Source organism: Chiloscyllium punctatum, chromosome 32 (assembly GCF_047496795.1).
Source record: "Chiloscyllium punctatum isolate Juve2018m chromosome 32, sChiPun1.3, whole genome shotgun sequence".
NCBI classification, from domain to species: domain Eukaryota; kingdom Metazoa; phylum Chordata; class Chondrichthyes; order Orectolobiformes; family Hemiscylliidae; genus Chiloscyllium; species Chiloscyllium punctatum.
Genome location: NC_092770.1, coordinates 68,552,625 through 68,840,982, shown reverse-complemented (window position 1 = coordinate 68,840,982; position 288,358 = coordinate 68,552,625). Strand labels below are relative to the sequence as shown.

General features: G+C 41.8%; 2 protein-coding genes across 7 annotated transcripts; both read left to right on the top strand.

Annotated features, from left to right (window-relative positions):
* The first annotated feature begins 90,605 nt into the window (after positions 1 to 90,605).
* Positions 90,606 to 209,199, top strand: LOC140458253 (sortilin-like). 2 transcript variants are annotated; one of them, XM_072552623.1, is made up of 21 exons: positions 90,606 to 91,088; positions 126,946 to 127,008; positions 134,189 to 134,265; positions 138,672 to 138,774; positions 138,871 to 139,044; positions 139,203 to 139,276; positions 141,152 to 141,198; positions 150,825 to 150,961; positions 161,226 to 161,309; positions 163,074 to 163,134; positions 165,263 to 165,418; positions 167,657 to 167,760; positions 172,760 to 172,862; positions 172,979 to 173,150; positions 173,602 to 173,795; positions 176,015 to 176,204; positions 177,808 to 177,924; positions 195,340 to 195,445; positions 200,863 to 200,969; positions 202,144 to 202,261; positions 205,788 to 209,199. In XM_072552623.1, exons 1-21 carry the CDS (start codon positions 90,819 to 90,821, stop codon positions 205,800 to 205,802), a joined length of 2,472 nt encoding a protein of 823 aa, XP_072408724.1. In that variant the 5' UTR covers positions 90,606 to 90,818; the 3' UTR covers positions 205,803 to 209,199. The 2 variants fall into 2 exon arrangements, with proteins under 2 accessions (XP_072408724.1, XP_072408723.1); XM_072552622.1 differs by having other exon boundaries at positions 90,607 to 91,088; positions 200,860 to 200,969.
* A 16,250-nt stretch (positions 209,200 to 225,449) lies between these two features.
* On the top strand, positions 225,450 to 276,780 carry LOC140458250 (protein FAM3C-like). 5 transcript variants are annotated; one of them, XM_072552617.1, is made up of 10 exons: positions 225,450 to 225,589; positions 254,241 to 254,296; positions 260,749 to 260,853; positions 263,140 to 263,169; positions 265,379 to 265,502; positions 268,763 to 268,821; positions 269,276 to 269,326; positions 271,447 to 271,531; positions 273,727 to 273,853; positions 274,897 to 276,780. In XM_072552617.1, exons 2-10 carry the CDS (start codon positions 254,284 to 254,286, stop codon positions 274,984 to 274,986), a joined length of 684 nt encoding a protein of 227 aa, XP_072408718.1. In that variant the 5' UTR covers positions 225,450 to 225,589; positions 254,241 to 254,283; the 3' UTR covers positions 274,987 to 276,780. The 5 variants fall into 5 exon arrangements, with proteins under 5 accessions (XP_072408718.1, XP_072408721.1, XP_072408719.1 ...); XM_072552618.1 differs by lacking the exon at positions 225,450 to 225,589 and adding an exon at positions 245,894 to 245,949; XM_072552619.1 differs by lacking the exon at positions 225,450 to 225,589 and adding an exon at positions 247,408 to 247,428.
* The last annotated feature ends 11,578 nt before the right edge of the window (positions 276,781 to 288,358 follow it).

Below are 288,358 nucleotides of genomic sequence, written 5' to 3'. Positions count from 1 at the left end.
AAAGGTAGGAACACCACTGCTGCTCCACATGGATTTATATCTGGAAAATGACATCAGACCTAATTAATCTCTTTGAATTTTGTTGAGAAAGTAATTCAAGCTTTAACAAACACAGAAATTGCTGAAGAAACTGAGCAGTCTCTTTCTGTGGAGAGAGAAACAGAGTTAATGTTTTGAGTCCAGGACGACTTCTGAACAAAAATCGTACTTCCCTATTTTCTCTCTCCTTTGCCCCTCTCCTTCTCTTTGGCTCTGCTCTGCACTTGCTTAAAAACCGATGGGGAATGTTCTGGTGAAAGTGTCAAAATCATTAAATCTGTTTCTTTCTTCACAGATGCAGCCAGACCTGCTGAATTTCTCCAACGTTTTCTACGCTTGCTTCAGATTTCCAGCATCCACAGCAATTTGCTTTTAATTAATCAAAGGAACTGGAGGGAGATAGAAAGCTGTGTTCCCACGATGTAATACATAGAATCATAAAGTCCCTACAGTGTGATAGTAAGCCATTTGGCCCGTCAAGTCCACACCAACCCGACAAGCACCATCCCAACCAGACCCACCTAGCTTCCTGTACTCCTGCGTTTCCCATGGCAAATCCACCTAGCCTTTTCTTGGAACACTGTCAGCAATTTAGCACAGCCAACCCATCTAACCTGCATATCTTTGGACAATGAGAGGAGACTCTTATAAGACAGGGGAAGAATGAGCAAACTCAACGCAGACAGTCACCCAAGGGTGGAGTCAAACCTGGGTCCCTGGGGCTGTGAGACACAGTGTAAACCACTGAAGCACTGTGTCACCCCAATTACTCATAGCTCATTACTCTTTTTGATAAAATGTCCAGTCTATCACAATTGACATGACAGGACTTTTGCCAGAAGGCATGTCGAGTTGTCTTCAAGACGCACACCACTGTTTGTTTAGTAGTCCTTCTATTGAATTTGGAAATAGCATTCTTAATGGGATTTCTTAAGTGTTCTTATATTTTGCTGATGCATAGCCTAGGTCTCACTACCAAAGATGAGTATGTGGTGACAACCACTGGTCTAAACACTATGATTTATCTTGATTGTGAATGTATTTGTTGTTAAACACATACTGCTGTAATTTTTAGAAGGTTGAGCTATACAGCTGATCTGGTGTTGGATCTCTGATCAATGGTGGCTGCCAAGATATGCAAAGTGTTTGTTATATTTCAGAGTCTCTCCTTCAATATATGGGAGGTGGAATATTTGGCTGACCAGGTGTTCATTAAATTGAGTTTGTTTTGGCAACGTTGAAAAGTAGGTCAAGTTTTATTTTGCATGCAGAATTAAAGAGATGGAGAATGATGTGGTAATACAGAACCAAGTGGGCAACAACATCTGTCACCGACAAACTATAGATCATCTATATCCATTTAATTTTGATATGGAGGCAACCAAGGTTAAAGAGTTTTTCATTCAGGTCTATAAGATTGACACTGGAATGCAGTTGATCTTGGGTAAGGTGCAAAGCCATCAGCCGTATTGTAAATAACATGGGCCTGTCACATCTACTTACTTGATACCAGTCCACTTTTTGAAGTATCTAGTCCATTCTTCCAGCCAAGACAGTTTCAGTCATATCACCCATGAAGGAATTGTAGGTTTGTTGTGAAGCTTTATAGACGTGAATTTTTGGAGCAGAATCTGTAAAGCCATGCAATTTACTTAAAAGGTTTGGTTGGATAGATGAATGCAATGGACAATTCCTAGTGCTGCTGTCAAGACATTTTTCTTCCAATTGTCTTCCAATTCCACTGTCTTCCAAGACAGTGTCAGAGGTTCCCTGGAAAGGTCTAAAACCAGAAGGCATCTCTGGGAGAATTTCGCAGCTGCAGAGTGTAGGCAATTCAGGCACACCAAGAATTTTCCTGTAGTAGATAGAAATTAAATGCCTTGTTAATTTCCAAATCATGATTTATCCCCCTTCTTGAAGGTATTTGTTGGATTCATAATGTTGGGGATTGGGGTAAGTCTGAGAACAGCGAGGAAGAAACTATTCTTGAATTTGTTGGTACATGTTTTCAAACTTTTGTACCATCTGCAAGATGGAAGAGGGTGGAAGCATGCACAACTGGGGAGGGAGGGGTGTTTGATGATGTTGGCTGCTTTCCTGAGGCAGTGGAAAGTATAGATGGAGTCAATGGATGGAAGGCTGGTTTGCATGATAGACTGGGCTATGTTCACAGCTCTCTGTAATTTCCTGTTGTCTTGGGCAGAGCAGTTGCCATTCCAAGCTGTGATGTATCCCAGTAGAATGTTTTCTATGATGCATCTCTAAAAATTGGTGAGAGTCGTTGTGGACATGCCAAATTTCCTTAGCCTTCTGAGGAAGTAGAGACATTGGCGTGCTTTCTTCAAAGTAGCATCGATGTGGATGGACCAGGACATTTTGATGGTGATATTTACTCCTACAAACCTGAAACTCTCAACTATCTCTACCTCAGCACTACTGATACAGACAGGGGTGCACTCTCCTCTCCACTTCCTGAAGTCAATGTCCAGCTCCTTCAGTTTGCTGACATTGAGAGAGAGATTGTCATCTTTATATCCTGCCACTAAACTGTCAATCTCTTTCCTGTATGCAGACTCATTGTTATTTGAGATCTGACCCACGATAGTGATGTCATCAGCAAATTTGTAAATAAAGTTAGAGCTGAATTTGGCCACTCAGTTGTGAGTGTATAAGGAGTATAGTAAAGGGCTGAGTACCCAGCCTTATGGGGCATCGGTGTTGAGGTGTTGTCACCTATCCTTACTGATTGTGATCTGTGGGTCAGGAAGTCGAGGATCCAGTGTAAAGGGGTAAGGAGAGGTTAAAGATGTCTGCAAATACTTCAGCCAACTGATCTGTGCAGGTCTGCATGCATGGCCCAGGAACTCCATCTGGGCCAGTCGCTTTCCACGGGTTCACTCTGAAGAAGGCCGATCTGATGTCTGTGGCAGTGACAGGTGCACCCAAGGCTGTCGGGGCAGGTGGCATCATTTCACTGAGATTCTGTTCAAAATGAACAGAGAATGCATGATCCCTCAGGGAGGGTAAACATGATCCCTCGGGGAGGGATCAACTGTTGTCAGTGATTCTACTCAACATTGCTTTGTAGCCAGTTATATTGTGTTGACATGTGTTCATATGGTTAGTCTGGGACTCTAGTTTTGCCTGTTTTTGTTTCTTGGCATCCCTGATGGCTTTGCAGAGGTCATACCTTGATTTCTTGTCAGGGTCACTTGACTTGAAAGCCTCAGACCTGGACTTCAGTCAGAAGTGGATCTTCCAGTTCATCCATGGTTTCCAGTTTGGGAACACTTGGATTAATTTCTCTGACAGGCAGTTCTCTGCACACTTATCGATGAAGCTTGTGATGGTAGTGGCATACTCATTTAGGTTGACCACTGAGTTCTTGAATATGGACCATCCCACCAACTCTAAGAAGTCAAGTCGGAACTCGTCCGTTACCTCAGACCAACACTGTATGACTTTCTGTACCTCATACTTCAGTTTTTGCCTGTAAGCTGGGAGACAGAGCATAGCCTTACACTCTGATTTACTGTAGTGTGAGTGGAGAATGGAGTGTAGATGTCTTTGGTTGTGCAGCAATGGTTCAAGGAGTTGTCTCCTCTGGTGGGACAGGAGACGTGGTGATGGTAGCACACTCTTAAGGTTGGCCTGGTTGAAGTCACCTGCAATGATGAACAAGGCCATATGTAGTGGTGCATATTTCATCAAGTGCACTCTTCACTTCCGCATGGTGTGGATGTAAACCATTCTCGAACTTCACCATTGGATGTTCTAGATCCAGGGAGCAGTAACTCACCAAGATCATCACATCTGAGCACTGAGAGGTGCTGCTCAGGAGACAGACTCCTCCTTCCCTTGCCTTGCCCAAGGATGCCGTGCAGTCCGTCTGGTGGACTGAAAAACCCTCAGGTTGTAAGGCACAGCATGTTAAGCAGGAGTGAGCCATGTAACTATAAAATAGTTGTATGGCAGCCTCTCAATTCCCTTCAATAGTTAAGTCTAGCTTTAAATTCATCTATATTGTTTTCAATAGCTTGGACGTCTGCCAGGAGGAGGAACCTGTTTCCGTCGGACCTGCAGCCAGCACATCTCCTATGTTTCCTGGGTAAGTGGCTCCTTCTGATCAGGACTGGGAGTCTGAGTGGATAGTCTGCCACTCCAGAAGGTAAACATGTCCGATGGGGTCCTGGACTCTGGCCATGGCCTCGAGCACTTCAGGGGGTCTTGTTCACTGTCGGGTCGGGCCTCCACGTGGTTGGTCCACTCCACAGAGTTGGGTCACGAATCAACATCTGATCAGGCCTTGGAGAAGTCGCTAAGTGTCTGGTTGTTGTCATGGCTGTAGTTCCAGTGTCAGCAGTGAGGCCCCGTCAGTTCACGCAGTTGGGCACTCCGAGAGGTACTTGTCTTCGTCAGGTTAGATCCGGTCAAGCCATTGGTTGTTTTTGGAGGTCGAAAGATTGCCAGACCTGGAAGTAGATCTAAAAGAACATTGTTAGTATTACTGACAGACTTACAAAGAGTAGAACGATTATAAAAGATGTATGGGGATGATCTGCTTAGGAGAACTCGCAAAGAGTCGCCATGCTCCGGTTCCATCTTGGACTTATCCTCTGACTTCACTCTGAGATTGTGCCCTTGGGTCCCACTCTTTCCCACTAGCGGAAACATCTTCCCCAGGCCCAGTCTATGCAGGCCTCTCAGTATTCTGTAAGTTTCAATGAGGATCCTCCCTCATCCTTCTAAACACCATCAAATACAGAACCAGAGTCCTCAACCACTTCTCATATGACAAGACTTTAATGCCCAGGATCATTCTTGTAAACCTCCTCTGGACCCCCTCCAAGGCCAGCATATCCTTCCAAAATGGGGTCCAAACTGCTGAACTAGTTTGCCTATGTCCCCTTTGTACTTCAGATTTCCAAAGCCTTTCCTCATTTGGAAAACAGTCTATGCCTCAAGTCTCTGCATGACCTCCCCTTGACAAATCCATGCTGACTCAATCTTGTGTTACTATGCACTTGCAAGTCCTCTGCAATCTCCTCCTTTATAATGGACATTAAAATCTTACCAATGATTGTAGTCAGGCTAACCATCCTATAATTTCCAATTTTCTGCCTCCCTTCCTTCTTAGAAAGGGATGTTACATTAACCATTTTTCATTTTCCTGGGACCCACCCTGACTCTAGTGATTCCTGAAAGATGACTACCAGTGCCTGCAATATCTCCTCAGCAATGTCCTTCAGAACTCTGGGTGCCATCCATTCAGATCTCTATTGGTCCAGGTGACTTTCCGACCTTTCAGCTTCCCCAGCACCTTTTCCTTAGTGATAGCCACTACACTCACCAATACTCCAACTCTTTTGAACTTCTGATATGCTGCTGGAATCTTTCACTATGAAGTCTGATGCAAAGTACCTATTCAGTTCCTCTGCCATCTCTTTGTTTCCGATTGAAGATGGTCATTAAGTCACAATTGTGCCACAGAAGTGCCAGGCAATGACCATCTCCAATAAGAGACAATTTATCTATTTTTTCGCTGGAGCATAGGAGGTTGAGAAGTGACCTTATAGAGGTTTGTAAAATCATGAAGGATACAAATAAGGTGATCTGCAGGTGTCTTTTTTCTAGGGTGAGGAATTTCAAGACAAGGGGGCATATTTTAAGGCAAGAGGAGATATATTTAAAAAAGACATAACGGGCAAGTTTTTACACAGAGAATAGTTAATTTGTGGAAAGAACTTCCAGAGGAAATATTGAATGTAGATACAATTCACCTGACAAAGGAGCAGCGTTCCAAAAGCTTGTGATTTCAAATAAACCTGTTGGATTATAACCTGGTGTCGTGTGACTTCTGACCTTGTCTATGACTCAGTGTAGTGATCTGGTTCCTACTTTGAGTATTAAAAGCCTATAAAATGATTTAATGTTTTGACAACAACAGATTACACACTGAAAGTAATTCTAGATTTTTTTCTTTTTAATTACTGTTTTTTCTTTTGAACCCTTAGTTGGCCTCAATGCAGGCTCACTGTCCAATTTAAAATGGGAGGCAGTGGAGGTGGACTCTTAAAACATGAGGGCTGAGTCGTGTGTGATTCTGTGGGACTGGATCTGCCGAGACATGGTGGATATGTATGAGAATTTATGTGGAAAGGCATCATCATAATCACCTACAAGCAGAAGTGGACAAGAGATACTAGAAATTGAGGACCCAATATACTGCTGAATGTGGATTACAATATTCTGTCCAATGTCATTTTCAATTTCATTCAAGTCTGCTCTAGAGTTGGTACTCCAACCTTAACAAACCTACACTGAACCTGACAGGAAGATCTCTTAAAACCTGACGTGCCTCAGGGATTTGATGTTCTATATGCCTGACAGAATGGGCTGATACCAGTTTGGCCTTTGATCACCTGCATGATGGCTGCAATGTCTATACTGGAGTTTGAGAAGGGGATTGGTAATTAACTCCCCGACACAAGCATCAATAGAGTAGTGTCAAATAATGGGTGGGAATGGATCAAATCTGGAGTCTGACAAGGGTGTCATCCTTTCCTTATCTCTTTGTGTGGCATATTGAATATTTTGCTGAGTCCACCAGAAAGAGTGAGAGTGTTAGAGGGGTGACAATCTCAGGCAATGGAGACACTCAGGCCACAGCCTCCATGTACATGAATGATGTCACTGCCTTCTGCTTGGATTTGCTGTCAACGCACAGAATGATGAGTTTCTACAATTGGTTCGAATGGACCTTAGAAGATAAATTAAACAGTGGTAAAAGTGAAGCTCTCAGAACTGGGCTGACTGGTCCATTGTCCTTTCATGGTTAGGTCCAACTACCTGAAGGTGTTGGCAGTAAAGTTGAGGAGGGCTGGGCTGCATGTTCAAAACTGGAAGGAGCAAATACCTAAATTAAAACCTGGATATGTGGAAGTGATGTTCCCTCTTCACTGCAGGTAGGAACGTGGTCATCAGGTGTAAAACACTGTCAATATTGCTGTATAAGGAGCAGGTGTGGCCTATTCCTCACTCCTGTGCCACACAGAATAGCCAAGCCATCTTCTGCTTTATCTGGAACTCAAAGTAGGTGATGATTGCTGAACACAATGTGCAAACCTCCAGATATGGGGAAAAGATGTTCCTAACAATGGCCTCATCTTATTGGAGTGTGACTGCAACTTTGTGTTGTGAACGATAGGGTCTGGCCACGATTCCACTGAATGCTTCATTCAGTTGGGTTGTGCTTTGCTATCTGTCTCTTATGAAAAGGTTTAAGCAGAGGAACAATGTTAGCCACAAGTCCATGAGGCAGTGGCAAGTGATCAGTGTATAATGTCCTTGAAGGAAAAGGAGACGGTATTACGTTTAATTTAGAAGTTAGTGCACAATTACCAGAAAGGGATGCATTGGCCATGATTTGCTAGTGGCTGCAGTAAAGCTGGCTGGAAGGGACACTACAAGTACCATCTTGCCAGTGGCCAAGGTGGCATATTAGCATTACTATATCGGACTCTGAGAAAGACCTCAAATTGCTATACTGTAGAAGACTAATGGATGTGAAAAACCAACTGCTTGGTACCATGGATAATCTGCTGGAAAGCTTGTGAGTATTGATAAGGGAGACAGAGGAATCTGCCTCCAGTTGGCCTGTAACTTGACACAGCCTGAAACCTATTGTCTCCATGGTGGAGAGGCTGGCCAGTCACAGCTGATAACCTGTTGTGTCCATATTATGCAATGGTGATGTCACAACTGACCTGTCCTCTGGCAATCTGGGCTGGCTGAACACAATGGTGTAAGACTGTTAGAGCAGAAACCTATTTACCTCTCCCTGCACGGCAACATCCCAATTCCCACTCCACCACTTTCCTTGCACTTAGCTGTCAGCCAGGCAGCTCAGACTGCTCCAACCCAACCCATAATGAGATGGTGCAGTCTCTGGGTGAAGGATAACCATGCCCTTCAACATCTCATTGCAGCCAATGACTTGCTGACTGCAGAATCTTAGCTCACATGCTGCCATTTAGCTTGCACTTTGTAGAAACACCACAGCGGGAAATAACTCATAGCACAGTCACTTTGGGTGAGCAGCAGAGTGAATAACTTAATATTTTTAAGCCTGTTAAGTGTGTCACATTTTTGTTGTTTGTTTTGGCTTCAATAAAGGGTGATCTTGGTAATTAGGTAGGGGTGGAATCTAGTTGGGATGGAATCAGTGATTTTCTTTCCTGTTCTTAATGGGGAAGGGGGTTGAAAGAAATGTGTCTAGGTCCTGGATGTCTTGATGGATCCTCACTCCTGGAGGGTGAGGCATGTGGACAAGGTCCTCTCGAGTTTGATAGTGGAGGACGACTTTCAAAAGTGGTTTTCAGTTAGATGATGGTGAGCATCCCTCCTAGATGTGGGCTGTCTATCCGAAACACTCTAATGTTACCTTTTGACGCTCTGATCCCGTTTGAATACTTCCTTCCTTTGCTCCTCATAGCACCTGGACATCGGTGCAATTGACTGTGCCTTGTGATTGCCTGATTGTAGAGTACACAGCAAGTCATCAGGAATCTGCATTCTCCTCTCTCCTCCAGTATCTTCAGGTGCTGCTTTCCTGTCTTATCTCCTCCTCCTCCAGACTTGACAGAACATTGCGTAAGATCCCTGTGACCAGGCACTCCTTTTCTCCTGGCGAATTGTTCAAGGTTTACAATGTGTTAGAGTATTACACACTCTCTCCCTGTGCAGGTGACGTCCTGGGAAAACTTCCAGGATAAATCTTGATGGATTGGCGATGAAGTCTTGACAATGTGCCCCAGATGTTTCCCAATGTGTCTCAAAAGTCCTCTTCAGACAGAGAAGTTAGTTAACCTTCAGCAACAAATAATGCTGGCAGTTTGCATCAATAGCTTCTTTATATTTGGTCAACTGGTTGCTATTAGCAGGGTTCAGTAACTGCAGCACAAAGTTACCAGGCGCTACAGCAAATCTAATCGGTTATTTGACCCCTAATCACCTTTGTAGCAATCCTTCCTGGTACACACTTCAACTCCTTTATCAATATAGGAATTTTGCAGAAGAGGTGTCAAACAGTCATTGCCAAGTCATCCTGGCCACCTTGGAGGCCCTAGAGCAACAACAGTGTCAGGAGAAGTAGCTCCCAAAGAGGCATTAGTTATATCATAAAGGAAGTCTTATTTATGGACAGGAAGTGCATTCCCATCTGCAATCGTTTTAATAATTCAAGAATATGACATTACATTCTAATTACTGCAGCCATTGTTCCTTTAAAAAAATAACTGAATCGAAAGTCGAAAGCATAAATATTTCAAAACTCACCCTGCACAACTGTCAAGCTATTAGCATTCATTTAACCTGCAGCACCATTAAAATAAACCCACAAAGGAAAGTAATACAGCACCAAACCTATTTTTCACCCAATCGAATTGATCCAATTAGTTGGAATCCTATCTGCTCTACTGAGTACGAGTGAATGAGACAATTTTGGGAGCCAAATCATAGCTCAGAAATCTTAATTTAATAATAACCAAATTATTTAATAATTTAATAATTTTTACGCAAATCGATGAACAGTCAGTTCTAAATTAGTTGCCCCATTTCTGTGTTGAGATGACTTGTATTGAAGAGACCTTAAGGTTTTCCCTGGAGCAGGGCCTCCAAATACCACAAACCAAAGAGCTTTCCTAGCCTATCGAAACCTAGTAATGCTATTAAACTTTATGGCCTATAATTTGCTGTAGTAGGGCAAGGATAGGCATCGATCTGACAGTTAATCTTGTCCTTGCCCAGTTTAAGACTGTTTTGTACAATCTTTAGTCTTCCATTGAGGATTTGACATTAACTGTTACCATGTCTCTATAAATCATGAAAACACACCAAGCATTCTGGCAGGATTCTCAAACAAATAGACTTATTGTTTTGACATGACCTGAATTAATGTTAGTTAAACTTCTAAAAATATTTTCTTATTCTGAAAAGGGAGTGCATGACAAGTTTGTAAAAAGCACAGCAAAGAAATGAATTGTTCCTGAAAAGTCAAATGATTGATGATCAGCTGGGCCACATGTGGGAGAACCTTGATCAGAAGATGAGCCAGATAGCGTAGATGGTTAACCTTTCTGTATAAAGCACGCACAGCTAGTACACACGAAGCCTTTGCTACCCACTCAGATCTGATTTCTGCCTCAGACAATAGTCCATGTCGAACAGACACCACTTGCAACTTCTCCCAAATCTCCAGTGTAACTGTAGCCTTGGCACAATAGGCATCCTATCATGAGCAAATATGAGGTGCAGGAACAGTTAGGATGCTCCTCACTTGCAGGGTCCATCTCCTGCTCAGACATTTTCACAAATGACCCTCAGGAATGCAAGTGATGGACAATGTGAATTTTATAGTTGTTTATTCATTTTCAACTTCTGTATCATTTATTGACATTGATCTTGCTGTCATTATTTGTTTCATAATTTTTCTTGTTACTGCTATTGTATCATTTAGTCTGAAGTCATCTAGAACTGTTTAGTAGCTTTCAATATTATTGACCATGCTAATGTTATAACTGTTTCCAAAGTAGAAATTAACTCAATTATTATGTACAGCCAGGCAATAGTTACATTCATGACTTTTTGTTTACAAATGTCTCAGTTGTTTGCACTGCTTCTGCAATAAAAGCTGCCTGTTTGAATCGCCTCTTTCCATTTGCTTTCATCGTTGAGAGGAGGGAATCGATTTTATGCCAGCTTCAAGATTGCTCAAATGAAACAGCCACCTCCTGTCCTCGACAGATTGGCTTCTTCAGGAACATCAGCAAGATTGTGGTGAAATTCACTGTCACCTTAGATCCATCAGGATCTCTGTGTACTTCAGTGAAGGATTCAGGATGTTTGAGCGCATAAGGATGAAAATAGCACAACATTTCTCCCTTCATGGATATTCATGCTTCAAAGTTGGGCATCACTTGAAGCTTATCAGATGCATGGTTTTGGACCTTCTCCTCTTTATATATTGGATAAGTGTACCATCAGAGTCTCATGTGTTCTATCATTGGCCTCTTGCAGTCCAAGGAATCTAGCAATCCTAGGGACTGTCATTGGATATCTCCTTTTCCATTAATGTGGGATTTCACAACTAATCAATGCAGAGTGGAAAATAGCATTCTGAATACAATGACTACAAGGCCTGGTAGCTCTCAGGGTGTAGTTGCACATGCCACCATTACTAGACAGAAAGGAATACAATGGAAAGCTGGATATACTTCAAGGCTATCACAGAAGTTGGAACGTGGTTGAGATCTTCTTTTAACATTTCACCAAATCTGAAAATGGCCTCATTTATGATGCACCTTCAACATCAACCAGTAAGATGGCCTCTCCTGTGGATTCTGTAAGGTAGCTGATGTTTTACTTGTCATTTTTGCTCATTTTGATGGCCGTCTATGCTGTGCAACACGGGAATCCCTGAGAAAAAGAGATAATTTTTATCTCTTGTTTGTGCACTTGTGTTGCATTGAAGATTCTGCAAAGAATCTCAGGCGATCAAAAAGCTCTTGCTATTTGAACTGAGGCCTAACTAAACATATGCAGACTTTAAAAGGTTGCTTTGAATGACAGTTCAGAAACACCACTAGCTACATTGTTGAACCAACTGTAAGAATTATTTTATTCATTGCTCTTTTTTTCTTGTTGTATTTTTTGTTCAGAGATTCCATTTGATCTCCAGTCATTGATTGTAAGCCTGTGCCTTGCTTTAACTTGCCATTGTTTGCTCTTTCCTGAATCTCTTATTATTAGATTTCTTTTCCAGCAGTTTTCTCAACTCATGTTATGAATTAACCTGTGCATTATTGAAACTACCTAAACTCAGCGGTGACAGAATTGTTTGCAGTTTAAGGAACTAATACAGAAAAAAGGTCTGGGAGTCTATGCAAAGAGATTGAAAAGCATGTTATCAGAACTGAGACATTAGCGCTAATTTGAATGGTTCAACAACTTTGGCATTTTTAGTACAAACGTTTGGAAGAGAACTCGTGGGAGGTTTAAAATGATGTATGGTTGAGACAGAGTAGGTGTGGAAAGAACATTCCCACTTATGGTCAAGTTCAAAACAATGAAACAAAGAATGATTAATAAGTTACTATTCAATCAAATAGAGAAAAAGAGTGAAAAGATTTTCACACAAGTTAGTGTGGGGAATTTTCTACCACAGGAAATGATTTAGGAAAATAGCTGAGGCATTTGCAAAATCAAAGTGGATGAAATGTAAATAAAAATATTGGAGATACTCAGCAGGTCAGGTGGAGAGAAACAGAGCTAATGTTTGAGATTGAGATTACCTGAAGAATGATGATGAAAGGTAACTTTGACCTGAAACACTGGGCTGAATTTTCCAATGTGGGCAGTGGTGAGCCACTTAGAAAAGTATGGCACAAATGGAATAATTGAGTATCTCTGAAGTTTCACCCAAGATTTTAATGGCGAGATGAGAGTGGCATAACTGAGTAGCAAGATATCCATTTACATGCATCAATAGCTCATTATTAGCTAATTTTGCCTCATTTGTATAGAGGTTAGTGAGCAAAATTAGGGTGCATGGTATTGGAGGCAAAGTACTAACTTGGACTGAAAGTTGGTTGGCTGACAGGAAACAAAGAGTAGTGATAAACGGCTCCATTTCGGAATGGCAAGCAGTGACCAGTGGGGTACCGCAGGGATCAGTGCTGGGACCGCAGCTTTTCACAATATATATTATTGATATAGAAGATGGTATTAGTAATAGCATTAGCAAATTTGCTGATGATACTAAGCTGGGTGGCAGGGTGAAATGTGAGGAGGATTTTAGGAGATTACAGGGTGACCTGGACAGGCTTGGTGAGTGGTCAGATGCATGGCAGATGCAGTTTAATGTGGATAAATGTATGGTTATCCACTTTGGTGGCAAGAACAGGAAGGCAGATTACTACCTAAATGGAATCAATTTAGGTAAAGGGGCAGTACAAAGAGATCTTGGTGTTCTTGTACACCAGTCGATGAAGGTAAGCATGCAGGTACAGCAGGTAGTGAAGAAGGCTAATAGCATGCTGGCCTTCATAACAAGAGGGATTGAGTATAGAAGCAAAGAGGTTCTTCTGCAGCTGTACAGGGCCCTGGTGAGACACCACACCTGGAGTATTGTGTGCAGTTCTGGTCTCCACATTTGAGGAAAGACATTCTGGCTATTGAGGGAGTGCAGCGTAAGTTCACAAGGTCAATTCCTGGAATGGTGGGACTACCTTATGCTGAAAGACTGGAGCGACTGGGCTTGTATACCCTTGAGTTTAGAAGACTGAGAGGGGATCTGACTGAGACATATAAGATTATTAAAGGATTGGACACTCTGGAGGGAGGAAATATGTTTCCGCTGATGGGTGAGTGCCGAGCCAGAGGACACAGCTTAAAAATATGGGGTAGACCATTTAGGACAGAGATGAGGAGAAACTACTTCACCCAGAGAGTGGTGGCTGTGTGGAATGCTCTGCCCCAGAGGGCAGTGGAGGCCCAGTCTCTGGATTCATTTAAGAAAGAGTTGGATAGAGCTCTCAAGGATAGTGGAATCACGGGTTATGGAGATAAGGCAGGAACAGGATACTGATTAAGGATGATTAGCCATGATCATATTGAATGGTGGTGCAGGCTTGAAGGGCAGAATGGCCTACTCCTGCACCTATTGTCTATTGTCTATTGTCATAGAGTCATAGAGCACAGAAACAGACCCTTCAGTCCAACCAATCCATGCCAAACAGAATCCCAAACTAAACCAGTCCCACCTGCCTGTTCCTGGCCCATATCCCTTTAAACCTTTCCTATTGATGTACTTATCTAAGTATCGCTGAAACATTGTAAATGTGTCCACATCCACCACTTCCTCGGGACGTTCATTCCACGCGCGAACCACCCTCTCTGCAAAAAATGTCCCCCTCATGTCTTCTTTAAATCTCTCTCCTCTCACCTTAAAAATATGCCCCTAGTCTTGAAATATCTCATGCTAGGGAAAAGACACCTACCATTACCTCTACCTATACCCCTCATGATTTTATAAACCTCTATATGGTCACCTGAGAGCCTCCTATGCTCCAGTAAAGAAGTCCCAGCCTATCCAGGCTTATACAAGTTCATATTTTCTCAGACAGTGGACAGTACCTGGATTGAGACAATTCCTGTCATGAAAGTCTGTGAGGGATCTGGTGGCTGCAAATGCCAGTGTCTACTCTAGTGTATTGAGCACGTCTTTTTATCTTAATGCTTTTGGACTGAAATAGGAAAGAACTTTTTTTTTAAAGAAACTAGATGTTTAGAAGGATGGCTGCATGTTTTGAAAGTAAGGAATTTGATACCTTTTGTAAATCCTGTTTGGGTAGCTGTGGATGGCAGCAATATGCAGATGAACTGGAGCCAAGGGGTTGTCCACAAGTGAAGCTGATTGGTGAGGATTAATCCATGAGAAAGGTCCTCTACCTCACCAACAAACATTTTACTGGTTGTCAGCTTGGGCTGAATAACATAGAGAAAAATGTTACCATACGGAAGATTCCAGCATATTTGCATTTGACAAAAAAAATTCTCTCTCTCTTTGTCTCTCAATTGTTTGCTGTAAGCCAGTTTTAACCTGAGAAAACTCACATATCTTTTCTTCAGTAGATATTTGAAGTCGCATAAATCTGAGACTTTTCATAAGCCAACCAGCCATCCTGTGCTTCTTGCAAACCAGTGGAAGTATTCAGTAAAAGGAAGATAGAGGAGAAACTGTCTACAAGAACCAACCAGAGTCTTGTGAACAAAGACCATGGAGCTGTTTTTCCAGTTTTCCGTCTGGCCATTTTTTTAAAACCCATGCATAAGTTTGTCTGTCTCTGTGTCTGGAAGGAGTTGTATATAAAGATTTTAATTTGTAAAATTTATGTTTTTAATTTAAATATCTACCTGCAGCTAGAATCTAATGGCCTATAATAATTAGAGATTGAATCATAGAGTCCCTACAGTGTAGAAGTAGACTATTCGGTCCATCAAATCCAGACTGACCCTCTTAAGAGAATTCGGCCCAGACCCCGACCCTATCCTTGGAACTGTATTCCCCATGGTTAATCCACCTGGACACTATGGGCAATTTATCATGGCCAATCTACCTAACCTGCACATCTTTGGACTGTGGGAGAAAACCAGAGGAAACACACACAGACACAAGGAGAATGTGCAAACTCTACACAGACAGTCCCCAAGGTGGGAATCGAACCTAGGTCCCCGGTACAGTGAGACAGCAGTGCTAACCACTGAGCCAATTCTTGTTAAGTACAGAAAACTGGTCTGTGACTTCTATTAATTTAGAAACATAGAAGATAGGGGCAGGAGGAGGCCATTCAGCCCTTTGAGCCTGCTCCGTCATTCATCACCATCATGGCTGATCATCCAACTGATGAAGGGTTTTTGCCTGTAACATCGATTTTCCTGCTCCTCGGATGCTGCCTGACCTGCTGTCCTTTTCCAGCACCACTCTAATCTTGACTCTCAAACCCACTCAACAGCATAATCTTGCTGTCTCTCCATAACCTTTGATCCCATTCACCCCAAGTGCTATATCTGGCCACCCTTTGAATACATTCAATGTTTTGGCATCAATTACTTCCTGTGGTAATGAATTCCACAGGCTCACCATACTTTGGGTGAAGAAATGACTCTTCATCTCCATCCTAAATGGTCCAGCCGAATCCTCAGACTGTGACCCTGGTTCTGGACACACCCACTGTTGGAACCATCCTCCCTGTCTAGCCCTGTAGTCTGAACTCCTACGAAAACAATCCTAACCTGGTCAATTTCTCTTCACCTTGGATCTGAAAATCAGATTGTTTTGGGATTTTGCATATTTCTTTTAAAATCTTTAACTTTTGTGATAACTCCAAGGACAGTGGAGCATGGTTTCCAGGATGCTATGTCAGTGAGCCATAACACATTGTCTTCATCGTGACCCACATTCCCTAAGACCTCAGGGTACGCTGCATTCGCCATGACTGCCTATATTCTTACTTCAAGGAGTTTGGCACTGGCAAAGCAACAGCCCACCATACCATCATGGCACATTTGAAACTCATTTTTAAGACAGTAGATCAATTATGCACTTTGGAACTCACTGACACCTTACACTGCAAAGCGCTTGCCAGCTGGATTTGTATCCCGCAACAGCTACCCATTAAATGCATTGGGACAGGGTGCATCTTAGGGCTCTTAGCTTGCTTTCCTTGCCCCAGAGGCACTGTGCCATAAAAGCCCACTGCACAATATTAGTAGAATAATCCTCCTATTAATTACAATTGATCACGAGCATACTTCCTCAAGTAGCATTTGTTTCAAATAATTTTTCTTTATCAGGTTCAGAAAGGTCATGCCTGCCTGAATCAAAATAATTTAATGTATAATTGAAAAGCTAAATATGTTTGAATTATGAAACTGGTGACAACAATATGTATCTTCTCTGAATGCTAACGTAATGTGAACATTGTATTGCAAAACTACTTTGAGAAATACTGAAGTTGATATCTTATAAAGTGGAACATCACTCAGTTATGCCCAATTTCCAAAAAAAAAGAATAACTGTAATCCCGCTGATTGTCTCTTTATTAATCTGCACGTATTTATCAGTCAAATGAATGAGGATTGAGCCAACAGGTTCTGACAGATCCATCTATTCACCCTTGGACCCATCTACCTTCTCAAGTGAACATACCAGATCCCACAACATTATTAAAGAGGAGCAGGAGTGTTCTTCCTCCATCCTCTAGTTTAGATTAGCTTTTAGCTCCTGATAATCCTTGCTAGCTCTTCCAGGAAGAAAACACATTCTAACTGACCTGGTTGAAAAAGCTACCAATTGTTTTACAACAACAGTTGAAAACACCAGTTGGGCATTTGGCTGGTGCTAATTATGAATGGTTAGCACTTGTTGCTGGCCAGATGGTAGGTACCAATTGCAAACAATTGATCCCAGTTACCAGATCATCGAAAACAACTGGGTGCTAGCTGATTGGCAATTACAAGTTGGAGATAGCCATAATTATACAATATAATACAGTACAGCACTGACACAGGCCCTTCAGCCCACCAAACCTGTGCCGATTCCTAATAGATTGTCATGCTACCTATTGTCATGCACTGTATCAATCTCTCTGTTTGCTTCACATTCATGTGTCTATCAAGATATGCTTTGACTGTTGATAACATGCCCGCTTCCAGCACCTCCACTGGCAAGGTATTCCAGGTACCTATAACCGTCTATATGAAAAGGTTTCTCCACACTTCTCCCCTAAACTTTCCTCCTCTCACTTTGAACCTGTGCTCTCTTGTAGTTGACCTTTCCACCCTGTGAAGAAGCCTCTGACTATCCACCCTATCCAAGTTTCTCATAATTTTGTAGACCTCTACCAGATGTCAGCCTCTGTCTTTCCAGTGAAAACAATCTGATTTTATCCAACCTCTACTCATAACTAAAACCCTCCAGACCAGGCAACATCCTAGTTAACCTTCTCTGCACCCTCTCCAAAGCATCTACATCCTTCTGATAGTGTGACAACCAGAACTGCATGCAATGTTTCAATGTGGCCTAACTAAAGTTTTGTACATGCTGAAACATAACTTGCCAACTTTTAAATTCAATGCCCTGGCCGACAAAGGGAAGCATGCTGTATGCCTTCTTGACCACCGTATCCACCTGTGTGGCCACTTTGAGGGATCTGTGGACCTGGACACACAGATCCCTCTGTATGTCAATGCTCCTAAGGGGTCTGTTATTGTTTTGTATAATTTGCACCTGAATTTGATCTTCCAAAATGCATCACCTCACATTTGTCCAGATTTACCTCCATCTGCCATTTCTCTGCCCAAATCTGCTGCCTTTTGACAATCCTTCTCACTATCTACAACTCCACCAATTTTGGTGTCATCTGGTCATCTGCAAACTTACTAATCAGACCACCTATAATTTCCTCCAGATTATTTATATGTATTGTTAACACCAAAGATCCCAGCACTGATTCCTGTGGAACACCATTAGTTACTGATTTTATTCTGAAAAGCACCCTTCCAACATTACTCTCTGCCTTCTATGACCGAGCAAGTTTTATATTCATTTAGCCAGCTCAATCTGGATCCCATGAGACTCTACCTTCTGAACCTGCCTGCTATAAGGTAACTTATCCAATGTCTTATGAAGGTCCATGTAGACAACATCTACTGCCTTTCCCTCATCAATCATTCTTGTTACCTCCTCAAAAAACTCAATCAAATTGGTGAGACATGACCTCCCCCACACCAACCCATGCTGCCTATTACTAACAAGTCAATTTGCTTCCAAATGTGAATAAATACTTTCTCACAGTATCTTCTCCAGCAGCTTTCCCACCACTGATGTGAGGCTCACAGGCCTGTAATTACCTGGATTATCACTGTTTCCCGTCTTAAACAAAGGACCAACATCAAACCTCACCTTGGGGCTAAAAAGGATGCAAAGATATCTGTTAAGACTCCAGCGATTTTCTCCCTTGCCTCCCATAGTATCCTGGGATAGATTCCATCTGGCCTTGAAGACTTGTCTAGCTTAATGTGTTTCAAGACACCCAATACAATCCTTCATTGTGTTACCCTACCTGAGGGTATTCACACACCTTTCTCTAACCTCAACATCCTTCATGTCCTTCTCTTTGGTGAATACTGGTGTAAAGTACTCATTAAGGATCACAGCCATTTCCTTTAGCTCCACACATAACCTCCCTCCTTTATCCTTGAGTGGGCCTACTCTTTCCCTGGCTACCCTCTTGCTCTTAATATATATACAAAATGCCTTGGAATTCTCCTTAACCTTGCTGGCCAAGGACATTTCAGAATCCCCTTTAGTGCTCCTAATTCCCTGCTTCAGCTCTTTCCTATGTTCTCTAAGTTCTTAAATGACTTCATCTGTTTTCAATTGCCTAGACCTCAGGTATGCCTCCTTCTTTTTGACTCGGCTTAAATGATCATTTTTCCTGTTATCCAAAGTTCCCAAATCCTGCCATTCCTGACTTTTATTTTCACAGGAATATGTCCGTCCTGTACTCTAATCAACTGGTCTTTAAAAGACTCCTACATGTCTGATGTGGTTTTGCCCTCAAACAGCTACTCCCAATCCACATTCTCCAATTCTTTCCCAATTTAGTTATAGTTGGCCTTCTCCCAATTTAGCACCTTTATCCGAGGTCCACGCTTGTCCATTTCCATGTATTCAAAAACCTATGGAATTATGGCCACTAGTCCGAAAATGCTGCCTCACTGATAATTTGAAGACCTGGTTGGGCTCATTTCCCAATACTAAGCCCCCTCCCTCATTGGACTGTCCACATACAGTTTCAAAGACACACCTAACAAATTGGTCCCCATCCAAAACCCCAGCACTGAGGGGGAAATTAAAATCACCTACATACAGCCCTGTTATTTTGACACCTTTCCAGAAACTGACTACATATCATTTCCTCTATCTCCTGCTGGCATCTGGAAGGTCTGTACTACAATCCCAGCATTGTGACTGCACCCTTCCTAATCCTGAGCTCTCCCTATAATGCTTTGCTGCCAGATCCCTCCAGGGTGTTCTCCCTCAGTATAGCTGTGATATGCTCCCCAAACAGTTATGCAACTCGCCCACCTCTTTTGCTTCCTCCTTGGTCTCGTTTAAAACATTGATATCCTGGAACATTATGTTGCCATTCGTGTCCCTCTTTCAACCATGTCTCAGTGATAGCAACAACATCATAACTGTATGCATTAATCCAGCCTTCAGGTTCATCCATTTTACCTGTTATATTTCTTGTATTAAAGCAAATACAGTCCAAGCCTCCAGTTCCACTGGGCTCAGCAACCTCTCGCTGACTGCTCTTTCTCTTAGCTATATTTGCCTGAAACTCAAGCTCTCCCCCAGTCTCTGTACTTCGTGGCCTGCTGCACTGGTTCCCACCCCATGCTACATTAGTTTAAACCCACCGAGTGATGATATGAAACCTTCCTACCAGGTGCCCTCCTGTTTAGGTGCAACCCATCATTCTTGTACAGATCCCACCTTCCCTAGAATACATTCCAATGATCCAAACAGCTGAAGCCCTCCCATCTTCATCAGCACTTTAGCCATGTGTTCGATCATATTCTGCCTCTGTTCATAGCCCCACCAGCATGTGGCATAGGGAGTAATCCTGGGATTACAACCCTAGAGGTTCTGCTTTTTAGTTTCACAACCTATCCCCCTAAATTGTTGGTCAGGACCTTGTCTCGCAAGCAGAATACTGGCGAGCTTTTTCTAGCTAACAAAACAGTTATCATATTTTGTTGTTTGCTTACCTCAGTTGAACCTAACTGATATACACGAAAAGGAAAATACGGAACACTTCTGCAAGAAATTAAATCCTTGCATCAGCCTGATGATGTGTGTAATCTGAAAACTATTGAAGAAGGGGACACTGTTGCTGTGAAAACCCAATTAAATTAACGGTTACATCAATAATAAAACAAATAATTTTCCAGAAAGCTGGTTTCTTGTTAGAATCTTGTATTTTATCAGCAACTTAATGTTTCAATTTTTTTATATCTTTTGTCACATTCTCTGCACGTAGACATGTATAGAGACGGTGGATCAAATATGTTGCTGGATGGAGAGAAGGAAAGCAATTAAGTGAGGTTCTCATGAATTTGCCCAGCAAGGTAAGATGATGTTCTAATAAACTTACAGAACAATCTTGAAGTAGAAGCTTATTTGTCTTCAAAATTAACTACTCTTAATAACATCCCTCTCAATGTTTCACCATAAATTTCTGTAAAGAAAATACAAATAAATTTTTTAACTGCTCAACAGCGACATAACTCTGGTGCTTTATGGCTTATTCATTCAGGGTTGGAATCTTTATCTTTTTCCAAAAGCAGCCAAAGCGCAGTTGAATGTTTTCTCATCGGGTTGAGATTCAAACTGACCACCCCATCTGAGAACCAATCCCAAGGGGCAAAAAGCTTTCAGTTTCATTAAGTGTCAGCGGCCTGGGTTCAAGTCCTACCAGCTCCAGAGGTGTGCAGTAACGTCTCTGAACAGATTGATTAGAAAATATCTCCAAAAAGGGCAGAACCTCTGATTTCATGCTGAGGAATGGAATCAGGAATACGTGTCAAATGGCATTGAGTTAATAAGATTCCCCAGATTGGGAACTGCTTCTAATGTGGTTACTTCTGAAGGTGGTTGTTGTTTGTGGTTGCATGATCAAGTTTGGAGGTGTGACCTGATTCCTTTCATTGTCCCACTCTGTCATTGGTCAGAACAGATTTTACAAAAACTAGTGATATTGCTATTTTAGAAGTATCAGATTGTGTGTGTTAGTATCAGAAACAAGCCTGATCTTTTTACTTAGCAAGTAAGAACTAGTTCATTCCAAACAAACTTACCCAAACGGCAGGATCATTTTAAAAATATTTAAACTACTCTGGTTACAAACATAAACACACAAATGAATAAACACTTCGAAGTCTGAGAACAAATATAGAACTCTGCACAGTCTTATTTTAAAATCAATTTGGCCAAGTGATTGTTAAGCTCGAGAGAAAAGGATTATTCATAGCATGTCAATAACATTGTTCTGTAGCTAAAGTCACTATGCACACACAAGGTGCTGGCAATGGAATATCTTTCTGGATACGGTTGGCTGAATTCTCTTTGCTGGAGATAGTGAGGTAGACTGTGAAATCTCATTTAGGAATCTCATTTGGACGTAGTGAAGAGACTTCTTTGGCACTTCAGTTGGCAGATTCTGAAGAGTTTTAGAGAAAGTGTGAGAGGGAGAAGGGCTGTTTCGCCTTGGAGAAGCTGTTTCAAACTCTATCAATGCTGAAAGATCAGTAGCTTTATTACACTCACAAACCAGGTAAGTGACCTCTCCTTGAATCTATGCAGACTCAGTGATTTCAGTTGAGCAGCTGTTGTACTTGGTATATTGAGTATTTATTTCCACTGTAGAAACACGCTTTGCTTTGTAAAGTGATTCTTTCCAAATAGTTCTATACATGTTTACATATATATATAATTGTTGATATTATAAATTATTTTAGATAACATAACCTCATTATATCACCACATTTGAAGGCTTACAATGATTTGAAAATATAAGATGTTCCTATCATCATAAACTTCTCAGAAGTGAATCTTTACATACTGAACTGATAATATTTTTCATTTATATGCTTATATTTACATTGTATTAGTGTAACTATGAAAACCTAACTTGAACAAAAGCAAGTACATGTAACAAGAAAGATTACCACAGTTTAAACGTCATAGCATTAACATCATTCAAACTCCTGCCGTTTTTCTAACTTCCTTCCTTTAGCTCTGCAAAAATAAATTCCAGTTAAGTCCAGAGCCGTAGTGTTGCTCTTTTATTCAACAGTCAGCATAGTTCTATCTTTAAGTTTCTTTTAACTTTACAGTTTGTAAATTCTCATTTTTTTGTAAATATATTTATTAGCAATTTTTTAACTTTATAAACACATAAAAATACAATCAATAACAAATACCAGTATGATAAAAAGAAAAAAAAACACAAATTACAATACAATTACTGTCTACTAACTACTAACCTACTCTATAATACAAAACAAACCCTAACAATGTGAAAAGCAAACCAATAAATAAGTAAATAACTAATAGATCAAAAAAAGAAAGAAAAGCATAAAAAAACACAGAATACAGAACAGCTACGCTCGGCGCAAAGCTCCCAAACAAAAGGAATGGGAGCATTGTATGTATACTTGTATTAACTCAGGAGGCCCCCCCTCCAGCGCCCAGGGCTCGACAAAGCTAACCATCCTGGTTAAACAAACGCCCTAGTTAAGATAACTGACAAATCCATATCCAAATGACTCAAGTCGGGCTGCCATGTCTTATAGTTATGGTCTGTTGTGTGGTGCACCATGCTAGTAAAAAAGTCCAAGGCAATGTGCTTCATAATTAATTTCTGCCATCCCAGCAAGCCCAGCAGGTTCTCAGACACCCAATTCATCAGAATATTCTTCCATGCACAGTACACAAGAATATTAAATAGTTTCTTCCCTTGCTCGTCTAAAGATGGTAAATTCGGTACACCTAAGAGGAGAGATATTGTCTACTTTGACTTCAGTCCTTAATACCCTCCCTTTCTCTCCTGCCACAGCGCCCCAGTAAACACAGAGCCTGTGGCATGTCTAGAAGCAATGGGTAAGAGTACCTACATTTATTTTACATTTGGGGCACACTGAAGATACCCCTTTTTTAAACTTCGCCAGACGGTCTGGTGCCAGATGAACCCTGTGCAGAACTTTTAACTGCGTAGCGCATGTCCTAGTACAGACTGAGACCTTTCGAGCATTCTCCCATATGTTCTCCCATGTTTCAGAAGAGATCTCCACTCCTAGCTCTTGTTCCCAGACCTCACATACCTGGTTAATATCCTGCCAGGCCCTGCTACCCAGCAGGCAATACAGGGCACTAACCAAAAGGGTGCTTGTGGAGCATAGCAACAACCTCTCTGTATCAGTCTTTTAGGGCTTAGTGAGAAGCATAGTCGTCTTCTGGATGAAATCCTTAACCTGAAAAAAATGGCAATGATCTCTGCTGGGCAACCCGTATTTGCGGCTCAGGTGCTCAAAAGACACCATAAGCTCCCCCTCAAACAAGTCTCCTCGCTGCCCTTGGTCGGAACCCTGAGTCCATCATCCCTGGTCGGAATCCTGGCATGCCAAATATAGGTGTAAGTGGCAAAGTCTTGGATAAACAACCCTCACTCTGACACATTGCCCTCCATGCCTTGACTGTACTAATGACAATGGAGTTCCAGCAGTGGTCCATAACTGTCCTCATCTTATCCATGGGAGGCCTCAATATCCAACCATATTGAGTTTGGATCGTTACCTACCCAATCGCAGACAAAGGACAGCAGGGAACACATTTGATACCTCCTGATATCTGGGAAATCAACTCCTCCCCCTCCTTGAGGCAACTGCAATTTAGTAAGCTTGATGAGCGGCCACCCACGATGCCAGACAAAGATAAGATTAGATTCTCTACAGTGTGGAAACAGGCCCTTCGGCCCAACCAGTCCACACCGACCCTTCCGAAGAGTAACCCACCCAGACCCATTTCCCTCTGAATAATGAACTTGACTTTATGGGTAATTGAGCATGGCCAATTCACCTGACCTGCACATCTTTGGACTGTGGGAGGAAACCGGAGCACCGGAGGAAACCCACACAGACACAGGGAGAATGTGCAAGCTCTACACAGACAGTCGTCTAAGGCTGGAATCGAACCTGGGAACCTGGTGCTGTGAGGCAGCAGTGCTAACCACTGAGCTACTGTGCCGCCAAGGAACCAAACCATCCATAAGCTTCTGCAGCGTTGACCTGGGAAACATTATAGGGAGCATACGCATGGGATAAAGCAACCGAGGAAGAACATTCATCTTAATGAGAACTATTCAGCGTAAATTCTCATTTTTAGTTATGATGGCTTCTTGGTTTGCTAAAAATTAATTGCTGTTCCAATCAAAATCTCTTTTGGCTATATTTGGGGGATTTTTCATGATCCAACGCTTTTCGTGATCAAATAAAATTATTGCATTCCTCTTGGCTATTGGATCACAGAACGCTTTGAGATTTTTTACTTCTTCCATTCTAAACCTGCCTTGTTTAATTCTTCTGAGCTATGCTACTTGCTTCTTATTCTGAACTTTTGTTTGCCATCCCAGCACGTTCGGTTTTTCATGTATTTCACAAACAACATCCTTCCAAACCTTTCTGGGCTTTTCCTTACTCTTTGTCTTCATTGATAGATACACACTTTTAATCAGTCCTTAAAATTTGCTTGGAAAGTATATGTGTCTGATTGATAACTAGCTTTAAAATGATTTTCCTTAATCAATTTGTTTATAACAGATTTTGTTGCTCCATTGTTTTGATTCACACGAGATAAAGAAACCCGCACTGAGGGGATTTTGGTCTCTTTCCTCAAGTCACAATCGAGTTCATCTGAAAACTGTGCCACAAGCTTTACATACATTGTTCCCACTTCCTCTTCAAAAGTGGAGTCCTCATTTCTACTTCTTTCACAGTTTCTTCCAAATATTTGCTTTCTCTCTTATTTCCCAATTCCTTTTCAAGTTTAGCTCATTCAGCTTAGTCACTTCAGTGTCCTTTGCTTTACAGTCATCTTTAGAACCCTTCACAAGAACACTTCACACAAGCATTCTGTTTATTTCAGAACTTATCCTCCATGGTTACTGACTGCTTCTTAATCTGTTCCTTCCAAGTCTCTTTAGCTGCTTTGAAAGTCTCGATCTTTTCTTCCGCATTGCATATCTACCTTCTTTGTTCTCCAGATTCCATAGGACTGTTAAACTTCCATTGCTCTTTTCACGGTACAGTTCCAACAGCTTGGCTTGGCTTTACATTCTGCAAAAGCCCGAAATGTCAATTTCGAAGCTACTTAGATGCTGCCTGAACTGCTGTGCTCTTCCAGCACCACTAATCCAGAATTTAACTTCTGCAGCCAACCAACTGTTCTTATTTCTCAGTTTATTTCTCTGTTTCAAGTTATTTTTCACAATACTTAATTGAGGCATCTGAGACTTCCCTTAGATTCCCTACAAGTGTGGAAACAGGCCCTTTGGCCCAGCAAGTCCACACCGACCCTCCGAAGAGTAACCCACCCTGACCCACTCCCTTATTTCTCTACATTTCCCCTGACTAATGCATCTAATATTACAAGCAATTTCCCATGGCCAATCCAACTAACCTGCACATCTTTGGATTGTGGGAGGAAACTGGAGCACCCGGAGGAAACCCACACAGACTCAGGGAGAACATGCAAACTCCACACAGACAGTTGCCTGAGGTAGAAATCAAACCCAGGTCGCTGGTGTTGTGAGGCTGCAGTGCTAAACACTTCGACACCATGTCGCCCAAAACTTATAGTTTATCAAATTTAAATCTTTATTGAACTTGCTTCCAAACATTTATCATTCATATGTTTTAAAGTCTTCAGTCAAGTGATTTATTCCTCTGATTCAAATGTTCTCAACAGCTCTATTACAAATTCTCTATTCATGTGCAAACGTTAGCTGTCCACGTTGACCATTTTCCTTCAGTTGCTCAGGATTGCCAATAAGCTTCTTATGTTTGGCCACAGTAATTGTGGAGAGTTTGGTAAGATCAACTTGATCAGGCAACTGCTGCAACACAGTTGTCGTTGTGTTACTAAATCATTTTCCAATGTAAAATATTTCTTCAATAACTAATATAGCAACTTTTCCCACTAACAATTCCACTTACTAAGTAACCTTGTAACTCAACTTTATGAAAGGGAAAAGATTCAAAAACTCTACCATTAATAATTTTTCTCAACAAACAATATGGAACACAAATTCTACCATGAACTATTATCAGTGACCAAACTGCACCCAAGAGTCTCAGAATATTAATTTGTTTACTTATATGGTTGGATGAGTAAAGGAATACTTCTTCCTTTGAAATACATAATTCTCGTTTCCCCGCTATAGGAAAGATGTTGTAAAACTTGAAAGGGTTCCGAAAAAATTTACAAGGATGTTGCCAAAGTTGAACAATTTGAGCTATACAGAGAGGCTGAATAGGCTGGGACTGTTTTTCCTGGAGCATTGGAGGCTGAGGGGTGACCTTAGAGGTTTATAACATTGTGAGGGGCATGGTTAGGATGAATAGTCAAAGTCTTTCCCCCAAGATAGGGAAGTCCAAAACTAGAGGGCATAGGTTTAATCATTGAGGGGAATGATTTAAAAGGGACCTAAAAGGCAATTTTTTCACACAGTGGGTGGTGTGTATATGAAATGAGCTGCCAATGGAGGCTGGTACAATTACAACAGGTAAAAGGCATGTGGATGGATACATGAATAGGAAAGGTTTAGAGGGATATGAGACAAATGCTGGTAAATGGGACCAGATTAACTTAGGATAACTGATTGGCATGGATGAGTTGGACTGAAGTATCTCTTTCCGTGCTGTCCAGCTCTATGACAAACTTGATATCTTCCAGTAATCTGACTCACTTTGGTGACATTCAAGGATGACTTCCCTTGATTATCTTGAGCTATAATCCCTATGTTCGTAGGTCTTGAGAGGACAGGTTTCATTGAGACCATTGCCACTGATTTCCCTTTCTGCTTCCAATAATCAGTGTGAAGGTACCCTGAGTGGTTTCAATGGGAATATTTGACTTCTGAGCATCACTCCAATGCTCAGACTTTTGACCTGAGGAGGTATCCCTCTGCATTCCCAGGTGACCCCCTGACCTTCAACCTCTCTCGAATGTGTTAGAGTTTTGAAGGAAAAACAGGTCCCCCTAAGATTACAGCTTGTGGGCAAGCCTGGAACCATGAGTCACCTCAGCTACCTATCCAGATTTGGAAAGCTTTCCATTCTCTATGTGTACCCTTGCAGAGGTAAGGACTAAATTTTTAAAATCTTTAAACAGAATTACTTCCCTGATGCCTCGTGTTATAATCCATGTCCAATACTCAAAGATAAATTGTCTTACCCTCTCAAACTCCTTGTCCATTTGCTTGGGCAGCAACTGGCGCTTTCAATATTTCTACTTAAAAGCTTCAGGATACAACTTCTAAGTATTGAAAGTGGCTTTTTGGGAAACATGACCTAAACTTTGTGAGTTTTGGCAGTAAATGGACTTTGCATGAACAGCAGCCAGCTTTCTGTGGGCCACTTCACTTGTTTTACAACATTTTCAAATGAAATGAATGAAGTGCCTCTATGTCCCTTTCTCTAATTTGTCGGACTGTCTGTTAAATTTGAACAGCCCCGCACTTGTCCCTGGAACTTCTACTGGATTCAAGGGAACCCCTATCCTCTTGGTTCAAGCTTCTCAAATTAAATTCCCATTCTTTCTTCTCTCTTTCTTCCTTTTCCTATTCAAAATGTTCTTTATCATTTCTTTTCTACTCTCAGAATTTTTTCACTTTTCTTTCTCCCTCTGAATGTATTAGAGACTTCATGATTCCAGTCAAGCAGCTTGTGTATTTTGCAAAAGCAAATTTTCTGCTGTAGCCTCTGTTTTGCAAAGTGTTCTCAACAGAATGTTCTCTCTCTATACATATATGCATGTGCCTATAACTATGATCAAAGATGTGTCAAAAGTCAAACTGTTAATATTACCCAGCATTCCCCTTGCTCAGCTGAGAGTGTTTTTCTCTCTCTCTCTCTCTCCCTCTCCTCTTTGATTTATTCTCAGCCCATCAGCTTGAAGCTCCACTCCAACCTGAAGGCTCACATTCTCTTTCCATCTCCAGCAGTGTCAGCCTTCTCTCTGGTTTGACCATCCTTCTGGCTGTCACCCAATCCCCCCAGTTTTTGTGCCATGCCTCCTGGTTCTCACCACTCCCTAAGTTCTCTTCCCGTTCCCCTTTACCTGTGGCCAACACCTCCCCAGACACGAATAAAGTAGCCTATTCGGTCCCTTGAGCTTGATTCATTATTCCAGATCCAACATCCTACTTAGTGCCATATTCGTGCACTGTCTCCATAGTCCTTCATGCCATTAGTAACTAGAAATCTATCAATCTCTAGCTTGAGCCTGGCTGTTTTGAGTAGGGAGTTCCAAATATTCCCCACCCCTTGAGTTAAAAGGTTCTTTCTCATCTCAGTCCTAAATAGCTTATCCCTATTCTGAGACTGTGGCCAGTTGTTATAGACCCCACAGCCAATTGTCTTCACTTGCCTTGGCATGTCACCCTGCTCCTCCCAGCAGTCTCCCTTTTCCCGCCTGGTCTCAGTCCATTCATCACCCCCAGCTTTTGGTCCCCTCTCCCCCACCCCACCACCAACTCTCCCTGCTTTCCTAACTCCCTTTTTGCTTCCCTCCATCTCCAAGTTCTCACTCCTCAGGACCATCTGACTGTCAATCACTCAGCCACTGTTCAGGACTGTCTCTGGGTCTCTCTATCACTGCCCTCCTTGTGTGAGTGGAGATGAGTTAGGCTGAGTGAGAGGGTAAGGGTGTGAAGGTGGGTGGATGAGGTTGTGGTGGGGATTCAGTGAAGGTGGATGAGTGAGTAGCGAGGATGAGTGAAGGCTCCCAGGTCTATTAGGTTCATCAAGGTGACTTTTCTCTGGGCAATTTTCTGTGACATCTCCGCCCCACACTCTCCATTCACCGTATCCTGATTTTCTATAATCACCAGCTTTCAGTAACATGGGCTATGTAAAGTCAGGTAGTCATGCTTCAACAGATTCTGCCATAAATCCTGCTGTAGCCCATATCAATCAGAGCCTTATAAACTTTCACCCATGGAAAATTTATGGTGCAGCTACAAGCCATTTGGCCCAACAAGTCCACACAAACCCTCCAAAGGGTAACCCTCTCAGAACCATTCCCCTCCCTTATTCACATTTCCCATGACAAATGTACTTAACCTGCTCATCCCTGAATACAATGGGCAATTTAGCATGGCCAATTCACCTGACCTGCACATCTTTGGACTGTGGGAGGAAACTGGAGCACCCAGAGGAAACCCAGGCAGACACAGGGAGAATGTGCAAACTCCACACAGACAGTCGCCTGAGGTTGGAATCGAACCTGGATCCCTGGCACTGTGAGGCAGCAGTGCAGTTGTTTACCTTGTTATGAATGCTATGCCGATTCAGATACAAAGACTTTAGTTTTGTTAACTTTATAATACCTTGTCTTGATTGTTGGAGTATTCCTAGGTTTCTTGTGTCTGCCTATTTCTGCCATTCTCTGACTCTGATTTATCATATGACTATTGTCCTGTCTTATCTCTTGTCTTTGATTATATCACAAATTTCTTCTTTTGATCTTTTGCCCCCATTATTTAGTTTAAAACCCTCTCTACTTCCCTAGTTGAGCAGTTTTCAAAAACACTGGATCCAGCATGGTTCAGGTGTAGACTGTCCTAATGACCCCACTATTGGTTCCAAGTGACTGGAGAGCACTCTGTTCGGGCACTGAGAGCATGGCAGATGTGATTATATGTTATTATCGTCAATTATGTTCAAATGTGACTTGAGTGTCAGTGGTAGATGAACAAATGGAGACATAAAGAAGTGAGTGCATGGAGATAAATGAGTGCAACTGAAAGATATTGGTGGGGAGTGAAGTGCTGGAGTAGTTTTAACAAACTGAAGTGAGGAAGTTGTGGTGATACCCACATCAGATTTGTAAATGTGCCACCTCTTTATTGGATTCCTGCTTTGCTGAGCACATAAAGCTGCTTTCGCTGTTGGGTCCAGGCATGTGGCACCACACTCCTGTCACTGACTTCCTCTGCTATCTCAGGCCATGCCTCCTTGGATTCACTGACAATTTGTCAGGAACAATCTTGCCCCTCATGACATGCAGGAAGGCATTTCTAAAGCACGGGAACTCCAATCAGTCTGCCCCAAGCTCCTGAATCTATTAGATGATAATTTCATATTATCCCTTTAAATGAATGAAATTAACAGATTCAGGTTGTTATGATGTTCAGTCACCCCAGTTAAAAGCAGCCCTCAGATCCAAATGAGATGGCAGTGGCTTGGTTAAAAAGGTACTGACAAACCCTTGCAATTACCTCTCAATTTCTTGCATACCACCTGTACCTATCCCCTCCTCCAGCAACTTAAAATCTAGCCCAGGCTTCTGGCTGATGACATCACAATATAGTAAAATGGAACAGGAAGTACAAAGAAAGAAATTGTATGGGAGGGGAATGGTTGCCAGCAGAACATGTCGGTCCCTTTATATTATACGGTAAGCAGGCATGTGTGTTGAAGAAATGGCTGGCTTTAAATGAACAAGCTGTTTGGTTACTTAGCCTCAATACACAAAAAGACAAAGGCGTAAAAGGCTGATTGGACCTAACAGTTAAAATTCAGAGCACAAAAAAGAAATGAGAGGCAGTAAAAGAGAGTGAGAGAGACTCTCAATAAAGAGACACAGTCAGTAAGTCAGAGCTGAAAATGTGTTGCTGGAAAAGCGCAGCAGGTCAGGCAGCATCCAAGAAACAGGAGAATTGACGTTTCGGGCATCAGCCCTTCTTCGATGTTTCCTGAAGAAGGGCTGATGCCCAAAACGTCAATTCTCCCGTTCCTTGGATGCTGCCTGACCTGCTGCGCTTTTCCAGCAACACATTTTCAGCTCTGATCTCCAGCATCTGCAGTCCTCACTTTCTCCACCGTCAGTAAGTCACACAACCCCAAAAGGGATAGTGAAATATTTTCAGAGTCAGACACAAATTGTGGGGGAGAAATCAATTGTGAATCAGGCAACCCGGTGAGAAGCAGATTAAATTTGGAAATTGTCAAATTAAGGAGAAATTTAAAGCTAGCCATCTGGGTGAATGGAATGCCAATAAGGAAAGCCAGAGAGGGTCAGTGACACCACACCAATATATGATATGGTAAGTTGTTGCAGTCTCTGAGCTTGTGACTTTGCTTGGAGAGGTATTAACCAGAGAGTTGCTTGAAAGCTAATCCAAAATCGTAAACTTTACACAAGATAAGGCAACTTCTTTGAGTAAATATTCTCAAAGGAGGGAAGGGCATTGAGAAAAACTATGCAAGAGTTGCCTTACCAACACCAATTAAAATAGTATGATCATTTTGAAAGTTGGTAGTAGAACTTTACAAAGAATTTAGTGGCATTTACTATTGCCTACCTTCTTGAAAAAAAAAGATTGAATGCAAATAGACACTATTCTGTTCAGTGACAGTTAAACACTGAGAGGAAGCACAAAATGCACCTACCCAGTCCTGACCATCTCAACCAATGAAAATTCAGTATTAATCCTATGAACCCAGATGATCCATGAGAAACTGAGGCAAGTCGCCTTTGTAATTTGGGGCCTTGCTTCACTATGGATCATTTAATCTCTGTTTAACAAACGTCTATTAGAAATCTTTAGTGCCATCAAATAGTAATTGCTGGGGGTAAGATGGACAGACAGCTCAGTGTCAGTTCTCTGATCCCAATGTCTGGACCCTATTGTTCTATAGAACATGAATTCATTTTAGGAAGTTAAAAATCACACAACACCAGATTATAGTCCAACAGGTTTAATTGGAAGCACTAGCTTTCGGAGCACCACTCCATCAGGTGCCAACATCACCAGATGAAGGAGCGATGCTCCGAAAGCTAGTGCTTCCAATTAAACCTGTTGGACTATAACCTGGTGTTGTGTGATTTTTAACCTTGTACACCCAGGTCCAATGCTGGTATATCCAAATCATTTTAGAGAAGCCTGCATTTAAGTTTTACTTTAATTATAAACAAATAATCAAAGTATATTAATCAGTTAGCCTGATAGTTTCTGAATGGAATGTCTGCCAGAAGCTATTTTGTTTAATTTTAGTCAAACTAGTACACGAATGCATCATGTAATTGATTCAATTTAAAACCTACCCTTATTCGAAAGAAAGATTTGGAGAAGCCGATGTTGGGCGGGGTGGACAAAGTTAAAAATCACACAAAACCAGGTAACATAACTGGTGTTGTGTGATCTTCAACTGAGAATGAAAGGGCCACTGTTGCAGTGATTATATCAGAGTGAGAAATTACAGCCTTTCAAAGTTCAAAGAGCACATTCACATCCTTTCATGTCATTAAATCCTTATCAAGTATCTGCCATTGTCATTATTGGAGTAGACAGCAGGAGGCTGGAAGAACACAGCATCGGGAGGTGCAGGAGTCGACGTTTCAGGTGTAACCCTTCTTCAGGAGTCCACAACCACCTGGTGAAGGAGTGGCACACCAAAAGCTGGTGCTTCCAAATAAACCTGTTGGACTATAACCTGGTGTTGTATGATTTGTAACTTTGTCCACATCAGTCCAACACCGGCATCTCCACATCATTAGTAAACGCCAACTTTCTACTCAAACTGCAGCTTCAGTTTGACTAGAGCTGGCTTTCCAGTTAGAAGCAGAAAATTACAGAAGTGACTGGGAGAGAATGATGATGAGAAATAGACTGCACCCTGAGCTGAGCCAGAAAGAGGATCAATGTTCATCCCATAAAGTCACTGTCTAACCTCGTAATGGTTTCCTAAGTTACATCCAGACTGTCTTTTATTGATAGGATGGTTTAAGTCTCACATGAACGAATAGATATTGTGTAAGTGTAGACTCCCTGTAATTGGACTCAAAACAAAAGCTTGTACAAGTCCAACAAAACTCTGAACCATTGAGTTTAATGTGGGGTTTGATGTAACAAGCTGAAAGTCATCACTGTGAAGTGGAAAATCAATCCATCCATTAGGAATGATGATGTGAGGAACATTTAGGTTATATTTGCAGACGGGTCCAGCAAAATGAAAGATGAAAAAAGAAGAGCAGAATGCAACTCAGCTCACACTGAAACTGCTCATATATATGCCTGCAGGGGTGGCTGAGCTAGACTGGATAACGCTTTTTTCTTTTTCTTGGTAAACATGTAGCTGATATGTTGAATGACCTTCTTCTGTACCATAAACTTTCCATGGGTGGTCATGGTCTGATTGCTCTGGGTAGCAGCAGGATTTGTGGCAGAATCAGATGGGGAGGTGCAGTGAGGCCCATCTTGATGTTGGGACCATCTCACTCCATCTTTAATGTTTTTTACAAGTGGTTTTCTCACAAGGTAGCGGGAAGTTGCCCAATAAGGGGAATTATTGCTTGTTAAATGGTTTGTTAACGGTCCTACTTGCCTCATTAGTCATCAGCTTCCTATTTTACCAAATGCACTAAACTGGTGAGGCGTTAAAAAATAAGGAAAATCGAAGCAGGTACCAGGCAAATTCAACTCGTTGCTTGATCTGAGCAGCCTCCATGTTGCATTTGAATATACTGCAGCCCGGGGCATGATCAAGGCACACACACACACAGCATTCACACGTGGACATCCGACTCTGGCATCTTCCAGCTTCTCATGATGATCCTGGCACCTTTGACACACTGACATGTGTTGCAGGGCACACTGGCACCTATTACTAAAAGGCTGCTGCAAAGATATTTTGCAGACAGGATGGACTCCCAGCTCACAGACTGGACCTGACCTGCATCTCCGATCTGCTCACTTGCTCTCTTAGTGACTACTCACTAAGCACCTACCTTCAAGATTGCAGCACCCACACCTCATGTTCCCTTGCTGTGCCATGCCCGTTAGTTCATTGGTGCATTGGACAGAGCCTAAAGGAAAGCAGTATTGTAGTACTGACATGTTGTTTAGCGTAGACACACTGACAAGCTGCTTTTCATCTTTCTCAGTAGGATTTTGTCTGTGAGGGGGAACACGCATGGCACATCAGGACACCTAATAACCCTTCCAGAATGTGCCATCTGTCCATGTGGCAAATGCACTGGCCGAGCATTCAAGCAAAAGCAAATGGCTATGTTGAAACTGATGGGGGGGCGGGGGGCGGGGGGGTGGTATTCCCTCATTCAGTCAAGGGATGCTGCCAATCAGGGGGTTCAGGTACTGCCAGGCATGGCTAAAGTCAGCACACAACCCCGGGGCATGGTCACAGTCTGTCATGGACTTGCAATACTCACAATCAGGCAATCTGCTCCAGTACAATCTGTGAGGTGGGCAGCAGTTAGTCTTACAGAGCCAGTGGCACAAGCAGTCAGGGGAATCACATATTGTCAGTCTGGGAGCTGCAAAGACAGTGGTCAAAGACCACACTGGTCATGTTTAGGGGTTGCCCCTTGAAGTTGGTCAGAGGTCCAGGGCGACTGAAGTCCAGGAGGTCTATCAATCGATCCATGAGGAGGATGCAAGAGCATCTGTCAGCACAGGTTGGAGATCACTGCCAAAAGGGATTGGGAAGTAAAGGCAGCGGATAAAACAGTCTTTTTTTTAAATTCACTCATGGGATGAGGATGTCACTGACTGGGTCAGCATTTATTGTCTGTTCCTAGTTATCCTGGAGTTATCCTGGAGAAGGTGCAAAGGTAGGGACAGATACTGTGCCAGAGGGAAGCTCAAAGTGAATGGGTTACATGCAGAATAAAATCAAAGGGTTCGGTAGGCTCCAGGAGTGGTGTTTATTGGCAGTGACCACCACTGTGGCCTGCACAGGGGCAAGGAGAGGAGCAGGGTGGGTAGTTTTAAGGTGCATTGTGGGGATTCAAGGACAATTGAAGGTAAAGTTCAATGCAGCCTCTACAAGGTCAGGAGATGAGTGGAAATGGACCGTCAGGGTGGTGTACCTGGTATCTGGGCAGAGCCTGGTCTGACAGTATCCATTGTGTTCCCTGAGTTATGACAGCGACACTCCATTATTACTGAGTAACGCTTTGATGAGAAAAGCGAAGATGCCATTCAGACACAGAGAATGATAATTTGTACTCGATAAGGCAATAAAAGTATAATTCAGGTGTTCTGAACATTATTGTATCCCGGTGAGGAAATCTAGAGTTTCTCGACAAGAAGTCAAATTTGTTTTGGTGATCACTAGAGATAGAAGTCTCACTGGTTAGAAGAGGATTAAATGGAAATTACATAAACTATTTGCTCATCCCTGTTCACAAAAAATAAACTACTGTTAACGTTGTGGGTGAAGAATAAGACCACACTGTATCTGAATATTGTAAGACACCACCAGGCCTAGTTGTAAGTGCTCAGGAATTTCATGAAATAAAATGGTCTCTAACTTACGAATGCTCATACTTATGAATACAATCTTATATAGGAGTGTATTTATATTCATTTTGAAGCTCTGACATCTGAATGTTTGTTTGTACTTACGAATGATGATTTATATTATCCTGCATTGTGTTCTGTGTACAAATTGAGTTGTGAACGGACTCAATAACAGAACCCGTTCCCAATCCAGCGACTGTCTGTCCAGGTAGTTCTTCTACAATGTAATGGTTGCGTCCTTGTGCAACCTGGCATTATAGTAAAACTGCACTTTAGAAACAGTGCTTGAAGTGTTGGCAATGTAATCGCATTTTAAAAGTTTGCACTTTAGAAAATGTCCCCAATTCATCAATTGCATTACAGCGAATCCGCATTAGTGAAACATGCATTATAGCAGAATGACCTGTAGTTGCTGTGCATTTGAAGATATGGGACAAGGATTGGAATATCTATCTATTACACTTAGTAGGTGTGGCTGTCAGGTTTAGCATATCCACGGTGATAAACAATAAGGATAGGTAGACTATAATGAAGAAAGTCAGAGAAAAGTGGGTTGGCACAGACACTGAGCCACCAACAAAGTTCTTAATGCATAACGATGGTGAATTTACAAATGACAGATTTCAGGACATGTAAAAACTTAAATATTATAATAATGCACACTACTGCAGAAAGTCTGTTCAGCAATTGCTTGTGCAAAATAAAGCATGTAATGTAAATCCTCACAGTTGGTTGGAGATGTTTCACCCATACCAAGTCGTATATGATTGAAACTCAAAAGTATCTTCATACAGCATGACAATCTTCCAGCATTAGAAGGTACACCATCAGCTTGTTTATCCTCAGCTTCTAGATGTATTACAGAAAAGCTATCAGTAGAGCTCAGATATCAGAGAGAATAAGGAGAGTGTTGAGATGTCACGTCAGATGGTCTGGGAGAGATTTCATACCTGGTAACAGTGTTCACTGTAAGAGAGAAGGATATGGGGTATGGAAAGGGCAGGAATAGTTATAGGGTGTGATGCAAATATACAAACAATACAACCTGGGAATCAAGCTATGATGGTTTTCCTTATATTCTTCAAGATTAGTGGGGATGAGATAGGAATTTTCAAACTCTGAGAACATGGGAAAAGTTATTGATGATAAAGAAGACATTTCGATGACGTTTACAATTTGAAACCAGAAGGGTAGGGCTTAAGAGCTCAGGAAACACATAGAGATACATGGACTGATTATGAAGAACGTGAGAAAGTGAACTCACGTGGGGAACATTTGGCCAAGATAGGTTCACAGGAAGTTTACCAGCCAGCAGCAGGGTCAGATCCCCAGAGGATGACCACAATAAAGGGACGTACAGGTAAGTTAACAGTGAATTATAAATACTGGCTAAATGTCCAAGATAAGGAAGAAGTGAGGATGCAATATCTCCCTTTGATTTAGCACACCCCACGCCACTGTTTCACCCCTTTGAACTTTATTTTTTTCAGTTACTGTCATACTGCACTCAGTATAATGTGAAAATCCCTATAATGTGAAAACCGACCCTCCAAAGAGCATCCCACCAGACACACCCCATCCCTGTAACCCTATATTTCCCATGGCAAATCCATCTAGCCTGCACATCCCTGGACACTATGGGCAATTTTTAGCATGACCAATCCATCTAACTTGCACACAGGAAACCCACATAGACACTGGCAGAATGTGTAAACTCCACAAAGATAGTTTACCCTGAGTCCCTGGCTCTGTAAGGCAGCAGTGTAAACCACCAAACCACCATGGCGCCCCAAGAGAGGGAGTGTTTTAATTTGATATCGGATGACTTGGTGATTAGGTTTATTTCAAATCTAAAGAGCTCAGTTCTTCCTCAATAAGGTTTCACTTCTGGACATGGAAAGGGTTCAGAGTGGAAAGGTGGAAAATGATGTAGACACTAAAGTATAAATTTACGATAAAAATCTTGTAAATCTCTCTGAGTCTTTTGCTGCCAAATTCAAAGTGTGAATATTGGTGTGTTAAACATCCCTTATCCCCTGCCCACTGACCCACACACATTCTCCAAACCTCACCATGCCCCTCATTTTCTATACCCTCTCCATAACACTTCGTGCACAACTTTTTAAACTCATCCCAAATCAGTGGAAATCCAGATGATAGTTAAGGTGTGAACTATTGACACAGTAAGGAACAAAGTTGAGGTCCCATAGTCAAAGTTGCAGGAGCAAATTGGAAGTTTTCAAGCAGATTACCTAAAATAATCATTTGTGAGGAACAGTAGAGGAACTATGATATAATTGGTGGATAGAACAATAAATAGCAGAACAAAAATAGGAACAGATTTGCAGGCAATTTAATGGGGAACTTCAATTGTCTTATTATAGCTGGACAAACAGGGTGGAAGTATTCTTGAAATAGATACAAGAGAAAAACTTGTTGTTGTGTATTTTCATCCCAATAAGGGAAGAAGCAGTGCTGGGTATACTTCCAGGGAATGATGTGGGTTAAGAGTAGCATGTTGCAGTTGCAGGTATTAAGGAACAATGAGCAGCAGTAGAATAGTTAGAGAAAATGAAAATAATATGTTTAAAAATATGTAAATGGTAAGGAGTGACGAAAGGCTTATAGCACAGATTGATTAGAAAAGTTGAAAGCCACCATAATCTCAGAGGATTCGAGACTGTCCTCTCAGTAGATGGAGACAAGTAGGGTGTTGAGGGGGGAGGGGGGGGTAATCTGAGGGTCAACAAACCTCAGGCAAGGGTAGGGCTCAGAAGGTGGGACCTTCATGGTGACCTCAGTGATACGGGAATTGAGCTCAGAATGTTGACGTCGCTCTAGACTGCAAATCAGCCATCCAACTGAGTAAATGTGGACTGGAACCAAATATTAGCAAGTAAAACTGGAAATGAGCAAAGGGAAATCTTCAAAGAGGAGCTTGCTTAGTTGCAGGTGAGGCACATTCCGGTGAGGCAGAATGGCAGGTGCACAGTTGGAGCTCAATGATTGACAAAAGACACAGAGACAAAAATGAAATTGCAATCGGAGATCTATTATATATGTAAATATCATAAAAAGATCCATTGCAGTTAATGCAGTAAATGCAGTAAAAGGCCCATCTCAGACCACATGAAGAAAGAATGATTTCTAATCTTTATAACTGATTACTCAATAGCCTTGAACCTAACTCTCAAAAAGAACAAGCTGCATATTTTAATGCTTATTAATAAAAACAGTAATTTAATTTACCAATCTGATCATGATAAAGTGAAACACAGTCCCACGATTGAATGAGCTTTTATACAAAATGAGATTGGAGTTTGGTAACAAAATTAATCATTTACACCATATCCTATTATAGTGCTTGGTCTGGAGTGTACAAATTTTTTTCAGTTTTCAACTTGATTAATTTATGCTGCTCTATTACTTCAATAGATGACTGCACCACAAATAGTATTTGTTTAAAACACATTTGGACCAAAAGATGCAGTAAATCTCTTTGACCATGTACCATCTACAAGTGGGGAGCTTTGCATTTCTGCACTTGCTCACATTTGGTGTGCCTTCATCCCAGATCAAACAGGAAAGAGGAGTTTAGACTCCTCTGTGAGACTTAGATTACTCAAGTACAGGAATACAAGAGCACAGTGAAAAGTGTACAAAATCTCCATTCTCTGCTGCCATCTTACTGTACAAAAGACAGGATTAAAAACAGAAGCAGAAATAATAGAAACAGCCAAAAGAAAAGGAAACACCCAGATCACTCCCCCGCTACCACCATGGTTCTTCGCCACCAGAAAAATAAAGCCACAACGTCCGTCCGTCAGTCTGTGATCACTGAGGTTCCCTGAGTCTCCGCATGGAACACCACCACCTTCATCCAGCAGGAACCTGGACACAGCCATGGCCTTGAGTTATCTTGCTGCCACTGGAACAGGGTCGCCATTTTTCTTCGCTATTTGCCTCCACCGATGTCATCCCCGCCATGAGTCAGCATGGCTTCTGGGTCCGCAATTTCAGCAAGGAACCCTCCGCTGCCAACACTCTGGGAGGGAATGGCTCCCTCTGCTGCCGGCACTCCAGATGACCATACTCTGAGAAACAGCCACGATCACCACTCCGGCAAGGAACTGCTTCCATTGCAATCGACATTCCAGGAAGGAACAGCACCAATGGCAACCAACATCCCAGGAAAGAATTGTTCCCAACTGCCACCGTAACCACAGGAAGGAATTGCTCCCGCCACCACCGACACTCCAGGAAGGACCTGCTCCCACCACCATTAACAGTCCAGGAAGGAACTGCTCCCACCACCACCGACACTCCAGGAAGGAACAGCTCCCACCAACACCGAGATTCCAGGAAGGAACTGCTCCCACCGCCACTGACATTCCAGGAAGGAACTGCTCCCACCAACACCGAGATTCCAGGAAGGAACTGCTCCCACCACCCCAGACACTCCAGGAAGGAACTGCTCCCACCGCCACCGATATTCCAGGAAGGAACTGCTCCCACCGCCACCGACACTCCAGGAAGGAACTGCTCCCACCGCCACCGACACTCCAGGAAGGAACTGCTCCCACCGCCACCGACACTCCAGGAAGGAACTGCTCCCACCGCCACCGACACTCCAGGAAGGAACTGCTCCCACCGCCACCGACACTCCAGGAAGGAACTGCTCCCACTGCCATGGACACTCCAGGAAGGAACTGCTCCCAACACCAATGACATTCCAGGAAGCAACTGCTCCCACCTCCCCTGACACTCCAGGAAGGAACTGCTCCCACTGCCACGGACAATCCAGGAATGAACTCCTCCCACCACCACCGACACTCCAGGAAGGTACTGCTCCCACCACCATGGACACTCCAGGAATGAACTGCTCATACCGCCAATATTCCAGACAGGAACACCATGTATGCCCAAATGGATACTGCTGCCATGAAATCCTTTTTAGGTGTGGAACTCTCAAGAATCTGATTTGAATTCAATGAGAAGTTATCTTCAACTAGCCTTTGAAGGAATGACACCTACCCTCCTAGTCCATACATTATCGTAATACGTTGTTATCCTTGAATGTGCAGCTATGTGTAAACATTTCCTGGCATAATTTATTGGGCATCATGCTGTACTTAGCTTCAAGATTGAATATTCAAATAAACTCCCTTTCCTAAATGTCCCAGTTGTAAAATTGTCGAAGAGTTCTCTATCACTCTCAATCATCAATCCACTGTTACTGGCCAATATATGAGCTGTAAGTATGGTTTGCTTCTACATGCTGGAAGCTATATATATAAAATTACTGGGTCCTGGTCTTTGTATACAGAAAGAACATGTGCATACATGGAGGGCACTCAGGGGAATCTTCTGACCAATCAGAGTGAACCTGCCCAGTTTGACATCTCAAAAAGCCTGACAGTAAACAGTCATCATTAATGTCTGCATTATCCAAGGCAATGCCTTTACCAGAGTCCATTTGCCAATTAATCAGCACTCTCCTCTCATTCAAAATAAATGTCGGTGATCCCCTTCATTGGTATTCTTGTGAAATATTCTGATGAGCATAAAACAAAAAAACTTTGACAAAATGCATTTTTAAAGCAATACTTGAGTTCTGTATTATCAAATAACTACTTGTTTACCAAACTGTTAAATTATATTGTTTGGCTGTTGTTTTCTTGGGTGCATTCATTATGCTGGAAGTGCATTCTTATAGGGGGTAGAATAAAGGCAATCAGCTCAGTAGCCTGTTTCATATAGTGACTTCTATTACTTTCATCAATGTCAGCAGAAAGTAAAATTGGGCAAAATATAAAAGGAACAACTGATCTGATCAAATTCGTTTCTCAAACTGGTTAAAAATAACCACGTGTGAAAGAGGTTTCCACCTGTTATAACGATAAAGAAAATTCACCTGCTTTACTACAGTTTTCTTGACCTTTCTTAGATGAAGAAAGCAAATAAACATTCGGCCAAAAAATGGGTGTACTGATGCTTATGTAAATGAACCATTTCAATGAACTTTGCAGAGAAAGCTGCATAACATTAAATATATCCAACTCAGAACTTCTCTATTGAACTAAATAAATTGTTCTCCATACTAACACAAAGAAATATTCCATTAAACTTCAAATTTAATCAGGGAAGTTATTTTCAGAACAATGTTATCATAGCATGGAATCAGAAATAAGTTCAAAATATTCTAAGATAAATATTCTTATCATTATTTTCTGGTTTCTCTTGTTCCCTTAAATCACCTGACTCCAATCTCTTGCAGTTATTTTTCTTTCATCTAACCATAGATAGTGTCTCTCTTTATTAAATTAACCTTGAAAGAAGTGAAATTGCTTAATGTATTGTTTGCAAATTTGAAGCCATCATATCAATTTCTGTGTAATTTCTGATCACATTGGACCATCTCTGGGTTAAAAATAATTATGTATACAGGAAAGAGAAGGACCCAGAGACAATTCTAGCATCTAAACAAGTGTGAAAAAGAGAGAGGAGAACACAGGTATATGGAGAAAATGGAAAGTGAGAGAGAAAGATCATGTGGTGGGAGATAAAAAGCAGGGACAAGGAACCCCTTCAACCGATTTCGAGGGCTTGTCTGTAGGGTTTGGCTGTTTTAATATGGTTTGGGTGGAAGCTTGAGAAATGCAGCATTGTGAGGTTACTGTGAGATACTGAGGTACCCATCCTGGATGGACGTGCTTGTGTCCAAGAATGAGACAGATACTAAAGAATAGTCCATGGTAAGTCTGATGGTGGGATGAAACTTGTTGATATCACCGTGTATTTGTTTCAGTTATTCTTCGCCATGGCTTCAAAGGAAGAAAATGTCGTCAATGTATCTGGTGTGTAGTGCTGGTTGGAGATCCTGTTTGGCAAAGTCGTGTTCGAACTTGTGCCTGAAAATGTTAGCATATTGGAGTGTAAATTTGCTCCCCATAGCTGTTCCGTGTATCTGGATGAAGAACTGGTTGTCAAAGATGATGACATTGTGGTCGAGGATGAAGCAGATGAGTTGCAGAATGGTGCTCGAAGATTGTCAACACCATTGACAGTGGTGTTGAGTACTGAGGCTTCTGAAGTGATGGGGGACACTGGTGTGGAGTGCTGAAACATTCAATGTGACGAGGAATATTCCTGGTTCAACTAACCCGTGGGTGCTGAGCTTCTGTAAGAAATATGTAGTGTCATGACAGAAGCTGGGGGTCCCCTGTACAATGGATGTCAAGACACTCTCAACATAGCCAGAAAGGTTCTCACACAGGGCCCTGTTGCCTGACACAATGGGACATCCTGGTGTGTTGGCTTTGCGTCTCTTCGGAAAGCAGTAGAAGTCCCCTATGTGAGAAGTATGTCGGATGAGAGTGCATAACAAACTCTAAAGAACTGCATCAAAAGTCTCAATCAATCTGTTTTGTTCACGGATATATTCTTTGGTCGAATTGGTCGCTAGTTGCCTATAGTGTCCCTAGTTGTTCAGTTGTTGGTACATTTCCTTCTGGTAGTCCATTCTATTCCTAATGACGATGATCTCTCCTTTGCCTGCTGGTTTGATGACAATGATGCCATTGGCTTTGAGAGCATGGATGGTGTTGCGTTGTAATCAGGTTATATTTTGCTTTGTGAGTGGAGCTGATGAATCTGGCATTTACATATTTCCTGATGACTTGAGCATACATGTCAAGCCAAAGGCAGTGGCCCTCCAGAGGGGTCCAAATCAACTCCTTCTTTGGTTGCTCCATTATGGATCTCTCTGACAACTGTTCCAGTTCGTCGGTTGTCTCATTGGGATCACTGTTGACATCTTGGAAGAATTCTCGTAATCTCATTCGTCTGATGAATTACACAGGGTCTGTTCAGATGAGGAGGAGTGTGATGGACACCTGAAGGTGCTGAAGGACAACCTCATCAGAACAGGATACGATGCTTAACTCATCGATCGCCAGTTCCGACGTGCCACAGGGAGAAAACCATAATGACCTCCTCAGGAGAGGGAATACGGTCGATAGGGTACCCTTCATTGTCCAGTACTTCCCAGGAACAGAGAAACTACACCATGTTCTTCACGGCCTGCAACACATTATCGATGAGGAGGAGCACCTCGCAAAGGCCTTCCCCACACCTCCACTTCTCACCTTTATATAGCCGCCAGAACTGAAACAGACCATTGTTCACAGCAAACTGCCCAGCCTTCAGGATAACATCGACCACAACACCGTACAACCCTGTCACGGCAACCACTGCAACTCATGTCAGAGTGTCGACATGAATAAAACCATTACACGTGGGGACCCCATCCGCCATGTACACAGCAGATACTCATGTGACTCAGCCAATGTTGCCTATCTCAAATGCTGCAGGCAATGATGCCCTGAGGCATGGTACATTGGCAAGACCAATTAGATGCTACCATAACAGATGAATGGACACCACACAACAATCACCAGACAAGGATGTTCCCTCCCAGTCAGGGAATACTTCAATGGTCAGGGACATTTGACATCAGATCTTTGAGTTATCATCCACCAAAGCAGACTTTGGGATACGTATCAATGCAGAGTGACCAAGCAGAGGCTGATACCAAGTTTGGTACCCATGAGGATGGCCTCAACTGGGACCTTGGTTTCATGCCACATTACAGGTGACCTAACTATACACACTCTCTCTCTCTCTCACACACACACTCTCTCTCACACACTCTGTCTCTCCCTCATATGCACGCACACATTCCTGAGTTTATGGGGTGAATTTGCATTTGCAGAACTGTATTTGCAGATACATTCTATTTTATTCAAAAAGCGCACAATCTGTAAGCAGTCAACCCATGTGCCATTTTATAAATTCCTATTTTGGAAAAAGAACCAGTCTGACTCAAGATTGGAATACATACAGACTCTAACCTCACACTGCATTTTCTGAGCTGAGACGTCACCTTTTTTTTATAAAACCTTAAGTTATCTCAGGAATGTGACTTGAAGGAAGTTCTGGGATTTACATATTAATGAATTGAAACCTGCAATCCTCTCTAAAAGACGAAAGACTTAAAAGCAATCCAGGTTGTTCAACATATCACATCAGTTGTGTGACACTATGATCTTTTGCTCTAAACTCTGTGCCCTATGATTCTGCTCCACTAGCTACCTGACGCAAGAGCAACACTCCAAAAGCTAGTGCTTCCAAATAAACTTGTTGGAGTATTATCTGGTATTGTGTGATTTTTTTTTTAAAACAGTGAAAGGACACTCCTGTTCTTTTTTTTCCTTCTTTTTTTAACCCCCCACACTACGGCCTAACTGCGGTAGTGCTTATTTTTTTCCCAGCACCCATAGTGTGTGTGTGCAGGTATGAGACACTGAGAAACACAAGCTGCACGAATCTTTATTCAATTTCCACCACCAGGAAGATAGGAAAACACCCGAGTGGCCAGTGACATCAAAGGGTAGTGCTGTGTGATCAAAACAGTGAAGGGGAGGGTAGGGACTAAATCAAAATAGAGTTGGAGGGGGAAAATAATGCACTCCACTCCCTGTGGCGCCCACCTCTTCCTGAACAACTCCAGGGTGTTGGTGGACACCGCGTGCTCCTTCTCCAAGGACACCCGGGCTCTAACGTAACCGCGGAAGAGGGGCAGGCAGTCGACCCTAACGACCCCCTCCACGGCCCGCTGCCTGGACCTGTTGATGGCCAGTTTGGCCAGGCCCAGGAGCAGACCCACGAGGAGGTCTTCGGACCTGCCCTCCCTCCTCCGTACCGGGTACCCGAAGATCAGGAGCGTGGGACTGAAGTGCAGCCAAAAGCAGAGGAGAAGGTTTTTCAGAAAATCAAAAAGGGAGTGCAAACGCCCACACCCAATATATACATGGTCCACGGACTCCACAGCGCCACAGAACAAGCAGTTGGGCTGGGAGTCCGTGAACCACCGCAATCTGCGGTTGCAGGGGACTGCTGCGTGCAGCTCCCTCCACCCCAGATCCCCGAGAGAAAGAGGGAGGACTCCCACGTAGAGAGCCCTCCACTGGGGATCCCCACCGCCCGGTGGCAAATGGGCACGCCAAGGCATGTGCGGACGGTGGATGAGGGAGAAGAGGTGGACGGTGTGCAGCAGCAGTCGATACAGGGCCCTCCTTTTTACCCCCTGAAGAGGAACAAAATTAAAATTCCGGAAGCGGCTCAAGTTGTGGGGCACAGGCTCCCGCGGGAAGTACGGGACCTTGGGGCCAATGTGAAATTCCGTCCGGGCTGGGGTGAGCGCGGACAGGAACCCACCGCACACCTGAGCGTCCTCCAACTGGTGCACTACGTCGGGTCCGAGCACCGCCGTTATAAGGCGTCGGATGGCGGTGGCCACGTACCGGATGTCTACCGCTGCCCTGCTCGCTATGTCCTGCGGCAGCGTCCAGCCCAGGCCCCCGGCGTCCAGCACGTCCCCGACCCTGGTCGCCCTCGCCGCCACGGCCCTCCCCTCCGACAGCCACTCGAACCCGCGAGTACGGAGGTGCGGATTCCGGAGCAACGGCTCCCTGACGACAGCCGCTACTCCAGCCGGAGGGTAGGCGTGACGCGATTCGACCATGTTCCAGACAGTGATCAGGTCCTGGTAAAAGACAGGCAGCACCTTGAGGGCGACCTCCAAACTGTCACGGTCGACGAACAAGAGCTGCGTGTCGTAGTTGAGGTTACGCACCTGGCGGAAAAAATACGTCGCCAGGGCGCACCACCTAGGAGGAGGCTCGACGTAAAGGTATCACTGCAAGGTCTGAAGACGGAACATCGTGACCTGGGTGCGGACGCACACCAGCGACTGACCGCCCTCCTCAATAGGGAGACTCAGAACCTGCGTGGCGACCCAGTGCATCTTTTTGTCCCAGAAGAAGTCGACCAACATTCTCTGGCTGTCAGCGACAAAGCCAGGAGGAGGGACCAAAGTGACCAGCCGGTACCACAGCATGGCGGCCACCAGCTAGTTTATGACCAGCACTCGACTCCTGTAAGATAGCACTCGGAGCAGTCCCATCCAGCGGCCTAGGCGAGCCGAGACTTTGGCCTCCAGCTCCTGCCAGTTGGCCGGCCAGGATTCCTCAGCCGGGCTGAGGTAGACCCCCAGGTAGAGGAGATGGGTGGTACTCCAGCTGAACCCCCGTAACTCCTCTGGCAGAGAGTCCACCCGCCACGGACTGACCAGTAGTCTGGAACACTTGGCCCAGTTGATCCTGGCGGAAGACGCCGCCGAGTACATGGCCTGGCACTCGCGCATCCTCCCCAGGTCAGCCGGGTCGGTGAAAGTGAGGAGCACGTCGTCGGTGTAGGCCGAGAGGACCGCCCCAGTGCCCGTGCTGCGCAGAACCAGCCCCGACAACCTCCTCCGCAAGAGGCGCAGCAAAGGCTCCACGCACAGGGAATACAGCTGGCCGGACAGGGGGCAGCCTTGACGCACTCCTCTCCCGTCAGGGACCCATTAACTTTAACCAGACACTCTGCGGCGGCGTACAAAAGTCGGATCAGGGCGACGAACTGCGTCCCGAACCCGAATGCCCGCAGAGTCCCAAGCAGATACTCGTGATCGACCCTGTCGAACGCCTTCTCCTGGTCGAGAGATGGGAAGGCGCTCGGCAGACCAGCCCGTTGACAGAAATGGATCAGGTCCCATGTAGGACTGGTCCGGGTGAATCATGTGGGCCAGCACGGAGGTCAGGCGAGAAGACAACACCCTGGTGAAGATTTTATAGTCCATGCTGAGGAGGGAGACCGGATGCCAGTTCTTCAAAGAACCAAGGTCCCCCTTCTTTGGCAGCAGGACAATGACCGCCCTGCGCCAAGAAAGGGGCAGCTCTCCGGCATTTAGACACTCCCCCAGGACCTGTGCGTAGTTGTTCCCCAGGACGTCCCAGAACGCCCTGAGAACTCCACAGTCAGTGCATTCAGCCCCGGGGTTTTGCCCCTCAAGAGCCGGTCAGCTCCTCTAAAGTGACGGGAACGTCGAGCCTTCCGGCGTCCTCCGGGCTGAGCTGCGGCAGGTCCTCCCACAGAACTCTGCGAGCATCCTCGCTGGACGGATCCGGAGAGAACAGAGCCTTGTAATAGTTCCAGACGTGGGCCCTGATACCCTCTGGATCCGAGACGAGGGACCCATCTTCGGCCAGCAGCACAGGTGCCACGCCTTTTTTTCAGTGAGTAGAAGGGGGAGCCACGGTCAAGGTCCTGGAGGAGCTGGATCCGCAACCTCACGTACGCGCCCCAAGCCCCGACGAGCTGCAGGTCCCAGAGCACGGCCTTCTTCTCTTCGTACACCCCGCGCAGGGCCGGGTCCACGTCGGACTGACCGAGGTGTGACTCCAGGTCGAGCATCTCCCTCTCCAACTCCGCGATCCTGGATTTCCGCCCCTTGGTCGACCCCCTTGCGTACTCCTGACAGAAGACGTGGACGTGAGCCTTGCCCACATCCCACCGTAGCCTCAGGGAGGGGAAGCTTCCACGCTTCCTTCTCCAGCCGGCCCAGAAACGACGAAACGAGTCCCGGAACCGCTCGTCCTCCAGCAGCAGGTTGTTAAAGTGCCAGTACGCGGAGCCGAGCCTGGCGCCGAACGGAAGGAGTTCCGCCCACACCAGGTGATGGTCCGTGCACGACACCCGCCGCGTGGAGGCCTTCGGAAAACAGGAGGCGTACGCCCGCGAAACATACAGGCGGTCAACTCTGGACAGTCCGACCCCAGGCCTCACGAAGGTGAGGGTGATGGAGTCGGGTTGGAGATTCCGCCAGACGTCCACCAGGTCGAAGGACTTGACCAAGTCCCCCAACCTCCTCCTCGACGCCCAACCAGTGCGGGCACCGCCGTGGTCCCTGCCCTCGAGGACGCAGTTAAAATCTTCCCCGAGGACGACACACTGGTTCTCGATGGAGGAGAGATGAGCGGACACTTCTCCGAAGAAGCTTGCTTGCCTCGGCCCGGCCAGGGGAGTGTAGACATTCACCAAGTGAAGCACCGCGCCCCCCAGCCGAACCGTCAGGTGAAGCAAACGGCCTGGCACGGGATCCCTGACCCCCAAGATCTCCGGCTGAAAATGCGGGGCCAACAGGATAGCCACCCCGCCAGATCTGCGGGTGAGGTGACTCACGTAGGCCCCCCCTCGCCACTCCAGGAGCCAGGTGGCTTCGTCTCCCGGGGTAGTGTGGGTTTCTTGCAGGAAGCACACCGCATACCTCCCATCCCGGAGGGCCGAGAGGGTCTGGAATCTGCGCTGTGACTCCCTGATGCCGTTGATGTTGAGGCTGGCTATAGTCATCTCCATGTCGGAAGCATTGTGCAACCACCACCAGTACAGTTAAAAACCAATATATACATTTACTGGGAGGACGGGGGAGGGGCACAGGAGTCCCTCGCCCTCACCAGGAGTGCCCCCAGAAGTTCCTGACTCGCTTTCACTCATTCGCGTCGAGCCGAAGTGCCTGGCGAGCAGCGTGGGCCGACCAGTAAACTCTTTCAAAGGAGCTCCAGCGGTCGAGCGCCAGTTGGGCTCTATCCCAGCGACTCAGAGTTTCCTCGACAAATTCCCAGAGTTCCTCGAGGGGGACGAGGGGGAGATCGGCGGGGGGCACCTGGGACTCAAAAATGTTACTGCAGACAGAGTCCACGTCGTCCCCGGTATCCGCCACCGATCCCGAACCCTCCTCCAGGAGGTCGCCCTCAGTCACCGACCCCTCCCCCACCGAGAGGATGGGGGCTGGTCCGCCGCTGCCAACTGGTCTCAAACCCCCGGCGACCCCACCCTCAGGGTCAACGGCGGTATCTTCCTCGGCGCACCCCTTCCTGGAACGCCCCGAGTTCGGGTCGTCAGGCGGCAGAGGCTCGGGGCCCCGCTCCTCTCCCGACACCGGGACACCCGGCTCTTTAGGGGAAAGGTCATCCCCCAGGGCCAAGGCCCCCGGAAAAACAGGCTGGGAGGGAGAAGCGAGGATAACACCTTCCTCCCCTCCACCGCTCGATGACCCAGCAGAGGGTCCTCCGTCATCGCCCGCACCACGGCCCGTGCGGTTATTAAAGTCCTCCCCAGGGGCCGGAGGAGTCGAGGCAGCAGGAGGCCCTGCTGTAGCCCCGGGGGTTTGGCTAGGTCACCGGCGCGCTGCTGGAATATCTCTCCCCTCCAAGGGCCGGCACCTCTTCCCCAGAGAGACAGGGAATTTATGGGCCTTCCCTTCCCTGCCCGCCTTGGTGGTCATGGGGCCCAAGGTCCCACCCCCCCAGCCTTTCCCGGTATACAATTGGCTGGGGGAAGAAAGGGGGCATGGCCAGGGTGGGGAGGGTCAGATGTGTCACTTCCTGCCCCGCCCCTGGTTTATCAGGTGATGGTGGGCAGGGCAGGGGCCAGGCGTGTCAGGCCCGCCCACAGGGAGACCACCCTATCCCCTTCCCCGACACCTAGCCCAGGACCTACCCTGCCCTGGCACGACAATGCCCCTGCGGCTGTGCCAGCGTCGCCCTGGCGTGGGAACCCTGACCCCCAAATCTGTACCTGATCCTGGCCCCACTGACCCCACAACCACCCCCCACCCCGATAAAGAAACCCCTGGGGCTTCAATGCCCGCCCCTGGCGCTGTAACACCTGGCCCAGGGGCCCCTGAGCCCAAGCCCCGCCCCACCCAGCCACACCATGGCACTAACCTGGGGGGAACTACCGCTGCCCTACTTCCTGCAGCGACCATGTCTCTGGGCCCCTGGGCCGCGACCTTCGGGCTCGCCATACTCTGCTGCTGGATGTTGATGTGTCCCAGGCGGTGGAGGTGGGCCTCTGGCAGCAGCAGTGGTGGAGGTTGTGGGGAGGGGCCTGAGGCGAGTCACCCAAGGAGAGTCCCAAGGTAGTGGCGGTGGAGACCGGCCTCAGCCAACAACAGCGGTGGAGGCAGGCCTCGGGTGAGTCCCAGGTAGGCCCTCTGTCGCAGCGGTGGGGGCAGACCTGTTGGGGAGGGTCCCCAAGGCAAGTCCCAGACAGCCCCAAAATTGAGTCCCAGGCAGCAGTAGTGGTGGAGGTTGTGGGGAGGGGTCCAAGGATAGTCCCAGGTAGTTGTGGTGGAAGCAGGCCTCTGGCAACAGCAGCGGTGGAAGCAGGCCTCTGGCAAGTCGTAGGCAGGCCCTTGGTTGCAGCAGTGGGGGGGCAGACCTGTTGGGGAGGGTACCCCAGGCAAGTCCCAGGCAGCCCCAAAATTGAGTCCCAGGCAGCAGCAGTGGAGGTGGGCCTCTAATAACAGCAGCAGTGGTGGAGGTCCTGGGAGGGGACCCAAGGTGAGTCCCAGGCAGCAGCAGTGAGGCAGGCCCCAAGCAGTAACAGCTGAGGCAGGTCAAGGCAGGGTCCCAGAGACTAGCAGTGGGAGTGAGCCCCAGGTCAGCAGCAACACTCCCTTGACCTGGGTGAGGCCCAGGCTGCAGCTCCAAAAGTAGGCCCAGGACTCAAAGCTCCATCATCATCATCATCATCATCATCATCATTCCTTCCGCTCTCTCGATCTGCGGCAGCTGGTCCAGGGACAGTCCCCTTCCTCTCAGAGGCAGTCAAGGAGGAGAGTCCTTGCACATGCACGTGCGCAGACTGAGCCAGCTCTCAAAGTGAACAGAACTTCTGACCCTCCTGTTTATATATGTCAGCCAGGGCTCCCTGACTGGGGCTGTTAATCTAATCCAATCAGGAAACTCATATTCTGTGAGGTCCACCTGGCTGACCTCGTTGCAATCACTACGTCCCTGAGTCTGAGGACATAGGCTGGTCCTTTTTCTTGCATTTCCTCTTGGGGTGTTTTACCAGGTTCCTCCAACTCTGCCTCTGCTATGGGTGGCATCTAATGCATAGTAGTTCACCTCTTGTGCCTGGAGCATCTTGGAAGAAATTCATTCCCTTCTTCAGGCGGCAAAGACATCGAGGTGGCAACATCCATCGTGTCCAACTCAGATTCCGAGGTATCCTCAACAATTGATGGACAGGGAGAACCCAAGGGTTCTGGAACAGTCGGAAAGGCAGTTGAGAAGCCAAGCACATTTTCTTCTGCACCTTTTGCGAGGAAACGGCTTTCATATGATCTATGGACTTGTTTAGGACCAGCGCACCTACCTGAAATTCATACGTCACCGGACCTGAACTCATGCCGACCGTGCCTCTTCCCCGTGCAGGACCTTTCCCGTGGTTTCCACATAAAACTTCATCCCCCGAGGTAAACTGTCTCTCTTGCTTGGTGGAGTCTTGTATCTAACTTGGCATTCCTGATGCCCTTTCACCTTAACCCACCCCTCCAACTCCCTCCAGGACTGGGAGAATCAGATTGAACCCAGTACGGAGTCTTCTCCCCATTAGCAACTCTGCTGGAGCTATCCCTGCAGTTGCATGAGTCCTGGAGTCAAATAGGAACCAGGACAGTTTGGTATCTAGTGAAGTCGTATGCTGTCTCTTTAAGCCTGCCCTCAAAGTTTGGACCGGTCTTTCTGCTAAACTATTGGATGATGGATGATATAGAGCTAATAAACAATGGCACATTGTCTGTGACCAATACTTCCAGGAGTCCGCGTGTTACAACAGATGTGCACAGTTTTTCTGTGGTCATTCCTGAGTTTGACGAATGAACTCTATGTACATCCAGCCACTTTGAGTGCGCCGTTTACAGCAAATATGAATATTGAGCCCACGGAATGACATGCATAGTTCACATGTATCCGAGTCCAGGGTTTATTTGACCATTCCAATGAATGTGAGGGAACTGCTGCCAGTAATGTTTCTCCATGTTGGCACTCTGGGCACTGCCCCACAAATAACTCATCTACCCACAATTGCAAGAATGCATGGCTCATGTCCAGCTTCATGAAGGACAGATCCCTCACCCCACTTACCATCCCCCCCGCCAGCTTTGTGCATAAGTCCTCTATGCAAGGGATTGGGTATTTATCCAGCTGCAGTAAACAGTTTCCCCTTTGTTTAAAATCATCACAATGGCGAACCAACCTTTCAGGCTACCGACCAGCGCTACCCATTCTGTAAATTGGACTGTTTTGATGATTCCTTTGCTTTCTCACCTTCTGGTTTCTGCCTCTGCTTTTGTATGTCAGGCAAATGGCACTGAGGGGACATAGCAGTATTGTGGAATTGCTTCCTGGTCAACAGGCAAAGTGGCCTTGGCTCCTTTGATAGGCCCTAGACCTTCCTGGAAAATATCCCGGCATTTACTTAGGACTTTACTGAGGCAGCCATTTGCTAATCAAAAAATGTTGTGCAATCAAGTTGAATCTTTCTCAACCAATTTGGCCCATCCAGCTTTAGGCCTGAGCCTTTTACTACAATCAGTGGTATACCAGCTACTTCTCATATGAGACCAGAACCAAAGTTGTACACTTAATTGGTAAAGGTTCCAAGGTACAGGTTATCAGTCTCGCTGAGGTCTTGCACAAACTTAAGGGTTGGAATCCAGAGCAACCTTTGTTAAAGACTGGTTCTGCCATGACTGAAACAGCTGTTTCAGTATTGACCTCCATTAGAATCAGGTGAACATTTAATCAGATGTTAATTTTGATTGGTTCTAATTTGGATCTTCCTAAGCAATTGCAGATATAGGTGGACATTTCATGGTGTGCACTCTTCTGGATACCAGCCAATGAGTACTTTTTACTCCATTTTGGACTGACGGGACTCTTTTGCTGTCTCGAGTCAAAGTACTGGCAATAATTACAATGCTTTGCCAGTTTGGATAGAGTCATAGAGATGTTCAGCACCGAAACAGACTCTTCGGTCCACCTCGTCCATGCCGACCAGATATTGGAACCTTTACCAATTAAGTGTACAACTTTGGTTATGGTCTCATATGAGAAGCAGTTGGTATACCACTGATTGTAGTAGAAGGATCAGGTGGGCCAAATTGGTGGGCAACACGGTGGCACAGTGGTTAGCACTGCTGCCTCACAGCGCCGGAGACTCTGGTTCAATTCCACCCTCAGGCGACTGACTGTGTGGAGTTTGCACGTTCTCCCCGTGTCTGCGTGGGTTTCCTCCGGGTGCTCCGGTTTCCTCCCACAGCCCAAAGATGTGCAGGTCAGGTGAATTGGCCATGCTAAATTGCCCGTAGTGTTAGGTAAGGGGTAAATGTAGGGGTATGGGTAGGTTGCGCTTCGGCGGGGCGGTGTGGACTTGTTGGGCTGAAGGGCCTGTTTCCACACTGTAATCTAATCTAATCTAATCTAAATCCCAACCCAGTCTATTCCCACCTGCCAAGACCTGGCTCATATCCCTCCAAACTCTTCCTATTCATATACCCATCCAGATGCCTTTTAAATGTTGCAACTGTACCAGCCTCCACCACTTCCTCTGGCAGCTGATTCCATACATGTACCACCCTTTGCGTGAAAAAGTTGCCCGTTAGGTCTCTTTTGTATCTTTCCCCTCTCACCCTAAACCTATGCCCTCTAGTTCTGGACTCCCCCAACCCGGGGATAAGACTTTGTCTATTTATCCTACCCATGCCCCTCAAAATTTTGTAAACCTATATTAGGTCACCCCTCAGCCTCCGACACTCCAGGGAAAACAACCCCAGCCTGTTCAGCCTCTCCCTATAGCTCAAATCCTCCAACCCTGGCAATAACCTTGTAAACCTTTTCTGAACCCTTTCAATTTCACAACATCTTTCCAATAGGAAGGAGTCCAGAATTGCATGCAATATTCCAACAGTGGCCTAATCAATGTCCTGTACAGCCGTAACATGACCTCCCAACTCCTGTACTCAATACTCTGACCAATAAAGGAAAGCATACCAAACGCCTTCTTCACTATCCTATCTACCTGTGACTCCATTTTCAAGGAGCTATGAACCTGCACTCCAAGGTTTCTTTGTTCAGCAACACTCCCGAGGATCTTACCTTAAGCATATACGTCCTGCTAAGATTTGCTTTCCCAAAATGCAGCACCTCACATTTATCTAAATTAAACTCCATTTGCCACTTGTCAGCCCATTGGCCTATCTGATCAAGATCCCGTTGTAATCTGAGGTAACCTTCTTCCATGTCCACTACACCTCCAATTTTGGTGTCATCTGCAAACTTACTAACTATACTTCTTATGCTCACATCCAAAAGAAAATTTGAACTGTTTGGCTGAGGCTTGAGTTTGTTTTGGGCTGATCTGGTGTCCCTCTGTTTAAGATATGTCCTGAGTGAGGCTATGCATTGGCTTCACTCAAGTGGTCTTAGAGTCATAGAGATGTACAGCATGGAACAGACCCTTCGGTCCAACTCGTTCATGCCGACCAGATATCCCAACCCAATCTAGTCCCACCTGCCAGCGCCCAGCCCATATCCCTCCAAACCCTTCCTATTCATATACCTATCCAAATGCCTCTTTAAATGTTGCAATTGTACCAGCCCACACCACATCTTCTGGCAGCTCATTCCATACACGTACCACCCTCTGCGTGAAAAAAGTTGCCCCTTAGATCTCTTATATCTTTCCCCTCTCACCTTTCCTGCCGTACCAACCAGTACCCCTCCACTGACATCCTCCTTCGACTGACTGAACTGGTCCTCACCCTGAACAACTTCTCTTTCCAATCCTCCCACTTCCTCCAAACCAAAGGAGTAACCATGGGCACCCGCATGGGCCCCAGCTATGCCTGCCTCTTCGTAGGATATGTGGAACAGTCCATCTTCCACAGCTACACTAGCACCACCCCCCACCTTTTCCTCCACTACATCGATGACTGTATCGGCGCTGCCTCATGCTCCCACGAGGAGGTTGAACAGTTCATCCACTTTATCAACACCTTCCACCCCGATCTCAAGTTTTCCTGGACCGTCTCAGACTCCTCCCTCCTCTTCCTAGACCTTTCCATTTCTATCTCGGGTGACCGAATCAACGCGGATATTTACTATAAACCGACTGACTCCCACAGCTACCTAGACTACACCTCCTCTCACCCTGCCCCCTGTAAAAACGCCATCCCATTTTCCCAATTCCTTCGTCTCCGCCGCATCTGCTCCCAGGAGGGTCAGTTCCAAAACCGTACAACCCAGATGGCCTCCTTCTTCAAGGACCGCAATTTCCCCCCAGATGTGATCGACTATGCTCTCCACCGCATCTCTTCCACTCCCCGCTCCTCCGCCCTTGAGCCCCGCCCCTCCAACCGCCACCAGGACAGAACCCCACTGGTCCTCACCTACCACCCCACCAACCTCCATGTACAGCGTATCATCCGCCATCATTTCTGCCACCTCCAAACGGACCCCACCACCAGGGATATATTTCCCTTCCCTCCCCTATCAGCGTTCCAAAAAGACCACTCCCTCTGTGACTCCCTCGTCAGGTCCACACCCCCCAACAACCCAACCTCCACTCCCAGCACCTTCCCCTGCAACCACAAGAAATGCAAACCTTGCGCCCACACCCTCCCCCCCCCCTTCCTTACTTCCCTCCAAGGCCCCAAGGGATACTTCCATATCTGCCACAAATTCACCTGCACCTCCACACACATCATCTATTGCATCCGCTGCACCCGATGTGGCCTCCTCTATATTGGGGAGACAGGCCGCCTACTTGTAGAACGTTTCAGAGAACACCTTTGGGACACCCAGACCAACCAACCCAACCACCCCGTAGCTCAACACTTCAACTCCCCCTCCCACTTCACCAAGGACATGCAGGTCCTTGGACTCCTCCATCACCAGACCATAGCAACACGACGGTTGGAGGAAGAGCACCTCATCTTCCACCTAGGAACCCTCCAACCACAAGGGATGAACTCAGATTTCTCCAGTTTCCTCATTTCCCCTCCCCCCACCTTGTCTCAGTCAAATCCCTCGAACTCAGCACCGCCTTCCTAACCTGCAATCTTCTTCCTGACCTCTCTGCCCCCACCCCCATTCCAACCTATGACCCTCACCTTAACCTCCTTCCACCTATCGCATTCCCAACACCCCTCCCCCAAGTCCCTCCTCCCTACCTTTTATCTTAGCCTGCTTGGCACACTCTCCTCATTCCTGAAGAAGGGCTTATGCCCGAAACGTCGATTCTCCTGTTCCTTGGATGCTGCCTGACCTGCTGTGCTTTTCCAGCAACACATTTTCACCTCTCACCCTAAACCTATGCCCTCTAGTTCTAGACTCCTTGACCCCAGGGAAAAGACTTCGGTCTTCCCCAAGCTCAGTTGGTATGGTGAGGGTGTCCACTCCGATAAGAATACTCTGTTAACTTATGCTCCACTTGCTGCATTTTCCAATGAAAAAGCCAGTTGTTCTGCCTGTTTGAAGACCAGTTGGGCTTCAACTAGTAGGCGCTTTTGCGCAGTTACATCATGACTCCCATTCCTGTCGCCACTGAAATAACTCCAAAGAGACTGGTATCCTCTCACCAAGTCATCCTTTCTTTATATGTGGAGAGTCCTTGACACTGATCCAGCTCCCTTAGATGACAACCTACTGGAAGCATGTTGCCCTACAGCTTAATTATAGTACTGACACAATGTACCTGCAGAATGTAATGCTTATGCATAATATTAGCTGTAACAAATGTCCCACTCTCAGAATGAACAGGTACGGGTGTCAGTCTAGCCAAGGTCCTGTGCAAACTTAAGGGTTGGAATCCAGAGCAACCTTTGTTAAAGACTGGTTCTGCCATCACTGAAACAGCTGTGCCAGGACTGACCTCCATTAGAATCAGGTGAACATTTAATCAGATGTTTGTTTTGATTGGTTCTGATTTGGATGTTGTTAAGCAATTTAACTGATCAGGACATCCTGTTCATATCTTTCAGCAGGGCTCCCTGATTGGACCAAATTAACAGCCCCAGTCAGGGAACTCACATTCTATAAGGCCCACCTGGCTGACCTCATTAGAATCACTACAAGTTTGATGCTCATTTACTTTAATTAATCTGTTTATTTTAAGGGGTATTCAAACATACACATCAACACATGCTTTGTCTTGTAATGATGTTCCTACTGAAATGTTTTGGGAAGTTATTATTCACCAAGACAACAATAGACAATGGAGAAAAATGTGATGTTGCAGGCTTCATTGTTGGCAGCAAGGTAACAGTTCAGAATGAGCTACCCCTTCAAGAGGAGAGAATTAGCAACTACCCAGAAGTACCAATGAGGACATACTTTGAACAACAACCATGTCCCCATATGATTGTCACAGCTGCTCAGTATTTTGGCTGTATGTATGTTTGTTGCAGATGCTTACTGACCTGTTTTGCATTTTTATTTTGCATACAGTGACATACTATTTATTCTTAATTTGAATAGAACTAATTTGGATGGATTTACAGAGTCATGTTGTGTGAATCATTCGTGGATATAAGCAGTTTTTTTGCATATCTTCAACAGCACTGTCCTCCCCAGGATGTTGGAGATTATAGTCAGGAGTTTTGGCCTCCTCTGGGGCCAGGATTTTACACAGCTGTGGCCAGGAAACAGCCCCAACATTGTGCCTACAATTTTAAGATGCCTTTCTCTTACATGCCTTCAGCGGGATTTGGGTATACTCATGTAAGGAACATAGGAAGTTCCAGCTACAGCAAGAAATTAAGACAAACGGTTTGTTGGGCTTGAAGGAATCGATGTAGCCATAATTAATCATGTTATTTCTCACGGTCAGTACATCAGTGTAGGTTTAAGAAGCATGCCCATGACATCATAGCTGTATCATGGCCGATGATTTGAGGTAGAAAGGTCTCAAAGTCCATTTTACTTTGGAACATTAAGGATGACAGTTTACTAGAAGCACATTTCCTGATAGCTTAATTGTATTTCAGACACTTATGTACCTGTAGAATGGAATGCTTGGACGTAATATTAGCAATAGCAAATGTTGGATTCTTCATTATCCCTATAGCTGTGTCCAAGTTCTTAGATTAGAAAGAATAATATAAGCCTTAGTATGTCAAGCAAAACACAATTCTCAAGACAAACCCACAATATGATAACAGCAGTGGCCATCTGAAAAAAAGACTCCAATATCTTTGTAATATTTATTGAGAAAGCTAATTGAAGACCAACCGAACAACAGCTTTAAACAGATGGAAATTCTTAAGCAGTATTAGTTTCAGTGAGTATAGACAGCTGTACAGATCTGTGCATAGAGCATTATCACTAAGAAAACAGGGTATAAGTTCTTTCAAGAAAAGTAAATTCCTTCGATTGCCTTTATTAATAGAAATAAGAAAGTGACAGGACATTTTTAAGCTGGAATACAAAATAGAGCTGGTGTCTTCCTTACTCAATGAACTTCTCTGACAGTTCCTCTTTGGAAAAGTTACAGTTATGCCCTTTGTTGTGGTATCATCCAACAAACTGGCCAATTGACTTTTGGGTCACTATCATTTCTAAAATATTCCAACTAAAGGAAGTTTTCTGATTTACTGACCATCAGTTTGGATGACCACGGCATGGATAGAAGTACAACACTTTAGGATTTTCTGAGGTACCATGAGCAATGCCACTGGATAGCCAAAAAAAGTGTACATGTTTTTAAAATGATAGGATTTTATAATGTTTTATTCTGCCCTTATGAACCTCTGAATGAATTGGAGATAAATGAATAAATGACTAAGGTTGTCATATCTAAGTAGATCCACCTGGTGGTGCTGTAAATAGGCAGCAGCTTATCAGAACAATCTGGACATAAAATTGTGTAACATTTTACTTTTCTGACCATTTTAATTTTCTTTTTTCAATGCATCCTATGTAAAACAATAAAAGGATTTGTTGGAATATATATATGAGAGAGAGAGAGAGAAACTATTTTCTTTGATGGAGCATATGGAAAAAGTGGAAGGCATGCTTAACGTTAGAGCTTGGCTACTGAGGACTGAGATCAGGAAGCATTTTCACACAAATTATAGTGGAAATCTCAAACTCTCCTGTCCCCAGTGAACTGTGGATACTGGGGCAGTAAATTTTCAAGATTGAGATGAACAGAAACTTGTTTGGTAAGGAGATTTGTGTCCACGAAGGAGCATAGGCAACAACTGGTTATGTCTACAAATTCAGGGCAAGGTGAGGATGCCTCCATGAACCATCACAGCAGGTACAGGGATTGAACCCACGCTTTATTATGCACCACACTCTAGTCACTGAACAACTGAGCTAACTGACTCACCCTGTTTTGTAAGGGAAACAGAGATGAACAATAGGGCAGATTGAGTGACACCCATTCTTCTGTGACAGTGACAGCAGTGCAACGGAAACAAGAGTGGTCCAGTTTCAAAGCCTGCCATGGCAGAGAGTGAAATTTGAAATAAATTAATAAATTCAGAACTGAAACTTAGTCTAATGGTGATTGTGAAACAATTCTAGTTTAAAAAAAAAGAAATCCGATTCACTATGCCCTTTAGGGGCAAATCACCACTGTCACCAACCCAATCCCATGTCAGATCATCAACATGGGTACTATCATCACATGTGGGAACACCACCCACCATGAACACAGTATATCCTCACATGACTTGGCTAATGTTGTCTACCTAACACTCTGCAGGAAAGGATAGCCCAAGGTGTGGTATATTGGGCAAGACCATGCAGATGCTGCAACAATGGATGAATGAACTCAGCGCAACTATCCCCAGGCAGGAGTGTTCCCTCCCAATCTGGGAACACCTCAGCGGTCAAGGATATTCAGCCCCTGATCTGTGGGTAAGCATTCTCCAAGACAGCCTTCAAGATACATAACAACACAGAATAGCCAAACAGAAACCATTAGCCAAGTTCCTTGCCTACGAGGATGGTCTCAACTGTGATCTTGAGTTCATGTCACATTACATACAACCCCACCATACTGGGTCTGTGTACAATCTCCCTTACTATACTGTTTTGACACCATCACCTTAATAACTTGTTATTATCTCTCTACCTTAATTAGTTTGTAGTTTTGGATTACTTGTTACTTTGGTTAGACCCTTGTTATCTGACCATTATACCTATCATGTTATTCCAGCCATTTGGTTTGTCTCTGGCACCATCCTATTTTTGGATGTTTTGTAATTATTAATCAGATTATACGTCATCACTTGCCATTCAGCTGTTGACACTTAACTTACACTGTTTGACACTTTTGATCACTTACAAAGACTTTTTATTCAGCCTGTCGACACATTACTCAGGCCATTTGTATTTATCTTTTGGCACTCTTAATTACCTGGAGTATTTTACCATTATCTCTGTCATAAAATTCTGTGCCTGTGTACTTCCCTCCACTTGACCTGACGAAGGGGCAGTGTTCTGACAGCTTGTGATTTCAAATAAACCTGTTGGACTATAACCAAATGGCATGCAAAGGAATAACTTGCTCACTACACTCTCAGTTTGGATTCTGCTAGAACCATTCAGATTCATTATAGCCCAACTTTGCACATTGATGAAATAGCTGAACTTTGGCAGTGAGGAGAGTGATAGCCCTTCTGATTAAGGCAGCCTTTGAGGAGTATAAAGTTAAAAATCACAGAACACCAGGTTATAGTCCAACAGGTTTAATTGGAAGCACATTAGCTTTCGGAGCGCTGCTCCTTCATCAGGTGGTTGTGACTCCACTACCACCTGATGAAGGAGCGACGCTCCAAAAGCTAGTGTGCTTCCAATTAAACCTGTTGGACTATAACCTGGTTTTGTGTGATTTTTAACTTTGTACACCCCGGTCCAATACCGGCATCTCCAAATTTTGAGGAGTATGGCATTAAAAAGTCCTATAAAATCTGGAGTTAATGGAAATCAGGGGGAAATGCTCTGTTGGTTTGGAGTGATAACTTGTTCAAAGGAAAAGGGTTGTGGTTGTTGGAGGTTAATCATCTCAGACCAATGAAAGCACCAAGGAATTCCACAGGCCCACAATCTTCAGCTGCTTCAATCATGACCTTCTCTGCATCTTAAGGTCAAAAATGGGAACTGCACTAATGATTGGACAAAATTTAATACCATTGCCATTCCTCTAATACTGGATACTCTGCCCATGTGCAGCGAGATCTGAACAATATCCAGGTATGGGCTAATATCTGGCAAGTAAAATTTATGCCACACAAATGGCATGGTTACACTCCCAATTGCAAAATTTTCCTCCATGTCACACACCATCCTGACTTGACCTTTCTGGCCATTCATTCGCTGCTGCTCAGTCAAGTCCTAGAACTCCCTTCTTAACAGCACTATGGGTGCAGCTACACTCCAATATCTTCAGTGGTTTAAGAAGGTAATTCAACACCCCCACCACTTCAAGGCCAATGAGGAATAAATGGTGGCCTACACAGTGACATTCACTTCTCGTAGATGGACAAGATAAAAGCTAACCTGACAGAACACACCATGCTAAATGGCTTTTCAAAGTCATTGACCCCATAAAGTGGCAGAGGTGTATATCCTGGCTAATGTATTCACAATTGTGTCATTTCTTGATATTGTCTGGTTCAATGGGGTTCCCTGTTGTACATGACAGTGTCGGGCTATTGAGTGCTTGTGATGAACCTAATGCACCAGAAATTAGAAACACTGTCCTGTTCAAGGTGAAATACTAGCTGAGGGATGCAATGGATTTCCTTCTAAAACAAAACATATATGATAGACGACTGGCTTTGAGGAACATTCCTTTTATGATACAGTTCATTTCTACTTGTCCATGGAAGGTCTACCTAAGTTCATCTCTGTGAACCATACATGGAGAGCTGGCAATGCGGGACACGAGCATTTGAATGAGAAGTTGCGTAGACTGGTTACAGCAACAATCTTTGAAAATGGCTTAGCTCCAAAATCCCAAACCAGAATCTCCGGTGCATAGCCAATTTTCATGGATCCTACTCGAAGAACCACAGATTTTGAGGGCTGAGTCCTCTTCCAAGTTGATTTTAATTGCCAATCAAATCACTTGATACAGATTATTTGCTGAGTTGAAATACTGTCTAAAACATAAAACCATTTTGGTGGACTTCAGATAACTGTTGCATTAGTTAGGTAAAGTTGGACTGCCAGTGAAGAAGAGCTTCAATTTGAAATTCAACAGTCTGAAGAGATATATCTGCTGTCAACTCATCAGATTCTCTTGAATGGTTGCACTGCAACCTGTAGATACGGAGTTTGAAAGATCATTACAAATCACCACATTTAAGAGTTACAGCACAAACACTAATCTAGAATTACATTTATTTGTTAACATCTGCCTGAAGAGGGAGCAGAAGTTAATGGTTCCACTATAAACTCAGCTGCATGATTTCTTCCTGTTACCAGTTGCTTTTGAAGTTTCATTTTCATTGCTCAACTATTCTCAATCATCTCTTATGCTGTCTAGGCCCTAAGCTCTGGAATTACTAGCCCTCTCCATATTTCTATGTCTCTCTCTCTCTCTTTAAAAGAACATGAACAAAAGAAAATAAAAAGTAGGAAGTTGTGATTGGACTACGGCAGCAAAGCAATGGATAAGTTAAAATCATAGTTGGCTGTAGCTACACGATAGGATCAATAAATAATTACTTTTATTCAGTATATATCAGGTGAATGGATCAGGTGAGTACGATAGCTGAAAATAAAACAACCAGTTCAAAATAAAAAGTGAATATACAAAAACAGAAATTGCTGGAAAAGCTCAGATCATTCCTCAGAACAGCTCTAGGCTTTGTTTTTTAGCAATTTTTTGTTTCTGATTTACAGCATCTGCAATTCTTTCAGTTTTTATTAAATGAAAATACAAGTTGTTTAAATGCTTGGTCTTCTAAATTTGACATTTTAGACATTGTCATTTAAATAGTGTCAAGCATACTACATGCTATTTGACTACTTTAAAAGGTTTCATAGCACACAAACACTAGGCCTCAGTTTGCAACTATGCACTTTCCTCATCTAATTCTCTCATGTTTAGTGACAAGAAGGTTTAGGTTTTTGTTTCACACAGACCAAAGTTTGACCCTGACTATTGTTGTGATCTCATCTGACATTACTAATGCACATAACAATCAATAAGACTCAATTGATCAGATTTTGTATTTAATTTAATGTGGCAGGCTTTCCTTGAAACATTAGCACACAAGGCTACAGGTTTGGTTTTAAAAATAAAACAGAAGTTTGTTGCACAAAAGAAAGAAAAACTAAAGATGGCAAATCAAGATGTCTGAAAGGCTTTCAAACACTTGGGAAAACAAACTTCCATCTACTTTCCAACACCATCACTTTATAGTTCATCAAAATTCAGACAAATCCCTTGCTGTCAAATCTGTAGGTTTGACTAACTGCTTCTTTTCAGTTCTGGTACCAGATGCAGGCCTTTAATAGTCTGTCCCAACGTAGAGTGGAATGAGTTGATGGTGGGATGGAGACTTTATGCCTGCTCTGTCACTTGATTACGCATGCTCAGTGCACTAATGTACAATTTACATTGTAGTTGGATGTAAGTCATATGGGATCCACCATGATTCGGTAAGTTGGATACAAAATTGGCTTGGTCACAGAAGACAGATGGTAGTTGTGGAAGGGTGTTTCTCTGATGAGAAGTCTGTTCTGCAAGAATCAGTGCTGGGATCTCTGTTATTTGGAACATATAATAATAACTGGGATGAAAATGTCAGTGGTCTGATTAGTAGGTTTGCAGACAACATGAAAACATGGAGTTGTGGATAGTTAGGAAGTTTGTCAAATGATACAGCAGTATATTGATCAGTTGGAAAGTTAGGCAGATAAATAACAGATGGAGTTTAATATGGACAAGTGTGAGGTGATGCATTTTGGGAAGTCAAATGCAAGAGTTAAGTATTTCGTCAATTGCAGGACCCTTCCAGGCCTTGGGATACAGATGGATCTCAGGTGCAAGTCCAAAGCTCTCTAAGTGGTAACACAGGTTGGTAAGATGGTAAAGAAGGTGTAAGGCAAGCTTGTCTTCATCAGTGGGGGCATTGAGCATAAAGGTTTGCAAACTGTTTTGCAGCTGTATAAAACTTCAGTTCGGCCACATTGTGTGTATTGTGTGTACTTCTGGTTGCTACACTATCAGAACGATGTGAATGCTTTGAATGGGGTGCGAAAGAGTTTTATCAGGATGTTGGCTGGATTGGAGTGTATGAGCTGTAAGGAGAGGTTGGACAAACTTGGATTATTTTTGCGCAAGTATCAGAGTCTGAGGGGTGATTTGATAAAAGTATATCAAATTATGAGATACAGGATAGGGTGGATAGTTGGAGTATTTTTCCCAAGGTGGAAATGTCAATGTCAAGGGCATAGATTTAAGCTGACAGGGGCAAAGTTTAAAGGAGATGTGTGAGGTTTTCTTTTAACACAGAGGTTGGTAGATTTCTGGAACATGCTACTGGGAAGGTGGTAGAGGCATATATTATAACTGCTTAAGAGGCATTAAGAGAGACACATGAACACAGACTGAAAAAAAGGGATGTGGGCAATGTGTAGGCAGATGGGATTAGTGTAGAATGGTATCATGACTGACGTAGACATGGTGGGTCAAAGGACCTGCTCCTGTACTGTTTGTTTCTACAAACTCCATGACCTATGCAACAGGATATAGATCAGTTGGAAAGTTGGACAGAGAAATAGCAGATGGAGTTTAATCCAGATAAGTGAGAGTTGATGCTCCCATTTTTGGTCCCACCTTCAGGAGTCAGGCACTTCTCATTAAATTCCACCCATAATTTTTGTGTTGTTCTCTATCTTCATGTTGATGAACTGGGATAAATTGTAATACCAAAAACAATTTATATATGTATATATATTATATATATATAAGCACAGTTGTCAAGAGTGGTCTTGTTTATGTCTTCTGGTAACAGCAACATCTCTTTGATGGTTTTAAGTCAATAGAGGGGTATAGAAGTTGCTTTTAAGAAATGAGTACTGCCTGAAAAGTTATGTTAATTTGAGATCTTTTCTTTGTTAAACAATCCCAGTGCATCACTTGAACAACATATTAGGTGATATTTTACATGTGCCTGAAAACCTACTTTTCCAGTTTATGTTCAAGTAAAGATATCACTTTACTCTTCGAAAGACACAATTAATTTGTCTCAAACTGCTCCCTGAACCCGTATTACCAAATCATATTATCCAACAATTACTGTTTATGGAATTTTGAAATTGTCTGCTCATTTGGAGTCACATTACTCCAAATATCAATCCTGGTCAAGCATTGCTTTGTGTGTGCTGCATTCACCCACAGTGCAGCTCTTCAAACTAATTCAGTTGTATGTGGCGAGCCTGGCAAAGTCTATGACAGAGGTGGTAGCACAAATACAAATGCTAGTTTTAAATAATACTGTCAATTGAAAAACTGACAAGGTGGGTTCATTTTCTCACTTCTTAAATAGCATTACTTTGTAGAATGTGAATAGCCCTCAAGAAGGATTTATTATTGCAAATAGTGTAGGTAAACAATCACATTTTGTCATGCATTAAGGCAAAGTAGATTCCTTTCTGTACAATTGGTAGACAACAATTGTAAAACATACCTGTTCCTTCTTTCTGTAAACAATAGAACTGTGTGCAGAACAGCATAACTAACAGTACATACTAACTGGTCAATTTGACCTTTACATATTGCAATAATGTTTGATTATTTCAACTGAAAGTAAGAAAGTTGGTGCAAGGATTACATAAATGATGGTGTCGTCGTATATGAAAATAATTAATCCAAAACATGCTCTGAACTTTTAATTGTATGTTGGTTACTGCTAATGTTTATGTAAGCATTAAGAGCACTAATGCGATTGAACTACACAGAATTGCAGCAGGATACATTCTCATTTGTGTTGTTTTTACTATGTTACAGTATGTGTACCCGGTTTGAAAATGAAGTGTAATTTGGCTTGGTAAACATGATCAATGTCATCTTATCTTAACAGTGTCACTTCACTTGCCATAGATGAGTTACTTCAAGTGTGTTGGATGCAATATCCATTCCTATGATTTACTTTGGTTAAATATTGCCACATGATTTACTTTAACTCTTTGGTGAAAACATATATAACTTATTTTTAACAATTGAGGGTGATTTAACCAAAATTCAAACCCAAAGTACTATTCAGGTCTAGTTAGGTTTACAGACAGGGGCTGACAGAGAGGGAGGGGTGGAGGATGCAGCAAATTGCAGATGGGAGAAGGTAGAGACAGAGGAATGAAGGAGAAGATAGAGGGGGGGATATTGAATTGGGAAATTGAGTTGGGAAGGCTGAAGGGCTTTGATGAAGAAAAGTAAAAGTTTTGCATTCTCTATTACTTTTCAAGACCATTGGATGAGGGGAGTTCCAACATCTTAGTTGGTGGAGTCAGTGGGTGGGGCTCGGGGAATAATTGGTCAGAATAATGGTACCAAATCCAAGAAGTAACCATAGTGATAGGATTAAAAATGATATCTTCAAACCAGACCTTTAGGAGTTAATCATTAACAGTTAATTGAAATTAAGTGGAAAAGTATGTAGGAGATGAGCCTAATGCACACACAGCCTGTTTTGACGGAGAGATGAGCAGGTAACACTAAGCTGTCTATGAGAACTATCAAATTGGGTTGTCATACACAGCTACCTGGAGATGTTTTTCTGTGTAATGGAATGTTTGGAAAAGTACTGACAGTACTACAAAGCGGTAACACAGAATGTAATCTTAGATTCAGAACAGTACTTTGCCTCATTCAGTGGACTTCACTGCGGGCTGGGACTTAGCATGGTAAGAAACTGATTAAACTTGTTGTCAACTTAACATGTGTTTTTGCTATTGGACTTCACCTCTGACCAGGATTCACCAACGGTGCCAGGATCCTTGAATGCTCCAGACCGGAGGTCATAAAGTGGGATCCCCGATGGTCGCAAGGGTGTGAGACTCATTGTCAATATGCATTTACTACCTTAAGTATATGTACTGCTTTATCCATATATTTACTGCTCAATACACATCTCCGGCTTAATATATATTTGCTGATTAATATCTGCTATATATATATATATATATATATATATGTGGGATGAGCTGGAGTATGAAGCAATTGTTTAGTATATGGATTGTGTATGAACAACAAAAAGACAAAAACAATGGTGAGTAGATAGAATATATTTTAAGACACCTGAGTAAAGATTGCAGTGTCACAGTGGAACAAATGAATAAAATTATCTATTTGGGACAAATGATAATAGATGACCACACATGTGATGCAGAAGTGAGAAGAAGGATAGATAGCCAGAAATAATTTTATGAAGGATGTTTTAACAGAAAGAAAACTCCAGCTTGTAACAAGAAAATAAAATCCATAAGATAGGTTGGGCAGTGACAAGCCTTTTTCCTCGGATGGCGATGGCTTGCACAAGGGGACGTAGCTTTAAACTGAGGGATGATAGATCGAGGTCAGATGTCAGAGATAGTTTATTTTCTCAGAGAGTGTAAGGGTATGGAACGCACTGCCTGCAACAGTAGCAGACTTGCCAACTTTAATGACATTTAAATGGTCACTGGATAGGCATACGGACGAGAATAGCATAGTGTAGGCTAGATGGGCCTCAGATTGGTTCTACAGGTCAGCGCAACATCAAGGACTGAAGGGCCTGTACTGCGCTGTTATGTTCTATATTCTATGATCCAATCTATTCACTTTCCTGTAAACCTTGGAAACCTGGATCCAGGCAACGTTCCCCAATCCATTATGATTCCAGACTAGATACCCCACAATATTAAACTGCCAAGTAAGGACGAATGAACTGACTCCCATCTTTATTCATCTCCCCCTTTGGTTGACTAATACAAGATTAATTTGCAAGGGATCCCAGATCAGTCAAAATTTCTGGAATTAATAAAGAGTGTCCATTAATTACTAAACACGAGAAGAATAATATAATACACATACACACAGACTAGAAATAAGAAGTAATTCAAAAGAATAAAAGTTAAAACATATTATACTAATCAGACGCTGAATAGTTTGTGAAGAATGGATAAATAAACTTCCTGACCATTGCAAGTGAAATTACCACAAGGGTTGACATTAGTAGTTGATCAGTCAATTGCAGGTTGGTTGAAGTTCCTGTGTCCCAATTCCCTGTTTTGTCAAATTTGTTTGCAGCACTCCGAGTGAGAGACTCTTTACCTGCGTCATAGAAGTACTGGATAGCTCTCTGACTATGACCATCACAGCAAACTAATAATGGAACCCAAGTGGGTACAGACGATACTGTACAGTCCCACTAGTTCACTCCAGTAAAGTTAAAACTGGCTTTTCAAACCTGTCAATATGTATTCTTCACAGGGGAAAATACAAAACAAATCTGCAGTTTGGAACACAATCTGCAAGGACAACGTTGCTGTTGAGCAGGGCTTGTCAGCCCATCATCATCTTTGTTGTTAAAAAAGATCAAAGACCAGTCTGTTTGAAGTTTCTTATATTCCATTGGTCCCACACAGAATTGGTCCAGTCCAGCCACTGAATTTATGCCTGAAATTATTTTATGTCTGTGGGCAGTCTTCTTTAAAAAAAAACACATTTTGAAAGTAAGGGATATAAATGCGCATCGGCCTTTGGGGTTCTGACCTGTGGTCATGGCAATACATTAAGAACTATGGAAGAAAATAGTGGCCTTTGAAATGGAGATGCCAAGCTATATGCTAAAAATTTGGTATGTGAAACCAAAAACCAATTGAAGAAGTTCTTGAAATCGCATGAGCAAAAGGAACTCTTAAAATAATCAAATTGGCATTAATTTTTGGCCATTTTGGCCATTTGATAAGAGCTGGAATGCTCTAATCTCTTCTAGTATGCAAAGTAGACAGCAGCAGAAAGAAAGATCAGGATGTCACAAAGTGGTTGCAGTCAAGCCAAGGTAGGTATGTGGGAGGGTGCAACACAGACAAGCTTGCATCTAATGACAGCAGATCTCCTGGAAGGAGTGGCTACAAATGGCACCAGGAACATTTTAGCACCTTGTTTATGACTGTATACAAGACAACAATTTGAAGTTTTCAAATATTCCTTCAAAAGTGGAGATTGACATATACTCTACCACCTTTAAAAGTCCGCTGCCAACATGGGTGAGCTCAGTTGTAATCTTTGTAATTGCTGGGATCTGTTCTGTATGTGTCTTATCTTCTCACATTTTCGCAACACAGTCTGTATTGCCTAATTAATTCCTTGCATCCAGTTAGAAGGCTCTGATCGGTGAAACCTGCAGTGTAGAGTGAAAAAAAATTTAAGTCTGAGTACTAATGCAAATGTAGAATATCATGGCTGAAAGGGGAGGATCAAAGAATACAGAAAACATGATTTTTGAGGCTAAATAAGATGGGATTGCCAGGTGTGTTGGACTAACCATATGCCACAATATATGGTGTATATATGACAGCTTTGTGACCAGTGGTGAATCAACATCTCCATCACTGGGTAAAAACAATGACTGCAGATGCTGAAAACCAAATACTGGATTAGTGGTGCTGGAAGAGCACAGCAGTTCAGGCAGCATCCAACGAGCAGCGAAATCGACGTTTCGGGCAATTGCCATTCATCAGGAATCTTTTTTACGGAGGCATGCACTGAGGAAGCAAATGTGGCTGCGGTACCGAGTTTGTTTCACAACATGGTTGAAGAGCTTCAGAGCAGAGGAAATGACCTGGGAGTTGCAGTGGGAGAGGGACTCCCTGAGATTCTTGTAGAGAGAGGAGGAAAACTTCTTCAAGGCAGGCATCCTTGCAAGAGGATTCGCAGTAGGGTTAAAATCAACAAGGTAAAAACAATGACTGCAGATGCTGAAAACCAAATACTGGATTAGTGGTGCTGGAAGAGCACAGCAGTTCAGGCAGCATCCAACGAGCAGCGAAATCGACGTTTCGGGCAAAAGCCCTTCATCAGGAATCCTGATGAAGGGCAATTGCCCGAAACGTCGATTTCGCTGCTCATTGGATGCTGCCTGAACTGCTGTGCTCTTCCAGCACCACTAATCCAGTATCTCAATCACTGGTACTAGGGAGCTCAAGGGTCTTGCCCTCCAACCTATTTAGTTCTGATGAACTTTAACTGCCTTTTCAAAATGTTCTGACGAATCAGTGTTGGCAACCTAAAATGTCAATGAAACTGTGACATTTATTACAAAAAATGACAAGGTGGCATTATCTGACTGCATGACAGCTATGTTGAAGGAATAGCCCTGATAGGTTCAATAAAACTTTGTTCAGAATTTTAAAAATAAGTAATTAGGCTATTACTAAACATGAACTTTCTCACAAGCAAGCACAAAATCAGTCAGTATTACAAGGAAATATGATTCTTCTGATACGGTTGGATGGGTAGACCTTAGGTTTGTGGGAGTGACAACATAATCTATCAAATGGTTAGAAAGAGATGGAATGCAGGTCATCACCATATTAGATTGTACAAAATATACCTCCAAACAGAATCACAAATGCAAATGAAATAGCTCCACAATGGCCAGTATCCCGTCACCAAGTCACGCTTTATTTACACATGAAGAGTCCTTGAATCGAATACTGCCTCATCAGAGTTAGCTAGAGCCAGAATCTCTGACACACCTCCTTTTATCTGTCAGCAGGGTTCCATGATTGGAGCAGATTAACAGTCCACATCAGAGAACTCATAATCTATGATGTCCAGCTGGCTGACCTTTTACAATCACTACAGCAACATTGAGAGCTGGCACTAAAAGTGTGGCCAGTTGGAACATTTAGACAGTATTATTGTAAATAGTTATTTGGTAGTACACAATTGGAATCTTTCTGAAAGAAAAAGACACACCTTTCAAAGCTTTTTGTCTTGGATTCATCAGGACAATTCACAAGACTACCAAAAAAAAGGGGAAAAATAATACTAATTCTGCATGAGAGGAGAGTGCTAATAAATTCTGATTGGTAGAGGCATTCCCTTGGAGAATGTAGCAGTAAAAGATGATTGACTGTTAACTGCCAGGCTCTCTTCAAAATTCAAACCAGGCTGGTTGTCTGATTTCTCAAGGTATTGCCCTGAGAAGCGAACCAGCAAATGACTGTCGCCTATTTTGTTTAATTGAAACAGGTGCAGTGTGTGCATATTGGTTCTGTCTGCAAAGAGCATGGACCTGTGTATTAACATACGGAGCTTGCAGTACATGTAGGTGTGCTATACTGCGACAATGACTGGCAATACTAAATTGGTAATAGTGTAATTCTTCGCACACTCAGGGTTATCCAAATGTGTCTTTCTTCATCAAAATATTGGAAGTTAGCAGCATCATCGTCACCTCAAAAGGTAAAGGAAAATTTTTAGAGAAATGGATATCAAGAAACACAGAGACCATCCATGAAGTTAAAACTACAGAACAAAAGTTGAAATAAAAACTTCCTGGGGAGGTCAAAGAGAGACAAAACAGATTCTGGACCATCAACTTGAAGATACAAGGTTTTAAAAAAGAATTTAAACTTGACAGAAGCATCGTCTACACCAGCAGACTTGAACCACTGCAAGCTGTCTTCAATATTAGCAGACAGCTTGCAATGGTTCAAGTCTGCAAGTGTCAGACTAGCTAAGTTAAAATCAACTAGGAGAAAGTGAGGACTGCAGATGCTGAAGATCAGAGTTGAGAGTGTGGTGCTGGAAAAGCACAGCAGGTCAGGCAGCATCCGAGGAACAGGAGAATCAACATTTCGGGCATAAGCTCTTCATCAGGAATTCCTGATGAAGGGCTTATGCTTGAAACATCGATTCTCCTGCTCCTGCAATGCTGCTTGATCTGCTGTGCTTTTCCAGCACCTCACTCTGGACTCTAGCTAAGTTAAAACTCTCGGGGCCAGGAGGTACACATCTTCAGGTGCATGGGCAAATCATCAGAAAGCTTAGTCACAGAGCTCAAAATCTCGGTGAAACATTATATCTACTGAGGAAACAGCAAACTCATTGTTAAGCAGATTCACTTAATCTCTTAAAGAGAGTGGACATGGTACATCAGAATAATGTTGGGAGAGAATTTCAGCAAGAATTTCCAAATACTCTGTATATTCAAAGGTTGAAGGAGGAATATCACATTAATTTGAAAGAAGATGTTAATATCATGCTCAGCATATCTACTTACAACACGCAAGTCTATCTGGGATAGGCTTTTCACTCCATCCTCAGTCTCATGGGGAGACCCAAAGAGCGTAAAGGCGGGGAAGTCACTGATGCTTTAGAATCCAGAATGGATTATCTTCATTCAGTTATACAGCAACAATATTAAATCATGGACAATCATCATTTAAATTATTAAGAAGTAAACAGACGTACTAGTTTTAGAACACAACCTCAAATATACCTCTCAGAACCACAAGGTAATGCCAGTTGAGAAAAGCCTTTACAGCAAACATTAGCAGAGCTGGTACAACTCTAGATATAGAGCACAAGTCTATCAACATTAAAGCCATAGCCAAAGTCTGGTTAAGAGGCATAAAGACAGATCAGAAGCCAGGCATATCAGAGAAACATATGAACTGAGAACCTTTATTGTCAGAAAGCCTGAGAAGGTATTTACTAGGCACTAATGACAATGATCTTACTTGAGCCAAGAAGTGAGACTAAGTACAATTATCATGGAATATGGGCCACCCAAAACAAAACAACATCAGAGTTTGTACAGAGTAGTTTGGCAATTCCAGGCATGATATAACACCATCACTCTAGTGTTGAACTCAAGCAACTGGCAAAACAAATCAGGACATCCAGTCAGAGTTTCAGATCATCTGGACTTGTGACATTCAGGCTTTAAGAGGGGTTTGGGGTGCATCCGAGATGATGACAGCAGTAATAATGTTAATAATGATATTAATAATTATAAAGACTTTTAAGTAAATGAAACCAGACGGATCACTTGGCATTGACCTTGGCAAAAGACAACGCGGAAACATGCCTGTCGATGCTGCAAAGTCCACCTCGCTAACGCTGGGGGTTCATGCCAAAATTGGGAGAGCTGCCTCACAGAATAGTTAAGCAACAGCCTGACACAGTCATACTCACTGAATCACACCTTACAGATAATGTCCCAGCCACCACCATTACCATCTCTGGATATGTCCTATCTCACCGGCAGGACAGACCCAGCAGAGGTGGTGGCACAGTGATATACAGTCAAGTGGCAGTTGCTCTGGGAGTCCTCAACATTGACTCTGCACCCCATGAAGTCTCATGGCTTCAGATCACATATGGGCAAGAAAATCGCCTGCTGATTGCCACTTACTGTCTTCCCTCAGCTGATGAATTGGTACTCCTCCATGTTGAACAACACCCAAAGAAAGCACTGAGGATGGCAAGGGCACCAAATGTACTCTGGGTGGAAGATTTCAAGGTTCACCACCAACAGTTGCTTGGCAACAGTACTACTGATCGAGCTGGTCTTTTCCTAAAGGGCATTGCTGCTAGACTGGGTCTGTGGTAGGTGGTGAACGAACCAACAAGAGAGAAAAACATACTTGACCTCATCCTTACCAATCTGCCAGCTGCAGATGCACCTGTCCATAACAGTATTAGTAAGAGTGACCACCACACAGCCCTTGCAGAGATGAAGTCCCGCCTTAACATTATGAATAATGTCTTTCGTGTTATGTGGCACTATCACCGTGCTAAATGGAACAGACTTCAATTAGATCTAGTAACTCAAGTCTGGGCATCCATGAAGATCTGTGGGACATCAACAGCAGCAGAATTGCACTCCAGTACAATCTAACCTCATGGCCTCATATATCCCCCATTCAATGATTACCATCAAGCCAGGGGATCAATCCTGGTTCAATGGTGAGTGCAGGAGGGCATACCAGGAGCAGCAGTAGGCATACCTGAAGATGAGGTTTCAACGTCATGAAGCCATCAAACATGCCAAACAGCATAAGCAGCAAGTGATAGACAGAGCTAAGTGATCCCACAACCAATGGATCAGATCTAAGCTCTGCAGTCTGGCCACATCCAGTTGTGAATGATGGTGGACAATTAAACAACCCTTGGGAGGAGACAGCTCCACAAATATCCCCATCTTCAATGATGGAAGAGCCCCTCACATCAGTGCAAAAGATAAGGCTGAAGCTTTCTCAGCGGTCTTCAGCCAGAAGTGCTGGGTGGATGATTCATCTTGGCCTCCTCCAGTGGTCCCTGATTCCAAATGCTCGTCTTCAGCCAATTCAATTCACTCCACATGATCTCAAGAAACGGTTGGAGACTCTGGATAGCGCAAAGGCTACGAGCCCTGACAACATTCTGGCAATAGGACTGAAGAATTGTCCTCCAGAACTTGTCACTCCTCTAGCCAAGCTGTTGCAATACAGTTACAACAGTGATATCCATGCAACAAAATGGAGAATTGGCCAAGTTTATCCTCTGCATAAAAAGCGGGACAAATCCAACCCAGCCAATTAGCATCCCATCAGTCTACTCTCAATCATCAGTAAAATGATGCAAGGTGTCACCAACAGTGCTATCAAGCAGCACCTGCTCAGCAATACCCTGCTCAGTAATGCCCAGTTTGGGTTCCACCAGGGCCACTCAGATCCGGATCTCATTACAGTCTTGGTTCAAACATGGACAAAGGAGCTGGATTTCAGAGGGGAGGTGAGAGTGAAATCCCTTGACATCAAGGCTGCATTTGACTAGGTGCGACATCCAGGAGCCCTAGCTAAAACTGGAATCAATGGGTATCAGGGGGCAAAATCTCCAGTGGTTAGACTCATAGCTGACGCATAGGAAGATGGCCGTGGTTATTGGAGGTCAGTCATCTCAGCTCCAGGACATTTCTCCAGGAGTTCCTCAGGATAATATCCTTGACCCAACCATCTTCAGCTGCTCCATTGATGGCCTTCCCTCCAACATAAGGTCAGAAGTGGGGATGTTCACTGACAATTGCACAATGTTTAGCATCTCAAATATTGGAGCAGTCCATGATCAAATGCAACAAGATCTGGACAATATCCAGGCTCCAGTTCACAAGTGGCAAGTAACATTCGCACCACACAAATACTAGAGTATGGCCATCAAGAATAAGGGACGATCTAGCATTCAACAGGTTACCATCACTGAATCCCCCACTATCAGCATCCTGGGGATTATCATTGACCAAAAACTCAGTTGGACTCACCACATAAACACAGTGGCTACAAGAGCTGGTAAGAAACTAGGAATACTGCAAGTAACTCACCTCCTGACTCCTCAAAGCCTGTCCACCATCTACAAGGCACAAGTCAGGAGTGTGATGGAATACTGCCCACTTGCCTGAGTGAGTGCAGCCTGAGGAACACCCAAATAGTTTGACACCAACCAGGACAAAGCAGCCCGCTTGATTTGCAAGCATCCACTCCCTCCGTCACCAACTCTCAGTAGCAGCAGTGTGTACTATCTACAAGAAGCACTGCAGAAATTCACAAAAGATCCTCAGACAGCACCTTCCAAATCCTAGAAGGACAAGGACAGCAGATACATGGGAACACCACCACCTTCAAGTTCCCCTCCAAGCCACTTGCCATCTTGGAAATATATCAGTGCTCTTTCACTGTCACTGGATCAAAATCCTGGCATTCCCTCCCTCATGGCATTGTGGGTCAACCCACAGCAGGTGGACTGCAGCAGTTCAAGAAGGCAGCTCACCACCACCTTCTCAAGGGCAACCAGGGACAGGCAATAAATGCTGGCCCAACCAGCAACATCAACATCCCAGAAATGAATTTTTGTAAAAATTAAGTAAATATCTGCAGTACTGTGGATTAAGTCGAGAGAAACTAGGGATAACATGTTAGAATGTGACTCATGAAAATCAAGATGACATAACTGATTACATGGCTGACATCAGTGAGCAGAAGATAACTCACTCATTGGGCCAAATATCCTGTTTCCACACTGTATGGATTCCATGATTATATGAATGAGCATGTGGAGAGAGCTCGTAGACAATATACTAGAGGCCTGTATTAGAGAACCGATTGTATGCAGATGTAAATAAAGGAGTGTTACTGTACATAAGGAGTTTAAGAATCTTATTGAGAGAGATAGAGCAAACAGCTTCAGGGCCAATGTACGTGCAGGCAACCACAACCACAACCTTACATAATGTAGACTGGTATCTCAATATGAAAAAGGTAGTACAATACTGGCTTTAAGCACAAAATGAAGAAAGTTGTTCATTTTATTCTTCTATTAACAATCTTAATACAAATTCACTGGCCTGGAAATAATCTCTTGTTATTTACGCATCAAAAGCCTTTTATAAATTTTCCACTGAATTTTCTTCTGATCTTTATCTCATGATTGTTGTTTCCAATTTGCACCCTGTAATTCAAATTTTTTTAAAAACCCTCTCATTAAGACAGAACTAAGGTTTTATTTTCCACAATAGTTGGGTGTGTATCAATGTTGTTTTGACTTTAAATTTCAAACCTCCACAGATTTATCAAATTGCAGTCAATACGAAACCAGGATCAATGATGCATGTAAGAACCTGCCCCAGGGTATTAATCCTGGCAGAAGTGTTGCAATGAGGTTTGCAAGGACTCAATGCCATAAGGTCTTAGTTTGTCTGGAAACACTTGTGTGCCTTTTTCATGCATAAGTTTCTTTACCAGCTGTTTACTGGTTCACCTGTGTAGTGCACCAGCTGTCTGTAAACAGGTTACTGCATGGCCCCAAACATACTGTTTGACATTGAAAGGAAGGTCATAACCTGGAATTCTCCAATACACAGATGAGCCAGAATAATTTGGAAAAGTCCAATTTTAGGTGTGGTTTGGTTTCTTTCCAATACCCTCTTGTATGGTTTCTTTCCAATACCCTCTTGTATGGTTTCTTTCCAATACCCTCTTGTGTGCCAGCCACTTTGCATTGTGCACACAATGCCACATAATGAGTTTTCTGGAGCTTATTATGGTTTACAATATTCACTCATATATCTACATTCATGTAGGCACAGTCTTACTGTGTGGCACACTGTTCCACTGCAGAGGCAACACAAGACATTTGATGTTATGCAGGCATTTTTCTACTTTTGTCCAAATAGAGTATGTGCAAGTTGTACCCTTATACTGTTTTGGCACAAAATAACAACTTGATATGTGAATAGCGTGTAATATCAACCCAAGCTGTTCTTACAGTTCAGGTGAAAAGAAAAAAAAGACAAGTGGAGAGGGTACTTAGCAGAATACATACCTGTGATAGGTTGTGTTAACTTAACATTATTACTATTACAGAGTTCTTTCTTCAGTCTTTTATCTGCCTGTTTGATGCTCTGTAACTACAAAGCCAAAAAATGTTAAGAACTTCCATCCTACTGAGGAGACATCAAGCCTATCCACATCCAACAATCTGCTCTGAAAATACTGCTCAAATTTTGTCAGCCATGACAAATTCTACCTGAGACAATCCATAACATCTTAAAAGAGTCAAAATATTCTAAATAAACCAAAACAACAATATTCTTTAAAAAAATTGATCTAATCTCCTAATGTAAATGGATCCTTTAAAAAAATCCAAAATCCAGATATCTTTACCAATATTATTTTTTTGTAAGGCTATACTCTATCTGTGTATCAAGTTTATTTAAAATATATTCATTCATTTTTGAGATATCTTGTTTCTAACCAGGCAACCAGACTAACAAGCAGAGGCAAAAACATTGCCTCTTGCCATCTTCAGTGGTAGAGGTCAACATATTATAGACATATACATAGGTCAAGTTGACGTAATATTCATATATACTATATATACAGTATCTAGAGTAGAGGAGCTTTCGTTTGTCATTTCTGCCATATACAACTGACACAGTAAAAACAAGACAGCGTTCCTCCAGGACCAAAGGTGCTACATGGACAATGCAAACTACACAATTGTACACAACATTAAGTTCTTAAGAAATGCAAAACATGCAAGTTGCAGTGTAATAGATGAATGATAAATAATAGACATTGTTCTCGCAGCAATTCGAAATTGTGCAAAGAATTTCAGATCGGAAAGAGTCCAATTATACTGTGTTAACTAGCCTGATGGCTTGGGGGAAGAAATTGTTGCTCAGTCTGGCCATAAGAGACTGAATGCTCCAGTATCTTCTGCCAGATGGCAGGAGGGAGAAGAGTTTGAGTGAGGGATGTGTGGAGTCTTTCACAATGCTCGTAGCCTTTCAGATGCGCGTGTGGTGTAGACATCTGTAACGGAGGGAAGAGAGACCTCGATGATCTTCTCAGCTGTTCTCACTATCCGTTGTAGGGTTTTACAATCCAAGATGATGCAATTCCCGAACCAGGCAGTGATGCAGCAGCTTAGGTACTCTCAATGGATCCTCTGTAGAATGCGGTGAGGATGGGGAGGTTGGTGGGTGGGAAGTGGGCTTTCCTCAGCCTTAAGGTAGAGATGCTGCTGGGCCTTTACGACTATGGAGCTTGTGTTGAGGGACCAGGTGAGATTCTCTGCCAGGTATACGCCAAGAAATGTGGTGCCCTTTATGATCTCCACAGGAGAGCTGTCAATGTCCAGTATAGAGTGGTCACTCCCTGCCCTCCTGAAGTCAACAACTATTTGTCCAAGTTCAGAGACAAGTTGTTAGCTCTGCACCAGTCCATTAGCAGACTCATCGTTCCTGCTGATGAGATCAGCAAGGCGGTCTTTGTGTGGAGCCGCAGAAAATGGGGGAGATACTAGATGAGTATTTTGCATCAGTATTTACAGTGGAAAAGGACATGGAAGATATAGACTGGAGAGAAATAGATGGTGACATCTTGCAAAATGTCCATATTACAGAGGAGGAAGTGCTGGATGTCTTGAAATGCATAAAAGTGGATAAATCCCCAGGACCTGATCAGGTGTACCCTAGAACTCTGTGGGAAGCTAGAGAAGTGATTGTTGAGCCTATTGCTGAGATATTTGTATCACCGATAGTCACAGGTGAGGTGCCGGAAGACTGGAGGTTGGCTAACGTGGTGCTACTGTATAAGAAGGGTGATAAGGACAAGTCAGGGAACTATAGACCAGTGAGCCTGACATCAGTGGTGGGCAAGTTGTTGGAGGGAATCCTGAGGGACAGGATATACATGTATTTGGAAAGGCAAGGACTGATTAGGGATAGTCAACATGGCTTTGTGCATGGGAAATCATGTCTCACAAACTTGATTGAGTTTTTTGAGAAAGTAACAAAGAGGATTGATGAGGGCACAGCGGTAGATGTGATCTATATGGACTTCAGTAAGGCGTTCGACAAGGTTCCCCATGGGAGACTGATTAGCAAGGTTACATCTCACGGAATACAGCGAGAACTAGCCATTTGGATACAGAACTGGCTCAAAGGTAGAAGACAGAGGGTGGTGGTGGAGGGTTGTTTTTCAGACTGAAGGCCTGTGACCAGTGGAGTGCCACAAGGATGGGTGCTGGGCCCTCTATGTTTTGTCGTTTACATCAATGATTTAGATGCGAGCATAAGAGGTACAGTTAGTAAGTTTGCAGATGACTCCAAAATTGGAGGTGTAGTGGACAGCGAAGAGGGTTACCTCAGATTACAACAGGATCTTGACCAGATGGGCCAATGGGCTGAGAAGTGGCAGATGGAGTTTAATTTAGATAAGTGCAAAGTGCTGCATTTTGGGAAAGCAAATCAGAGCAGGACTTATACACTTAATTGTAAGGTCCGAGGGAGTGTTGCTGAACAAAGAGACCTTGGATTGCTGGTTCATAGCTCCTTGAAAGTGGAGTCACAGGTAGGTAGGATAGTGAAGAAGGCATTTGGTATGCTTTCCTTTATCGGTCAGAGTATTGAGTACAGGAGTTGTGAGGTCATTTTCTGGCTGTACAGGACATTGGTTAGGCCACTTTTGAAATATTGCGTGCAATTGTGGTCTCCTTCCTATCAGAAAGATGATGTGAAACTTGAAAGGATTCAGAAAAGATTTACAAGGATGTTGTCAGGGTTGGAGGATTTGAGCTATAGGGAGAGGCTGAACAGGCTGGGGCTGTTTTCCCTGGAGTGTCAGAGACTGAGGGGTGACCTTATAGAGGTTTACAAAATTATGAGGGGTATGGATAGGATAAATAGGCAAAGTCTTTTCCCTGGGTTGGGGGGGTTCAGAACTAGAGGGAATATGTTTAGGGTGAGAGGGAAAAGATATAAAGGAGACCTATGGGGCAATTTTTTCACATAGAGGAAGTGGTGGAGGCTGGTACAATTGCAACATTTAAGAGGCATTTGGATGGGTCTATGAATAGGAAGGGTTTGGAGGGATATGGGCCGGGTGCTGGCAGGTGGGACTGGATTGGGTTGGGATATCTGGTCGGCATGGACGGTTTGGACCAAAGAGTCTGGTTCTATGCTGTACATTTCTCTGACTCTATGACTCTAAATAAACAGTTACTTGCATTTTGCCAGATGGAATCAAACATCTGTATGAAATACGTGAAACCTAATGTCACATTTTCACCAGCAGGCCACTAAGTATCTAACTCCCTGTTGGACTGATCAGGATTTGGCACTCAACAGTTTCTATGTCAACACTAGTGGAGCAGGGTTACACTTATTCCCTGACGACACTGTCAGTTCCACTATACACATAAATCTCATTACCCCATCCATTGGATAGCCAAATAAAGGTAAGTAAAATATTATCATTGATTCTGTAGCACATACTCACCTGCTGCTTTTACAAAGCTAAAGTTAAAGGCAACTAAAAAAAATGGGTATGAACACGTGAACGTAAAACAGCCAATAACTTTGAAAGTAAAATAGCAAGTCAGAGACTTGGATGAGAAAAAAAAGCTGCCTCCATTCTTAAAGCAGGGTCTTCATTCTTTCCTTGTCAGTGTGTATTGTGGGAAGAAAATCTACTTTCCTATGCAAGTATAATTTTGCATAGCAGTCATAGAAACACTGAATCCATACAGTGTGGAAGCAGGCCATTTGGCCCATCGCGTTCACACCGACCCTCCATCCAGACCCACATTCCCACTCCAACCCTGTAACCCCGCATTTTTCATGGCTTACATGATCCTGGACATTGTGGGCAATCGAACATGGGCTCATCCACCTAATCTGTACATTTTTGGACTGTGGGAGGAAACCGGAGCACCCAGACTAAACCCACGCAAACATGGTGGGGAGTAGGAGGTTGGGGTGCAAACTTCACACAAACAGTCACCAGAGGCTTGAATCTAAACTGGGAGCCTAGCAATGTGAGGCAACAGTGCTAACCACTGAGTTACCATACCACCCTGATGAGTCAAGACAAAGTGAGTAAATTTGAGCATCAGAAGTATGAACCTTCTTGTTGGAGGAATGTATGATAGGCTTTATTATTTCTTACATGAGAGACAAAATAAGAATTGACAGTCCATCCTGGGTACATAATAGATCATACTCAAAATGCTACAATTTATGTAAACCAGGCCTGACTGCAACTCTAGTTGAGCAATGCCTGGCATTTAAATGATCATGCTAATTGATGTAAATCAGCAGATTAACTTTTTAAATGATGACAATTTAGGAACTATAGAGAAGTGGAAAGATTTCAGGGTATACACAGAAAGCATTGAAATCCAGCAGATGGAAATAAAAGTAAATAGCTAATGAGATGTTGGCCTTTATCTCAACAAAATTGCAACACAGGAGGAAGGAAGTTACACATCAGTTGTTTCAAGATTTGGTTAGACTACATTTAGAGCACTTCTGGGCACTGCATCTAAGGGAGGGTACAATGGCTTTGGAGAGATGCAATGTAGATTTAATGTAAAATTATGGTACCAAAGAAATGAAACTACTGGGACAGTTTGTATAGACTCAGTTTGTATTTCCTTGAGTTTAGAAGATTATGAGGGAACCTGATGTGTAATATGTAGTTTTCTAAATTGTTGGGTCTTTAATTTAGGATAAGATGGAGGAATGAAGGATGTCAATGATCTATTTTTGTGTTGCAGCTGTTAAAGATGAAAGGAGGGCAGGTCAGGTCAAAGGTTGTTTCACTGAGGAGTTCGAAAATATCCACATCTGTAAGCAATGACCAATGCACCTGTAATATGTGGATAGACTGCATGTTTTCAATTCCCAGGGAAGAGTCAGGAATATTAGGTTTTGTTTACAATTATACTTAAAATAGACTATTTAATTCAAAGATAGAATGGAGTTTGGAGGGGTGACATTGTTTGAAAGATTGTAAATTACCATTTCTATCTGGATACAGGCCAATGTGATTTGGGAGGGGAAGGTCCTTAGGAAGCCACTTTAGGATCAGATTCTATCCTGAAGACATCTCCTATTCTCACAGATGAAACAGTCTGTAAGAATTTAAGGGAAAGAGAGAAGGACACGAGTAAGCAGAGGGATAGAATCAATAAGTCTCACTGGGCAAAATGCAGGTGGGATTTTGTGCTTGGCCTAAAGAGACCAACTTGGAAGCTGAAGAATTCGCCTCGCTTTGATCAGAAGGAAGAACGCCCAGGGTAACCTACATCATAGTAGTCAGATTAGGAATTAGAAAGTATCTGGCTGGAAAGGAGAAAATGAAATAAGAATCATAATTGGACTGGAATGAAGTGTCTCCCTAAGGGACACAGTAATGTATAACTGTTGTGGGAGATTTTCAGTCATTTTACATGTGAAATGGGGGTCTTCACTGTAGTTAGAGTATATACTGCCTACTCAAATATTATTTAGTAAATTTTGCTATTCATTTGTTTGTTATAGTAAATATCTTAAAATGTCAAATATTGTTGCACAATTCCTTTAGGTTGAGATTTTAACTCACATTTGAAAAGTTATAGGACAATAGATGATTAAATAATGTGATAAGTTAAGGTTAGGGTTAAGATGAAAGGTAGATATGTAACATCAGAACTAGAACATTTCAGATTAATGTCAAAAAACATATCCTCACACCAAAGACAACAGAAATTTGAAACTCTCTTCCCTCAAAAACTGTTGATGCTGGGCAATTGAGAATGTAAGAACTGAGATTAATAAGGCTTTTTTTCATGGAGGGTATTAAGGGTTATGGAACCAAATAAGATTAATGTACAAATCAGCCATAATTTAATTGAATGGATGAACAGTTTCAAGATGCTGAATCATCCAATTTTTATACAGGTTGGGTATCCATTATCCATTCGTCTGAAAATGAACAGACCTAAAAACCAAAACTCTTTTTGGAATTTACAAGAGCTAGGGGGTGTGATGGATGGCATTTATAGGAAGGGAGAAAAACCACAGATACAGTCACATAGATGGGTTAACTCCAAGAAAAGCAGGAGAGGTAGGTAGATAGTACAGGGGTCTTCTGTGGCTATCCCCATTTGAAACAAGTATGCTGTTTTGGAAAATGTAGGGGGACTTTCAGGGGAATGTAGCACGAACAGCCAAGTTTCTGGTATCAATACAGGCTCTAATGTAATGAGGTGTACGTCGGGTTCCAAGCGATCAATTGTGTTAGGGAACTCTCTAGTCAAAGGCACTGACAGATGCTTCTGCAGCCAGCAGTGAAAATTCAGAATGGTGAGTTACTTCCCTGGTCCAGGATCAAGGATGCCACAAAGAGAGTGCAGAATGTTCTCAAAGGGGAGAGGGACCAGCAGGAGATCATTGCACACATTGGTACCAACGACATAGAAAGGGAAAAGGATGAGATTCTGAAAGGAGAAGATAGAAAGTTAGGCAGGAATTTAACAAGGAGGTCTTTGATGGCTGTAATATCTGGAATACTCCCAATGCTACCAGCTAGTGAGGGTGGGAATAGGAGGATAGAGCAGATGAATGCGTGGCTGAGGAGCTGGTGTATGTAGAAAGATTCACATTTTTGGATCTTTGGAATCTCTTCTGGGGTAGAAGTGACCTGTACAAGAAGGACGGATTGCACCTGAAATGGAAGGGGACTAATATACTGGCAGGGAGATTTGCGAGAGCTGCTCGAGAGGATTTAAACTAGTAAGGTTGGGGGTGAGACCCAAGGAGATACTGAGGAAAGAGATCGATCTGAGACTGGTACAACTGAGAAAAGAAGTGAATCAGTCAGGGCAGGCAGGGACAAAGCAGAGAACAAGGTATGACTGATAAATTAAACTGCATTTATTTCAATGCAAGAGGCCTAACAGGGAAGGCAGATGAACTCAGAACATGGTTAGGAACATGGGACTGGGATATCATAGCAATTACAGAAACGTGGCTCAGGGATGGACAGGACTGGCAGCTCAATGTTTCAGGATACAAATGCTATAGGAAGATAGAAAATGAGGTAAGAAAGAGAGGGGGAGTGGCATTTTTGATAAGGGATAGCATTACAGCTGTACTGAGGGAGGATATTCATGAAAATACATCCAGGGAAGTTATTTGGTGGAACTTAGATAGAAAAAAGGGATGATTACCTGATTGGCACTGTATTATAGACCCCGTGATAGTCAGCGGAAAATTGAGAAACAAATTTGTAAGGAGATTTCAGTTATCTGTAAGAATAATAGGGTGGTTATGGTCAGGGATTTTAACTTTCCAAACATAGACTGGGACTGCCATAATGTTAAGGGTTTAGATGGAGAGGAATCTGTTAAGAGTATAAGAAAGTTTTCTGAGTCAGTATGTGGATGTACCTACTAGAGAAGGTGCAAAACTTGACCTACTCTTGGGAAATAAAGCAGGGCAGGTGACTGAGGTGTCAGTGAGGGAGCACTTTGGGGCCAGTGACCATAATTCTATTAGTATGAAAATAGTGATGGTAAAGGATAGACCAGATCTAACAGCTGAAGTTCTAAATTGGTGGAAGACTAGTTTTGATGGTATTAGGCAAGAACTTTCAAAAGCTGATTGGGGCAGATGTTTGCAGGTAAAGGGACACTGAAAAATGGGAAGCCTTCAGAAATGAGATAATGACAGTCCAGAGACAGTATATTCCTGTTAGGGTGAAAGGAAAGGCTGGTAGGTTTAGGGAATGCTAGATGACTAGAGAAATTGAGGGTTTGGTTCAGAAAAAGAAGGAAGCATATGTCGGGTATAGACAGGATAGATCGAGTGAATCCTTAGAAGAGTATAAAGGCAGTAAGAGTATACTCAAGAGGGAAATCATGAGGGCAAAAAAGGGACATGAGATAGCTTTGGCAAATCGTTTTAAGGAGAATCCAAAGGGTTTTTTACAAATACATTAAGGATAAAAGGATAACTAGGGAGCGAATAAGTTCCCTCAGAAATCAGCAAGGCGGTCTTTGTGTGGAGCCTCAGGAGATGGGGGAGATACTACAAGAGTATTTTGCATCAGTGTTTACTGTGTAAAGGGACATGGAAGATATTTAATGTGGGGAAATAGATTTTGACATCTTGAAAAATGTCCATATTACAGAGGAGGAAGTGCTGGATGTCTTGAAATGCATAAATCCGCATGACCTGAATGTAGGTTTGTTCGCAGAGCTGGAAGGTTCATTTCCAGACGTTTCGTCACCATACTAGGCAACATGTTCAGTGGTGAAAATGTGTTGCTGGAAAAGCGCAGCAGGTCAGGCAGCATCCAAGGAACAGGAGAATCGACGTTTCGGCAGTCCTCACTTTCTCCTCGAACATGTTCAGTGGGCCTCCGGGTGAAGCACCAGGGGCATTCTGTCCTTGTTACGGTTGGAGGGGTGGGGTCTGAGGGCAGAGGTGCGGGATGTGGATGAGGCACACATAATTCCTGCTTTCTATTTATATGTTTGGGTTTCTTTGGGTTGGTGATGTCATTTCTTGTGGTGATGCCATTTCCTGTGGTGATGTCATTTCCTGTTATTTTCCCCAGGGGGTGGTAGATGGAGTCTAACTTGATGTGCTTGTTGATAGAGTTCTGGTTAGAATGCCATGCTTCTAGGAATTCTCATGCATGTCTCTGTTTGGCTTGTTCTAGAATGGATGTGTTGTCCCAGTCGAAGTGGTGTCCTTCCTCATCTGTATGTAAGGATACTAGTGAGAGAGGGTCCCCATGGTCTGATCAGGTGTACCCTAGAACTCTGTGGGAAGTTTGGGGCCTCTTGCTGAGATATTTGCATTATCGATAGTCATAGGTGAGGTGCCAGAAGACTGGAGGTTGGCTAACATGGTACCATTATTTAAGAGAAATGGTAAGGACAAGCCAGGAAAATATAGACCAGTGAGCTTGACGTTGGTGGTGGGCAAGTTGTTGGACGGAATCCTGAGGGACAGGATTTACACATATTTGGAAAGGCAAGGACTGATTAGGGGTAGTCAACATGGCTTTGTGTGTGGAAAATCATGTCTCACAAACTTGATTGAATTTTGGGAAAAAGTAACAAAGAGGATTGATGAGGGCAGAGTGGTGGACATGATCTATATGAACTTCAATAAGGCATTCGACAAGGTTCCCCATGGGAGACTGGATAGCAAGGTTAGATTTCATGGAATACAGGGAGAACTAGCCAATTGGATACAGAACTGACTCGAAGGTAGAAGACAGAGGGTGGTGGTGGATGTTTGTTTTTCATACTGGAGGCCTGTGACCAGTGGTATGCCACAAGGATTAGTGCTGGGTCCACTACTTTTCGTCATTTATGTAAATGATTTGGATATGAACATAGGAAGTATAGTTAGTATGTTTGCAGATGACATCAAAATTGGAAGTGTACTGGACAGCCAAGAGGGTCACCTCAGATTACAAAGGGTGTTTGATCAGATGGGCCAATGGGCTGAGGAGTGGCAGATGGAGTTTAATTTAGATACATGTGAGGTGCAGCATTTTGGGAAAACAAATCAGAGCAGGACTTATACATTTAATGGTAAGGTCCTAGGGAGTGTTGCTGAACAAAGAGACCTTGGAATGGTGGTTCATAGCTCCTTGAAAGTAGAGTTGCAGGTAGATAGGGTAATGAAGAAGGTGTTTGGTATGCTTTCCTTTTCTGGCCAGAGCATTGAGTATAGGAGTTGGGAGGTCATGTTGCAGCTGTACAGGATGTTGGTTCGGCCACTTTTGGAACATTGCGTGCAATTCTGGTCTCCTTCCTATCGGAAGGATGTTGTGAAACTTGAAAGGGTTCAGAAAAGATTTACAAGGATGTTGCCATGGTTGGAGGATTTGAGCTCTAAAGAGAGCCTAAATAGGCTTGGGCTGTTTTCCCTAGACCGTCGAAGGCTGAGGGGTGACATCATAGAGTTTTATAAAATTATGAGGGGCATAGATAGAATAAATAGACAAAGTCTTTTCCCTGGGGTGGGGGAGTCCAGAACTAGAGGGCGTAGGTTTAAGGTGAGAGGGGAAAGATCTAAAAAGGACCTAACAGGCAACGTTTTCATGCAGAGGGTGGTGGGTATATGGAATGAAGTGCCAGTGAAAGTGGTGGAGGCTGTTCCAATTACAACATTTAAAAGGCATCTGGAATTGTATATGAATAGGAAAGGTTTAGAGGGATATGGGCCACGTGCTGGCAAATGGGACTAGATTATGATGGGATATCTGGTTGGCATGGACTAGTTGGACCGAAAGGTCTGTTTCCGTGTTGTACATCTCTATGATTATTTTTCTCATTATTATTCCCTTGCGTCTTGTAGCACCAAATCTTTGGTAATTTAACTCTACTGTCTCCTGCCCTAGGAGAAAGTGAGGACTGCAGATGCTGGGGATCAGAGCTTAAGAGGGAGGAGGAGAGCTTCTTCAAGGAAGGCATCCTTGCCCTATCACAGTCTTTTCCTTTTTTCGATCTTTTCTCACAGTTCCACCTTTCCCTTACCTAAAACATCTTGAACCATTACCAATTCTAATGAGGAATCTTCAACCTGAAACGCTGGCCCAGATTTTCATTATGGAAAGAAGGAATCTGAAAAACTCCCAGTTCAGTGCAGCCACTTTGGTAAAAACTCACCTGAATGGCAGGATCTTCATTCCAGGAGGCCCATGCAGGAAGGAGTTGAATGCATTGCCCTTGATTCAGGTCGGAGGTAGCCACAGAAGCTGCTGAATACCAGGCCCTGAGATTTGGGACTTATCCTCAGTTCTTTTGTGAAATATTGGTCCCTACAGCCCTCAATCTCACACACTCTTAACTACCCTCCTCCTATTGCTCCGTCAATGCCAACCCAGATATCCTCCTGGTCCTTTCTGGATCCTCCAATTCTCAAATGTCGAGCCATTAAATTTGATCCTTTCTCCTAAGATGCAGTCTGAAATGCTGAGTATTTGCAACACTTTCTGCTTTTATTTTAGATTTTGAGCATATGCAGTCCAGGTATTTTGGTTCTGTATTAAGTAATTTTGACTTTAGATGCAAGTGTAAAATAGCAATATCAATTCAGGTGCCTCTTACAGATTGCTCCTGACATTTATTTCCACTGATTTTACACCTATATCCTGAAACTTCAGAAGTATCAGGCCATGATAACATGGCCTGATACTTCTGTCTATCTGCTCTTGGCTTTGTAACCTCTATTATTCAGATGCTCCCCTGGTCAATGTAGAATGGAACATGGAATAGAATGTCTTATCCTTTTGAGCTGTACTCAAAATTAGTACCCAGATCATAATTCCACACCAGCCATTCATTCATTAATGTCTGTGAAATTAAAGCTACAAAAAGACATTATTTGAACCCACCTTCACCACTCCACCCCACTTCAGGTTACCTTCATGTACAGTGTATGTAAATCAGACTAAGTCAACTCCCACAAATGCAACAGTCAACAGATGTGAAGTTGGAAAAGCAGAGTAGGTCAGATTGCATCCGAAGAGCAGGAAAGTCGGGCCGAAACTTTGACTTTCCGACTTTTCCAATGCCGTTCTAACCTGCTGTGCTTTTCCAGCTTCACATCTATTGACTCTGGATTCCAGCATCTGCAGTCCTTACTGTCCCACAAATGCAATGTTTTACTTACGGCAATGACCAATGCCCCTGAATCAGAGGCTTTTTCTTTCCTGCTGACTTGAATTTGCGAGTCTTCCTTTTGAATTCTAAAACAGCCTGGGATTGTTTTGTTTAAAGCCTACATTTATTCCTCCGATTTTGCATGAAGGTTTGGATGCTTATTTGCATAGTGAGTCCGTTTGTCTCGAGCTGTTTTCTTTCTTTCGTTTCGTTTCCGTGACAGACATTGGGCAAAACACCATTTGTAAGTGAACAAGGGAAAATATTATGGATTCTTGAAATCTGCGTTTTGGGGTGGGGAACATTCATTGGGCAAGACACCCTCTGTCAGTGCAAAGGAGGAGGTAGAGTTAGATCTGAAGTTGGAAGTTCTCTATTTCTTTTGGGCGGGATACAACAGGGCATTAAATAGTTGCATTGCTGTAGAGAGCACAGGTCAGTGGGGTGTGTTGAGGTGGTCAAGGGGGGGGAACCGGGATATTAACAGAGCAATAACATTAGTTGCATTGCTGTAGAGAGCACAGGTCAGTGGGGTGTGTTGAGGTGGTCGGCGAGTGTAGCAGCAGCAGGAGGGACCGGGACATAACAGGGCAGTAACATTAAACAGTTGCATTGCTGTGGAGAGCCCAGGTCAGTGGGGCGTGTTAAGGTGAAAATGAGGACAGCAGATGCTGGAGATCAAAGCTAAGAGTGTGCTGCTGGAAAAGCACAACAGGTCAGGCAGCGTTGAGGAGCAGGAGAGTCGATGTTTGGAGCAAAAGCCCTTCATTGGGATTGGGATTGGGATTGGGATGGTGGGGGGGGGGGGTGCCATGATGTAACAGAGCAATAGCATTACATAGTGACATTGCTGTGGAGAGCCCAGGTCAGTGGGGCGTGTTCACATGGTCAAGGGAGGAGGAGGAGGAGGAGGAGGAGAAGAAATAAAGTCAACTCCGAAATTGGGGCTGGGACTTTGAGGAGTGAATGTTGGATATTGTTTTATTTTTGTTTTGTCATCACTTGGCTGCTGTACAGGTGACAGGTGCACTACAGGGAGCCTTTATCGCATCATCTCATAGTAACAGCCCAAGCCGCTTAGCAACCGGACACACGGTGCTGGCGGGCATCCAACTTTTAACAGCATCACCCAGCCCGCCCCCGATTACCGCTTTTTACTTCCTTGTTTCTCATGTTGTTTTGAGGTTTGTTTTATTTCTCTCTCCCTTCCTCATTCCCCTCCCTCCGCCCACCCACCCCCTTTCTGTATCGGTGAGGGTGTTGTTTTTTAAAAACAAAAACAAAATCGTTGTCTGTAAAGAAGGAATGGCCGCGGGTCTCGCCGCTTGCCGCCTCCTCGTCGCCGTCGCCGTCGCGCTGCTCTTTGGCTGCCCGGTGTCTTGCGACCACAGGAGAGACTTCCCCGAGTTACCTGCCCACCGAGTCGAGGTCTTCCAGCAGCTGGCGACCCTGAGGGGCGCCTCCCGGTACAAGCGAGAAGCCCCCCGCAGTCGCAGTGCCCAGCAACAGGGAGGGGTGTCCCTCTGTGGCACTGGGGCCTCAGACCAGGCCAAGTTAAACAAAAACACCCACAAGGTGAGTCCTCTTTATTAACTGATGACTTTTCTAGGATTGACTTCAACCCCCCCGACTTCAACTTTCATTGCTTTCAACACATCTCTGGTCAGGGTTTTGATTTTTTTTGACAAATGTGGCCAAGTTAAACTAAAACACCCACAAGGTGAGTCCTATTTACTAACTGAAGACTTTTGACGTTTCCACACTTCAACCCTTGCCACTTCCAACAGATCTCTGGCCAGCGTTTTTTTAAGATTTCTTATTGTTTTCTGACAAATGTGGCCATCAGGTAATAACTGTGGGGTCACAAACCAGCCCAAGTTGAACAAAAACACCCACAAGGTGACTTCTGTTTACTAATAGTTCCGCAGAACACTTTAGCACTGACCTTTCCCACCTTCTCTCCAATCATTTTCAACAAATCGCCGGTCAGTGTTTTGATTTTGTTTTAGTTTTAACAAATGTGGCCACCAAGTAATTACTCTGGGGCCACAGACCACAATAAATTAAACGAAAACGTCCATAACGTGAGTCCTGTTTATTGTCTGTTCACCAGAAGACTATTTTAGGATTGATTTTTCCCACCGTAATTCTCTTGTCACTCCCAACAAATCACACGTCAGTGTTTTAATTTTTTTTCAAGTTTTGACAAATGTGGCCATCAATAATTACTCTGGGACCCCTGACCAGGCCAGATTAATTTTTTTTAAAAACCCATGTGTCTTGCTTATTAACCATTCAAAATTAATCAGCAGAAGTATTTTAGGATTGATTTTTTTCCCACCCCTTTTTCCTCCTCATTGGGACAACTCTCATCACTTTCAAAAATCTCTCCTGTCAGTGTTTTGACAAATGGCCACCGATAATACTTTACACACAAAGTTTGTAACTAGAACATGCCGTCCTTACTTGGGGTGGAACACTCTCGGATTTCAAATTTCACTCGCTTTGGAGTGAGTCTTGTTCAATTTTGGCTTGCCAGCACAGCCTGTTGTGTTGCGTCTCAGCTCTAAGTGAAATTGATCACAATTGTCCTCTAAACAGACATGTGTTGTGTATCAACCTTACGCCTGAATCTCATTCCTAACAACTACCTTTACTAGGGCTCAGTCACAGCTAATTTTAGTTTAAAGGAACTTGTGTAATAAACATTGGTGTCCAGCCCACATACAAGTGCTGTGCCGCAGGTAATTATTAAATGGTGTGACTCTGAGAATAAAGAGTGAGCTTTTTAAAGTTATTGATAATTGAGGATGACCCTCCGACACAATACCAGATTATGTGCATGATTAACAAAAAGTTAAATCCTGAAGTTATTAAAATAAGCAGTTATTTTGAAATGTTAGATAGCATTATTTTAAGACAACAATATGGAATCAAGGCAGAGTTGTGATAAAGATCAGCCACGATTGTCATTGAATTGCGAAACAGGAGATGAATAACCTATTTTGGTTGAACGACTGTTTGCTTTTAATGAAGGGAATGTTTTACTCTTTGTAATGCATGTAATTCAGGGTACCTTTAATTTACTCTGATCTGTTGGTATTACAATTTGGTACATTGTTTGCTTGAGTTTATTTTTCTAACCCTGATTTGAAGATGTTAAAAAAAATGATGGTACTATGAATAAATATTAAATTGAGGTATGGTTGGTAATATTATCCTGATTGCTTTGAACTCTAAACTGTGAGAGAGTGCACTGTAATAAGTATGTTGCATAGCATCTTGGTGTAAACAGTGTAAAAGTTCCGTATGTTAGAAGCACTTGATAAAATGGTCAGGCTTTTGACTTCATCATTTCTTGTATGTACAAGCAAAATAAGCTGTTTAAGTATTCAGTGCTGTTAGGAGTGGGGAGGGGTGTTCGTTTAGACTGTCATGTTAATCCTAATGATTGGCGTCTCGTCTATCATGACAATGTTGGTTCAGATTTTAGCTAGAACACAGTTCTTTTTGCTTGTCAAACAGTTCTGGGAATTACCAACAGGCGATTGGATGATGAAAGGCTTTTGAAGGTGGAGGCATCAGGTTTTAAAAATAAAATAAGGGTAGGTAAGTTAAAGGCTTAGATTTATATTGTTACTTTCACAATATTGAAGCATTCCAAAAAAGCACTTAGCATCCAAGTGCTATTGAAATCTATTTACTGTTGGACTATAGGAAATGCATCATGAAGCTAAATCCCATATAATCTAGAATCATAGAATCCGTACAACGTGGAAAGAAGCCATTCAGCCGATTGAGTCTGCACAAATTCTCTGAACAGTATCCCAACCAAATCCCAGCACCTACCGTATATTAGTAACCCCTGTTTTCCCATGGATAATCCAGCTTACCTGCACATCTCTGGACTGTGGGAGGAAACCAGAGCACCCAGAGGAAACCCAGAAAGACAGGGAGAATGTGTAAACTCCACACAGTCACCCAAGGCTGAAATCAAACCTGGGTCCCTGGCAATGAGGCAACAGAGCTAACCACTGAGTCATTGTACCAGGTTATTACTTCAGTAATGTTTTGAATATTGGCCTGTACAATGAGAAAACTTCCTGCTCTGCAAGTAGTGTGATGGGACGTTTTATGTGCACATGGAGTCTCATTTTATGTTCCATCTGAAAGGTTGTGTGTAAAATCACCTTAATGCTGCACTAAACTGTCAGCCTTGATTATGTGCTCAGGTTGATGGCAGCAGACTTGCATCTATAACCTTTTAGTGGTGGTGAGATTGTGACCATGATGCCAAGGCAGACAATATTAGGTTGTCTATGGTGTACATTAAGGTTCTGATTCATGTGTCTGCCCTTCATGAATTTGCTTATCCCCCTGTATTTACTTGACTGTGAATCTAATTTTCACTTGGCTATGGTTTAAGAACAGAAAAGTATAAGGGGAAAAATAATCCAGTTTCTGGAATCAAAGTGCAAACTGCACCTGAGGATGAACAGTTTGCTATTTCCACCATTTGCAAAAGTCAACAATATTGTGACGTTTTCTTGCACAGCCTCGCTTGCAAATAATGAGACTCTAGTACACATACTATTGTGTTAGCAAATATATATTGGGCTACATATGAACAGGTTTAAGGACTTTGGGGTATGGCATTTATATTTTGGATATTTTGAATATACTCCCACAGTATGACATTTCTGCTATAAATTTTCAAGGTTTTAAATATGGGCTGCCAAGCATGTATGAGACAGCAACAAATCATGAACTCACATTATAAACCATGAGAGAATGCTAAACCTTCCTGACAAGCTCCCATTATTTCTTTCTTTATATTTGTTTACTGTTTGGGGCTTGTAAGCTGTGCTCCCAAACAGCTTCTTGCCTTTTATTATTTTTGAGCCCAATCCAAATAGCTACCACATCCTGGTTTTCCGAACTTAGATTGTTCATCTCAATTGTGCTAATACCATCAGTAATTCACACAGCCACTCTTCTGCTTTTCCTACGACCTTCTGTCTTTTCTAAATGTCATGTAACAATTAATATCAAGTTAATAATTATGTCATCTTGCAACTTCCTTAACATGTGACTTTTTCATTGGAAAACTGGTTGATGTAATCATAGACTATTTGGATACAGTTACCTGTTTATGGTATCTTTTGTGTGTTTAATGACAGAAAGCAATGATTGAAAGATACTGCACTTGATCATTTGATTTTAACTAAAACTATATTGTAGCATGTAATATTGGATACAATTTCAATCAATGTTATGGTGAATTCTATTTCCCAGTGTAAATGGCCGCAGCATGTAAGAATGGCAAGTCTCCAGAATAAAGATCACAACCCGTTCATATTTAACAATCCTGGAGATATTTCCAGTCACTATTAAAAAGCCCCTCTGGAATGCAATTAAGAGATTTGGATACTGCCATGAGTTACAAGCAAGTTTCATCTGATTTTCTGAAGTCAGCTGGAACTCAGATTGTGATGTCTCTTATTAAGACGCATACATATTCAAACCAGCTGATATTTATAACATGCAATTATTTTTATTACATTTTACAATATTGATATAAAATATTTATCTATGATTCACCAGTATGGTAAAGCACAGTTTCAGTGCAGCACGGCCCTTTGAATGATTGCACATTGGTGCTTCTGATGTAGTTCAGGTATTCAAACCAGATTTGTTTACCATCTTGCTCACTTAGCCATGATTTTTTTTCTTTTCTTGAAGGGATTGCCTCTGCTGGGTGACAGTTTAATTAGCACCAGTTTTCTTAAAGTATAGTTATTATTTCGAATTACACAAAAAGTTTAGCAGATGATTAGTCCATTTGGTCCAACTTGCCTATGTTAGTTTTTATGCTTCACAAGTGCCATCTCCCTCTGCTCTTCATCTCAGTCTAAACTTCTATTCTTTTTTAATTTGTTATGCATCTTCTATTAAAGGCATCTATGCCATTCACCTCGAATGTTCCTTGTGATAGTATTCTAACTGCTCTCTGGGTGAGTGGGTTTTTAAAATGAATTTCTTTTGTATTCATTAGTAATTTATCTGATTTTGTTGAGTAGTTCTTGTCTGTGTCAGCGACTAGGATAAGGACATCAATGATGCCCAATGCTCTTCACACTTAAAATACACATAAGTGCATTTCTGGACATTAATCAGTAGCATGAATGCTGCATGGTTTTCTTTTCCCCAACCAGCCATCCTACCACTGAGATCAATTTGCTCAACATTGATCAAGGATTGAACTAGATTTGCTCTTGGAAGATGAGAGCTTTGGTTTAGTGATGGCATTTTTGCTTCGCATTGACAATGTCTGCGTTCAGGGACCTGACCTTTTTAATTAAGATTGACACTTGAGTACAGTATCAAGGGAGTTTTGCACCGAGATGTTATCTTTTTGAATAAGATGCTAAACAGAGAGTGCATCTGCCCTCTCAGTTGGATGTAAAAGATCCTTTGACACTACCTGAGAGAGAGCCAGGCATTCTCCCACATACTGGATTAGTGGTGCTGGAAGAGCACAGCAGTTCAGGCAGCATTCAACGAGCAGCAAAATCGATGTTTTGGGCAAAAGCCCTTCTCCCACATATCCAATTGAATGTTTATCCCTCAACCAACACCACCAAAGAAACAGATTATCTGGTCATTTATTTTAGTGCTGTCTATGGAAGCTTGTGTGTTGTGTTTACCATATTACAACATTGGTAGTACTTAAGAAATACATACATTGGCTTTGTAATTCTTCAAGGTATGTTAGGCTTGTGATCGATGTATACATTCAATGATGTGGAGGTGCTGGTGTTTGTTTGGGGTGGACAAAGTTAAAAATCACACCATACCAGGTTATAGTCCAACATGTTTATTTGGAAGTACAAGCTTTCAGAGTGCTGCTCCTTCATCAGGTGGCTGTGATTTTTAACTATATAAATTCAAGTAATGGCATGATCTTGAAAAATTTGAATGAGCAAATGGCCTTGTTGCCCACATACACAAATCCTTAAATATGGCAAATTGCTTAAACAGTTAAAAGGTCCCTTGCATTACTTAGCTTATAATTAGTGGCATAGGATATGAAAGCAAATACATTATACTAGAACTTCATAAATCATTTGAGTTTCCCTCTGTTGGAATGTTATTGTCAGTTCTATGTGTTATGTGCCAGGAATGATAGAATGACCTTAGAAAGACTACTGAGGAGGTTTGTCAGAATGTGACTAAATATGAGGATCCTCAGTCCTGAGGAATCAATGGAAAAGTTAAGACTCTTCTTCTTTGCACAAAAAAGGTTAAGGAGTGTTTGATAGAATGCATGAGACAGAAAAGAATAAAACGTCATGGTTATAGATCTTTGCAAAAAGTCCAAAGGCAAGATAAGATTTTATTTTCTCATGATGATGTTAGAATCCAGGTGTACCTGAAAAGATATTGGAAGTTCATTCTATGAGTAGTTTAAGTGTAAATTAGGAAAATAGGATGTGGAATGTACTGGATAATGGACAAAAAGCAAGATAGTAGGATTATTTGACTGCTCTTGCTGCAATTGCACTTAAATTGGACCATCAGTATTGTACTTCTGTACTTTTAAACCGAGGATCTTTGTGGACTAAAAGTTGTTTTAAGAAGGACAAATAATGACCTCAAACAGCTGTTGTGATCATCTGACCAGGTTGAGTGAAATCCATCAGTAAATAAAGATCAGCACTCAGACTTGCATCTCCTTGTTGATTTGCAGCTTTTCTGGAAGTCACATTTTGTTTTTCCAATCTGAATACTGTACAGTCTTCTTTTCATCTCAATGAATAGACTCAGGAATTTGCAGATAGACTTTCATTAATACCTGTTCCTGAGCAAGAGAGCAGAGACCAGCAAGAACTGGAAGATACTGTGTGTGTGTGTGTGTGTGTGTGTGTGTGAGTGAGAGAGAGAGACACACACACACACACATTTCTATTCTTTTTGGAAGGATAGTCAATATTAACATTCTCCTTCCTTTTACTTAAGGAGACTTTAGGAAAGCCTCCCTTCATTCTTCGTCTAGTTAAGTTTTTTTAAAGAATTGAAATGTGAAATTTATGTGTTTAATGTGAAAGTTATGTGTTTAAAAAGGGGAAATAAGAATATTTGTTGCCAATAATGTTAAAAAGAGAGGAGCTGATCACCTTCCTTCCCTGATTATAACATCTTTAAGAGTCCGCACATATACACCAGCCTTCTGCACGGTAACCTGTATGAGTCAAATATGAAACGGATGGAGGTGATGTAGCTTTAAGTCTATGATGGCTCCCTGCAGATCAATATGCTCAGTCCTATTTCTCTGCTCTGTAGCCTTGCAGAGCGGCACGGTGGCACAGTGGTTAGCACTGCTGCCTCGCAGCGCCGGAGACCCGGGTTCAATTCCCGCCTCAGGCGACTGACTGTGTGGAGTTTGCACGTTCTCCCCGTGTCTGCGTGGGTTTTCTCCGGGTGCTCCGGTTTCCTCCCACACTCCAAAGATGTGCAGGTCAGGTGAATTGGCCATGCTAAATTGCCCGTAGTGTTAGGTAAGGGGTAGATGTAAATGTAGGGGTATGGGTTACGCTTCGGCGGGGCGGTGCGGACTTGTTGGGCCGGAGGGCCTGTTTCCACACTGTAAGTAATCTAATCTAATCTAAGTTTATTTTCTTCAATTACCCATCCAATTTCCTGTTTGAATTTTATTATTTCTGCTGAGATAAATCTTAATGGGCAGTTAGTCCAGGCCGTTGTATCCAACTGAATAAAACATGCTGTTTCTTGGCATTCCCCTTGCACTTTTGGTCGAATGTAAAATTTCTGCCCAAGTCTTTGTGTTTCAGTTTACGGGAAAAGTTTTTCCTGTCTACCTTGTTCAAACCTGTCCAAATTCTACGCCTCTATCCCTTCAATTTGCTTTTCTCCAGGAGAACAAAGCTAAATTCTCCAATGCAACGTCTTAGCTAAAATCCTCCACTCCTGAGGAATTTCCTCCAAGCTTTACATTCTCTCAAGGGCTGTCACATCTTTCCTGAAACATGATAGCAGAAATAGAAGCAATATTCTAGTTGAAACCTAACCAGATGTTTTACAAAGGTTTGATGTAACTTCCTTGCTTTTATACTCAATGCCTCATTTATGAAACCCAAGATTTGCAACTTTGCAACCCACTTTCTCAATGTCTCCTGCCAAGTTCAAAGATCAAAGCAAATGCAGCCCCTGGTGTTTGCATACTCCCCTGAACTGTGCTGTTCTTCTTTTGACAACATGCATTACCTTACAAATTCAAACTTTATTTTAAATCAGCTACTTGCAGGAGAAACTGAGCTAAAAATAGGTTGGAAAAGGTTTCACCTGTTATTTTATCGCTGTTCTGCAACCCTTGTGAAAAATAGATGATTTTAGTAAAAATAATACTCTGCTATGAAACAATTTAGATTACCCTTTGCATGCGTGCGTAACGTGAAAACAGGTCCCTGCATGTTTGTTATATGGATGCCAAAATGGTCTGTGACAACTCCATTATACTTGTTGAACAGATGATATTTTTGTCTGAAATATGGTTGAAAGCTCTTTGTAATGTTAAACTCTTTCACCAGGAAGAATGCTAAGGTACAGGATTAACTATTTTAATTATAAAGTACAGGCCACATTACAAAGACATCCTCAACATTTCAACCAAAGGTAACTGACAGCTCCAACGCCTGAGTACTGATATGTTGTTCTCTAATTACAGCACCTGCCCACTTCTCCCCCCCCCCCCCCCCCCCCTCCCCCTTCAAGATTAGCATGTTTGTAATAGTGGAGCCAGTTCTGATGCAGTTGGTATGGGGTTAGTCAATGTGGTACTGAGTCCTTTAGGACTGACTGTTGCAGATCAGGGTGATTTTTTCCAGTCTGTGCTCACTCATCTGAGTTGGCGACAACAAGAACAAAGACTTCTGTTTATATGCTGCCTTTTACATACCAGTAGTGGAGCATGATTTAACTAATTTTGGTACCAAGTTATGTAAAACATTTGGGTAGATAGCCAAAAGATTGATCAAGAGCAAGGTAGTGAGGCAGAGAAGTTTAATAAGGATATTCCAGACTTAGCACCTAGATAGCTGAAGGAAAGGTTGGCGAAGGTGCAGGAGCAATAGGCCAGAATTAGAAGAATGGAGAGATCTTCAATATTTTCATAGTTGCAGAGTTGGGAGGGGCAAAACAATGGAGATAAACCTGAAGTGTTGTCTGACTGGGGGCCAACATCAGTGAGTTCATGAAGATTGGTGAATAGGATTTTCGGTGAGTTAGGAGATGGCCAACAACATTTTGGATGACTTCAAGTACATGGAAGGTGGAAGATGGGAGGTTGATCAGAAGACGACAATAAACAGACCTAGAGGTAACTAACAAAGGCATCATGAGGGTTTCAGCAGCAGTTGGGGATTGTACAGTAGCATCTGATGGTGCTGAGCTAAGCATTCACCGTGGAGGCTTGTGTATCAAGAATGGTTGAGGAAGTAGTGGGTGCTAGCCACATGTAGAGCTATAACTTAGTAAAGTTGAGATGTCATGTTGTGGCTATGCTAAGGCCGCTTTTGGAATATTGCATACAATTCTGATCAAGCTTTTATAGGAAGGCTATTGTTAAACCTGAGAGGATGCAGAAAAGATGTACAAGGATGTTGTTGGGACTAGAGGGTTTGAGATAGAGTGAGAGGATGAATAGACTGGGGCTTTTTTTCCCCTGGAGTGTCAGAGGCTGAGGGGTGACCTTAGAGGTTTATCAAATTATGTCATGCATGGATAGGATAAATAACCATGGCCTTTTTTTCCCTAGGGTGGGGAAGTCCAAAGTCAGAGGGAAAAGGTTTAAGGTGAGAAGGGAAAGATTTAAAATGGACCTGTGAGATACTTTTTCATGCAGAGAGTGGTGCATATATTGAAAGAGCTGCCAGAGAAAGTGGTGGAGGTTGGTACAATTACAACATTTAAAAAGCATCTGGATGGGTATATGAATAGGAAGGGTTTAGAGGGATATGAAGCAAATGCTGACAAGTGGGACAAGGTCAAATTGGGATATTTGATCGGCATGGATGAGTTGGACCAAAGGATCTGTTTCTGTGCTGAATGACTCTATAAAGTGCCTTCAAGAGAGAAGACAATAATAAATTTGATTTTAAAAAAGCTTTACGTGCAAGACCTGGAGCCAATTGTCCGTAGCCTAATTTCTGTCAGTATATCCAAGACAGGAAAAATGAAACTTAATTAAAATTAAATAACTTGACAGTTGTATAAAATAAGTGGAGAATTTTAGGCTTTAGAAATTATAAAAATAAATAAGCAGTCAAGTCTGTTGTGTGTCATGAGCAGTATGTCAGTCTAACTTTAGCAGGTATGATCATTAATATCGTTAGTGTATCATTAGTGTAGCATGTGAACTGATGGTATAAAGATTTCCTACTCCATCTTGCCTTGAAGCATGACACTCTATTGGAAGCATGTTCCTCTTAGTCTCATACTAACCCCAACATACTGTGCCAGAGGAATGTAATGTTTATAATACTTAGTTGTAAAAAATGCTGCTGAATTCTTCAATATCATTGTACCTGTGGTCACTTTATATGTTACAGAAGATAACATAAGCATTGCCACATCAGTAAAAATATTCTGCTGAAGGAAAAATCATACCAAAGTGCAGGCTGAACCTGCATGTTTTAGGTTAGAGGAACTCTTTGCTATGGTTCAATCAACCTAGTTCAGCCCTGGTCTGCACAATCCCCTCAGTCCTTCAACTTTAGGCATATATTTTTAAGCCTACTTTATTCATTGCTACAATAAATGTTGGCCGCATTTAGTGCACTAACACTATAAACATAATGGCACAGCAGAAATATTGTCCCAAAAAAAAACTCTTGCATTTCTGTATAATGATGTCATCTATTCTATTTAGTAACTATACTAATGTATTGAAGATTAAATCTTTATTCTCATGGTATTTGCATCAAGACACAAATTTGAATGGAATGCTTTTGTTTATAAACCATCTCTATTGCCTTTCAGTTCTGTCTCCTTATAGAGAAAATGGCCAACTTACATCAATGCACTGGGTTCATTCTTGTGGTCAGGATCTCTGGTCATCCTCCTAGTACCATGCTGTACTGTGACTCAAATACTCAGTTCTCTTTGCTGTAGTTTGGATATAGCATCACAGCAAGTTGCTGAAAATGAGTTTTGACCTTTTATTTGGCCCAGTGCCCAGTCACTTGTGCTTCAAGCTTAATTTGCAAATAAATAAGTAAAGTGAACAAATACAGCTTTTCGCCCACCGGTGTAAAGCAGCATAGCAAAAGAGTGTCAACTGATTATTGCTTGTGAATGCAATATCGTACATACTGAATAGTCTCTAATTGAATATCAAGAAGCAACACGTGTTTTATATGTTCTGATATTAAAAGAAAATTTTAATCTTGTAATTAGAATTTAGTTTAAGCTATGGCAAGCTAACGAAGCCTTTCATATTTTTCTGTAATAACACCCTTAAGCTTCTCAACGCTAGATTTTATCCGTTGGAAATTTCAACAGCAAGAATCAAAATCACAAATGACTAAATTATTTTAATTTGAAGTGAAACTAGCTTGAGTGTCTGAATTTTTAGGTGTGGTTTCTGGTAAGTCATTGTACAGAGTATGGAATGAGCTGCCAGAGGATGTGGTGGGGGCTGGTACAATTGCAACATTTAAGAGGAATTTGGATGGGTATATGAATAGGAAGGGTTTGGAGGGATATGGGCCAGGTGCTGGCAGGTGGAACTAGATTGGGTTGGGATATCTGGTTGGCATGGACGAGTTGGACCGAAGGGTCTGTTTCCATGCTGTACATCTCTATGACTCTATGACTCTATAATCCAGTTCCTCCCTTTCCATATCTCCAGAATGCCCTGTTCTTTAGTATTTTATCAGTGGCTTCTGGGGCCATTCAATGTCCCCTTCTTTCCTTGATTTGTTTTATTTATTTGTACAGCGTGGCTTCAAAGATACTTGCTTATACTTTATTCATATAATCCACATATTTTTGATGCTTTTACCTTTTACACAGTCATTAAATCTTAGAAATTGAAATGTAGGTTGATCTGTGGCACATAAAAAAAAATTACTTTTGACTCAAATCGATATGCCTCTAGACTTCGGTGGATTTGAATCTGCTTGTAGACTAATTACAGTGAGATTAGTGTTAAGAACGTATTTGATTTATTATTTTCATTGCTTTAGATGTTTGAGATGATCCTAAGATCCCATTAAGAGTTAAAACTATAGAGGACCCTCAACTAATATCAGTAGATTTTAACATAATGGGCAATTGAACCAGTGTTTGGAATGATACTTGTATTATAATGCGGAGAGGTCAAGTGATAAACATATGTGCCTCCTACGAAGGAAGGAAGGAAATCTAGTGTCATTTCTAAAAAAAAAACAAGAAGTGGATATTTTAGAGCATGAGCCTTTGAAGGTCTATAACCACTATTGTTAAATTATATCTGAAGGGAACAAGCATCTTAAAATCTATGCAAAAGTCAATTCACTAGCAATTAAATAGAATTTTTCCATTGTGAACTTTCATTATATACGGAATACTATGCCCAGTTTTGATAACCAATAATGGAGTTCAATGCACTTTGAAAAAGGAGCAACCAAGAGCCACAAGATCAATTCCTTGTTTAAAAACACCTTAATTACACATGTTGGCTAACTAGTCCCAAAGATGTTATCTGTAAAATTTAGGAAAGATTTGATCATATTTCATAAAGTAATAAAGGGTTAGGTTATGTATCTTGTAGATTAATTATGGGCTAGGGAGGACCAGAGTGGTGTTTTTTCTTTAAGGGCAGAAATTAGGTTAAATGTTGGGTGGTTTCTAGTTCAGTAAACTGGTGGAACAGGTTGCTGTTTCACTCTGGTGACTGACTCATCACATTCCTTCAAATAAGAATTGGAATGAATTTGAGGGGACCTTGTGTGAGCTCTTCTGAAAATTAAAACAGCCCCTCCCATTTTCGTATAATCGCCTAAAGGGATCAGAAGAGAATTTTTCATTTTGTTTTTCCCAAATTGACATTTTTATGTTAAAACAAAAGTTACCTCCTTTCCTCTCCTTGGAGATTCCATGGCTCCTGCGTTAGGACTGTATTGCTTGTGATGCATAAGGTGCCACAACTGTGAGGGCTGTGTTGAATATATCCGAACGTTGTTTCACTGCTTGAATTTTCATGTAACATTGAAGTTGTTATCAACAAGGATTTTAAAGGTATTTAAAATTTTGATAGAATAGAAAGAATGTTTTTGAATGGCAGAGGATAGATAACCCGAGGACTCAGATTTAAGATTTATCAGTGAACCAGTGAGGAAATTAGAGAATATTTGAATGTAGTAGCTTGTTGTGATCTGAAAGATTGTCAAAGAGATTAAATTATATCTTTCAAAGGAGAAGTGGTTAAGTGCAAAAGGAAGAAAAAAATTTGAAGCCACATGGAGAAGAGCAGAGCGTTGGATCTATTCAGCTGGCACATTCAAATAGCTGCCATAAAGAAAAGTGACAAAATGGTCTCCTTTAGGAATTCGGATTCTCTGAAAATATGGTGAATACGTGTCAGGAAAGGAGAAAAAAAATTAAGTTTGACACTTTCATTGTTTCCATTGTATGCAAAACTTGAAAAATATTACTAGCCAAGGTTGAAGAGCACATGTGCTTTTATGGTGATGTAAGATTATTGAGCTGGGAAAAACAATTGGAATAAGCGTTTAGAGGTAATTTTGGTTTCCACTTTTGAATTCTGTACTCTTCTTGCCTTATTTTAAAGACAGTCCCTACACACTTGAACTGATGTTTTAATCATTAAATTGTCAGGCAATCATTTAAATTGGGTAACTGGTACTAACCATTTCCCAATTATTATCAATTACAGAAATTGTACATGTACAACAATTTAACATGTTGTTTACAGTATGTTATGTGTCCTGATGCTTCTGGGCAGAAGCAGGTGTTTAATTAGCAGTTTGTATCTCCAATAACATTGTAATTATCTTGTAGATACTTAATTCTATTGAAATGGTGTTGTCTTTGACTTTGTGAACCATTGTAATCACAAATCTTGCAGGTCACATTTTGCGTTCATTTTTTATCAAAAACATGCAAGGCAGACATTAGAACAACCATCATTTCACAAGTCGAGAGTTTGGTGCTGGAAAAGCACAGCAGGTCAGGCAGCATCCGATGAGCAGGAATGTTTTGGGCATAAACCCATCATCAGGCAACAATGCCCGAAACGTTGACTCTCCTGCTCCTCGGCTGTTGTCTAACCTGCTGTTCTTTTCCAGCACCACACTCTCAACTCTGATCTTCAGCATCTGCAGTCCTCACTTTCTCCAATCATTTTACAAGGCCTCATTTCGCAACCTCAAGACATTCCAAAGTGCTTTACTTTTCAAATTGTTGTCATTTTCAATAAATGAATTGCAAGCATGTGACAGTGGCGTTGATTGTGGGATAAATGTTGGACAGGATATTGGGGAGAATTCACTGTTCTTTGTAACATTAGCACTGAATCCTTCACATCTACCTGAGAGGTTGTGATGAGGCTGCTGTTTAACATCTCACTCTCACTCTGGAGAGTGCACAGTTCCCTCAGTACTGTACTGGAGTCTCAGCCTGGAGTTTGTGCTTGGGTTTCTGGAAGGAATCTTGTCCCTGCAACATTTCAACTCTGATGTAAGAAAGTTACCATAGCTAGCAAAACTGTATGATGAAGAATAGGACTTTTTATTTGGCTGAGATCAAAGTCACATGGTTAGTCCAAAAAAGCAGGAGGAGTGGCAATTAAATATTTCCCACATTCTTATTTGAGGAAGCTGCAGTTTTCAATGCATACAGCACAGATTTGAAAATCCATCTGTGTGCAAAGTTTCTGAAAATATGAGCAAGACTGATTGGACCTAAATATTTTGGTTTTTAAAACTGTGTCCTCCAATGAAAAAGTAATAAAATAGAACACACAGAGAAACTATTCTTTGAAGTCAACTTGTGTGTGATATTTCAACAACATCAAACACGAACTCTTAAAATTCTGAGAACAAGCATTTGTATATGTATGTTAATGGCAGCTCACACTTGCATATATATACTACAAATAAAGTAAAAATGGATCAGTTGAAGAAAGGTTAAGCAAAATCAGACTTTTATTTCTATGCACTCTAAATAATCCTTTTTTGATATGAACAATGGTCGTTTGTGTTCTTAATGGTAACACTTTCTGGAAGGATTGTGTCATTGTCCAAGTTTGAAAAGAGGTTCTAAATAACATTTTTTTTTAATGTAAAAACCATATCATAAACTTGTGCCTAAATTGGCAAACAAAACTGCAGATCTTTCTGAGAAAAGAGGAAATATGCAAATAAAAAATAAACTAAACCTCCTTTGTAAAAAAGACAAAGTGAAAGTCCTTGTCAATCACAGTTCTGGGTCCTACTTCCCTATAAAACTTGCAGTCATTTGATTTCATTTCATTCATTTGTAAGTCATAGTCATAAAGCATGGAAACAAACCCTTCAGTGCAACAAGTCCATGCTGAAAATGAACCCAAACTAAACTAGTCCCACCTGCCTGCTCCTGGCCCAAATCCCTCCACACCTTTCCTCTTCATGTACTTATCCAAATGTCTTTTAAATGTTGTACTGCTGCCCATGTCCACCACTTCCTCAGGAATTCCATTCTACATGCGAATCACTCTGTGTATATAAAAAAAAATGCCCCTCATCTTTCTTAAATCTCTGTCCTCTCATCTTTAAAAGGATGTGGGCATTGTTGGTAAAACCAGAATTTATTGACCTTAAACTGACTGTTTTACTCACTCATTTCAGAAGTAAGTTAAAAGTCAACCACATTATGTGACTCCAGTTCTGCAGCATAGCCAGACCAGTAAGAAAGGCAAATTTCGTTCCCTTAACTGGACCAAATGGATTTTACAACACCAGTGGTGGTCCCTTGTGCACAATTACTCAGGCTAACTCTCAATTTCAGACTTTAATTTTTGAATTTAAATTCCACCAACTGCTGTGGTGTGATTTGCACTCTGAATCCAGTGCATTACCGCTCTGGGAATGCCGTTTGTCTCCTTCTGAATTATTAATCCAGTGACTTCACCGCTACCATTTTCCTCAGCTGTCTAGTTATGGTTATTATCAAATTAGAGTAGGTGAAACTGCAATTTATTTTAGTTTGAGCTTGAAGCAAACATGAACCACTGATTCTATCATTCTCTCACAGAACCTTCTTTTCAAAATTATTTCAGTTTATAACCTCTGACCATTGAGCACATGTCCCTAACACACCCTGCAACTTTTTAAACTTGACTCAGTTTGAGTAACTCCATGAGATCTGTTGATTATATGTCAATAGAGATTATTTACATGTTGCTCATGATTTACCTTCTTGTGTCTTAATGTTTTGGAAATTAGCTTTTTACGCACATTCATATTTTAATTCAAATTCTACCCTGACATTCTGACTAATGAACAATAGTTGTGCCTTATTTGTTTGGATGAAGTCACTTATAATTTTTAGACATCCTTTAATTTCTTTGATTAAAACGAGAAAATCTCTGATTCTTTGATCTCATAACTAAAATCTATTATTCCTGATGTCATAATAATTTTCTTTTATACTGTCTTCATTGCCTTAATCCTTCTCCAAGATTGAGACAAAAACATCTGGAAATGTACTATATTTTCCACCTTATTTTATATACTGCTTCTTGTATCATTTCAATATTTTCCTTAATTCTTTTCAGTGGGATGTGGGTGATTATTGCCCATCTACTCATTGTCCTTGAACTGAAATGGCTTGTGAGACCATTTCAAAAGGCATTTAAGAGTCAACTGTGTTGCTGTGGAACTGGAGTCAAACATAGGGCAGACGCAGTAGGAAGGGGAGATTGCCTTCTAAAAAGGACAATAGTGAAATAGATAGGGTTTTACAAAAATGACCATTTAAAGTTCATCATTACCTCCACAAACAGGATGGTCTTCACTTGAACTAGAGAGGTACTAATATCCTGGGTGGGAAATTTCCTAGTGCTATTCAGGTGGGTTTAAACTAGCTCAGCTGAGAGATGGGAACCTGTGGTGTCATTCCAGTGCACAGGAGGATGTGAGTAGGGAGGACATGGAGAGGATTTCACGGTCACAGGAGTGTGCTGACAGACAGCAAGCTGGTTTGAAATGTGTCTACTTCAATGCCAGTATCTGGAATATGGTAGGTGAGCTTGCAGCATGGATAGGTACCTGGGACTTCGATGTTGTGGCCTTTTCGGAGCCATGGATAGAGCAGAGTCAGGAATGGATGTTGCATGTTCCAGGGTTTATATCTTTCATTAAGATCAGGAAAGATGGTAAAAGATGGGGAGGTGTGGCCTTGTTAGTCAAAGATATTATACGGTGGCTGAAAGAACTTTTGATGAGTACTTGTCTATTGAGGTGGTATGTGCTAAGGTTAGAAACAGGAGAAGAGAGGTCACACTGCTGGGAGTTTTTTTAATAGGCCTCTGCAAAGTTCCAGGGATGTGGAGGAGAGATTTGGCAAAGCGATTCTGGGTATGAGTGAAAGGAACAAGGTGGTCATTATGGGGTCTTTAACTTCCTCAACATTGACTGGAAATGCGATAACTCTAGTATGTCAGATGGATCAGTTGTTGTCCAATATGTGCAGAAGGGTTTCCTGACACAGTATGTCGAAGGGCTGACAAGAGGGGAGGCCACATTGGATCTGGTACTTGGTAATGAACCAGGCCAAGTGTTTGATTTAGTGGGAGGAGAGCACTTTGGGGAGAGTGACCATAATTCAGTTATGTTTAGTTTAGCGATGGAAAGGGATAAGTACATGCCACAGGGCAAGAGTTATAGATGGGGGAAGGGCAATTATAAAGCAATTAGGCAAGACGTAAGAGACATAGAATGGCATAGCAAAATATTGGGGATGGGGACAGTCGAAATGTGGAGCTGGTTTAAGGAACAGATATTGCGTGTCCTTGATAGGTATGCTCCTGTCAGGCAGAGAGGAAGTGATAAGGTATGGGAACCGTGGTTTACTACAGCAATTGTATCTCTCGTTAAGTGGAAGAGGGAGGCCTGTGTGACGTTGAGATGAAATGGTTCAGATGAGATGATGGAGAGTTACAGATCAGTTAGGAAGGATTTAAAGAGAGAGTTCAGAAGAGCAAGGAGGGGGCATAAGCAGTCTTAGTCTGCTGGACACACTTTCCTCATTCCTGAAGAAGGGCTTATGCCCGAAACGTCGATTCTCCTGTTCCTTGAATACTGCCTGACCTGCTGCGCTTTTCCAGCAACACATTTTCAGCTCAGAATAAAGAAGAACTCTAATACTTTCTATAGGTATGTGAGGAATAAAAGAATGACTAGGGTAGGAATAAGGCCAGTCAAAAACAGAAGTGAGAAGTTGTGTTTGGACTCTGTGGAGATCAGAGAGGTGCTAAACGAATGTTTCTCATCTGTTTTCCCTCAGGAAAAGGAGAATATTGTCGAGGAGAAGACTGTGATAAGGGCTTCAGATTGAGGTTATTAAGGAGGAGGTGTTATCAATGCTAGAAGATGTGAAAGTAGATAAGGCTCCTTGGATGGATGAGATTTATCCAAGGATTCTCTGGAAAGCCACGGAGGAGATGGCGGAGACTTTGGCCTTGATCTTTGAGTCTCATTGTCTTGTTTAGTACCAGAGGACTGGAGGAGTGCAAATTTGTGTCCTTGTTCAAGAAGGGCAGTAAAAATGACCCAGGTAATTATAGTCCAGTGAGCCTTACATCTGTTGTAGGAAAAGTTTTGGAAAGGTTTATAAGAGAGAGGATTTATAATCATTTAGCAAGCAACAATTTGATTGAAGATAGTCAACATGGTTTCGTCAAGGGCAGGTCGTGTCTCATGAGCCTCAGTTTTTTGAGAAGGTGACCAAGCATGTGGATGAGGATTGGATAGTTGATGTGTTGTGTTTGGACTTCAGTACGTCCTTTGATAAGGTTCCACATGGTAGGCATTTGGACTCAATGCAGAGGCATGGGATTGAGTGTGATTTAGCAGTTTGGATTAGAAACTGGCTTTCTGTAAGGTGGCAGCGAGTGGTGGCTGAGGGAAAATATTCAGTCTGGAGTCCAGTTACTAGTGGTGTTCCACAAAGATCTGCTTAGAGACCATTGCTGTTTGTCATTTTTATAAATGACTTGGACGCAGGCATAGGTGGATGGGTTAGTAAGTTTTCAGATGACACGACAGTCGGTGGAGTGGTGGACAGTGTGGAAGAATGTTGCAGGTTGTAGGGGGACTTGGATAAATTGCAGAATTGGGCTGAGAGGTGGCAAATGGTGTTCAATGCAGATAAATGTGAGGTGATTCACTTTGGGAAGAATAACAGGAAGGCAGAATACTGGGTCAATGGAAAGATTCTTGGTAATGTGGATGTGCAGAGGGATCTTGGTGTCCATGGACACAGATCCCTGAAAATTGCCACCCAGGTTAATAGTGCTATTAAGAGGGCACACGGTGTCTTAAGTTTTATTGATAGAGGGATTGAGTTCTGGAGCTGTGATGTCATACTACAACTCTACAAAACACTGATGCGGCTTCACTTGAAATGTTGTGTACAGTTCTAGTCGCCCCATTACAAGAAGGATGCGGAAGCATTGGAAAAGGTGCAGAGGAGATTTACCAGGATGTTGCCTGGTCTGGAGGGAAGGTCTTATGAGGAAAGGCTGAGAGACTTGGGTCTGTTCTCATTAGAGAGAAGGAGGCTAAGAGGGGATTTAATAGAGACATCTAAAATGATCAGAGGCTCACATAGGGTGGACAGTGAGAGTATTGTTCCGAGGATGATGACATCTGCTTGTGCAAAGGGGCATAGCTGCAAATTGAGGGGTGATAGATTTAAGACATATATCAGAGGCAGGTTCTATACTCAGAGAGAGGTAAGGGTATGAAATGTCATGCCAGCCACATTAGGGACATTTAAACAGTCTTTGGATAAGCATATGGATGATGATGGGCTAGTGTAGGGGGAATGGGCTTAGATTAGTTCACAGGTTGGTACAACATCAAGGGCCGAAGAACCTCTTCTGCGCTGTATTCTATGTTCAATGATTCCAGATTTATTAATTTTGCCTAAATTCCATCAACTGTTGCACCTTTGGATCACAAGTCTCATGATATTTTCAACTTTGAGTCAATGAGCTTTGAAAGGTTATAAAGCTTCATTGTGTAATGACATTCATGTTTATCATATAATTGTCAGGTTGCAATATTCTACGAGTAAAGGTGCAGCTTTTTTTTTTTGACTCATGAAAAGGTGTTGACCAATTAACTTTTCACAAGGAATGTCTCTGAGTCCATTTGATCTTTTTATTTCAGAAGCCAACTTTGTTGTTTAGTGTTTGGCTGTTGGTTAGTTGACTAGAGCCCTGACCTCAGTCACCCTTAGTAAGACATTGCATCTATTGATCAACTTGTTTGAAAGAATTGCAAATCCATTTTTTAAAGGTGGTAAATAGAGGGAGATGTGAAATCGCTGCTAGCCAAGAACAGGTCTCTGTACATGAGGAAATTTTTTTAAAAATTGAATCATCCTGTTTAGAGATGTTATTACATACTTCTGTATCAGGTGGTCATGAATGTATGTCATTTTGAGAAAGCATAAATAAGCCACATTATGAGTCTTACCATTTGTCTTAAATTGGTTATTTTTGTTGTTTTAAACACCTTCAAGAATATGCATTTCCTTTGAAACTAGCTGGGAGTTTGGGAAACCTATAATTCCCCATTGTTTTTTCCATAGCAATGCCTTGTCCAGTTCGAGTCATGGTGCCAAGCAATCTTTGCGCATTCTCCCCATGTCTGCATGGGTTTCCTCCGGGTGCTCCGGTTTTCTCCCACAGTCCAAAGATGTGCAGGTCAGGTGAATTGGTCATGCTAAATTGCCCATAGAGTTAGGTGCATTAGTCAGGTGGAATGGGTCTAGATGGGTTACTCTTCAGAGGACTAGTTGGGCCGAAGGGCCTGTTTCAACACTGTAGGGAATCTAATCTAATCTAATTTACCCATTTTGCCTAGAACAGAAATGATTGTGAATATTAAAAATTTGGCATTCTTATGTTTGCCCTAATGAAGATCAGAAAGCTTCAGCAATCTGTCTCTCTTTTCTACACCTGTCAATTACAGCAAATGGAAGTGTAATATTTTAAGATTAAAATTCTGGGACATTCTAGTCTGAGATTTTCTATCCTTTGTACATATTAGGGTTTCCAAAACGTTGAAACCCTTTGAATGAAAGGGGCAATAGAAGCATGGATTTGAGTAAGAGATAATCATTCACTGCAACTTTTGTTTATCTTTGGATTGAAAGGTATCCCAAATGGTTTGATACTAGGCTGTTGTTGTTGTATATTAATGACTGGGACATTTTGGGGCTGGGGAGTGGAATGTCTGCAATTTGGGTTCAGACTTGAAACTTGCAAATGTAGAACCCAGTGAAGAAAGTAAAAAGTAGATCTCAAAGTCATAAGCTGGTGGAATTAAATTAAGTTCAATAATATATGATATAAATCTGTCACCAAGCATGAGCAGAGTCAATACATGCTGAAATATTACAATTTAGAAGAAGGCCAAGGTGTAAGGGAGAGACCTGGGGTTGTTCACGACTGCTTAACATTTTCAAGGTTTAGATGGTGAATAAAGAAAACTACACTCTAGGATTGATGACCAAAAGGCGCAGATTGACTACAGTTCTACCTTCAACACTATGATTCCAAACAAACTAATCTCCAAGATCCAAGACTTGATGGTAAAGCCCTGGGGAGCGTTTGTGAACAAAGAGAACTTGGAGTGCAGGTTCATAATTCCTTGAAAGTGGCAACATAGAATACTACAGGCCCTTTGGCCCTCAATGTTGTGCCAACCTTTTATCCTACTCTGTAAGATCAAACTAACCTAAATACCCTTTACTTTACTATCATCCATGTGTCTATCCACAAATCGCTTAAATATCTCTAATGTATTTGACTCTACTACCACTGATGGAAGTACATTCCACGCACCCCTCCACTCTCTGTGTAAAGAACCTATCTCTCCTAAACCTTCCACTAGCTACCCGATCCTCTTATCAGTAGCTCTGGTTCCTATCCCCCCTAGTTTAAACCCTCTAATAAGGTACATGGTATTCAAGTGTTCTATGCAGTTTCCCTTTAGTTTAAGCTGACTAACTAATATTGAGGTGGCTAGGTCACAACACTGAGTTGTTGCACTGATCTCATCTCTACTATAAATAGATGTGGAATGCAAATATGAAACTTTCAGTTTAACAAGATGGAAAAAGTATACCATCTTTCTGTGCAAAACGTATGAAATAACTATCACTAATATGATGGTCTTTTTGTATTTGTGGTAGATATATCTTCTACAAACTATTTTGACTTGCTAGAATTACTTCCATGAACTCCTTTGCTCTGCAATCTATTTCCTGTCCTTTTTGAGGACCACTCAAATCCTACCTCATTGATCAGACCTTGAATTATCTCTCCTACATCTGCCTTTGGCATTGTGTCCGCTTTTTCCAGTATCTTTGTGTAAGACTTGGGGATATTCTCCTTGTTCAACATGCTGTAGAAGTGTATGATGATGATGTTGGAGCATTATTGTTTTAGGAAAATCTTTACAATGATTAATTGTTGCCTAACATGTTCCAACTATTGAATGCAGCGCTACGAGTTCCTGTCAAATGTCCTTTTAAAATCAAGTCCTGTGTGCAATCGTAGTATGTTTTTGGGCGAGTTCTATATTCATCTATTTTAAATGAACAGTCAATATGCCCTCAGTGATCTGAGATTTTAATCCCTCTGTTGACATTTTTATTTTTAGTTTGTTAACTGTTGCAGCTTATTCTGCAAATGTGCTGCTGCAACAAGTTACAACAGTGACCACAGTTTAAAAATGATTTAGAGACGCCAGTGTTGGACTGGGGTGTACAAAGTTAAAAATCACACAATACTAGGTTATAGTCCAACAGGTTTATTTGGAAGCACTAGGTTTCAGAGCGCTGCTCCTCCGTCAACTGGAGCAGCGCTCCAAAAGCTAGTGCTTCCAAATATGCCTGTTGGACTTTAACCTGGTGTTGTGTGATTTTTAACAGTTTAAAAAGTATTTCAATAGCTATAAAGCTTTCTTAAATGTCTTGGTGTCATGAAATGATCTATACAAATGCAAGTATTTTATTTTATTCCTTTAGTTGATAGAATTTCTCTTTACATTGACAGGGATTATCTTTACATTTTTCCACAAAGCAGAGTGAATTTTCCCATTGCTAGCAGTGACAAGGAAAATTGGTGTCAGATGTTGGCACAGCCATGATCTTCCAGAAGGCACTCTAGTTGAATGGCCATGTGGATCCACTGGAATGAGATGCTTACAGATGCTCACAGACACAAGACATCCTGTTTCATAACTTTGGCCATGTGCGCCTTTTAATGTTTGCCAAGGCTGTGGATAAACTTCCATTTTGGGATGATCTAACAGTTGTGACAAATGTAGGCAGAGCTAGAGAAAGAAAGTAGAGGATGTATCTGCAAAACTGGACCTCTTTTTAACCACTTAGTGAGGGCTTTGTAATTAAAACTTGTTTCAGAACTAATGTGTTCATTGTTAGAGAGTCATACAGATAAGAAACTGACCCACCGGTCCAACCAGTCCATGCCGAACATAATCCCAGAATAAACAATCCCACCTGCCTGTGCCTGGCTATATCCCTCCAAATCTTTGCTATTTATGCACTTATCCAAATGTCTTTTAAATGTTGTAATGGTGCCCACATCTTGCACTTCCTCAGGAAGTTCATTCCACGCACAAACCACTCTCTTGTGTAAAACATTTGCCCCTCATCTTTTTTAAGTCTTCCTCCTCTCACCTTAATGTGTCCCCTAGTCTTGAAACCCGAGGGAAAAGACAACTACCATTAAACCTCTCTATAATCCCTCATTATTTTATGAACTTCTGTAAGGTCTGATGAAGCTTACAAATTCAAGGCAGCATCAAACATTGTCACACCTGTTTTTATAATCGCCCTGTTTTGTTTCCCCATGAATTGCAGAAAGGTGTGTCAGGTTTTCAGAGTCGATTTCTTGCCTGTCCTACATTGGTTAACTTTAAACAATGGAACTGTCAGACTCTCCATACTATTGGATTGTCTCTCTACTTTTTTTTTAATTCGCTATCAGAAATGAGACAAAGGAAACTATAAACATGCAGTTGGAAGCCGAACAGTGACCAGAGGATACCAAACAGCAAACAGTTGCAGAAGTGTGGGTCTGTTGTTAACAGCAATGATCTTAAGTACCAGTCCTGTTTCCTGGAAACACCTGCTGAATGTGTGGTCTGAGATGTGGTTCGAGGATTAGGCTTATCAGCCACAGAGGGACCCACAGAACCCATGACCAGTTACGTGGAATTTCTTAGGTGGACAGCCAACTCATTAGCAAGTAATTACCACCACCACCAACCTTTTGTAGCACAGAAGCATGCTTTTCAACCCAACTGACTTACGACAGAATTTATGCTATCACCAGCCTTCCCTTTCTTCTCTTCTAACCCTAACAGGATAGTATTCTTTGTTGGAAGTCTGCTTTATTCTCAGGGGCTAATTACTGTTTCACAACCCAATTGAATGATTACTCACAATAAGGAAAATGATAATGTGAAATGCACAAAAAATGTCCAGCCCTTAAAAATTATTACAACAGTGAATTGCATATTCTCAATTTTTGAGGATGTTAAGTTTTCAAATCACTAATTTACATAGAATATAGAGCACTCAAACTGGTCATTCAGTCCAACTAGTCTGTGTTGGTGCTCATACTGCATGGGAGTCTTTTTTTCATCCACCTCATCAGATACTTTCAGCAAGTCTTTATGTTCTCTCATCAGCTTCATGCATAGTCTTCTTTTAAAGGTCTAAGCTATTTGCCTAAACCACTTCCTGTAGTCCTGAACAAAGGCAAATTACCACTAGAAATCTGAAACAAACATTGTGAATGCTGGAGAAACTTAGCAGATCTGGCAACATCTCTGGAAAGAGAAACCATGTATATTTCAAGACTGGCACGACTTCATCTGAAAGTTCTTTGAAATGTTAACTCTATTTCACTTTTCACAGATGCTGCTAGACCTGATGAGTTTCTCTGACATTCTCCGTTTCTGTGGTACTGAGTTTCACATCTTAAACACTCTGTCTCCTTATTTCCCTGTTACCTTTGATTGTGGCTATCTTGTGTTTGTGGTGCCTAGTTAGACATTCTCCCCAAGTGCAAATATTATCTCCGTGTATAGCCTGTCAAACAAAACTTAATTTTAATGCTCTATAACACGCCTCTTGTAAGTCACCTTAATAAAAAAAGCCCAACCTGTTCAGTCTTTCAATAATTACCATATATTCTGGTATCATCTAAGTAAGAAGGGCTTATACCCAAAACGTCGATTCGCCTGCTCCGCGGATGCTGCCTGGCCTGCTGTGTTATTCCAGCACCACGTTTTTCAACTCTGGTTTCCAGCATTTGCAGTCCTCACTTTCTCCTATCATCTAAGTAAGTCATTTTTGCAATAATCTAAAGCATTGATCTTTATCATAGAATAGAGATTGTATCTATCGCTCATTGTTCAGTGAAGTTCATTTCACCAGGCTCCTAAATTTAATCTAACTTTAATAGTACTGAATTCTACACCACGAGAGAGAATCACTAAGGCTTTGGTTGCAGTTTTCATTGCTTTGCTGACGTGATCCTGCTTTTATTGGTTGCTTGTATCTCTCGGTCCCTTAGCTTTTTAACATGTTCATTAATGAACCTTACCTTTCGCAAATGTTGTTTTGCTTTGAGAATTTGGTGTGTCACAGAAGAATTGTGGCAATTGCTTGATTGCATTGAGGATAATTAGTTGACGAGGCTACATGAGCATTCTAACAAAAGTGCTCCTGATACAAATGGCATCAAATGGCAACCATGAATTGGAAAACAAGCATATGATTCATGTTTTGTTAGAATAAGTGAAGGTAGGACTAAGATTTGTAGAATGAGGAATTATATTGTCACAACGCTGGTCTAGTACAAGGTTACTTTGCCCTTGAGTTTTTATTCAGATAGGGGTAATTGGCCAGGCTCCATAGTATCTGAAGTTTGAATTGTTCATTGTGACCTTGTTGTTTACCCTAACAGATAGTGCTTCAGGCCAAAAGCTTAAAAGGTCTTTTGAGAAACTGGTATAGTCAAGGGGTGTGGCCAACTCTCTAGCTATGCAGTTCAATTCAGTTTGGGAGTGAGTTAAGAAAGAGTCACAGGGGAAACTGGATGATTTCGAACTGTAAGTTGCCTTTGCCATTGTTTACTGTTTGTACTAGGGGATGTGTATATTGGTACTGTTGCAAGTATTTTCAGAACGGCATCATTAAGTTGGGTTTGGATAGGATAAGTTATCCATATTCTGTTTTCTGTTCCTTTGTGTTTCATTCTGTAATTTTATAAATAAATTTTGTTTGTTTAAAACTTGGCAGTCGATCCAGCTAATTTACACCAGGAATATCCACTATACACCTAGCTAAACAAATAGCAAAGTTATGCTCTGGGCTACCTGCTTAAAAAATGTTTTGAGGTGTCTGGCCTAGTCCAGGACAATATTCCCACATGGATCAAAGAACCAGTTATCCTAATGACAAATCCAAAGATTTTAAAGAATTGTAAATATAACATTCTTTAACAGTTTATAACCCATCAACTTCGGTCAGGTTGTTAGTTCATTGTCAACTTGTGTCTCTCTGGAGATTAAAGCTTGTTGCTGTCAGCCAATGAAATCAATTGGTGAAACAGTTGGACTGGATTCAAACAGTGTTGGACATACAACCTTTCTTTCTCTTACATGTTAACTGCCCCTGTATAAGAGTTAGAAAACTTAAAAGATGAACTTTTTTTAGAAACCACAGTTTAGGTTTAGTATTTGTTTATTTAGTATTTGTTTTAATTTGAAGTGTACACTGTGATTCACGTATTTTGTTCATTGGAGCATGTGTCACTGTGGTGCCTTTTATCTGAGAGTCATGGTACCTGATAAATTTGGAGAGCTGCTTTCTGTCAGTTGTGCTTTGATGTTATTACTGCACAGTTAGTATCAAGTGAGATCAAACTGTCCCTATAGTATAGTCAACAATGGGGATCTTGGAGAATGAGGATAATTGTTCATTCATTATTCGCAGTGAAGTTTGAATTTTTCTTTTCTTGGGACATACGTCAGTATTTATTGTCCATCCCTAGTAGTCCTTGTGAAGGTGGTGGTGAGCTAACTTCTTCAACCTCTGGGTGCTGCTGGTTGATCCGTAGTGCCCTGAGGGGCAGAGGTCCAGGATTTCAACCTAGTGACACTGAAGAAATATAGTTCCAATTCAGAAACTATATAGTGAGTAGCTCAGAGGGGATCATGCAAGTGGTGATGCTTGCATCTTTCTGCTGCCAAAATCCTTTGGGGTCGTCTTGGTTGTGGATTAGAAGATGATATTGAAGGAGCCTTATCAGTGATTATCAGGAATCCGTCATTCGGCTTTAATTGGAAGCACACAATTATCCATTCTGCCCTGCCAAGCACATTTGCAAGCATTTTAAAACTGTCAATTACATAATCCAAAAATGAAGATTATTTCCAGTGTAAGAAAGTAAATCAATTTTGTGTGATTCAAAGACCAATAAAGCTGAATCATTGCTATTGGTCAGAAGAGGATCTGATTAATGAAGAAAGTTATAAGATAATCTGAGTGGAATTTTAGGCTTTAAAAAACTGAATTTGAGTTGGTGCAGTCATTCAGGTTATAATCTTAAATAAATCAATTCCAAACTCAAATCTGATTCCTATCTGTCTGCATTTGGCTTGAACAGTGTAGCTGATTGGTACTTGAAATACTTTTGTGATATAATATCCACATCCTCAACAATGGGGGAGCCCAGCACATTAGTGCAAAAGACAAGGCTGAAGCATTTCAGCCAGAAGTGACCAGCAGGATGTCTCCTTTTGCTGCCCCCAGCATCACAGATGCCAGTCTTTAGCCAATTCAATTCAAACCATGTAATAATAAAAAATGGCTGAAGATGCCAGATACTAAAAGGACTACAGGTCCTGACGACCTTCTGGCAATAGTACTGAAATTGTGTGCCAGAACTTGGCATGCACCTAACCAAGCTGTTTCAGTACAATTTTTAATAATGGCATTTACTCAGCTATGTGAAAAATTGCCCAGGTCTGTCCTGTACACAAAAATTAGGCAACTCCAACCCAGACAATTAGTTTCCTACAATGCTCCCTCTGGGGGGCGGGGTATGGAACTCCAAACTCTATGTAAAGCAGCAACTTTGAAACCCATCATGCCATTTGGCATGCACAGAAATTTGGAGTGGCTGCACAAGTTAGGATGGCAACATCCCCTCTCACAGTCTTCTCTCAATCCCACTAGCAGAGTAGTGTGAGGGGTAGTTGACAGTGCTATCAACTGCCACTTATGAATGACTGATTTACTCTGTGCTCAATTTAGTTTTAGGTAGGTCATCTCAGTTTCTGATATCTATTTATGTTTGGATCAAGGAATAACAATATGAACTCCAGAGACCAGGTGAGAGTGTTTTCTTAACATAAAAGTATCATTTTGCCAATTTATGGCATCAAGAAGCCCGAGGAAATGCTGGAGTCAATGCGAATCGGCCCTATTGGTTTATTATTGGAAAATTATTCATACTTTGGTCATTTACTTCAGATCTTGATCTTGATTTAATAAGGGGATCAAGGATTACAAGGAGATGGCTAGAGAATGGAGTTGAGAAACATGTTATGATCAAATGGCAGAGCAAAGTTGGGGCAAATGGATCAATTCTGCTCCTACACATCTTATGGTCTTATAGGTGGTTCAAAGCAATGAAGGCCATTAGATTATTTTGAGTTCAGAATAATTGAGGATTGATTTTAATTTAGAAAACCTAGAGGTTGAGAGATTTTAGGGCAGTTCAGAGGAGACCTTCTTGGTGTCAGAAGTAAGTATAATTTTTCTTCTTTAAGGACTTCAGAACAATTCAGAAAGAATACAGTTAACTCAGAGTTTAGTTTGTGTAACTTACAGACTAGAAATGTTCTGTTTATAAACTCAAGTTATCAGAAGCTAAGTAAAAAAGTGTGGTGCTGAGAAAGCACAGCCAGTCAAGCAGCATCCAAGGAGCAGAAGAATCAACGTTTTGAGCATAAGCTCTTCATCCTGCTCCTCGGATGCTGCCTGACCAGCTGTGCTTTTCCAACACCACACTTTTTGACTCTAATCTCCAGCATCTGCAGTCCTCACTTTCTCCTCATCAGAAGCTAAGAAAGTTCAAACTCTTCTATGAGCATTCATGCAAGATTCCACAGTTCATGGGAGAGAACTTAGAGAAAATTGGTTAAGTAGAAAATTGTGTCTCTCAAACTTAGACTCATAGAGAAGTACAGCATGGAAACAGACTCGTCCATGCCAACCAGATAGCCTAACCTAATCTAGTCCCATTTGCCAGCACTTGACCCATATCCCTCTAAACCCTTCCTATTTGTTGATTGAGTTTTTTGAGGAAGTTATGAAAACAATTGGTGGCAGAGCAGTAGACGTTGTTTATTTCGATTTTTGTGAAGCCCTCGACAAGGTTCCACATGGTACAGTGTGGGCGGCACGGTGGCACAGTGGTTAGCACTGCTGCCTCACAGCGCAAGAGACCCAGGTTCAATTCCCACCTCAGGCGACTGACTGTGGAGTCTGCACATTTTCCCTGTGTCTGCATGGGTTTCCTCCAGGTGCTCCGGTTTCCTCCCACAGTCCAAAAATGTGCAGGTTAGGTGAATTAGCCATGCTAAATTGCCCGTAGTGTTAGGTGCAGGGTAAATGTAGGGGAGTGGATCTGGGTGGGTGCGCTTCGGTGGGTCGGTGTGGACTTGTTGGGCTGAAGGGTCTGTTTCCACACTGTAAGTAATCTAATCTAAAAAAAAATCTAATTTTAAACTAATGCGTAAAGTTAGGTCACATGGAATTCAGGGCAAGCTTGCAATTGGATGCATAACTGGCTTAATGGCAAGAGACAGAGAGTGGTGGTAGAGGCTTGCTCTTCGGACTGGGGGCCTGTGACCAGCAGTGTTCCACAGGGATGGGTTCGGAGCTGTCTCTTGTTTGTCATTTATATAAGTGATTTGGATGAGAATATAGATGACATAGTTAGTAGTTTATAGATGATACCAAAATTGGTAGCACAGTAGATAGTGAAGAAAATTGTCTAAGATTACAAAGAGATCTTGATCAAATGGATTAATGGGCTGAAAAATGGCAGATGGAGTTCAATCTGGATAAATGCAAATTACTGCGGAACCTTCGTTATCCTAAGGACACAGGCAGGGTGTATTTCGTTTGGATAATTGAATGCCAGATAACATAGTTAGCCAAGTATCGAGACCTTGAGATCTTGTCCAGATAATCCGAAAGTTGGATACTTGAATGTTGGATAATCGACGTTCGTCTGTATTGCATTTTGGAACAATAGACAGTTTATACAGTTAATGACAGGGCATTGGGTAGTGTTGTAGTACAGAGGGACCCAGGGGTGCAGGTACATAATTCTTTGAAGTTTGAGTCACACATAGACAGGGTGATTATTGCCTTCATTGCTCAGACCTTTGCGTATAGGAGTTAATATTTTGAGGCTGTACAGAATATTGGTGAGGATTCCGTACAGGACATTCTGGAATTCTGTGTCCAATTCTGGTTGCCCTGTTATAGAAAGGATTTTATTAAAGCTGGAGCGGGTTCAGAAGATATTTACCAGGATGTTGCTGGTTATGGAAGATTTAAGATATAAAGAAAGATGTGATAGGCTGGGACTTATTTTCACTGGAGTGTAAGATGTTGAGAGGCGACCTGATAGAAGTTTATAAAATAATGAGGGGTATGACAGGGTCAGTGATAGTTGTCTTTTCCTGAGGATGGAGTATTTCAAGACGGAGGGCACATTTCTTTAAGGTGAGGGGAGAAAGATTTATAAAGGTTGAGGGGCAAATTCTTTCCAGAGGGTGGTTCATGTGTGGAGTGAACTTTAAGGAATTGGTTGATATTGGTACAATTACAGCATTAAAAAGACATATGGTAAGGTATGTGAATAAGGAAAGTTTGGATGGATATGAGCCAAATGCAGATAGGTGGAACTAGTTTAGTTTGGGATTATGCATGGCATGGACTGGTTGGACTGAAGAGTCTGTTTCTGTGCTGTGTGACTATCACTCTAGAATTTGAAGATTTGATAGATACATTATTTCTTTGGATTTGAATCTCTGTTGTGTTGGGTGTCAGGAAACAGTTTGAAAACTTCCTTTTGCTGTGCATTTCAAGGTCTTTCTAACTGTGTTCTATATTGGAAAGATTTTCTAAAATTGGTTTCTTCTGTAGCCTCCTGTGAATATACCTCAGTGATAAAGCACTATGTTAATTAACTAAACAAAAAATGATCTAGCATGTCAGATTTCATGCTGCAGTCTGACTTGTTCAATGGTAACATCAGCTGGCATCATAACAACTAGAGCTCCAAGAGCAAGTGAGAAGTAAGGAATTCTGTTGTGCCTGACTCGCGTATCTCCTTAATGCCTGTCCACTATCAGCAAGGCATGTCGGGAGTTATTGGCATAATCTCCACTTGCCAGGAACAGGTTCAGCTCTAAAACATTTAAGAAGCTCAACTGTATCCAAGACAAACCATTCCATTTGATTGGCAGAATAAATCTAGGTGAAATGGAGACAACATCTGGAGTACTGTGTAGGCTTGTTGTCTCCTTATTTAAGCCAGGATATAATTGTACTACTTGTAATTCAGGGAAAGTTCACTCAACTTATTCCTGGGATGAAGGGGTTACCATATAGAGAAAGATAAAACAGGTTAGGCCTTTATGCATTGAAATTTAGGAGAATGAGAAATAAGTGTAAGTGAGTAGTGCCACAGCAGATTGAGTTCAGAAACTTGTTCATAATCTTGAGTTCGCGAGTAGGCTGTTCAGACTTGGACAGTGTCCTGGAAGAACAATGGAACTGGTGACTAGTGAATCACTTAAGTGGTGGAGTGGAAGATAGCTTAAGAAAAAGTTTGTCTTTGTTGGAATTAATTGTTGTTTCACACTGGGAATAGGTGCTGGATAAGACAGCCTGACAACAGTCACAGGAAGCGATGATAGTGAGGTTGTGCTTCTGAGCATATGAATGGTGTTAAGTCTTTGTTCTTTCTCATAGACATCATTCAGTTTTCAGAGGTGATGGTTATATGATGTGAGGATTAGCCAGTACATGACACGGTTTTTTAGTTAGATAGGTAAGAGTGGAGCCAATGAGCAAGGATAATACCAGCCAGCTGGTTAGCAAGGTGTTTGGAGGAGGACAAATGTTTCAATCACCTTGCTCAAGTATATTGGCAGGTAAGATTTGAAACTGGGCCTCTGTCCCTGAGTTGGGGATAGAATGAAGAGAAATACAGTTTGGAGGAGGATAGCCTAAATCAAAGTTTGCAGGAATGTAGAGAAGAATAAGGATTGTGATGATGAGCTATGTCTTTTGTGACTATGGTTAGACTGTTTTAACGCTATGTCCAGGGCATCAGATCTAAATGGGCAGTTCTGGAAGTGTTAGGCACAGATTTGTGGATTAACACAACAACATCCATGAACTTTTAGAGGAAATAATGCAAGACTTGGCGTCATGATTTGGAGGTGCCGGTGTTGGATTGGGTGTACAAAGTTAAAAATCGCACAACACCAGGTATAGTCCAACAAGTTTAATTGGAAGCACTAGCTTTCGGAGCACTGCTCCTTCATCAGGTGGTTGTGTACATCACACTGTAAACTTTTGCTCTAAATTCTGTCTTACAATCGAGTCCTCCACGACCACCTGATGAAGGAGCAGTGCTTCAAAAGTTAGTGCTTCCAATTAAACCTGTTGGACTATAACCTGGTGTTGTATGATTTTTAAGATTCAACGTGACAGCTTAACAATTCATATCAGGCCTCTTGAAACCAATCATGAACTTAGAAGTCTTTCTAACTTTGTTTTATCCATATACTTCATGGAAACTTTTAAGTATTGACCTGTTTGACAGTAAACCTATTCACATTGTGTGATATAATTTCCAGCTTTTACATTATTGTGAATTCTAAACAAATTGTCTATATTAGCAAACTTGGGCTATTTTCAAAAGCCAGGAGTTTAGAATTACAGTTTGCTTACTACTTAAAAAAAAATGTTTTTTAAAAATATTCTTTGTTGATAATGCCTAAAGAAAATAAAAGAATCCTTTTTTATAGAAGAGGCCCTTCAGCTCATTCAGTCTGTGCCACCAAAAATATGCTAAATCTGCACAAATCTAACTTTATAGCAGTATGGTCCGTATCCTTGAATGCTATGCTATTTCAAATGCTCATCTGAGTACTTTTCAAAGGTTGTTAGATTACCCACCTCAATGTCCCTTCCAGGCAGTTCTTGATAGATCCTCACCACCCTCTGGATGAAAAATGTCTTCCTCAGATTTCCTCAAAACCTCTTCACTTTAAAATTATGCCCTCTTCTTATCGACCCTTCAACTAAAGGGAATAGCTGCTTTCTGTCTAATATGTCCATGCCTCTGAACCCTACATATCTCTATCAGGTCTCCTGTACACCTTTTCTGCTCTAAAGAAAACAAACCCAATTTATCCAGCCCCTCTTCAGAACTGAAGTGCTGCATCCAGGCAACATTCTGATCAATCTCCTCTGCATCCCTCCAGTGCAATCAAATCCTCCCTTTAGTGCAGTGACCAAAACTAAGCACAGTACTGTGAACTATGAAAAGTACATTAATTCCCTGCTCATATATTCTATGCCTTCTTAACAGCCTATTAACCTGCCCTGCTTGGGGCAAACATCTGAAAATCCCTGTGAACTTCCTAGTGGCCTGCCACTTGTTGAGTACTTGCTTTTCTTGTTACTACTTGTTATTTTGGTAGCACTATGTCACCCACACCTTTGTCAAGGTTAAGTTTTATCTGTCACTAATAGAACACAGAACAGTACAGTACAGCACAGGCCCTTTGGCCCACAATGGTGTGCCAAGCATTTATCTTAATCTAAGATCAACCTAACTACGCACCCCTCAATTTACTGCCGTCCACGTGCTTGTCCAGCAGTTGCTTAAATGTCCCTAATGTATCTGTCTCTGCTACTACTGCTGGCAGTGCATTCCACGCACCCACCACTCTCTGCGTAAAGAACCTGCCTCTGATGTCTCCCCTATACCTTCCTCCATTCATCTTAAAGTTATGACCCCTCGTGACAGCCATTTCCACCCTCGGAAAAAGCCTCTTGCCAACTACTCTATCTGTGCCTCTCATTACCTTGTACACTTCTATCAAGTCACCCATCTTCCCCCTTCCCTCTACTACGAAAAGCCTGAGCTCACTCAACTTTTCTGCTTAAGACAAGCCCTTCAATCCAGGCAGCATCCTGGTAAATCTCTTCTGCAACCTGTCTAAAGCATCTATATCCTTCCTATAATGAAGCAACCAGAACTGGACACAATATTGGCCTAACCAAGGTTTTATAGAGCTGTAGCAAACCTTGCGGCTCTTAAACTCAATACCCCTGTTAATGAAAACCAAAACACCATACTCCTCCTTCACAACCCTATCAACTTGGGTGGCAACTTTGAGGGATCTGTGTACATGGACCCCAAGATCTTGATGTTCCTCCACAATGCCAAAAATTCTGTCTTTAGCCCTGTATTCAGCATTCAGATTCAACCTTGCAAAATAAATCACTTCAGATTTAACCAGGTTGATCTCCATCTGCCACTTCTCAGCCCAGCTGTACATCCTGTCAATATCTGCAACAGCCCCCGACACTCTCTGTACAACACCACTGACCTTTGTGTCATTGGCAACCTTACTAACCCACCCTTCCACTTCTTCATTCAAATCATTTATAAAAACTACTAAGAGCAGAGGCCCAAGAACAGATCCCTGCAGGACACCACTGGTCACTGACCTCCAGGCAGAATATTTTCCACCCACTACCACTCGCTGCCTTGTTTAGGTCAGTCAAGTTCTCCAGTATCCCATATCTCCTAAATGAACCTTATCAAATGCCTTACTGAAAGCCATATACACCACATTCATTGTTCGACCTTCGTCAACTTGTCTCGTGACATCCTCAAAGAACTCAATAAGGCTTGTGAGGAATGACCTGCCCCTCTCAAAGCCATGCTGACTATCTTTAATCAAACTACAACTATCTTTAATCAAACTATGATTAACCACTCAAAGGCATGACTTGCCCCTCTCAAAGCCATGCTGACTATCTATAATCAAACTAATCTGCCCATCTGACCAATTATTCAGTATTCTCCTGTAATCTGAGACCTCCTTCCTCCCCCTTCAACCACCTGACCAATTTTCATTTGCAAACTAACGTCCTTTGCAGCCCCATTCTCATCTGCATCATTTATGAGAAAGTGAGGACTGCAAATGCTAGAGATCAGGATCGAAAATTGTGGTGTTGGAAAAGCACAGCAGGTCAGGCAGCATCCGAGGAGCAGGAGAATCAATGTTTTGGGCATAAACCCTTCATAAAGAATGTGGGGGCAAAAGGGCTGAGAGAGAAATAGGAGGCTGGAGGCGGGCAAGGTAGCTGGGAGGGCGATTGGGAGATGCAAGTGGGGAGGTGATGGTGATAGGGCGGAGCACATGGGTGGCTCCACGCTCCCCTCTGACCTATCACCATCAGTTCCCACCTCCATCTACCAATCGCCTTCCCAGCTACCTTTACCCCACCATCCTATTCATCTCAGCCACCAATCACCCCCAATACATTCCTGATGAAGGACTTGTATCCAAAATATCAATTCTTCTGCTCTTCGAATGCTGCCTGGCCTGTTGTGCTTTTCCAGTGCCACATTTTTTTGACTACATCATCTCTGAGCATTGCAACTAGTAAAGGACCCAGCACCAATTCCTATGGTACACCACTGGACACAGTCCTCCAATCACAGAATAGTCGTCTACTACCATTCTCTGTCTCCTGTCATAAAGCAAACTTTGGATCTAACTTGCCAAGTTATGTGCTTTTACCTTCTTTATCAGTTTCTCATGTGGGACCTTGTTGAAGGCCTTAGTGAAATCCATATAAACTACATCAAATGCACTACTCTCCTCTACATGCTTGGTCACCTCAATTCAACTATAAATTGTTTTGGGTTAAATTTTTATAAATTTTAATCATTTTCTGCAACTTTTCTTTTTACATTCAGTGCACATTTGACGATGATGATGGTTCTACTGTAACGTTGGCTTGGGTCGGAGATGGAACTGGGGTAAGTTAATGTTTTCATGTATGTTTGAATGAGTGGGATACATCACAGCAGTCGTGTACAGCCCTTACAAAAATGAAGCAAATGCTTTTATCAGTTATAAAGTCAGCAGTTTCATGGTGTGTTTGTTTTTGGACAATTTGCATTCTGTATTCATTTGAAAAGTTAACCAAAAACTGAAAAAATTAGTTTCATTGTGAGGAAACCAGAACCCTGTATCCTGTATTAAACTAGGAGGCCTAATTCTATGATCCCTTTGTTCCACTAGATAACTGTGCTCTTGAAAAATACCGGTATGCTATGGGGTTGTATCATAGATTCTAACCTACACATTTACAAGTGCAGAAAGTTGTTATTTGCAGAAAGTTGTTATTAGCACAAAATGGCAGAATTAATGCTACTGAGTATTTAAGGTATTCCAGTTAGCTGTGCAACATTGCACTCAATGTTTACTACCATGTGGTAAAAATCAAGATCTACTGTTGATGATGATGAGTTTCTTGAATGCAGTGAGTTGATCAAAACTGTCAAAGACAATGGCTTTAGCTTGCTGTGTACAGTTTTGGTCTTCTTATCTCAGGAAAGGTATTGCTACAAATGTGCACAAGATTTGTTCTTGGGATGGCAGGACTGTCCTCTGAATTGAGATTGGTTGAACTGGGCCTGGACTCTCTCTCGGGTTTTGAAGAATGAGAGATGAAATACTTAAGGGAAAGACAGGGTAGATGCAGTTACAATATTTCCTCTAGTTCGGAGTCTTGAAACATGAGGCACAACTTAAAAATAAGGTATGTGATGAGGTGAAACTTTTCTACTAGGAGATTTTCAAACTTTGGAATTCTTTACTAAAGATGGGAGTGAAGTGGGTAAAAGACATTAAAGTATACGATCAGTTATAATCATATTGGATAGCAGGGCATGCTCGATGCTGTATCTTCCAGATACTTTATTGTACCATGAATTCCAATTGAGATTGCCCGGTCATCAAAATCACTTCAGATTTTCATCCATGACAGAAGTAGGGAACCCATTATGGGGAAGCACGTTTCCTAACTTAATATTACTGGTGAAGCTATTGGAATCAAAAAAACTAGCTTAGACATTTCCAAATGGCCAAAATATGAATGTGGGTAGAGCGCTAACAGACAAATCCTATGCAGACAGATTTTAAGGTATTATAATAAGAAGGAAAACTGGGCAACAGATGTGTTCCATTAATAGTATAATAATAACTAATGATGGACTTGACAGAACCCAAGCATTTAGTAGACATGGCGAGTTGGATTTTCATGGAGGAGAAAGGAATGTTAGGTTGAGAAACTTAGTGACTTGGCACACTTCCAAAAACAGTTATCTTAAGTACTGCTAGGCCTTCAAGCCCACACCTTTCGTACCTCATCAATCCCATTTTCCTTGCATAAACCTCATACTATTAAGCCTCTCCATTTTCTAACCATTACACCATATCCCATTCATGTAGCCTTTCATCCTCTATGCTGTTCCATTTGTGTTCACCACTGACACAAACAATGAGTTTCACTTTGACGGTGGCAAGTATTTGGAAAGTTCATGAACTAAGAACAAAGAAAGTCTCCTTTGGGAGCAAAAAACTGCTGCTCCTACAATTTTATAAAATTGTCAATAGATATGACCATTCATTGTAGCAATAACGCAGGCTTTACTCCACTTCAAACTTCTCTGTCCAAAAAAAGACATGACATGACAAAGGACGGAGAGATAATTTTAATAAATATAAAATCTTTAATCAATCAAAGTTAAGATTCCCTTTTAACATCAATAAAACATGTATGTAAATCTGATTCTGTCAGTGAGAATTAGAACTCAACCAAGTATTCATAATGAGACCAGTTGTGAATTGCACTGACAGAAATAGATGACCAGTCATTTTATTAGTGTGGTTCAAAAATTAGCTATGGAGTTTTTCAGCTCTTTAATTTGCTGTGACTGAAAGGCCTCCGTTAGTGGCCTTTTCCCATTTCTGCCTAGGAAACCCTTGATATTTGCCAAAAATATAGAATTTATAATAGTGTATTACATGATCATTGAAAGTTGGCATTAAATAAGGTGTGAGCTAAATTCTTACAAAACTACATATTGCAAATTGCATTTATAATTGCAATTAATATTTAACTGAAGATCAAGGATTTTACCCAGTTTCCAGCCCCTTAGCATCTAATGGCTGAAAGTTGTTAGACTTTTCAGAGGCCTTTTCCTACTATACCTTTGTAGCTGCCGCAAATGTGATTGAAACCTTCAGCATTTCGTCCTAGACCTTGCAACGTGTCCATCCACAACACTCCCACACTGGGACAATTCTTTGTGCTGGGCGACCAGCAAATTTCAAGCAGACTAATTGATTTTCTCACTGTATTTGATCTTTACGTCTGTGCACTTCTCTGGGAGCAGCCTGTAGACCACAGAGTCCTACTAACAGAGTTACTCAGAATGAACTTTGACAAAATCATTGCATCTTTTACTGTTCTCTTCGATTGCATAAGCACATTCTAAAAGAAACTGGTCACTGGTGGTCTCCCTTCTATAGAAAGGATGTTGTGATGCTTGAAAGGGTTCAGAAAAGATCTGTAAGGATCTTGCCAGGGTTGGAGGGTTTGAACTATAGGGAGAGGCTGAATAGCCTGGGACTATTTTCCCTAGAGCATTGGAGGCTGAGGGGTGACTTTATAAAATCAGGAGGGGCATGTATAGGGTGAATAGCTAAGGTCTTTTCCCTGGGATAGGAGAGTCCAAAACTAGAGGGCATAGGTTTAAGGTGAAAGTGGAAAAGTCTAAAAGGATCTAAGGGACAACTTATTCATGCAGAGGGTAGGGCATGTATGGAATGAGCTGCCAGAGGAAGTGGTGGCGGCCGGTACAATTACAACACTTTGGCGATATGAGGACTGAAGATGCTGGGAAGTCAGAGTCCTTTATCAACCTTTAAAAGGCATCTGGGTGGGTTTATGAATAGGAAAAGTTTAGAGGGATATGGGCCAAAGACTGGCAATGTGACTAGATTAATTTAAGATATCTGGTCAATATGGGTGGGTTGGACTGAAGGATCTGTTTCCATGCTGTAAATATCTAAGACTCTATGCCACATCCATATCAAAGCCAATAAAGCTAAGCAACTTGGCAACAGTAAGGTAAGATCAAATAGCGATACATACAATCAAAAGAGGCACAAGAGTTTGAAAGGTACAATGGCTACAAAGTGAAATTGTGCAAAATAGCTCTATAGGTTAGGAGGATTTGAATTATTCATACTTGTCTCATGTCAATTGAGTTGTCACAGAGTTGAATAGGTAATGGAAGCGAGGATCATGGGGTGGAGACAGGAAAGTGAAAATGTGATCAGCCCTTATCTTACTGAATTATGCAGGAGGTTCGAAAGGCCAAAAGGCCTACTCCTGCTTCTAAGTCCTATGTTCTTATGCTCTCTGCACTTGTTCATAAAAGTCAAGTGACTTAATCCTAGAGATATACAGCATGGAAACAGACCCTTCGATCCAACTCATCCATGCTGACAAGATATCCCAACCCAATCTAGTCCCATTGTCAGCACTTGGCCCATATCCCTCAGATTTCTCAAGTCGGTGCAACATTGAGGGTTGAAGGGCCTATACAACGCTATTGCATTTTATGTTCTAAACCCTTCCTATTCATCTACCCATCCAGATGCCGTTTAAATGCTGTAATTGTACCAGAGTCCTCCACTTCCTCTGACCGTTCAAAAGCTGCCCCTTAGGTCTCTTTTATATCTTTCCCCTCTCACCCTAAACTTATGCCCTCTAGTTCTGGATTCCAACACCCCAGGGGAAAGGCTTTGTCTGTTTATCTTATCCATGCCCCTCATGATTTTATAAACCTCCTTGAGGTCACTCCTCAGCCTCCAATGCTCCAGGGAAAACAACCCCAGCCTATTCAGCCTCTCCCTGTAGCTCAAATCCTCCACTTTGACAATATCCTTGCAAATCTTTTCTGAACCCTTTTCAAGTTTCACAACATCCATCTGAAAGGGTGTTATATTTTGTACAAATTACTAAGTGGTTAATTTTACTGAGTCATTTCACAGTTTAAGTGTATGACTTATAAGTTTGTGCTGAGCTATTCTCCTTTTTTTTGCCTTTCCCCTGTAATATCTATTTTTACAGGTTCAGATTAGCTAATTTATTAATATTCAATGCACACATTTGTGATTGGAAGCCTTTCTTTTCATCCTTCTCCCCCCACCCCCCTCCATTACCAAGAACAAATCAAAGTGGGGAAGCCATAAATAATTTGTGCAACATTTAGTATTGCAATGCATTAGTACCTGAAAATGGAACTGCTTTTGATTTTAAAATGGCATAATCATCTGCAGCATATTCAGAAATGCAATTTATCCTTTTTTTTTGTGCATACCTCTCCATGGTTTCTTTAGCTTAGATGGTGGGGTGACTAAAGTTACATTGATTTAAGTCATAACACTATTCAGTTTCAAGTGGAACCAGTTTCTAGCCATTACCTTGTGATGTGGAATGACCTGCTCTGCCAGTTTTTAATCACCTTCAACAGAACATGTTTGGTTTCATTGTTCTTAGCCTCTGCAGGAGAAAATTGTTCTGTTAGTCAGTTGTCTTCACTCCTTCAACATTGAAATGCACTTGTCAGCATATTTCACCTCTGCAAGAGTTTACACATTGTTAGGCTGAGATTCATCATGCCATCTACATTAGGAATGCCCAACTTCAGGTTCACAGGCCACATGTGACCTACCAGACTATTTCATATGGCCTGAAATCTGCTTTACTAGTAGAAGGATTTACATTTAATTCATGGATTTTCCATAATTAATAAATATATGCTTTCATAGATCACGGAAAAAATATGCAAAATGCACAATTTTTTTTAACTTGCTGTATTTTTTGTGTTATGCAATTTGTATTTGAAGCAAGGGTTTCAAATCTAGTTAAGTGGAAGATTTTGCAATGAGTCCTGGGCCTGGAGTTGTGAGCAGTCTAGGGCCCAAAACCGTGATGGGGAACCTACGGCCAAGTCAGGACTTTCAGGGAGGCTCATGCTTGAGTTCGAGAAGAAAGAGACCAGAGTTTCACCATGGGGAGAAGGCAACAAGAGTTAAACGGGGGTGGGGAATTGCGAGTCAGATCGTGATGATAAGAGGGCTTGATAGTCAGGCTGTCAGGTTGTTCCCATTAATTTTTCTTTTGTTTCAGTTTTATAGATGAAACTGCCTTTTACCAAAGTGAGTCTGTTCAGAAAAAGTTAATTTGGCCAATTTCATTTCAGTACAAAATGTATTCTGGTGGGCCAATGATGCTGGTGAGCTAAAATCGAGTGCAAAGCACCCTTGGATTATTTCCTTAGTTAAAGGGGCTGAGTAAGAGAGACATGGAAAGGATATAGATGAGAGAGTGAGGAAGAAGGAGATAGGAGTGAGAGAGAAAGGAGGAAAGAGATAGCAGTAGGGAAGCGAGAGAGGCTTTAAGACGATAAAACCCCAAGCAGAAAGTCAACTCATTTCTGACACCGAATCGCATGCGAATTTTGCAGAAGCCACTTCACTAGATGCAAACCAATGTCAACATTAGGTTTACCTAACTCCTTAGCTCAGCTTCAGCTGCCGCCACTTTCCTGGTGCTGATGAGTTGGGACTGATTCTTTTTCTCTCTCTTGCTCTGTTTCTTAAGCAGAAAAATAAAGATGGACTTCATTATTAAACTTCTCTGTTTGGTGCTTTTTAATGGTCAGTTTTATTATTTACTCAGTTAAATGATCAATTCATTCCCTTTTTAAAGAAGTTAGTGTTTATTATTGTGGAAGCACTTTCCTTTTTGAAATCTGCACTCAGAGGAAGAGAGAAATTGTAAAATTTAAAACTATGATGCACTAAGGAATGTTCTGACTCAGTGAACCAAATTCATCTTGGGCACAAATCAGGTGGTATACACCTTGCCCAATTTTCCTTGCCATTTAACTCCATTCCTCCCTCTGCTGCTTCCATGTTTTAACCTCTGATTCGTATCTATTTAGCTCAAACTTCTCATTGTTTTACACATAGTGTATACTTTCTCTCTATAGGGACATAACCCACTCCCCTAAATCTAGAGAACTAAGGCTTGGGAACTCTGTGTGCACTGATACCACTGGATTTTGCCCAGCTAAAGCTGTAGAGCATTGGGAAGCATCCTGCTGCTTCTTCAGGTAGGACTACTATAATGTCAGGGAAGGGTTAACTGGAGCTGAGTATGTAAAGACCCCAACCTTGAATGACAAAACTTGGGGGAAGGAATCTATTACTGTGGCAGATCAGCTGGTCAATAGTTATGCCAGTGGCTGCTGGAATGTAAATAATTTGTCAGCAAGGTTAAGTTAGTTCCACATTGTCATCTCCAAGCACTTTTCTGAAAGCTATTTTGACCATTAAAAAATCGTCTTGCTACTCAAACCTTCCCAGTGCAGGTAATTGTGAACAGGTCATTGGTCAATTTGGACAAAAGGACGCACGCGCACACACACACCTGCCCCTGTCAGCATGAGCATTGAGTCATTTTCGTCCCCCAAGGTGTGCCAAACCGATGTTTCTTTGCAGTATGGTTGTTCAGACATTGAGCCATGGAGATTTCCAGCACTGAAGGGCATGTTCTGCCAATTGTCTCTGCTTGTTACCTATTCCAGAATTAGTGTCACTGCACCTCTCTCTGTTCTGAGCCCTTCTTCACCTCTGGAGTATGTCAAGTGCAGGAAGTATTAATGATCATTCAAAATGTGCAATAAGCAAGGTTAGAAAGCAGTATAGATCTTGAGCTGTGCTAAAGCTATATGAAAACCTGCTGTATGACTAGACCTAAAAGACCCTATGAGATTTCTATAAACTAAATTCTCATTTTGATTATCTTGCTTTGAGAAAATTAGAACATGAACCCTTGATAGTAGATCTTTTTGTGACAGTTAATCCTTTTTAATAAACTTTCCCTTGGTATTTATGATTAATTTTCTTGCAGTGAGGATACACATGCATATACAGAGTAGTGAGAGAAAGAGAACATACTTGCTGCATTGCTCCCCTCCCCCTTCTAATAAACTTAAACATAACCATTACTTGTTAACTATAAATTTTCCACTATCTCGTACTTTAGCACTAAAATGAGCACTTTTGTTGCAGATCATTCTTGCTTTGACTACTTTCAACTTGCCAGTTGCTTGGTTGTTTTTTGGTGGATCCTCACGACTGTACAGAAGGTAAGACAATGCCACTGATTTTTTTTCTACCCAGCAGTTCAGAAAAGGGGGTCTGATCATACTCTTCTGAAAATGTGAATAATTGTGCTGCAGGAGGTGAGATCTTGGCAACATTTCCTCCAGTAACCTGGTTGACCTGGGAGATGGGGGTGGCAATGAGTTGCCATCTCAAGCTGTTAGAGTCAGTGCACTGAAGATACTCCCACAATTAGATTGCATTACAGTGTGGAAACAGGCCCTTCGGCCCAACAAGTCCACACCAACCCGCCGAAGCGCAACCCACCCATACCCCTACATTTACCCCTTACCTAACACTACGGGCAATTTAGCATGGACAATTCACCTGACCTGCGCATCTTTGGACTGTGGGAGGAAACCGGAGGAAACCCACGCAGACACGGGGAGAACGTGCAAACTCCACACAGTCTGAGGCGGGAATTGAACCCGGGTCTCTGGCACTGTGAGGCAGCAGTGCTAACCACTGTGCCAACATGCTGCCCATTAATGCTGTTAGGTTAGGAGATGCAGGAGTTTAATCCATTGACTATGAAGGAACAGAATAACATATCCAAGTGTGACTTTGGAAGGGACTTAAAGATGATAGGATTTCTATGTAACTACTAATTTTGTACATGTAGAAGGTTTCAAGTTTGTGAAGTGCTGTTGCTCAGGGCTTGAGCAAGACTCTGAGAGATCTTTTTTCCTGAAGTCTCAGTTAATAATAAATGCAGAACAACTAGCATGCCTGTATAAGTGGTAAGCACAGGCCTAAAACCATCTCTTGAATATAATCATGGGAACATGAGGATCCCAAATGTGATTAACCCATGCCCAGTGATTATAACTTAAAATTAGACTGTACCTCTCAATGGTACAGTTGATTATGGCTGGAACAGATCTTGGTGGTTGTGCAGCACTGAATAAAAAGTACAACAAAGAGAATCTTGGTTTCTGGACAATGCACCGGAGAGATGGCTTATTTCTGAAAAGAGTCAGAGGCCCTTTGGGAATATATTTAAATGGTAGTGGAGGTCAGTGCTGGAAGTTGAGCCCCAAGGATCTGGATACAGCTGGTCCTGTTGTCACCCATGCTTAGGTGGGAGCTTATAGGCTGTGAGCTGCTCAATGATACCCTCCAAGGTTATCTGCCATCTCCAGTACTGAAGATCAGCAGCCTTTGAATGGCCAAACCAAGGGCAGCCTGAAGTTGGGCACTAAGGCAATGGAAGGTGATCAGTTGACTTCAGTATGAAATGTGGAATTATTTGGTTTTAGTATTTAGTTTGTAATGTTTAGTTTGAGGTGGTTTTTACTTTTGCATTGTAATCATACCGACGCTTTGATTAGAAAAATAGGAAAGTAAGGGACTGGATGGTTGATGAATGGGAAATTGCAGTTGTGTATACTTGGATCAAAGTCAGATGTATGTTCTATAGACAGCACAACTAATAGAAGGCCTGAGTTGGTTGAACTTTTTCTTTGTTTCTCTTGTGGTCTGACCATTCAACTACTTGTTGTGTACTTGCTGGAAAAGGCTGCCTCTTTGTGGTGAGGGAGTGCAGCCCATGATGAATCTTAATGTCTGCCTTGATAAGTGCAGGATTCTTCCAAGCAGTGGAAGTGTTGTTTTAGCACAATCTGTTCGATCACAATTCTTGTAGGCAAACAGCACACAAAGGTATGGATTCAACACTGGAGTGATGTCAGTTAAGTGTTCTTATCACCTAGTATCTAGGTTTTGGTTCATCAAGTGCTAGCATATCGCCAGCCTGGGAGGAGCCACACTTAAATTTAATAGTCACACTTCTCTGCACAGCCATTGGCACTGTGGTCTGTAATCTGCTCTGAAGATGCAGTCATAGTAGGTGACAGATTTCAGAAAGGAGCATCTTCGCGAAGTGTAAAAATTGTTCCTCAGTAAGATCCAAGTTGCAGAATTACTTCTTGAATACGGTGAAGAGCTACAGCTTCCTGTTGAGCATCCACCTGTTCTTTTTCCTCCTCCTCTTCGTTGCCATCATCTCTGCATTCTATCGTCGTGCGATATTTTGGGGGGAATTGGCCGAGTCACGCAACCTTGTCTGGCTGCAGTTTGTTCTGAAACTTGAAGTCAGCAAAGACTCCTTCACATCATTCACACCACTCCTTGTGGCTGTTTGCAACTTCAACCTCAATACGCAACACCAAATTCTTGTCGAATTGAAGCAACAACCAGAAGAAATCAACCAGCAATCAACCTAATGATCTCTTTAAATAGCATTCTTGAATAGGGTGCTGTCCTGATGCTGAGAGATTTGTTAGATTAAGAGAGAGCATTAGCTGTAATGAAGAGTTTGGACATGTTTGTGCTAGAGTCAAGTCAAGGGTTGCATAGCATATCTTGGTGCCATCTATCCAATTTCCTTTGTCAGTGACGTTTCATCAGTGCTGATGTTCTGATGACAAATCATCAGCCTGAAATGTTAATTCTGTTTCTGCCCAGATATACAGCCTGATCTGCTGAATATTTCCAACACTTCCTGCTTTCAATCCCAATCAATGTTCGGTCTGACGGAAGTTTATTACCTCACATCAATTGACCAAAAACCTTGGTGGACGTTTTTAACACAACAGCTTAGCTAAGATGGGTTTCTTACGGCATAATGTTGGGAAAAGGGAAGGTCAGTGCACTAGGGAACATTACCTGTAACAATTCCTAACAATGACTGCTAAGCTTTCTCAGTTGTGAATTTGACAAATTCACCAATGCTGACAGGAGGAGAGCACATCATTTAACCACCCGATGGTAACATTAAGTAAGGGTCATCTTTCACTCCTTAGCCTGAGTGCCTGATAACTATATTGTAACAATGTGGAAAGCGCAATGTGGTTTTGGTATGACCCTCCTCCTGCCCTTCCCCCTGGGATGTAACTCGCATGAAAGGAATACCAGATAGTGTGTATGATATGCAGTATATTTACAACTTGTTCCAGTTTAAAATAGGGGAAAGGCTATCTATCCATCAATCTGGAACTCAACCAGCAATAAGAAACTTTCAGTCCCGAGAGTACTGCCTGCCATTAAGAGAGTAAAATTCAACTTTGTAGTGGCATGAAGTAGAAAATGTTGGTTACACCATTCATAATCTATAAAAATGAACTCAGATTTGTTCCTCTGTCAAAGCTGCATTTTACTCTTATTGGGCTTTTAATTATCCATTACAATTAAATGGTGATGAAATCTGATGAAGTAACTGTTTTATCTGTGACTATATCTTGGGTGAAATGCAGATACAGACTAATCCAGCTGTGGGTTAACCTGTGCCTTGGGTACACTCAAATTCATTGGATATTCTTCCTTTGGTTCTTGGGTCCTATGAATAGTTAATGAATGACCTAAACCTATTGAAAGAACATCTCAGCAATACGTGTTACTGATGATCGGGCAGGACTAACACCTTTGTTGAAGAGGAGCATAATTAACTCTCCTGACCCTATATGTTTTGCGATCTCATGTCCTCACTTACTCCTGTATGCTGTTCCAACCACAATCTTCTCCTCTCCCAAATATATCTAACGTGCTTTTTTTATTATGGGTTGGAGAGAGCAGTGTGGATGCTCACTCATCTTGCCCTGGTAGCTGGCCTGGAATAGGCAGTTGAGGGCAGAGGTTAATTTTTTATGTTTCTTGGGTTCAGCTATGCATGCTGACCTTGGCTTCAGCAATGAGCAATATTTGATCTATAAGCATCATCTTACAAATAAAAATGAAAGCTCTTAAAAAAAGGTTGTACAATAAACAAGTTACAACTACATCTTGTTTAGCCAGTGAGTGTCATGAGAAGGAATATATTGTATCATTCTGATTTTCTGCTTCATTGTACGTGATGGATGAAAACTAAAAACCGATGAATTCAAAATTGCGGCAGTAGCTTGGAAATGCTTGACACATTTACGTGAACTCTTTTAGCAGAAACACTATTTGTGGCTTCACACATTTGATAGACTAAGTGTAGTTCAAATATTTGTATATTCATTCTTCATGCTAATTTTCAAACCATTGAATGCATCAGGATTACTTCCCACTTCTTCATTTGTATTTGCTTTGTCCATTTTTTCTCTTGTTTCAGTTTCATACTCCATTAAATGTTTATGTCTGTTTCAGTTCCTATCCTTGTTGTTTATGCATATTTTTCTGCTGCTCTTTACCTCGTGTTTCACATCCTTCCACCTTCTAAGCATTTTAGAGAATGGACTTTGTGTTAATTCTAATTCAGTGCTGTCTCCCCTCTTCACCCTCAGCAAGTAAAGCATACATATGATTGGTGCTATCCCTTCAGGTAAAGGGCCTGGGAAAGAATTGTCTTTTTTTTTATTGATTTGTATTTAGCTGAAGGTGCAGATAAGTGATGTCCTTTGAATTGCAGCAAGGATTATGGGAAAACATTTACTGATGTTTCGAGTCTTGTCAACAACTATTATATACGAAAGGAATTTGGAATTAATGTAGGACCAGAGCATTCCAAGAAGGTGAGAATTTTCAAAAGGGTTGAAATAAAAAATTTCCTTTCTCAACAACATGAGAAAGCCCTATTCATCATGTGCTTCTTTATCTTGAACTAAAAGGTAATTCTGACTGCTGAACCGAAATACTTCAGACATGGAAATAAAGGTGGCATAATAATTCGATCGTCTGATTCTGGTGAAACATTTGATTCTGTCCAATTACCCTTCCACCCTGGCCAGCCAATGCACTATCATTCCTCCAATTCAGATCTTCTGCTGGCCCACAGTACTAATGTGAGTAATGCCAAGGCAAAATCAATTACTTTTTTAAAAAATTTACATTTTTCTTTTATTGTAGCTAATTATCTATTAGAAGTCAGAAGGCAGCTGCACAGATTTCGGACTCTGTTTCGTGGAAGCTTTCACATTGACATTGTTTCCTTTTATTGCAGCATACACTGTTTCTTTCTCAGAACTTTGGTATAAGTTGGTCAACGATTCATAAATTTGTCTATGCATTCTCATGGTAAGTTAATTTTTTACAAAATGTTGGCAATGGATCTTGTGTAAGATATGTTATGGAAAAAGTGTTTGTTCCAGCACTGTTTAGGAAAATTGTACAGCAGTTTGAAGCATTAGATTCTCCCTGGACTCTTTCTCTCGCGCTCTCTCGTTCTCTCTCGCTCTGCCTCACTCGCTCTGTCTCTGTCTCTGTCTCTGTCTCTGTCTCATGTCTCTCTCTCTCTCTTGTCTCTCTCTCTCTTCTCTCTCTCTCTCTCTTGTCTCTCTCTCTCTCTCTCTCTCTCTCTCTCTCTCTCTCTCTCTCTCTTGTCTCTCTCTCTCTCTCGTCTCTCTCTCTCTCATTCAATAATGTCTTATCTCATTTAAAGATGCTATGACTGAACCAAATAGATGGCCAGGAAGGGATCACCTGGTCCATCCATCCAGCCTGACATATGGTAGCTGTCTGATCATGAGAGAACTCCTTTCCATGGGAGAAGTGTTTGTGTTTGTGTGTGTGTGTGTGTGTGTTTATTTATACATAGTTACATTAAAGATCAATAATGAGAAAACTAGAAAATTACTTCTACAGCTCTCTGAAGCTCTCTCTAAACCACTTCAAGCTGTTATAGCAACAAAAAAAATTAATCATTTGACTTTTGAGGTAGTTCCATGATTCAGTTAAAATATTGCTGACGTGCACCAGTACGTTATTTACATGCTTTTACTCCTTCCCCCTCGATATCCTTCCCTTTTTTTGAAAGAAGTGACAATTATTACTGAAAAATGTTCTCATGTTTCATGTAAAATGAATTATCTTGATCTACAGTGCCCACTATTATACAGCAGATATTGTCAATAGATTTTATGCAACTATACCTTATCACTGAAGGTGGAGAGATTATGTTTATGTACCTACTTGTTAATCTGTTTGTTTGTGAATAATATATGTCAAAAACCTGTGGCTGGATTTCATGAAACCTGTAGATTAATAAGGCATGACCCAAGAAAGAATTGATTTAGTTTGTTCTTCCAGCCTCCTGCTTGTCTACCTTGATTTAGTTTATTGCAAAGATGCAGTGGAACTTGACACAACTGACAAAATGCAAGCAGAATCTTTTTGAGCAGATTGTTGGTTGTGAATTGCCTGGAGCTTCCCCATTGATAGAGAATCTCTTGATTAAAAATAGTTTTTTTCTAACTTTGAGACTATTTTCTGACTGAACCATGTTCTCCAACTACAAAGAAGAAATATCTAATTGAAAGAATGTTGAGTTAGCACAGTGTGGCTGAGGTATATGCTCCACTGATTGCCCTTTTCAATTTGCTGTTTTTACCTGAGTTATAAGAACAGCTTGCATTGACATCACAAATTACTCGATTAGTGGTGCTGGAAGAGCACAGAAGTTCAGGCAGCATCCAACAAGCAGCGAAATCGATGTTCCGGGCAAAAGCCCTTCATCAGGAATAAAGGCAGTGAGCCTGAAGCGTGGAGAGATAAGCTCTAACTTATCTCTCCACGCTTCAGGCCTCCTCTAGCTTATCTCTCCACGCTTCAGGCTCACTGCCTTTATTCCTGATGAAGGGCTTTTGCCCGAAACGTCGATTTCGCTGCTCGTTGGATGCTGCCTGAACTGCTGTGCTCTTCCAGCACCACTAATCCAGTATTTGGTTTTCAGCATCTGCAGTCATTGTTTTTACCATCACAAATTACTCAGAGTTATTTAGTGTCAAACCAGTGAGAGAAAATGACTCTCAAAAACAAAGGCCTGCATGCATAACATAACATTTTGTATAGTCTTTGCAGATGAACAGTCTACCACATGGTGACATTATGCCAGTGTTACATTGGTCTGGTAATTGTATTCTGAATGTATATTGTATGTTATTTGTTTCTTAGGGGACCTGGAAATACCATATTCTTCACGACTCATCCTAATGGCATTTGTAAGTTAACTGATTCTTAAAAGTTTTTTTTGTTTATAACCCACGTCAGTTTTAACTTGATTAATCCTATCATTGTCTTAGTTCTCTCAGTCTTTATCCAACCGAATGTGCCTCTCCCTTGAATGCAATTGTTTCCCTTGTTCTCTTGCAGGTAGACATTGTCTTTTCCTTTTCACTTTGCATGTGAGTGTCTCTGTCTCTCATGTAGTGAAGCAAAGAACAGGGAGAGAGCAGAGCTGAACACATGGCTGCAGGAATGGTGCAGGAGGGAGAGTTTTTTATTCCTGGATAATTGGAGCTCTTTCTAGAGAAGGTGGGACCTTACAAACAAGATGATGGTCCTCACCTGAACCAGAGAGGTACCAATATCCTTGGGGGGGGGAGGAATTTGGTCATGCTCTGCGGGGAGGTTTAAACTAATGCAGCAGAGGAATGGGAACCTGAATTGTAGTTCCATTGTAAAGGTGGTTGAGCGTAGTGAAGTCAGGGATAGGTTTATAAGGTCGTGAGAGGGCATCAACCATCAGGATGTTGGTTTGAAATGTGTGTTCTTCAACACCAGGAGCATCCAGAATAAGGTGGGTAAACTCGCAGCATTTGTTGGTCCCTGGGATTTCGACGTTGAGGCCATTTCAGAGACATTGCTAGAGGAGGGACAGGAATGGTTGTTGCAGATTCCGGGATTTAGATGTTTCAGTAAGAACAGAGAAGATGGCAAAAGGGGAGGGGGAGTGGGGGTGTGGCATTGTTAATCAACAGTAATACAACAGCTGAGATAATGTTTGAGGACTCATTCAATGCGGTAGTTTAGGCTGAGGTTAAAAACAGGAAAGGAGCGGTCACCCTTTTGGGGGTTTTCTATAGGCCTCTGAATTGTTCCAGGGATGTAGAGGAAAGAATAGCAAAGATGATTCTCCATAGGAGCAAGTGTAACAGGGTGGTTGTTATGGGGGCCTTTAACTTCCCCAATATTGACTGGGAATACTATAGTTCAAGAAGTTTAGATGGGTCAGTTTTTGTCCAGTGTGTGCAGGAGGGTTTTCTGACACAATATGTAGACAGGCCAACAAGGGGCAATGCCATATTGGATTTGGTACTGGGGAATGAACCCAGCCAGGTGTAGATTTGAAGGTAGGTGAGCAATTTGGCGTTAGTGACCACAATTCGGTTATGTTTACAATAGCAATGGACAGAGATAGGTATATATTGTGGGGAAAGAGGTATAACTGGGGGAAAGGCAATTATGATGTGATCAGGCAAGATTTAGGATGCAGAGTCAGGGAAGAAAACTGCAGCGGATGGACACACTTGAAATGTGGAGCTTATACAAGGAATAGCTACGGCAGGTCCTTGAGAAGTATATACCTATCAGGCAGGGAGGTAGTTGTCAAGAGAAGGAGCCATGGTTTACTAAAGAAGTTGAAGCTCTTGTCAGGCGGAAGAAGGTGGCTTATGTGAGGATGAAGTGTGAAGGTTCAGTTAAGGGGTTTGAGAGTTATAAGTTAGCCATAAAAGATCTAAAGAGAGCGTTGAGAAGAGCCAGGAGAGGACATGAGAACTTGTTGGCGGATAGGATCAAGGAAAGCCCGAAGGCCTTCTATAGGTATATCAGGAATAAAAGAATGACTAGAGTGAGATTAGGGCCAATCAAAGGTGGTAGTGGGAAGTTTTGTGTAGAATCTGAGGAGGGGAAGCACTTAATGAATACTGTTCGTCAGTATTCACATTGGAAAAGGGCATGTTAGTGAGAATATGGAGATACAGGCTACAAGATTAGATGGGATTGCGGTTGACAAAGAGGAGGTTTTAGCAATTTTGGAAGATCTGAAAATAGAAAAGACCCCTGGGCTGGATGGGGTTTATCCTCTGATTCTCTGGGAAGCCAGGGAGGAGATTACAGAGCCTTTGGCTTTGATCTTCATGTCGTCATTGGCGACAGGAATAATGCCAGAAGACTGGAGGATAGCAAATGTTGTTTCCTTATTTAAGAAGGAGAGTCGGGACAACGCTGGTAATTAAAGGCCAATGAGTATTACTTCGGTTGAGGGTAAGGTATTGGAAAAGATTATAAGAGATAGGATTCATAATCACCTGGAAAGGAATAATTTGATTAGGGATAGACAACACGTCTTTGTGAAGGGTAGGTCATGCCTCAGTAACCTTACTGAGTTCTTCGAGAAGGTGATAAAACAGGTGGATGAAGGCAAAGTGGTTGATGTGTCATATGTGGACTTCAGTAAGACATTTGATAAGGTTCCACACAGTAGACTATTGCACAAAATACACAGTTTCAGGATTGAAGGTGATATAACGGTTTGAATCAGAAATTGGCTAGCTGAAAGAAGACTGAGCAAGGTGGTTGATGGGAAATGTTCATCATGGAGCTCAGTCACCCAGTGGTGTGCCACAAGGATCTGTTTTGGGGCCACTACTATTTGTCATTTTTATAAATGACCCAGATGTCGGTGTAGAAGGATGGGTTAGTAAATTTGTGGATGACACTAAGGTAGGCAGAGTTGTGGATCGTACCAAAGGATCTTGTGGGTTACAGAGGGACATAGATAAGATGCAGAACTGGGCTGAGAAGTGGCAAATGGAGTTTAATGTGGAAAAGTGAGGTAGTTCACTTTGGAAGAAGTAACAGAAATGCAGAGTACTGGGCTAATGGTAAGATTCTTGGCAGTGTAGATGAACAGAGAGGTCTCGGTGTCCAGGTGCATAAATCCCTGAAAGTTGCCACCCAGGTTGATATGATTGTTACGAAGGCATATGGTGTGTTGGTGTTTATTGGTAGGGGGATTGAGTCTCAGAGCCACAAGATCATGCTTCAGCTGTACACGACACACAGGTAAAGCCCCACCTGGAGTATTGTGTACAGTTCTGGTCACCACATTATAGGAAGGATTAGAAGCTTTCGAAAGGGTATAGAGATGATTTACTAGGATGTTGCCTGAATGGAAGGAAGGCCTTGCGAGGAAAAGTTAAGGGACTTGAGGCTGTTTTCGTTGGAGAGAAGAAGGTTGAGAGAGAACTTAATCGAGACATATGAGATAATCAGAGGGTTAGATTGGGTGGACAATGAGAGCCTTTTTCCTCAGGTGGTGAAGGCTAACACAAGGGAATGTAGCTTTAAATTGAGGGATGATAGATTTAGGACAAATATCAGGGGTAGTTTCTTTACTCAGAGTAGTAGGGGCATGCAACAACCTGCCTGCAACAGTAGTAGACTCGCTGATGTTAATGGTATTTAAATGGGCATTGGACATACATATGGATAATAATGGAATGGTGTAGGTTCGGTGGGCATCAGATTATTTTCACAGGTTGGCGCAACATCGAGGGCTGAACGGCCTGTACTGCGCTGCAATGTTCTGTGTTCTACGTTCTCACTACTTCTCTCTCCTACTGTGTATGTGCCTTTTCTCCCTGTATTTTTGTCTTTACCCCATACAAATATGTTTCTATCAGTGGTTCAGATGTAATTGTGATGATTTGATACACGTGCCCATTGTCAGGGTCTTCCAGGTAGTTTTCTTTGGAAAAATGTTGGAAACTATATTCAATGTTGCCTGTCATAAAGGAATTACACAAGCCCTTCTCAGTGGCTCGATGCTACCATTGCTGTATATGTTGTACAATCTCAGCCTTGATACCCTGTCTAAACTGTTATGTGGTCCTATCCATCTGAGTTCCACGTTGTTTGTTTGTTCGTTCATTTGTATGCACATGCACGTGCACACACACACGAATGATTGTATGATCCCCATCTTTGCCTGGACAATATTGAAACAGGATTGATCTTGTGTCTGATACCCTCAGTAATCAAATGTCAGCTGATATGTAAGAAGGTTGAAAATTGACTTGGCACAAAATATGCAAAAGCAAATCTGCTACTTCTTTTACATCCCTTCAAGATCAGCACGAAATTGATCAGGGTCTACTGGTTTACTTTTGCCTTTATTGCATTACTTTGTTCGATTTAAGTTTGTTCCCCTATTTCAACGTGCCCTGAATTGCACTTGTATAGTTACTAGTAGATTATTATAAATACCTCTAGAATTTTATTGATGCACATGAAAGGCGAAACTGGTAATAAAAGGAGTTGAGGTGGCTTTGTTCTGGTAGATCCAGTTCGCACACAGCTGCAAACACTGCATGTTCTGATAAATGTTCTTAATCTCACTCCAGTGGCACTGAATTCATTGTTTTATCTGCATATTCTATTTTGATAAGTTGAAATGAGGCAATTGGCCTGCATCAGATAATATGACATTTCTTGCCAAGGTTGGTGAAGGGTCAAAAATGAAGTGCAAAGCCAGTGCAAATATGATACGTTTCTGAAGCAGAAATATTTGCTCAAGTCAAGTGTTAAGATGCCTTTTCTTATACAAAGAATGCTTTCCAGTGCAAATGAAACCTTGAGCATTGATTATGCATGCAGTCAACACAGCTTCCAAGATTTCGTGAAGCAGGTTTAAAGCATTTCCACTTATCAATGAGAGGGCAACCATGATCAAACTTGATGGCACATTACAGTGAAGAAGCCAAGAAGCTTTTATATTAAAGAACGGACTAAAGTTGGCCTGAGCACAACATCAACAAATCTGGATAAAGGCAGTATTATCCCTCATGATTAGAATTCTCTGGTAAGTGAGAAACGTGCATCTTATTTCTATTAACTGTTGTCCTTTACAGTTGGAACATTATATAAATACTATGACAAATCCACTTGGTAAAGATTAGTTTGCAAATTTGTGAAAACACGTGAAATGTATTCTGACTGCAAAGAACCTTGGGGCCACTGGCATTGAGATGGGAGGCAGACCCTGAAAGAGACAAGTCTGTGGAGGCCAAAACCTGGGGAAGAGCCAGACATGGGATCTCACCCAGAGATCCTTTTGGTGTTTGTGGTGAGTGAAAATTCTGCCTGTTCCAAGTGGAGCCCAAGACTTCTGAGGACAGGGAAGTGAGGAAGGAGAAGGAAATAATCATGGGAACTCTTTCAGTTTTAGCTTCCATCCTGACCAATGATCTGAATGGTGGGGGGAAAAACTCTTCCATGGTTATGTTATGGGAGTACACGGGGATCGATCCGCAGGTTCTTGGCTTGCTACATCCCCTCAGTGACAGCCTTCTTAAGAAAGGATGTTTACTAGAGGGTGTAGGCTAGCCTCTGATCAACTTACTACTGCTGCCTTTTCTAACTCTCTCTTTCCTGAGTTGGTGTTTCCTGAATCCAGAGTGTTCCCATATTGACACTGGTGCCAATCAAATATGGCTCTCCTCTGACATAAAATTTACTAACTGGTTTTGGTTTGGAAGTTAGCTATGAGAGTTCAACTACACTTCAGTTGGTGGAATTAACTTGATGATTTGCAGGTCCCCCTACCCACATTGTTCCGTTAAATTATTTGTTGCTTTTCTGCAAGAGTCTTCCTACGTTTGCTGTGTTTCAAATGGAGTTAATAAAATTTCTTCATTTGTGTTTTGACAGATGGATCTTCTTCTTCCATGTCAAATATCTGTTGAATCATCCCTGAAAGAATTAGTGTCAGAGAAGGTTTCAAAGTCTTCAGATTCTGCCAACAATGGCAAGTTAGGACTTGTGCCCTCACCCTTTTGATGGTGGCATAATGGTAATGTCAGTGAAGTAAATTCCAGAGACCCAGGCTAATGTTCTGGGCATATGGGCTTAAAGCCTTCCAAGGCAGCTCGTGGAATTTAAATTTGGTTAATAAAATGTGGAATTGAAAGTTAGTCTCAGTGATGGTGACTGTGAAACTGCCATCAATTGACATAAAACATTCACTGGTTCCCTAATGTCCTGCTCAGAAGGAAATCTGCTGTCCTAATCTGATTTTGATTCCATGTCACATCAGATCCACGGTAATGTGGTTGGCTCTTAACTGCTCTGTGAAATGACCTATTTGGAATGGACAAAAATTGATGGCCGCCTTACGTTTCACAAAAAAAAACGAAAAAGAGACCAAACTATTGTCCACTGCCTGATCCTGACTGAGCTGCCTGAGGTGTAGACTACATGAGACCAGGTTTAGTCACTGTTTAGACAGCCGATTGGTTGGTGTCATATGCCAACTTCTGAAACAGTTGTGATATCGAGGTCAGTGTACAATCTGAAAACATACAGATACGCAGTTGCAAATTTACCTTGCACATTAAGAAGTTGCTCACTGCTGCAAAGTCAGAAGCCAGTGACTGAACTGCTCCAAGCACCCACTAAGGTCATGGCAGCTCTGGCAGTCTCCTATCAACTTAACTCTAAGTTTTCCCCCGTAGCCCTTGATTCCCCTACTGATTAAGACTCTTATCTATCTCCACTTTAAATGTTAACAAGTACTCTGCCCCAGATCTGTCTATGGCAAGGTACTCCAAAGTCTATCAACCCTCTGAGAAGAATGACTTTCACAATTACTGTGGAACTGTTGCTCAGCTTGATGTGCTTCTCCCTGTCCACCCATGATACAGAATGGAGAATCCTTTTGAAGCTCAAAGCTTTTTTTAGATCCTTGACACAAAGTGATGCAGAGAGACAATGATAATTAATGTGTGTCACTGTAATGATTATCTTGTTTTTAAAATCGCAATTATCCAGTGGCACTGAAATCCAGCAGTGATTGAAGCTGTTGTGAAGATAAAAGACATTTTATGTAATAATGCTTTTCTTTTGCTCTTCCAGCATAGATATATGTACATTTCTATTGAAAATAGAAAGTGAGAAGTGTGTGTACTTATGACTCTGAAATAAAGAGATTTGTTTTCCAAATTTCTTTCTCCAGTCACTTCTTTCCACCTCTGCACCATACTGTATTTTTCCAGTTTCTATGTTTTGATATTTTGGTTGTTTATTTTCCTGCTAGTTCCTGGAACTTTTTATATATGACTTTGTTACATCCTTTGGATTCTGAAAATTAGACTTTGTGGCTTGACTTGTATGAAAGAACATCAAAAATGTATCTTCATCCATTCTGTTCAGCACTTAATAAAAGATATGACATTTTCAAATTTGTGGAAGAGAATCGAGATTTTAAAGCATTACTCCATCAAGTGCGTCTGTTTTTTGTGTGTGTTGGCATTCATTGTAAATCCAGATTAATATGATTTATTATTATCACATACCCAGATACAATGAAAAGTGTTGTTTTTGCGTGTATGACAGATAGATCGGACCAAACAAAGTGCATCAGTCTGTCCAGATTATTGAAACTCAGTCTGAGATTAACTTTAATTACTTGTCTGTAGGATTAACAAATAGTTTACATGGCATTGTGTTTTTTTTATTGCTCATTGGAAAATAGCAAACTATGAGTTAGAAGTTTACTAATTGTACAATTTTGAAAGGGTGAATGTGGTGACAACAGAGCTGCCCGTGGGTCTAAAACTGAAAGACTCTTCATTGTTGCACAAAATTTGATGTATTCGCTAACAAGAATAAGTTGTGAATAAGAGCATCCAGAAATAAGAACAGGAGAAAGCCATTCGGCCCCTCGAACCTGCTCTGCCATTCGATAAGGTCATGGTAGATCTGGCAGTCTCCTATCAACTTAACTGTAAGTTTTCCCCCATAGCCCTTGATTCCCCTACTGATTAAGACTCTTATCTATCTCCACTTTAAATGTTAACAAGTACTCTGCCCCAGATCTGTCTATGACAAGGTACTCCAAAGTCTATCAACCCTCTGAGAAGAAATTTCTCCTCATCTCAGTCTTAAATTGATGACCCTTTATATGAAAAATGATGTAATAGTAATGATATATTAATTATGGACACTCAGAATTGCTAATATTTTGAAGATTACACTTTCTAACTGGCAAGGTGAGATTGTTTACTTAAATGATATTCCACTACCAGAGAAACTAAATAAGAGAGGTCCATGACTTCAGTCTTACGTGATCTTTGAGGCGTTGTGAGGGAAAAGCACCAGTCTCGGAGTCAGAATTGGAGTTCAATGACAGAGTTTATTGCACAAGGAAATAACAGAGCTCCAGGGAGAGAAAGACACCAACAGCACTGTGGGATAGCATGGTGGCTCAGTGGTTAGCACTGCTGCATCACAGTGCCAGGGACCGAGGTTTGATTCCAGCCTTGGGTGACTATCTGTGTGATGTTTGCACAATCTCCCTGTGTCTGCGTGGCTTTCCTCTGGGTACTCTGGTTTCCTCCCACAGTCCAAAGATGTGCAGGTTAGGTGAATTGGCTATGCTAAATTGCCCACAGTGTTAGGTGCATTAGTTGGGGGTAAGTATAGGGTAAGAGAATTGATCTGGGTGGGTTACTCTTCGGATGGTTGGTGTGGACTTGCTGGGCCAAAGGGCCTGTTTCCATGAAGTAGGGAATCTAATCTAATCTAATCTAATCTCTCGACCCGGAGCACATGTCAAGAAACTTTTATACATCTTGTGATACAATAGGTCAGTGATAAGATTATTGTCTTTGCAATATGGTTTGTTTATGGCAATCATTACAGAATCATTGATAGTTTTGATACAGTCTTTGTCAGTTCCAGCACAGCTTTTGGTAATTTCCGCATGGTCATTGTCTGTTTCAGTGTAGACATTCAGTTTCAATATCTACACGGAAATCCATTGTTGTAGTAATGGGCGCTAATCGCTCTTCCTGAGAAGGATGATTTCTGCAGCCCTGGCTATTAGCATTTTGTATTGAGTCTGTATCAAAGTGTTAGCATTTCTATAAAAGGTGTTATGTTGGCTGGATGCAGACACTTCAGGCACACTTCATTACTCATGTGTATTCTGTCTCCCACCCACCTTAAGCTAAGCAAATGGGTTGTGAGTGCATTGTGCTGGTATCCTGGTGGCCCCAGGCAGTGTCTATGTCTGCTCTGCTGTTTCTTTCCATATTGTGATCCAGCGGCCATCTTGTGTGTCAAGTTGGCCACATGATGGCTCAGTGGCCATCTTGTATGTCCGTGTGCCTAGTGTCACCCTGCCCTATGCCATCTTCCTCTTGAGAGGCTACAGAGTTTAAATGAGCTAGATGAGTCAAATTAATGGGTGGGTATGTCGGTAGGTATTTTCTGACCATGTCAGTCAGTCTTGTTAAATGAAACTTGAAAACAATTATTTATTTCTGACTTGTATGTTTCAGAACTATTTTGTAAAACTGGATTCAATTTGAATAAATTCCCCATTACAGTGATAATATTGTAATAATGTTATTTATTTACCTTCAGTAAAGATCATAAAGATAGAAATTGATACACATTCATTTGTGTTTTTAAAAGGTAGTTTTAGAACTTGGTGTTGTCCAATGCATCCAATGTAGTTAGCGATGTCCATCTGTCAGGATATTCAGACGTAAGCTAACAGATGTGGTTCCTCTAAAGCATATCTGGGATTCCAGTGATAAGAAGCCTCTATGTGAGAATGAAAGGATGCAATTTGTCCTTGACGCAGGCACTATAATGAAGTTTTGAGTCCAATGTATTCTTTGTTCGCTATGCATCCAATTCCTAAGAGAATCAAGCCTATAGATTAATCTTAATTTTTAAAAAATGTATAACGTCAGAAGTAAATATACATGAATGAAATGTTTTCCAAACACCATTCAGTTGTCCAATGATTAAACACCTTGATGTTTCTTTGCAGATGATAAAAACGAAAGAGGGGTACTGGAACTGAAGAAGACAACAGATTTTGGAAAAACATCTAGAATACTTCTCACCAAGGTTTACTCATTTGGTTTTGCTGGCCGCTTCCTCTTTGCCTCCGTTATCAGTAACCAGGTAAGATAGCCACTTGTGTAATAAGCCACTTTTTGTTTTCTCCTGATAACCCTCACAAAAATAAAGGAGTTGCCTTTGCCTTTTGGAGCTTGGGTTTCCCAGGGATGCTTTTTCATTCTCACTAGCTCCTTTACTAGTTGTTGCTGCCACATAGTACCTTTGCAGACATGGAGTAATTAGGATGTGTACAGAAGCAGAATCTGAGGTATACATCAATTTATATCCTTTTCTCATGCCTCCCCATGCTCCCCTCCCTTTTTTTCATCCACATTACCTTACAGCAACCCCCCTCAATGACTGTTACATTCTGAAAGAGGGAGAGAGAGATTGCAAGTTCAGTAAGCGGCTCTCTCTGACTAACTATTAAGCTTCAGTGACTCACAACTCTTCAAATTTTCCAACTTCTCTTGACTCTTAGAGAGAGTTCCAAACACTAGAGGAATTTCCCATTAGAAAATTCAACCTCCCAGCCAATTCCTGCAGAATTCCTGTCAGAATATCTGGGCTATTAATTCTGTTTGCCTCTCCTCAAATGTTGCCCGAACCTGCTGAGTATTTCCAGCACTTTCAGTTTTCCTTGTTTATATCTGAGCTGCTTCTCCTTAATTGCCAATTCCACGAGTTGCGATTTTATGCTAATATACTGAAGTTTAATCAGTCCTCTGATTAAGCTATAACTGGAATATTGTATACTGAAGTATTGCATTCAAGTTATGAAGAAATCATTCGGCTCCAATTCAAGCGGTGCACAAAAGGGTATCCAGGCTAGTTGCTCATGTTATGGGCTTGAACTGTGAGGAACAATGACATGAAGTGTTGTGCTTCGGCCTTGAAAAGAGAGAGCAGGGAAGAAACCGATCTCATGGAAAAAAGCAATGATGGAAAAATAGTCTTTACAGAAGTAAGAAGATGTAAGTTCAGTACAGGGTTCTGGTGATGAAATGGTCTTTCATACAAAAGAATCATTGCTAAGGCCAGGACTCTGGCTTCACTTAAGAAGCAGCAAGGTAAAGAAATAGTATCACAAACCGTATCAGAATGAGATTACGTGGGCATAAAGGTTTTCACCATTCGTGTCCATCATTGTGGTTGATATATTTGTGCTTCATCTTCTTGAGGGCCTCAGGAATGTAACATCCCAGTATTTAGGTATCAGTGGCCTAAACATCGTCTGTGTGAGATGTTAGTGATTAAGTCAGAACACAATTTTTTTAAAACTGAATGTATTATTAATAACCTTCTAGCAAGAAGGTTTTCGACTGGAAATGGCTCCCAGGTTTGCTGTCAGAGTGTTAATTGTCTAACTTTTTACCTATGTCCACGGTTAAAATGTTCAATGCAGTTTCACTTAATCCTGTGCAATATGAACAATCTGCACTGAACTGGATGGGGTTTACTAAAGTTGCATTTTCAGCTCAGACTTTGGATGTTGTTAGAAGTAATCGCTAACTTTGGGTAAAAGAGGTCAGCTGACCCCACAGGATTAGCAATGGAAAACCTTGCTGATCTCTTGCAATTCACAAAATATCGTACTGAGAGTGTAAGTTGTTTGAAATCTGTCCTATGTTACAATGATGAGTCACAATGGCTGAAGCACCATGGACCTTGTTAACTTATAGCTTCAAAATATGTTCTTAAAAAAAAATCTGCTAGAGACACAAAAAGACCACATATGTAAATTCAGTGGCTCGCTGCCAAACTCCAGTATACAACCTATGGAATGTCATGCCTGTAGAATGTCAGGGAAATTTCAAACAAGGAGAGAGAGGGAGGTAGCACAAGAAATAATGACGGAGCTGACTATCTTCTCCGTTCCTAACAGAAAACCAACACTTGCAGAATATTTGTGTTTTGGCCTGCCAGGAATATGCAAAAAAACTGATGGCAAATCAATTGCAACAATAATCTGTGTCAGTGGTCAGACATACAGGTGCATGGATAAGTATGCTGTGAGGGTCATGGCTCTGAGAACACACATTTAAATACCCCTGCACCAGAGATGAAATAAAAGGGAAAAGATTCTCTCTCATACCAAGTGATACTGAAATTAATTAGGACAAAGAGTTTCAGTCAACCAGCAAAGCCAGAAATCTTGAAATTGACTGTTCAACTATAATTGTCAACACTACTTGTCACCTCCACTGCAATATCTGCAATGTTCAACAATCCATACAAAGACTCATCTGTATACAGGATGAGTCTCCACAGATGATACATTCCAAGACCCTATTAGCAAATCCTATCATTTAAATGAGAAATTTACCTCCCGGCAGCCCCATGAAATTATTTCTGGAATGTTCAATGTTCAATGTAATTTTTTTTGTGCAGCAGTAAACTGCAGATAACTGAAACCACGGAAACCAAATCTATGGATCTATGGATTCTACTGTATTTTTTTTAAAACTTCTTTCTGTTTGGCCTGGTCTCTTATTTATGATTTTTGCACACAAGTTTTGTGTTAGCAGTTCTTATCACACTTCGTAGATAATCTCGCTCTTTTTCTACATCAAGAAAACCTGATTAACTTAGCATTTTTAAAAACACTTTGTTTTGTGTCTGGGAGTGAAGGGGTCAGTTTAAAAGTAACTTTACATGCAAACAATGAGGCAGGTGAATGACCACAGTGAGCCAGTTCATCCTTCCTCACCCAGGAGTTCATAACTTGAGGGATCCTGTTTGGGATTGTAACAAATTAGGGAAGCTCATCTGGTCATAACATCCAAGTTCATTAGGTAACTTAAAGAGCTGTATAACTCCATCAAGTGTCTTCTGGTATGGTTAAGCTAACAATGCGAGAAACAGAACTTATTCACAAATCAATCAGACTGAGACAAAGCCTTGGAAACGAGAACAATTTATTACAGTCTTGCAAGAACCAGACGCTTCTGCAATCAAGCAGAAATGTGCGCGAAAACCGAGCCTGTTAGCATTCTTATTTAATTTACAAGTTGCGGAATCGCGCCTCCCTTTTCCCATCCTATCATAAGCCGATTACCTTACTTGTTAGTTATTTTCTTATCTGGCCATCCCGCTGTCCTTGTCTGCATTCTTTGTTCCTTGTTTGTTACAGCTTGTTCTTTTATCCAGTTTCTCTTATCATACTATAAGCTTTATTGTGAAATGCTCTTGCTGCTGCCTTTTGTGGTCAGCTACAACCCTTTAAAGTTATTTCCTAGCTTAAAACTATTTTCTTTAAAGGACCCTCTATATTCATTAAAGTCTTAGCCTTAAGTATGCTACGTGCTACAAGAATTAACACCCCACCCCTCCCCCCCCCCCCCACCTGCAAAAACAACATTTCTAATCTCCCACAATTCCCCCTTTTTCTTTTTCTCTAACTGTTGTTTTTGCACTTATTAAGTCTCCTTTAATTCATTTTCTTATGTTCTGCCCTCTTTCGCCTTTTGGCGATGAGGTTCACAATCTTACATTTTACATTTGTGTTGTTCATCCCTCGAACTCCAGAAGCATTCTTTGACTTTCTCTTTGTTGCCTATCACCTGCTGATTGTAAAAGCATCTGATGATTTATTTGGGTTCCTTCCCCAAGGGATGTCTCAGTCGGCTCATTACCCATTTTAGGACATTGAACCCTACCACCAGATCCACTAATATCAATAATCCATAGATAGCCAAATTGACTAACCACCTTCCCCAAACAGTCAATCCCCAATTCCTCCATTCCAATCCTTTTTCATTCCAGTACCGATTACTGGCCTTCCTTATCTTGGCGATTTTGTTTCACACATGTTTGGACATATCAGTAATGTTAGAGGAGACCTCAGGTTTGTACGTACAACATTCCTCTCCAATTAATGCATAGGTACCACCTTTCTCTGCTAGAATATAATCTAGAGCCATCCTGTTCTGAAGGGTCGTTAGCCTAGTGGCAATCATTCCGGTCATTATGGCTGCTACTTGGGATTGGGTTTCGGTCAACGCAACAGCAGTATTGTTGGCCAACTCTTCCAGGGAAGCTGCCAACTTTTGTATTTCTACTCCTGCTCGAGCGGTTCCATACATAAGTATCAAAGTCCAGAGGAGGCGATCTCCTTCAGTTACTTTCCGGGTTACTCGCCTTCCTGTCTATTCCAAGGTATTTTTGGGGCTCTCTTTAACAGCCTCAATTGGGGAATTATATAGGCAAGGTAGCAGCAGCCACTCCAGCCTTTCTGGTTTTGAGGTAGTGTCTGAACTGGATGGTCCCAGCACCCATTCCCGTTACATCCGCCACTCCAAACGTACTTCCCACCGGAGGTAAATGGGTAGGCCTTTAAACCACCCACCCAATATGTCCCATTCAATACTTGGGAAATGGTCATGACAGTGGCTTGGCTGGTGTAGACGCAAGATGATTTTCCTAATCGGAAGGGTGAGGTATCATTCTAATTGCAGAAACAAGCGGTATTTACTGCTTCTTTTGGTGGGGAAACTGTAAGGCCATCGATAGCACCCAGAGTTTTCGGGGCTGGTCGAGGGAACCACCCCACAAAGTTATAATTACCCCTTTCAAATCTCCAAGTTGTATCATTTGAGCCTGAGTCAAATTGTTGTACATCGTACACTTCTTCTTTGGTAAGTGGTATTACCGTGAGAGGAATTCCGGATTCCCCATGGTGTGGGATCTCCGCACACACCCAACAGTCGGTAAGCCCCTTTAGTTTAGCATAATTCTGACATAAAGCATTAAAATGATTTCCCCCCCACCCTTGGCAGCTGGCACCAATATTATCGTGACAATATAAAGCTGACCATTCATTTCAGCTCACAACCCTATCTGTCTATTCCCTAACCCTTTAAATACCTGGGAGGATTGAGTCCATGCAACACTTACAATTGTTTTGGGATACAGTTTTTTTAACCAATGCTTAATAGTCTCTTATCTCAGTCGATTCTTTTTGCTCAGCTTGACTTTCAGAGGATGTGCTTGCCACTCTGCCGGAGGGGAAGGAGCGTCCACTGGGCCCTTAACACGAGTGTGATGACTCCACCCTTTTTCAGCAGTTCGGATGGCTGCTTCAGTAGTCAGAAGGGTTAGGAATGGTCCCTCCCAGCTTGGGTGCAGTTTGGTATCTCTCCAGGTCTTTATCAGGACCTAATAACCCGGTCGTATCCGATGTACTGCGAACTCAAGTGGAGGTGTCTGGGTCAACAGACCCTTCTTCCTAAGGACATACAAAGAAGAACCGAGCTCCACAATATAGTTCTTTAAAAACTTATCATTGAACTCTACAGTTGGTAATTCCCCTCTTCCACCCAAGAAATGTAATCCAAACATCATCTCATAAGGAGAGAGGCCAATATCACATCTAGGCACAGTCCTAATTCGTAGCAACGTGATAGGTAAACATTTTGTCCATGGTAATTGAGTCTCTAGGACTAGCTTAGACAATTGCTTCTTTAAGGTTTGATTCATTCGTTCCACCTGTCCAGAGAAAGGCGGGTGCCAAGGAGTGTGGAATTCCCAAGAGATTTCTAATCCCGCCATTACTCCTTGTAGGATCTTAGAGGTAAAATGGCTACCTTGGTCTGAATCTATACTTTCCACCACTCCATATCGAGAAATTATATGTTCTAAAAGAGTTTTCACTACTCCCTTCAAAGTAGCTGAGGACATTGGAAATGCCTCCACCCACCCAGTTAGGTGATCCATTAGGACTAATAAGTACTTTTGTTTCCCTACTGGGGGTAATTCTGTGTAATCTATCTGTATTCTTTTGAAAAGGTCTTACCCCAGGGTTTCTTCCACCTCTTGGCCTCCCTCTCGTTATTTTCTTATTAATCTTTTGGCAAGTCGGGCATCCTACGCATACCTGCTTGGCTAATGTGTATATCCCTTTACATCCGTACTTCCTTAACACTATGTCACACATAGCTTTGGAGCCCCAATGACAGCCTTGGTGCAAGGTGGTTAGGATGTTTCTCATGACTGGTTTACTTAATAACTCCCTCCCATCTGGGAGGATCCATCTTCCTTTGGTTGTCTTAGCCATCGTTACAGTTACTGCACTATCCTCCACCCCAATTTTTAAGCCCAGCAATATAATCAAATCCCTACCTAATAGATTACTTCAGGAATATATAGTAATTGTCCTATCACTTCCTCATCATTTCTTCTAATTAAGGTTGACTCAAAAATAGGCACCAAGAATTCTTCACCTTTTACTCCGGAAACCTTAAGATACTCCTTAGTCAGTTTAATGCCGGTAGGTCTAAAACTTAGGGATGATCGTGCCGCTCCCGTGTCCACCAAAAATATTGCCTCCTCCCCTTCAGGTCCCACCTTTAAATTTATCAAGGGTTCCTGGTGGGTCTCCGGTGGAAGGAACCCCTGACTCCCCTAATCTTCATCGAAGGTAATTAGGGAAACGGCTTCCCTTTCTCATGCTAATTCCGGGCATTCCCATTTAAAATGCCCCAGTTTCCCGCAATGGTAACACCCTGCCTGTTGCCTCCTTTCCCGGGTATCTGACCCTTATCTTTTGTGTACTCCCCTACCCTTCCTGTTATCCCTTGATCCCATTCTCCTTTTTGTTATTTCTTCTACTGCTGCCACCATCATTTTGGCTTTCTGTTTCTGCTTCTCATCTTCCCTTTTCACATACACTTTCTGTGCCTCACATAACAGTTCTTCCATCTGTCTTTCACTCCATCCATCTAATTTCTGTAATGTCTTTTGTATGTCCGGCCATGATTTAGTTACAAACTGGACTTTTAAGAGTCTCTGTGCTATCTGATTATCGAGATCCATTCCCAAATACTTCCTTGTGGCCTCCTTGAGCCTTTTAAGAAATGCAGAAGGGGTTTCATCCTTCTCTTGTCATACTTCAAAGGCCTTAACAAACTTTTGTGATTTGGGTGCCGCCTCTTTAATTCCTAATATTACCATTTCTCGTAGATCCCGCATTGACTCCCTATCTTCTGTCATTATTTTCTCAATGAGGGTCAACATTTGGAAATTTCTGTTCTGCTGGGGTCCCTCCTTCCCCAACTGGATGCTTCTTTTCCCATTCCTATAAAGCCGATCTCCTAATCATACCTTGTTCTTCCCCTGAAAATAACGTTCCTAAAATTGCCATCAGTTCTCCCCAGTTATATAAATTAGGCCCTAGGAATTGCTCTAATTGTTCGGCTAGTCCAACCGGATCCTCTATTAAACTTTCCATTTCCTTTTTAAAGGCCCTAACTTCACTGCTCGTTAAGGGAGCGTTTACATATCCGATTGTACCTTCCCCAATTGGAAGTCTCGTAAGGGACATAATTTTACATTTTCTATTGTCTCTGCCCCTCCTTTATGTGTGGTGGCTCGAGTGACTCTGGGCGCCCCCTCCCAGGTTCTGTATATTTTAGTTCAGTGTCCGTTCTCCTTTCTGTGTCTGAACTCTGTTCTACTTCGGGACCTGTAGGCTCGTTCCAGGGAGTAGTATATGGGGGCGGCAAACGCGTTAAGGGATCCCATTGTGGCTTCCCTTTTTCATTTTCTTTTGATTCCTCCGTATTCATGGGACATAATTTTACTCCTGCGCTCCCTATCCAACAAGCCACATATTCTGACTCTTCTTGACTGTATGTTTCTTTCCAATTGACTTATACATTAAGATCTTGACACAGCCAATCCTCATCGGACCCATATTTGGGCCAAAAAAAAATACCAGGCGCCTTAATGCTTTCTCTAGTCCAAACGAAACAACAATAGTTTGTAATTTTAGCCTTCTCTTTCTCCTGCGTCCAGGAGTTGTGTTCCCAATTACCCAACATTCTCCCCAAAGAACTGTCGGGCGGATATATCCCCTTTAACGTTATTTCCAGATCGATCGTTACACAGGCAACTCCCCGTGTCTCTCATTGTTGCTAATTTAATTAATCTTAACTAGGTCCGGTGTCACCTTCTTCCACACCCCCTTCAGGGTCCGATTAATCTGACCAATTATCTGCTTTTTTGTTTGAGACTTCAACTGTGCTCCATAAATCACTTTTATGTAAGGATAAAACAAATTAGTTAGAAATTGATAGTAAGGCAGTCATGACCTGTAAAAAGGACAGGAGTTAACATCTTATTTCATAATCTGTAAAACCCTTAACCTTAAAAGAAATCATGTTAAAATTTCCGTGGTAGAAATCAGATTCAAAACAGTCCCGGATCTCAAGCTCCAGGGAACAAAGCACAAACATTCAATCACCAACAAACAAATGTGCATTCAAACAGAATCACCAAAGGGTTAAACTTTTTACTAGCTGTTACAGCTCTCTCGCTCTCTCGCTCTCGCGCTCTCACTCTGTGTGTGTGTGTGTGTGTGTGTGTGTGTGTGTGTGTGTGTGTAGCCCTTCTGACACGGGCTGTTTTCCATGGACATATGCTTAATTTTATATATCGCCCATTCCCCGTACTTTCGTACGTCCCGACCACCAAGGCAATACTTAAAGGTCTCTTTTCTTACCTTGGTCTGTGCACAGAGTTACCTGGTCATTTCGGTGCGCCCTGTCCTGCAACAAATACCGCTGCCCCCCCCCAACCCCCCCAGTCACCCAGATATATCCTTTAGGACCTTTCCCTACCCAGGCCTTGTGCACAAGAGTTGCCCGACCAAACCCGCCGTGTCTGCCCGCCTTGTTTCCAGGGTCTCCCAGTCCGGATCGTACTCGCCCAAACCGCGAACGACAGGTCAGAGATCACCGAAATCGGCGAGGTGCACCTCCCCCATCATCCCAAGAGTGCCCAGCGGTCGGAGTTCTGGATTCCGAACGAGGCCCCCAAATTGTGAGAAACAGAACTCATTCACAAATCAATCAGCCTGAGACAAAGCCTTGGAAACAAGAACAATTTATTACAGTCTTGCAAGAACCGGACGCAATCAAGCAGAAATGCGTGCGAAAACCGAGCCTGTTAGCATTCTTATTTAATTTACAAGTTGCGGAATCACACCTCCCTTTTCCCATCCTATCATAAGCCTTCCTTGTTAGTTATTTTCTTATCTGGCCATCCTGCTGTCCTTGTCTGCATTCTTTGTTCCTTGTTTGTTACAACTTGTTCTTTTATCCAGTTTCTCTTATCATACTATAAGCTTTATTGTGAAATGCTCTTGCTGCTGCTTTTTTTGTGGTCATCTACAACCCTTTAAAGTTATTTCCTAGCTTAAAACTATTTTCTTTAAAAGACCCTTTATATTCATTAAAGTCTTAGCCTTAAGTATGCTACACGCTACAAGAATTAACACCCCACCCCCCCCCCCCCCCCCCCCCCCCAACCTGCAAAAACAAAATTTCTAATCTCCTACAACAACCACTTAGTGCAAAGTGCATGGAATATGGTGAAGTCTGCGCGTGCAAGGTGAATTAGCACAGATATATTAGACTTCCCTTTACGAGTCATTACTGCTTTGGTACTGATGCAGAAGATAGGCATCAAGCATGTGCTCTTCTCTCTTTGTTGCATCATGTGGCAAGTTCCAAGTCCACCTTGGTTATTCCGTAAGAAAGCACAGACCAGACGCAGCACATTTTTCACAGATGGAAAATCCAGCGGGCAAATCAAACCAGGCTGCTCTAGGATACTATACAATCCAAAATTAAGTGTTGGTAGTTCCGTTGAAGTCAGCTGAAATAAATCTGCTTTTCAGTAGCAGTGAATGTTTTGATTTGTGTATCATGGAATCCCCGTATTAATAGACTGATATAACGTAAAACAGCTAAAGGAAGTGCACGTGTTACTTAATGGCCTTCTTTGACTAAGCTGTAGGTCAGCTCTGCCAATATTTCCACTTTAAACTTAGTGTCTGTTTTTTGTCAAGCTGTTGTGTTTCTTGTGTTAATTATGGCATGCATTTGCAGACTGTAGTATTGTACTTGGCATTTTCAACTTCTACATTGCATATCTTTGCTGACCTCTTCACATGTTACAGTTTCTGGTTAGTGTGAAAAGCAATAGATTTGTAACATGTTCACTTGCACAGTCTCTGACACTAAAGTCTTTGTAATTGTCTCAAATTAAAATCAACCAAAGCATTACTGAGCAATGTTTGGATTTAATTCAATATTGTTTTTACATCGTTCAAGTAATTAACCCTGTGTGCATTTCACATAAAGAGAATTTACTCAAACCTTAATTCAAATCTCTGAACTCCAGTGCACTGATTGATTTGTCTAATTTTACTTATTCATTTTGAAACATTTGGTATGTAACTAGTGTGTGTACAGTTAGGCATATCTTTAAAAGGCAAAAATATCATTTGAACAGTGAATGACATGATTATTTTTTTTATTTTCAGTCGCTGCCCAGATCTGTTTATGTATCTGCTGATCAGGGTGAATCTTGGAATAAAGCTCAGCTACCTCCTGTTAGCCATGATCAGGTAAATTCAACAAAATTGTACCTCCCTTTCAGTCTACTGACTGCTTGTAAGTTATGAAGCAGTAACAACAGCAACTTTAGGAAATGAGGGATGTGAGATAATAGAATGTACTAAAAGATGGATGCCAGTACATAGATCAGACTTATTTTCCACAAGAGATGATTTGACAACTATCAGCAGCTTTGCCTACCATTTTGATGAACAATCTGATGCATAAGATATGACTGACATTCACAGCAACATGTGAATTGCTGACTTAATCTGCTTCCCTATCCTCACACACCCTCTCATTCTGCTGTCTACCCTGTGTTTCAATACTATACCACTTTCAAATTTGCTTTAGTCTTCCTTTCTGTTTCTGTTCTTTAAAGATGTTGCCAAAAAGTCTGGCCCCCAGACCTAAGAATGGACATCTATTAACTGCTATTTTTGAGTATGGAAATGATTTTCTACACTTTCCGTGATGCATGAAGGAGGTCTGTGGTAAGAATATGGAGTAAGCCCAATTGAAGAGGTTTTTCTGACAGCACACACAAACGTAGTCAGCTGAATTGCTTCCTTTTGGGCTATAAAATTCCACTTTTCTCTTTTTTTAAAATATCTGTATTCCAGAAGAGTGTTTCTGTTTATCAGTAAGCTTAATTTTGTTTAGGTTTGGAAGCATTGAATTACATTTTCAGGATGAGGACAGTTTTGAGTTGGTTGAAGACTGATTTACACTGTCTGAATTCATACAAATAGATATAATCCGAACAAAGATATGATTTTAACACTATGTGTATGACAGCAAGTATATCTTTCAAAAAGTCTGCATTTAAGTCTGGGCTATATTTACTCTGTTGGTAGAAGCTACTCTTTTTCATCAGTGCAGCACAGACAAACCCGGAGTCAATATTGCTGCTTCCCTTCCCCTCTCCAAGTTCGGGTATGTTGGGATCCAGCTATATTGGGCAAGTCTGAATAGTTGAGACCAGGAACCGAAACGATCGGCAGGGATTCAATTCTTTATCAGTTCAAAAGTGGGAGGGACCATTTCAGAATCTTTTTCTCTGAGCAATTGTGAGGAAAGGCTTCACAAATAGGTCTGTTATTGGGGAACTTGCTGACATACCAAGCGATAAAGAAGGGCTCACAGACTTAATTTGCAAGTTCCCTTGAGTGTTTGTCATATGCTCAGTGGTGTAGACTGTTAATTAGATTCATTACGTTGATTCTTTGGATTTTTGTGCATCATGTGCTCCTAATTTTCCTTATCGTTAATTTTATTCATACAGTTGTCCCCTCAGATCAGTTTCTTTGCTGGTAATTCCAGTTGAATATTTAATTAAAAATACCGCTGGACTTTTACTTTATAGCCCAAGAAAATGAGGGGAAATAGATGGTGACAAGGGGCAGTTTATACAGGTGAAAAGAAGTGCTTTGTGATCCAAGCAGTTTTTGTCCCCCTCTGACAGAGGGAAAGAGCTTCATGTATCAGATGCAAAGATGGATAAAGTCACTGGAAGGACTATACAGTATATTAAACACAAGCCTGTCTAACCACCTGTTGGTGGGCTTCTAATATGTTTCAGGCTTTTATTATTTCTTTAAGATAATTTTTCTTTCTTTGGAGAGAAATTATTGGGAAACAAAGCAAATGATCTAATTACTTAGTATGGAGCTAAAGTCTATCCTTTTCATATTCAAAGCAAATGCAATGTGTATAACTGTGAAGAAAGGCAAGCGCTGACATGAGTAATCTTAAGTGGGTGCTCTGTTTTCCAGTTTTACTCTATACTTGCTGCAGACAGTGAAATGATCTTCATGCATGTGGATGAACCTGGCAGTAAGTAATATTTAAGTTCACGTGTTTAAAAAAATTGCACATTTGTTCAATAAGTATACTAATCATGATTCATTATGTGTGTGTGTGTGTGTATATGCATCAATGTTTCACCATGAAAATGACCAATTACAGTCCTGACCTTTTTGTGCTGATGCCTGAGCAATGTTGTAGTTAAAAGGTTGCATTCACACTTGTTTTAGGTGAGTCAGTGTGGTTAGCTAGAGTTCCATAGGATGGTTACCTTTTCATTATTGAAATCAGAGCTTCCTGGACTGTGTGTTAGAGTCATAGAGAAGTACAGCACAGAAACAGACCCTTCAGTCTAACTCATCCATGTTGACCAGATATCCTAATTAACCTAGTCCCATTTGCCAGCACCTGGCCCATATCCCTCTAAACCCTTCCTATTCAAATACCCATCCAGATGCCTTTTAAATGTTGCAATTGTACCAGCCTCCACAACTTCCTCTGGCAACTCATTCCATACACACACCACCCTCTGTGTGAAAAGCTTGCTCTTTAGGTCCCTTTTTAAAGCTTTCCACTCTCATCCTAAACCTATGCCCTCTAGTTTTGGCATCCCCCACCCCAGCGATTCAACCTTGTCTGTTTATCCTATCCATGCCCCTCATGACTTTATAAACCTCTAGAAGGTCACCCTTCAGCCTCTGATGCCCGAGCCTATTCAGCCTCTCCCTACAGCTTAAATCCTCCAACCCTGGTAACATCCTTGTAAATTTTTTCTGATCTCTTTTGAGTTTGACAACCTCCTTCCAGTCGAGGAAGACCAGAATTGCACACAATATTCCAGAAGTGGCCTAACCAATGTTCTGTACAGCCACAACATGACCCCCCCCCAACTGCTGTACTCAATGCTCTGACCGATAAAGGAAAGCATGCCAAATATCTTCACTATCCTATCTATCTGTGACTTCATTTTCAAGGAACTATGAACCTGCACTCCAAGGTCTCTTTGTTCAGCAATACTCCCCAGGACCTTACCGTGAAGTGTACAAGTCCTGCAATGATTTGCCTTTCCAAAATGCAGCATCTCACAGTTATCTAAATTACACTCCCTCTGCCACTTCTCAGTCCATTGACCCACCTGACGGCTAATTAAATTTGGGAGTCAAGGTTGCCTCTTTTCTCAGGTACCATAAAATGTAATAATACAACACTGGCAGCAAAGAACAAGAACTGAAGAAAGATTGCTTCATCTTGGATGTCGGTATCAACTGAACACAGTGTCCATTGGTATTTGAAGTCAGGGATCAATATGCAACTATTTGGCAGTCCTAAAAGTGGAGAATCTGGTTTCTCTGACACTCTGGACAAAAAGAAATGAAAGTAAAAGCAGGATTAAGAGTTTAGTAGCAAATTGTTAGCAATGTTGAAAATCAGCAACTTTGAAGCGTGTTGCTCACAGGTTAATGACCTGCTGGTTATTTAGAGCACCTGGTTATTATTTCAGCTTTCCAGGGTTGGATGGTGTAATTGTTCCAAAGGGGTTAATGTTGGAGATTGCATTGCACTGCACTTCATTTGATGATGTCTGTCAGTCTTGGTTAGAGTTTGAGGAGTCCAGCTCCAGATTCTGATTGAGTGAGACATGTCATCTCTGGCTCCTGATTGTCTAAGCAATAAGTGCAAGTTACAATGGTCTCGAGCAATAAGCGACATTCTGTCATTAAGACAAGTACCTCTTCTTGAGAGTTGCAAGTGGTTCATCCTCTAATACTGAGAATTGAACAGGCCCTTCATTTCAGTATTGGAGAGAGTATTGATGGCAGCACCCAACCCCAATTAATAACTGTCAGTGGTTTACTTAGCAAATATGTGTCATCCGGTACCCACGGTATTTTGATTCTGCATCATGGTTGTTTTTCATTTGTTGAAAGCCATATGCATGCACAATAGTTCTCAGATAACCTCCACTATGTCCTGGGTAGTTTTCCTCAATTTATATGTGGATATTATTGTACTTTGGATAGATTGAATGAGGTCTCGCTGGGAATTTTGAACTGAGACCTATCACGAGGAAACATTGTAATATTCTCTCTTTAGCAAGCATGTTTTAAATGGAAGATTCCATGTACAACTGTTTTAAAGTTTAATGTTTTTTCATTAGATACTGGGTTTGGTACAATCTACACTTCTGATGATCGAGGAATTCTATTCTCCAAGTCTCTGGAACGTCACTTGTTTTCTGACACAAGTGGCACAACTGATTTTACAAATGTTACGTCACTACGTGGAGTCTACATCACCAATGTGCTGGATGAAGGTAAAAATACACAGTTTCCTGGTCTTTTTAATTAAAGTAAAGCTTTCTACTTTTAAGCTAGTCACTCTGCCTGTGTTTTTTCAGAATGTTTGAAGATAGCTCTAAAGTGTGTTTATGAAGCAGAATTCAAGTATCCCATCTTCAGAAATTCATAAGTAAATCAGATTTGAGTTAATAAGCCTTTTGACAGTTCATGAATACTTGGCTTGTAAGGGAAGGCAAGACTTCCTTTTATATAGTACCTTTTGCAACTTGGAGATGGCCCAAAGTGTTTTGCAACAACTAAGTATTTTGAAAGCGCTGTCAAAAGTAAGAAGAATGAAAGCCAATTTGTGTGCAGTAATGTCACATAAACAGAGATGATGGCCAAGTAATGATTTAGAGATGTTGTATGAGAAATAAATATTGGCCAAGCTAATGGGGAATTCCCATGTTCTTATTCAAAATAGTTGCGTGGGATCTTAGTGTACAAATGAGGTGGCACTTGGAGGCTCTGTTTAATGTTTATCTGAATGACCATGCCTTCAAAACTGTAGCAGTCCCTCAGGGCTGAAGTCCCTGAAGAGAGGCTTCAAAAAATAGCATGATGTGCATCATGGTGAATTATGTTGATGCCTAAAGAGGATTGTGGCCAGAATTTATATTTCCCGTTTATTTAACACCAAAGGGTGAATTTAAAGAATTTACAATTCTGCTATTGTAAATAGCACAGTTGCATAAAGTCTGCGCTCAAACATTGATGCTTGCAGTATAACCTCAATTAAGGGGTGCAATCCAATTAAGTGCAACTCGTGTATATCCTCACAGTTTGCAGATGGAGGTCAGATCTTTGTTTTGTATAAGCATATGTATATTGCAAACTTATTATTAACTGGCACCTGCAAGACCAGGAGTATGTCAGATGATCAAATATTCCGGGTGATCAAGAGATCCACATAATCGATGTAAAAACACAGACTAAGTAATAGAAATGTAATGCAGGGGTAGACTCATCATTGTTTTACTGTATTTATTGCATAAATCACTTAAATGATAATGCAACATTACCCTAAATAAAACTTGCTAGCAGAGAGCCTTCTCATGCACGTCTTCAACTGACTACTCATACGTCGTGTTAGATCATGGTAAACTTCTTGTCTTTTGAGGTATACAATTTTTGCCTGTTTATCAAGAGTGCCCATTCATAAGGTGTCAGATAAAACCAAGCTTGCTGTATTTTAACCAAAACACCACAGACTCTAGTGCCCAAACTTTTACAGGACTTTGACTCGGAGATGTCAACCATGTAAACAGCAATTAAGACTGTTTCTCCCAGAGGTTTTTTACTACTTCTGAAGCTCTTGCACGCCCAGCACACTCAGAACTCAAACAATATTCTGTCTCCCATAGTAACTTAACTTATCCTGATTTCCACACTTTTACCTTCAGTACTTCCACTCCTTGTGTCTGAAACATCTGAATCTCCAGTCCCTTCCCTTTCAGTGCTGCCAGGTATATACCTTACACCCTTCATGATTATTGTCAGCACCTTTTTTGATCCCTTATTCCTACCCCATTATTATCGACCTTGAGTGATCCCAGGCTGCAGTGTTGTAGCCCATTGTAGATCCCAGATTTTTTTCTGCTGACTGTGATTCTCACTAAAGCCACTGTCACTTCTGTCCACTCCCTTCCATTGCCTAATTAGAGAGGCAGTGGAGACAAGCTGAAGAACTAATTAATTGAGGAGAGCAGATGCGAAAGGATGATACTAAGATGGTAAGAACTGGAGAATCATGCAGTAAGAGAGACATCTGAAAGCCACACTCTCCATTTTGTTGATTGATCCCAGGGCAATGCCACACGGCAAATGATGTGAACAAATTCAGCTCTTAATAATTAGGATCTTCATTCAGGGATATGTTAGGTGAATAAGGGAACATTGTTTGCTTTGGGGCTCTACCACAGCCAGACACTGTCTGTGAAGAATAGGAATGTGTCGACAAGCTTGCAAGTGTGTGGTGCTTTCTACATTGGAGAAGTCATTGGAGTCCAGCTCCAGCGCCAGAAATAGATGCTGGTCCTTTCACAAATACCTTGATGGCACTGTACTGCTGATTAAGACACCCTGTAATAAACTTGTTCAGCAGTGGTTTAACATCCCTGTCATTACATAAATGCATTTTCTCTCAAGTAATCATCAGCAAAGTCATGGAGCTTCTTCTCCTGCTAATAACCTCCCTTTCAACGCATTTGTAGATAACAATATTCGATCAGTGATTACATTTGACAGTGGAGGCGAGTGGAAACCTTTGAAAAAGCCGGACAATAGTCATTGTGACACAACCAAGGATTCAAAGATGGTTAGTACAAAAGATTTGCTGTTATAAAGCATCCTTTTCTGGTAGTGCTTCAATGGCAATTCAGTGGCACTTGGTGATCAGGGACCGCAGTTACAATTGTTGCTGCTTGCTTTCTCTCCAAGCATGACTATATTGAAGTTAGGGCATGTTGCTCACTGTATGTAGCTGTCAATGATTGAAGTGCCAGTCCTGACCTTGCAGCAGCTGTCCAACCTTAACTTCTTCCCTCATTCATCCAAGGTGTCCAGCGGTGGGAAATGCTGAGAGATTCACCATGGCTTGAAGCCTAATTGCAACCAAAGGAGAATCTGACACATACATGGTTGCTTGTGAGGGTAACTCAGAGAATTTTCACAAATTACAAGTATGCAGTGCCATCCTGTACAAAACCGTGCACTGTCAGCCAGTTGAAGCCTTTCCAAGGGCTGTACTTTCAATATGTGGATGTCTATGCCATTTGTCGAAGGTATCTTTTTTTAGCATCTGACTCAGTCCAGAAGAAAGGGGACTCGATTCTCCTGTCGTCAGGTTCAGTTTAATTATTTGTTACTTGTGCCCTTATTAGAACAAAATAAAATATTATAAAACAAAAGTCTCCTATTCAAGTCAGTCCATTTGTGAAAGATATCTTTCTGATCTGTTCGATGATCAATAGCTCAGTGAAGATTCTGAGTGACTGCTCAACACTTCTGATGATGTAACAGCTTTAGGATGCTATAATGTTGCTTGTCAGACTTAAAAATGCTTTGCTTCTACTTGTCTTTGCAGAGCACCCATATGAAATTAGAAATTACCTATATGCTCACCCACACGAGGTGGCTCCTTCTGTTTTAGGGTGCCATATGTTGGAGCATAACAACTTGTCAGGCATCTCAAAATAAATATGGTGTCCCCCAGTCCTCACTTATCACCCCAGCAACCTCCCACATCCAAAGGAGTGTGAGCTGCCATTTTCATCACCTCAAGTAGGATGGCACAACCAGAAACATTCTCATTCCCTCCTTTGTCAGCATTCTGCAGGGTCAGTTCCTTCCAGGGCACCCATGTTTACTCCTCTTCCATTCTTAACAGAAACCCATATCCCCACAGCACCTTCCCATGCAATCGCAGAAGGTGTAAGTTCTACCCATTTACCTCCTAACTCCTCACTGTCCAAGGCCCTTGACATTCCAGGTGAAACAGCGATTTACCTGCACTTCATTCAGCTTAGTCTACTGTATTCGCTGCTCACAGTGTGGCCTCCTCTACAATGAGGAGCCGAAATGCAGTCTAGGTGACCACGTTGCAGAACAGCTATGCTCCACCTATAAAAATGACACAGTGCTTTCAGTTGCCTGCCATTTCAATACACCACCGTTTTCCATGCCAACATTTCTATCACAGGACTATAGCAGTGTTTCAGTGTGCTTCAAGTGCAAGCTCAAAGAACAGCAACTCATTTTCTGCAACCTCTGGGACTCAACATTGAGTTCAGTAACTAACCTTAGAACTATATTCCATGCTTCCATGTTTTTACTCATCCCTATATCCAGTCCTGTTATGACATTGATTGCTTTTTGCACTGTCACCCATTTTCGCCCCCTCTTGGGCTTATTATGATATTACATGGTTTGTTTTCAGCATAAACTACCCATTCTGTGCTCCCCTCATTATGACTTATTCAGCTTCGCTTCTGTCCTGGCCAGCCATCCATAATCCCCTTGTTTACTTAACCCTTTCACCTCTCTCTGTCTCCCTTTGTTTCACTGTCATTCTCTCTGTCTCTGTCTCTCTTGCTTACGCTCTCACACTTTCTTTTTTGCTTTCTTGCTTGCTATCTTTCTAGCTTTCTTTCTCTCTGTCTCTCAGCTCCATCTTCACCTACCTGGTGTCCCACCCCTCACCCGTCAACCCCTGTACCCCACTCCCAACAACTAACCTTGCCTTCAGTCTAAGTACCATTTTGTTCCCAGCTACTATCAGTTCTGATGAAGATTCAGTGGTCTTGAAATGATAACTCTGCTTTTTTCCCACAGATTCTACCAGACTTGCTGAATTTCACCAGTAATTTGTTTTAATTTCAGATCTTCAGCATCTGTAATTCTTTTTGTTTGCACTGGACCAGGTTGCATCAATTATGCTTTTCACTTGCTGTATTTGGGCTCACTCATTCTGAGTCTACCTGGATGCTCAGAGCACCTCTGGCTTGCATTGTCCTATCTTGCCATTTTGCACTTTGCCATGTCAGCCAGAGGTACCAGGCCCATATTACTGCTGTCTTGCTATGTTATTTAATGTAAGCTCAAAATCTCAGAACCTGGTCATGGTGGTCAGTAGGTTTCAGTCAAATGCCATTGGGGAGGGAGTTCCAAAATTTTGACCTAGCACTACTGAAGAAACATTGATATATTTTCAAGTCTGTATGGTAAATGGTGTTCTGGAGCAGACCAAACTCCCTTCAAACATATCAAGGAACTGGCCTAGACTAATTTTTAACTTATTTAAAGGCAAGTGTAAGGTGCTGTGTTCCAGATGTAATTCGATTGGTTACACTACTCAACTTTAAGCAAAGCATTTTTTATTCTTGCCCTATAGTTAAAATACAAACAAAAGAAAGAAGAATTGGTATAGCTTTAACTCTGTTGAAAAACGTAACACGATAATAGATTATTTAACTACTAAACATTAACTGTTCCAGTGTAGTAGCATCCTATAAACACACCCTTGGCAAAGGCAAATTCAGTCAAATAGATTTGTTTCACTTGCAGTGTTTCTCTAGTCCAGAAGAAAAGAACATTAAGAGAAAATTCTGGCAGAGAGAGAGAACAGAAGCTTTTTGCTGTTGCAGGGAGAGAAATATGGGCAACTTCCATAGCCAACTTCAAAACCCTAACAACTAGGGCAGCAGTGGCTAAGTGGTTAGTACTGCTGCCTCAGGGACCCAGGTTCAATTCCAGCCTTGGGCAACTGTCTATGTGAAGTTTGCGCTTTCTCCCTGTGTCTGCGTGGGTTTCCTCCAGGTGCTCCAGTTTCCTCTCACAATCCAAAGATGTGCAAGCTAAGTGAATTGACCATACTAAATTTCCCATAGTGTTCAGGGATGTGTAGGTTAGGTGCATTAGTCAGGGGTAAGTATTGCATAATAGGGGAATAGGTCTGGGTGGGATACTCTTCGGAGGGTCGGTGTGGACTTGCTAGGCTGAAGGGCCTGTTTCCACACTGTCGGAATTTTATGATTCTAAGTCAAGGGGGATAGCCTTCACTCATGGGTTCTTGGCATTGTAAGTCAAGTGCAACTTCTTATTAATCTGAGCAGGGCTTAAAGTAAGAAATGACCAATAAGGTTTCACTTCTGTAACTGCTGATTTAAGTTACATTAATTTTAATTTGTGTTGACCATGAATTACCAGGCCAATGATACATCAATAAAAAGGTATCGAGTTCACTTTAAGCAATCAATACAATGAAGATATTTCTCGCCTGGTCTTACCTAAAAAAAGCACCCGCAACGCTCAGGAAAGTGACACCATGTGCAATTTGACTTTCCAATTCAATCAAGTCACCCCTCTAGTTGCATTCATTTGTCTGTGTATTCCATCCATAGTTCCTGGATTAATTGGTTGTACTAATGCCTTGCAAATGCACTGAACCCCCAACACTTGGATCCATCTTGATGGTGCAGCTTTTCAGTGTTTTTTTTCCAACCATGATCTGATCCTCTGTGTGCTTGAACTATCTACAGCACTTGTAAGCATTCAGCCCTGTTGTTTGCTTGCCCACTACTTCCCTAAGGGCTTCTTCAGTTCTATGTTTCCTCTTGTTTGCAAACAGACAACCAACATTTTTTGTAGAGACTTGATGTTCTCTCCTCACATGAATTATATGTTTCTTTCTGTCTCTTTGCTTTCTCCTTGCATCTGCAACTTTACTCTTCAGCTTTTGTGGAATGACAGAATTGTAATAATGCAGAAGAGGGCCATTTCGGCCATCTTATCTACACCAGCAAACAGATTGACAGTTCTACCTGATGCTTTCCTCTCTGCCTGGCCAGATTGCTTTTTTGTATTTTAATTATCTGTTCATAACTCATGCCAGATCAAAGATTGCTATGTCGTATAGGTGATTATTTCTTTTGCTTTCCAGAAAATTTACAATTGAATCCATAACAATTTATGCAAATATTTGAAACACTTTTTAAAATTATTTTAGATTAGATTAGATTTCCTACAGTGAGGAAACAGGCCCTTCGGCCTAACAAGTCCACACCGACCCTCCAAAGAGTAACCCATCCCGACTCATTTCCCTCTGACTAATGCACCTCACATTATGGGCAACTTAGTGTAGCCAATTCACCCGACCTGCACATCTTTGGACTGTGGGAAGAAACCGGAGTACCCAGAGGAAACCCACGCAGACACGGGGAGAATCTGCAAATTCCACACAGACAGTTGCCCAAAGCTAGAATCAAACCTGAGTCCCTGTTGCTGTGAGGCCGCAGTGCTAACCACTGAGCCACCGTGCTGCCCAAAAACATTGCAAAAGAAGATTTCAAAGAAATAACAAATTTTTATTGTTGTACAGTTTCCATGTCAAAGATCGCACAGGTTTACTTGAAATCATGAACTCGAGTTGTTTAATTCTCCTTTTCTCTTCTCATGATTTCTCACCTACACAAAGGTTATCCTTGACCAAAGGTTAAGAGTTTAAATGTCCTTTTTAAAGCTTATAAAAATTTGTTTCCATTCAACAATCTTCAGAGTAGCACTGAGCATATGTGACTGGTCTTTCTTACTGGTGTTAAGTACTTCCTATATGTGCTTTGTTCACTTACAGGTGGCCTATTATGTGAAAATACTATAAGATATCAAATCAGTTGTTTCTTTTAGCTCTCACGTAATACAGAGTAGTACATGTAAAATCCAACAGGCAGTGATCCAAAGTCAACCTAAAGATTAATTTACTGAGCTGTTTGTCAGTATTTCTGCCATGTAACTTATTCAGTGCTTGTCTTTGCTTATAGTGTAACCTTCACATCCACGCTGCATACAGCATCTCCCAGGACCTGAAGGTCCCCCTACTCCCACTCAGTGCCGCAAATGCAGTTGGATTGATTTTAGCCCATGGTAAGTCATCCTTTTAATAACATTTAGCTTTGACTTGTAGCTTAACCTTTTCTGTCAATTTGTCTTTGGATTCATCAGTAAGAGAAATCTTTATCTTTGTGAATCCATTGTGACAGGTAGTGTAGGAGATGCCATTTCTACAATGATCCCAGACGTTTATGTATCTGATGACGGAGGGTATACATGGTCAAAAGCATTGACTGGCCCACACTTTTATGCCATTCTCGACTCAGGCGGCTTAATTGTAGCAGTGGAATCCAATCCAGACAAGGCCATACACACCGTAAAGTAGGTTGTTTTCTTTCTAAGCAAATTATTGAATGCTTGTTTATTGTATACATTAAACATGCAAGTAATCTAACTTTTAGCAGCTGAAAGATGTTGAAGCAAACTGAGCCATTCATAAGTTTTAAAATGTATATCAGTGATGAGGCATTCTTAAGCAAAATGGATGATTGAAGCGTGTTTGCCTGTTTTAGACATTTAAAGGTATAAAATTTGCTATTATTGGATGATCACTTTTAAACTGTTCAAATTGATCTCTAGCCCTAAAAATGTGAGTTTAATTTTGAGCCAGTTCAACCAGACTGGACAAATAGTTAGATGGAATGCAGTCCACTTAAGTAGATCTTGCTATTCATCTTGACTGATGCTGACCATCAGCTAATACCCATATTTGTTTCGGTATGATTTTTTTGTACACCTTCAGCAACTAAAGTCATTTTGTTTGTTAAAAAAGGTACTCAACTGATGAAGGACAATGCTGGAAAAATTATACCTTCACAAATGACTCATTTATATTTGTGGGGCTTGTGTCAGAACCAGGAACCAAGTCAATGAATATCAGTCTCTGGGGATACAGACAGGAAAGCATTTATTCAACGACTTGGCTGTCAATAACCATCGATTTTGAGGAGCTCCTAACGAGAGACTGTAAGTTACAACTTATGTTTGTTGGTCATTATCTTATTTCTCCTGGAGGTATATCAGCCTGGAGCTGCACAAGTGCTAAAGTAATGCAAGGCAAAGGGGTTCAGAATACTAGAGGTGGGGACATGTGAATCAATCAGCCAACTTCCTTTTGGATGTGAAATCTCTGAGAGATAGTCTGTTATAAAGTTTCAGCACTCTGACCCTAGTTCAGCATTCAAGTAGTGTGGAGATTGCTGATCAGCATGTAAGCACAATGATCCATTTAGCTGAATTAGAGATAGGAGTATCTTAAACATATGCAATCCTGCCATGAGAACATTTCTGTTTAATGAGGAGAAATGTATTCCCAAGAAAGCTCTCAGCATTTCCAGAAACTCCAAGGTGGCCAAGGATCAGTTAGAGCGTATTAATGGAGGGAATAGAAATGCTTTTTATTATGCTGAGCAGAATTATAGGCCAGAAAAGAACATGAGGTGAGGTGGAAGTGTCAGTTCTTGACATCAAAGCCTCATTTGACCAAGCCGTCCAGGAGCCCAAGCAAAGTTGCAATCAGTGTGTATTAGGGGAAAAAACTCTTTGCTGGTTAGAGTCATACCAGCACAAGTGAAGATGGTTGCAGTTGTTGGAGATCCATCTCAGCTCCAGGATATTTCTGCAGAAGATCCTAAGGGTAGTTGCTCAGGCCCAGCCACCTTCAGCTACTTCATTGATGACCTTCCCTCTATCATAAGGTCAGAAGTGGGGATGTCACTGTGCAATCATCAATGTTCAGCACTGTCCTCAGCTCTACAGATGACAAAGTAGACCTGTTGAAATGCAACCAGACCTGACAACATCTAGACTTAGGCTGATGATTGCCAAGTAACTTTAGCACCACACACGTCAGCTGATGATCATCTCTGGCAAAATACAATCTCACTACTGCCCCTTGACATTTAGTGATGTGACCATCACTGAGACCCTACTGTCAGCATCCTGGGTACTACCAGATCAGATACTCAACTGGACTCTCATAAACGCAGTGGCTACAAAATCGGGTCAGAGGCTAGGAATTCTGCAGTGGATAATGCACCTCCTGATTTCCCAAAGCCTTTCTAAGGCACAATTCATGACTGTGGCTCCAAAAGCACACCAGTTTGACATCATTCTGACAAAACAGCCTGATTGATTTGTATCAGATCCACACAAAACGTTTGCTTCCTCTACAACTGACACTCAACAGCAGCAGTGTGCCATCTACAAGGTGCACTGCAGAAGTTCATCAAAGATCCTTTGACAACACCTTCCAAACCCACATATGCTACCATCCAGAAGGATAAGGGCAGCAAATACGTGGGAACACCACCATCTGCACCATTTGTGTCCAAGCCACTACCATCTTCACATGGAAATATACTGCCGTTCTTATACTGTTGCTGGTCAAAATCTTGGAATTCCCTCCCTAACAGCTTTGTGGGTCTACCTACGGTACATTGAATGCAGTGGTTCAAGAAGGCTGCTTGCCACCTAGGGACAGGCAGTAAATGCTGGCCCAGCCAGCGACACCCACACCGCACAAGTGAATAAAACCTACAGGAGCCAATGCTGGGCAGTCCAATACTGTTTCTCTACCAAATTTCACATGTACACAGTTTACATATCTTTCAATATCAGCAATGACTTGATGGTATTAAATAGGCAAAGGCCACAACACAATGGTTTTTGGTAGACTAAAAATCGTATTCCTGTAAAGTAATTGTGTTGCAGGAACTTGGTACTCTCCTTTTCGTAGATGGTAAAGAATGCATGTAAAATGTTTATGGGAGTGAACCACTGACAGTGGCCTTCTCCATTTCTTAATTTGGTTATCCTGTGCATTGTGTCTCATTTCTTAATAGACTTACCCCCACATCACTGTTTGTATATGCTTTGGCATCCTAGCTGCTGGTCCTGACTGGCAGTCTAAATTTAGTCCAAAGTTTGCACCTTCAGAACATTCGCAAATGTTTCCACGTTAAAAAGCAGCTCGATTTTGACACTATCTGTCTCATTCCATGCTGTGTTTGAGGCACTGGGAGTTGATGCTGAGACCCCTCCAATTGGATTGTGCTGCTAGTGACTTCTCTGCGATTAATCTCTGCTCCTGATTATATATGGAGATCCATAAGAAAATTGCCATGAAAATCTTCCAGTTGTTGAAAATGCCTTCGCTAAACTGGAATTTTTTGCTCTTCATTCAGGCCAGGAAAAGGATTATGTCAAGTGGTTAGCTCATTCCACAGACACTGGTGAGAAAAATGATGGCTGCATTTTGGGGTATCGAGAAACATACCAGAGGCTTGCAAAGGCCTCCGTTTGCAGAAATGGAAGGGACTATATTGTGAACAAAGAACAAAGTTTATGCCCGTGCACAAAGGGTGACTACATGTGGTATGTGTCAAATTACTTGTAAACCTGTTTCGTTTGTTGCATTTCTTAAATACTTCAGTCTGTTACCTTATTCTATTGAATATGTCAATCTGGTTATGTGATACTTAACATCATGGGATGTTCACTTGAAAAAATTCAAGTTCAGCAATTTCAACAGAGGTCTGTGTTTAGGATTCTGTTCATTTTCTGTGTGTCTCACTTAATGACGTGAGTTTTATATTCAATATAGTTTGCCAATTTTCAAAAATCTGTGTAGTAAAAAGTTATTTCCACTTAATTTTCTTCATGGATCCACATACAGAAGCACAGATAAGAAACCACAATTGAGTAAACCCTTAAAGCTTTGTATTCTCACTCCAAGGAATGATTTGATTCATTACATAGGATGCTGTGGTAGGATTCTCTAGGTCACTCTTTGAAATCAGTTGGTACTGAAGTAGCAAATTATTGCATGCAGCTGGACCTTGGGAGAGGGGGGTAGGTTAGCAAGATGAGAGACATTTGCAACTAGCAAATTTAGCAATGGGGAGTCATTTCTGACAGGTAAACCTGACAAGGAAAAGAGATATTTGCATTAGGTAGATCAAAATGGTATTCAATCAGATGTAATATAAAAATAGACAGTACTAGAGAAACTCAGCAAATCTGGAGAGCATCAATGGAGAGAGAAACACATTTAACGTTTTGAAACTGGTATGTCTCCTCTTTGGAACAGAAGTAGTTCCGAAGAAGAGTCATTGGGCATGAAGTGTGAACTCTCTGGTTCTCTCACTTCACACATGTTTCCAGTCCTTCTGAGTTTCTTCAGCACTGTCTGTTTTGATTTCAAATCTCCAGTATCCACAGTGCCACTGCCTTTATTCAATCAGAGGGGTGGATTACAGATTTTGTCAGGTTGTTTGAAGGATAAATGCATTTTCAAAGGGATTTTATAAGAACAAATTGAGAGCATTGCTTAAAATTAAAGCCAGTTTACAAACTGCAACAGAGGAAATCATGTCCCAGTATAAAGAGGTTATTTTTAAGGCTGTCACCTTTTTCCAAGTCCAAAACTTAACAAGAAGAACTAAAAGGCTGGGATTTCCACTTGCATCCTATTTTTGTTGCTGCTAACTTGATTTGAAAATCTTTCATGAGCGGGTGTTCCTGGTATCTCCAGGCTGCATTTTCAAAGCTTTAGAACAATTACTCAGTAACCCAATGGCCAGGTTAAAAAAAATGATGTGAATGGCAGTACTCATTCTTATTTTTAAATTTGCACAATGCATTTTCTGAAAGCATCTCTGATCAAAATGCTTCACATGTGACACAGAAGCACACAGTGTTGCACTCTTGAGTTATATCTGTATTTTGTGCATCAAAATTTGAAATTGGAAACAATGCTTTTCTCTACAATGGTAAAATGGATTCATTTTCAATTAACATGTTCCTTTGCCCTCTTCACCGTAAAATTATTGTGTGTGGAAAAATGTGTTTTATCATCAAATGAAATAAATGCAGTATTTGATTTAGTGAGGTGCATTATATTCATTGTCAATGCAGAAGAGAGAGTTCATCAAGTCTCAATAAGTTTAAAAATATTTTCGCCTTTGTTCTCACATAGTGATTTTGGTTACTACCGTGAAGGAGATAGTGATGAATGTGTAGAGCAGCCTGACTTGGCTGATCATGTGCTGGAATTCTGCTTACAAGGAAAAGAAGAGCTGCTGAAAACACAAGGGTAAGTTTTTGTTTTTGCAACGTGCCTTTGGTACTTTGTGTAAACACTTGATAATGAATCTGCATTGACAAAGTTAGTTCAGTTGGATGGATGATGCAGTGTTGCCAGCAGATGGGTTGATAAAATATGGTGCTGGAAAAAGCAAAGCTGGTCAGACAGCATCAGAAGAGCTGGAGAGTTGACGTTTCGGGCAGGAGCCTTCATAAGTCCTGTGCTTTTATTGACTCGGACTTCCCAGCATCTGCAGTCCTCACTGTCTCCAACAGCATGGGTTTGATTCCCGCATCAGCTGAGGTCACCATGAAAGACTCCTCTTCGCAACCTCCCCCCTCACGCTGAGACGTGATGACGCTCAGGTTAAACCACCAGTCATCTCCCTCTAATGGGAGAGCAGCCCTAGGGTCCCCTGGGATTCTGACTTTACCCACATTTCCTCAGGTGGACCATATTGTTCTGGACTATTCAGGGAATGTAATTTTGGGTTTTACTGATTGGTAAAATTGATTAAACTTGTAGAATTTCTGTGTGGGTGCCCAGACTCAGGTGAGAATATACACTCGTTATTATTTGATGCACAGCAGAGAGATAACAGCTCGTATGATGAAATCTCCAGGAGTGCTTGTAGAATTGGCAATCTCAGATGTGCACTGTGCAGCTGGGAATTGGTCTGATTAACTTTTATACCAATTTTTTTTAATCAAACCCATTCTACTCCAGTGATTTTCTAGCCTTTATCATTCCTTAGCAGAGAACTTAGAACTTGTCATCTTTGACAAAAATGTATTTATGCAAAGCCTGTCCTAACTAGAATAAATTACTGCCAATAACTGGATATTCAAATTGAGTACAGTTCACCTCTTAATATGTTAATAACATCAATATAATTCATTCTCTGTTAATAGTTAAATTCCTGCCCTTTGAATGCGAAAATTCCCTCGTGAGGCAATGGGAATGCAATTATTCTTGTTTGTAGCAGGCATGTGGTTATTTTACATTTTTAATGGAACATTTCACCAGCAAATCTGCCAGGAAAAAAGACCTTGCTATTTATTATAGTACCATTAACAACTACGAAACATCCCCCAATAATTTTTATAGCCAAGGAAGTAATTTCAAAGTGTGATTATTTTGTTGGAACAGAAGAGGTTAGAGACATTACCTCTCGCATCTAAGTCTGAAGATACAAGATGAAGAAACTTTATCAGGGGCGCAGGGATTGTGAGAACCCGTACAAAACCCATGGAATAATACTTTTTTTACAAAAAAGACCCTCTTGCAATGCAGTGATAGTGTCTCTATCCCTGGACTGGAGGACAAGATTCAAGTTCGACCTGCTCTAAAGATGTGTAACAGCATCTCTGACCAGGTTGATTAGAAAAACATGTTAAATATACGAAAGGAAAGAAAAAGCAGACTCGGGACAGGGGTTCTTGTGGTGCAGTGATAATGTCTATACCTCTGAATTAGGAGGCCAGATTCAAGTCCCAGCTGCACAGATTTGTCAGGCAAGATTACCCCTCAATGAAGCCATGCTAACTTGGCCCTGTTTTACCACACAATACTGAGTACTCCACAATCTCATCCTTAATAATGGACTCAACTCTTAACAATGACTTAGGTCAGGCTAGCCAGCCGACAATTTTCCATCTTCTGCTTAACCTCCCTTCTTAAAAAAGAGTGTTAAGTTTGCCATTTTCCAGTCCTCTGGTATCATCCCTGATCCCACTGCTTCCTGAAAGTTCACCTCCAAAGTCTCTTCAATCTCCTCAGCGCTCTCCTTCAGAACCCTAGGGTGTAGACTCTCTGGTCCGGAGAGCTTCCCTGGAACTTTCCCTCTAGTGATGCCACTACATTCACTGTTGATGCTCTGGTACGTTACAGATGGCTTCTAGCATATAGACTGTTGCAAAGTATCTATTCAATTCCTCTGCCATTTCTTTGTTCCCCATTTCTTCTCCAGCCTCACTTTTCAGTGCTCCAATGTTCACTCTTCTCTCTCTCTTACCTTTTAGATAGCTAAGAAAAATTCTTGTCTTTATGTTACTAGCTAGCATGCCCTCATGTTTCATCTTCTCCCCATTATTGTTTTTAAGTTGTCCTATGTTGATTTTTAAATGCTTCCCAATCTTTTGGCTTCCCACTAATCTTCACCACATTGAATGCTTTTTCTTTTGATTTTATGAGAAATTGATCTGTTAACTAACTTCGCTACTCCCAAAGTGTCCCAATGAAGACAAAAAATTAGGTAAATGGCCAACCCCTTGATGTGGTTCCACTGTATCTATTGGTGGAGAGCAAATCTTCAGGAAACTCCAACTGGGCATCTTGCCTTGAAGACTGCAAGACATCAAGACTAGATTGACCACATGTTTTGGGGAGCCCTTGTATATTATTTGGACCAGTACGATCCCAGTTATATGCAGGCAACGGATAGTCTGATATCCCTTATTGTGGTGCAAGGACCAAGTCCCAACTTTTAAGAAGGCACTTGCGACAGTAAATCCCCTTGGATTGGGGGCAAATTTTTTAAATGCTAACTAGTCGTCTTTATGTAGTCATCAGGAAGTATCCTGAAATGTTTCAAGAGGGCCTCGGGAAGATAAAAAGGTGGCAGGGCCAATATCTGGGTAGGGCCAAGATCCAGTTGGAACCAGAGGTGTGACCTAAGTAGTTCAAGGCACGACTGATCCACTATACCCTGTGCAACAGCGTAGAGGCCAAGTTGGAACACCTAGAGGAACAGGGCATCATTCACCCAGCACAATTTGCTGAATGGATTGTGCCAGTACTCCCAGTTGTAAAACCTGACAACTTGGACTGCCTCTGTGGGGGTTATAAGTTGACATTCAGAACTTCCTGCTTAGTCAGTTATCTAATGCACTTGCAGAAAACTTGTATGAAAAGGTGTCTGGGATTCCCATATTTTATAAATTGGATATAAGTCTCATGTAGCTCCAGTTGGAGCCTGAGCAATCATCCAGGAAGTATGTTACTATAAATAATCAGAAACAACTGCTTGAGTACACTCACTCTTTGGGGCGCCTTTGGCTTGTGCCGTCTTTTAAAGGGTAATGGAGAACATCCTCCAAGGGATACCCAGAGTGGCAGACTATCTGGTTGATATTTTAAACTTAGGGGCTACTGCAAAGAAACATGTGGTGAGATTGGAAGAGGTCTTGCAGTATTGTTCTGAGGCTGGCTTCTAGTTTAAATGGGAAAAGTGTGTAAATGAGGTACAGTACCTTTGGGTACAGAGTCAACAAGGACAGATTCTACTTTATCGAAGAGAAGGTGCGGCCACAAAGTGGCTTCAACTCCAAGGAACACAACAGAGTTGAAGTCTTTACTAAGACTCAAAAAATCAGTAGAAAGAGATGGACCCTTATGCGGACCCTTCAGTGTCAGCTGTCCAGTGATTCCAGGAGTTATACTTAAATTAAAAGAAAAAAGGGACCCGTATTGTACATGGTCAAAACTGGGGGGTAAGATTCCAGAAAAAACAGTTGACCAGCTCTGTCGGTGGGAACTCTCAATATAGACGATTATTTCGATGGGTATGCCACTCTCACCAACTTGCAGAGGAGAAACACGCCCACAAAAAGCTTGAGAGTCAGTCCTGAGGATTACGAGAACTCATAAAGACGTTCACCTTGTTGCATAAGCAACAGGCATGGGGCCATGGACAAAATGATGCAGGAGGCCCTGTTGTCGCAGGAACAAAGGAACTCTGACAGGGAGGGATGTGAATACCCTTACAAGGTCCATAGAGTATCACTAATCTCCCTGTGCAGCTCATTGAGAATGGGCTTGGTAACAGGCAATGGCTGCCCAGCAGCAGCGCATCACCTGAACCTTTTATGAACCTTATTTACCACTGGGTACTGAGGATCAGCAGTGGAAAACTCTCTGCTGGAGTCCTCTCATTTTCCATCAGAGGATGCTCATAGCTGGGTGTCCTTAGAGGGAGCCCGCATGTCCATCAGTACTCCTAATGCCTTCAGAGAGAGGTGGGTACCATGGTGGGGTAGAGTGCTTTATCTTCGCATCCAACTGCATTTTGATTTCACCCCTTCCCATTCTTCCTGCCTCTTTCTCACCTTTTGATGGCTTTGCATGTAAATTATTCAATCGGAAATATGGATGATTTACTGGTGGTGGTTAATAAATGAAAGAAAAACCATGGTGATTTGGTGATGAGGAGAGTTGTGTGTAAGAAGAGCATTTCTGGATATATAAAAAAAAACATTTTTTAAAAATACCCCCTCTCCAGAGATGGGTGTGTGGAACTCCGTCCTGGGCTGGGACTAACTTATATATGCCACGAGACGTGGACCTATTTTGTGTTCAATGGTACATGATGATCCTTTCCATTTAGGCTTCCTGAGCCAGCCACGTTTTGAAAGCTGCTAGAGAATATTTTATATTCATTTAAAGCATGATAAGGTCCAAGAATACACCACCTCGTGCAACAAACACATTTTTCAGTGGTGTCTATTCAGAGGTAGATTAAGAATTTACATATAATTAAAAACTCCCAATATACAATATACCCGGAGCAACCACATCTGAAATTTATATTTCTGACGTGAGACAATCTGATTTCTAACACTTATGGAGCTGAGGGAATAAGATGGGAGAAAGGAATAAATGAGAAAAGAATAAGTACTCTCTTTCCTCATTCACTTTCCTCATGGGAGACTGGTTAGCAAGGCTAGATCACATGGAATTCAGGGAGAAGTAGCCATTTGGATACTGAACCGGCTCGAAGGTAGGAGGCAGAGAGTGGTATAAGAAGTTTGCTTGTCAGACTGGAAGTCTGTGACCAGCAGTGTGCCACAAGGATTGGTGCTAGGTCCTCTGCTTTTCGTCATTTAAATAAATGATTTGGATGTGACAATTGGTTAGTAAGTTTGCAGATGACACCAAAATTGGAGGTGTAGTAGACAGCAAAGTAGATTACCTCAGAGTACTAAGAAATCTTGATCAGATGGGTCAGTGGGTCGAGGAGTGGCAGATGGAGTTTAATTTAGATAAATGGGGGTGGGGGGAGCCGGGGTGGGTGGTGAATAGGCTGAAGAGTCACCAGACCTGGAACATTAAATCTGATTTCTGTTCACAAATGCTGCCAGGTCTGCTGAGCTTTTCCAGTAACCTCTATTTTTGTTATCTCCAGTGAGGTGCCAGAAGGCAGGGTCAAAGCAGAGAACAAGGTAGGACTGATAAATTAAACTGCATTTATTTCAATGCAAGAGGCCTAACAGGGAAGGCAGATGAACTCGGGGCATGGTTCGGAACATGGGGCTGGGATATCATAGCAATTACAGAAACATGGCTCAGGGATGGATAGGACTGGCAGCTTAATGTTCCAGGATACAAATGCTACAGGAAGGAGAGAAAGGGAGGCAAGAGAGATGGGGGGAGTGGCATTTTTGTTAAGGGATAGCATTACAGCTGTACTGAGGGAGGATATTCCTGGGAATATATCCAGGGAAGTTATTTGGATTGACCAGAGAAATAAGTAAAGGTTGATCACCTTATTGGGATTGTATTCTAGACCCCATAATAGTCAGCGGGAAATTGAGAAACAAATTTGTATGGAGATCTCAGTTATCTGTAAGAATAATAGGGTGGTTATGGTAGGGGATTTTAACTTTCCAAACATAGACTGGGACTGCCATATTGCTAATGGTTTAGATGGAGAGGAATTTAAGTGCGCACAAGAAAACTTTCTGATTCAGTATGTGGATGTACCTATTACAGAAGGTGCAAAACTTGACCTACTCTTAGGAAATTAGGCAAGTCAGGTGACTGAGGTGTCAGTGATGGAAAAAGGTAAACCAGATCTAAAAGTTGGAAGTTCTAAATTGGAGGAAGGCTAATTTTGACAGTATAAGGCAAGAACTTTCAAAAGCTGATTGGGGGCACATGTTCACAGGTAAAGGGACGACTGGAAAACGAGAAGGCTTCAGAAATGAGGTAACATGAGTCCAGAGGCAGTATATTCTTTTCAGGGTGAAAGGAAAGACTGGTAGGTGCAGTGTGACATCTGCTGGATGCCCAGAGAAATTGAGGGTTTAGTTAAGAAAAAGAAGGAAGCATGTGTCAGGTATAGACAGGATAGATTAAGTGAGCCCTTAGAGTGTAAAGGCAGTAGGAATGTACTTGAGAGGGAAAGCAGGAGGGCAAAAAGGGGACATGAGATAGCTTTGGCAAATAGAGTTAAGGAGAATTCAGAGGGTTTTTACAAATACATTAAGGACAAAAGGGTAACCAGGAGAGAATAGGGCCCCTCAAAGATCAACAAGGTGGCCTTTGTGTGGAGCCGCAGGAGATGGGGCAGATATGAAACGAGTATTTTGCATCAGTATTTACTGTGGAGGGAACCCAGAGGGACAGGATGTACATATATTTGGAAAGGAAAGGACTGATCAGGGATTGTCAACATGGCTTTGTGTGTGGCAAATCATGTCTCACAAACTTGATTGAGTTTTTTGAAGAAGTAACAAAGAGGATTGATGAGGGCAGAGCAGTAGACGTGATCTATATGGACTTCAGTAAGGCGTTTGATGAGGTTCCCCATGGGAGACTGATTAGCAAGGTTAGATCTCATGGAATACAGGGAGAACTAGCCATTTGGATACAGAACTGGCTCAAAGGTAGAAGACAGAGGGTGGTGATGGAGAGTTGTTTTTCAGACTGGAGGCCTGTGACTGGTCTTCTGGCACCTCACTGGGGATGAAAAGAATTTCTTCTTCAACTCAGTCCCAAGGTTTGTCCCATATTTCTTCATTCATAGAGTATTGAAACTTCAGAATTCTCTGCCCCAAAGGGTTATGTATGTTCAAGGCAGATTGATAGGTTTCTAGATGCTAATGGTATCCCAGCATACAGTGAAGGAAAATTATGTTTAAGTAAATGATCAGCCATGATTGAGAACGCTAACCAGAGCTGAATAGTCCAGTGTTACGTTCCAAATAGACCAGTATGCCCAATACCCAGCAATATGTCAGGTATGGTTCAGTAGAGAAGTCATGCACAATTCAAGATCCATGGATACAAGTTCCACCCTCAGAACTCCAGGTCAAAATTAAGGCTGACATATTAGTGCAGTATTGAAGGAGTGCTGCACCTCTTGAATGAGATGTTAATGTAGAAACAAATCCCATGGTATTACTATATTTCAAATGTTTAACTATCAAAACACTAAAAATAGCTATGTGGTGTTTATCACACTGATATTTGTGGGTGCTTGCAATGTAGAAATTGCCTAGATTTTAACAGTAACTACACTTGAGAATCTTATATTCTATTATACACATTTAGCTCCCAACACTTTCACTCTCTCCCAAAATCAGTACAACAACCACAACAAAAGGTTTTACTGTCATTGCTAGGCCATGCAGAGAGAGCAAAGAGAAGGAAAATGTTTTGCCAGTAGTCCTATTAATTGACTGTAAAACTGTAAAGGGGCGAGTATCCATGCACTAGGCAATAACAGACTATGAATAATCAAATGTACCTTTCTGCGAGATCCAAGATGGCAGCCATCTGAGTGTCTGCTATGCTGGGTTCTGTGCCATACCCTCTGGCAAGGTGGACCTTTACCCCTCCATGTTAACCACCCCAGGAGAAAAATTGATAATATAAAGTTACTGAACATTTGGACCTGCTAAAATTGTGGTTTGATGGCTCTAAGATCAGGACGAAGGCGAATGAAGGAAAAGGGGCGAAAGGAGTACGTCAAGCAGGGCACTCCCTACAGTGTCAGGGGTGCCCACAGCCGTTGCACAAACTCCTGGGGCAGCCCCTTTGGATTTAATAGAGCAGCAGCATTTAGTCTCTCAGTTTGCCAAATACAGAGAAAAGATTGAAGCAGCAATGGAGGCAATATCTACCATGCTGAAAAAGCATGAGCAGGGGATTCAAACACTGAACCGAAGTAGAAATAGTGGAGGAGAGGACCGGAGTTCTCAGGAGGAAAGATCCGAACACTGGAAGACCAGGTTCAGGTCCTTCAGGAACAAGTGGATGGCCTGGAAAACAAAAGTAGAAGAAAAATTTATAGCTTGTGGGTCTCCTAGAGTGTGAGGAAGGCAAGGACCTCGTTGGTTTCCTAGAGAAGTGGCTCCTGAGGTTCCTGCAGCTGAAGTTGGAGTTGGGCATGGTGAACGTGGAGCGGGCCACCGGATTGCAGTGCGACTCCAGCATTATAAAGAAAAACAATTAGTGATTGAAACAGCAAGAAGACTGGGAAGAGATCCACAGACTTTAACAAACAAAGGCTCAATTAAGCCATAATTAAGAAGAGAATGGCATTTGATGAAGGTAAGAGAAAATTAAGGAATCTGAACATTCAGTAATCTTTGAGGTACCCGGTGGTGTTGCGTTTCGCTCACAGAGGGACAATATATAATTTTGATTCAGTAGAAAAGGAAAAGGACTTAATGAATTCTTTGAAATAAAGGACTCTGGTTGGGAGTGGGGTGGGAAGGGGCACCGTTACGGACAATGGTACAGTTTTTCTTGACTTTTTTGGCCCCTTTTTTTTCTCCTCTCCCTTTTTTTGTGGTTATCGGTTTTAAAGATTTCATACTGCCGTTGTGTAAGACCTGATTTATTAATCACTTCGGGTGTTTATTTAAGTTAAAAGCAGTTGTTAGTTTTTTAGTTGTAGTAGTTTTTAGACCTTATAGAGTTAATGTATTTTTCACTCGCCACACCTCAGATAAGCTTCCTCCTCCTGGGGAAACACTGGTTGCCCTGGACGACCATGGCTAGTGATTTGTTCAGGTGGTGCACCTGGAATGTAAATGGGAGCAATTCCCCTATTAAAAGAAAGAAGGTGCTGTCAAGCCTTAGGAAGGAAGGGTGGACATTGCCCTGCTGCAGGAGGCGTATTAACTGACAAGGAACATCTGAAGCTGCAGCAGGGGGTTGATGACAGGGTATTGTTCTCCTCCTTTAGCTCTAAGAGTAGAGGAGTGGCTATACTCGTAAGTATGAACCTTCCATTCCAGGTAACTGAGGAAATTAAGGATGAACATGGACGGTTCATCATTCTTAAAGTTCTAATACATGGAGAAGGGTATGGCATCTTGAATGTTTATTGTCCCCCGGCGCACCCTCTTAAATTTCTAATTGATGCAGTTGCTAAATTAATGAATCTTGGAGTGCGCAGCATGATCATAGGAGCGGATTTTAATGGATCCCAGGGTAGACTGGATGCCAAGGGGCCAAGCAGGTACGCTCGTGCAATCTAAGCAGTTGGTAGACATTTGTGAGGTGTTGGGATTAGTGGATGTATGGAGGCATCTCTGCCCTAATGGAAGAGACTTTACTTTTTATTCCAACCCACACAAGAGCCATACGTGAATTGACATGTTCCTTCTGCCGTCTGTTTGTTTGGACAGAATATTGGCTTATAAAATTGGGAATATAACTATCTTAGACCATATGATAGTATATTTAGATGTTAAAATCAAGGGTGGTGGAATAGATGCAAGGCACTGGTGCATGGACCCATTCCTGGTAAGGTATAACAAATTTGTTGAGTACGTTACAAGAGAGTTCAGAGCCTTCTGGGGTATCAACTCACGTATGGCCAGTAATCTGGCAGTACTTTGGGAGGCCACTACGCATGTTTATGAGGCTTGATCATTTCGTACTCAATAACTAGAAGGAGGCAGTGGGAGGAGCAGCAACGGATGCTGGAAACCTGGCTGAAGGTAGCTGAGGAAGCATATTATAATAGGCCTTCATTGGTCAAACTGCAATGGGTCATGGCTCTCCAGGCTGCTCTTGACTCATTGCACACACAGGTGGAAAAGAAAAAGAGGTCTTCTTTGCTAAACAATTTAAGGAATACTTTGCAGAGTTATACCGGTCAGAGGGCGGCGAAGGCAGTGCAATGAGAATGCAGTCCTTTTTTGAGAACCTGGACCTCCCCAGTATAAACACGGAACAGGTCTCCCTGTTAAATATGCTATGACAATACAAGAGGTGCAGGAAAATTCTCCAGGGTGGCAAAGCACTGGGGCCAGATGGATTCCCGAGTGAGTTTTATCAGGAGTTCATTAATGGTGTTGGTGGAGCCACTTTGGGGGATGTATAGCTATTCACATACACAGAACTGTCTTCAGTCTTCTCTTAGGGAGGTTAATATCTCCCTCATTTTAAAGAAGGGAAAACCCCGAAGAACGTGCTTCATACAATTTAGTTGTTGAATGCAGACCTTAACATTCTGTCAAAGGTGCTGGCCCTGAGGTTGGAAAGGTCCTGCCCTATATTGTAAAAGACGATCAGGCTGATTTTAGCAAGGGCCATAGCTCTTCCATCAGGAGGGTACTGAACATAGTGCAGGTATACCAACAAAGATTGATCCCGGGTTTGGTGGTCTCCCTAGACGCGGAAAAGCCATTTGACTGGATAGCGTGGCCATACCTATTTGGGGTCCTATAGTGCTTCGGTCTGGGGGAGCCTTGGCTAGGTGGTTGGTGGTGTTGTATAATGATCCTAAGGTGACAGTCATTACAAACTGTACTGTCAGATAACTTTAGTATTGGGAGAGGTAATCAACAGGGGGGTCCTCTTTCACCACTGTTATTTACCTTGGCAATTGAGCCATTAGCCAAGGCTATCAGGAGGGTTCCTGCAATAGTGGGGCTAGGAGTGGGAATGGGGGAGCATAAGATCACCCTAAATGCTGATGACTTCCGTTTGTTCTTGGCCAGTCCGGAGGAGTCTGTTCCTTGATTGATTCAAAAAATTAATTTATTTGGCAGTTTTTCGGGTTACAGGATCAACCTCTCAAAATCGGAAGCCGTGCCAGTTGGGGGATTAGTGAAGGTGCCTGATCTGAAGGATGGAATGCAGTTCCCGTTTAGATGGTCGTCAAAAAGTTTTTTATATTTGGGAATTTTTATTACCCCTTTCTTCCACCAGCTGTATAAAGCTAACTATACATAATTACTGGAATACGGTGAAAGCTTGGAGGATAATGAGGCAAGATGAGGGCAATTGGCTTAATTTGCCCCGTTGGTGGGAGCCCAAGGATTTAAACCGGGGACAATGGACTCTGGCTTTAAGGCATTGGAGAATAAGGCAATCTCTCGTTTGGGAGATTTATTCAAGGGGGAAATCATGATGTCATTTAGTCAGTTAAGTCAGGAATATGGATTGTCTAATAGGACCTTTTCCAGTACTTTCAGAATCAGGATTATATACAAAGGAAGACCATGCTCCTGGCTCAGTTTTACAAGTCAGACGTGGAGAAAAGAGTGCTCCGGTGCACAGGCGCTCTTTCAGTTAATACTCTGTATCATTTACAGAAGGAGATGAGAGACTCTGTAGGACTTGGAATCGGGAAGTAGGAGAGGATATTTCTTTGTAAATATGGGAAAATGTAAAGAAAATCTCAATATGTAACAAAGCGCAGGCCATGCAATTGAAGATTTTACACAGGGCTCATATCGTGCCAGAGAGGCTAGCTAAGTTCAAGAGAGGAGCACCTCCAGGGTGTCCCAAATATAAAATTAATATAGGCACACTTCCACACTGCTATTGGTCATGTTGTAAGATCCAGAGGTACTTATGTGCCATAGAAAGGGAGCTGAAAAAATCCTGGGAATTGAAGTCAATCCTGGGAATTGGACCTAGTATTTCTTCTGGGGTTGCCAAATTTGCCTTCACTGGGGAACACGAGAAGAGACTGTGTAACATTCTTACCCATGTGCAAGGAAGAACATTTTAATGAATTGGATGTTGGAAAAACCCCCAGGTCTAATGGGGTGGCGCAGGCTGGTGATGGAGTATCTCCCCCAAGACTACCTCACAAATACGGTGCACCACAAAACGGAGTAGTTTTATAAGACGTGGCAGCCCTTTCCAAATTATATTGACACAGCTTAATCGGCAATATTAATCAGGCCTGTGATATAGCTGTGGAAATTAGTTTGGGCACCTGTGGGGCCCTGGGAGGGGGAAGCTGGGGGGAAAAAAATACGGGTACAATGACTGGTACTCCCATGGGTGATAATGGAGGTGTGGTGAGTGAAATGGAATAAAGTAATGTGATATAATTTAAGCTAATTTGAATTGAGCTTAATTTAATTTGATTGTAGTTTAGTTTAAGTTATGTAGATATGTTTGTTCTGGTAGAATACTAGGTAGTTTATTATTAATAGTATTGTGATATGACATTGTTGTACTGCCTCTATCTTTTTGTATTTTGGTATTGTTTTTTATATATAGCTGTTTTGTAAAAGATTTGAAAAAGTTTTTAATAAAAATATTTTTTTTTAAAAAGTCTTTTCTCATAATGGTGATGGAATGTGACGAGGATACACATATTATGAGCAACTCACTTTTAGAAAGCTAGCTCCTGAAGGATATTTCATATTCATTTAAAGAGTTATAAAGTATAAGCATACACCTCGTCATCCAATAAACACTACTACGGAAAAGATATTATGAAACTTGAAGGGGTTCAAAAAAACATTTACAAGGATGTTGCCAGGGATGGAGGGTTTGAGCTACAAGGAGAGGCTGAACAGGCTGGGGCTACTTTCCCTGGAGCATTGGGAGCTGAGAAATGTTTATAAAATTGAGGGCTTGGATAGGGTAAATAGACAAGGTCTTTTCCTGGGGTGAGTAATACAAACAAAGTAGTATCTAATACTCCGTATATTGTAAACCAATTTACCACCGAATTGGAAGGCCTGTTTTTCATGAATGGTACAAAGACATCAGCAGACTTTGTCAGCGCTTTAGATCGTCAAAGCTGACTTGATTCCATTCTTGATCAAAATACACATTTTCTAACAGCAACTGTACAATAATTAGAGCATTAACTCCAACTGGAATTTATCCTTTGTAGTCTAGGCATAGCTAGACCAAATGCTGTGGAGAAGCTACCATAGTAGAAATATGAAGCTAACCTGGAGCTGATGAATAGTTCTCAGAGGAGCAAAGGAAAGGGAAGGATAATGTGGTGAGGCAGGGAGGTGGAGGAGCATGAGTGCTGATGGAAAGGATTTAGAAGAATGCTGCAGTTTCCATATAACCCCCCAACTCAAAACAGCCTGCTTCTCCTGTCGGCTCCTTTACCCAACATGTCATAACACCTTAAGACTTTACATCTGAAAGAATCAAAATAAAATACAAAAAGAAACCGAGAAGGGCAGTTAGAAAGGACAATTAAATTAGAATTCTGGTAAGAAGTAGAACAGATAGAAAATGAAGCAATAGTATAAACAATGAAGACATAAGCAATTAATCCTATTCTCTGAGTTACTATATACAACACTGCATGAAGCTAGCTGAGAATTTTTGAATTAGTATTAAACAGTAGTTTCTTAGTTTCACAGGTCTTGATTAAATATTTTTATTCTTTATGGTGCTTGTCATTTGGAGAACGGTCTATATACTTACGTATGTATTGGAGAGAATGCAAGCTAATAAACCACTGATGCAGCATTAATGTAATAAAACGACTTGGAATTTATCAGGTAGCAGCTCTGAGAGTTCACCTTTCTGCTTGTAACTGCAAAATTAGGTACCATTCACAGAATTGAGCATTCATGTGAATTGCCTCCTCTGAGGATTCCATTTAATTTCCATGTGTTCTAACCAACATTCTAAACGTGCAGATGACTACTATTAAAGGTTTAACTTCTTGGATGTGGATTACTAAATCATTTGTTTACTAGCTGAATTTATACTTTTTCAGCTTATTTGTAATGATCTGCACAATCCTGTGACTACATTCAAAGACAGTTTGTTAGTAGTCCACTTGAAGCAGGAGTTTCTGCCTCTGACAGAGAACTAAGAAGCTTCTCTCGTTTTAACTCAGTGTCATTGGATGCCATATTTGAAACGTTAGCTATGAAAGGCTCCAGGTGTGTGGCAATATAGCTTCTCTGAGAAACCTTGGGGTGAGAATTATAATAAAAAGAGAAGGTACTGAAAACACATTATCTACTGAGACAGCAAGAATTCACGTTACATCAGAAATGTTGCTGGTAAACAAATATGAACCTTTTGCTCATTTTAATACATGATCTTTTTGTAGTTTCTGTTAAAACAGAATGGAACATACTGAAAGATTGTGAATGACACAATCAGAAAATGACACTATTCAGTTTAGAAACATGTACTGGCTTAATAAAGATGAATAGACATTTATCTAATGTTAATAATCTTGATTCAAAGATTGCCTATAGAATGTCTATAACTTCTGTAAATAAGAATAAACTGGAACAGTTTGAAATAAGCCAAATTCAATCAAAGCAAGATTTCAATGCCACCGACTATTGCATCTAATCTTATTCTAACTTTGTGTGTCTTTCGTGACACATTGGATTCTTCCTCTGCGTTTTGACTTCTTTAAGGTGTGATTGTGACGATGCTGTCAACGTTCTACAAGGTTATTTTGTCCTTTTTTTTAAAGTGAGGTCATAAAGGCAGAGGTGCCAAAGAGTCTTGAAAAGGCCTGGTTTAAAAATGGCAGGAGAATGGCCAGTTCTCCCAGTTCAGGTTTTTTATATTGAGCATAGAGCAGTACAGGCCCTTCGGCCTTCCATGTTGCGCTGACCTGTGAAACCAAAATGAAGCCCATCTAACCTACACTATTCCATTTTCATCCATATGCCTATCCAGTGACCATTTAAATGCCCTTAAAGTTGGTGAGTCTGCTACCTCCTTAAAATGTGTTGAGAGGGTCTGGCCTGGTCCATAATAGTGATGTATCTCCTCATTACACATCAAATATGGAAGACATGGGGAGAAAGAGGGGTGAGGTCCTACATCAAGAATTTAGGGAGCAAGTCAGCAAATTGAAAAGCAGGAACTCAAAGGTTGTAGTCACTGGATTACTCCTAGAACCATGTGTTAGAGCATATAGGTAGATACAGAGACGAGTACATGGTCGAAGAGTTGGAGCAGGAGGTTGGGGTTTTAGATTCCTGGATCACTGAGCCTGTTTCTAGGACAGGTGGGACCTGCATAAGTCCAATGGTTTGCACTTGAACTGCAATAGGACTGACATCCCTGTGGATGGGGTACTATTGGTAGGGATTTCAATTGCTTTCAATTTTGGCAGGGTTGGAGTATAGATTGAAGGTGAAATATGGGTTGAAACACAGAGAAATGTAGAAGGAAAGCCAAGCCAGTCTGACGGGGAGAGTACGTATCATCAAGCTAAGACACAAGGGAGCTCAGCAAAGTTACACTTTTTAGTTGAAAGGAGTCTTATGATTAACTCAGATGAGTTGAGTGTGCTGGTTAACACATGGGGTATGACATCATGCCTCTGGCAGAGACATGATTGAGGGAGAGGCAGGAGTGACAGCTCCATATCCTGGGGTGTAGAGTCCTCGGGCAAAACAAGGAGGGTTGTGAAAGACTAGGCAATGTCGCAATATTGACCAAGGAGTTAATTACTGTAATAAGGAAGTATGATATCTTAGATTCAACAGTTGAGTCTTAAAAACAAAAAAGAGGCAATTGTTGTTTGCTATAGACACCCAAACAGTCAAGAAGAGATAGAAGAGCATATATGTTGGAAAATTTCAGAGAAATGTAAAAATAATATGAGTTTCAACTTCATCATTAACTGGGATAGACAAATTAGAGGGGGTGGAATTCTTAAAATGTATCTGGGAGATTTTATTAAAGCCAGCATGTGGAAACTCCAACAAGGGACAGGGTGGCGCAGGACTTTGATTCAGAGATTGAAGTCAGGCAAGTGGTAAATGTGTCAGAGAGAAAACATTTCAGTGATCGTGACCAAAACTCTAAAAATTTAAGGTAGGCATGGAAAAGGACCACAGAGGACCAGAAATGTAGGTTTTAAATTGTGGAAGGCTAAAGTGGACTTGTAGGAAAATCTACATTTGAGCAGTGACAGTTGACCATGCAAGGCCAATAACTTCCTGGAAAGGCAAAGAGTAGCACCAAAAATTCCAGAAAACTGTAGTATATAGAATGTGCAAATTGAATAAAGAAAAACTTACAGTAGATGTTGAGGATTCTGAACACCAGAAACCCCAAATATAAAAATGCAGGGGGCTACTTTAAAAAAAAAGAAATTAGTAATATGAAAGGGCAGCGTGAATAAACATTGGCATGTAAAACAAAGAAAAATCCAAAGGCATCTTAGAAGTTTAATAGGACTAGAGGATAACCAGGGAAAGAGTGGGGCTCATTAGGGACCTAAACAGCAATTTATGTGTGGAGCCAGGAGGCATACTGAGCTTTTAAATGAGTACTTTGCATCTGTATTCATTACAGAGAAGGACAATGAAGGTACAAAAATCAGAAAGGGAGACTGTGATGTATTGAACAAATTAGTATGAGAGGTGAGCTATTCACAGTTTTATCAGACTTGAATGTGAATAAATCACATGCCCAGATGAGATTTATCCAGTTGCTGTAGTAGGCAAGGGAGAAAATTGCAGCAGCTCTGACAATAACTTTCAAATTCTATTTGGATACAGAAGTAGGATGGAAAGACAGCTAATGTACAGTTGTTCCAGAAGGATGGCAGGGATAATCCAGGGAATTTTAGGGCAGTGAGTCTGGTATCGGTGGTATAGAAACTGTTGGAAAAATCTCTGAGGAACCAAATTAATCTCCACTTGGAGAGGCAAGGATTAATATGAGATAGTCAACATGGCTTTGTCAGGGGAGATCATGTCTGACAGCTTTGATTGGATTTTTTGAGGAAGTGTCTGTTTGTGTGGATGAGAGTAATGCAGTGGAGATAGTCAATTTGGAACTTTAGTAAGGCATATTTACAAGGTCTTGCACGAGAGACTGATCAAGAAAGTAAAAGGCCAAGTAAGTCTCTCCAAAATTGTGGGCCAAGTGCTGGGAAGCGGGACTAGAATAGATAGGTGCTTAATGGCCAGCTGGACTTGGTGGGCCAAAGGGCCTCATTTTGTGCTGTAAAACTCTTCAAATCTAAATAGAGACTAATTTCCTTTCTGGTTAGTTATGTTGTTAATAGCAGACCACAAGCACAAAATTCACCTTCAGTGTGGACAGAGGCATTGGGCCATTCCTTTGTGGCAATTATCCTAAAAACTTAAGGGTAAAAGTAAATGACTTTCACATACTCTTTTTGCTGAATGCTTGGATTTATCTGCATTGACACATAATGTACTTTTATCATCATTACAATTGAAGGAAAATATTATACAAGAAAATAATCTTGCACATACAAATGGTTACTTCTTTTGGTTGCTGCTACCATGGGAACTTCTTATTTCAAAGTAAAATATCTGTAAAGTTGCAGTTGAGTCATCTCTACAGAGAATGGAAAAGGCAACTGCTGTCATCACAGCTGGCCTATGATCTCTTACCAAGATATATTAATGACAGAACTTTTCTAAAAATATGAATTTTTATCATTTAAAGGTATCGAAAAGTTCCCGGTGATAAATGTGAAGGTGGTTTCATGCCCAATCGATCAGAACAAATCACAAACGTGAGATGTGAGAAGGTTTTGTCACTGAAAGCTACTGTAAGTAAGCTGAGCTGTATGGAAAGAAGAACAACTTACCCATTTATATTCTTGGTAGTATGCTTGAGCAAATTCTGGCTGAAGCATCAGGGGAAATTCTTGAATAAGCACCATCTACCAGCTTAGGTAATTGTGGGTACACTGAGTGTAATGGATGGAATATTATGGGCTATACACTTTAACAGTGAAATGATGCAATACATATTGTGAGGTCTGATTGTTGCCTTCTTTCATCTATGTGTATACATGTCTTTGTTGGCTGACACCAGCACATGAGCCCTGTGTAGCACTTAAGTTTTCAGATGGAGGGGGGAGATTCCAGATGGGATGGGGAAATACATCCTGGAACCTGGAAAGAATTGGAACGCAACCCAGGAAACAGGGTGGGGGAGGACACAGCTTCCCAGTCCCGTGTGCCCATCCGATGTCTCCCTACCTCCTAATCCTCATTCCTCATCACTGAACCACTTTTCAGAATCGCTCATCTTCTCTGCCATGCAGCCTTTGTGTAAGGTGTCGAAAGCATATTTTACATCCTGATGTAGCAGGTCTGGAGTTGTGCGCCTGCACATTTCCTGGTCAACTCACATTTTGTAGTTGTCCACAGACGCTGATATATAATAAATTTAGAGCCAGAGATTTACAAACAGATTTAGCATCCTTTTGGCCTCAGCGATTTGAAAGTAAATGTTTAGAAGTTAATGTCCTCAGAACATTAACCTGGATTCTCAATTGCTAATCAGCTGACATTATCACTGCCACTACCCTACTTTGGTTCAGATATGGATTAGTTCTCATTGCTGACTCACTGATTAAATAGATTTTGAAATAATGGGAAGATTTTGTGGTATAATCAGCTGCTCATAAAGTTTAGTTCAGTTTTGAATTTCAGAGATAGTTGTCAGAGGTGATTTTGTTTTCCCCCTCTTATAATAGGATTAGATGGAAGCTTTGTGTTTCTACTTAGTTCTGCAAAATAGTCAACTTGACAGAAATCTGCAGTCAATGGGCACTGCATAACATTTAATTCTGTTTTGTTCCAATCCATTTAGACTTCTTCTCTTTCATGACATGTATCATGCTTAAAGAAACCATCATCATTTTGAGTTGTTTATCTTGGTTGGATAACTCACATTAATTATATTAGTAAATGTGTGTGGGATGGTTACTTTGTTACTGATGTGTGGGATTGGTTACTCTGTACAAAATAGAGGAATGCATTCAGCAGTGACCTTTATGAGCCACTCCAAAAGTATCAATGAAGGGGATATGTGTGATACAGAAAGGAAATGAAATAAGTGTAAGATTGGTATTCTCACTATTTTGATAACATGATCTAAGCTAAGATTCCTGTATGAAAAGTGTGCAGAATTTTTCTTAAGAGATTCCATTTTTTAGATAAAGGCAAAAACACTTCCAACCCCTAGTCCACTTCCATCACCACTCCACTCCGCCGCCAAAACTTTTTTCCTGTCGTTCAATTGAAAATTCAAAGGGCCAAGACAATCTTTTTAAAGAGGTATATCAAGTTCTAATATCATTTCTGTAGTCCCCTCTCAGCTATCATAAATGCAGATTTGCTACTTGCAAAATGGCTGTTTCCCTGCATAACATAGTGGCTCAGTGTTAGTACTGCTGCCTCGCAGTGCCAGGGACCTGGGTTCGATTCCAACCTTGGGCGACCATCTGTGTGGAGTTTGCACATTCTCCCCCTGCCTGTGTGGGTTTCCTCCGACATTCCAAAAAATGTGTAGGTTAGGTGGATTGGCCATGCTAAATTGCCCAGAGTGTTCAGGGATGCGTAGTATAGGCACATATAGCATAGGAGGAATGGGTCTGGTGAGTTACTCTTCGGTGAGTCGATGTGGACTTGTCGGGCCGAAGGGCCTGTTTCCACACTGTTGAGACTCTAAGAGCAACAGTAATAGAATTTCTAAATCGATTTCATGTACTGATACAGAAGGTTCTGCAATGACCTAATTATGAGTTTATGCCAACATTTAAGTCAAAGTCATCCCATTGGGTAATAACTTCAAAACTTTCTGAGAGTAAAGTTAGTTTATACTGAAGGGTAAAATCAAGGTGAACAATCAGAGCTCAAGGGTAGCTCAGTTTTCTTTGTTCGCTTAATTTCCATGCTCAAAGAAGAAATTAAAGAAGTATATCAAGCTATCATTTACACACAGGTACGGTGCATATAAGAAAATGCAACAATGGAAGTCTGTAATTGTTTAAAATCTGATACACTTAAAAACAAAAACAAACATTTAATTCCTCAGGAAGTAATTTGGTGTTAAAAAAATATTCCCGTATAAAAAAACCAAACGTGTGATTTTAGTTTCATTATTAATTTTATCCATAAGTTTACCACCCTATTCAAAACTGCATCAATGTAGGAAATTTGTATGAGCTGTATATTTCTGAGGTGGTTACAGGAAATTGGGATTACATTTATGAAAAGGCAAGGATTTCGCAGAATCAATATGGAATTCAGGCATGACATAAAATGGACGTGTATACCATCAAGTTTTTGTGTTAGAGTCATAAAGAAATACAGCATGGAAACAGACCTTTCAGTCCAACCTTTCCGTGCCAGCCAGATATCCTATATAAATATAGTCCCGTTTGCTAGCTTTTGGTCCATATCCCTGTAAACCGTTCCTATTCATATATCCGTCCAGATGTCTTTTAAATGTTGTAATCGTACCAGCCCCTACCATTGCCTCTGGCAGCTCATTCCATACAATCAACATTCTCTGCCCTCTAGTTTTGGACTGCCCCATCCCAGGAGAGCACCTTGCCTATTATAAGGTCACCCTTCAGCATCCGAAGCTCTAGGGAAAGTAGGCCAGCCTATTCTGCCTCTTCCTGTTGCTCAAATCCTTCAACCCTGGCAACACCCTTGTAAATCTTTTTTAAACCCTTTCAAGTTTCACAACATCCAAGAATTGCATGCATTACTCCAAATATGGCCAAACCAATCTCCTGTACAGCCACAACATGACCTCCTCAACTCCTATACTCAATGCGGTGACCAATAAAGGTAAGCATAACAAATGTTGCCTTCACTATTCTATCTACCTGTGACTCCACTTTCAAGGAAATATGAGCCTGCACTCCAAGGTCTCTTGTTCAGCAACACTCCCCTTTAAGTGTATAAGTCCTGCCCTGATTTGCCTTTCCAAAATGCAACACCTCATGTTTATCTAAATTAAACTCCATCTATCACTCCTCGGCCCATTGACCCATCTGATCAAGATCCCACTGTATCTGAGGTAACCTTCTTCATTGTCTACTGCATCTCCAATTTTAATGTCATCAACAAACTTACTAATCATACCCCGTATGTTCACATCCAAATAGTTTACATAAATGACAAAAAGCAGTGGACCAGCACAGGCCTCCAGTCTGAAAAGCTACCCTCCACCACCACCACCTTCTCTCTGTCTTCTACCTTCGAGCCAGTTCCGTATCCAAATAGCTAATTGTATCTGTATTCCGTGTGATTTAATCTTGCTAACCAGTCTACCATGAAGAAGTTTGTCAAATTCCTTACTGAAGTCCATATAGATCACATCCACTGCTCTGCCCTCATCAATCCTCTTTGTTACTTCTTTATAAAACTCAATGAGAGTTAATGAGACAGGATTTCTCACCCACAAAGCTATGTTCACTATCCCTAATCAGTTCTCACCTTTCCAAATACATCTAAATCCTGTCGTACAGGATTCTGTCCAACACCTGCCCACTACCAGTATCTGGTTCAATGGTCTATTGTTCCCTGGTTTTTCCTTACCACCTTTAAGTAGTGGTACCACATTAGTCAGCCTATAGACTTCCGGCACCTCACCTATGACTACTAATGATACAAATAGCAAGAGGACCAGCAATCTCTTCCCTCCCTTCCCACAGAGTTCTAGGGTACAGCTGATCGGGTTCCTGGGATTTATCCACTTTTATGCATTTTAAGACGTCCAGCACCACCACCTCTGGAATTATGGTCAGTTCTCAAGATGTCCTTATTTATTTCCCCATTCTCAATAGCTTCTTTGTTGCAAACACTGATGAAAAATACTTGTTTTATATCTCGCCCATCTCCTGCGGTTCCACATGTAGACGGCCTTGCTGATCTTTAAGGGGCCGTATTCTCTCTCTAGTTACCTTTTTGTCCTTCATGTATTTAAGAATCCCTTTGGATTCTCCTTAACCCTATTTGCCAAACTTATTTTGTGTACCCTTTTTGCCCTCTGATTTTCCTCTTAAGTATACATCTCCTGCCTTTATACTCTTCAAGGTATTCACTTGATCCCTGCTGTCTGTTCTTGACATATGCTTCCTTCTTTTTCTTGACAAAAGCCCTAATTTCTGCAGTCATCCAGCATTTCCGACACATACCTGCCTTGCCTTTCACTCTAACAGGAACATACTTTTTCTGGACTCTTGTTTTCTCATTTTTGAAGGTGACCCATTTTCCAGCTGTCCCTCTACCTACGAAGCCCCCCCAGCAACTTTTGGAAGTTCTTGGGTAGTGCTGTCAAAATTGGCCTTCCTCCAATTTAGAACTTTAAATTTTAGATTCTCTCTATCCTTTTCCATCACTATTTTAAAACTAATAGAATTATGATCGCTGCTCCCCCACTGTCACCTCAGTCACCTGTCCTGTCTTATTTCCCAAGAGTAGGCCAAGTCTCTAGTAGGTACATCCATGTACTGAATCAGAAAATTTTCTTGTATGCACTTAACTAATTCTACTCCATCTAAGCCCATAACACTTTGGCAGTCCCAGTCTATGTTTGGAAATTAAAAACCTCTACTATAACCACCCTATTATTCCCATGCTGAGCTCTCCTTACAAGTTTTTTCTCAAATTTCCACTCACTATTGGGAGGTCTGGGTTGCGCTGCAAGTTAGCAGTACACCGTGTTTAACTTGACAGGGTAAACACCCATGGAATAATGATCCCAATGACTGGGAAATCCAAACCCAGAAGACACAGGCTAAGGATAGAGAGTAGACAATTTAGGACTGAGATGAGGAGAAAACTCTTCACCCAGAGAATGGTGAGCCTGTGGAATACTCTACCATAGAAAGCAGTTGACACCAAAATATTGAATGTTCTCAAGAAGGAGTTGGATATAGTTCTTGGGGATCATATGGTATGGGAAAGAAAATGGGCACAGGGTATTGAGTTGGACTATAACCCATGATTATATTGAGTGGTGGAGCAGGCTTGAAGGCTGATGGGCCTACAACTTTTCCTGTTTCTATGTTTCTAATTCTACCATTCAAGTTTATATTTCAGAAAATTCTGTGCTAGATGTAGGATGGTGCTGTACAAGTGTAAATTCTTTATGCATGTTACATGTAACTAAAATGAGTTTCAGTTGTTTGAATTTTGTAAATGTTTTTCTTAGCAGTTACCCAAGATTACTGTTGTCATCATTGTAGTAAGTGCGTTGGCAGCAGCAGTGCTGATGATGATCGGCGTTGTTCTTATTTTTAAGAAATATGTGTGCGGAGGAAGGTAAGAGCTTGACATTTCTAATTGGTCTTTATTTTTTTAGTCACCTCTGTTTTCCAAAGTCAAACAAGTGAAAGTGATCTCTGCTCAACAGTATTTTGGTCATGCACTTCACAGTGAGCTGGCTCAGGAAGCCTGTTAGTGTGTACCATAGATGTTACAGGTTCAAACAGTGTTATTCTGATCACTGATCATCTTACTTCCAGTTATTACTGAACTGTGAATAAATGTTGCCATTCCATTTGAACTGGTTATTGTCTACAGATCATTCTGCTATAACACATGTTTTGTTAACGCAAATTCGCTATAATACGATTGACTAATTGTTTCTAAAGCACGAACTTTTAAAACGTGTTTTGGATGTAACGCAATTACGTCAGCAACACTTTAAGCACTGTTTCTAAAGTACAATTTTTCTCTAACACAGGGTTGCACAGGAACGCAACCATTATATTATAGAACTACCTGTAATTTGAAAGTTTCTGCTCTTTATAAAGCGTGTCATCAGACTAAGCTCTTCGCAACAATATCTGCAGGAACATAAGAGGTTAAAATGTAAAAGCATAAAGGAGTTGGCCACAAACCGCACATTCAGTAAGCAGTTAAGAGTTTGCCAATTTATTTTTAACTTTTGGATGTTATTTTAACTTTAATCACTGGTTCACAGCTTTCTGGCTAGTGGACTGTCTAAATGTGCATCCAGTTCATCGCAGGATATTCCTGTAAGCGACACAATGGCTCAGTGGCTAGCACTGATGCCTAACAGCACGAGGGACCCAAAACAATTCCACCCTCGGGTGACTGTGTGGAGTTTGCACATTCTCCCTGTGTCTGCATGAGTTTCCTCCCACAGTCCAAAGTTGTGCAGGTTAGGTGGATTGACTGGGCTAAATTGCCCAGAGTGTCCAGGGATGTCAGGCTAGTTGGATTAGCCATATGGGAATGTAAGGTTACAGGGATAGAGTAGGGAGGTGGCTCTGGGTGGGATGCTGTTGCGAGGGTCAGTATGGACTCAATGGGGCAAATAGCTTGCTTCCACATTGTAGGGATTCTAAAATTCAGTCATCTTATTTCATTTTGAGGTGATCAGGTATTAGACATTTGATCCAGTATCTTTATCCATTCCAATAAGTGTGGAATTGCCCAAAACCACTGAATTTCTTCTCTTTCTGTGTAGAACCTTGGTCTATCGTTATTCAGTCCTGAAAACCAATACCGATGAGGCCTGCATTGCTGATCATCTGGACAGCAGCAGAACAAGCACTGAAAGAATTTATCATGATGATTCTGATGTTGTGAGTACCTCATCTATTTTAAAGTGTGCTCAGTGAGTGAACTCAGGATGGTGCATTTACTTGTATTTATTGTTCATGTCTTTGCTTATTTGTTTAGAATGTGGTTTTAAATTGGCCACAATGTGTCCTCATAATGGGACAATCTGTAGACTTTGTTTGACCTTTCACATTGTGAGTCCACAAGTTCCCAATTGTGCTAAGTTTATACGGGCAAACCATTGGTCCTAAATACTTTCTCTTGATCCTTGGCCTCATAAACAATACAAAAGCTAAACTCCAAACTTCTAGTGAATTGTAAGAGAATAAAGTCAAATATTTGAGTGCCTTGGAGAAAAGTGGGAGAGTCATTAGCTGTAATATCTTGACCAAGAGCAGCCTCCCCAGTGGGTCTTACCTAAATGCCGAGTTATTACTTTGGTTAGGAAAGAAATTGCTTTATAATGACATGGAACATGCATTCTTGGTTCTCCAAACCTGCTTGCCTCTGCAAACCTTGTACTGGGGCCCTTTGCGTTACAAGAGCATTGTGAACAAGTCTTACAAATCAAACAAGAGGAGGGATTCCATCCGAGCCAATTGTGAGTGGGCTGAGCAATCGAGTGAGGAAGACAGTAACCATTTCCTGACTTGGGCTGCTTTGGATTACAGCCAGCCCTGGGAAGACAGGAAATGGCTGGTTTGCTATTGAGCCTGAGCGGTTGGGCCAATTATCACAGGCCAACTCTGAGCCCCAGTCTTTTTGCAGTGCCAGGAGTGTAAAGATCAAAGAAAATCTAGGATTCTTTAGTGAGGCTGTCTCCAACTGTCACCTTTTGGACTACTCCCTGTCCTAAATGGATGGAGCGTGTGCAGTGCACTCTTCTCCCTCTTGAACTTCATAGTTACATTCAAGGTCCGACAATAGATTGTTCAAACATTTGCATTACTGAACAGTCACTTGCCTGAAACAGGTAGGATTGATGTTGACCCTGGGTCTGCCTGAAAATGCTTTCAGTCAGGGCTGTGGCAGCTAAAATTTGGCTTAACTTTATTTCTGCATCCTAAGGATCTTCATTTCCCACCCCACCCCACCCCACCCCACAAAAAAAGTCTACAGATTGTCCCATTATGAGGACACATTGTGGCCAATTTAAAACCACATTCTAAACTGATAAGTGTGAAGAGTTGAGATAATTAATAACTTTAGAAAGAAATTGGATAAACACTTTTAGGGAATTCCAACTGTATGGTGATGGGAGTACAGCAGGGCGATGGCACTCAGTGGACAGCTCTGCCAAGACCCTGACATAAGTTCAATGGGCCATTGATATCTACTGTACCATAAAGGGCTCCAACTCAATGTTACATCACAGACAACATTAACCAACATCGAATAGAAAGGTGACCTGCATTTCATTTTGAAATTATCTGGACATTTTGCACGGTTGTACACATTTGGGGATAATTTTCCACAGCAAGAAGACTGTTCTTGTACACCAACATTCAAGCCATGACCGTGCGATTTCCAAAGTGGGCAGATCTGAGAATCTGTGGAAAGTCTGTCATCTTGCAATCAACTACCTGGCTCCCAGTACAGTTACAGTGACCATACTCCATGCTGAAACTATGAACTGAATTCAAGAAGTATTTGTAGATTTTTCTTTTGCTTTTCCTCAATGTGGAATAATTTTATGAATCCATGGGAAATTACAGTGAGGTGAACTGACTGACGGGATATTTTTATCAAGGAGCATGATGGGTTGAGTGGCCTCCTTCTGCTCTCCGATGCTTGGAGAGGTGACAGCCTTGTAGTCTTAATGCTGGAGTGTTAATCCAGAGACCTAGGTAATGTTCTAGGGACCTGGGTTTGAATCCTGCCATGGCAGAGGCTGCAATTAAGATCCATTGCCGATTGTCAGGAAAAACCTATCTGGTTCACTAATGTCCTTTAGGGAAGGAAACTGCCATCCTTACCTGGTCTGGCCTACATGTGACTCCAGACCCAAAGCAATGTGGTTAACTCTTAAGTGGCCTCTGGACAATTAGGGATGTGCAGCAAATGCCTGCCTAACCACTGATGCCATCATCCCATAAATGAATTTAAAAAAACTATAAGTGTACACGGTATCAGTATTAGCCCTCAAATGCTGTATCAATAAAAAGTTAGTCATCCCATAGCTTATGAAAACATTTTATTGCACAGGGTAAGATTTACCAAAGACACAGCCACGATTGAACAAAACCTTTTGCTATTGAATTATACTGATACTGTCTCCCTGATTTAGTTTTTTTTCCTTTATCCCAGAGCTGACCACTAATTCACAAAACTTAAGTTCTTGGTGACTTTATATATGTTGAGCCAACTGTTATTTATGAAGTAGCATGGACAGATGTGAGCTGAAAGGAATCTTGGTTTCCCTTGAGTAGGTGTTTTATTACATGCCATTTGGATATAGAACTGGCTGAAAGATAGAAGACAGAGGGTGGTGGTGGAGGGTTGCTTTTCAGACTGGAGGCCTGTGACCAGTGGAGTGCCACAAGGATCAGTGTTGGGTCCTCTACTTTTCGGCATTTATATAAATGATTTGTATGTGAACATAAGTATAGTTAGTAAGTTTGCAGGTGACACTGGTCAGCAAAGACGGTTAACTCAGGTTACAGTGGTATTTTGATCAGATGGAACAATGAGCTGAGAAGTGGTAGAAGTTTGATTTAGATAAATGTGAGGTGCTGCATTTTGGGAAAGCAAATCTTAGCAGGACATATACACTTAATAGTATGGTCCTCGGGACTGTTGATGAACAAAGAGACCTTGGAGTGCAGGTTCATAACTCATTGAAAGTAGAGTCACAGGTAGATAGGACAGTGAAGAACGTGTTTGGTATGCCTTCCTTTATTGGTCAGAGTATTGAGTGCAGGAGTTGAGAGGTCATGTTGCGGCCATACAGGACATTGGTTAGGCCACTTTTGGAATATTGCGTGCAATTCTGGACTCTGTTGTGAAACTTGAAGGGTTCAGGAAAGATTTACAAGGATTGGAGGGTTTGAGGATTTGAGCTGTAGGGAGAGGTTGAATAGGCTAGGGCTGTTTTCCCTGGAGCACAGAGGCTGAGGGGTGACTTTCTGGAGGTTTATAAAATCATGAAGGGCATGGGTAGGGTAAATAGACAGTGTCTTCCCTGGGGTAGGGGAGTCCAGAACTAGAGGGCATAGGTTTAGGGTGAGAGGGGAAAGTTATAAAAGGGACCTAAGGAGCAACATTTTCATGCAGAGGGTGGCACGTGTATGGAATGCACTGCCAGAGGAAGTGGTGGAGGTTGGTACAATTGCAACATTTAAAAGGCATCTGGATGTGTACATGAATAGGGAGGATTTGGAGGGAATTGGGTTGGGTGCTGGCAGGTGGGACTAGATTGGGTTGGGATATCTGGTCAGCATGGACAGGTTGGACCGAAGGGTCTGTTTCTGTTCTGTACATCTCTATGAGAAATGTTATAAACATACTTTAATGTCAAATGTATTCTTCTTTTCCTTTCCCCCAAACCAGGATCTACTGGAGTAAGCCTGTACTTGGCCAAGATAAAAATGCAAATTATTATTTGCCAACTTAACTCTGCAAAATGGACTTTGAGTCATCAAGTTAAAAAATGTGTAAAGATATGGTGTCTGCTCCTCCTGGCAGTTTGTCTTTCCTGCTGGACAGTTTCCTTTGCCACCTGTTGCTGTTTGCAAATTTATAGCAGGTCTCCTTTTTGCGACTTCTAATAAAAACAAAATGGTGAACCTGTAATTTCTTTCAATGTTTGGATATGGTCTCTTAAGCACAATGCATGGAATCTTATTTACTGGGTAAACTGACAAGTTCTTGCATAGAATCAATACGGGTAACACAGCAATTCTGGGTCAAGGTGGTGTGAGAGGTTGGGGGAAGTAAATTCACAAGCAGTACAGTAATAACTTCACCAAAGTCTGCGATGTCACTTCCCTCAAATCTTCAAAATATATGGCTCTTAAGATAATTGATGCTTTAAATTGTGGGAAAGAAATGTAAACCTCATTGGGAAGGGAGAGGTGGAGTGAATTGTTTATTTTCATTGCCTGGATCCTAGTCTGGCCAAATAGATCACCCACAATTTGGAATCTGGCTGATTTGGATTCATTTGACCAAACAATAGACTCCTCTGTCAAATGACTGCCCAATCTGTGAATGTGCAAATTTACCCCTTAAACTTCACCTGATGCCAGAGGTGATTCTGATGACACATTTGTATCATAAAACTAAGGTGAAGTTGCTCTCTTACAAAACGCCCAGAGAGCAACTGTAGTTACTCTGTGTGCAAAGGCTCTAACATTCATAGAAAGTGCCCCAGTATCCTCAGCAGGAAGTCACAGTAACTTGTCCCAACCCCAAGGGAAATAGTTTAAATAGCAAGTTCTTCATTTGATCCCCCCAGCCTCACATTGATATTAGGACGGGAAAGACTGAGTGATTCAGGGCTCTGACGCCTGTCTTAAGATTGTTGTTTGCTTTATTATAAACAATGCAGGCTATTGTTGCTTGTTTCTTCTAGTCTTGTGATTGGCTTTTGTTAACTCTTGACTGTGCTAGATCTGGAGCAAAAATTTTTCTACTCAAAGCAGGTGACAGTCCATCAGTAATACATTATACATACCACTCTGTTCAATAGACAATAGGTGCAGGAGTAGGCCATTCTGCCCTTCAAGCCTGCACCACCATTCAATATGATCATGGCTGATCATCCTTAATCAGTATCCTGTTTCCTGCCTTATCTCCATATCCCTTGATTCCACAATCCTTGAGAGCTCTATCCAACTCTTTCTTAAATGAATCCAGAGACTGGGCGTCCACTGCCCTCTGGGGCAGAGCATTCCACACAGCCACCACTCTCTGGGTGAAGAGGTTCAACCCCACTGGACCTGATATTAGGCAGGTACCTTGTGCAATACCTTCTCACTTTCACTTTGATTACAATACAAGATCAATTTTTACTCTTGTTGTGTGCCTTGTGATTGTAACATTACATGCCCATTGAATACATTTGACTAAAATGGCAGGTGGAATTTTTAGGTGTATACCAATGCTGAAATCAAGTTTTCAGATAATTAAAACAATTTACAAGTCATCCTTCTCAGAACCTCTATATCTGATTGGCCAGACTGTCAGATCCTCTGTCATACCTGAAACTCTGAGTCTGCTTCCACCCTAAAGTTTCTAAACTCAGGTATTCTGCATCTGTCTCCATTTTACTGAGTTACACATCCATAAACTGTACATGAAAACTTTAATTTCCCTTTAAAACTAGTTTGAAGTCAGTAGACAGTTAACTGTACATATTAGATTGTTTCACTTGACAGGTTTCTAACTTGGAGGCTATGGCAGCAGTCTGTTAACTTTCCGAGAAAATTCCTCAGCCAACTTCCCTTTGCTTCCTTTTCCCAAGAGTTGGCACTGTTACCTCTTCACTTTTTTTGTTCTGATGCTAAAGATTCAGTTACTAAGTTGAAGTATAATCAAACACTTTGAGATCTTGCATTATTTTATGGAAGACACTGACAGCACTACTTAAATAGAAAAAAAAAGCTATGATATTGATGGCTGCTTATCTTTTGGTGAATCTGAGATGTACGCTGTACAGGCCTAACCAAGAAAGTTTATTACTTTGACAACAAGGTCCAAGGGCATCCATTGTTTATCTGAAGCCAGGAAACAGGCCAGTCATCTACGTGCTAACTTGGCACTCTTTTCCAATGTAATGGCAAAGCAAACACAGACAGATTATAAACTAAATGAGTCAAGAACTATATGACCATTAAAAGGCAGAATCATCGACATCTGAGTCTGCTACATTTGGACATTGATATCACTGACTAAACAAGGCTGTTCTGAAAGATGTCGAAGGAATACCTGTACTAGCAAATGCGATTCTATGATTGCTTTATTATGTCTGATTATATAAATAACTTGCGAAAAGGCAGGATAAATCAAGATGCTTCTTTAGAAAGCCAGTTTGGATAAGATGGGCTGAATGGCCTCTTTCTGCACCATAACAGTTCTCTGATTCTTTACATATTTCTTGTTTATAAACAATAAATTTACCCCACATCAAATTTTAAATGTTTTAAAATAACACTGATAGACCTCCTGATGCAGGCACTCCAACCTGAGCATCAAAAGACAATTTCCTTTGCTCAACATTGAAAGGACTAACCACAAAGATTGCTGAGAACCTTAGCTAATCACTATTTATTTGTATTGAGCAAGAATGATAGATACAACACAACTCCATTTGGTCAGGGCTCCACCCTGATATTGGAAGGTCTGCAGTGGCAGGTGTATGAAAAATAAACCTTGATTTATTATAAGAACCAACTGCAACCTGCCTAAGATTTTTTTGGGAAAAGGAACTTGGGATATACACAACTATTGCAATCAATTTCTGTTACCTCGGGTTTCTACTGGAAATAATGTTCTTTCTATCTGAGAAAGCTCTCGGTGTTGGGGAGGGCACATCAGAGAACTGGCCATAAAAAGCATCACTAACTTGTCCAAGCAAGTGGCCAGTGCTCATCGTTCTACAAATGTTATGTTATCAGGAAGGAGGCAGACTGAGTGAGGCATGTCTTTGGAACTGAACTCATGCCAGCTTGTTAAGAGTCAGGTATCTTGCTACCGAGAAACATTGGTCCAGAATTTGCAGCAGGGTGTTAACGGTGAACTATCAGAGATTCCAGTTAGTAACTGGATACATTCATGTGGATTATTTTTGTTAAATTTAATAAGTGTCATTTCTGAAGTAATTCGGAATAATTTGATGTGGTATTTCTGTGTGAAAAAATGGTGTAGTTCAAATTTAAAAGCCGTTTCAGCTAGTAAATTGGGAATTAGATATCTGTTGACCTCTTTCAAATGCTAAATAAAAATGTGCTTTGTTGAATTACTAATGTGTATGATTGTCTTTGCATTGATGTTTTATAAAGAAAAGCAATTACTCATTCATTGTCATTAATTAAAGACCATGTTTTGTGTGTGAAAGTGTCTTTCTTCCCAACTATAGCTCAGAGGTAGCACTCTTGCTTGTGAATTAGAAGTTGTTGGATTGAAAACATGCTCCAGAGCGTGTAATCAATTCGTTTAAACATGAGGAGTAGAGAGGGGTACCGCACTGTCAGATGTGCCATCTGTTCATAAGATTTTAGACCCAGATGCAAAAGATCCAGTGATACTATTTAATGAATAGAGGGAAGTTCTTCCATGTGGTGTCCTTGTCAAAAGGCAGAATATATGATCACCTGCCTTCCTGCTGACAGTGGGAAATGGGAGTCCATGTTTGTTGCTTTTTTGCTACATGTGCAACATCAACCAAACATATTGGCTATAAAAACTTTAGGTTACCCTAAGAAAATGAAATGCATTGTATAATTGCAGAGTATTAGGTTGATAAAGAGGCTGTGTTTTTATTTTCATCACAACTATTCCCTGGAATGCCTTCGCATTTCAGTTGCGGCAAATAGACATTTGAGGATATGAGCACATAGTGGTTCTGTGGGCTTAATCTAGAGATACATAATCTAGAGAAATGATTCAAATCTCAATTCAGCTGCAAGGAATTTAAATTCTCGTAAATCAAGTAAGTCTGGGACACAAACTTACTTTTAAGGACGCTATGACTGATTGTTGTAAAAACTCAACTGATTCATGAATATCTTTTTGGGAAATAAATCTGCTTTGGTCTTTGAGCTACATGGTGGTCAGACCTGGCAAGAACAGCAATTTAGTTGCCTCTCAACTATTTAATAAAATAACAAACTCAGCTGTTCACTTGTAGGCAGGTCACAAGACATACTGACGCTCATCCTGTGAAAGCACTAAAAGTAAAATAAGTTGAACTGGAAAGACACAAATCCTGCTTCAGGCTTTCATTTTGATTGCCTGAAACTAGAATCAGAAGTTAATTTAACATTTTGACTCTGTGATCTTTTGTTGGAACTGCAATTGAGCATGATGGGAAGAATGAAGAAAGGCCAACCAGAGAAGGTAAGCTGCTGGAAGAGGGAGGGGAAAGATAGAAGGGGATCAGTGCACTGTCTGTGCCCTTATTGCCTCCAGTGATCTCTCCTCCAATCTTGTAGTCCCCCAGCCCCACACTGCCCAGTTCAACCTGCTCCCCAAGATCCACAAGCCCAAATACCCCAGCCGACCCATCATCTCTGCATGCTCCTGCCTCACCGAGCTCATCTCGTCCCATCTTGACTTTTTCTCTAACTGGGGTACCTTTAAAGAGCAATTGTCACACCAACTCAGTGACAACCTTTGTTTGAGAGCATTTCCTCCACTCAAGAGGCTATGACAGAAATATGCAAACTGCTGTGGTTACATCTGCAATCTCTAGGCAGGGCCAGGACTGTATTACCTATGGCTGTCAAACTGTGCATTGCTAAGATAATTTATTTCTTCAAGCCCCCTATTGGGTATATAAGCAACATTTTGCAGTCCTGTGCTGCACAAGGGAGTTTTGAGGTTGACTGTAGAGACAAGACAAAGCTTTTCACTGTGCCTCGGTACATGTGACAATAAATTCAATTCAATTCAATTCTGTGAATCCATTAAACTCGACCATTCTCCTGAACCAAAAGAAGTTTCATCCGATCAGTGTGCAGTGATCACAGGCAATGTATCATGCAGCTGAGGCCAATTGTCCTGCTGGCAATGCCTTTGCTCTGTGGCAGCCGTTGGTCCCAACTTTCTTTGAACCACTATGGCAAATCAAAGGTGTCTGCTGGACAACAAGGCTATCCACTTGTGAAACGTCTTATATATAACTCTTGTCTAGAAAGCCCAAAATAAAAGCCACGCTACCCCTGTGGCTGACCCCTCTCAAACAGATATAGCATTTTAGGTTCTGAGGAGGGTCACTAAACCCCGAAATGTTAATTCTGATTTCTCTCCACAGATGCTTTACCAGCAATTTCTGTTTTTGTCTTGGATTTCCAGAAACCACAGTTCTTTAAGTTTTTATATCACTCTAGGTACTGTTTACAGGTACAACCGTAGCCAAAACAGTGGCACCACAGCTTGCTCTGTTGTGCCTCCCCTATCAGCAGTCCAGAAAGACCACTCCCTCTGTGACTCCCTCGTCAGGTCCGCACCCCCCCACCAACCCACCCTTCACTCCCGGCACCTTCCCCTGCAACCGCAAGAAATGCAAAACTTGCGCCCACACCTCCCCCCTCACTTCCCTCCAAGGCCCCAAGGGATCCTTCCATATCCATCACAAATTCACCTGCACCTCCACACATATCATTTACTACATCCACTGCACCCGATGTGGCCTCCTCTACACTGGGGAGACAGGCTGCCTACTTGCGGAACGTTTCAGCGAACACCTCTGGGACACCTGCACCAACCAACCCAACTGCCCCGTGGCTGAACACTTTAACTCCCCCCCCTCCCACTCCACCAAGGACATGCAGGTCCTTGGCCTGCTCCATCGCCAGACCATGGCAACATGACGCCTGGAGGAAGAGCACCTCATCTTCTGCCTAGGAACCCTCCAACCACAAGGGATGAATGCAGATTTCTCCAGCTTCCGCATTTCCCCTCCCCCCACCTTATCTCAGTCCCAACCCTCGGACTTAGCACTGCCTTCTTGACCTGCAATCTTCTTCCCAACCTCTCTGCCCCCACCCCCTCTCCGGCCTATCACCCTCACCTTAACCTCCTTCCACCTATTGCATTCCCAATGCCCCTCCCCCAAGTTCCTCCTCCCTACCTTTTATCTTAGCCTGCTTGGCACACCCTCCTCATTCCTGAAGAAGGGCTTATGCCCGAAATGTTGATTCTCCTGCTCCTTGGATGCTGCCTGACCTGCTGCGCTTTTCCAGCAACACATTTTTCAGCTCTGATCTCCAGCATCTGCAGTACTCACTTTCTCCCTTTTGTGCAGCAGGGCAGGTCAAGTGCAGGCAGGCGTTAGTAGTTGGGAATTCAATATTTAGAGGTGCAGACAGGCATTTTTGTGGCCAAAAAAATGAGACTACAGGATGGTGTGTTACCTCCCTGATGCCAAGGTCAAGGAAGTCTCAGAGTGTGCTCAGGACATACTAAAGGAGGGGGTGGGGGTCAACAGTCAGAGGTCATGGAACATATCAGTACCAGTGATACAGGCAGGAAGAGTGTCGAGGTCCTGCAAGGAGAATTCATGAAGCTAGGCCATAAATTGAAATGCAGGGCCTCCAGGGTTTTAATCTTGGATTACTCTCCATGCAATGTGGTAGCAAGGCAAGAAACAGGAAGATAGTACAGCTCAACACATAGCCGAAGAGCTGGTGCGTGCAGAAAGTTTCAGATTTTTGGAGCATTAAGATCTCTTCAAGACCTGTACAAACAAGGTCGGGTTGCATCTTAACTGGAGGGGCACCAGCATCCGGGTGGCGAGGTTTGCTAGTGCCACTTTGGGTGGATTTAAACTAATAAAGCAGGGGTGTGGGAACCAAAGCAGTAGGTCAGAATGTGAGCAGGAGTTCAGGCCAGTCTCACGACGGAATCATAAAAGATCAAAATGTGAATTGACAGTTGGAGTCAATGATAGAGATGAGACTCTGTGTTATCAGGGATTAATAGGATGGAAAGTTAGTGCACAAGGAAATATTAGAAGAGAAGGACATATCAGTAGAATTATTTAAAATCCTTGCACCTAACTGCACGCAGTATGCAGAATAAAGTTGATGAGATGACAGCACAAATAAGAGACAAATGGGTATGACCCAGAGGGGATTACTAAAAACAAATGCAATGGGAGGATCACGACTGGCAGTTAAATGTCCAAGAGTACTCAGTATTTTGAAAGGATAGACAAGAACAGGTAGGACGTGGAGTTTCTTTAATGGTTAAGGATGACATCAAAGCAGTATTAAGAAACAATATTGGCTCAAGGATGAAAATATTGAATCAGTCTGGGTGGAAATATAAAGCAAGAGGAGAAACCCATTGGTAGGAAAAGTTTACAGGCCCCTGAACAGTACTTCTGAAGTAGGGCATAATATAAACCAGGAAATAATGAGGGCTTGTGAGAAGGGCACAATGGTATTAATGGGTGATTTGAGCGTGTATGTTGATTGGATGAATCAATGTGGCAAGTGTAGCCTTGAGGGAAGATTCATAGAGTGTATGAGAGATTGTTTCTTAGAACAACATGTCATGGAGACAACCAGCGAACTGGCTACTTTAGATTTGGTATTGTGTAACAAAGAGTGGTTGATAAATTGTCTTTTGTTAAGAATCCTCTTGGAAGGAGTGTCCACAACATACAAGAGCTTCAAATTCAGATTGAAAGAGTGAAGGAGATTCACGTAAGAGAGTTTTGGTGTTGGGTGAAGGTAATTATTCAGGCCTGAGGAAGGAGTTAGCCTGAGTGCACTGGGCAAAAATATTAAAGGGCAGGTCAGTTGAAGAACTGTGTTAAATACTTAGGGAGATGTAAAATATCACTCAATTAAAGTGTATTCCTGAGAGGAAGAGGAATTGTAAAAAGATGAAAAATTATCCATGGTTTAACAAGGATGTCAAGGCAAAAACTGGGGTACATCATAATGCAAAAGTTGAGGCACTCTGGAGGATTGGGAGAACTTTAAACATCAGCAAAGGGTTATGACAAACAAAATCAAAAGAGGTAAGATGAACTACGAAAGGAAACTAGCCGAAAACGTAGGCACTGTTACCAAAATCTTCAAAATGTCTATAAAAAGGAAGAGAATAGTGAAAGTAAATGTTGACCCTTTAGAGGACAAACATGGCAATTACAGCACTCGCACTTTTTTTGTTTCAATATCTGCAGCTCGTCTGAAAGTGTTGAGTACAACATGCAACAAAGTATTAAACATGATGCAGAAGCATTTGGATTTCAGGCTGTTCTGAGTTTGCACATCACAACGAACGCCACTATAAGGATGCTATTGTTAATGTGAGTGTTATTTACATAAACATAATTAGTCTGCTTTCTATTTCCTGGGTATTATACAGTGACGAAACTACAGAGACCAGATTTTCTGTTTCTATTCTAGTACAAGGCCAGACACTGTATTATCCAGTTGCATAATCCCAAATTCCAATTCTCAATAACACTGTAAATAAGATGTTTTATGGGATTATGATATGATGAATAAATCTGAAATTTAGCGTAAAATGAAGAGGGTTACTTGACTTGGACTATACCTTCAATAAGGCGAGATGGTTTGGTTGTTGATGATTAAAGGCTAGTGGCAGATGAGGTGATGTTGGGTGGGGGGCAGGGGGAAGTAGGAATGTTGGTAGGAGGGTCAGAGAAGATGCAAAGTACTCTCACCTGTAAGCAATGACCAGAGCAGTTCTGCTGTTGGTCGGATGGACCACTTGCTTCCAATTCTCAGGAAGATATTTAGGAATAAGAACAAAATACTGTGGATGCTGGAAATCTGAAATAAAAACAGAAAGTACTGGAGAGGCTCAGCAGCTTTGGTTTCATGTGTGGACAAAGAAAAAGTCTTGACATTTTGAGTCCAATATGACTCCTCATAGGAACAATTCTTTAGATATTAGGAATGTCAGGTTTTGTAAATGCTTCAACTTAAATCTGTCTGTTTAATTCCATGATAGAATGAAGTTAGGTGTGTGGTCTAGAGGAGAGCTAATTAGCATCTAGGAGCTTGAATAAGAATTTCATAGAACATAGAACATTACAGCACTGTACAGGCCCTTTGGCCCTCGATATTGCGCCAACCTGTGGAACCAATCGGAATCCTATCTATCCTACACTATTCCATTTTCATCCACATGTTTATCCAATGACCATTTAAATGCCCTTAAAATTGGCAAGTCTACTACTGTTGCAGGCACTGTGTTCCATTCCCCCACTACTCTCTGAGTAAAGAATCTACCTCTGACATCCGTCCTATATCTATTATCCCTCAATTTAAAGCTATGTTCTCTCATGCTAGCCATCACCATCCGAGGAAAACGGCTCTCCCTGTCCACCAAATCTCACCCTCTGATTATTTATATGTCTCAATTAAGTCACCTCTCAATGTTTTCTCTAACAAAAACAGCCTCAAGTCCCTCAACCTTTCCTCATAAGACCTTCCCTCCATACCAGGCAACATCCTAGTAAATCTCCTCTGAACCTTTTCCAAACCTTCCAATAATGCGGGGACCACAACTGTACACAATACTCCAAGTGCAGCAGCACCAGGGGTTTGTACAGCTGCAGCATGACCTTGTGGCTCTGAAACTCAATCCCTCTAACAATAAAAACTAACACATCATATGCCTTCTTAACAACTTTATCAACCTGGGTGACAACGTTCAGGGATCTATGTACATAGACATCAAGATCTTTCTGCTCATCTACACTACCAAGAATCTTACCATGAGTCCAACACTCTTTATTCCTTTTTAGAAAGAGCAACAGGAATCAACAAGAAACATTTCAGTAAGAGATCGGCTGAGGCAGGGGTGGTTTCTTCTCTGTTCTAAAGAGAATGACCCCAGTTTTTCAAGTGTCTCCATGTCACTAACATCCTTCATCCTTTTACCATTCCAGTCAATCTCCTCAGCTTCTACCGATGGTTTGGACAGCTTGGCTCAAATGTGTTTCCTAGAATTTACCACAGTGTTCCAGTTGTTTGGTATACCTTTCTTGCGGTGTACTTTTTCTACTCGTTACCAGCTCCCTCAACTTGTCCTGCCAATTTCAAGACTTGTTAACCTCACCAAGTCTGTCCGTTCCCAAACCCTCTTTAAAATAGTATTTGTATATAACTCCACCTCATCTCGCTGTTCCAATCAAAATGGATCACTTTGCACTTCACCAACTTTAGTTTGCCAAGTGTCTGCCCTTTCTACCCATCTGCAGCTGTTTCCTGAAACCTTCACTGTCCTCACCATTTAGTAATTGTTGAGTTTACGAGTTTTGAGTTTGATTGACATGCAAACTTTAAAATTATGCCCTGCATGCCTGAGGTTATTAACCTGTACCAAGGAACATTGGACCCAATATGAAACCTTAGTTTGAAAAATAATTGTTTACATCTACATCCTGCTTTTTGTTCCTAATGCAATTTTGTACTCCGCAGAACTCAATTTTGCTGACATGCCTATTGTGTGGTATTTCATCAAACACACATTAACTGCACAACTCTTATCAACCTTCTCTTTTATTTCATCAAAGAACCCTAGTCAGTCAAATTCTATTTACATTTAACAAATCCTTGTTGATTCATATGTTTACAAGTAGCAATTTACTTTGTGTCTATAATGCACCCTCTTCACCAATGATAGGCTGATTGGTGGTAATTGTTTTAATCCTTCTTCCTTTTTTTTGAACATGAGTGCAACATTTCATAATCCCCTGGTGTCATTCCCATATTTAAAGAGAATTAGAAGGCTGTAGACAGAACCCTTTCATAATTTCTATTCCTACTTAGCAACCAAGAATGCATTCCATCCATAGTGGGTAACTATTCCACCTTCAATGCTGTCAACAGTCAAATTAACTCCTCCATCTAATAATTATATAATTGACTTCTGTTGCTAGATTTTGGGAGGAGTTTCATTATGAGCTCACTGGCTAAAGGTAGGTTAGCCACTAGCTAAGCAAATGCACTACATTTTATTCAACATGTTTCTCATGACAAGCCTCAACTGGAGGTTGGCTTACTGTGGTTGACAATAAATTCTATGTTATTACACAAGTGGGGATAGAAGACATGTGGAAAATATAGATTAACCGCAGATGGTGGTAATCTGGAATCAAAGCAGAAAATGCAGAGATATTTCAGTGATTCTAGCAAACTTCATGGAGGGAGAAAAAGTCAAGTTCAAGACCATGATGTTCAACCGCCAGTGGTGTCATATGAGGAAGGCATTGCAAGTGGGATTTGAAAATCCCATTTCCATTAGGTTCTGGATGCCATGGCCATTAGCACACAGCTCAGTTTTAAAGGGTTCAATGGAACTCCCAACAAGTCTGACTTAGCCACCTGCATATGCAGAGGTCAGCTCTGTTTTTAAAGGAATGTAATTAATGGCCCATTAATCTGTTAGAGCAGAAGCTGAAGCCTTGCCACCCATGGAGGAGGGTGACTGGAGACTTTTCAAAGCTGAAATCACCAAATGGACATACCCTGGGGCACATTTATGCACAGTTCTGTAGAAGTGATGTCCATATTACAGAGGAGGAGGTACTGGATGTCTTGAAATGCATAAAAGTGGATTAAACCCCATGACCTGATCAGACATCACCTAGAACTCTGTGGGAAGCTAGAGAAATGATTACTGGGCCCTTTGCTGAGACATTTGTATCATCGATAGTCACAGGTGAGGTGCTGGAAGACTGGAGGTTGGCTAACATGGTGCCACCATTTAAGAAAGTTGGTAACGAAAGGCCTGGGAAATATTGACCAGTGAGCCTGACGTCAGTGGTGAGCAAGTTGTTGGAGGGAAGTCTGAGGGACAGGATTTACACATGTTTGAAAAGACAAGGATAGATTAGGGATCGTCGCATTGACTTTGTGCGTGGGAAATCATATCTCAGAAGTAACAAAGAGGATTGATGAGGGCAGAGTGGTAGAGGTGATCTATATGGTTTCCGTAAGGTGTTTGACAAGATTCCTCATGGGAGACTCATTAGCAAGTTTAGATCACATGGTATACAGGGAGAACTAGCCATTTGGATACAGAACTGACTTGAAGGTAGAAGACAGAGGGTGGTTGTGGGTTGCTTTTCAGACTGGAGGCCTGTGACCAGTGGAGTGCCACAAGGATCGGTGCTGGGTCCACTACTTTTCATCATTAAATAAATGATTTGGATGTGAACATAGGAGGTATAGTTAGTCAGTTTGCAGATGACACTAAAATTGGAGGTGTAGTGGACAGCAAAGAAGGTTACCTTGGATTCCAATGGGATCTTGATCAGATGGGCCAATGGGCTGAGGAGTGGCAGATGGAATTTAATTTAGATAAATGCGAGGTGTTGCACTTTGGAAAGGTAAGTCAGAGCAGGACTTATACACTTAATGGTAAAGTCCTAGGGAGTATTGCTGAAGAAAGAGACCTTGGAGTGCAGGTTCATAGTACCTTGAAAGTGGAGTCGCAGGTAGATAGGATAGTGAAGAAGGTGTTTGGAATGTTTTCCTTTATTGGTCAGAGTATTGAGTTCAGGAGTTGGGAGGTCATGTTGCAGCTGTACAGGACATTGGTTCGGCCACTGTTGGAATATTGCGTGCAATTCTGGTCTCCTTCCTATCGGAAAGATGTTGTGAAACTTGAAAGAGTTCAGAAAAGATTTACAAGGATGTTGCTATGTTTGGAGGGTTTGAGCTATAGGGAGAGGCTGAACAGGCTGGGGCTGTTTTCCCTGGAATATCGGAGGCTGAGGGGTGACCTTATAGAGGTCTATAAATCATGAGGGGCATGGATAGGATAAATAGACAAAGTCTTTTCCCTGGGGTGGGGGAGTCCAGAACCAGAGGGCATAGGTTTAGGGTGAGAGGGGGAAGATATAAAAGAGACCTAAGGGGCAACTTTTTCACGCAGAGGGTGGTACGTGTATGGAAGCTGCCAGAGGAAGTGATGGAGACTGATATAATTACTGCATTCAACACATATCTGAGCGGGTATATGAATATGAAGGGTTTAGAGGGATAAGGGCCAAGTGCTGGCAAATGGGACTAGATTAGGTTAGGATATCTGGTCGACATGGGTGAGTTGAATTGAAGGGTCTGTTTCCGTGCTGTACATCTCTATGTCTCTATGACTAAGAGACGTATCGAACTCTACTCTCCCTCATTTCATTGGGCTATAAAACCAAAGTGAATGTAAATAAAATCTTTTGGTTAGAAATGCAACCCTTGTAAATCAATATGTTCCTTCTGCGGGTCTGCCAGCATTTGTCGAGACAGAAACAGTTAAATTTTCTAGTCTAAAGAAAACTTTTCAGTTTTCAGTTCTGAAGAAACATCACTGGACTTGAAATGTTAACTCTGTTCCTCTGTCCACAGATGCTGCCAGACCTCCTGAGTTTCTCCAGCCTTTTGCACGCTTGTTTCAGATTTGCAGCATCTGCAGTACTTTGCTTTTACGTACACAGTTGCTGGGATCAAAGGAAATAAAAGTTAAAATTTGCTCTTTCTGTTGAAAGGTTTCAGAAGCTGGGGGATCCAACATTGAATCATGTAGCTAACCTTCCATTTGGCTATTTGGCCAATTTTGGGTTCAATGCAGGTCGCCTTAACCACCTGCATATGTAGAAGTTGGCATCTTTCATTTCCTGGGTACCCATCAGTGCCAAGCTCAGCATCATCCCCAATTTGTGCATTGACACTTCAAGACGGCATTGAATGAGTAACCCAGTGTGGCATCAGGACCTGGAGGTATCCAGTTGACAAGCTCCTGGACCCAGTGTGAAGACTGAGCTCACATTTCTGGCCAATGGCCTTTTTACATGGTTCAGGGGTTCTCTGCCAGGATTGCTAGCTTTCTGAGGCAGGCACCAGCAGCCTCTGCCATTGCAGGATCATGTGAGTTGTCAGGGCACGAAACTCTGAAATTCTCTCCTTAAACCTCTCCATCTCTCTGCTCTCCTTCAAAACTCTCCTTAAGTCATGTCACATCCTATTTATCCCCAATATGTCCTTATGTGGCTCAGTATCAAATGTTTTGTATCATTCTGATGATGCGTTTTGGCATGTTTTAACATACTAAGTGCGCCTTGTAAATGAAAGATCTAATTGTTCTCCACCTTGGACAAGAATCCTGTAAAATTAACATGCAATTACATTTAGCAATGAGGAAGGCAAATGGTATGCACCCTTTGTTGCAAGGTAGTGGCTCAGTAGTTAGCACTGCTACCTCACAGCACCTAGGACCTGGGTTCAATTCCAGCCTCTGGTGACTGTCCGTGTGCAGTCTGCACATTCTCATTGTGTCTGCGTGGGTTTCCTTCAGATGCTACGGTTTTCTCCCACAGTCCAAAGATGTGCAGGTTGGGTGAATTGGCCATGCTAAATTACCCATAGTGCTCAGGGATGTGCAGGTTAGGTGCATTAGTCAGGGGAAATGTAGATTAATAGGGTTGCAGAATGGGTCTGAGTGGGATACTCTTCAGAGGATCGGTGTGGACTTGTTGGGCCAAATGGCCTGTTTCCACATTATAGGGATTCTATGTATTGAGCATGTCTTACTGCAAATTGCCTCACACTTTGGTGATAGTAAGATCAGGTCTGTGCTCAGATAGTGAACATTCAAAAGCTTTAATAAACATAAAACAAAGGTTAATGGCAAGACAATTTGCTGAAACCCTACAAACTCAAGAACTAATTCCATGTGATCTCACACCTCTGCCTCAGTCGCTATTCTTTGAGTAAAGGTTTATTTAACACTTTATTCTATGTTGGTGAGCTGACATGTGAAGTGATGTTCCCTCTAAGTTGTGCGATTGCATGTCTATACAGCTGACGCGGAGGTTGAACCCCTCCGTTAATTAAAACCAAACACCCAGAAAAGTTCACCTCACCTCGTAATCTGCTAAAAGTGTGTGTGAGTGGAAGAGAACTCCTAATTTCCACGATGTAAAGAAAAATAACAATTTATTTTCTAAACTGTAACAGTGATACTATACAAAGCTATTAACAAATCCAAGCCCCCTTTTTCTTAACATATCTGACCCCAACTCAATAAAAATGCTGCTCCAATTGCATAACTATTAAACATTACATTAACTTAATTCCTCAAAGTCCGTGCATTCTCTACTCCTTCTGTCCTTCTGATTCTGCTGTCTTCTCTCTGGGTCATCTTCTTATTTTTTACCACTTTTACAGGAAAAGGTATCTTTTGATAGAGAGTGCCTTCCGAGATTCCTTGGAGAGATAAATGGTTATTTCTTTGGATGGCAGTTGCTCTCTGGTTCGATGGGCAGTTGCTCTGACTGGTTTTCAACATGCCCGTGTTTTTAACCCCCAACATCGTTCCCTGTTATTGGTCCACTATTGTCAATACGATAAATTCAAACTCAATTGGGTTTTAGTATTCTGGACGTAATTTGAATTAATTGGTTAAATTTGAATTGTTGTCAAAACAGCAACCAAAACTCAGGTATCAATTTAACAGTCAACATGTTTCTATTTTGGAACAGCCTGTCTCTTAGCTGTTCTGAGCCCTATCAGCTGTGGCTGTACAGTAAATTCAGAAAACACTTTCTATCTTAAAGTGACCATACACTCTTTCAACGTTGTAGCAATACTCAATTGATGAGCATACTCAAGATTGAAATCAGTAGATTTCGGGACAGTAAGTGGACAGGTAAGAATCTAACAAGCATTAAAGACCAACCCTGAAGACATATCAAGCCTGGACTAGTTATAAATTAATAAGTTACAACAGAATGGCATGTTTTCATTAACATGTCATCCAAATTCACTGAGGGGGTGACCTTATAGAGGTTTATAAAATCATGAGGGGCATGGATAGGGTAAATAGACAAGGGTGGGGGAGTCCAGAACGAGAGGGCAAAGAGTGAGAGGGGAAAGGTATAAAAGGGACCTAAGGGGCAACATTTTCACACAGAGGGTAGTGCATGTATGGAATAAGCTGCCAGAGAAATGGTAGGGGCTGGTACGATTACAACATTTAAAAGGCATCTGGATGGGGACATGAATTGGAAAGGTTCAGAGGGATATGGGCCAAGTGCTGGCAAAAGTGTCTAGATTAGGTTCGGATATCTGGTCGGCATGAATGAGTTGGACTGAAGGATCTGTTTCTGTGTTGTACATCTCTATGATTCTATGTCAAGCTTCAAATGATCCAGTGTAAGTTTGAGTCTGAAACCATTATACTTTCAGGTCAAACAGTAAGAAACAGTCAAAGAATGTTTCTCTTAAATGTTTCTGACATAATGACCTTGAGATTTAACTCCACAGATCAGGCTGAATGCACATGCCCTGTCTCTGTTTCTATTTGAGTTATGATAAACATCTGGTTCAGTTTTGAAGTTTTCAATTGATTCAGCTACAATAGGGTTTTAGTGGTGCCAAAGTTTTGAAATTTATGGCATGTGGACATTGCTGCCTAGGCCATGTGCTCCTCAGATGCCGCCTGACCGGCTGTGCTTTTCCAGCACACCACACTTGACTCTGATCTCTACATCTGCAGTCCTCACTTTCTCCCAATCTTTATTGCCCACTCTCCATTTCCCTGGAGAAGCTGAAGATGAGCCTCTTACATTCTGCAGTCATTTGGGTGTAGGGACATTTACAACATTATTAGGAAGGGAATTCCAGGATTTTGTCACAGCAACAGTGAAGAAAATGGTGATATAATTCCAAATAAGGATGTGCAAAGTTAAAAATCACACAACACCAGGTTATAGTCCAACAGGTTTATTTGCACGGACTAGCTTTCGGAGTGCTGCTCCTTCATTAACTACCTGATAAAGGAGCAGCGCTCCAAATGCTCATGCTTCCAAATAAACCTGTTGGACTATAACCTGGTGTTGTGTGACTCTTCTAGTCCAACACTCCAAGTCACTAGAACATCTTGACACCAAGAACATCTACGTAAGAATCCTACTCATTGACTTCAACACTATTATCCCCTTGAGACTGATTACTAAACTTAGTGGTCTCGGACTAAGCCCCACTCTCTGCAACTGGGTCCTCAGTTTCCTGACCCACAGGCCACAATCAGTGAAGATTGGGGATAATATTTCATCCTCAATAACACTCAATGCTGGAGCCCCCCAGGGGTGCATACTCAGCCCCCTACTGTACTCATTGTATACCCGTGTTGTCGCCAAATACCAGAATAATGCCATTTACAAATTCGCTGATGACACCACCATAGTTGGTTGAATCTCAGGTGGCGACGAAACAGACTACAGAGGGGAGGTGGAAAACCTGGAAAAATAGTGCACTGAGAACAACCTAGCTCTCAATGCCAGCAAAACCAAGGAAGTCATTATTGATTTTCAGCGGGATGTTACTCATGCCCCCCTACACATTAACAGCACTGAGATGGAACAAGTGGAATGTGTTAAGCCCACAACAAGCTTTCTTGAATTCTTCATGTGGACGCACTGGTTACAAAGGCCCAACAACGTCTCTCAGGTAGCTGAGGAAATTTGGCATGATGGCCGATACCCTTGCCAACTTTTATAGGTGTGCCAGCAAGAGCATTCTGCTTGGATGTATCACTACCTGGTATGGCAACTGTACCATTCAAGATCGGAGATGGTTGCAGAGAGTGGTGAACTTGACCCGGACAATCACCAAGGCCAACCTCCCATCTATAGAATCCATCCACCATGCCCATTGTCAAGGAAAGACCGCCAGCATTCTCAAAGATCCAACCCACCCTGGCAATGTTTTTCTACAACCTCTACCATCAGGGAGAAGGTACAGAAGCCTGAGCACACGCACCAGCCGGTTTCAAAACATTTTCTACCCTACTGTTGGCAGAATACTGAATGGATTCATAAACTCTTAACATTCACCTGTACCTGCGCTTTTGTTTTTGCCGCTGTTTACTTATTATTTACTATCTCGGGGTTAAGGTACATAATTCTAGAAAAGGGTGGCACGGTGGCTCAGTAGTTAGCACTGCAGCCTCACAGCACCAGGGTCCCAGGTTCGATACCAGCCTTGGGTGACTGGCTGTGTGGAGTTTGCACATTCTCCCTGTGTCTGTGTGGGTGTGCTCCGGTTTCCTCCCACAGTCCAAAGATGTGTAGGTCAGGTGAATTGGCCAATGATAAATTGCCCATAGTGTTAGGTGCATTAGTCAGAGGGAGATGGGTCCGGGTGGGTTACTCTTCGGAGGGTTGGTGTGGACTGGTTGGGCCGAGGTTTCCACACTGTAGGGAATCTAATCTATGCTACTTAACTCTGTGATCTGCCTGTATTGCTCACGGGACGAAGTTTTTCACTGTGCCTTGGTACATGTGACAATAAATTCAATTCAATTCAATTCAATTCACCAGCACCTCCAAATCACACATAAGAATGGTGTGTCAACTGGGGGAGTGTTTGTAGGTTTGTATCTGTTTTTGAAACAAGTTTGGTGAGTTGCTAGAGTGGGAACCTTCCAACCAGACAGCCCTCTGAACAAACACTAACTTCAATTTTTGGGAAGAACTGTTTATTTGTCATTCACACTTACTCTGGAAAAGTGTTTTTTTGTCATAACCATTACCATCTCTGCCTGTTCTTCCGTGGCATCTTTGTTATTTAATCTCTGCTGCCCTATCCCTCCCCTTCAGCAATATAAAAATCAGTTGAATTGCAATGTTTAAATTTCAGTCCAGAAGAATTGTTGAGTCAAAAAGCAGTGCAATTGCCCTCTCTGCAGATATAGTCAGGCCTGCTGAGCGTTTCCAGAACTACTTGCTTTTATTGCAGACATCCCTTATCTTTAAAGTTAAAAATCATACAACACCAGGTTATAGTCCAACAGGTTTATTTGGAAGCACTAGCTTTCGGAGCGCTGCTCCCTTCACCAGGTAGTTGTGGCCCACAACCACCTGATGAAGGAGTCGCGCTCTGAGAAAGCTACTGCTTCCAAATAAATCTGTTGGACTATACCCTGGTGTTGTGTGATATTTAACTTTGTACACCCCAGTCCAACACCTGCTTCTCCACATCTTGTCACCATCCTGAAAGGCAAAGACAGCATTTCAACCACTTCTGTGTTCCGCCTTTGACCGGCAGGTGGCAGTGCCAGCGGAGGATGAGTTGATTCCGCCTGTGACCTGCAGGTGGCCGTGCCGACGGAGGGTGAGTTGATTCCGCCTGTGACCTGCAGGTGGCGGTGCCGGGGGAGGGTGAGTTGATTCCGCCTGTGACCTGCAGGTGGCGGTGCCGGGGGAGGGTGAGTTGATTCCGCCTGTGACCTGCAGGTGGCGGTGCCGGGGGAGGGTGAGTTGATTCCGCCTGTGACCTGCAGGTGGCGGTGCCGGGGGAGGGTGAGTTGATTCCGCCTGTGACCTGCAGGTGGCGGTGCCGGGGGAGGGTGAGTTGATTCCGCCTGTGACCTGCAGGTGGCGGTGCCGGGGGAGGGTGAGTTGATTCCGCCTGTGACCTGCAGGTGGCGGTGCCGGGGGAGGGTGAGTTGATTCCGCCTGTGACCTGCAGGTGGCAGTGCCGGGGGAGGGCAGTCTTCCTTGTTGGTGGTTGTTTCCATCAAGGGCTCGGTCGTTCAGTCTCAGCGGAGGGAGGGATCAGAGAGGGAGAGGACACACACAGACAGTGAGCGAGCGTCTTCCGATCGCACAACTCTATGTAGTCGTTGACAGCGAGTCCGAACAGGTAAGAGGCTCGTATTCTTCCCCCTCCCCCGCACCAAAACCCCCTCTCCCCCTGCACCACCCCCCCTCTCCCCCCGCACCACCCCCCTCTCTCCCCCCGCACCTCCCCCCTCTCTCCCCCCGCACCACCCCCCTCTCTCCCCCCGCACCTCCCCCCCTCTCTCCCCCCGCACCTCCCCCCTCCTCCCCCCGCACCTCCCCCCTCTCCCCCCTGCACCTCCCCCCTCTCTCCCCCCGCACCACCCCCCTCTCTCCCCCCGCACCTCCCCCCTCTCCCCCTGCACCACCCCCCCTCTCTCCCCCCGCACCACCCCCCTCCCTCCCCCCGCACCACCCCCCTCCCTCCCCCCGCACCACCCCCCTCTCCCCCTGCACCACCCCCCTCTCCCCCTGCACCACCCCCCCCTCCCCCTACACCACCCCCCTCTCCCGCTGCACCACCCCCCTCCCTCCCCCCGCACCACCCCCCCTCTCCCCCTGCACCACCCCCCCCTCCCCCTACACCACCCCCCTCTCCCGCTGCACCGCCCCCCTCCCTCCCCCCGCACCGCCCCCCTCTCCCGCTGCACCACCCCCCTCCCTCCCCCCCGCACCACCCCCCCTCTCCCCCTGCACCACCCCCCCTCCCCCTACACCACCCCCCCTCCCCCTACACCACCCCCCTCTCTCCCCCTGCACCACCCCCCTCTCCCCCTGCACCACCCCCCTCTCTCCCCCCGCACCACCCCCCTCTCCCCCTACACCACCCCCCTCTCTCCCCCTGCACCACCCCCCTCTCCCCCTGCACCACCCCCCTCTCTCCCCCTGCACCACCCCCCTCTCTCCCCCCGCACCGCCCCCCTCCCTCCCCCCGCACCGCCCCCCTCCCTCCCCCCGCACCGCCCCCCTCCCTCCCCCCGCACCGCCCCCCTCCCTCCCCCCGCACCGCCCCCCTCCCTCCCCCCGCACCGCCCCCCTCCCTCCCCCCGCACCGCCCCCCTCTCCCGCTGCACCACCCCCCTCCCTCCCCCCCGCACCACCCCCCTCTCTCTCCCCACACCACCCCCCTCTCTTTCACCGCACCACCCCTCTCTCTTTCACCCCCCACCATCCCTTGTCTTTCACAACCCCCCACACATCTACTCTCTCCCACCTCCATCAAGCTTTATCTGAACAGTATCATTCCTAAGCCTCTCTTTATTTCCCATTTCTTAGAGGAGAAAGTGAGGACTGCAGATGCTGGAGATCAGAGCTGAAAATGTGTTGCTGGAAAAGCGCAGCAGGTCAGGCAGCATCCAAGGGGCAGGAGAATCGACGTTTCGGGCATGAGCTGTTCTTCAGGAATTCCTGAAGAAGGGCTCATGCCCGAAACATCGGTTCCCCTGCTCCTTGGATGCTGCCTGACCTGCTGCGCTTTTCCAGCAACACATTTTCAGCCGTTTCCCATTTCTTAGCCCAACACTGACTGTTGGCAGACACCTTACCCTGACTAAACTTTCCATTGCTAACCATCTGAATTTGTGTTGGTGATGATCCTTTGCTCTTGAATTTGTCCCATCGCTGGGTTTATGCCCTATCTGGAAAGGAGATGTGTGTTGTGTCGCATACTCCATCATATTCTAGGAAATCTATTTGTTATGCCTGAAATAATTTGTTTGAACATTTCCTAGGCTTGCTCTCAACCCTTGTGTCTGACTTTCTCAGTTACTTGAATGAAGCATTGAAATCTCAAAATCTTTACTACTTTATTAATTTCCTTCAGAAGCAGATGTATTCTTCCAACTGTGCCCATTTTCCTTTGGCCAGTCGCTGTGTGCTGTTCCCCAATTCTGCCAATGATGTGCATCCACTCTGTCCTGACTATGCCTAAAGTATACTATTTTGTTTCAGTGCCAGCATTTGTATTTACTTGTTCCTTTCTTTATTCCAGATCATTACCTCACTGTTCTTTTGTAATTCTTTATAGACTTGTATGTCAGCTGGATAGTTCTCTTCTGCTGTCAAATTCCATTCAAATTGTTAATTTTAGAAGTGTTCACAGTTATAAATTAAGCTGCATATAACTTAAGTGTAAGCTACAAGAGAGGGGGAAAATCGTCTCGATGAGGCAAGATGCATTTGGAGCAGAAGCAGAGAAATCAGATGTATCATGAAACTGCAAAATGCAGCTTATATATTCCTGCCATGTTTTAGTGTACATTGTTATTCTCAATCCAACCTGAATTCTTCCAAGTACCTTAAAAAGGACAAGGCAGTTACATGTTTTTCTTTTGTATTATTTTCTGATTACACTTGTTTGTTTCAGTAAATTTGGAAACTCAGCCTGGATAATTTGTTCATCCTTGAGTAAGTTCCTCAGCTACTCTGCACCTGTCTTGCAGCATATTTCCCCTGCCCTCTGACCTCGCATCAGCTGGTGACTGCATTGCCTTGTCATTTTCCATCTGTCCTACTTTTGAAGATCTCCTTAGTGTTACCTGTCTCATTTTTCCTCAGCAGCTGACTGCCTTCCATCAAACTTGTGATTCCCAACTATCAACATTAACATAAAGTCTGTCCCACCCTGTCTACCATGAGGAGTTTGACCTGCATTGCCCAATGACACAGCAGAGATCCCCCACCTCCCAGTGCCACCTTACCTTACCTGCCCAATCCTTTTAAATTTTGATATTGGTTTTGTTATAAAAAGCCACACACCTTAACAAGAGTGCTATTGAAAAACAGCATTTCAGTCTTCCTCTTAAAATATTTATCAACATGTCTGTCGCATTTATTAGCTTGCCCTGGATATAGAAATATTGTATTTACAGGATCAGACCAAAAATAGTCTGTTGATGAGAAATGTCAATGCATTGTTTCTTCTCAGTGGGTCTGGAAGAAATAAGAATTGAACCGAATTTATTGTCACGTGTACCGAGGCACAGTGAAAAGCTTTGTCTTGCGAGCAATACAAGCAGATCACATAAGTAAGTAGCATAGATAAGCAAATGATAGATAAAGAGCAGCAAAAACACAGGTCCAGGTGAATGCTAGGGGTTTTGTGAGTCCTTTCAGTATTCTAACAGCAGTAGGGTAGAAACTGTTGCGAAACTGGCTGGTACATATGTTCAGGCCTCTGTACCTTCTCCCTGATGGTTGAGGTTGTAGAACAGCTTTGCCAGGGTGGGATGGATCTTTGACAATACTGGTGATCTTTCCTTGACAGCGGGCCTGTTAGATGGATTCTGTAGATGGGAGGTTGGCCTTTGTGATTGTCCGGGCCGAGTTCACCACTCTCTGTAACCGTCTCTGATCTTGAATGGTACAGTTGCCATACCAGGTAGTGATACATCCAGACAAAATGCTCTCGATGTCACACCTATAAAAGTTGGCAAGGATATTCACCGTCATGCCAAATTTCCTCAGCTGCCTGAGGAAGAAGAGACGTTGTTGGGCCTTTGTAACCAGTGCATCCACATGAAGAGTCTAAGAAAGCTTGTTGTGGATGACCACTCCCAGGAGCTTGACACTCTCCACTCGTTCCACCTCTTTGCTGTTAATGTGTAGGAGGGGCATGAGTAACATCATGCCGAAAGTCAATAATGAGTTCCTTGGTTTTGCTGGCATTGAGAGCGAGGTTGTTCTCAGTGCACCGGTTTTCCAGGTCTCCCACCTCACGTCTGTAGTCTGTTTCATCGCCATCTGAGATTCGGCTGACTACGGTGGTGTCATCAGCGAACTTGTAAATGGCAATAGTCGGGTATTTGGTGACTCAAACATGGGTATACAGCAAGTACAAGCTGCTCAACTTTTGAACACAATTTTGCCATTCAACAATATCGTGGGTAATCTTTTACCTCAATTTTATTTCCACATAGAATCCCCACACCCCTTGAATATCTTTGTGGCGAAAAATCCATCGACCTCTGTCTTGAACATTGTTTGCATTCTTTTTAGGAAATTATTTTCCACAATGTTTTAAATTCTGTTTAGAAACAGATCGTTTTTATATATGTGCACCGACTTGACCATCTGTGAAAGCACTTTAGATAACAGCATTGTAAAAGACGCGAGATAAGTGTAAACTTTTTTTCAACCAGTCCAATGGGTTATGCTGGTGTTTGCAGTCCACCTGAGCCACTCCATTCATCACGTTTATAACCACTTTGCAGAAGCATTTACTGCAGTGGGCCTAATGTTAAATGCTGCTGAGGTAAATTGCAACGAAGAAAGCCTGCAATGCTACTGCCTCTTCCATGATGAGTGCTCAGCAAGTCCCTTAATATCACCAGGGCCCATGGGACATTCACTAACGTTCTCTTTAATCATATGATAGCAACTGCTACTGTATTACAAAATTAGTCACTGTTGCCATTTGTGGTTCTGCATCATCAGAGGAAAGTGTAAAATGTACTGTTTTAAAAAAGATCTTTTTTTTAAAAAAAGATTTAAAAACAAGGGTTCAGAAAAGATTTAGGAGAAAGTGAGGACTGCAGATGCTGGAGATCAGAGCTGAAAATGTGTTGCTGGAAAAGTGCAGCAGGTCAGGCAGCATCCAAGGAGCAGGAGAATCGATGTTTCGGGCATGAGTCCTGAAGAAGAGCTGATGCCCGAAACGTCGATTCTCCTGCTCCCTGGATGCTGCCTGACCTGCTGCGCTTTTCCAGCAACACATTTGCAGTTCAGAAAAGATTTACAAAGATGTTGCCAGGGTTTGAGGATTTGAGCTATAGGGAGAGGCTGAGGCTGTTTCCTCTGGAGCGTCAGAGGCTGAGGGGTGACCTTATAGAGGTTTACAAGATTGAGGGGCATGGATAGGGGAAATAGGGAAAGTCTTTTCGGGAAGTCCAGAACTAGGAGGCATAGGTTTAGGGTGAGAGGGGAAAGATATAAAAGAGACGTAAGGGGAAGCTTTTTCACACAGAGGGTGGTACGGGTATGGAATGAGCTGCAGGAGGAAGTGGTGGAGGCTGGTACAATTGCAACATTTAAGAGGCATTTGGATGGGTATATGAATAGGAAGGGTTTGGAGGGATATGGGCCGGGTGCTGGCAGGTGGGACTAGATTGGGTTGGGATATCTGGTCGGCGTGGACGGGTTGGACTGAAGGGTCTGTTTACATGCTGTACCTCTCTATCACTCTATAACTCTTAAGTCAATAATTGGCACTGTCTCCATATTAAATTCACACTCTTTAGACATTGCCTTTGTAATTGTGAATGTTTTCTTGAGGGAAAAATAATGTTAAAAGGTGAGAAAGTGAATTGATCAGGGAAGAGTTTTGCTCTAATACTGGGAGTAATGCATAGCATGTCATTGCAAGGAAAGGCATTTAATTTAGTAGCCTCTTCAGCGCTGAAGCCGTCATCTTTCATATCACATAGAAAGATACTATTATTGCAACCTCTCTTTTTCATCTTCAGAATGTTTTATGTGGTCTGCAACCTGTTAGTTAATTAATGTTGAAGTTGGGATGGGGGGGGGTTCAGTTAGCTCAGTTGGTTGGATAGCTAGCTTGCAGTTCAGAGTAATGCCAACAGTGTGGGTTCAATTCTTGAGGTTATCATGAAGGAGTGTCCTCCTCAACCATGACTTTCAGATTAAACCACCACTAGTTGTCTCTGTCTACTGGCAGAGCAGCCCCTATGATCCTGTTGGACTGTGGCAACTAACTTTACTGCAGTGTAATCCTCACTGAATGCACAAATGTGGCAAGTAATCCATACACAAGGAAAATAGTTGTAAAACTGTAAATTTCTGTCATACCGTTCAGTATTTAAAAGGGAAGTTTTATTCCATTTTATTTTTAAACAATTACTTTCCAAAGCCAGGCATGGAGTTGGTGTTCCAGTAACTTCTGTGATAAGCAGTTTTACTTTATGATTGGACCATATTGAGTACACCAGTTCCCATTCTCCCTCCTCACCTGTGACTAGCCCTTTTGTTTAGCTGGGCCACCACTTGGAGATGCCACCATAGAACCTCAACTTGTTTTGAAAACAACTTTCACCAAGCTCTTGGCCATCTTGCCTGATCTTCTCATAAAGAAAGTAAACTTATCCGAGATGATTTTAACAGGTGAACCATTGCTTGGAGAGGAAGCATATGATCAACTGGGTGCAGTATATAAGTATTACTTGCTATCCAGCTTGAACTGTTTAATCTGCTTAACCAGAGGAATGATTGTGATGGAGCAGGAAAGCACCAGTTTAATTGAAGTAAATATCTGCAGATCAGAATGCTGTGGCTTAAACACGTTCTTTAGAGCTTATTATGATCAGGAAAGATCCAGATCTGATACTTCATTAGATACAGGAGATGGGAATCTTCCAGAGTCCAAGGTACAGAATGATGTTGCCACAGAACTGTATTACTTTGATCCGAGCGCTATCGCCTGGTGTTAGCAGCTTCCTACTTATAGTTGGTACTGTATTCGCTGGGAATCAGTTTAGCTCAGTTGTCTGGATTGTTGAGATGAGTGTGGTGCTGGAAAAGCACAGCAGGTCAGGCAGCATCCAAGGAGCAGGAAAAATCGGCGTTTCGGGCAAAAGCCCTTCATTCCTTTCATTTACAGAGCGGTGTGATGCCAACAGCATGGGTTCAATTCCCATCACTGGTTTGAGGTTACCACATGAAGGACTCTCTTCTCAACTGCTTCCCTTGCCTGGGGTCTGGTGGCCCTCAGGTCAAATCACCATCACTCGCTCCTCTCTCTCATGAGAGAGCAGCCCCTATGGTCTGGTAAGACGATGGCGACACAACACAACAATTATGTTCGCTAATCTTCGTATGTGAAAGTAAGCAATAAAAACAGCTATTTCTGCATGGTTCATTTTGATGAATTAGATAAATGATGCATTCTCAGTTCTGATATTTTAATAGACCTGTTATTGTCTCGTGCACTCTGGGGTATTTAGGCAATAAATTATTAAGCTGTTATTAGTATTTTACATTGGTGGTTGAACTAGTTTAAAGGGTTGTGGGGGAGAATTGGAGCCATGCAGGAAAGTGGTAAGAGTAGGGGAATGCTGGAAGAGGAGGAATCAGCCTTGCTGGTGGTGAATGGGGCAGGGGCACCAAGATCGGAGAAGTATTTCACTAAACAAGATGACCTGATATTTTAGAATGTGCACAATGTGAAGAAAAACTATTCAAAATATTTGCAGTGTGATATCTTTCATTTTTATAGCTTTTAACATCTTAAAATGTTGCAGGGTGCTTCCCATATCTAATATTTCTCTGTGCTCTACTATCCAAGGATAGTGGTCTAAATGCTTAATCAGAGTTTCTGAACGATTATAGCAAAGTGGCAAACTCGAAGGAGAGTTTATGCTGCCTAACCAGATTAAAGAATGGCTGTTAGTGGAGGAGAAAAAAAAGAATTCACAATGTGCCAGCACCAAGATTGGAAGACTGCAGATTTCTCATAGGCCAGGGTGTGGTTACAAGTTAAGGTTGTGGAGGGATTTGAACATTGTGAGAATTTTAAAATTTAGGCAGTGTTGGACCAAGGGTTCTTGTGGCTCAGGAAGACCACATGATGCACAAAAGCAGTAGAACTGCAGGCGGGGAGAGAATGGGTTATTTGTCTGATGTAAAATTAGGTGGCTTCGAAAATGGAAAGAATTAGTTTTTGGTAAATCAGTTCAGAATATGCTGATTGTAAGATTCCTCTTGCTCTGCTGATAAATTTTGCTACATGCTCATGTTGAATCAATGTTTCTCAGCTATCACAGTGGTTCCCTACTGGGTTTACATTGACGTATTCCTCATTTCTGATTTGTTTAGTTCCTGATTCTTTTTGGGTGCTTACTAGCATTGTTATGGAGTCAGAGATGTACAGCATGGAAACAGACCCTTCAGTCCAACCTGTCCATGCCAACCAGATATTCCAACCCAATCTAGTCCCACCTGCCAGCACCCAGCCCATATCCCTCTAAACCCTTCTTATTCATATACTAATCCACATGCCTTTTAAATGTTGCAATTGTACTAGCCTTCACCACTTCCTCTGGCAGCTCATTCCATACACGTACCACCCTCTGTGTGAAAAAGTTGCCCCTTAGGTCTCTTTTAGGACTCCCCCACCCCAGGGAAAAGACTTTGTCTATTTATCCTATCAATGCCCCTCATGATTTTATAAACCTCTATGAGGTCACTCCTCAGCCTTCGGCGCTCCAGGGAAAATAGCCCCAGCCTATTCACCCTCTCCCTATAGCTCAAATCCTCCAACCCTGGTAACATCTTTGTAAGTCTTTTCTGAACCCTTCAAGTTTCTCAACATCTTTCCGATAGGAAGGAGACCAGGATTGTATGTAATATTCCAACAGCGGCCTGACTAATGTCCTGTACAGCTACAAGATGACCTCCCAACTCCTGTACTCTATACTCTGATCAATAAAGGAAAGCATACCAAATGTCTTTTTCACTATCCTATCTACCTGCGACTCCACTTTCAAGGAACTTATCAATATTAAACTCCATTTGCCATTTCTTGGTCCACTTCCCCAGCTGATCAAGATCTTGCTGCAATTTCTGATAACCTTCCTTACTGTCCACAATACTGCCTATTTTCGTGTCATTTGCAAACTTACTAATCATGTCTTGTACAATCTCATCCAAATTATTGATCTAAATAACACAGTACTGGGCCCAGCACCAACCTTTGAGGCACACCACTGGTCGAAGGCCTCCAGTCTGACAAGCATCCTTCCACTGTAACCCTCTGCTTCCTACCGTCCAGCCACTTGTATCCTATTTGCCAGCTCTCCCTGAATTCCATGCAATCTAACCTTCCATGTGGAACCTTATCAGACATTAGTGAAATCCATATTGACTACATCTCTCGCCCTGCCGTCATCAATCTTCCTGGTCACTTTATCAAAGAACTCTAACAAATTTGTGAGGTATGATCTCCCACACACAAAGCCATGCTGACTACTCATAATCAGACCCTCTCTTTCCAAATGCATGTCTATCTCATCTCTCAGAATCTTCTCATGTAACTTACCTACCACCGATGTTAGACTTACTAGTCTATACTTCCCAGGTTTTTCTTTGCAGCCCTTCTTGAATAATGCCTCAACATTTACTACCTTCCAGTCTTCCGGGACCTCACCCGTGGCTAATGATGATCCAAATATATCAGGCAGGCCCCCCTCCCCTGCAATTTCTTCTCTGGCCTCTTGCAGTGTCCTTGGACATATCTGCTCAGGACCAGGACATTTATCCACCTTCATACATTCTAATACATCCAACACCTCCTCTATTATGACATGGACTGAACCCAAATTCCCAAGTCGTCTTTCTCTATGGTGAAGACAGGGGAAATACTCATTGAGGACCTTGCCCATCTCCTGCGGTTCCACACATACATGTCCACCTTGCTCCTTGAGAGGTCCGATTCTCTTTCTAGTTATTCTTTTCCTTTAATATACTTAGACTCTCTTTGGATTCACCCTAATCTTCTCAACCAAAGCTATCTTGTGCCCCCTTTTCGCCCTTCTGATTTCCTTCTTCAGTAAACTCCCGTATCCCATATATTCCTCCAGAGATTCCATTGATCCTACCTGAGCGATGCCTCCTCTTTTCTGGGAGAAAGTGAAGACTGCAGATGCTGGAAAGTCAGAGTTGAAAGGTGTGGTGCTGGAAAAACACAGTAGGTCAGGCAGCATCCGAGGAGCAGCCGAGTCAATGTTTTGGGCATGAGCCCTTCACCAGGAATGTCTGGGGGAGGAAGAGGGCTGAGAGATAAATAGGAGTGGGGGTGAGGCTAGGGGGTAGTAGCTGGGAAGGTGGTATGTGGATGCAGGTGGAGGGTGATGGTGAAAGGTTGGCGCGAATAGGAGGGAAGGAGGAAGTACAGGTAGGACAGTTCAAGAGGGTGGTACCGAGTTGGAGGGTTGGATCTAGGATGAAATGGGGGGGAGGTGAGATTTGGAAACTAGTTGGTGCTGTGTGGTTGAAGGGTCCAAAGGTAGAAGGTAAGGTGTTCTTCCTCCAGTCATTGAGTGGTTCCTTCCAGCCTCGCACTTGCCTCCCTGCTGTTGAGGATACCCTTCCCCATCAGTCAAGTTTAATCCCTCCGTTGTATTACTAGTAGATCTGCCCACCAGAATATTGGTTGTCATTCCAGTTCAGGCATATCAGGCCCTTCTTGAGCACGTCACCTCTACCCCAGGAAAGATCCCAGTGATCTAAGAATCTGAATCCCTACCTCCTTTTCTCACTTTTGTTTTATTCAGTCAGATAATGCCGACGTTGCTGGCTTAGAGTGTTGATCCAATCTCAGTTGGAAAATTAGTTTAAGATTATGTCAGGGATGGATCAAACTAGTGAAAGAATTTGCCTGCTCTTTCATGTCAGTGATTTCCAGCCAATTATGTATTTGGAAGTAATGGTCTTTGTTGCTTTGGTAACCTATTTGGCCACACTGTTCATGAAGAGCATTGATGAACGATCAGGATTATTTTGTTTGTTGAAGGACAAATGATGGTTGGAACATGGGTGATCATTTCTGTTTCTCTAAGAGTGCCATGGTACCTCCTTAAACATGCAGCATGCTCTACCATCTCATGCAAAATACAGCACCTCTGACAAGTAGAGTTGCACCAAAGCTATTGTGTTTGGTCTTTCACCTGCGACTTTTGGCATGCGAAATTAACTATAGTAGCAAGGTTGACACTTCAAATAGATTGCAATCAATGTTTTTAAAATATTATGAAATTAATGTGGAGTGAAATGGTCATAATTGTTTTGTCAGACGCTGCCCGACATCTACAGTTCCTCTTTGTTCTGCTGATGCTCCATCATTCTGATCCCTCGTCACATCTGCCTTATTCCTGAGGCCATCCTCTGCCCGTTTAATGCAAAACGGTTTCCTGTTCTCGTTGACTGACATAAAACTACGGACTTATATACTGCTCAAATAATGTTTCATTCAAAGAACTTCGAATGCATTTCTCTAAAGGTGAAAAAATTAAATTTCATAGTTTTGATCCTTTATTTCGCTACAAAGAATGGAAATCTGTTTGCGGCTAGTGGTTTAACAACAAATACCTCTCCCTCTTTCTTTGAGAGAAGGTTTCACGGTATTTATGTTTACGGATTTAAGTTTTCAGTCCTAATTCTCATCAGTCCTAATTCTCAGTTTAAACCGGAGTTGTCTTGCCTTTTTTGCATGAGGAGATGGTGGGAGAGTGATTCATTTTAATTTCTCTCATGCTAGGGGCTAATGACCAAATTTCACAAAAGATAAATATTGCTATAATAGTAAGCATGGATTTCAGGAAAAAAGGCCAAAACAATAAATTGACCATTTAAATGAGTCACAAAAATAACTATTAGAAAGTATCAAGTCGTGGAGAGAACTTGTAAAACCTCTGATTTCTTGATTAATAATTGGAGGTAGACAGAGAGAAAAACTCAGACTCAGTTCCATGTGCTGATCACAAGAAAAGGTGGAGAGAACTGAGCTGTGCCATCGAGCTGATTATCTAACCCTGAACTTCATTTACCTCTGGTTTGGAAACTTCAAATTGGTCTTGGCAGTATGCATATGATACTGGCGAACACAAATGTGTACCGCTCAGCCCAAGCATTCATCCTTCCTGTAAATGACTAACAAAAATAACTATTAGGAAGTATCAAGTAGCAGTGAGAGTTGGTAAAACCTGTTTCTTGGACAAGTGGGAGTAGAGGATGAGAAAGACTCAAGGAAGCAAAATCAGGGCATTTGGAAAATCAAAACACTATCCATCAGAGTCAGCACGGTTTTATGAAGAGCAAATCATGTTTGACTAATTTGCTACAGTTTTTTGAAGATGTAATAAGTAAGATGAATAATGGGGATGCTATAGATGTAATTTATCTGGCCTTCCAGAGGGTGTTTGATAAGGTGCCACACAACAAGGTTAAATTACAAAGTTGGATCATAGGGGATATGGGGCAATTTATTAGCCTGGATAGATGACTGGCTGATGGACAGAAGGCAGAGTCAAGATAAATGCCTTTTTTTCTGAATGGCAAGATGTAAGTATTGGGGTGCCGCAGGGTTCAATCCTTGGACCCCAGCTACTTACAATCTACATTAGTGACTTGGATACAGGGAAAGGAGGCTCTATAGCCAAATTTGCAGACAGCACAAAAATCGGTGGGACACTAAATGACATTGAGGAAATAAGAACCTTACAAATGGATATAGATAGGTTAGGAGAGTGGATCAAAATACAGCAGATGGAGATTAATGTGGATAAGTGCAAGGTCATGTATTTGGGTCAAAAAAATGGGAAGGCGACTGATTATCTTAACGGGGAGAGACTTCAGAGTGCTCTGGTGCAGAGGGATCTGGGTGTACTTGTTCATGAGTCACAGAAAACTAGCATGCAGGTACAGCAGGTAATAAAGAAAGCAAATAGAATGTTGGCTTTTATAGCTAAAGGAATAGAATATAAAGGTAAGGAAGTACTGTTACAACTATACAAAGTATTGGTGAGACTACACCTGGAGTATTGTGCACAGTTTTGGTCCCCTTATTTGAGGAAAGATTTAGTAACATTGGAGGCAGATCAAAGGAGGTTCACCAGATTGATCCCAGCGATGAGGGGTCTGTCATGTGAAGAGAGTCATAGAGTGATCGAGATATAAAGCTCGGAAACAGACCCTTCAGTCCAACTGTGTCATGCCAACCAGATATCCTAAATTAATTAGTCCCATTTGCCAGCATTTGACCCATATCCCTCCAAACCCTTCCTATTCATAGACATATCTAACAAGGTAAGATCACATGGAATAGGGAAAGAAATTTGTCATACTTACCTTATCCAATCTGCATGTGACTGCAGACAGCAATGTGGTTGATTCTTAACTTCTCTCTGGGCAAATAGGGATGGGCAACAAATGTTGGTCTGGCAAGAGAAGCCCATATCCTGTAGATGAATCAAAAAAGTGTTTCAATGTACTTTATCTGAAAGTGCTCTCTATCAGGGCATAAGCAAATATATCTGACTCAGAGTGTTGTTATTTTCAAATGCCAGGTGCAAAGAGTTTCACAAGTGTATCAGGATCCTGCCAGATGTGTACAGGGTTTCAGTTCGTATTGGAATCCTCTGTCTAAAATTCATACATAACAGATTGAACCATTTAGGCCTATACTCTCTGGAATTTAGAAGAATGAGGAGAGATCAAGCTGAGGTATTCAAGATGATAAAAGGTTTGGATAAAATAGACATGGAGCAGATACTTCCTCTTTGGGGCATTCTAGGACGAGAGGTCATTGTCTTAGGATGAGGGGGGAGCAAATTTAAAACCGAGTTGTGGAGAAACTTCTCCCAAAGGGTTGTGAATCTGTGGGATCCGCTATCCCAAAATGCAGTGGATGATGGGACAGTGAGTAAATGTAAGGAGTTAGTCAGATGTTTGATTGGTAATGGGATGAAGTGATGGCAGAAAAATGGGGGTGAGGAGCAGATTAGCTATGATTGAATGACCTAATTCTGCCCCTATAGCTTATGAACCTGCATTTATGGATTGCTTTTCTGGGGGCTGAGAGTTTAGGAAGAGAATAAGTAGATAGTCTGCCTCAATCCAATGAATTATTCACCCATTTCCCCCCTGTCCCTTGTTGAAACACCCATTTCTACAGAATGAACCCTCTCGTGATGACATTCTCGACTTCCATTTGCTCACCCACCCCATCCCACCCCTGGCAGCCTGATACATTCGCCTCTGAGCGAAAGCATCCCTAATGTCATGCTGCAGACTGATTGCCACTTCAGGACCTGGGCTAAGTTAAATCGTGTACACTGCACTGACTTCCAGTCACAAACACTTTCTCTGACACTTGATGCTGTTTGGTTCATTAGTCGTAGAATTGTAAAACCCATGGAAGCAGGCTATTTGGTTCATCAAGTTCACACCGACCCTCTGAAAAGTCACCCTGACCCACCTCCCTACCCTATCACCCTGCATTTCCCCTAGCTAATCCACCTAGCCTGCACATCTTTGGGCACTATGGGCAATCTAGCATGGCCAATCCACCTGACCTGCACATCTTTGGACTGTGGGAGGAAACCAGAGCACCCGGAGGAAACCCACACAGACACAGGAAGAATGTGCAAACTCCACACAGACAGTTGCCCGAGGGTGGAATTGAGCCAGACTCCTTGGCACTGTGTGGCAGCAGTGCTAACCACTGAGCCCAGCAGTCAGCTGTGAACCTCTGTGATAAGTGGCCTTTGATCAGAGCAGTAGTGCTTTGCAAAATCTTCTAGTTACGCACTATCTGTACTTTGAACAATCTCCTCAGGAATGTGCCTTTGCAAAGAAAGTCTGGAGAAAGATGCAGTGGTTTTTGTCGAGGTTTGTCCTGAACAGCTCCGTTATATCAGACTCTGTGCTTTACTGTCTATTCCCTGGGATGCACTGTTATGGACCAGGCCAGACCCCCTCAAAACATTTCAAGGAAGTAGCCCAGAGGCTAACTTTGCAAGTTGTTTCAAGCCGATGCAAAGTGGATATTCCAGGAGTGATGCACTTGGCCCAACTACTTGTTTTTAAACAAAACAGAATTTATTTGCAAGATTACCAAATGAAATACAAACAAAAGAACACAGAATAACTTACCCTATCCGAAAACCCAACAGATTATCCCAACTTAATGATGCAGTTCCAAATATTTGCAACAATCCCTAAAAACACCCCTTGGCAAAAATAAAAGGTAAAATCAAACAGTCTCAGGAGAGTGAGATGGCAGAGAGATTCAGCATAGAACACCTTTTTCTATGGAGCTGTTTCTTGAACCAGCAGCATTAAAACTTGACTGCTTGCTAAAACCAAACCGAGCCAGAGAAAAGCTGAGTGAGGAGAACTGGCCACTCCCCTTTCATTGTACATGTTATTTTTTTAAAACACAAATGCCTTTGCCTGAGGCAGTACCTGTTAGCTTTAATCAAATTGGCCCTAAAACCCATCCACGCCAGATTTCTTGACAGCTCTGCGTTTATGACCCCTGTGAAAGAAAAACCAAGGACAAAGGAGCAGCAGCATCACAACGCTCTGTGACAAACATCAACTGTGCCTGGCAGACCATCAGCTTGGTAAAAGATGTTCTTTGGTCTGCCCAAAATTTGTAGGTCTTTCAGAACAAGGAGTTGACCGTGACACAGTATTGCAGATCAGCACATTCCAAGGTCTAGGACTATGTGCTGAGGGACACAGTAAAGCTTGGAGGCAGCTTCTACCAAGGCACAATGGGGAAAGACCACCGTCTGAGGTCTTTCAGCCAAAGTACAATGGCGGTCCATTCAGTTATTGGACCCCACTGATACCTCAAATATGTGTAAATATAGTCTTGTGTAAGTAAGAGATGCCTTTGTTTGCAGAGTAGAGTCAAACTCCAGTGTTTGTTTCTTTTGCTACTCTATAGAACTGAACTGCTTCAGTGACTATGTTTGTATGTAAATATGTTTTTATGAATAATGTATATGAATAATGAAGAGGAGGAAGGGGGCATTTCAGTGTCTGTACTTTGCCTGCTGGCTATCTGTTGGATAAGCCTTGCTTGAACAATCTGGTTGGCTCAGCGCCAGCAGTAGTAGTTAGGAAGTAATGCAGATCTCTCAATTTATATTGCTCCTGTCCCCAACTCTTAAATCTTTCAGGAAGTGGCAGCCTTTTTGGGTTACTGTTTAAGATCATCCACGCTGGTTTTAGTTGTCTTAACCTGTATGCTTTACATTAGCCGCTTGACTTCAGTGTCCCACTGTCCCTGTTCCAAAGCTGCAAATCTGTCTTCAAAACAAAGTTGCTTGCATCTCAAACATACTGACTTTGGGAAGTTGGTGACAATGTGCAGTACTAGCCTTTCCAAATTCTCTTCATAACTGAACTGCCTTATCCCAGGTAACATCCCAGCAAATCTCCTCTGTTCCCATAGAAAAGAGTCTTGTCAGAAATGTTTTTGCTGTTGTAGCTGAGACCTTTTCAAAGTTCTATCTTAGCACTTGGATCACCTAGCTTTTACATTTTGTTGCTCTAATTATAAACACATTTCACTTTTAATCACCTTGCCATTTCATTTCATGCAAGTTAACCCAAAAGCTAACAATCCAAGTTGACCTTCAGGACCCATTCTATCTGATTGAAATTTTGCACATTTTTCTGTGAATACCATGACCAGTGCAGATTTTGACACACGTCACAATGTCTGGACTGACTTGAGGTCAACCTATCATCAACATGATTCAAGAAGGAATTAGCTTATAGTTCTTAGGCTCAAGGGTTCAAAGGTTATGGGAAAGTGGAATCAGGAGTAGGATGATCAGCCATGATGGCCTACTCCTGTTCTTTTTTTTAATTGTCTATGTAGTAAAAGTCTGCTAAGCGCTCCATTTGTAAAAGCTCCTGATGAAAACCGTGATTTTCATTCAAAGGATCCATGAAAAAGTTTCATACTTCCACAAAAGGGATTTTGAGAAAACCCAGTTTGACTGACTGGGTGGATCAAGCCACTTCGTGTGCAGGCTTTGGAAATTGCCATGGGATCCACCTAACAACATCATGTTGTGACTTGCCTGACCAACTTGGACTTTGATTTATCTTGCAAAATTTGGTATGCAAGAGGAAATCGCATACTATTTTGCATTCAATAGCTCGCACATCAGAAAAGTAGAACTAACTTTGTTATTTATCTCTGCAATTCACCTGAAAATCATAGCTTTAGGTGAATCATAAGAATTGAAGTTAAGGCCAGACGTGGGTTCTTTTGGGTGTTTCTTGCACAGAAGAATCAATTTGAGGTTTGGCATTTTTCATGTATAGCACTATGAATTCCTCACTGGTATAACTTAGAATAAAATGCATCACTAAATACAGGATATGAAAAGAAAACCCGATGCAGAGCCTTTATTGAATGAGGCTCCTCCATCTCAAAACTGATTTCAGTTACAGCAAGTAAATTCAGACTTACTTGAACTGACCAATTTCTGCCATGTAATGAAACCCACGCAGGACCAGAGTGCAAGTTTAGGTATAGGAATGAGAAGTAGCTAAAGAATGGACCTCTGGGCTTGAGGATAAAAATTATTGCGGGCAATGTTAGGGCCAATCGCTGGAAAGTGAGGCTGGGATGATGATAGGAACAGAGCTATGGCTGGGGTCGGGACTGGATTGGGATTTCAGGAAGGATGTGCAGTGATATTTTGTAAAACTCCTCCTGTAATACTCAAGCTGCTATTTATTTGAATATTGTTTTGAGTTCTGAATCCAAATTAATCTGAGTTACAAATAATGATGGATCCAATACTGAGGCTTGGAGTGTGGGGAGAGCAGAGTTGGGGCAAAGTGTGCTGGTTCTATACTTGTATCTGAGCTATCCTTTCTCCCACTTTTATTTCAAATGATTTAGCCTTGAAATTCTAGAGTCATGTTGGTGGAAACTTGGTGTTCCAGCTCCTCTGAACATTCAAGTCCAGATGAGAAAGCTTGTAGCCTCACATGTGACACATCTCCAACAGGGTGACCCATTTGTTCAGAAGAATCGGAGGCATCTGTTCTTAGTGTCAATGGATCAGTGTAAATAAGGTGATAACATTTGTTCACTTATGGAATGTGTGCAGTGCTTCCTTCCCACACCAGAGGCTGGAAGATGATACATATTTCACAGTTGGATGTCTGATAACTAAAAGTCTGGTTTATATCGAGGATTCTTAACAAAACTCATAATCAGTAGGAAAATAACTTAATAAGTTGAGTGGAATATGCATGTGGTAGAACAATCCTAATAGATTTTCATATATACCACACTGAGCAGATTTGAATTGATGAAGCTCAGCTCCCTAAATCTTTACTGTTCAGGAAGGTGAATGTTTCATTACCCTTACAGGCTAGGAAAACACAAAGGCTGAAACTGACATTGTAAGGAAGTTGGAAGATATTCATGTGTGAGTGAGAGAGAGAAAACATTCTTCTATAAATTACATTCACTGACTGAAGGTTTCAAGTGAAACAGAGAGAGACAGACAGACAGACAGACAGGACAGAAGCTGATGGAAAGATGAACTCTTGGCAGGTTGATCTGAGTGAACACTGGCTTGTCATGGATTGAATGTTTGCGTGTCGTATCCGGGAATGGTATGAACTTAATTTGCATTTTGGGAATCTAAGATGTTTTTTAAAACAAAAGCCATTTTGTAGGACACTGGTACTGGGGCATGTTAGCTGATCGAGATTACCTCATGACTTTTTCCACATAGTTTAGTGTAGTCTCTCCTTATGATATACTGTTAAAAGGGAGCTTAATTAGCCAAAGCAATCACCCATTTGGGCCTGGCTGGATCAAAGTTCCCCACCTTGATGTGCATGTAGCTTAATTAGTCAAGCTTACTCAGATCAATCAATGAGTTTCTCTTCCTCTGCAAACTTTTGCCATTTCATTGCTGCTTATCTGATTATGGACATGTGGCATTTTTGTAATTTTAATACCAAATTCTATATAAAGACAGCTTATTTGCAGCAATAAGGGGAGTAACCTAAGAGAGCTCTGCAGCAAATGGGTTTAAACTTTAGCTCAAGCCTGGCTTGTAGGTATCTATGTTATAGTGTAACATTGCCTTTATTTACCAATGGCATCAATCATTTAAACTAAACTGTCTGTAAGAGTTTTATATTCCAGACTACTGCATAGTATGATCTCCAGGACGAACCAACAGAGGCTTACAGGTTGAATCCATCAGGGATTTCCTGAGTCCTCTAGAATCAATCCTTTTTTAATAATATATTTTTATTAAGAAAAAATAGATTTTTAAATATTACAACAAATACAAAAAATGCAATTCAAAACAGTACAAAAATAGTACAAAACTAAACCCAAATAATAAAAAAAATTCCCCAGCCCACCCTCCTATACGAATGTATAAACATATATAGAGAAGTATAAAATTAAAAAAAACCTAAACTAGCTATTTAACTAACTAAATAAATACCTAACAACAAACAAATAAATAGTAATAACTCAGCCCAGCCAAACAAACACTCATACATTCACAGTTTCTCCTCCCTGGATATTGGACTCATAAAATACAATCGTTACGGCTATGTAAAAGCCCTTGTTAGTGTGGCAGATAAATCTGTGTCCAGGTATTTCAAAAAGGGTTGCTTCAGATCTCTAAAAAAGGATTCCATTTTGGCCTTCCCCTCTCAATTCTCAGACTGATTTAACGTAGAGTAGAATCTCTGGAACGCCACATTAATCTTTTTAGAATCACATGTTAGGTTCCCAGACCCTTCCCTAATCGCTGTAATGTTTGTGGGGCACTTCTCTTTCTGGCAATGTATGCTAAATATTTGCCTGGCTTGTCACCATTTATAACCTTTGCTTTGCAAAAGCCAGCTCCTTATTTGCCGTCTGCGTGAGCACGGAATTTAGTGCAGGCCGCAGTGCCGTAATCCTCTGTAGTTTGACCAACGAGGGTCTGTCAAAATAGGCCTTCTCGGCTGCCTTCAACCGTGCTTCAAGGAGACGTTGCTGCTCACCCTTCTGCCGCTTCCTACTTGTGGAATATGAAATAACTAACCCTCTGGCATAAGCTTTGGCAGTTTCCCAGAGAACAGATGAGCTATCAACCGAGCCTATGTTGATGTCTAGGAATGCCCGAAATTCCCTAGAGAAATACTCCACAAACTTGCTGTCCATGAGATTAAATGGGTCCATTCGCCAGTCCCTTGAATCCACTGTAACATCCTTAATTTTAACCATGAGGTACACTTGAGCATGATCAGAGATGGCAATATTACCAGTCGTACAGGATGCCACCAGATCCAGGGTTACCGCAGGGGTCAGAAAAAAATCAATCCTCGTGTGACATCTGTGCGGATTGGAGAAAAACGTGAAATCCCTACCTGTAGCGTGGAGACACCTCCAGACGTCCACCAACCCTAATTGACACAGACCCAATAACTGTTTAGTTTGTGCAGAGGGTATTGAGGGACCTTTAGGCAACCTGTCTACTGTGGGGTCCATGAGGCAGTTAAAATCTCCCCCGATAATGATGTGCCGAGACTTGAGACTTATCAGTTTAGCAAAAGCATCTACCAATAATTTAAGAGGATGAGGTGGGGGACAATAAGCATTTAAAATGCCATATTCTTCCCCATTTATCAAGGCTTTAAGAATTACAAACCTCCTGTATGTGTCTTTAATACATTCCAACAATTTAAATGAGAGATTTTTACATACCAATATAGCCACTCCTCTACTTCTGGTATTAAATGATGAAAAATAAACTCGGTCAAAGTCATTCTGCTATAATTTCAGATGCTCCTTGTTACAGGAGACATATTTGGATGACAAAGCAATGTCCACCTTCACCTTTCTAAGACTCAAGAGTACCTTCTTCCTCTTGATTGGTGAGTGACTTCCCTTTATATTCCAGGTACACCATTTAATCAAATCATTAGCCGTAATCTTCTGCAATTACATTTAAATTCCAGAGAGGAGGAACCCGAACCACAAATTGCTGAGCCTTAGTGTCGCATGGTCCACCAAATATAAAAACTACATAAACTAAAACCACTACATTTAACAAACATACAAAATTTTTAAAAATAAAAAACAACAAAAACCAGAAAACAAACCAACATATAAAGCGCCAATAGCGCTGAGTAGGGGAACTCACCCCCTGCCCGGAGGGGGCAACCAGCCGTCCCGAACTGCCCATAAGTAGGCATCTAACCATCTCAACCACCTTCACTTCTCCCAGCTAGAGCTGCATCGCAAGCACAAGCTAAAAAGAATAAACACCCCATAGAATATCAATATGAATAAAAATACATTCTTTCATAAAAAGAGGGGGAATAAATACCACACCCATCCTTTAGTATGTCCTTAGAAATTTAAATTGTACATCTTAACCACCGCCAGACATAGTTTGAACCAAATTATTATCAAGAGAGGAAAAAAAGGGGGAAAAAAAAGCTCCAACCGGATTTCCTCCATTTCTTTTACAGAATGATAAACGCACACCCAAGCAACAATATTTGTACATACTACAATTGTTTAAATTAGGTTAGTTTGTCCACAAAGTCTCTTGCCTTCTCCGATGTGTCAAAGAGATGCGTTGATCCATCTAAGGTGATCTGAAGCACTGCCGGATATCTCAGGGAGTACTGAATCCCAAGCTCCTTCAGTCTTCTCTTGATACCATCATACGATTTTTGTTTCTGGATCACCGCCGCTGAAAAGTCCTGAAAAAACATGATCTTAGACCCCTCGTAAATTTGGGCCTTTGGATCCTTCCCCTGAGTCTGGAAGCCTCCTTATCCCAGTAATGATGGAACTGCACCAGGAAAGGACGAGGGCATTGACCCAGACCTGACCGCCGTGCTGGAACCCGGTGGGTCCTTTCTATCTTCAATCCTCTCATGCCAGTTTCCAAGTCAAGGAATTTCGGAAGCCAATCTTCAACAAATTCTGCAGGCCGCTCACCTTCCTTACCCTCAGGCAGACAGATGATCCGAATGTTTTTTCTCCTGCCCCTGTTTTCAAGATCATCCACTTGATCACGCACATTACGAACCCGCGTCTTCAGGGCTTGGATCTCTTCTTTGAATGAACTGGCATCAGCTTCCACCACTGTGACCCTGTGCTCCACCCCATCTGTCCTCTTCTCCAGGTCTCCCAGCTGCTGCTCATGCTTCTGCAGCATGAGAGAGACTGGAGTCAGCTTTTCTTCAATCTGTTTCCCCAACATCTCGCGAGATTTCGAGAGCTGGTTCACCAGGTCCTGGAGAGTAATCTGCTCTGAGGCTGCTGCAGGCTGAGCTGCAGGCCCGGCCTCAGATGCTCCTTCTCCCTTTTTAGGCATTTCAGGACAGCTGAAAATACAGGTAAGTCAATTTTTAAATGTTTCTTGGGGCTCCACAATCTTTCCAACGCCGCAAGAAATCCTGATGACCTGGGTTGGGTGGGTTAAAGGACCATCCTGCTCCTGCTGCGATGCGAAACTCTGCAGTGTGATCCTCTCAGATCGCCGCCATCTTAGATTCCCCCGAATAGATACTTTAACACAGATTTGTGTGCAGTAGTTTCCGTTTGTACATTTCAGTGACATGCTGGTCAGATTAGTTCTTGTACGCAACTTACAGATCTAATTGTGCCTGGTATAAAGAAAGATTTACATTTTTATCCCATTAATAACACCAGGATCTCCTAAAGCACTTTGCAGGCAATGACGTACTTCAGAATTACAACCTTTGTTGTAGGAAGCATGGCAGCTAATTTGTTCACAGATGTCTACTAAAACAGCAATCTAGTAAGGCTCAGGTCATGCTTCAATGATACTTGATTGAGTGTTTATCATGACACAGGGAGAATTCTGTTGCTCTTCCCTCAATGTTATTGCAGACTTTGTCTCCACCTGAGGGGGGGGGGGGGGGGGGGTCAAGAGTTACAGTCTCCCTGGAGTCATTTCGCAGGGAGACCTGGTGGCAGGTCTGTCAACTTTCGTTCATGTCAATCTAGGCGAAATGGTTTTTTTCTTGGACAGAGAATGTTACACATTGAAGCACGGATTCTTCTGGAAGTGTGAGACAGAGGGCCTTCAGCAACTTTGTTGGAGATGTTTCATTGAAGTGTTAACTGGGCTCATGAATTTAAAGTTCTTGACTCTTCCCTTGAAAATATTCAGCAATGATGTTTTAACTGGAGCTTCCAGAAAGCCTTCACTGGCATGATGGTTCTTGGATCACAGCAACACAATGTTAAACTTGTTGCACTATATAGCCTCTCAACTACCCTGACACCCAACCTTGTCCCATATGCTATTAGTCCCGTTGACAAGCTTTACAAACTATGGTTCTGTATGTGAAAGACAATGTGGGATTGTGATCAAATAATGACTGAAATCAGTGAGTGGTGAAAATAGCCTCCTTTATTCTGCAAGTAGCGCAAGTTTAAGGCGGCAATCAGATCCTGGAATACAATTCTTTATAAGATCCCCTTTTTACACTGTTCTTAAGTATACTAAAATTCCATTACTGTGGTGTTACATTTCTTGTCACTAGTACACAAAGGGTTGAGGGGCTTCTGTCCTGGGAGACAGGCGATGGGTTAAAACATGTGCTAAGTGCTGCCTGTAACGTCTGAAGGGATTAAGAAGTGTCTGTCCGGTCTGCTTGCATAATTAAGAGGTGTTCATCCTTTTGTCTTTTAAGTTAGTAAATGTCAGTAAAAATGCTCGGCCGATATGCCCTAAGTAAGTTAGAAATTGTACCTGCAGTTTATAAAAGAATAAAGGATATTAAACCACAGCTGTGAGATTTTTACTATTTGAAAATGAGTTTCATTCATATGTGCAATTTCACGCAAGTGCTGTTTTGACCGTTTGTTAAAGGGATAATGGCCCAGTTAAAAGGTATTAAAATAAGTACATGCTAACTGGGGAAACTGGTGCTTCAGGTCTGAGAGACTGTTGGGAAGGGCTGATTAATATTACTGCATAATGTTTCATGGAGACATATGGGCTGATAAGGTATGAAAATGCAGTAATGGGTTTGAAAAGGTTGTTTTGATGAGAAAGGGTTGTTTTAAATTTGGTCCATTTGATAGTAAAACACCATCTGTAAGAATAATAGGGTGATTATGGTAGGGGATTTTAACTTTCCAAACATTAACTGGACTGGTATCGTGTTAAGGGTTTAGATGGAGAGGAATTTGTTAAGTGTGTACAAGAAGATTTTCTGATTCAGTATGTGGATGTACCTACTAGAGAAGGTAAATAGGCAAAGTCTTTTCCCTGGGGTCAGGGAGTCCAGAACTAGAGGGCATAGGTTTAGGGTGAGAGGGGAAAGATATAAATGAAATGTAAGGGGCAACTTTTTCACACAGAGGGTGGTACGTGTATGGAATGAGCTGCCAGATGAAGTGGTGGAGGCTGGTACAATTGCAACATTTAAGAGGCATCTGGATGGGTATATGAATAGGATGGGTTTGGAGGGATACGGGCCGGGTGCTGGCAGGTGGGACTAGATTGGGTTGGGATATTTGGTCAGCATGGACAGGTTGGACCAAAGGGTCTGTTTCCATGCTGTACATCTCTATGACTATACCACAGAACCGTGTTATAGCAGGGAGTTATGAATGAATGAAATGTGAACGTGGTATTTGCTTGAGAGTTGGTTAGTAAAGGAGTTATGAATTAATAAACATGTAGCACTTGTCAACCCCCGAGTGGGTTGAATAATAGATCCCTACAGTGTGGAAACAAGCCATTTGGCCTAACAAGTCCACATTAACCCTCTGAAGAGTAACCCACCCAGACCCATTCCCCTGACTAATGCACCTTGTGCCTAAACTCTGTTGGCAATTTAGCATGACCAATTCACCTAACCTGCACACCTTTTGGACTGTGGAAGGAAACCAGGGCACCCAGAGGAAACCCTTGCAGACACGGGGAGAATGTGCAAATACCACACAGTCACCCGAGGCAGGAATTGAATCCGGCTCCCTGGTGCCGTGAGGCAGCGGTGCTAACTACTGAGTCACCGTGTTGTCCTGGGTCAATAAGGGGACCTAGAATACAATATCTCACACCAACTACAAATCATTGTGCCACTAGAAAATAATTGGGAATACACTGCTTTATCAATAATGGAATGCTCGCTCTTGTAAATGTTCCATCCATGCCTCTGACTCATTTTGCCAGCCAATAATCAGATCTAATTGCATCAGAGATCTGATTTGAGCTTCAATTAAAGGTAAACATGTGGAACCTGATTCCCTCCATTTTGGAATGGGAGTGACAGGATTTAACTAGATTTTTTCGCATAAAGTATAGCAGAACAGTATGTGGATATCTCTGTTATCTCTGTACTTATAACTCTCCGATTTCTCTTAAGGTAATGAAGTTGACATTTGTAACCAGTCTAAGTTTCACTTGTAAGATTTAGAGTCATAGAATCAGAGAGATGTACAGCATAGAAACAGACCCTTCAATCCAACATGCCGACCAGATATTCCAACCCACACCCGGCCCATATTTTGTTTGTTCCTAAAAATCATCACTGTGATGTAAATGGCTATGTCATAATAACAGTAAAGGTTTAAAATGCCAGCTTGATTCCATCCATTGCATTCTTATCTTTGACATTTGCAGCAGACAATCTAGCCGAATCTAGCTCAGTAAGTGTTTGAGGGAATGCTGCGCTGTCAGAATGGTGGTTGAATTCTGAAGGGGTTTGCTGAGGAATGGAATACATGAAGAAGACCGCCTCCATCTGTCAAGCTGAAAAGTAAATTTCAGTGTTAACAGGCTCATTGCTGTTTATTCCAATCATGTCCCCAAATTTGTTCCCTCTCCTTTTATCGCTATTCCATTCTTTATTCTTGGAAGTTGGAATCGTTGCTGTTTTGATCATTAGTGTATTGTAAAGCCTTATTATGTTCTCTGAATCTAATCTATGTATCTATGCTTTATGCATTTTGCCTTTGATTCTTATAAATGAGTAGGGAGGTTGCATAGTTGTTTTTGTTAGATTTTGCATGACCCTTGAAAGATTTGAATAAAGTGACTCCTAAGGAGGGTGTTCTTAGAGTAATAGAACTGCACAGCATGGAAACAGACCTTTCAGTCCAACTCATCCATACTGACCAGATACCCTAAATTAATCTAGTCCCATTTGCCAGCATTTGGCCCATATCTCTCTAAATCCCTTCTATTCATGTACCCATCCAGATGCTTTTTAAATGTTGTAATTGTACCACTTCCACTGGTAACTCATTCCATATACACACCACCCTTTGCGTGATAAAGTTGCCCCTTAGATCCTTTTTAAATCTTTCCTATTTCGCCTTAAACCTTTACCCTCTAGTTTCAGACTCCTCTACACTGGGGGAAAAGGCCTTGGCTATTCACCCTTTGTGTCCCTCATGATTTTATAAACTTGTATAAAGTCACCCCTCAGCCCCTCACCCTCCAGAGAAAACAGCCCCAGTCTATTCTGCCTCTTCCTAAAGTTCAAACCCTCCAACCATGGCAACATCCATGTAAACGTTTTCTGAACCCTTCAAGTTTCACAACATTCTTCGTATTGCAGGGAGACCAGAATTGCACATGGTATTCCAAAAGTAGCCTAACCAATGTTCTGTACAGCTGCACCATGATCTTCCAACTCCTGTACTCAATACTCTGACCCATAAAGGAAAGCATACCAAACACTGCCTTCACTATCTTATCTATCTGTACTTTCAAGGAACTATGAAACTGCACTCAAAAGTTTTGTTATTCAGCAATACTCCCCAGGATTTTACTATTATGTGTATAAGTCGTGCCCTGATTTGCCTTTCCAAAATGCAGCATCTCACTTTTATCTAAATTAAACTCTATCTGCCACTTCTTAGTCCATTGGCCCATCTGATCAAAATCCCATTGTAATCTGAGGTAACCTCCTCCGCTGTGTGCGCTACACCTCCAATTTTCACATTATCTGCAAACTTATTATACCTCCTATGTTCACATCCAAATCATTTATGTAAATGACAAAAAGCAGTGGACCCAGCACTGATCCTTGTGGCACTCCACTGGTCACAGGCCTCCAGTCTGAAAAACAACCCTCCACCACCACCCTCTGTCCTCTACCTTTGAGCCAGTTCTGTATCCAAATAGCTAGTTCTCCCTGTATTCCATGAGATCTAACCTTGCTAATCAGTCTCCCACAGGGAACCTTGTCAAGCGCCTTACTGAAGTCCATATAGATCACATCAACCGCTCTGCCCTCATCAATCCTCTTTGTTACTTCTTCAAAGAGCTGTGCTGTTTGTGAGTTGGAACACAATCTTACCACATTGTGCATTCACCACATTTGTGACTGCATCTACATAATTAAGATGTGGAAGGACTATATTAAAGAGGACTGTTAACCATAGGAGAGCCGAAAGCATTAAGTGTCTAACAAGTGAAACAGACAAAATTGGAGATATTCTAAATATGCAACATCTGTGGACAGTGAAACATAGTTAATATTTCAGTTTGGCCTTTCATCTTCTGATGATACGTATATTAACTCTGTTTTGCTATCACATGCTGCCTGACCTGCTGTATATCTCTGACATTAACATTTTATTTCAGGATTCCAATATCTGCCTTAATTTGTGTTTTGTAACTGTAGCTGACAAGATGCAATATTGCATGCAATTGAGTTTCCATCAGTCTACTTCTGTGGCAAAGCAAAGTACAAGGCCAGATAAGAATGCATTATCATGTCACTAAACAGCAACTAGCAGAACCAGATGAGACTGAGGTGGCCACCAAATGTAGCAATTAAGTTATATCAAAATTTTACTTCGTCACTAGTTTACAAAAGATGTTTTGTGTAAGTCTGATTATTTAACGATCATACCAAAGTAGTTACAGTAATTGAAAAAAATGACAATTCAAGCCATGAGTCATGGGAACTCAGATTTGTATTTTACAGCCTCCTAAACCAGGGTTGCTGAAACTAACCACACATTTGGTGTGTTCTTTTCAACTTTTGCAGTTCCAGCAGTTCAAATAAACCCTGATTAGCTATTCGCCCTAGAAAATCAAGTGCTATGGAGATGTGCAGGAAAAGAGTTGAGGCAGAGGAGATCATCCTTGATTGTATCACATGGCAGCAGGTTCAAGGGGCTGAATTGTCTACTCATGATGTATGAGACTATTATACCATTTCATACCTTAAAACTGAAGAATACGTTATCGCAATAGATCATAGAATCACTACAGTGTGGAAACAGGCCATTTGGCCCAACAGGTCCACACTGACCCTCCAAGGAATAATTCACTCCATCCCATTCCCCTACCCTATTACTCTACATTTACCCCTGACTAATGCAGCTAATCTACACATCCCTGAACATTATGGGCAATTTAGCTTGGCCAATTCATCTAACCTGCACATCTTTGGATTGTGGGATGAAACTGGAGCACCCGGAAGAAACCCATGCAGACACAAAGAAAATGAGCAAACTCCACACAGTCAGCAATAGTTTTTCAAACTTTTTTTTGTATAATCAATACTTTCACTCTAACTTTTCTCAGCCTCATTTGAGCCTTTTACTTCAGATTCTTTGATGTGGAGGTGCCAGTTTCGGACTGGGGTGGACAAAGTTAAAAATCACAACACTAGGTTATTGTCCAACAGGTTTATTTGAAAGTACACGCTTTCGGAGTACTGCTCCTTTGTCAGGTAACTACTGGAGCAGGATCATAGGACGCCGAATTTATAGCAAAAGATCAAAGTGTCATACAAAGATCAATCAAAACCTGCATCCCCATTCTAAGTGATTAAAGGCTTAAAAGCAATCTAGGTTTGTTCAATACATTGTATCAGTTGTATGACACTGATCTTTTGCTATAAATTCTGTGTTCTATGATCCTGCCCCACTAGCTACTTGACGAAGGAGCAATGCTCTGAAAGCTTGTACTTACAAATAAACTTGTTGGACTATAACTTCATGTTGTGAGATTTTTAACTTCAGATTCTTTTGATTTTGTTTTGAAATTTTTCTGTTTAGGAAATGTACCTTGTATATGGAATTGCAAGTAAGTACAGATTCAGTAGTTCTATAGGAATGATATTTTAAAACCACCAATATTCTTATGTTTTTTTTGTTGAAAAGTATTTTCTACTATTGTAATCAACAATTTATTTTGCTTTTCTAGGCATTTCAGCTGAAGATCAGATCATAAAACCACAATTGGAACAATGAGGTTATCAGGTAAGAAATAATCAAAGATTAACTATATTGAATGATATTTACCTGTCAGTGTTTGATTGTGTTGCAGCAATGTTGAGCAGCATGCCAACTATCTGAAATTAAGTTTGGCATGCTATAGAATTACTCATTCAGTATACAGATTTGTTTTGTATTGGTACCCTGCAATATAAGTGACTTTTGTGAAAAATGTTTTGAACAGATTTTGGGTGTGCTTTAAATGTGTAAGAGATACAACATGGAGAAACATTATTTTCGCATCAATGTTGTAATGCTTTTGGGGAGACTTGTTATCTAGAATATCCCAAAGTTATGAGTGTTCAGGATCCCAGTGCTGATATCCTTTCCTTTTAAATATGAACAATAATGATGGAAATTTGAAAATTTGTTTTCAATATTATATTTAACAATGAACTTGACATAAGTTCTTTGCATTGGCCAAGTTGCTCAAGTTACCATTGTCACTGCGAAGATTGCTACATGAATGAATGGCATGCATAAGGAGGGACTACGCTACTGGTCCAGCAACAGACTAGGAAGAAAAGATGGGCATGTTATGGCTGACTATAAGACTCACTATCGTATGATCATTTTGCCCTAATTTTGGGTGCAGATTGCAAATTTGTGCTCTTGAGAATGAGCCAACTTTTAGGTATGGTTTATTGATCTGATCCCATCCTATTTTCACAATGATACAATTAAAGTACCTAATTAATCCACTCTAAGGATTTTCGGTTGACTGAAATAATTAAACTATTTCAAAATTGAAACAAATTTGTTTTTGCATGTAAATCTGTAATAATTCTTAGCATGTGAAGTCCTTGAATGCCTATATATTCCTCTATAATTCCTGTGTTGAGCCTGAGAGAGGTGGGAAGCAGGCGATCTTAGATGGGGAATTATGATCCTGTTTCTGAGATGAAACATTGCTAAGTTTAATTTCTTACAGTTTATTTTCTTTCAAAATCATGCATAAGCATTTTAAACAGAAGTGCAGCAATCCATGATGAAGAAAAAAGGCACTCATTTTAATTTATAATGTGTAAAAGCAATGCATGTACGTACATTGAGAATAACTAGCGAATTTTGAGAAGATTTGTAGCTCAGGTTGATAAGTGTAAGCTAGCTCACTGAACGTAAAGGTTTTTTCAGATGTTTCATCACCATACTAGTAACCTCATCAATGAGGATCTCTGGTGAAGAGCTGGTGCTATGTCTTGCCTCTCTATAGCTCTTGGTTTTTTAAGGTGGGTGATGTCATTTCCAGTTCTTTTTTTCAAGGGGAGATAAATAGGATTTAAGTTAATGTATTTATTGATGGAGTTCTAATTAGACTGCCAAATCTCTAAGAATTCTCGTGCGTGCCTTTGTTTCGCCTGCCCTCGGATATGTGTGTGTTGTCCCAGTCAAGGTGATGACCTCCTTTGTCTGTATGTTTGGAAACTTAGGGTCCGCTACGTGTATGACACCTTTGTCATCACTAAACGAAACAAATCAGACGAAACTTTCAAGACCATCAATAGTATCCTTACTGGCATAAAGCTCACTAAAAGGAGGAAAACAATAACAGACTGCCATTCCTTGATGTCATGAGAGAGTGAACAGCCAATGGGGAACTTCAAACCAGCACCTACAGGAAAACAACATAAACGGACCAAATGTTGAACTACAGAAGCGATCATCCCAACATCCACAAACGAAGCTGCATTGAAACATTATTCCATTGAGCAACCACACACTGCAGCACAGAGGAACTATGAAGAGCAGAGGAAAATCACCCATACAGCACAGTCAGAAAGAACAAGTACCCAATGAACATAGTCCGCTGTTTTCTCAGCAACGAACCCAAACAAGCAGATGAAATGCGTCCAGAAATCCTAGCCACTCTCTCCTACATGAAAAATATCTTGGAAATGACTGCCAGACTGCCCAAACCTTTTGGCATCATGGTAGCCCACAAACCCACAAGCACACTGAAACAGCAGCTAATGAACTTGTAAGACCCTATACATACAACAAGCAAAACTAATGTCATTTACAAAATACCGTGCAAGAACTGGAACAAACACTACATTGCACAAACAGGCAGAAAACTAGCCACTAGGATACATTAATGTCAACTAGCCACAAAAAGACATTGAGAAAGTAAGGATGTTGAAGATCAGAGTCGAGAGTATGGCACTGGAAAAGCACAGCAGGTCAGGCAGCATCCCAAGGAGTAGGCGAATAGAAGTTTCAGGCGTAAGTCCTTCATCAGGAATAAGTGTCATTGCTGAAGAAGGGCTTATGCCCGAAAGTCCAATTCTCCTATTCCTCAGATGCTGCCTGCCCTGCTGTGCTTTTCCAATACCATACTCTCAACAAAATGACATGATCCACTCTCACTAGTATCCTTACTTACAGATAAGGAAGGACATCACTTCAACTGGGACAACACATCCATCCTAGGACAATCTAAACAGAGACACGCACGAGAATTCCTAGAAACACTGCATTCCAACTGGAACTCTATCAACAAACAAATTGACATCGACCCCATTTATTACCCTCTGTGAAAAAGAACAGGAAATGACACCACCACAGGAAATGATATCACCAATCCAAGGAAACCTAAGTGCACACATAGAAAGTGGGTCACTAACATCAGTGTTTCACTGGAGGCTCACTGATGATGTTACCTAGTATGGTGACGAAATTTCTGAAAACAAACCTACCAGCTCAGCGATATCCAGGATAATGCAATAAACCAGAGAATGAAAATATATATTTTAAATGCAAAAGTCAAGTGCCTGCTAGAAAAATTGCTGTTCTTTTTAAAATAATTTTTCCAGTATTATATGCAAAACCCTCAATTCTATTCATTGAGTATGTTCAACTGTTTATGTTTGTGCTTCAGACTTCTTATTGATTGGAATATGGATCATTATTTTTGAGAAATTTAAATAACAGTAATGCAATTGAAGAATGTTCTCTGTCTATAGTGGTTTGCTATTGTTCAATTTGGAATTCTGATGGGACAAGTGCTCATTGCTTAATGAACGTGTGTTCAGGCAGGCTTTCACTGGCACCAATAATACAGAGGTGCTTATGAATTTGACATTTTACCACAAGAATTGGTTTGAAAATGAGCCAAGTCCCAACTTTCCTGAAATTGAGGGTTCCTTCTTCTGAGCGCTGTCTCCAGCAGCTAAAGGAGATTGTGATTTCAGTGGGTGCAGAACTACTTCCCTGTGTCCACCTCTTGCTACCTACAAACACGTACATGCACAACATCATATTCAGGGGTCTGGTGAGTCAGGGTTCAGTGCAGTGCGAGAATTTCAGCAATAGGTATTGGTGTGTGTTGCTAATTGTCTATCAAAACCTGAAGCTGCTGTGGTCTGGGTCTCCTTCCATGTAGACACAACTGTTTTGCTACTTGAGGAGTTGTAACTGGTGCTGAACATTGTATAATCATCAACAAATTTCTGAAGTGCTCTTGGAGGAAAGATCATTGAACCAACTGGAAATGGTTGAACATGGTACACTACCTTGAGCAGCTTGGAGTCATAGAGCCCTACAGCAAGGAGACAGGCCTAAACTGGTTATGCCAACTAAAATGTCCATCCAAGCTAACCCCATTTCCCTGCATTTGGCCCACACCCTTCTAAATCATTTTCTACCCATATATTTGTCCAAATGCCTTTTAAATAATCCAGCTGAGGGTGACTGAGAGCTTCTGCAGTATTGTGGAGCAATGGAGACAAAGAATGATCAAATGTAGTTTTGGTTCGTTCTTCTGGGGCTCCTCTGTGAGTCCTTTTGTAGTTGATGAGCCCAATTCTTCAGCCACATCTCTGACCACACATTTGGCAGGTGTTGCCACAAGCTATTCTCAAAGAATTCTGTTCTGTGATGCTGGAGTTTCCTCCAGATCGATTGTTCTGTATGAGGGTCTCCCATGCATTAACATCTCATGTGGTGCATTTCTTGAATGAAACCTTCAGGGAGTCTTTGAAATGCTTCCTTTGTCCTTCTCTCATTCAAGCGCCTTTTTGCTTTGTTTTGGTAGTCAGAGCTGAGGCATCCTAAGCATTTGGCTGGCCCAATGGAATTGGCTGACCATGGCCCCAATGCTGGTTACTGTTAGCTGCTTCAAAGACACTGGTATTTGTACAACTGTCCTCCCTGCTGATCAGAGAATCCATCTCCAACAAAGTTTGTTACTTATTAAGAGTCTTGAGCTGACTTCTCTGGGCAGTCCATGTTTTGGAACCATCTACAAGAGCAGGAAGGATCACGTCTTATATACACTAGGATCTTAATATCAACCTGAATGTTAGTTGTCAAATACTCTCATCCTTTAGGCACCTGATGGTGATCTTGCAGATTGAATGTGATGTTAAATCTCTGCATAAATGTCAGCCTCAAATGAGAAGTAGCTTCCCAGGTGGTGAGGTGTTCCACATTTGGAAGAATTTCTGTGTTGATCTTAATGGAGGGGTGGATCGAAACTTGACCTGGAATGGTTTGGTAAAGGATTTGTGGCTGAGACCGTTTCTACAGTATGCTTCTGTAAAGGCATCGAGGAAGACTTGAATATTCTTAACCGAGACAGAAGTGAAGTCATTGTCACAAGTGAGGTCGGAGTCATTTTCTTCTTGGATTTCAATTGGTTGAGGTTGAAAGGTTTTCTGTCAATCCTCTTGACAATGTCCCTAACCACTGGGAAGCTTGTTCTTGATAACATGAAGCATGGTGGTGATGAAGATGGAGAAAAGGATGGGAGCAATGTTGTGCTTGTGAATAAGAAGTTGTAGCTCGTAAGCTTTGATTCCACAATTGGTTCTTGACTTCCTTTGTTGTTCTTTGTAACTCTGTCTTTGTTGCTTGATGAGTTCTCTTTGCCTTGCTGGTGTTGTTTTACTAAGGATGGAAAAGTTTTCTCTGTTAATGAGGCACAGGATAATATAGTCATGCTTGTTGAACCAATCTTAATGTTTCCTGGTCTTGTAATCAATGGTTTCTTCACAGCAATCAATGGAGGCTGTCTTCAGCTCTTTCCAGATTCCATTCACTCCATTAAAAAGAACCCTTTGAAGATTTTAGCGAAGGTATTATTGGAAGTTTGGTTGTCTGCTTGACCATATCCCTTGAATGGACTTTTAAAACAAATTCAGAAGCTGATTTTAATACCAATATACAGTACAATAACGTTACTGAATTTGAAATTACTGTTAGTAGACCTTTAGCTACCATTCTGGTCTTTTAACTCAGTAGTCTTGTATTATGCTTGTGCACGGTGTTGCAAAGTTTTTTTTTTCTGGATCTCTTTTCAGTATTATTTATCCATTTCTGATTGAAACACATTGATGATATTTCACAGCATCTTTGTTATGGCAAGATCATGCGTACACTCCAAGACCATATTTTCAATGATACTGTAGCTATAGAGTCATAGAGATGTGCAGCACGGAAACAGACCCTTTGGTCCAACCCGTCCATGCCGATCAGATATCCCAACCCAATCAAGTCCCACCTGCCAGCACCCGGCCCATATCCCTCTAAACCCTTCCTATTCATAGACCCATCCAAATGCCTCTTAAATGTTGCAATTGTACCAGCCTCCACCAGTTCCTCTGGCAGCTCATTCCATACATGTACCAGCCTCTGCGTGAAAAAGTGCCCTTTAGGTCTCTTTTATGTCTTTCCCTTCTCACCCTAAACCTAAACCCTCTAGTTCTGGACTCCCCCAACCCAGGGAAAAGACTTTGTCTATTTACCCTATCCATGTCCCTGTAAGGTCACCCCTCAGTCCCCGACGCTCCAGGGAAAACAGCCCCAGCCTGTTCAGCCTCTCCCTATAGCTCAAATGCTCCAACCCTGGCAGCATTCTTGTAAATGTTTTCTGAAGCCTTTCAAGTTTCACAACATCTTTCCGATAGGAAGGAGACCAGAATTGCACGCAATATTCCAACAGTGGCCTAACCAATGTCCTGTACAGCCACAACATGACCTCCCAACTCCTGTATTCAATACTCTGACCAATAAAGGAAAGCATACCAAACACCGCCTTCACTATCCTATCTACCTGCGACTCCACTTTCAAGGAGCTATGAACCTGCACTCCAAGGTCTCTCTGCTCAGCAACACTCCCTTGGACCTTACCATTAAGTGTATAAGTATTGTTAAGATTTGCTTTCCCAAAATGCAGCACCTTGCATTTATCTGAATTAAACTCCATCTGCCACTTCTCAGCCTATTGGCCCATCTGGTCCAGATCCTGTTGTAATCTGAGGCAACTCTCTTCGCTGTCCACTACACCTCTAATTTTGGCATCATCTGCAAACTTACTAACTGTACCTTGGTTGTATGTGTGTGTTTGAAACCTTGCAATGTAGTCAGCTTGGTCATGATATTACATCAGAATCCTACAACTGATATCAGAAGTTGAAGCTGTTTGTTTTCTTTTTCAGGTTCCTTAAAGTTTTTAGTGGCTGGTGTTGTATTTTTGCTTGTGGGTTATTTCACACTACAAATATTTGAAATTAAAATAGATGCAAATTTGGGAGCAATACTTGGTAAGTATTATTCTTTTTATATATGCCTGGAAATATTGCATTTTCAGTGTTAAGATCCCAGACCAGACTCCAAATTAGGATACAGCTTTTGATGAGAACCCAAATTTTATCAAACCCATTCAGAGACCAATATTTTTTCTTGTCTAAAGTAGATATAATTTGAAATTCCAATTACTTACTAAAATAAAAGTGCCGCAAGATTCTGAAGTTTTTAGACAGACTACATGTTGCTGTATAAGAACCAGCAAAGCAAGCAATCCGCAACATCTGTTTTCTAATCTTAACACTCAGAATTGACATGTGATAGTCATGAATTGACAGGCAATGTGTGGTTGAACACACTGAACTGTACATTAGATGGCAAATGCAAACAAGACACCTACAGATCTCTCACTAAAGCATTCAAAAACTAGTGGACTGAGTCACAAAATTGCTTCATAATTGTGTGTCCCTCATGAGGGTTTTCAGTCTTCCCCTTCAAAGATATAGCCGAAACATTTTCCTCAAGACTCACTGTAACTTAGACTACCTCAATAATTGATCATGATCTTGTTGGTCAGTCTTCTGTGGCTGCATCCTACTCAATTTGCATGGCTGCGCGCTCTCATCTAATCACTGGGGCATAACTCTAGCTCTGTGGCTGATGGTTTCCTTTCAAATCCACTCGACTGATAGACACCTGAGGCCTCCACTGAGCTCCAGTTGCTCAGCAGCGTGGAGCTACCAAATGGCTCCAAGAAGTTCTCTGATCCCCAACCGCAAAGACCCAGCCACCAGCAGCACTATCGCTACATGGAGCTTTTTCTCTGACCCTACTTGACTTTTAACTACTTGTTTATTAATTGCTGTTCACTGACTCTCAAACTATTCCTTGTAGCCTATTTAAAACTTCCCAACAGCATCTTGCCCTGTTCTGGAAAAATCAAATGTAGCTACTATTGGTGTATTCTGTGTCTTCAATGCTCCAATCTCTAACAAGCTATTGTTCTTCAGGCTGCTAACTTGCAGAACACAGACACAAAAATTGATTTTTATCACAGTATAAAATAGGGTGTGAGGTTTTGAACAGAAGGTGTAGATAGTAAATTGGTTTCAGTCATTAAAGTGAGCTAACTAGAAGTCTGTTGTAAGATGAAATTGCACATGCCGCTGAGAGATTACTTGTGAATTCAAACTTGTCAGTGATCGCATTTTGTTTTCTCTTTAGATAAATGTTTAGGTAAGTTTGCCTCCTATTCATTCCCCTTTCCGTACCTTGATCTGAAAAGAAAAACGTACAGGGCTACGGGATGAAGACAGGAATGGCAGTAGGCAATTCGAGAGCCGGTGCTGGCATGACTGGCCTAATGGCCGCCCCGTGTGCCATAACAATTCTACATTTTATTCCCAACTTTGACTGTGGCTGGCTACCTTGGCAGATTAGAGATAAACTGCAGATGCTGGAATCCAAAGTAAACAGGCAGGAGGCTGGAAGGACACAGCAAGCCAGGCAGCATCAAGTGGTGCAGAAGTCGAGTGTAACCCTTTTTCAGGACTCTCCAAAATGTTGACTTCTGCACCTCCTGATGCTGCCTGGCTAGCTGTGTTCTTCCAGCCTCCTGCCTGTCCACCTTGACAGGTTAACAGTTTAATTGCTAGAGTCCAGTTAACTGCAGAATCCTCTGTAAGCAATTGCTTCCAGACTCTAGGGATCAGGCAGAGACTCATCCCTATAATGTTCAATTTTTCTTTCTCCCAATTCTCTGTGAACAAAGTATTATGAGCAACATTGTTTTATTTGTTTACGGAATATTAAACCAGCATTTATTGCCCATTCCTAATTGCCTTTTAGGAAGTGTGTTCGATTGCCTTTCTGAACTGCTGCAGTCTTATGTGCTGTAGGTACACCCAAAAGGCTATTAGGAGGGGCACCATGCGATGGTTCATAATTTGCAGAGTTGGAAGTCCATAATTTTAATGAGAGACCAAGTTTGGTTGACTGTGGTTTAAAATTGCAAATCACCTGTAAGTTAGAAGTGGAAGAAACTAGTGAGAACAATATTAGCAGACTTTAACTGTATCAGGTTTTTTGCATGGTTATGGAACATCCAGAACTTTTCCAGGTGTAAGATCCCCTTGCTGTTCGGTGGGACAGCTTCATTCTAAATTAATAGAAACTTTCATAAAGGTGCATAATGGTCTAAAAATATTTAGAATCTAATTTCAAAATGTGAGCTTGCAGAATGTGTCTTCAAATCAGTAAACAAATCATATGGCTAATAACCATTTAATGTTTTAATTTTGCAGCCAGATCAGAAGTTGAAGTGGAAGTAAAACGTAAGTTTACGTTTTAAAATAATGCTAATATTGGACACAAAAATGAAAAACATTTGAGCTGCAGCAGGAAATTGGCTTATCTCAGAAGAAAGATGTGAATTTAATTCATTTATCTTCCAAAGAAACTTCACTAGCTGGAATGCTACACCTTAAATTTGTGTGTGTTTTCGGACAGCTTTTCTGGAGTGTTCTGCAACAGTTTTAATGCTTTGCTTAGATCCAGCTTTAACTGCAAATGAAGCACATTGATCTATATTGCACATATTAATTCAATTCTGCATTGGCCTACTTCCAAAATATGTAGCCATGCATGTGTCTTGAAAATGTTGTGGTATTAAGTGATCTTCCAGGTTCAAAGGAAATCTGATTCCCTATCACAGGAAACTGAAACTTGTCAAACAGAAGGATTAACTTTTGTCACTTCAATGTGCGACTTGCCATGACTTAATTTAGAACACACTAGATCCTCAATTTATGAATGTTTGATTTCAGAAAGTTCATACTTTTGAACGCAATCCCATATAGGCGTATAATTTTAAAGATCTTCCAAGTAACTGCTTTTATATTGTCCTACAATGTGGTCTTACTTGTGGATGGACTCACAAATGGAATCCACTCACAACCTGGGGACTGCCTGTAAAGAGCATCTTCTGCCTCAATGATGCTCCATTTACAGTTCCATGTCGCCAAGGGACTATTTAAGTTGAGATTTTTCATGTAGCATTTGTTTCTTCAATCTTAAGTGAACTAAATATCTGTACAGTGTGCAAAGGTACCAGTCTACAACTGCAGGTCCGCTTCTCTCAAATCCCCAGAGCCCCCAGCCCTTTTTTGGAGGACCTTTCTTTACAAGCACAGCAGGTTCAACATTTGCTGTTTTACTTCCTCTGTCCTTACTGGTCAAGTCCCAAACATTCCTTCAAGGTGAAACTGTAATTAATCTATGCCTGTAACTTGGTGTACTGTATTTGGAGAGGTATTGGCCCAGTGGTATTATTGCTAGACTATTACATAGATTTCCAGGTGACGTTCTTGAGACCTGGATTCAAATCGCATCATGGCAAATTTTGAAGTGTGAATTCAATAAAAATTTGAAACTTGAGTCTAATGAAACCATTGCTGATTGTCAGTAAAATCCCATCTGGTTCACTAATGTCCTTTAGGAAAGGAAATTGCTGTCCTCACCTGGTTTGATCTACATGTGACTCCAGACCCACAGCAATGTGGTTGGCTGGGTAATTTGGGGCTGAAAATAATCACTGGCCTGGTCAGTGGCATCTACATCCCATGAATGAATGTTTTTTTAAAAATGCTTCTCTCTCAATACAGTCTGTACATTAGCAAGACCAAGTGTGGATTGAACGACTACTTTGCAAAGCACTCTGCATGCAGTGTGTAATCATGTCCCTGAGCTTCTGGTTGCTGGCAATTTCAATTATTCCCTTGCTTTCGTGCTGACATCTCTGTCTTTGAATTAGTATTGCTGTGTAGCTCAGTGTAAGAGTGAGGAATAGAACTTAGTCTTTCAATTAGTATTTTGACATCCTTCTGCACTCTACGCTGACTTCACCAATTTTGGTCCCTATTCTGTAACCCCATTTTGTTTCCTTTTCTTTGCAGATGACAGTTTTAATTTACTTTTTCTTGCTTTAATTTTGCACAGCAACTGTTCATTCTTCTGCTATTCAAAACTTCTGGACACATTTTTGACTCTTTACTTGTCTCATTAGTAATTCCTTTAACTGTACCCAACTATTATATGCTGATTGAATGTTTCCACCCACCTTCCTTCCCCACCCATGATCTCTGATTTTTCCTTTTGCTGTTTTTCCACCCTAGCGTATTTGACATGATTAAGGTCCATTACGTTTCTAACTTTTCCCAGTTCTGATGTGACATTTGACGTGAAAGTATGTTGATGTCTTGTCTGAAGAACTGATTTCTGACTTTTTGATACTTCCAGCGTTTTCTGTTTTCATTTCCAATTTTCAGCATCTAGGGTTCTTTGTTCTTATAATGTGTAAAGCTAGTTTGTGGCAAATGCTACTTGGCTTTTATCTTGGTTGAATGGCTTCATGATTGAAAATGGAGAAAAAAGTGTATAATGCTTGACTGAAAATTTTAATGATTTGTGTGGATAGGAAAACCTATCCTATTTAGTAGATAGGAAAACATTATTTTGAAACTGTTTTCAAAACTTTTGTCACAGCAACAAAGCCACCAAAGTACAAATGTGGTCTCGCAAAGCCTTGTCCTGAGAAGCATTTTGCATTCAAAATGGCAAGTGGAGCAGCAAATGTTGTTGGACCCAAAATCTGTATTGACGATAAAATGTAAGTATTGATTTGCTTCTGCTTCAGTATTGCATGGAAGCTATGTTCTGATGTGTTGTACCTTGAAATTTAGTCTACTGAGGCATTCTCATGTCCTTCGATTTTCATTCCTGTACATCAAGCTATTGTTCTGCCAGGGGACTGGAGGATGGATTATATAAATTGAGGCCTTCATTCACGGATGTATTGAAGATTAAAGGATAATCTGATACAGGTGGTCTAAGCGTTAGAATAATTCAATAGAATCAATACAGTTGAAAAGTTTTTTTTCAAGAATGAGGGTTATAAAATTGGAGCTAGACCATTTGTGATTGAGTATGTTTTCTGACAAAAGGTAGTAGAAATATGGAATTATCTCCCAAAAGCTGTTAAGGTGGTGCTTATGGAAGCTAAGTCTTAAATTGGTAGTGAGTTAAGAAACAAATCTGAGTATTATGAAGAGATATTGAGCAAATAGTTAAGATGACCATACAATTAGATAATGGCTGATCTGAAAGTGACTTCAGTGACTGAATGGCACTCTTCTTTTCACTTGTTCTTGAGGGATGAGGGCAGTTAAATGGCACTTGTTTAACTTAACTGTTTCTTTCAATTCCTGGCCTTATGAGCTTGATAGCCTATTTCTTGAAGTCACACAACTGACCTTAAACATTCTTAGCTTTATATAACTACAGACCTGCAAGTCTGAATTTGGTGCTGTGTAAGTTGTTGGTGATTCTGAAAGATAGGATCTTTATGCATCTGGAGAGGCAAGAAATTATTAGGGATAGTCAGCATAATTTTGTTCAAGGGAAATCGTGTATCACAAAGTTCATTGAGTTTTTTGAGGAAGTAATCAAGAAGATTGATGAGGGCAGAGTGGTGGATTGTTTACTCGGACTTTAGTAAAGCCTTTGATAAAGTTCCACATGGTAGTCTATTCAGTGAAGTTTGATCACGTGGAATTCAGGGTGAGCTTGTCAATTGGATGCAAATCTGGCTTAACAGCGGCTGATGTGGTGATGTCTTTCGATTGGATGCATGTGACCAGTGATGTTCCACAAAGATTAGTGCTGGGTCCACTTTTTTTTTGTCATTTCTATAAATAATTTAGATGAGAATGTAGGAAGCATGGTTAGTAAGTTTGCGGATGACACCAAAATTGGTGGTACAATGGACAATGAGAAAGGCTATCTAAGATTGCAAAGATCAGTTGGGTCAATGGGCTGACAAGTGGCAGATGGAGTTTAATTTGGATAAATGTGGGGTATTGCATTTTGGTAAAACAAACAAGGGCAGGACTTCTACAATTAAAAGTAGAGCCTTGACTATATCAGAGAGACCAAAGGATTCATTAATGAAATTCATTGAAGTTTGCATTACACAGAGACAGGGTGGTAAAGAAGGTGTTTAGCATACTTGTCTTCATTGCTCAGACTTTTGAGTGTAGGAATTGGGAAGTTGTGTTGAGGCTGTAGAGGATGTTGATGTGTCTTCTAGCATAGTGTGTCCGGTTCTGGTCACCCTATTGTAGGAAGGATATTATTAAACTGGAGATAATTCAGAAGAGATTTACCAAGATGTTGCCAGGAATAGAGGGTTTGAGTTATAAAGAGAGGCTGAATAGGCTGGAACTCATTTCTCTGGAGTATAGGAGGTTGAGGTTAATCCTGTGAATTAAAGTAGCGATCAAGCTTTTACCCCTAAGCTAAAAATAAATCCTGATCTTCTAACTGTAAGGAAGCTAATGCTTTTCAGTGTTTCTCTGTCCACTCAAAACTCACCATGCAAATAAACCTTAGAGGCTTATAAAATCATGAGGGGTATAGATGAGGTAAATGACAGGTGTCATTCCCCTAGGGTGAGGGATTTCAAGGGGGCATTTTTAAGGTGAGATGAGAAACATTTAAAGGAATGAAGGGCAATTTTTTTTTTAAACACAGACGGTAGTCTGTGTGTGGAATGAACTTCCAGAGGAAGTAGTGGAGGCAGGTACAGTTACAATGTTTAAAAGACTTTGGGGTAAGGACATGACTAACAAAAGTTTGGAGGGATATGCGCTATGCAATGTGGGACTGGTTTAGTTTGGGATTATGGTTGGCATGGACTGGTTAGATGGAAGGATCTGTTTCTGTGCTATAATCCCTCAGGGTTCTATCCAATAACTTCTGTTCTGGAGATTTCAACTAAAATCTTTTACGGTGAGTTGACCTATTTGCTAACATTTCTGAACTAATTGTTGGAGAAAGTGTATCATACATCAACTTCAATGAGGACTTCTGTGAATTGAAGAAGTGACCAAACTTTTACCCATAAGCAAAAACAAACCTGATCATCTAACTGAAAACAAGCTAATGCTCTTCAATGTTTCTCTGTCCACTTCAAACTCACCATGCAAACAAATTCCCATTTATTACCCCAGGAAGTGTCTCTCTAATACTGTTGGGAAAAATGGCTCCAGAAATACTGGCAAGTTAATCGTTCAAGCCTTTCTCACACACAGACTAAAACCGTATCTCACTAGTTCAAAATCCAAACTTTAAAATGGATGATGTATACCACATTCATATGTAATTGGGCTTTCTGTGAATTTACTAGAATTTGACCAATATTGTACTTGACTCTTAAACATTATTGACACGGCAAAACTAAGGAATTGTTTGATCCACAGAACCAAGGTTCTTCACCTTGAGAAGCAAATTATCTCTTTAGAGGAAGCAGGACTAAAAGTAATTTTCTGACTGTAATTCACAACATAGATGAGAATGATAGATAAAATAAGTCTTTTGAAGGATAGGCCTTATTATTTATCAATTATCTAAAGTAAAATACTGCTTCCACTGCATCTTTAACAGGTAAAATTCAAGTCAATGCCATTTAAAGTCACTACATTTAAATGCAAAAGTATGCCTTTCAGAACGTTGTGGAATCTTTTTCTGCTCTGTTCTCCATATTGGTCAGGATGTGTTACACTGGTGTTATACTGAATACACTTATACTACAAATGTGACAGTGGACTAGTTGGTTCATAAACACTTTCAGAACAAACGAAGAACACTGCTCAGTATGCAAAATGATAAGTTCAACCAGAGCAAGAAAAAAAATTAAAGTTGAAGCATTAATTTAAGTACTGTCTGGACAAAACAAAAGTTCTGGGATTAGTCATGATATGTCAACCCAGTATCTGCACGTCTCCTTGATTACCTGTGAGCCTTCAGAATTGGAGCAAACTAGAAAATAACCCTTTATAAATCTGATAAAACTCCTTCATTATGTTCCAGAATAATGAGTGGTGTTAAAAACAATGTTGGTCGGGGAATGAATATTGCAACAATAGATGGTAAGTGAATTTATCCAGTTTGGTGAATTTTTTCATTAGTTATTAAAATTACTTCATTCAGCATATTTTTTTTCTGTTATATTAGTGAGTTGTTTTGCTTTCTGCAAATTTGCCTTTCTTAGCTACTTGCGTTTTTTGTTACATCTCAAATTTTGTGTATAACTAATCTGTATATTAACTGATTCATAATTATTGAATATTATTCACTACTGATTTACCAATTTTTAAAAGTTTGAAGGGAGAATGTTTAGCTGGAGACTGAATATCAAAAAACAGATGTTTTACTTGTTAAGAAATGCAGAGCTGTTAAAGTAGGCTGATTTATTTATTAATATGGCTACCGTTAATTTTATGGCCAAGTACTGTTTGTGATTCTTTATTTTTTCTTTCAGCACTTTTTTTCTATATTGCTTCAGTATATTATGGTTGATACCTTTTTTGTGATGATTTACAGGCAAACTTGGCAATGTTTTGGACACTAAAGTTTTTGACCTGTGGAGTGGAGGTAACGCAGTTTACATTTTGCCTTTTTAAAAAGTTATCTCTTAGCTTGTTGATGAATTCTCAACTCGAACTATTCCCGTGAAAATACCCAGTGTATGTAAACTAGACTGTTCAAAAAAAGTACCAAGGATCCCTCATTAAAATGGCAAATAAGACCAGGAAACTGAGCAACCAAATTGGGCCACCTAACCCATTCAGTCTGATCCATCATTCAAATCCACTTTACTGCCTTTTCCCTATAACCAGTATATCCTCCCACTGATTAAAAATGTGTCTGTCTCAGCCTTGAATATATTGAAAGACAGCCATAGTAATAAAGATTGTGGAAACTCATTGGTTGGTTGTTAAGGTTTCAAGCAATTTCTATAAACCAGACTGCTAATTGTATAACAGGATGTGTTCTAATGTGATGGCTTCTTTACTCCCACCCTGGTGAGTTTTTGTATTTTTTTTAATGCACGTCACACACGTTTTAGCTTCAAAACATGATCTCATGTTATTGTTGCAATCTTGTGGGGGTCTATTAACGTTGAGGGAAGAAATCTGAACATCTTGCAGTTAGAGTCATAAGATGTACAGCATCGGTCCACCTCTTCCACGCCAACCAGATATCCTAACCTCACTTAGTCTCATTTGCCAGCACTTGGCCCATATCCCTCTAAACCTTTCCTATTCATTAACACATCCAGATGCCTTTTAGATGCTGTAATTGTACCAGCCTCCAGCACTTCCTCTGGCAGCTCATTCCATATATGCAGCACCCTCTGTGTGAAAAAGTTGCCCCGTAAGTCCCTTTTTATATCTTGCCCATCTCACCCTAAGCCTATGCCCTATAGTTCTGGACATCCTCACCCCAGGGAAAAGACCTTGTCAATTTACCCTATCCATGTCCCTCATGATTTTATAAGCCTCTGAGGTCGCCCCTCAGCCTCAGATGCTTCAGGGAAAACAACCCCACCTTTTTAGGGATTCCCTATAGTTCAAATCCTCCAACCCTGGTGACATCATTGTAAATCTTTTCTGAACCCTTCCAATACTCAGTGTGCTGACCAATAAAGGAAAGCATGCCAAAAGCTGCCTTCAGTATCCTATCTGCTTGTGACTCTACTTTCAAGGAGCTATGAACCTGCACTCCAAGGTCTTTGTTCAGCAACACTCCTAGGAACTTACTATTAAGTGTATAAGTCCTGCTGTAATTTGCTTTTCCAAAATGCAGCACCTCATTTATCGAAATTAAACTCCATCTGCCACTCCTCAGCCAATTGACCCATTTGATCAAGATCTGGTGTCATCTGCAAACTTACTAACTATATACCTGTTATGCTCACATCCAAATCATTTGTATAAATGACGAAAAGCACCAATCATTGTGGCACACCACTGGTCATAGGCCTCCAGTCTGAAAAGCAACCCTCCAACACCATCCTCTGTCTTCTCCCTTCGAGCCAGTTCTGCATCCATATGGCTAGTTCTCCATGTATTCCATCTGATCTAACCTTGCTAATTAGTCTTTCATGAGGAACCTTGTCGAACACCTTACTGAAGTGCATATAGACCACATCCACTGCTCTGTCCTCATCAATCCTCTTCATTATTTCTTCAAAAAACTCAATTATGTTAGTGAGACATGATTTCCTGCATACAAAGCTATGGTCTCCTTTATTCTAAACTGGCTGAGAAAGAAGTTTCCTCTACTTGTCTTTTACATTGGCTTGGCTGAAATATTCATACAATGCAAGGAGGTTTGTAGTCCAATAGGTATTGAATTTGCTTTTGTCCTGATAATTCCTAGTAATTCCTTGAAATTTCAAGAAGCAGACAGCTTCCTTATTCTGACGGGCAATTTAAAATTTCTGCAGAGTCCATTTTAAGAAAATTTAAATAAGAGAATAGAGTTTAAAAAAAAGTCTTCCTTTGCTCTTGGCAAATTACCTGTTGAATTGCAGTTACTTGACGTCTGTATGCTTTGCCAATCTCTGGATGTTCACTCTCTTTTACTACTACATGAATATGGTTTGCTTTAAATGCTGTATTTCAAATTATAGATAAATATTTGAATCCGTATGGGTAAATGTAGATACAGTGAATGCTGATCTGTGTATCATTTTTTTGTTCCCACAGATGTGAAACCTTTCATTGATTTCCTGAAGACCTTGCAGGATGGAACAGTAGTGCTTATGTCTACCTATGATGATAGTGCAACCAAGTTAGTGATTACCTATTCCTTTATGAATTAATGTGTTTGTCAGTTTAGTCAGTGGTTTAATTTAATGCTGACCTGCTGTGAAAAATATCTTGTCAAATCAACCATTTTCCAAACATTCTCTCTCACTCTGTCTCTCTCTCTCACTCTGTGTGTGTGTCTCTCTCTCACTGTGTGTGTGTCTCTCTCTCTGTCTCTTTCACTCCTATTACTTGGAACTATAGTTTCCATGAAAAAATATCTCCATTGTTAAAATCCATCCACAATTTATATAATGTATGTTTAAATTTTGTAAATGGCCTTTGTGATATGAAGATTTAGAAACTCTAAAAATCAAATGGATAAGTCAGTCTTAGATGGGGCATAAGTATATACATCAGGAATATTGTGGGTATTGTAAATCTGCACTTTATTTATGGTGGAAGGGGTAAAGGAAGAAATTGCAATGGGAAATAAGTTTAAAGATTGCGCAGCAGCAGAGGTGTTTACTCTTGGTCAAGAAGTGACTTCAAAGAGGCGACTGCAAATGTTTTTCTCCTAGCCTATGTGTAATGATCTAGTTTGCAACAATCCCACACTGAGAGCCTTGCCTGACGTTTCTCCTGTGCTGTCCACCCAGACAATCATTTCTGACCATGTGCGAAACCATATGTTTAAATAATAGTCAAGTCAAATTTAGCTTAAATACTGTATACGGGAGGCAATGGCCTAGTGGTATTATCACTGGACTTTTAACCCAGAGACCAAGGCATTCCTGAAGAAGGGCTTATGCCCGAAACACCGATTCTGCTATTCCTTTAATGCTGCCTGACCTGCTGCGCTTTACCAGCAACACATTTTCAGCTCTGATCTCCAGCATCTGTAATCCTCACTTTCTCCTCAATGTTCTAGGGACCTGGGTTCAAATCCTGCCACAACAGATGGTGGAATTTGAATTCAATAAATTCTGGAATCGAGCCTGTGATGACCAGGAGTCCATTGTCAATTGTTGGAAAAACCCATCTGGTTCACTAATGTCCTTTTGGAGAAGGAAACTGCTGTCCTTACCTGATCTGGCCTTCATGTGACTCCAGACCCACAGCAATGTGGTTGACTCTTAACTGCCTGCTGGGATTGGCAATAAGTGCTGGTTTTCCAGCGACGCCCTAATCCAGTGAATGAGTATTAAACAAAAATTTGAAATTCATCTTCAAATAGAAGAGACATAATTACAAGGATAATTTGGGGTGGCACAGTGGCTTAGTGGTTAGCACTGCTGTCTCTCAGCACCAGGACCCAGGTTCGATTCCACCCTTGGTTCTCCCCATGACTGTCTAGGCTTCCTCCCACAGTCCAAAGATGGGCAGGTTAGGTAGATTGGCCATACTACATTTCCCACAGTGTCCAGGGATGTGGAGGCTAGGTAGGTTAGCTATGGGAAATGCAGGGTTTCAAGGATTGGGGTAGGGGCAGGTATGGAAGGGTTGATGTGGACTCAGTGGGCTGAATGACCTGCTTCCACTCTGTAGGGATTTTAGAATTCCAATATTATGCAAAGGCACAAAGCTTTAAAATTAATTCCACCATTGTGGTTCTCTGTTTGGCATTTTGTCTACATTTTTTCTTTATATCAAGAGATAAGGGTTTCACTTTCTAAACAAATATTTATTGCCCATTCTGTTGCCCATGAGATTATGCTGAGCTGCCTTCTTGAACTGCTGTCATTCTTGTAGGACACCCGTTAGGAAAGGCATTCCTGAAATTTGACCTACTAACAGCGAAGCAATGATAATATGGTTTCAAGTCCAGATTGTGTGTGACTTGGAGGGGAGACTGCAGGTGGTGGGGGTTCCTCTTGTTTCTATGTGGTAAAGGTTTCATGTTTATTTTTCAGGAATTTTTTCCAAAGGAAAAAATGGTTCCTTTGTAGCTCCTAAATAGTACCTGTGCACATTTTTCCATACAGACATAAAAGTGTGCAGTTCAGTCGCAGTTTGTATTAAACATCACCCCAAATCTCCCAGTGTTGGGTGTTGATGCTGTACCTTGATGATTCGGCAGTATACGTTTTGCCCTTGGTTGGGGAGGAGGGAGTAAACATTCTTGTAATCACATTAACGTGCTTTTGAACTAAGCGTTTGTGCTCAGTAGACCTAAATTAACTCTGTCAAAAGCAAATTGTGTTCTCTTGATTTTAAAGGAGTTTTTTTTTGCTGCAGACTTAACGATGAAGCACGGAAACTTGTCAGTGACTTGGGAAGTTCCTCTATCTCAAATCTTGCCTTCAGAGACAACTGGATTTTTGTTGGTGCAAAAGGGATTCAATCAAAGAGTCCTTTTGAGCAGGTAAAAGGAGTGTATTTGCTTTCCTTTTTTAAAAAAATCTGACTACTTAAATTCTGTGCTGTTACCCTTAATCTATAAGTTCAATGAGACATGTTATTTTGTTTAATAAGCTGAGTTTTCTGCAGTAGCAGTTTCTTGGTGGCTGCACTAAATGCTCTTGTGTTGGTTTGTTGTGCTGTTGGAGAAATAAATTACATACTGTATAATTAGAATAAAGAAAAAAAAAGTTTTGGGAGTTTTCTTCAATATTTATATCTGCACTTAGCAAAGTGTTATGTATGTACTTTTAATTGAATTCACATTCATGAAGAGACTGCACAAGAGCAAGACCTGTTTACATGTGAGTACAATTTGGAATATTTTAAGGTGGTTTTCCTTTATGGTATAAAGAAAGAGATTAAACACACTCCAACTTGAATCCCTCTCTGCTAAATAAAGGCTGTCAACAAAGAGATCAGTGCATGTCTTTTAGGTGAACACTGAACATGTTTTGAACACTGTTTTAATTTTGAAACACAGTGAAATGTTAAACTCCAGAGTAGCATAGCCTTTGCTCACCTTTCATGCTGATCAGAAAGACAGCACATTAATATTTTGAGGTAAGTAATTGATTGGGAATAAACCTCTGATCGCAAATTATGTTTCAGCTCAGCAGGTGAAGTGAGCCACACAACAACATATGCTTCCTGGATTTAATCTCTGACCAGCACTACATTTGATAGCTTCCACTGCTCCAACAATGTTTCTATGTTCCACCTCTGTTGACCTAGAAGTATTGCGTGCAATTGTGTGCCTGGTTACATTTCATCTATCCCCACTGAATCCCTATAAGTGTTCAGTGAGAGCTGTGTTAGGATCAGATTGACTTTGCTCTCAAAAGTTTGCACTTTACAGCTTCACATGAAGAATGGCAACTTTTTTTTAATTCACTCAAATCAAACCCGAATTCCATTTTGAAAAAGCAGATTAGCAGATATGCACACGTGATAGTTTCAAGCATTGGTTTGTGTTCTGGTTCTAATGTAGATCTTTTCCACTTACAGATCATAAAGAATAATAAAAATACAAATAAATATGAAGGCTGGCCTGAAGTTTTAGAAATGGAAGGATGTATTCCCCAGAAAAAGGACTAGAAGCCATCCACTCGACAGTGAAAATGTTATATTTTGAGTTTATGATTTTCTTTGTTCTGTGTTGTCTATTTCTCAAAGCCAATTTTATTCTAAAGTTATGGATTTAATTGGAAGCTTAGTATCTTGGCTCGGGAATGGGAGTTAAGCTATTTTTCTTAAAGTGCTTGGAGTTGGTCCAGTAAGGCTTTTGCTTAAATTTTGTTTAAAACAAAGAATCTGCTGAATCTTCTAGTATCTGAATCTAGCATCTATATTTGAATGAAGAATTTAATGTTCTTTCTTTGTAACAAATATTGTGTTCAGCTGGTTTGTCACAAGTCTGCTCGAAGTTTTAAGATTGATTCACTCAGAAATTTGTTTCAGACAAATTACAATGAATGGGAGTAAAATTAATCAGAAATTAGCTGTCTATTATGTTTCTCAGATGCTGAATTTCAGTCATTATTTCTGTTGCAGTTCTCTAGTCTGCGGAAATACAATGCATCATGGCCAATGAATTATATTGCCCGCATTTCTTTGTACTTGAAATTGTTCTTGGAAAGTTAATGGGTTAAAACCCAAGTCTTACAGCAGTATTAGGAAATGACTGTCATCAACTAATCAATAGAAATTAAAATAACTTATTGTTACTAAAGTAGATCCCCTAATTCTTAATACTTGCAAAAGAACCCAGAGTACTAGCTTTAAATTTTAAAAAAATCTTTTCATTGTGGTAAGTTCTGGTTACACTTTTCTAAATGAGTGAATTTAGGTTGTGATACATGAAAGGTTATGTTTGGGATTATTTATTTATTTGAATTTTTTTGTATGTTTTTTTAAATAACCTTGTGGGTATGGAAGCAATTTAAAAAAAGATACATCTTGATGCTGACCACCAATACAGCAATTTTGTGTTGCTTTTATATAGTTAGTACCTTGCCATGTTAAGCAAAGCTCATCCGTTTTCGTAGAGCAATTGTCAACATTTTCTGTGTTTAGAATTAACATTTGACATTCCTAGAGAACACTGGTCCAAATGTCTGCAAGAGATTTGTTATCTAACATGAGGGGGAATCAATTCATACAGGAAATGTCTTTTTTAAATACATATGCAGCAACAGATAATATTAATAAGTTACCAAACAAAAAGTGCAAAAATCTAATGACAGAAATCCAAAGGCCTCAGTGTTCCAATTTGAACCTTGGTGTGTAATATAAATTGAAGTGTAAGAGAAGGCAGACTTAGCAGTAATCCTCTGTGGAAGAACTTTGTTCAGGACCAATTTACCTTTCTTTTCCATTATGTGAATAATTGTCCAGACCAGTTTAGAATTGGCTGTTGAGAAAATCCTGTGCAGACAAATTACAACAAAGGCCACTATGCACTTTTGTAATGATGCTAACACAAGCTCTTCAATGTAAAGTGTGATTGCTTCTTTGCTTGATTCTGTTTACTTTAAAAAGTCTCCAGCCCCTGTGTACAAAATGTTAGGTTTGCCACTTTCTCGTGTGATTGCGAGCAAGCAACTGTTTAACTGTGAATATTGATGAAATATTTAGAAACCATCTCTCCATATAGAAGGCAAATGTAAATAGAGGTAAAACAAAATGTTCACTTGTGTTATCTGGAAGGGGCATGGAATTTTCCACTCATTTTCTAAGTCAGAAGTTTTCTGCTTTTATGCATTGTAAAAGATTAGAAGAAATGTGTACAATTTGGCCGCCTTTACATTGTAATGAGTTTTAAAAATGGAGCTCAAATGGAATTCAAATTAAGACTGTAATATAGAGAAAAATAAATAAATTTGAAATTTGTGTGCTTTACTATAACCTTTAGCATTCAAACATACACTGACTTTGCCACTGACATGTATTTTCTCCTCCATGGGCAGAACTTGTTGCTAAGTTCCTTACTTTTCAGATATATGTCAATTGCTTAACCGTAGGGGGTTTCATAAAAACACAAATTTGAGACAGGATTGAGGAAGAAGAATGCATAACTAGGGTGATATCAATGGAGTGGGAAGGTGGGTGGCAAAGGTTCAAACCAAAGAAGTGAGAGGTATTTTGGGAGGGCAAAGAGGCGAGGGCAATGCACAGTGAATTTCATGTCAGCGGACAGGTACGCAAGATGATTTAAGCAATAAAATGGGATATTTTGCACAGAATATGAGAGCAGGGAGGCTAAATTCGAACTGTATAAAGCACTAGATAGAGTATTGGGTACAGTTCTGATTACAGGAATGATACGAATCAATAAGGGGACTAGAAAAGAGACCTACAAAGATGTTGCTGGGACCTCAAACCTCAATCCACAAACCTGGCTGCCCCAGCCGACCCATTGTCTCAGCCTGCTCCTACCCCACCGAACTCATCTCTGCATACCTCGACACGGTCCTGTCCCCCTTACTCCAAGAATTCCCCACTTATGTTTGGGACACCACCCACGCCCTCCATCTTCTCCATGATTTTCACTTCCCCAGTCCCCAACACCTTATCTTCACCATGGACATCCAGTCCCTGTACACCTCCATCCCCCATCACGAAGGCCTCAAAGCCCTCCGCTTCTTCCTTTCCCGCCGACCCAACCAGTACCTTCCACTGACACCCTCCTTTGACTGACTGAACTGGTCCTCACTCTGAACAAATTCTCTTTCCAATCCTCCCACTTCCTCCAAACCAAAGGAGTAGCCATGGGCACCCGCATGGGCCCCAGCTATGCCTGCCTCTTCGTAGGATATGTGGAACAGTCCATCTTCTGCAGCTACACTGGCACCACCCCCCACCTTTTCCTCCGCTACATCGATGACTGTATCGGCGCTGCCTCGTGTTCCCACGAGGAGGTTGAACAGTTCATCCACTTTACTAACTCCTTCCACCCCGACCTCAACTTTACCTGGACCATCTCAGACTCCTCCCTCCCCTTCCTAGACACCTCCATTTCTATCTCGGGCGACCGAATCAACACGGACATTTACTATAAATCGACCGACTCCCACAACTACCTAGACTACACCTCCTCCCACCCTGCCCCCTGAAAAAACGCCATCCCATTTTCCCAATTCCTTCGTTTCCGTCGCATCTGCTCCCAGGAGGACCAGTTCCAATACCGAACAACCCAGACAGCCTCCTTCAAAGACCACAATTTCTCCCCAGACGCGATCGACGATGCTCTCCACCGCATCTCCTCCACTTCCTGCTCCTCAGCCCTTGAGCCCTGCCCCTCCAATTGCCACCAGAACAGAACCCCACTGGTCCTCACCTACCACCCCACCAACCTCCATATACATATCATCTGTCGTCATTTCTGCCACCTCCAAACGGACCCCACCACCAGGGATATATTTCCTTTCCCTTCCCTCCCCTCCCCTATCAGCGTTTTGAAAAGACCACTCCCTCCGTGACTGCCTTGTCAGGTCCACACCCCCCACCAACCCAACCTCAACTCTCGGCACCTTCCCCTGCAACTGCAAGAAATGCAAAACTTGTGCCCACACCTCCCCCCTTACTTCCCTCCAAGGCCCCAAGGGATCCTTCCATATCCACCACAAATTCACCTGCACCTCCATACATACCATTTACTGCATCCACTGCACCCGATGTGGCCTCCTCTATATTGGGGAGACAGGCCGCCTACTTGCGGAATGTTTCAGAGAACACCTCTGGGACACTCGGACCAACCAACCCAACCACCCCGTGGTTCAACACTTCAACTCCCCCTCCCACTCCACCAAGGGCATGCAGGTCCTTGGACTCCATCGCCAGACCATAGCAACATGACAGCTGGAGGAAGAGCGCCTCATCTTCCGCCTAGGAACCCTCCAAACATAAGGGATGAACTCCGATTTCTCCAGTTTCTTCATTTCCCCTCCCCCCACCTTGTCTCAGTCCCATCCCTCGAACTCAGCACCACCTTCCTAACCTGCGATCTTCTTCCTGACCTCTCTGCCCCCACCCCCACTCCGGCCTATCACCCTCACCTTATCCTCCATCCACCTATTGCATTTCCAATGCCCCTCCCCCAAGTCCCTCCTGCCTACCTTTTATCTTAGCCTGCTTGGCACCCACCTCATTCCTGAAGAAGGGCTCATGCCCAAAACGTCGATTCTCCTGCTCCTTGGATGCTGCCTGACCTGCTGCGCTTTTCCAGCAACACATTTTCAGCTCTGATCTCCAGCATCTGCAGTCCTCACTTTCTCCTAGTTTTGAAATTTTTAGCCTATCCAACTTAGTCATAGCTGAGGTTTGCTATTGAAAAAGGGGAGACTTATCTAATGTACAAAATGGAGATCCCTGGATAAGAGTGCGATGTGAAACCTTTTATTTTCTCCAGCAGAAAGATTGATAACTTGGATGATGAATTTGACATGATTGCCAGAAGGATTAGAGGGGAACTAGGGAGAACTTTTTTTTATCAGCCATCATGTAATGGATGCCTGCTGCTTGAAAGGGTGGGAAAGACAGAAATCCTCGATACATAAAATTCCTTTCATATGCACCTTAAGTGTTGTAACCTGTAGGACTTTAGCTCAAAAGCTGCAAATGGGATTAGGCTAGAAAGCTCTTTCAGGGAGAAAGTGGGGACTGCAGATGCTGGAGATCAGAGTTGAAAAGTGTGGTGCTGGAAAAGCACAGCAGGTCAGGCAGCATTTGAGGAGCAGGAGAATCGACATTTCAGACAGAAGCCCTTCATCAGGGGTGTGCGTGGGGGGTGGGGAGAGTAGCTGGGAAGGCAATAGGTAGATGCAGGTGGAGGTGATTATGATAGGTTGGTGGGGAGGGTAGAGTGGATAGCTGGGAAGGAAGATGGACATGTCAAGAGGGGATTGGATCTGAGGTGAGGTGAGGGGAGGGGAGATGAGGAAACTGGTGAAATCGATGTTGCTGCCATGTGGTTGGAGGGTCCCAAGTTGGAAGATGAGGTGTTGGAAGATGAGTTGTCGGGTGGCTTGGATTTGGCGGTGGTGGCCGCCCAGGTCTTGCATGTCCTTGGGGGAGGGGGATTTGAAGTGGTCAGCCACAGGGTGGTGAAGTGGTTTGGTGTGTGCGTCCCAGAGACGTTCCCTGAAATGTTCTGCAAATTGGCATCCTGTCTCCTGGTGTGGAGGAGACCACATCGAGAGCAGTGGACACAATAGATGAGACCTGGGAGTCTTTCTACTTCTCAGCCCGCCGAAACCTTTAATATCACCTCACTCCCTCTGTCAAACTGCTCAAGAACCTCAAAGCCTCTCTCCTCAAATTCTGTACCTGCATCATTCACCTCCAGAGTGAAAACGTGAAATACTCATTTAACACCCTACCATTGTCATCCAGCTGCACGCACAGATTGCCCCCTTGATCCAGTATCATGGGATTCTCCCAAATATTACCCATCTGCTATTTTTCATGTCTCCTCTTTGCCCTCTAAACTGCTTTCTTAAGTTCGCACTTGCATTTTCTACATTCCACGAGGTCCTCTGTTGATTCACTTCCTTTGTACCTGCTAAAAGCCTCTGTGCTGGGTAAGGTGCCCTGCAGGAACCAGTTGCAAAATTGAACTTTGCAAAGTTCAGTTTGACAGTTTCCTGAGTCGCTGGCTGTTTTTCTATAAATAATTTCAGTGAATTTTAATTCATGGTGCTGATCCCAGGTGCTAGCTGTGTTAGTAAAAACTAAACACACAACATAGCCAGCTGTCAGGGCAGTTTCTGATTGTTGGAATGGTTTTTTTTAGTAGCTAGACTATTTAAAGCATGCATTCTACATTTTGCAAATGTCTGTTCTGTCCCCTCCAGTTGTCTTTCTTTTTAGGTAAAGATTTCATTTTGCTCTGCTTATTTAGCTTATAGTATTTAGGGAGATTTGATTATATGAAATCAAAGCAGAAATAGGCCTCTCCAGTTCCTCCATTTAATAAAATCTTGGCTGATCTGTCTGCGTTTCAAATTCCTCCCCCCACCCCCAACCGATAATCCTTGATTCCCCTGCTTAAGCACTTATCTACTCCTCCCTTTAAAATGACTCCCAACACTGCCATCTTTTGAACCGGAGTTCCAAATTTTGCAAAACTCCGAGATAAAAATCTCATCATCTCTGTCAGTAAAGGATGACCCCTGATTTTAAATCTATACTCCCTAGTTCTGGTCTGAACCATTGAGGAAGCTGCTTTTCTATAGCCAACATGTAGACTTCAAATAATGCATCCCTTGCTCTTCCAAATTCCAATAGAAGCAAGTCCTGCCTTATCATATGAAGATAACCTGTTCATTCCAGGTATCAATATCATAATGCTCCTTTGCACCACCTCCCAATGTACTTACAGCCTCCCTTAAATAAGGAGACCAAGACCGCAACAATTTTCAAGATTTGATCTCTCAAATGTCCTGTAAAACTGAAGCATAACAGCCTTACTTGTATGTTTCATTCCCCTCTTAATGAGAGAGAGCATTCCATTAGCCTCCTTGATTCCATGTTGTACCTGCACTCTTGTACTTCACACCAAAACATCTTCTGCTATTCAGCCTCCATTAACTAAGACTTCTTTTGAATTATGATTTGGAGGCGCTGGTGTTGAATTGTGGTGTACAAAGTAAACAAAAATCTCTCAACACCAGGTTATAGTCCAACACGTTTATTTGGAAGCACTTGCTTTCAGAATGGCGCCCCTTCATCAAGTGGTTGTGGAGTAAAAGATCATAAGACACAGAATTTATAGCAAAAGTTTACAGTGTGACATAAATGATATATTGAAGAAGACCTGGATTGTCAAGTCTCTCATCTTTTAGAATGACCATGTTGGTTTCAGTTCTTTCATATGTAAATCACAGAATTACTTTTAAAGTTACATTCTCAAGTGAACATTATTTGAGCTGACTGACACGGCACCTATTGTTAATGCATTGAAAGTATGAGGCTAAAATCTATCTGTCTGTGTTCCAATGGTCAGACTGATTCTATTTCTAAAAAAGGGATTTACATTGTCTTACATGGATTCATTCAGTTTTTGAGCAAAATACAATGTAATTCTGCAAGTATAAATTCACCCTCTGCCTCAAAACTTCAGGTGACCATCCTTCAAGGTGGACTTTGGGACAGGCTGAGCAGAGGCTGATAGCCAATTTCGGTACACATGGGGATGGCCTCAACCAGGACCTTGGGTTTGTGTCGCACTACAGGTGGCTCAACTGCACCACACACTCACGCACACATTTTCCTACAGACCCATACACCCACGCAGACCACAAGCACAAACACTCTCTCCTATGCTCACACATAGACAGCTCCTCACAGTCACACCTATACATGCACCTTCTCACAGACCTTTACCACTTTACACTCCTACATGTGCACACATTCACTCACACTCCACCTCCCACCTCCCCCCCCCACAACACACACACACATATATATAAGTTTGTGGGATGAATTTTTACTTGCAGAATTACATTTTATGTTGCTCAAAAACTGCATGGATCCACATAAGATTCTGTAAATTTCTTGTTTAGAAATAGAATCAGTCTGAACATTGGAATACAGACAGACAGACATTAGCCTCACACCTTCAGTGTATTATCTGAGCTGACATGGCACCTATTGTTAAAGTTCATTTGAGAATGTAACTTTTAAAAAAAATTCTGGGATTTTCATATGAAAGAACTGAAACCAACATGACCATTCTAAAAGATGAGAGACTTACCAAACAATCCAGGTCTTTTTCAATATATCACATCACATTGGAAACTTTTGCTAAAAATTCTGTGTCTTACGATCTTATACTTCACAACCACCTGATGAAGGAGCAGTACTCTGAAAGCTAGTGCTACCAAATAAAGCTGTTGGACTATAACCTGGTATTTTGAATTACACTTCCTTTCAGTTTTCTCTATCTTTAAAAATGCCTCAGTTACTCTAATATCTGCTTGTGGCATCACTTTGATCTCTAGTGATGGACTTTGTTCAGCTATTGCTCTAGCCACCACACATGATGGAAGAATATGCGGAATTTGGTCCTGTAACTGCCCTGTAATTACCCTCACTCGGACTCTGATTACGACTGGAGCCAAATCATTCTCTCGGAACAAATTGGGTAATTTATGAATAACTCTCACTATCACTCGTCCAGAAATTAAGTCATATTGTATATTAGTATATTAGTATATATTCTCCACTCAATAAATTTATTCAAACTTTTGACTGTGAATGCATTCTCTGTATAATGGGTATTTCTTTCACTACCAATTCTCACCTAGAATAAAAATTGATTGTTATGCTGCTTGCTATCACTCACTCAATTTTGCACCCATGTTGCTACTTTCTATCATGACCTTTGCTCACAGAACCTGTGCTGTGGCATTGCGTCAAATACTTACTAGCGGTCCATCAACAGCATCACTGTCACTGACAGCATGAACAAAACACCGTGCAGGAACTCAATCCCAGCTCTGCTCATGTGCAGCTTATACAGTTACCACTGTCCCAGGAACTTAACACACACCTTCCTGCACCATTTTCCCAAGCATGCCAATACAACTGTGTGCTGCCTTAATTATTCTTTGCACCTGCATCTTAACCATTGGACATTCATGTACAAAGTGGTCCCAGTCCATCTGAATGCAATCCTTTCCCAATCTTACATCAATCAAAAAAATATTCTATGTTTTGAAATATCATTCTTGCTCAAGTGGATAATGTACACAATGCCAAGTCCACCTGTCATGTTTTTGCCCAATTTGCAAGATCACAATATCTCTCTGCAATCTCTTTGTGTCCTGTTCCTTGTTTACTTTCCCATCTAACATTGAACTGCCTGCAAAGTTACACTCGGTCATCTTATCTAAGTCATGAATATGGATCGTAAATACCTGAGGCTCAAGTAATAATCCTTGCCGTTCTGTATTTTATAGATCACCATCCTGAAAATATCCTGTTTATTCCCTCTATCTGTCAGTTATACCATGCACAATCAAGTTAATACATTACCTCCATCCCTAATTTGTGTAATAACCTCTTGTGCAGCAGCATACTAAAGGCTTTTTGAAATCTGAAGATGCTACATTCATTGATTTCCCCCTTATCTGTCTTTGCCATCTTTACCAATGGCGATAAACTCAAATATTCCCTTCTTTACCAAGATAGCAGCCATTAACCCAGGCCAGTTACAGGGAGAAGAAAACTCAGCTAAAAATGTTGGTTTTATATACTGTGACTTACGGCCACTACAAAATACTTCATGAGCCTTCCCATTCAATGCGGTTGTTTCATCTCTCTCTGACCTCTGACACTTACCGCCAGTTAACAGAAAAAGCTTGTGCCCATTTTGTTCCAATCTGCACTGTGAGCCACACCCACCATCTCCCTCTGTAGCCTGCAGATGCCAGCGCATGATGGCATACCGCCTAGTAGGACAGTAATAGACAATGCATGGGACACCTGCAAATAACACACCATTCTGATTTGGAACTATATCACTGTTCCTTCACTGGCACTCCGTCAAAATCCCAGAATTCCCTAACAGTGTCCCATCACCCAAAGGACTGCAGCGGTTCAAGGAGGTAACATTTACCTTCTCCAGGGTAATTAGGGATGGATATCTCCACCTTCATCTACAATGTGCCTGAAGTGGTGACCATGGGCATGGCCCCAAAAAAGGTCCAGAGCAAGCAGGAACCAAGAAGCATGTCAAAGGTAAGAAGAAGCACAAGGACAGCGGGAAGAAAGACAGCATCATCTATATCTACAAGGTGCTGAAAGTAAGAACTAGGAGCAGGACTAGGCCATTTGGCCGATTGAGCCTTCTCCACCATTCAATAAGATCATGGATGACCCACCTCCACTTACCTGACTGCTCACCATAACTCTTAAATCCTTTACTGTTCAAAAATCTATCATTACCTTTAAAAACATTCAATAGGGTAGCCTCAACTACTTCACTGGGCAAATTCACAATCCTTTGGGTGAAGACTTTCCTCCTCAACTCAGTCCTAAATCAACTCGCCCTTATTTTGAAACCACACCCCCTAGATCCGGTTCCACCCAGCAGTAGAAACAACCTCCCTGCTTCTATCTTATCTATTTCCTTATTCATTTTAAATGCTTCCAGAAGATGCCTCCTCATTCTTCTAAATTCCAATGCTAGTCTACTCAATCCCTCCTCATAAGCCAACCCTCTCAACTCTGGAATCAACCTAGTGAACCCCCTCCAGTGCCAGTAAATCCTCTCTCAAGTAAGGAGACCAAAACTGCACAGTACTCCAGGTGTGGCCTTACCTGAAGCAGGTCCACATGGACACCAGCATCTCCCTCTCTGCCAAGAGTGTCATCAACTCATTCATCAATGAAATCTTTGAGTGCCAGGCCTGAGAGGTCTCTTGCCTCATCCACTACAGCAAGCACCACACCATCTCCTCTCAGGAGATTGAGACCTTAGTCCATCTGCTGGTCAAATGACTCAAACAGGCCATTGTTTGATGGCCCAACACGCAGACGAATAAAAAAACAAATCACACACAGGTGCAGAATGGATACAGGCAAACAATGTAGCAGGCAGATTCCAATCTTTCTTTGGCCAGTGTGAGGTAGATGATGATTCTGGTGGAATCCCAGTGTGGCCAAGTGGCCAACTCAACTAGGCCCAACATAAATTAGTGAAACAGTTTCTGAAAGTAAAGTAAGGCCTGATGGAATGCAAGAAGGCCAAAGTTACCACAGGCCAAAAGCAGACAAGGACTAGACCATAGAATCATAGAGTCATAGAGATGTGCAGCACGGAAACAGACCCTCCGGTCCAACCTGTCCATGCCGACCAGATATCCCAACCCAATCTAGTCCCACCTGCCAGCACCCAACCCAATTCCCTCCAAACCCTTCCTATTCATATACCCATCCAGATGCCTTTTAAATGTTGCAATTGTACCAGCCTCCACCATTTCCTCTGGCAGCTCATTCCATACACGTATCACCCTCAGCATGAAAAAGTTGCCCCTTACGTGTCTTTTAGATTTTTCCCCTCTCACACTAAACCTATGCCCTCTAGTTCTCGACTCTGACACCCCAGGGAAAAGACTTTGCCTATTTATCCTATCCATGCCCCTCATGATTTTGTAAACCTCTATAAGGTCACCCCTCAGCCTCCGACGCTCCAGGGAAACCAGCCCTACCCTTTTCAGCCTCTCCCTATAGCTCAAATCCTCCAACCCTGGCAATATCCTTGAAAATCTTTTCTGAACCCTTTCATTTTTCACAACATCTTTCCGATAGGAAAGTGACCAGAATTGGACGCAATATTCCAACAGTGGCCTAACTAATGTCCTGTACAGTTGCAACAAGACCTCCCAACTCCTGTACTCAATACTCTGACCAATAATGGAAAGCATACGTCTTCTTCACTATCCTACCTACCTGCGAGTCTACTTTCAAGGAGCTATGAACCTGCACTCCAAGGTCTCTTTGTTCAGCAACACTCCCTAGGACCTTACCATTAAATGTATAAATCCTGCTAAGATTTGCTTTCCCAAAATGCAGCTCCTTGCATTTATCTGAATTAAACTCCATCTGTAACCTCTCAGCCCATTGGCCCATCTGGTCAAGATCACGTTGTAATCTGTAACTTTCTTAGCTTCCACTACACCTCCAATTTTGATGTCACCTGCAGACCTGTCCTTTCTTTAATTCCCAGAAGTGAGGAGGTTCTGAAGACCCTATATTTTTTTTTCATTTACACTACCTGTACAGCACCTGTGTATATGTACAGTGATTCAGTAAAGACACCACTGAGCAAAAAATGTTATTTGATCTTTCCACCATCAGACCACTGCAGTCAGTGAAGCAGTAACAAGCAAAACCTGACAAGTGCAATGGGCTTTAGTGAAAAAAATTGAAGGGGGAGGCTAGGGATTAAATCAAAATAGAATTGGGGCGGGGAAGACCTATTATATTGAACAGAGGTGATTGACATTAATAATGGGAGAAGTGTTATAACCTGTGACTCATTAAGAGATACTCAGCCAGAACGATAGGGAGAGACATTATGTTTGTGTCTCCCCAGTTTCAGCCATCATGGAGTAGTCATATCTTGGCAAGGGGATGGGTACACCAAGGATGAACCGGGCCTAAACTCACTGAACGCTGTGACACCATTGCCTGATGTCAGAGAACATTCCAGAAGGGTTCAGAAAGGGGATATAAGAAGGGACACCCAGCAGTCACTCCGTCAGTGAAGCCTCGGCTGGAGAACGCTCCGTGTGAGATCCACATTCATACCAAGAAGATCCTGAGTGCACCTGTCCACAGAGTTCAGTGAACTGAAGCCAGCAGCCCAGTCCAGTTCACCAGAGCGGGTGGAATCTCTATTTTAGAGGCAGTCAGCCTTGTTTGCAAAACATATGATGTGGAGCAACCAGTGTTGGACTGGAATGTACAAAGTTAAAAATCACACAACACCAGGTTATAGTCCAACAGGTTTAATTGGAAGCACTAGTTTTTGGAGCGCTGCTCCTTCATCAAGCAGGTGTGATGCTGGAGCGGTGTTCTGAAAGCTAGTGCTTCCAAATAAACCTGTTGGTCTACAACCTGGTGTTGTGTGATTTTTAACCAATTAAACCTGTTGAACTCTTGTTAAAGTACCTATTTGAGACTGTTCAGAGAATCCCTAATGGATTTGAACTGTCAGCTTCTCTTGGTACGTCCCGGAGATGTACTATATGGTAGTCTGGAATATAAAACTCTTACAGTTTAAATTATTACCTTTACTTATCTATGTTACACTATAACATAGATACCTGCAAACCAGGTTTGAGCTAAGGTTTAAAATCATTAGCAGAGTAGCGGTGCCAGTTCTCACTCCTAAGAGCTCTCTCAGACTACCCCACTTATTGCTGCAAACAAGCTGTCTTTATACAGAACTTATATTAAATAGACACATTTAATATAGAATTTATATTAAAATTACAAAAATGTCACAAGTCCTTTGTCAGATAAGCAGCAGTAAAATGGCAAAGGTTTGCAGAGAAAGAGCAACTCATTGACAGGTCTGTATCTCTCTTAAGATGCTGCTCAAAACTATTCATGACAAACCTTAGTCTAAAAAAAAATCTCTTTTGTCATCTTATGGACAGGAATGGTCATTCAGTCCATCAAACCTGCTCTACCATTTAACAGAAGCATGGCAGACTGTACACTCAGGTTACCTTTGGACCTCCCTGCTACACAAAGGATTTTGTGAAACTTGAAAGGGTTTAGAAAAGATTTACAAGGGTGTTGCCAGGGTTGGACGGTTTGAGCGAGGAGAGGGTAAACAGGTTAGTGCTGTTTTCTACTGAGCGCCGGAGGCTGAGGGGTGACCTTACAGAAGGTTTGGTAGGATGAATAACCAAGGTCTTTTCCCTGGGGTAGGGGAGTCTGAAATTAGAGGACA

What these genes read in the sequence shown, in the direction of transcription:
- LOC140458253 (XM_072552622.1), top strand. Translation starts at nt 90,819, where the DNA reads ATGGCCGCGGGTCTCGCCGCTTGCCGCCTCCTCGTCGCCGTCGCCGTC. An exon ending in GACCAGAGCATTCCAAGAAG is followed by an intron (nt 138,775 to 138,870) that starts GTGAGAATTTTC and finishes TTGAACTAAAAG; the next exon opens with GTAATTCTGACTGCTGAACC. An exon ending in CAACCAAGGATTCAAAGATG is followed by an intron (nt 167,761 to 172,759) that starts GTTAGTACAAAA and finishes CTTTGCTTATAG; the next exon opens with TGTAACCTTCACATCCACGC.
- LOC140458250 (XM_072552617.1), top strand. An exon ending in TATGATGATAGTGCAACCAA is followed by an intron (nt 271,532 to 273,726) that starts GTTAGTGATTAC and finishes TTTTTGCTGCAG; the next exon opens with ACTTAACGATGAAGCACGGA. An exon ending in CAAAGAGTCCTTTTGAGCAG is followed by an intron (nt 273,854 to 274,896) that starts GTAAAAGGAGTG and finishes TTCCACTTACAG; the next exon opens with ATCATAAAGAATAATAAAAA.